General features: G+C 37.8%; 2 protein-coding genes and 1 long non-coding RNA gene across 9 annotated transcripts; 2 read left to right on the top strand and 1 right to left on the bottom strand.

The window, feature by feature from the left end:
• Positions 1 to 24134: 24134 nt before the first annotated feature.
• On the bottom strand, positions 24135 to 27970 carry PIGM (phosphatidylinositol glycan anchor biosynthesis class M). Its single transcript, XM_061989931.1, has one exon. It carries the CDS (start codon positions 27919 to 27921, stop codon positions 26563 to 26565), a length of 1359 nt encoding a protein of 452 aa, XP_061845915.1. The 5' UTR covers positions 27922 to 27970; the 3' UTR covers positions 24135 to 26562.
• Positions 27971 to 33931: 5961 nt separating this feature from the next.
• Positions 33932 to 35486, top strand: LOC133624891 (uncharacterized). The gene is made up of 3 exons (XR_009818181.1): positions 33932 to 33998; positions 34639 to 34715; positions 34971 to 35486. It is a non-coding gene; the product is annotated as an uncharacterized LOC133624891 (long non-coding RNA).
• Positions 35487 to 59531: 24045 nt separating this feature from the next.
• On the top strand, positions 59532 to 281361 carry RGS7 (regulator of G protein signaling 7). Of its 7 annotated transcripts, none has more exons than XM_061989810.1 (17): positions 59532 to 59609; positions 153785 to 153881; positions 193711 to 193761; positions 215322 to 215428; positions 224004 to 224055; positions 235989 to 236053; positions 237878 to 237954; positions 238088 to 238169; positions 252645 to 252719; positions 253763 to 253861; positions 254748 to 254809; positions 256276 to 256386; positions 258044 to 258169; positions 266882 to 267068; positions 270229 to 270318; positions 271568 to 271621; positions 281203 to 281361. In XM_061989810.1, exons 1-17 carry the CDS (start codon positions 59532 to 59534, stop codon positions 281359 to 281361), a joined length of 1572 nt encoding a protein of 523 aa, XP_061845794.1. The 7 variants fall into 7 exon arrangements, with proteins under 7 accessions (XP_061845794.1, XP_061845796.1, XP_061845797.1 ...); XM_061989812.1 differs by lacking the exon at positions 281203 to 281361 and adding an exon at positions 272433 to 272507; XM_061989813.1 differs by lacking the exons at positions 271568 to 271621; positions 281203 to 281361 and adding an exon at positions 272433 to 272507.
• The last annotated feature ends 6997 nt before the right edge of the window (positions 281362 to 288358 follow it).

The raw sequence follows: 288358 nt of genomic DNA, 5'->3' as shown, positions 1-288358 counted from the left end.
GAATCTAGACAATAGAAATCTGTGAAAGGAGTTTTCACTTTCCATTACTGCAGGTATCTGTTTGAAAACAGTTAGGTCTGATCTAATTTACACAGAAGCCCTTTAACACACTGTGAAGGGGCCTTAAAGAGTGTAATTTACATTCATACTCACTTCAAGAGGCTTTTGTATTTCTAGAGTACCAAACAGAGCCATGACAGCCTCCATGAAAGTGGAAATTGGACATGGTTTCTCTAAAAACGAACTTCATTCAGTCAGATCTGCTCTCGGGGGGGGGGGGTGTGATATGGGCACCTGGACAGCTGAGGATGAGAAAAAGCATTGTATAGAGCAGTGCCCTCACAGCTGTGTCCTTTAGCTCACACCTGTCCTCGTTTTCCCTCTTCCTTTGCTGCTCATACATCTTTTGCAGCATAGAGCTCTTGGCTCTAAGTAACAGAGAGGCAGTAAAAATGATTTCATCACAATTTCTTGTGATTCCCTGAGTAGGTAAAAATAAAGTTGTTAAACTGGTAACCATGCATGAATCTCACAGAAGTGACAGCACCAACTCCTCTGTGCTTTTCTTGTATAGCAGAGCTAAAAATAGTCAACATGATGTTGGTTTGAGATTTTATAAGACTTTCTGTGTTACCCTCATGACAAAGAAATGACCTGGCAACATCTGCGCTAGTGCCAGATCAGGATATAGCATGGAATATATTACATCAGGAACACTAGAAATGATAGAGAGCTCTTCTGAGAAGAAGATTTCACTGAGGAGAGAAGACTGATGAGTTTCAAAGCGGTTCATGTGAGGCTAGGACCAGGAGGAGACGGTATGCGGTGTTCCACGGTGAGAGTAGGCACATTCCCTTCTTTCCTGTCATATGCAAGAGCTAAGTTATTTTTTAAATAATTATTCTCAATCTGCTATTTAAGAGACTTCCCTGGTTTCAACATCAATGAATATCCTTAGATAGCACTAATGATCACTCTCTTCCACAGTACTCCAAACATATCTCCAGACATATCTTTTCCTTTGGTTTCACTCTAGGATCAAAATAGCTGCATTTGTCATAAAACAGAATTATCGCTTTTTGGCCAAAGCTAGTGAGAATGAAAATGGAGTGAACAATAGATCTGTGTAACCTCAATGTAAAACTTTTTTTTTCAGAGCACAGTTCAGTAGTATAAGGACTAAGGCAGGTAGTAAAAATCACTCAGTTCAGAAAGAAAAGGCTTGTCTCTGACCAGAATCACATCTATGCACCCAACTTCTCTTCAGAAGACTTTAACAAGATTGGCTTTGAGAAGACGTGACCCAAGCAGACTTTCAGTCAAGTGGAATCTGCTAACAAAATTGTCTAATAGATTGATCAGGCAAAAGTACTTCACAATTGCTATTGCTTTTCTAGCCCACAGTCATGAGTAATCCCCTTGTTTCCTTCCTTTTTTCTTCCACAGGATATTACAAGGCAGAGCAGATTGCCAAGAGAGCAAACGAAGGGATGGCACCAAAAGCAGCTGTCAAGTTTGGATTCCTTAGATAGGAACAGTCTGATCAGCAGCAAAGCCCAAAGAAATATTTGGCTTTGAGTCATTTTCTCAAGCAGCATGAGGAACAGAAAACAGGAGAGGGAGAGAAGTGAGAGAGAGTTATAGATTATTTTGCTGCCTGTTTAATTTTGCTTTACATAGCCATCTATTTAATTGCACAGTAGAGTTTTTCCATGTCCATCAGATGAAGTAGATGTCCAATTTAATAAACACGAATCAGGTATTTACCAAGTGCTCAAAAGATATTGCTGATATTGAGAAGACTACTACCTCATGGCAAAGCATGAGTGTCTTTTATAGTTTGAATGTACAGCTAATCAAAGAGGAGAATTACTCCCATGCCAGTTGAAAGCAGGGGCATGTAAAGACTCAACCAGCCTCTTCACTATGGAAGCTTCTTTACTTGTTTCAGGATTGGACTTCCTAACTTATTTGTGCAAGCTTCATCTACAGAATTTGTTGTTTCCTTTCAGTTTTAACCTTTGATATCTGTTTTGTATTTCTAAAGGGTCTTGAGGGATTAATGTGATCTTGTTGCCTTGGGTCTTGGTGGTCTTGTACACAAAGAGACACTTCTAATGGTATTTCTAACAGCAATATAAGTTGTTTCAATGCTTGTATGACACTAAGCGTGTGGAATGGCAACCTTCCAGCTTTTGTAGGAGTTGGCAGCTAGTATAGCTCCTTAATAGAATAGCAACATATTTCTCTTTCAGATTTGCAGTTTCTAAATGTCACTCTTTTATTGTTGATTTTTAGAGATCTTTTCTTGCCAGACCCAACCAGTGCAATATATGTACATGAAATAGATATTATGTACTCCAGAAATAATGCTTTTTCCCTCGATTGAATCAATAATTATGGTAAAGTATTGTACATTTTGTCTCCTTTAAATCATTTAATAAAGCAAATCAAATGGTTGGATCTCTGAAAGAGAAGTCATCTAATTTTATGCAGAACATTGCAGAGTATACTGAAGAATAAGGATGAATGTCTGCTAACTTACGGTCACTTGATCATCTATTTTCTGTAAAATATTACACTTTCACTGTCTAATTTGATGAATTTGAGTGAATAATGCACCTGTACTGTTTACTGAAAGGTCTGCTTCAGATTTATTTTCTAACATTTCACTTGAATACTCTAATACCTCAAAAATCTACATAAAATGGAAAAAAACCTCAACATAGTAATAGCAGTACCACAAATAAGATATTAATTGGACAGAGCCAGGAAAGACAGTCAGTCACTCAACAGTCTTTGTTATTTCTTCTGAAAAAAGATACAGTATTTATCAGTCAGACAGAAAAAAAAAAGAATAAATCAATATTTGAGAGACAAAGGTTAAAATTTAGGGAAAAGCAAGACTGTATTTTCAGCATATTTAGCAAAGAATCCTCCCCTTATGTTGGTACAAATGTAAGGGAGGTTTGGAATCTTTCCAGGCTCCTGGGCTTCAAGTGAGAAACCTCCAGGAATGCTTGGGTCATTGTGGTCTGCATCATGCAATTTGCTCCGGGATTTGTTGTAAGTAACTTCCACTTTTCTAGTTGGCTTGTGCAGTTAAGATAGCTGGCGGTGATGCTCAGCAGATCTGTAGGTGTCATGATTCTTCAGGTCCCAACTAAGCTAGCAGCTTCACCTTTTGCCCAACACCATCTATCTTTCCAGAGGGAGGAATGCTGCAGTTGCATCATGCATTGATCACACTACCCACTTGCAGGGTTTCAGCTCCTCCAGCTGAATGGGAGGCTGAGCCTGTTGCAGTCAGTTTTCTGCTGCCTCTTGCTTTGCCTAACATGGACAGTGGCAAAATAAATATCTTTTAGCACAGCTGTAAAGGCTTAAGCCATGGGATTGCAGCAGCACCTGAATTTTGCTGCCTTGGCAGAAGCGTGCCCAGAGAGGCTATAAGCCTTTGACTTCTGTGAGAGTGTTAAGTGTTCGGGAAGCACTGGCACATTTTAGGGGGAACCCTATCCTGGCATACTGTCAGTATGTGGCTGAATATGTTTTGAAGAATGTTTCTTCTCTGAGTGGCTATGCTGCTAACTTTTAGAGAGAGCATCAAGGAAGAAAAACCTTTTACAGAAAGCTCTTGAACATGATAAATTAATGTTTTTAAGTGGCTGTCTTAAATCATAGAATCATAGAATCACCAAATGGTACGGTTTGGAAAGAATCTCTGCTAAAGCAGGTCCACCTAGATCAGGTCACACAGGAACATGTTCAGGCAGGTTTTGAAGACCTCCAGAGAAGGAGACTCCACACCTTCCTTGGGCAGCCTGTGCCAGGGCTCCCTCACCCTCACAGTGAAATAGTTTTTCCTTAAGTTTAAATGGAACTTTCTGTATTCCAGCTTCTTTCCATTACCCCTTGTCTAGTCACTGGATACAGTAGAAAAAAAAGGGATGCCTCAACCTCCTGACACCCACCATTTAGATATTTGTAAATATTAATAACATGTCCCCTCTGTCTCCTCTTCTCTAAACAGCCTCAGGTCCCAAAGCCTTTCCTTGTATGAAAGATGCTCCAGTCCCCTGATCATCTTGGTGGCCCTGTGCTGGACTCTCTCCAGAAGTTCCCCGTCCCTCTTGAGCTGAGGAGCCCAGAACTGCACACGGGACTCCAGATGAGGCCTCACCAGGGCAGAGTAGATGGGGAGGAGAACTTCCCTTGTCCTGCTGGGCACACTCTTCTTGATGCATCCCAGGATGCCATTGACCTTCTTAGCCACGAGGGCACATTGTTGGCTCATGTTTAGTTTATTGTCAACCAGGACTCCCAGGTCTCTCTCTGCAGAGCTGCTCTCCTGCAGCTTAAAAAAAAAAAAAACAAAGGTAGATGGCAGCTACTTAAAATACATCAGCTAAAGGTAATTTCATACAGATTTCCAAAAGCTAGACCAGAGTATGAAGGGGCTTTGAAAGAAGTTAGAGTAACTAGCATTATCCAACAATTCTATCTTTGCATTAATATTTTTTTTTTAAATGGCAGACATTAGGTAGTACTGATATATGAAGGAAGTCGATATTTGCTAGCATCCTCCAGGGAATTTTAAGGTGCTATGGGTGGAGGCTATATATTTATATCACATACATAATGTCTTGAGAATCATATGGAGGATATAGCAAGGAAATAAAACCTGCTACTTTAAACAGCACTACAAACATGGCCATTTTTTCCTGAAATAAAAGAACAGACTCCATAGCCAGCTTGTGAAATAGATTAACGCCCTCTAAGGACCTGCCACAGCAGGAATGTTCTGGGCAGGACTATGCTGTTATCTAACAGAGACACCAATCCTGCACACATGTAATTTGCTTGTTCACAGACTTATATCACCCCCATGTAAGAGGCAGATTGGGCTGTAGTTTGAGAAAGAAATCTTTGTTCAAAGCTTTTGCTTTTCCCAACAAGCAAAGCTGATTTTTTTTTTTCTGTATTAAAGGTTTGTTTTTTTCAAAGAACCTTATTGAAATGGCCGTGAAGTTGCTCAGCTTGGATTAGTTTATTTGTACTGTTACAGCTGTTTGTCTTATTGCACTGTGTACTCATTCTCTGCACAGCAGCCTTGAGTGCAAGCAGAGAAAATGGCCACTTAGACATTTGTGAACTCAAATCTTGTTCCCTAGACAGAGATCTCCCCTATAGCTTAACCTAACTCCTTTCCAAGGACATGAGCTGGTGAAGACAGGGGTATAATCCCCTCCCCAGAGCTGAGTCTAAGAAGTGATCTGGTTTCACACCCTATGCCTGTGCTGGGTAACAGGGCAAGAGGCAACGCAATCTCCTCCCTATTTCCCATCTATTCATCCACAAGTGACTGATTCTCATCGGTTTTGTGGTAGTAGTCAGGTAGGTTCTTACTCATTCAGGCATTTCAAGAACACCAGAGCCTGTGGCCAATGTTTGCTCACAGTGCTGGGGCAGTATATCTCACCTGGGGGAACTGGGGCTCCCCAGTTATGCACATGTCCTCACACTCCCATCTCAGGCTCTGCTAGCATCATGCCACAGAACCAGGAGAACTCCAGCACATTTGCTTAAGTAAAGGTGGAAAGACAGACCAGCATTATTCTGATGGCACTACTTTGTCCTTCCTGCCTAAGAGAATAGACAATCCCAAATTTCTACATGAGAATAACCATTTGCTAGGACCTGACACCCATGTCCTGGTGCCTGTATGTCAGTGTTAGCCCCACATTTGCTAGTGCTTTGTTGACAGCTGACTTCTACCTGCTATTGCTTAACAGATGATCACTTTGTGGCAGCCATCAAGGTAGACAAAATGGTTCTGTATGTCAAATAAACAACTGAGTTCAGCTGTAGACTTATTTGACATAGCTTTCTAACTGTCCACAGCTGGCTTTAAGTACAGCTCTTTGGGACTCTTGGCTCACAGTTTGCACCCCAGGGAATTATAGATGTTGCTGTCAGTACACCATGCCATAGCAGCCCTTCAAGTGTCACTAACAAACCAAACATTGCACATGTAGATGATGCCTGCATCTTTGTACCTCTTTTCCTGGTTTGGGTTGGCACTGCCTTCCCTGGGAACACACCAGCATCAGGCTGCACTGTTGCTGTACCACGTTCCTCCATCTTAGCAGAGTGGATCCTTCCTCGCACAACACTTTAAACAGACTTTTGATCTCTGTAATTGTAGACATCCTGTAGGACTCCTTCAAGAAAATTTACCCAGAGAAAATTATGTTTTGCTTGATTGCCTGGACAACAGTGTCATAAGCAAAACGTCTAGCAAGATAGCTTTTGATACAGACTCCAAAACCTTTGAAATCAGTGGAACTGGACCCAGCAGGATGGAGCATGTCAGAGTATGTCAGACAAGCCTCTTCAAGAAAGCAGTTTTACAGGGAGTGATGGTGTAAATGCACTTATATCACCTGCTGGAGAGGTTGAACAACACTACCAAGGGCCATAACATTGGGGAATAAGTGGCCACAACTGTTGCTCTGTCCTACAGCTCCGGTAAGTGTTATCCCTCTCATGATGTGACCCATTGCAATTTGTGGCTGACCCACATAACACAATGTGGAACACTATTCCTACTTTCTATGGAACATCTACGTCAAAATACTAGAATATGAGGCTTTCATTGTGTGAATGTATTGTAAAAACACAAAATATTTAGATGAAGTTAAAATACAGTGTATTTAATGGCTTTATAAGGACAGAAAAACATTTTTTACAAGTATTATACCTTGTAGTCACAATTCAGAGTGTTGAACAATTCTTGGATAAAATAATCTGAATTAAAGGAGCAGAATGGCTATTGAGAAGCCTAAAGATGGTTATTTTAGATGCAGAGCTTAGTCTGAGTTGAATTTAAAGATGTAAACAGATTTGCCAATGTGACAAACATATATAATAGTTTGATATGATATTTTAAGATATACTTCTAGACAACAAGTATGTTTTCAGCAAAGCCATGATACAGAACAGCAGTGGATGTCTTTCTACTCTGGTCCACCACAATGCCGTTAGAATTTCCTGGAGTTTTTTATTAAAGTTTAACTGCATTATCTACAGTAACTATTTACGTGTATTTGATTAAACTTATAAATAGACCATCAGAAAATAAAATTATGGGAAATAATGAAGAACACAGCAGAATAGAAAAGTTGAAGGACTTTTTAGGATGACAAAGGATACATGGTAGCAGGTAAAATTAAAAAAAAAAAAAGTGAAAAAGAGGAATTAGTAAAACTCTTCCTCAGAGGCACTCAGTTAACATTTCTCTTTCTAAACGGCTGCTGAGTAAAAGGAACAAGTGTTGGGTTTGCCATTTCACAGGGTCTGAGATCTTTTGCTCTATATTCTGGTTAGTTACAATTGTAATACTCATAATCAAATTTATTCTGGCAATTAGGGGTCAGTGCTGGGCCCAGTACTGTTCAGTCTGTTTGTCTATCTTTTGATGAGGGAACAGAGGGCACTGTCAGCAAGTTTGCTGACAATACTAAACTGGGAGGAGTGGCTGACAGACCAGAAGGCTGTGCTGCCATTCAACAAAACCTGGACAGGCCAGAGAGTTGGGCAGGGAGAAATGAAATTCAACAAGGGCAAATGTAGAGTCATACATCTGGGAAAGAATAACCCCAAGTACAGGTTGGGGAATGAACTCTTAGAGAGTAGTGTAGGCGAAAGAGTCCTGTGGGTCCTGTTGGACAGCAGGATGACCATGAGCCAGCAATGTGCCCTCGTGGCCAAGAAAGCCAATGCCATTCTGGTGTGTATTAGAAGTGCTGTGGGTAGTAGGTCAAAAGAGGTTCTCCTCCACCTCTACTCTGCCCTCGTGAGACCACATCTGGAATATTGTGTCCAGTTCTGGGCCCCTCAGTTCAAGAAGGACAGGGAGCTGCTGGAGAGAGTTCAACACAGGGGCACAAAGATGATGAAAGGAGTGGAGCATCTCCCTTATGATGAAAGGCTGTGGAGCTGGGGCTCTTCAGCTTGGAGAAGAGGAGACTGAGGGGTGACTTCATTAATGTTTACAAATACATGAAGTGTGGGTGTCAGGAAGATGAAGCCAGGCTCTTCTCAGTGATGTCCAATGATAGGACAAGGGTACAAGCTGGAATATAAGAAGTTTCAAAGAAACACAAGGAAAAATTTCTTCACTGTGATTTTTTAAAAAGCAAAGTGTTTTCAGTCACTTCAGGCTACATCACCACTAGCATGCAGTGCAGGGTAGTATGAACACAGAAGTAGGCTGGAGCAGTTGAAACTGAGGCCCCAGACACATTGTGGGGGTTACTGCGAGGTAGATTAGGGTTCACTTCGCTGTGCTGCATTACTACAGCTTGTGCGTGCTAGCAGGTGTCTAAAGAGAAGCTGAAGAGGCTGCCATCACCAACAGGAAAGACAGTAGCTGGAAAGAAGGGGACAGTGAAAGAGAGGAAGGTGAGACAAGCCCTTAAAAAGAGTTCATTAACACAGGGATGGCAATGGAGCAGAAAGATGTGAAAAGATACTGATCTTCTACTGAGGGCATGCCTCTATAAGAAATAAGTCAGTCTGAAAGAGTTGAGGTCTGAGCACAGGAAGAATTCAGGATTCTCACAAGACAGCTCATCTTGGTTGGAGAGCACTATACTGGTGCATGCGTATTTCACACTTGCCATACAATGGCATGGCAGTGCATTCACGCATTGGTTGGGAGCCTCCTATTCCCATGAGGTCTTGGTGTTCATTAGGTGGGCACCTGGAGCCAATCTTCATCCAAAAAAAATGAGATTCTCTATATCAACAGTACAGCATGCTACAAACCAACAGACATAAGTGGGGACAGCTGGGGGAACTCACATCACTGTTCTGAACTAAACCACGAATGTAGACATGCTTTAACAACTTGACAGAGGTCTGATGACACCTTGTCATAGAATTTCTGTGGGAGCTCGTTCTGGAGCCTTTATTAGGAAACAAATCACAAAGACAGCATTTATCATCTGATTTGGGTGGTATCCTATGTGGCTATCAGTTCTTCCTCACCTGCTCTAGCAACGTGAAATGTATTTGTTTTAAATAGCTGTAATGTTTTTGGAAGGTGTTTAGTCAATAATGTGAGAGTCTGAGTTTTCCTGTCTCAGGAAGGTTTGCACAATATACACATATTACTATTAAGTCCCTAAAGATGCGAGGATCACTTCTTGTGAAAGTGGATAATTCACATTTCTGGTGCATCAAATTTTAACTTGTCAATACTGAGCAAGAACAAGTACAATGTATCATAAGGATCTTACTATATGTTTTACTGTTTGGGAAATAAATGCACACATTATTTGTGGTTTAATTTAAGCTACTGAAAAGCTATGAGATTAAAATTACTTTCTGACCCATACAACTGATTGCCACTGATGATCTAGGTGTGACAGCTTCTAGATAGCAACCTCTTTGCCATCTGGTCTTTTTGAATAGCAAAACCCCTACATTTGCTTTGAAAGCAGCTATGCCATATGGCATCATAGTACCTATTTAAATTCTCAAGGATGAAGTATATCCTTTCATTTTCATGAGTGTTCTTGAAACTGCTTTGCAGAAATTTGGCACTAGAATAACATCCTCTTTGCCCATCTAAATGTGAGCCACAGTGGGGTTTTTTTTTTCAATATTCTGATTCTCCTCTTCTCTAATGGATACTTTCCTCATATTCTTTTGCCAAACATACATAACATTACATGTTCTCATGAATTTCTTTGACCTTTTAAGTTGTTGAACACTACGCATGTTCAGTGACTAATGCAGCTTGATTCCTTTGTAAACAATGTTTTGGTTTGGCCTGTAGTCAAGACACCTGAACTACTTGAACACCTCAGCTTGACAAGAAGATGTAATTGTACTAGTTTTTGCAAATACACTTTAATTTAGGTCCAAATAATGCTCAAATTTCAAGCAGCTAAGTCTCCAACTGAGTTCTCCTATATCATCCTGAGGATTAATTTTAGACAGAAAGCCAGCTACTAATCAACACTAAGGATCAAATGACTTGTAATTTTTCCAGACTGCTAAATTAATATGGTGTTAGCCTTGACAAATTGCAACAAAAATATTTTTTATATGGTACTGTAAATTATTTGTAATGCTTCTGTAACAAAAGTTCACTTTTTTTCTACAGAGGCATAATCAAAGCTAAAAATTATGTGAGTGTGAAGTGAAGGGATAAAGTGCAGTAAATATCACCGACAATTAGTGGCTTTAAAGAAGGCATTTTCAAACATTGTGTGAGCCACATTGTCTACCTTTGATGTCTCTTGCTGGGCTTCTATGCTGCTTGCACAGAACCTAGGACAAGACGGCTCACAGAGTTGAACAAATTCTGCCCGCGTTGTGATGAGAGAGTCAAGTGTGGCACCTGTACATTGTCAGAGTCAGCCTGCCCACAAGGAAATGTTAGAGAATGTACTAGAATGAGAACAGTGAAGTGGACAAATCTGGTTCAGACAAAAGCAGAAACATTCCCAACACTAACCTATTCTAGTTTGCAAGGAAGATTTCAATAGCTTTTGTCTTCCTCAAATTCTGGGTGGACCATTGTAAAACCAAGACCAACGACTGACAGAGAAATACAATTCAGTCTTTCACACTGGATTAACATTAGCTGCCACATTCAAAAACCTCAGGGCCATGACTACGTGGAACCACTGGATGCAACACACGTGTGCATGTTTACCTGCACAGGGCACCTGCATAGGCATTATATCATTGGTAAAGAGTTGCCTTAGCGGCTGCAATCACACAAGTAGCTTTCTTTTAACCCTTATGTTTAAAACACTGGAAGCAAGAGATAACTCCTTTTGTCCAAAGTTACATTTCAATTACATGCCTGGATGCTCTGACAGGGAAACTATGGGGAGAGGCCAAAATTTCCCTGCTGCTCAGATGGCAGGTGCCGAGTGAAGGATAGGCAGAGAGAAGGAGAACAATGAGACACATGTACAATGCCCAGAGGAAATGTCTCTTTGAGGAGCTTGGCCCTACCAAACACAGCTGCCACAAGCCCAGGTGAGACAAGGCCTGCAGCCTCTTGAGCACAGCAGCTTGCTTTCAGATTGGCTTGAATTCCTGAGGTAAAATAATTTCTCAGCATGGGTCAGTTCAGGCCGCTCATCACCAGCTATGTCTGGAATGGTGCCCATTCCTGTCTATTTACCTAAAGAGTGTTTTAGATAAAATCTGCCAAACTCTTTAACTTTATGCCGTGTCAATTGCAGTAGTCTGTACAAAGGGTTTCTTTTCTGAGAAAGACCACACTTATTTTCTGCAACCATCATTGTTTTTCTTACCTACATGTTGTTGTTGAGCAAGCAATATTCACTCAAAGACGTAGAGGGTCTAAGTAATGCACGTGCAGAGACGTACAGGGGCAACACAGTACAACCACCAGCGTTGACTCAAAGCCACCCTTCCTTTGCTAGCTACCTCCTTATATGCTGCTTCTGCCCATGAGATCACCCAGGGCCCAATTGATTAACTTGCAGCACCTGTTTCTGAAGTAGCATGCCAGCTGCATTAACTTATCCCTACCATCTTTATTCAAGCTGGCTGGTCCAAGCTACGTCTGTGCCTACAATTCCCCCCTTTTTCTTTTTTGAACCAGCCAGCCTTTAGCAACACATTTCAAAATTAAAGGTACATGAAGAAAACAAATATTTTTACCCATGGCCATGAGTTTACAACAAAAGGTAAATAACAGCTACATTGCTGAACAATACAATACAGAAATTCATAAAGTCAAAATAAACAATCTGATATGTGTTGGTAGGAGGGATGCACACTGGCAGGAAGGGATGAGGTCTTGGTAGCTCCACTGATATTTCTTTTTCCTGATGTAGTTCTGGACTTTTCTTCAGATCCTTTAGCATGCTGATCTGTGAGCATTATCAATAAGATGGAAGTATCTCTTCATCTGTTGGTCATCTTAAGTTCTTTAATTCTTTTATAGCTGAAGGAATTTACAGCAGCCTAAGTGGTGCCACAGTTGCGAGGGTTTACATTTTAATAGAGTGATGGATTGAGGGTGGATCACTTGGTTCTTTCCTCAAGATTGTTTTTTCCATTGGTCTTACAGTTAAGTCCTTTCTGTTGATGTGGCTTGATCCATTTTGCCGGAATCCATCGGGGACCTTGATCTGTAATGACACAAGCATAGCCTCTTCCCCACGTTAACAGATCTGCAGGTCCTTGCCACTCTCCAGTAGTGGGATTCTTATACCAAACTTTAGGTTTGTCAGTAAAATCCAAATCCCGACTCGTTTGGGCAAAGTGTGTTAATGCCGGTGGTTCATTCTGGTTTGCCACAATTCTGAGATGATTCATTGTATAAAGGGCTTTCATTAGTCTGTCTTGAGGACTCACCCCCTCTTCCCCCGTTTTTTGTTTTTCTAGAAGGCCTTTTAAGGTTTGACGTGTCCGTTCAATAATGGCTTGACCGGTGGAATTTCCTGGGATTCCAGTAGTATGTTTAACACCCCATAAGTTCAGAAACTTACATGTTTTACTGGCTATGTATCCCGAGCCATTATCGGTTTTTATCTCTCTTGGAACACCAAGGACAGCAAAGCAACTCCTCCAATGTCTTATGACGTCTCGAGAACTGTCACTGGTTAAGGCTGTGGCCCAAACCATGGCTGAATAAGTATCAATAGTAACATGTATACGTTTAAATCGCCCAAAAGGAGCATAGACAGTAATATCCGATTGCCATATACCTAATGGTGCCAGACCCCTGGGATTGATTCCTACTCCTAGGCCGATCTGATTCTGGCATGCAGGGCACGTGGAAACAATACCAATACCCTGAGTGTCTGATATGGTCAGGTCAAACTGCTTCGCCAGCATTTTCGCACTTTGATGAAAAAAATCGTGCGATCTTCGGGCTTGAGAAAATTTGTCAATTATTGGCCCCGTAGGTATCAATAAAGGAGCTGCCACTATCCTGTCAACAATTTCATTGCCAACTGATAGGCCATCTTTTAAGCCCGAATGGCTTCGAATATGTCCAATATAATAAGCAGTTTGCCGTTCATTTATCTGATGCCAGAGTCGCAGAAATAAGTTACACAAATTCTGATTAGAGATTTCTTTCAACAGCGCTCTCTCTAATCGAGTGACACTGTAATTCATCAGATTGTTGCAGTGTCCAGTTCAAGAACTCATCTGTGAGAGGAACGAAAATGATGTCTGCCTCAATCCCTGCTATTTCCAGCAGACGTTTCCTGGCCTTAACTATTATTTTTGCAATTGCCTCAAGCCTCGTGGTAATTGTTTTTTGCAAATTATATGGCAAAAATATCCACTCCAAGATCCTCAATGGGTCTTTCGCTGCTGAATCCCATTGCATCAAGATTGCCATTACATGCTGGTTTTGACTTATCACAGCAATGTTAATTGACAAGTCAGGATCATATCGGTGACTGTAGTTATTGACTATCTTGCTTCCTATTTTTTCTATTGCTTGGATTTGCTGCCGAGACAGTTTTCGCGCACTATCAGCCTCTACTGAGCCCTTTAACAAAGGCATTAGTGGCGCAAGATCCTCATTTGTGATACCACATATGGTCCGTACCCATTGGATATCACCTATCAGCTTTTGAACGTCTGTTAAGTGAGCAATATCTGTTTTAATTGCCACCTTCTGAGGATAAATGCGCGCATCAGTGATAATGTTACCTAAATATTTCCAAGAGGCGTGCATTTGTACCTTCTCTGGCGCGATCACCAACCCAGAGTTGCTTAACTGCCGGTTCACTTCTTGTAGAATGCGACGCTGGTCCAGGTCTTTTCCTGCAATCAAGATATCATCCATATAATGGTAAAATAAGACACGAGGGTATTTTTTACGCAGAGGTGCCAGCGCCCAGGCAACATAAGTTTGACAAATAGTTGGTGAGTTCTTCATTCCCTGAGGTAAAACAGTCCATTGATATCGTTTTGCTGGCTCTTGTTTGTTAATCGATGGTACTGTAAAGGCAAACTTCTCACTGTCATCCTCATGTAGGGGAATTGTGAAAAACAGTCCTTTAAGTCAATCACCAACAGGGGCTACTCTTTTGGAAGCATTGCAGGAGAGGGTAATCCTGGCTGTAAAGCACCCATGTCCTGCATCACTGCATTAACAGCTCTTAAATCATGTAACAGCCTCCACTTCCCTGATTTTTTAGGGATAGTAAAAATTGGTGTATTCCATGGACTGGTGGATGGCTTAATATGACCCTTCTCTAGTTGTTCATTTACTAATTCATGAATGTGGGCGAGCTTTTCTTTGCTTAGCGGCCATTGATCAATCCAAACTGGTTTATTTGTGAGCCAGGTTAACTTCAGGATTGGTCGCCCATCAATGGCCGCCATTAAAAATTTTCATTTGACAAACGAAAGCCCATTTGGCTTAAGGCGTCTCTACCCAAAAGCCAAACTGAAGTATTCATTACATAGGGCCTAATTTGCACACATCTATTCTCTTCGCCCTGTATACATACCGAAATCAGGTCTGTGCTAATTTTTGTCATCTGTATTCCTCCTACTCCAACAACAGGGGTGTCTAAATTCTCTAAAGGCCAGCTTTTTGGCCAATAGGATAATGGAACAATAGTAACATCTGCTCCCGTATCCAGTAATGTGTTGTACCCAACCATGTGTTCACCATTTGGATGTTGGAATACAACCGTCTGAGTGGGCTTTCCCTGTGAAAGCGGCACCGCCAGTCTTACCTCAGGTACTCCAGTGGATCCAAAATCACCGTCTCGACGCTTACGACTTCCTGCGAAAGGAACTTTAGCTCTGAAAGGAACTAATTGCGCTATTTTAGTTCCTTTAGGTATATAAACTGGTGGCTGCCAAACTTTAACCATTATTCCAATATTTCCTTCATAGTCTGCATCAATTACACCGGGGAGCACAAAAATACCCTGTCGAGAGGCCGATGACCGTCCTAAAAGCAAAGCGCTTAATCCATAGCCAAGGGGTCCATTAACGTTAGAGGAGATAATTGTTACCTCTGTGTTGTGGATGGTTACATCTACTGCTGTTTCCACATCCACTCCTGCGCTTCCTGCAGTGGCTGATCTGAGGCCATCCAGGCCGCTCTTGGTGTTGAAGGGCGTTTTTGTGTCATCGCGCTCACCCTTTTTGCGCTCGTCAACCCGTTTCCCTTATGCATTGTATGTCTGGCCACTCGAGAGCGGCACTCAGTGGCTCTATGGCCAAACTTGCCACATCTGTAACAATTACCATGAAATCTGCCATTGGACCCAGATGGCCTGGCGGAGCTGTTTGTCCATACCAATGGTCTGGACCGACATTGATTTTTCACGTGTCCTATTTTTCCACAGTTAAAGCACTTTGGCCTCCGATCTCCTTTGTGGGCTTGAACTAAAGGTTTCAATGCTGTTGCCATTGCCTCAGCTAAATGTGCTGACGATCCTACCCTAGAGCAGGCTTCTATCATGTCGACCAAAGTTGCTGTCCGCGGGAGAGCCTGCAGGATCTTTTTGCAGTCATGATTAGCGTTAGCAACTGCTAAGTGTAACCCTATTTCCGCCTTGATTTCAGCCGACATGTTTGGTATACGATCCAGAGCTGCTCTTAGACGGTCTAAGAAGGTCATGAAAGGCTCATTAGGTTTTTGAATAATAGTTGTATATGAGGGAACTGGCACCCCCATATCAGGAACAATCTTAAATGCTTGACGTGCCAGTGTCTGTGTTTGCTGCAAGATAGCTTCATGCAGCCGAGCTTGTACCTGAGGATCAGCAAATGGTCCTTTACCCAACATCATGTCTGCTGTGACGACTCGCCGCGGATCTCCCTGTTGTAAGTCCATGTTTTCTACCACTGTCAGATCAACTCTTTTTTCCCATTCAGACTCCCATAATAATACCTGAGTGGGCTTCAGGAAAGTTTCTGCTAGCTTCCGGCAGTCAAATGGAGTCATTAACCCACTGGCGAAAATATGATCCAGTAACGTTTGAACGTATGGGTTGGACAAGCCATATTGCATTACCGCTTTCTGGCCTTCTCTTACCAATTTCCAATCTAAAGGTGCCCATTGTCGTTTTCTTTGTGCTGTTATTACTGGAAAGGCTTGTGGAATAAATTCGCCTTCGATTACCGCATCACGTATGAGGCCTCTCCATTTCTTAGCCGGATCATAGTCATCTGGCCGGGGATCTCTGAGTACCTGTGGGGATGAAACTTTAATCTTTGTTTTGGTTAATTCATTAATTCGTTCCAACAGTTGATTAGCTGTTGCTTTTGGCTTTTCCATCAGTTCCTCCAACTGGGCCAAAGTGTGTTTCATATCTTCTCCGTGTTGTATTAACTCTTCCTTTAATAATTGTCTTTGTTGATCTTCACTAGAAGTTGGGGGTGATGATGGCAGAGGAATACACTCAGGGATTGATGAGCTCAGGGGCAACGGCATATCCACAGTATCATTTGTAAAACGTACCTTTCGTTCTCTGTTAGGTACTCCTTCAGGTATAGCAGAAGGGTGGGATGGGGCAGGATGGTGAAGGGTGGGTGGGAGGGGAGGAGAAGCAATGCGCGTATTCGGCTCCTGGAACGGTGCTCTAGGGGGTTCTGGGGGAGGTGGGCTCACATCCATGCTCTCCTCTTCCAGAGGTGGAGCCGAGGGTATTACGACATTATCCCCTCCGAAGAGTCTGTTAGTATTTTCTTCTAGAGGTGGAGCCGATGGTACTATAAAGTCACCACCTCCAAAGAACCTTTTAGCATCTACAGGGAACGCAGAAGGTGCAGCAGCTTCTGCTTTCATGGCAGCAGCTGCAGCACACTCAGCTTCTAGCTGGTGTATAATGGATGATACCAATTTACACAAGCCAATAGCATTACTCAACATGTCTCCTAGCTTTTCCCAGTGTCCTTTTTCATATACTTCTTGGGGGGAAGCAAAGAGACCTACTTCCTGTCCCCATCTTACAAGTCTTAGCAAAGGCTCTCTTTCATAATTGAATCCTTTTTCCGCAAGGATATGCTGGAGGGTGTCAATAGGATTTTCCTCTTTGCTTAGCATGTTTCCCATTATATCAGTTTACTCAGACCACTTGCCTTTTCCAGCAGGAATCCAAGTGCTTTTCTGCCGAGGATCAGCGAATCACGTCGGGGTCACCAAATGTTGTTGTTGAGCAAGCAATATTCACTCAAAGACGTAGAGGGTCTAAGTAATGCACGTGCAGAGATGTACAGGGGCAACACAGTACAACCACCAGAGTTGACTCAAAGCCACCCTTCCTTTGCTAGCTACCTCCTTATATGCTGCTTCTGCCCATGAGATCACCCAGGGCCCAATTGATTAACTTGCAGCACCTGTTTCTGAAGTAGCTTACCAGCTGCATTAACTTATCCCTACCATCTTTATTCAAGCTGGCTGGTCCAAGCTACGTCTGTGCCTACACCTACAGACTAAGTTAATCATCCTAAATGGCAGTACATGTCATTCCAGAGCTAAAGGTAAACTATTAGAAAAACAGAAGACTTTAGTGAAGATAGTTTCAGCTAAGTACTGGGTCTTTATTTAATTTTGCAATTGGATGAGCATAGGTGACTGAAGTTGTACCAATTTATCCAGTTTTTCCCCGTCTCACTGTGGTTTACCTCCAGGAGAGAAGGCAGCCAAGCTCCAGGGGCTTGGTATGCTTGAGTTAGCCTGGCCTAATAAGCTATCTGCACCTACCTGGTTTTTAATTTCCTAGACAGCTAAAATCACCTCTCTTTCATCATACAGATATGTTTTATCAGCTTTGTTGTCATTTTTCTCCCCTTCTCACCTATCAGTCTGTCACCAGCTGTTAATTGTCATCTGTGAAATGCCAACAATGGAAGCAGCAGTTGTGGTTTACTGGCGCAATCTAGTAGCATCTACTCTGGAAAATAAGAGCAAGCAGATGCACAGGCCTAGAACTGAGATGTTATCTGACATAAAATTTCAGGTGGTGTAAAAGAAAAGGCATAATCATTAACCAAGCATACTTGGTTATGGGAAATGCTCTGCCAGGGACACTCGTGTGGTTGACAACCTAGGAACAACCACCATGTATCAGACCAGTATCTTTCAAACGTGGACAGCAACAGATGCAAACTGAAAAACAGATATTTCCTCAGAAATACTTCCCTAGTTCACTGTGATTTGCAGCTTGGTGAATTCCCAAGAGCAGACAAGATGTTTTAGTGTTCAATAGTTTTGTCTAGTTCTAAGCTTCCAATACCTCATGCTGTATATGAAATAGAAATAATGAAAACTACATTTTGCTCTGAGTCATATTTATTTGCATGCTTCTCATTCTGTGTATACAGTTGTGCCTGCTTCCACTGCTAAAAAGCAACTGGAATTCCATATTATAATTAACACATCAGTAACCATTGTCATACCCATTTTACCCACTTTACTACTCCTCCACTCTCAGACTATTGATGTGTAAAGGGCCTGATATGGCCCTGTAACCCAAAAGGGGACTCTTCCTACATCCTACATCCTATATATATCGGTCAGGGAGAGCATGAAGTTCCTGAATTTGCTGCTGCACTGTTATAGACGAGGATATATAGTTACATAGGATATACATGTATCTTTAAGATATGCACAGATATATGAAGAGAGAGATATATATAGCTATTATAGTGTAGATTAAGGCAATATCTAGGTGCCTTAAAAACCATGGAAAAAACTATTCTGGGCACGCTGTGGGGAAGTTTGCATCTGTGCCTTCCCACCACTTAACAGCCTCCAGCACTGAGCATGCTCTTGTTCAAGAAGCTTAGAAGGCTGAAGCAAATTTAGAGCTCCCTGTATCTGCTTCTAGCACAGTACATCTGGCCTGGATTTCATTTTGGTAATCTATGCATCTTTTAACGAAAGCTTCGGAGAAAGATCAGGGTGAAAGAATTCATTATTTCACCTGACACAGAATTGTAATTTGCCTTCATAGTGCTGCACAACTACTAACTTTTTCTTGGATAACCTCATATTATATAGGATGTTTTATAAATACACAGAAACACTTCTTCAGCCATTATCTCTCGCATCTGAGGCAACAGTAACTATACCAGCTGCAGAGCTGCCTGCAGTTTTCTTTCCCCAATACGTGTTCAATATGAATTTCCAAGAAGACAACTAAAAATTAAAATTAAAATCTTATTTACTTGCAGTATCAACTACACTGTTATTTTTCTAAATGATTTTTCTTAATTGTCTAGCTTTTTACCATGAGAGCTGTTAATCTGTTTCCACATCTTCATTTTGCTTCAGCAGTAGCCATCCTTTTGTACAAATACAATGCTGGTGTGCACAGAAAAGAATTTATATATGTCCAAATCCCCCAAAAGCCTATTTTTTAAATCCAAATGTCTTTAGTTAAGGCTCATAGCTGTCTCAAACAAGACTGCAATCACTTCGTGCAGCAATGGATTAGGAAACACATCTTGGCTTGAATAAGTTGTCATTTAAACAAATCAAGCAATCAAAAGTGGCAGAGGCAAACAGCACAGCAAACTGAAATCACTTGTTAATGATAATGATAACATTAATGGAAGAGGGAAGGCAACAGTCAAGGTCTCCAAGGCCTCACTTTTGCCCTTGTTTCTTGATCACTTTGCTCCATCCTGCACATGTAAATTTTGGCCCTAGCCATGCAGTATTTCTTCCCAGTGAACAAACAACAGTTGATTCACTTCCAGCGACAAACTTTCTTATACTTAATCAACCAGTTTATTAGAGCATGAAGGAAAATTGGTCATGACTTCAGTTCCTGTACTGCTGGAATTAACAAGCTGGCTGTTGCCAGTCCTAAACTTGGAAGTGCTAATGGTAATTAAAGTCTATTTTCAAATACATCTGAGGGTTTTAAGGTGGAGAAGTATTTGTTACTTGTGAATTTACAGACAGGCTATATTAAAAAAAAGTGCTACTTTCTTCAGGAAGATGTCAGTTGTGGGAACGTTATAATTATTAATGAATTATTAATGCTGTGTGATACAGCATTTGTTCTTCTATAAGGACTTTATGGCTATGTTTGTCCTCCAAACTCTTTTTGTAAAAAAAGCTTGAAACTGGAATTTACAAGTATTGATGGTTTTGGTTAACTTTTTAGTTGTTATATGGTTATTATAACAGAGACATATGGCAAAGCAGTGCTAACATTGAAGCTGATAAACTATCAGCAGTTTTACTATTGTTAGACAAAACTCTGAGTAGCCTATTCATCCAATTTTCCCTCAGGTGCATTTGGGTAAATACAAACTACTCTAACACCTGGGTCAAATAGGATTGTGTTCCAAAACATAATCTTCAGTGTGCCCAGGTGACCCAGAAGGCCAATAGGTCTATATCAGAACTAGTGTGGCCAATAGGACCAGAGCAGTAATTATACCCTTGTTCTTGACACTGGTGAGGCCTCACCTCAAGTACTGTGTTCATGTCATGGTTTTGTCCAGCCAGCAATGAAGCACCACGATAGTGTCTCACTCAGTGCCCCTCATCCACCCTCCCCCTTGTTATGATGGCAGAGGCCCCAGAGAGACTGAAGGAAAAAAAAAAATAACCAAGGATGTTGTGGATTGAGACAAGGGCAGGGAGGGCTCGCTGCCAATTATGGTTCCAGGCAAAACACACTCCAGTACTTGACTTAGAGAGGAACATAAGGAAAGTTTATTCTACTACCTACAAGAAGCAGAACAGAACAAAAAGCAAAAAGGGAGTAGGATAATGAGAAAATTACAACCAGCACTTTAAGATCTCTTTCCCCCATCCCTCCTCTCTTCCCAGGCTCAGCTCACTGCTCTCAATATCTCTACCCTCTCAACGGCTCAGGGGGATAGAGAATGGGGGATGTGGTCAGTCTCTCACAGATGGTCTCTGCAGCTTCTCTCTTCTCACAGGAGGATGACTCCTTGCATTCTTCCCCTGCTCCGATACCGGGTCCATCCCACGGGACATGGCCTTTTCTGGGCATAATTTTAATGAACTTCTTTGGCATGGGTTCTTCCCCACAGTTACAGCTTCAGTGAATATGGGGTCTCTCACACGGGACATGGCCTCTTCTGGCCATAGTCTCTGCCCCTGATGCAGGGTCTTTAATGAAACGCAAACAAATCTCAGCTTCACCAGTCCTCTCCGTGGAATGCAGGGGAGTCTCTGCTCCAGCACACCTCCTCCTCTCTTCCCTCACTGACCTTGGAGTCCACATAATTGCTTCTTTCTATCTTCCCAATCCTTGCACCACCACCAGTTGGAAAAGAAGAAGGGAAAGAAGAAAAAAGGAACAGGAAGAAGCCTCCTCTTCCGACTTCTTAAAAAGTGATCGTGGAGGTGCCCAACTGGCTCAGCCCCAGAAGTGGGTCTGGCTCACAGCTGGGGAGAGTTTTGAGCAATTTCTTACAGGAGCCATCTTTACAGCCCTTTCATGTCAAACTATGACAGTTCATTTCTGGGCCCCTCACTACAAGAAAGACATTGAGGAGCTGGAGGGTGTCCAGAGATAGGTAGCAAAGCTGGGAAAGGGTCTGGAGAAGGAGTCTTATGAGGAGCAGCTGAGGGAACTGGAGTTGTTTAGTCTGCAGGAGGCTGAGGGGAGACATGCTCACTCTCTACAACTACCAGAAAGGAGCTTGTAGCGAAGTAAGGGGGTCAGTCTCTTCTCCCAAGTAACAGGCAACAGGACAGAGGAAATGGCTTCAGTTTGCAACAGGGGGTGTTTAGATTGGATATTAGGAAAAATTTCTTCACTGAAAAGGGTTATCAAGCATTGGAACGGACTGCCCGGGGAAGTCATGGAGTCATCATCCCTGGAGGTATTCAAAAGACATGTCAATGAGGTGCTGAGGGAGATGGTTTAGTGGTGGATGTGGGTTAACAGTTGGACTATACAACCTCAGAGGTCTTTTCCAATGTAAATGATTCTATGATTCTTAAAACTATACAGTGTGGAAACAAAAGGAAGGCCAATCCTGCTTTGTTTTCCACTTCATTTTCTAAGCCTGCTTCCTGGCTAATTCAATCTATTGGATCAGTGGGAGGGACAGGGGATAGATCAAAAAAATGTTGACTGTCAGACCACCAGGGGATTTGAATTAATGTTCTTCTGCACAGAATGGAAGCATACAGGCCACACTGTGTAGCTCTCCTTGGAAAATTACTGTCAAAACAGTACCATCTCTATTAACATAGCTGCTGACTTGTGAAGCAGAAATTAGAGTTTACTTGAGTTAACCTTCAAAAAACAGTTTCAGAGTGATTGCTCAGTGATATTCTCTTGCTACCAACAATATTGCCTGTTAACAGCTTATACAAGTCATACCTATACAACCCCACAAATGCTACTGTAGCACATAACATCCTATAGATCCCCTTATGATAACGAGAAAGAAGCAAAGTTATGTTCATTTAGCCTGACAATTGCTACCAAGATCTCATTTTCCTCCTGTAAAAATGGAAAGCACACTTGATAGAATACCCTTCATATAAACAATGTAGGTTTCACAGTATGGGCTTACTGCTTAATTTGCCTGCATTTCAGATTATTTCCAAGGCTGAACTTCTGTCATCATGTATAATCAGATACAGACATTTCCTTTAGATACTTCTTACACAGATGTTCTAACTTGCTTCCCCACCAATTTGCATGTGAAATAGTGAGGATTTTTTATCTGCCATTGCTTTAAATAAAAGCTATGAAATGTTTTATCTGAGGAGAATGTTAAAGGCTCAAACTTAAGCTCCGAGAGTGAGGGTAAAGCTAAAGCTTTAGCTATGCATTGTCTGCAATAAGCAAACAGAAGTTCAGGCCTAAATCAGCACATGAGGAATTCGCTGAAATAAGATACTGTTGACTTACACTGTTAAAAAATGACAATTTTTACTCTTCTTTGTACATATAGGACACGGTACAATGAAAGAGGCTTGAAAGTTGTTTAAAATTTCACGGATTACTTGGATTTATTGTGTGGATTTATTAAGGTCCTTACAGGAAGGTAAAATTTTTGCACTTGTTTTTGTGTTTTTTTTTAAAATAACAATGGTACTGCTTCATCAAGACAAATTTTTAACTTTCTGATACACTTACTAAAACAAAATGTAGGTCTCTGACCTCATTTATCATACATAAACACTGAAGTAAGGCTCCTACACAAATAATGTGACCAGTGCAGATTGTTGTAATGAAGAACATCAGGACAATGGTGGAATGTGCATTTTCAAAGACAGTCAGGATTAGTCAGTTCTTGAATATGTCTATTACAATTTGAGATCCCTGCTGAATATGTTTTCACTTTCCAAACACATAAAAATGTATGTGATTCAAGTTTTAGAGTCATTAGAGATTTTGAGTGCTGAATAGAAGAAACATTTAAGAAACCTGTTTTACAGAAGACAGCTCTGAAAAATGTTATTCAAGGGTATCCTGACTGGGACTTTTTGCTTCTGTATGTGCAGGTAAATGATTAGGTTTCTTACTGTATCCCAGGATGCCACTGGCCTTCTTGGACAGAAGTGCACATTGCTGTCTCATGTTTGGTTTGTTATCAATCAGGACTCCCAGGTCTCTCTCTGAAGAGCTGCTCTCCAGCAGGTCAATCTCCAGCCTGTACTGGTGCATGGGGTTATTCCTCTCCAAGTGTAGGACTGCACTTATCCTTGTTGAACCTCATGAGGTTCCTCTCTGCCCAACTCTCAAGCCAGCTGAGATCCCACTGAATGGCAGCACAGCCTTCTGGTGAATCTGATAGTCCCCTCAGTTTGGTGTCATCAGCCAACTTGCTGAGGCTCTATACCCCCATCCAGGTCATTGATGAAGATGTTGAATAAGACTGGCCTCAGAACCAATACTCTACTGGCCACAGACCCCCACTATTCCATAATGCTGCTCTAATTAGGATATGCATTCTGCATCTTTCTGTGGGAAATACATCAAAATACACTTTTTGTGTTCCATGTGTTCACTGTATTTGTGAAGGCCTTTTAAAATAGATGCTTCATTCTTCTCAGCTAAAAATAGGAATCAATTTGCTGATTATTTTCTTTTTTGTTTTCTCTATAAAACTTCAGCAAAAATGTTGAGTTTCCCTTTGCTGTTAAATATAAAAGCTTCAAGGTTTCTTTGAAAGTGAAAACCGATAGCTCAGCTCACAGCACTTAATTGTTGCCTTTGCTATTGCCAGAGTCAATACTATGCAAGTAACACAGACAGCGCAGGTACAAGGACCAATTACATGTTTATTGTGTCACAGATGGTAATTTAGCTTGCTCATACTAAAACTTAATGAAACATTTATTATTATATTTTTGTTTACCCTGTTATTTGAGTAATTCGGTTTGTAAACAGCAAACCATTGTTATATGCTGAAGCTCTGTGAATCCAGCCATGAGCCTTTGGGCTATAAGCTTCAGTGTAAAAAGTAAGGCAAAATGTTCTTTGACTTGATATTTCTTTTCTTCTTTTCACTTTATCTTTTGCATCTTGCACTTTGCACTTCAAGACTGGTTTCAGTGCAAGGCCAAAAAGTTGTGCAGATGAGACGTATTTCATTGGACACTTCAACACTCTTTTAAAAAGCAGGCAGCATTACAATTCTGCAGCACGTGGTACGGAATGAAAGCTAACGTTCAGATACTTCAGTTCTGAATTATTGGAAGATAAATGGATATCAAATTATTAAGTAAAAGAATTTGAACACCATTAGAGGCAATAAATTCCCATAGGAAAATAATTTGGGAAATGTTAAGGGCATTAATCACCACGACTTTTTCATGAACTATAACTTGTTCTGCATTTGTCTGCAATTATTTTGATGTAATGCTTTTTATCAGTGAATAGTTATTCAACTACCTAAAGGGATTTGCAAGATCTAAACTCTCAAATATCTCTCTTGTTTATCTCTTTCAGTTCATTTCTTCCATGCTTTTATGAGTCACCGAATTATTTCAAAACCCAAAACACATTTGGGTGACTAGCTTACTTACAAAACAACCACCGTAAAAGAGGGACTCAGATCGGACTATTAAACTGATAACTGTAAATCTAAGTTTGTGTAAAAGCCTTTTTTATAACTTATTTACGCATGACTTTCTCACATAATTGCTGAAGGGCTGGTATTGATCTTCAAGGGGAAGGTACTCTTCAGTCCCTGCAACTGCAGAACTTGCCTTCTGAAGGCCCAAAATGGTTTAGCTATTAGTGAATCCAGAATGTATTTGTCATAAAGAAATTACTTCTTACCTAAAAACCAATACAATTCTGTCATGACGCTGTAACTCAGAATGCCTTTTTTTGTTGTTGGTTTTGAATGGTTTTTGGAGTTGGGAAAGCCTATTGGCTTTCATTCACTTTCTTTAATAAGAGGAGAGAAAAAAACAGGGGAGTGGAATGGATTGGAAACAAGTCTGTTAAAGAGATACAAAATGTTGCTCTGGGGAAAGAAAACAGGCTATTTGCAACAGAAAAAAATGGGTAATGGAAGACCAGTTGCAACAGAAAATGAGCTATTGCCTTCACACTGGATGGGGTGAACAGAGGTCTCAGCACAGAGGAGCCTCTTTGGTTTTCTCATGAAACATTAATTGGCCACATCGAACTCCTCAGAAAAAAAAAAAAAAACACATAGGACACTTTCTCTTCATATGCTCATAGCACATACAAAACACTTCTGTTAAACTGTGTATGCCAGCAGCCTCTTGGCCGATACACCTCTTGTGGAAGATGTAGACAAGCTGGTGCTGAAAGCCTTTTTTTTTTAATCCTGGGGAAAGCCAGGGGAAGGAAATTAGTGCCACATCTGTAAGACAAGCCTCAAAACCCAAGAACCACTCTTTTCCTGCTTCACTGAAGAAAGACCAAGTATAGGCCACAATACTGTATAGCTAAAATGTTCTTGTGAAAAGAAAAAATAAACCCTGGCATACAAACTAAGTGATTGCCTTATATTCATTCACTAGCTTAACCCTTGCACAGCACCCCACACAGTTACTAGAATGTACAAGACTGTCAAACTCCAAACATCCCTTTATTATCTCCTGTTTCTTACACAGAGGCCACAGACCTTTGTAGGTAGCAATGAGAAAAAGGGTGTCAGGGTCAACTCCTTAATGGGGTACAAGCAAGAACCAAACCCAGCACAGGCCATCCCTCACTGACAAGGGTACAGATGGGTGCTGGTGACAGTCTACCCACAGTCTGAGACACAGTGAGTGACAAACTGCTCCAGGGCCCTTCCACGCAGTCCAGCCCAGAGCAGGAGGAAACAGGGCTGATGACAGTGCTGGAGAGAAGGTTAAAATACAGTTTCAAGGACCACATGGGAGGTAGGTACACCCGCAGATATTGCTCAGGGCAGGAAGGGGCGGTTCAGGGCAACTGGTACCCTCATGCCCCTGAAACAGTATCATTCACCTATAACATCTGTTAGTACAATACCCACGCATTTACAGTAAAGAGAAAGCTGGAGGTATGAAAATCTTTATCAAGGACAGTGGGGCTGTTTCTGGGTTTTTGCCTGTTACCATTGTTTGATTTTTTTTGCAACTTGTGTTTCTTTTTGATAATGTGAAATAATCTGAACAATTATGAGGCTATTAATAAAAAGGAAAAGCAAGCCAGCCAACCATATAAGTAAAAACGTGTTATGCCCTTTGAATTCCAGAAAGTATGCAGGAGCAAGCCAGAGGCCTTGTCCAACAAACCACAGAAAGAGAAGCAGCACAGCACGATGTTTGGACATCTTTACACTAGGCATTATAAGGGGCAAAAGGCAGAGATACCAAACAAAGTACTGGGATGTGCATACTTTGTTAAAACTCACAAAAACAGTGGTGTGTAGGAAGCAACAGAAGGCAAGGTCTCTGTAAAATGCTATGGACACAAACAGGAGCAAAAGCAGCTGGGGCAAGAAAGCTGCAAGCCCGAGGGCAAAACTCCATTTGCTCTCTGCAGTTAAGTACAACATGTAGAAATAGGGGGAGAAGTTATGACGGATATCCCTCCTGGTCAGGTGGTAGAGGTAGGCATGCTCCAAAAACTCCCAGCCATAGAGGTGGTAAAACCCAACAGTCAAGGCAGCCAGCACTGATCCAGTAACTGCTCCAAAGAGCAGCACGTTGCGGTTCAGCATCTTTAGGAAAAGCTGCCCGAGGTACACTAGCAATGCAGGCTTCGCTTTCCTGTCACAGCTTGTACCCACCGCCCTGTCCCCGCCGCACTGCCTGCTCTGCAGGTGGAACGCTATGGGCAGTGCATAGGTCAGCGGATATATCTTCATGTGCACCGCCAGGCCATAGCACACGGCGGCCTTCCCCACACTTCCTCCCTCCACCAAGTACAGGGTGGCAAGCACCAGCAGCGCAACCAAGGCCTCGGCGTTGCCCCGGCTGGAGACGGCCATGGGCAGCGGGTTGAGGAGCCAGGCAGCCGCGCAGCACCCGCAGGCCGGGCCGGCGGCCACTCCTCGGCGCCGCAGGTCCCAGTACGCGATGGCGCCAGCCACCAAGTCCCCCACCACGAAGATCAGCTTCCCGAAGGCCTCAGCGAGGTAGACGTTGGGTGTCAGGAGCCAGGCCAGGAGTGGGGTGTAGCGGTAGGTGGCCCGTCGGTAGGGTGACCGCCCCTCAGTCACCAGCCTCGCTGCGTCGGTGAACACCCGGTAGTCGACGTCGGTGTACCGCAGGCGCATGGCACGGTCCTGGTGCAGGCCGTACAGCACCAAGCCCAGCCTCGCCAGCAGCGCCGCGCTCAGCACCGCCCGCAGCCCCAGCCCCGGCATCGCCATCGCCCGCCCGCTCCCAGGCCGCTCCGTCCGGGAGCGCGGGAAGAAGAACGGCGAGCTGGAGAGAGGTAGCGGGAGTAGAGCGCGCAGCTGCATGCGGCAGAGAGAAAGCGACGGGCACCAGCGCTGGCCCCACTCGGGCCGCGCTTCCGCCTGCGGGGGGGGGCGGGTGGGAACGGAGCAGAGCGCATGCGTGCGGCCGTGGGCAGTGGCGCGTGCGTGCTGTGCGCATCGGCGGTGTTGCGGGCTGCGTGCTGCGCTGGGAGTGTGTCGCTGGCTTCTTGCCGCTGGGCGCTGCTAGTGCTGGGCCGCTTTTGCCGTCGCTGGGGCGGCGAGGCGCTCCCCGGCCCAGGCCCCGCGGCCCCCCAGAGCCCGAGTTCGGGTGGGGAGCTGCGCCCGTGGGCGTGGGGCTGCGTGCGGTGCTGTGCGCCCATGCCACAGTGGGGCAGAGGGGGTGGTGTGGTGGCCTGATGTGTTTATCCTATTGGCCGGCGGCGGTGCCTTGCTGCACGGAGCGCGACTCGCAGGTCTGGCTGGGAGCCTGCCAGAGGACGGACACAGTGACCGAGAGACTGAGGGAAAGCTGCGGCGCCTCAGCAGCCACGCTGCCCCTGCACCTTCACCTCGTCGAGGACAGGGAGCAGCACGCAGCGCGAATCCCTAGGGCTCTATGGGCAGAGAGGCAACATATGCAGTAGTAGTTCAGTAAGGAGAAGGAAAAATAACAGCTGTTATTTACCTTCTACAAATAGCTGTGTTTTTCCTAGATGCATGAGCTCTCTCTAAAGCACAAAGTTAAGCCTTCTGTCTGCAGTTCATTTCTCACTGCCTGAGATCAGGAGCAGTACCATGCAAATCGGAGCTTAAGTTATTTACAGCATAGAAGCTAATTCCACTCTTAGTTTGAGTGGGGTTTTATGTTTTTTAAAATAGTTTTCCTATCTGGATATTTACCACAGATTGTATCTCATATTTGAATTTTGGCTGACCGAAAACCTGGTATTGTGTTACTTACCAGTATTACGGGTTTCACACAAGACATGAGTAGGGTTTTTTTTTTTTAAGATACTGTACTCATCAAAAGTGGGTTTGCTTGTTTAGTAGCTAATTGCAACTGCATTCTCTTTGCTGAATGTTTTCATTTGGGAACATTTTGGGAGCTGCAGCATTGATGGCTCGCATTGCTTACAGAAAAGGATCTGCTTTTTCTGTGTTCTGGGGACAGTCATCAGAAAACTGGGAACAGATTTTTTGCATTTGACATAGAGGTCTTGAAGGGTGTCCTATCTGTTCAGCTGTTCAAGGGACAGAAGATATTTTTGTCGGTGTGCACACAGCTATTCAGTTTCATCTATTGAGACTGTTTTATTTGGCATAATAATATAACAGTGTATAGGCTCAAGAGTCCAGTGAGAGCAGAATAGTAACTACCCTGTAGAATCCCTTTTTTTTTTTTTTTCCTCTGACTTGTATAGGTCACCATATATTTACATAGTCTATGTAAACTGGACATCTTCAGGAAAGCTCAATAAACTCCTTCATTAGCTCACTGTGAGCTTAATTAAATGACATAAATCCTAAAACTGGTGGTTGAGTATTTTTGGGATAGGGCATGAGGATGGTTTCTCCTTCATAAACAACTGCCTGCTACTCCTGTTATCCTTGGGAAGATGAGAGACTGGTAATATTTTATCCCCTTCCTTCTGTTATAAATCTCATACTATAGTGGTTGAGATTTTTTTACAGAAGGTTACATCATCTTATCCCTTATTGTCCCTAGAATGTCCTCTAGAAATGCTAGGAGGTAGAAACTTAGTAAAATTACTGGGACCAAAATAATTTGATTTTCTGTGAAACTACAAGTCTAAGCAAAAAATATGCATGTAGAAACTCCTAAGTTTTTGTTTCAGGTTATTTCTCACAGATAATTATTTGTGCCACCTGCCTACTTTCTCACAGGATTGTTTGCGATTCTTCTCTTGTCAATTTGGGTTGAATATGGTTTATTATTTTAGATCCTTTTGAGGAAACTGTTTATTGTCAGAACAGAATACTGTTTATTTGCTGAAGGGCCTAAGTTTAATGATATTGATTAAGTAATACAAGATGAAGAAATAAACTTGGGAGTTTGCAGGTGTCTTAGTTTTGGGGGTTTTTTTGTTTGTTTTTGACAGTCTATTTTCAGGCAAGTCTTTTTTTCTCATCTGAGGTTGATGGAAGTTGCGAAGCTGTCCATAGTGACTGTCTGGATTCTGAAAAGGTAGACAATTTAATTCTAAAGGGTTGTGAAGTTAATAAAACACAAAAGCTACCTTAGCAATTGTTGAATGTACTGTGACTGTACAACACTGCCTGGACTGGAAGAAGAATTGATTATCCTTATCAATAATTTAACATCTTGAAAATAAGCTCAAAGCTCTTCAGAGAATTAAGGTTTGGCTCAAAAAGCTTTTGGCTACAGATTTGATACCGGCTTGCTTAACCTGATTTGTCATGTACTGTAGACTTTAATGCAGGAAGGAGAGCAGTCTTATTAAAGTTATAAATCTGTTGTTCCTGTAAAATGCTGCTTTTATTTATAAAAGCCACCAGGAACCGCTTTCAGAAAATGCAACAAAATAAAAACTAATAGAACGTCTGGGACTGGTGCTGATTGATTGCAGTGCACATGAAGATACAAATGGTATGAACAAAAGTGTGGAGTCAGCTGCAGCCACGGTAAAATATTAGCTAAACAGGAATACATATATATGTGCACAGGTGTATAAACAGCTTTTTCCATTACTTACTGTGCATTCAGTTTACACAGTCTCAATGTTGGTACCATCAGGTATTTTATTAACTTGTCATATCTGTATGTGCTTCTGTTGCATTCTTGTAAAAGGGGATCACAAGATTGATCTCAAATGTTAGCTTCTCACATCTCACGTCTTCTGTAGTGGGGGTTGGACTAGATGATCTCTAATCGTCACTTCCAAACCCTACCCCCTATGATTCTATGAACAGACTGCTTCGGCAGCACCAGGAAGTGTATTCTAGAAAGTATCTTACACTTTCTGTCATTACTTGAGATTTACACAACAGTAGTAGCAGTTTAGTGGTTTTGGTACCAAATTTGTAGTGGTTTTGGCTGGGCCCGGTTTTTTGGTAGCAGGGGGTCTACAGGGGTGGCTTCTTTAAACAAGAAGAGTTGCCAAAAGCTTCCTGTGTAGCTCACAGGATAAGGGCCAGTCATTCTAAGCTGGGCCCTGCACCTGACCCAGGCCTGGCCAATTAGTGATTGAGGTAATGCCTTTGTGAATAACATATTTGAGAAGGAGAAGTTGGCTGCACAGTTGCAAAACTCCAGCAGCAACAGGGAGGGAGAATGTGGAAACATCTCCACAGACACCAACGTCAGTGGAGAAGGCGGGGGACGAGGGTGCTTAGGCACTGAAAAGGCTCCCCTGTGATATGTGGTGAGGACTATGGTGAAGCAAGTTGTCCCCTTGCAGTCCGTGGAGGACCACCAGGAAGCAGAGACCCACTCGCAGCCCGTGGAGGATCCCACGGTGGAGCAGGTGGAGGCTGTGACTCTGTAAGAAGTTCATCCTGGAGCAAGTTCCCGCCAGGACCTGGGAGTCTGTGGGGGAGGTGCCCATGATGGAGCAGGTTTGCTGTCAGGACTTGTGATCCCGTGAGGGACTCAGGCTGGATCAGTCTGTCCCTGAAGGACTGTTCTTCTGGTGGATGACCCACGTTGGAGCAGTTCATGAGGAGCTGCAGCCCATCGTAAAGACCCACGCTGGAGAAGTTTGTGAGGGACTGTCTCCCATGGGATGGGCCCCACAGTGTAGCAGTGAGAAGTGTGATCAGGCCTCCTCCGCTGAGAAGAAGCAGTGGCAAAGTCCATCTGGAATGAACTGACCACAACCCCCATCCCCTGCACCGCTGGAGGGGAAGGAAAGGGAGTCCTGGGAAGAGGCGGAGTGTGGGGAGGTGTTTTTAAGACCTTTTTTTCTCATCTCCCTGATCTTATCGTTTCTTTAATAAATCAAACCTTTTTTCTCCCTGCCCGTGATGCTAATTGCCGAGTGATCTCTCCATCCTTAGCTTACAAGCCGTTTGTTATATTTCAATCTCTCTCCTGTCCAGTTTAGGAGGGGGAGTGTTTTTATGACTGTGTGGACATTGGGCTAAACCACCACATAGGGCTTTTCTATCCACACCATGGCAGAAGATTAGTTTTGATGAGGGATAAGCTGAGGCTACTTTCATTGACAAATCAAAGATAAACTTATGCCTAAGAACTAGTTTTGATGGATACAGCTGGGCTAAATATTGGAGGGGCTAAGAGATTACATTTGAGAACTTGGAGGAGAATAAGGAGGCTAGTGAAAGGGTGTGAAGAAGTTGACAATGAAGATGATTCTGGTAGCAGTGCTTTGAAGTACCATTAAGGGGGATGTGGTCAGTAGCAGTGCAAGGAGGAAGAAATCAAGTGTTGGGTTAGGCCTAGGAGGCTAAAAGAGCTTAAATATCTAAAAAGTTATAGAAGACCAGTAAGAAGCTTCATAGGAGGAAGGCAGCTGGGGGATCCTTTCTTAAATTGTATTTTAGCTCATTCTACCGTGGTCTCAGGGTGCGGCATTTCTCATGCAAGTCTTCTGCAGGTACCTAATTGTTAATGGTTAGCTATGCCTTGAGATTTTTTGTTGAATTAGGAGATAAAATTTAATCATAATGATTAATAAATTTTTAAATAATCTTTATTATATGTATGCTGTATATATGTGCTTTAAGTTTATATATGTAAAAGGTGGTAGAAAAGCTGAGTAAGATAATGTAGAAAGGAAGGTCTTGGACAGTAGATGGTATATGGTATTTAGACTTCTAAATGAGGAGACTGGTGTGCTATAAGGTATTAGACTTTCCTTTTAAATTTCTTGGAGTTGGATCCCAAAATGTTTCCTACATGAGAAATCCTCCTGCTTAATATATTTATAAACTGACAGTTTTTGATAAGGTGATGAGTACAATCTGTTTCTTTCATCACATGAAATTTGGTAGAAAAAGTGACTAACACTTCTATTAGATGTTTTGGTCTTGATAAAGTGATTTTGCTAATGTGATTGATACCTTTCAAACATTTGTAGTGTGTTAAACTTCAGGTTTTATTGGCAAAAGGGAAGTACAGTTAAAATTATACCATTATGATTATGCCATTTCTATGCTAGTACTGGAATGAACAATACAGGAGGTTTTGTAAAAATAAGGTGAAAAAACACATTAGAACTCTTCATAGAAGAAAATCCCAGTTGTAAGGCCACCACTATTCCCTTAAGCTTTTTCTGTTAACGTGTTTGCTTCCAGCTGCTGGATAAATCTGTACCCTTATTCAGATATTGTGCTAAAAATGTGGCTAAACAGAGAATGTGATCTGACATGTATAGAATTTTTTTTTCACCACATTAAGGTTTTGCACAATATGCTTTAGGTGGTGCTTGCAGAGTTCTGCTTGCAGTGGTTATGCTGATTGTATGTTAGTTTATTAGGTAAAACACTAGTCCTTCAGGGAAAATAAGTACTGGATAAAAATGAGTCTATAGGGAAACATGTTAAAAATAGAATTTCAGAAGGATATGGTTGAGAAAACACATATGGCAGGTTAGTCAGCAAGAATAAGCCCATTGAAGTATGATGCTGGCCTAGAGAGAGATTAAAAAAAAAAGTGTCCTGTTTTTATTTAAGGCCGTGGTATATCTGAAGTGTGATATGGTAAAAAGAGTTACCTGCTTCTAAGGTGGGCAGTGCCCAGCTCTTTCACTGCCTGACTTGAAATGCACACAGAAGTGCTTTACCCCTTTTTACATGGCTGCTGTAACACTAGTTAATGGGTCAGACAGCCTGGTAGATTAGGATTCCAGAAGTGGGAGTATACAACAAAGAAATGAATTGAATTCCCTCTGCTTTGTTGCGGGTTTTTTTTTTTGTCTTCTTTACTTCTGCTAACAGAAGAATGCATAGAGAGAACTTCTGAGAGCCCAGGCAGGAGATAACTGGAGCCAAATGCCAATTATGGATTCAGGAGACTGTTGGAAGATGGAGGAGTTCCTGGCACAGGACTGCTGGTTTTGACCATTGTACAGTGTGCTACACTCCCAGAAAGCCTGAGTTTCTAGGACCTGTAAAATGTAATTGTGTGCATCATTTCTTGCCAGCTTTTGAATATATTTCAGCATAGAGAAGGCTGAGAAGGGATATTGTTAACACTTACTTACAAGTATTTAAAAGGTGGGTGTCAAGAGGATGGGGCAACACTTTTTTCCATTGTCTCAAGTGACAGGACAAGGGGTAATGGACAAAAGCTGGAACACAAAAAGTTCCACTTAAACTTCAGGAAAATCTTCTTTACCGTAAAGGTGATGGAGCCCTGGCACAGGCTGCCCAGGGAGGATTTTGTAGACATGCATATACATATACTAAAGCTATATATATAATATATATTTACTGTAAGTGCATAAATTTTTACATATATGCATGTTAAGCTTACTTAAGAAGTGATAACTGTGTCTTTCTGAATGTCTCAATTTGTTAATCTCTTTCGATAACTATCTGAAGGAGCAGAAAAAAAGACAAAAACTGTATCAACCTCTGCTACTGAGCTTGTTCACTGCCTAATGCTACTTTCCAAACAGATGACACATAGATGTGAAAAGGCATGAGATGTAATTGTCAATATTTTTAGATGTAGGTCTGAGTTACATTGGCTCAGTGATTGAAGTTATAAGTTGTTCAGGTGCAGAATTCTGAGCTGTAACTCACATGTCACAGGTGCTGTGATCGAAGCCGGAAGTTTATCACCATCCCTTGAAACAGCACAAGCTGGCACTGGAAAACAAACAACTTCTGTGAGTACCTTAGCTGTGGAAACTTGTCCTCTTCTAACTGTCATGGTTTGACATGACAGCCGTTTCTGGTAAGAGGGAATGGGCTATAAAGATGGGTCCTCTAAGAAATTGCTTTGAACTCTCCCCAGCTCTGAGCCAGACCCTCTTCTGAGGCTAAGCCAATTAGGCACCTCCACGATCACTTTTTAAGAAGAAGCAGCTGGAAGAGGAGGGTTCTTCCTGTTTCTTATTGTTCTGTCCTTCCTTCTTTTTCAGCTGGTGGTGGTGGAAGGAGTTGAGAGAGAGAAGTGACCATGCAGACCCCAACGTCAGTGATGGAAGAGAGGAGGAGGTGTGCTGGAGCAGAGACTCCTCTGCATCCTGTGGAGAGGACTGGTGAAGCTGAGATTTGTTTGCATTTCATTGAAGACCCTGTGCCAGGGACTATGCCCAGAGGAGGCCATGTCCTGTGGGAGGGATCCTGTATCTGCAGAAGCCATAGCTGCTGGGAAGAACCCACACCAGAGAGGTTCGTTAAGGACTGTGTCCCTAGTGAGGGACCCAATATTGGAGTGGGGAAGTATGTGAAGAGTCAGCCTCCTCTGAGAAGTGGCAGAGATATCTGAGACTGACCACATCCCCCGTTCTCTACCCCCCTGAGCCGTTGAGGGGGGAGGAGGTAGAGATATCGGGAGCAGTGAGCTGGGCCCAGGAAGAAAGGAGGGATGGGGGAGGGAGATCTTAAAGTGCTGGTTGTAATTTTCTCATCATCTTGCTCTCTTTTTGCTTTTTGTTCTGTTCTGTTTCTTGTAGGTAGGAGAATAAACTTTCCTTATGTTCCTCTCTTAAGTTGAGTACTGGAGTCTGTTTTGCCTAGAACTGTAATTGGCAGTGAGCCCTCCCTGCCCTTGTCTCAATCCACAACAACCTTGGTTTTTCCTCCCATCTGCTCTCTTAAGGAGGGGGAGGGTGGATGGGGAACACTGAGCAAGAGACTGTCATGGTGCTTCATTGCTGGCTGGGCAAAACCGTGATGCTAGCTGAGATGACAGGTTCCATGGGATTTAAAAACATAAGACTTTTGATCAAACCTTTTCCTGTGGCGAAGAAGCAGCCATAGCTTCTCTTAGTCTTTCCTGTCCCCTTCCCTGGACTTCATTTTCATGTGTAGTAGAGGGCTGTAAACTGTCATAGCTCCTTTTGCAGACACTTGAATGTCTTTTCGTGCTGTGCTCTCCTCTCTTGATCTCCTAGCTAAGAGGACTAAAATAAGAGCTTGTGTTATGCCAACACATCATAAATAGAAAAGTAGTATGATTCTATTTAATAAGCAATAGGTTTTGTGGAAAAAAGTGAAATGTAGTTTATTTGCTATTGCAGGTTTGGGCAATATAAAAAACTGTATATTCATAATAGAATTCTGTGTATCGCTTGATATGTTGTGTTTCAGTGTAACTAGAATAAGCGGGAAGATTGAGCATGTAATGTTAAAAAACACAGCATATTTTTAGCAAGTTCATGTAAAATTTCTTAAGAGTTTCTGTTGGAAAAAATGGTTGGAAATGATAGAAAGGATTAGTTTACATAACTGCTAAGAAAAGGTATGCCATCCTTCAGAGTGAGTATTACACAAGATACCTGAGATCAAAGATACAGGCACTTGGAAGGGTTTAAGAACATTTTCTTAATCCCAGGAGTTACTGTGCAGCATAATTTTGTAAACTCTGGAGGAAGAAGAACTATAGGAGGGGGGAACTAGATCTTAATTGATGGTTTGATACAAACCACTGTGGGTCTTTGTTTGTTTCATTGGGGTTTTTTTGGCGTAGGTTAAAAAAAAATAAATTTATGGTTTGTGTAATTATGTTGAGTAACAGTTGGGAATTCTGTCTGGAGAATTCTGCCAGGGGAGTAGAGTGCTCAAGTGCTTTGCAAGTTTAGGGAGGAAGGTGATCAACTCTAGTAATTGCTTCTGTAGCAGGAATTCAAGACACCAGGGAAGTACTGTTAACTTGAGCATCACTCCTAAGTGTTGTGGTCAGAAATCGTCCCTTCTTCCAGAAGGTGCAGTGGTCCAAATATGTTACTGCATTGTCGCATACCAGACTTTTATACCACGGGGCTGTTTGTGTTTATAGTTACTCACTGAGATAAGAACAAGTAAGTCTACTTGCAGATGCAGTCTCAAACTGAATCTCACATGTTTGGCTGAGACAAACAGTAGAGACTACCCTTACCACCTCTGTTTCTTGTGCTTTTAAATATCATAAGTATTTTCAAGTATGTAGTAGTACCTTTTTTTTTTTCCCCAGAAGATAACAAAAATTAGTTCTAAGTCTCTGCTGTAGACAGAGCAGTTATATCATTTTATATAGCACTAATTTTTAAAATTACTGAATAAAATCAATGGTACAGCTTCCTGGTTTTGTTTTCATGGTCAAAAATAATCAATGGATCAGAGAAGTTAATATCTTAGTTTCTTTTATATTACGTGGCCAAAAAAACCTTATGAAGAGATGCCTTTCCTTCTCAAGGAAACATCTTAAAGTTTCTTTTGTCAGTAGTCTTGATGATGTTGCATTTACTTTCAATAGCAGGTACAAACATTGAAAAGTAAAAAAAAAAAAAAAGAAAGAAAAGTCTCTTGACCTTCTTTCTTCTTGATGATGTTTTGATCTGGTCACAGTGAAAACAAAGGAAAGATAGGGCATAGTTCAGAGTGGGTTTGGGGGTCAGCAAGAACACCTACTTCCCTTCGAACGATTTCAGCTATGATTGGGGAAATCTCACATGCTTGGGCAAAGGCTTCTTGTCCTACCACCTAATTTTTTATATATATATATAAAGTATAAACAAAAGCTTTTAAATTATTATGGAGCTTCCCTTTCCTCCTGATAATATGGTACAGCCTAACTAGTTTCCCAGCTGTGGTTATGCAACTGTTAGGAAAGGCCCAGCTGCCAGGGCTAACAGTGATGGAAGGGCTCCAGTGTTGCTGTTTGTGAGGAGCTACAGCAAGTGTCTCTGTGTCTGCAGGATGTATCACTTCTATGGGAGTAGTGGGAGAGGGACTACCTCTCTGTTGTTCACTTTCCTGTTCTTGGATGACTAGAAGGAAGTACATGTGGGTTTCTTAGGTTCCCTTGCTTAGAAAGAAGGAACGACCTGTAGGAGAGAGGAGCAACTTCTTTTGGAGCTGTAGTCCATAGAGATGTAGATAATCTGATCTTCCCAAAACTTGTTTTGCACTTTTCTGCCAGGTGTGTCTAATCTCTGTCTACCCAAGCAGAAAAGGTCTGAGATGAAAAAAAAATATGTTAGCTTTGCTCACAAAAAAGTTCTCAGGTTGGTACTGCTAGCAAGGTATATATACAATGTGTGTAGAAAAATATGAAATAAGATTATCTGGATTTCTGTGTCCTACAAAAGCTTTGTGAGAAAACAGTTGTTCTCTGTTGCATAAAACTTCAGATACTCCCTCTGGGAAGGGAATGAAACATTCTTTTAGCTACCGGTGATGCTTTTGACCTTAAGAAATAAAGGGCTTCCCAGTTTTAGGAATGATTTAGAACTGTTCAAATCTCTTTTAAACCAAAAAGGTGTATTACTATTTTTAAACATTTTTCCTCCCTTGTTTTATAGGTATGGCATGGTCTTCCAAATATTTTTGGGGGAAGAATCCTCAGTTTTTCCTAAAAATGTCTAAGTATCTTTTTAATTTGGGTGAGTTTTTATTTTTTTGTTGGTGATTGGTTTTTTGTTTGTTTTTTTAATTACTAATAGCTTGTCAGGAAGATCACCTCAAACAGTGTCCCTGACTAATAATTTCACCTTATTATTCCTTTTGAGGTATCATATTCTATTATGCATAGTGGCTAAGATGCTATTGTACTGGGCACTATAGAATTATAAACTAAAGAGAAACTGCTCTAGAGATTTAGCTCTAGAGGACATACCCTTCAATAGCTGTCCTTAGAAATTTTTTTTTTTTTGATGACTGGTGTTTTCTGTCTCCTGAATTTTTATTTAGCTGTTCTTCATTCATGTTCTGACAGCTACTTCACTGAATTAGTTGCTTATACACACTTACTGTTTGAGTTCTTCCTTTTGCTGTGTTAATGCTTTCAGGTGGTGGTGCTTCTGCAGAGTATAAATTGCCTGGCAGCAAAGTTCATACTGTCTTTAACAGTTGCAGTTCTGCCCCTACTTCTCTCACCTCCTTGTATGGGATGATACTGTCCCCTAAGCTTATGTACATGTGTCTCTTAGCCTTCAGAGCTCATTCATCACTGTTGATTCAAAGTGGCAGCTGTGCCTTTGTCAGTTTTCCCACATTTGGTGTGCTGGAGTATGCCCTCCTCCCCACATAAGCTTAAGGATGCTGTATGGCTCCTTTTGCTCTCCAGGTCTGCTGCACCTGAATCAGGAACTGAAGGCAGACTCCCTTGGTGTGAGTGCTTTGTGCTTCCATGGTAAAACTCCTATCATAGGAAAGTAAACCCATGGTAGAGAATTCAGGCAAAGCATATTTGTAGTCTTGAGACAATTCATATGTCATGTTCTGTATCTGCAATGTAACTGGCAAGAGGTATGTCATTTGTTTCAGCATTGTTTGGCTTGCTTTATTCTGGTTACTGTAGAATTTCAATATTTGTCCCCGTTGACTGCCACATTACTGAGTTTGACAGTTTCTTGCCAGAATTTGAGTCTGCTGACATAAACCTTGCATATCTGCAAGTAGAGATTCAACCAATGATTATCCTGTGTCAGAGCAGATCCTGCTTTGTTTACGTAGAAGACTAGGAAAGGCTGCCTTTTGAGAGAAAGATGACAGCTATATCTCATACTTATTTGATGGATCTTTTGAAGAGTTGGTTGTGCCAAAAATAGAACATCAAAATGTCCCTTGGGTAAGGTGTATGTTAGGTTGAAATATTGATGCAATGAAAAGTAACAATACTTTCCTTATTTAGATTGCTTTATATTTGTACAAATTGTAAAGTTGGGGTTTTTTTTTCTGTAAAAATAACAAGTTAGTCAGCACTTTATACTTACCAAGGAGCCATACTCTTTAAGGATGTTGGAAATTTTCACAGTTCCTTGAACAGCCCAGACTAGAACTGTGTGAAGGTAGCATCGTTTGTGTCATCGCATGTATCATGCTTCTACAAAATGCATAGATTTTTCTCAATAAATCTTACTATTTAAGTGCTTTCTGGGGTGGCTGCATATTTCCTGAGAATTAGAAGAAAAGTATTCCACTTCCAATATATATATATAATGCTGTAGTAATTTTTATCTAGCATAAAACAGCAACAGTTGGGCTTTTTCAGGAAGACTGCTCTGTCAGGTTTTAATTCCTGTTAAAATCATTATTATCTTTAAAAGATGAAACAGCTCTTTATATCATATGGCCAGAAAAATCAAGAACATTTTTATCTAGTGTTGTGTTGTATTTGTTGAGTTTCTGTCTGCTTTACAATCAATAGTCAATTTTCTTTTCTGAGAGCCATGCTACACATAGAATTGTGTAGAAAAAAATTGAGCAGCACTTGTCCAGGGCATATATGCTATACTCCTCCCTTAGCACTTAAAAAAAGATTTTTTTATTTGATGTCTCTTTTGATGTTAGTCTGCATTTGAAAGTTCAATCTTCAATGAAATAAGAGTATCTCAATTGGAAAGAGACACCGTGTCGCGATTTGAGGTCCACATATCCTTTGATATCCTATGAATGCAAAACATTTACTGATTGAAATCTATCATCCTACCTGACCCCTTGGAGAATTCTTAAGAACTTAAAAAATGCATGATAGGAAGTAATCTTTGAGCCTAAATCTAAAATATTTCATCTGTTTCTCCTTACAGCTCACAGACTTGCTGTGATTGTGGCTTTTCACGTGGTGTAGTAATCACAGGGGCATCACGCAATTCTGTGTGATGGTTTTAAAAAAGAAAACGAAACAAATTTTCACATAAACTAGTGAGCATTCTAATTAATAATTTTAATTTAGGTTATTTGTTTTAATTTACAGGTAAATATTAACACATTCTGTGTACTCTTTCTGCAGACCTAATAACTGACAAATAAACACTGGTGTAACAAAGGCTTGAAACAATTTCTGTTACTGAAGTGGTCAAAAATTGAAAATTTAATTTGTGGACCTTTAGAGTCTATGGCCATAACTCTCCAGTTTTGGAGATCTTTTGAAAATTAAAGGAACATTTCTCTCACTGTCTTTGGAGGAGAAGGAAAGCAAAGCATGTTTTCTGGGACATTCTTTAAAACAGAAAGTCTGTTAATGTTTTAATACCTGCAGCATGCTCTGAGAATTGAACAATACTCTGCACTGAGATTTTGATTTCAATGGAGGTATTTGAAAAATAACAGGTTCTGCAATCAGACTGGAAGGCATGGTACTGCTGGCTAAGCAGGAACCTTGAGTGTTTAAGCACTGTTCTGCCCTGCTCAGAATGCTCATAATCAACAGTGCAGTGATGATGTAATCATAGAATCATTTACGTTGGAAAAGACCTTTAAGATTGAGTCCAATGATAGTGATTCATGGTCATTTGCTTCCTGCTTTTTGTAGGCCTGGGACACCTGTCCTTGGTCTAGATACCACTGTTCTGAGGAGAGAGATGGGTAGGTAAGAGCTGCTGAAAAGAGCTACCTGTGGGTGGTGATCATGGTGAAGTCAAGTATTTTGCAGGTGTATGTTCCGTGCAAGTGAGCAGTACCAACAGGATCAGACACAATATGGTTTTATTGGCTTGAGAAAACTCATCACCCTGTGTATGGAATTGGGAACATACTGGCAGCAGCATCTATAATAACCTCAGGAGCAGATTAGGATGTATGTTCTCACATGGACTTCAGGTTGCTGCTTTGGGCGTTACCAAAAACCAATGAATAAGCCATTTCGTAAACTGGAAGTTCAAGTTAAGAACAGAAATATTTTCTGTTTCTTGAAATGTGAAGGATTTTTTAATATAAATTAAGCCAGATATGTTAATGTAGGGTGGCTCATGCTTGTTATAGATTTGCTCAGTATAGCGTTCTTGTCCACTTTTAATTTGTTTCATATGACAAAAACAAGCAGCAGATTGGGAGTGGTAGGTCTGGCCTTGATTGCACCACAATCCTTGTAGAGGAGGCAGCAAATAGGCTTTCATGTTCAGAATAAATCATAAAACAGAAGAGAAATATGGTCAGTACATTTCTGTGTGGTGTTTACTTTGAGATAATATTTATTTATACAGTGGAGCATGTTCCTCTATTGTATGACAGAAGCACACCCAATAAGCCTGCTGTGAAGGGTTCTTTATTTTCTAAAAGTAAATATTTTGTACTGTGTAGGGGAAGGGGAAAAAGGCATGACTATCTAGGAGACAAATGTGAGCAACAGTGCGAGGCAAAATCTTGATCATCAGTCTTCCCGATGACTTCTGATTGCATTGATTTTTATTTTTTTACAAAAGCTACTCCATATACATCGTAATATATCTTTGATTACATATCAACTTATGCGGTGATGTTGCTGCTGTAACTCTGTGAAAGTTCAATGAACAATTACAACATTATTTAGTCAATTTCCCCCTAGTTAATTTTGCTTAAAACAAAACAACATATAAATTGAAGGACACTCAGTTAAACTTGGCAGGCAGTTACTGGTTTAAATTTGTTCTAAGAAAACGATTGGAGAGAAGATTAAAAAAACTGTAATCAGTAATGCTGGAAGTCTTAGATTCCTCCCGCCCCAACCCTCCAAAGTTAGTATGAAAAGACTTTGGGTCAGCATTAACAATTCAATGTGAGATGTGAGAGTCAGTTTTTTTGAATGTCATTGAAGATTGTCACCAACTAGAAGGCCTAGACAAATCTGTTTGAAGGTGATACTGAGTTAAAGATTAATAGGAAAAGAGAGGGAAATGTCATGGGAGGTGGTGTGGGGGAGGGGTTAACTCTAATGTCTTACAAGTTTGAATTACTGTATTTTAGAGCTTAATTTGTAGCAAAGAATTTTATGAAGTATTGAATATCATAAACTACTTCAATCTGTTCCCATTTAAACTTAAGCCTTCATTCTTTCAACGTATGCATAACACCTTTAAAACCTTAAATTTGTATAGGTGAAGAAACTGGTTCATCAGCACAAAGTACAATTCACCACAAAATGTTTATGTTTTCTTCTTAAGACAGTGCAGGATATCAAGTTTTTGGGTGTGTAGACTGTAGTGATATCTAAGTCAGTACTGTAATACTCTTCCAACTGACCTTAGGAAGATTTGAGAACTGAGTGGCTGTTGACATGCTCTTGCTTTTAGGAAAGGCTTAGAAATACTTATGCAGTATAGAACTGGATGAAAGTGGCCTGGATTTGCCTTACAGAATGTTTACTGTCTGAAAGTGAGATGACTAGCCTAAGCTAGCTGAGTTTGCTCTCTACTTAATGGAAAGTAGGTACCTCCAGAGAGCTGGGGCATGGGAGTCCACCACGCCAAAAAGAGGCTGACAGGAAAAGGTAGATGAGAGAACTACTTTGTTTCTTTTTCTTTCACATATTCTTACAGTCAATCATTATGAAAAATTCCTTCTTTGTGTCTTGCAGGGACAGCAGTGATAATTCTGCCCCACAGACTTCAAGATGGTAGTGCCTCTGGCCTATCTTTCCTACTTAATTTAAAACATTGTTATAGATACCATTGTGTTAGAACTGGGTAGAAATACCTGCAATCAAATAATTCACTGAAAGAAAGTGAGGATTTCACATGAGTGTGTTTTCAAGCATTTCTAGCATTTTCATTAGCAATGTGATTCCTCTGTTCTTATTAAGTTTTAAGACTTTCTTCTTTAAATTATACATATTAAACTGGAATTCTTAAGTATGACCTGTTGTGAATCTTTGTAGTAACAAATCTCTCTGAACTCCAATTTGTGTATTGTAGCTGTGACGTGATCTTGACTGGAAGTAATTAATTAAAAAAAGAAAAAATAAAAAGAAGAAAGAAAAAGCCCCCAAAAGAGAAACCTAATTTCTGTGGAAGATCCCAGGTAGAATGAGAAGCATGTAGAGAATTTTGTTCAGGAGCAGTAGGAGGAAGACTATATAGCAATTGTATATTGGCTTTATTACAGAACTATTACCAGGGGACTGACAATGTTCTTCAGTTTACTCCTTTATAATAAGTAAAAATAAAAGGTCCAAGGAAGATGGGAAGACCTTAACACAATGTTAGTGTACTATTAGCTTCTGGTACAAAGCTTTAGTGACTGAAGCCCTGTACATAGGGGTTATACTTTAAGAAGGGAGAAAATGTTGTGGGTAGTGATAGAGTTTGTGCTGTTCTAACTCAGACTGCCAGTCCACACAGAAAACCCCATACTTTCTCTTCTGCACTCCCAACACACTTTTTTTTTTTCTTTTTAATGTGGCTATTTCTAAATATGTGTCAAAGATATATGAAGAATCCCTAATCAGAAATTCATTTGGTATTAGATACCAGTCAGAAGTTTTGAATATCAAAGTCTGTCTGATATGTTTTGGTTGTTCATATGAGTAAGACTTTTGTGAGTCAATAATTTTTACTTCAGTGATATGTGGCATATAATAAAGCAGCATCTCCTGTTCATAGAGGGAAGATAGACTGGAGACTTTGCCTTTTTGTTTCCAGGAAGAAAGTATTCATTTTCCAGATAAATAGTTCTGTTTATTGTCTTAAATAACTTTTTTTTTCTTTCCTATCCTCTTCATGTTACGAGCTGAGAGCTTCCTGAGAAGTGTGAGATTACTATCTTCCACCAAAGTACACTAGAAAAGCTTATAGGAGTCTGCAACAGGTTGAACACGACTGCTGCTTAACCCCAAGAGCATGTAGAAAGTCATTCTTCTGTCTTCCTTGTTCTGAGATTTGTTGTGTTTTACCCATATGCCTAAATTGATTGTATAGCTGAGAAAGGTACCTTTGCGGACAAGTGACTCCAGAATTACTCAGCAGTGTAAAACAGTATCTGTCCTCCTTCAGATACACGCACAATCTGTTTTTCTGCCTACACACCAATCTCTCGCTTTCCTTCTAGCTTTTTCCCCTGTTCCAGTTTCTACTGCCTTGTATTCTTGGTTTGTGTCCTTTTGTTAGGACCAAAGAGTTCTAGTATTGCACTCCCCTAAAAAGTCCCTTGTGTTTTTGAGTTAGCCTTTCCAGGAAAAAAAAACACCTCACTTTGTTCTTCTTCCAGATCTGTTGTCTTCATCTCTTGTGAAGCCTTCATGTGAAATACAAAATTTCCTTCTCCCCAAAAGATTGTAGTTCAAAATACAGAATACACTTCCAAATTTGGCTCATAACAGTCCAAAATAGGAAATGCAGAGAAATGCCTGGTCGTGGTAGCCTCAGCAGAAGCATTTTGCAAGAGATGGCTGATATCTTGAGTCTGTAGCAGTATCCAAATGCTGTAGGAAACAAATGTGATTAAAGTTTGAGTTCTCCCACAATAATAATGATCATGAAACAGTCTGTCTTTCATTTAAAAATTTTTAATTTTATTTCTTTAAAAATCTGAATGGTCCACAAATAATGAATGGAGTGTTGTCTGTAGCTTTTGAACTCATAAAGCTCATGGAAGTCAGTGGAAATTTTTCTTGAAGTTCCTGAAACAACTTAAAAAGCAGACATATGTATAAAAACACCTTCACCTAGCACTGATATTCAAGTGCTGATTAGTATACAGAAGTAACAGAAAATAAATTGTTCCTTAGAGTTCTGATTTTCCCTACAAAGTATGTTAATCATCTGTCCTTGGATTTAGTCAGAGCATCAAAATCTACCTTTCAATCTTATTTAAAGTTCAGAGAATTATCAGATTAAAATATCAAGCGTCCTTTTCCTAAACTTTCTTCTCTTACTGAAGTAGTGCTCACTAATAATACTCATTAATCCTATGATAAGGATTGTATTGGACACTGCGTTTTTTGTTTGTTTGTTTTTTAAAGCTAGTATGATTTCCTGTAGAAAGAGCAGTTTCCTGATAGCTTGCAGAAAATCCAGGTGTCCATAGTTTGTGGAACATGTGAAAGCCCTTGCCTTACATGGCACATGTCCCAAAATACAAAGCAAATGTGATTTTTGGCTTCAGAAGTTACACATCTTTTGTTTGAAATTGCTTGTTTTCCTGTGTTTAGGTCTTTTACAACCCCATCTTTACAGTTTCTTTCCCTCTCATAAAACATATTTCTGTGATCCCAGGAATACCAAACTGTGGTGGTTTAGCCCTGGCTGGGTGGCTCAGATGCCCACCAACTCGTTCTATCACTCTCCCATCTAAATGGGACAGTGGAGAGAGAAAATATAACAAGAGGTTGTGAGTCGAGATAAGGAGATGGAGATCACTCAGCAATTAGTGTCATGGGCAAAACAGACAATTTGGGGAGAAGATGTTTGATTTATTAATGAACAATCAGAACAGAGCAGGGAAATGAGAAATAAAACCAAATCTTAAAAACATCTCCTCCCACCTCTCCCTCTTCCCAGGACTCTCCTTCCTTCCTCCTCAATGATGCAGGGGGATGGGGGTTATGGTCTGTTCATTACAGACGGATTTTGCCACTGCTTCTTCTCGGGGGGAGGCCTCATCACACTTCCCACTGCTACACAGTGGAGTCTCTCCCATGGGCTTAGTCCTTCATGAACTTCTCCAGCGTGGGTCCTTCCCATGGGCTACAGTTCCTCACAAACTGCTCCAGCATGGGGCTTGCCATAGAGGCAGCACCTCACACCCTGCCAAACATGGGTCATCCATGGGGAGAACAGTCCTTCAGGTACCGATTGCTGCAGCCTGAGTCCCTCACAGGATCACCAGTCCTGACAGCAAACCTGCTCTGGCGTGGGCTCCTCTGTCCCCATGGACTCCCAGGTCCTGCCAGGAGCTTGCTCCAGGGCAAGCTTCTCACAGAGTCACAGCCTCCTTCATGCATCCACCTGCTCTGGCGTAGGGTCCTCCACGGGCTGTGAGTAGATCTCTGCTCTCCTGTGGCCTCCATGGACTGCAGGGGCACAGCTGCCTCGCCATGGTCTTCACAGGTCACAGAGGAGTCTTTCTTTTAGGGCCTAAGCACCTCCTCCCCCTCTTTCTCCACCGACCTTGGTGTTGGCAGAGATGTTCTCACATTCTCACTCCCTGTTGCTGCTGAAGTTTAGCAACTGTGCAGCACCTGCTTCCCCTTCTCAAATACATTAATCACAGAGGTGTTACCTCAGTCATTAATTGGCCAGGCCTTGGTCAGCTGTGGGTCCATCTTATAATTGACTGGCATTGGCCATATAAGCTACAGGAGATGCTTCTAGCAGATCTTTGTTTAAAGAAGCCACCTCTGTAGTCCCCCTGCTACCAAAATCTGGCCCAGGCAAAACCACTACACACACCTAGCTTTTTTGAAAGTTGAATGTCTTAAGAAAGAAATGTCTTTCTGCATGCTAAAGCTGTTTTTCTTACTGTGTCCTAACCCCCATCTTTGGCAATAAAATCCTGTTTTATGTCCCTTTATTCTGTTTTTGATGTAACCGTACTTGACTTACTATGAATCAGAAAGGTTTTTTTTTTTACTACCATCTCTCTCCTTTAAATTAATGACCATAATTTTGTCTGTAATTCTTCATCTGCTTCTTTCATATTTGCATGTTTCTCAGTCTAATTTTGCTCCCTATGGCAGAATGTCTGTCAGTGCTATTCATCAAGCAATATACCAAATCTGTCTTTACTTCTGTTTGCGACCTGCTTTCTTCTCTCCCATAGTAGTCTCCTGTATTTTTATTATGTATCTTTGTTGTGTTATGTGTCAAAAACAAGCTCCCTGTTTTTTTAAGATGCTGCTGGACAAAGTTTCAAAGAAGCCATGTTGTCAGGTGAGATTCCTTACGGTAAGGAGACAAATGCCCCTCTTCCTTAGTACACCTTGGTGAGCTGTGGTTTTTAAGGTCTTTGACATGAAGACAGGATTTTGAAGGCTCTGGAATTGCCAGGCTCACTCAGAGGTAAGACACCAGAAAAATCCAAGAAAACATCAGAACAATCCAAGGGTATACAAGTACAAGTCAGGAAGCTGTGTCCATCCTGAGAAAGGATTCTGTATTTTTCTGGTGTTTAGAAAGGCAAGCTTTGCCTGAAGCCCTGTGCTGGTGCTCTGAGTGCTTCTGAGCTCCTGCCTGGCTAGATGTCCTAGAGCATCCCTGTGTCCGTATATAAAGTATTTAAAAATAAGTGAAGAATTGAGAGAAAGAAAAATGGACAGAGGAAAGAAATGATTGTTACTGTCTCAGTGCTCCAACACAGTAGCTGATGGATAAAATTCAGACCCCAGTGAGCAGGTTGAACTTTGAATTCACTACTGAAGAAATGAGTTTTCTAGGTCAGTTATGGTCTCACTTTCTGAAGCCAGTGTGTTCCTAACAAGGGGAAAAAACACAGGAAAGGAAGAAGATAGTTTCTTGGCAACCCAGAGCTGACTTCTGCTGCCAGTGTTGTAACCAGGACTTAGAGTCCTCCAAGGTTCTGTAATGGAGATGTTCCTCAGATACTCATGACTACTTTGAATCTTTTCCCCATCTGTTTGGGAAATAAATCAGGAAGATACTATAGTTTATTTGCTTGTCCTAGATATAACTTGGTTGCAGTACAGCAGAGCAAATAGAAATAAATTCCCATTTTGTCTCCCTGAAAAGAGGTGTTTTTGCCATAGCCTCTGACAATTCCAGAAACTTAATTCCTATGTTTAGAAAATGATGCAGACAAACAAGACTCCAGGCCCAAAACCTTGTGTTACAGCACACTGGTAAATCATATAAGATTGATGCCTAAAGGTAGATACAGTAAATGGTGTTTGCTTAACAAGAGAATGATAGAGATACTGGATTTTTTTTTCCCTAAGTCATCTAATTTAAGTTATGGAGGTGAAATACTAAAGCAGTACAGTTAAAACTGATAATAATTACAAATCACAAAGCATTTGGTGACTAGAGCTACATTAACCTGCATGAGAGTAATGTAAATATATTTAAACACAATTTTAAAAAAATCAAAGATATGAAAAAGAATAATTAAATGTGCATCATGTCCCACTTGGGATGCCCTAGAAAACTCCTTTTTCCATTCTCTCTTTTACTACTTCACGTGTTTAGTTGTAACGTGTTAGATACTGTTCCAAGAAAATCTGCAAAAATACCAACAGGAAGTGAAGCCAGTTGGGCTTTACCTCATGGTCAGGTTTCCTTGTTGATAGGTCTGCTTTATTTGGCTTGGACATCAATGTTGCATTTGTTTACTTGATTATTTAAAGAGAAATCACCTTTTAAATGGCCCGTTGGAACTTTTGAAGACCATACCTGATTTCTTGCCTCTTAATTATGCTCTTATTTTCTTCTGGAGATGGTTCCTTTAAGGCTGTTTTGGAGATATTGTAGAGCTTCTTGGCTTCCACTGTAAAATTATTAATAATGTATTTTTTTGGCAAGTGAACTGGGCAAAGAAAGATCTTGGAATATTACAGAAGAGACAGTACATTGAAATAGCACAACCCCTAACTTCCTTATGCTGACGGATGAATCTATGAAAATTAGATACTAATAAACATTGTGACAGCATTCTCACTTTTAGGATGCAGGACAGGGATGGTTTGAGGAGGAAGGAAAGGCCTGTGAGATGGCCTCTCACTTTACTAAGCTTTTACTGCTATCTCATTTCTCTGGAGTTGCAGAACTTACTCTTACAGGATTTCTTTATCCCAGAATGAATACTGCAGCGTAAGTTTGGCTGCTCTGACATGTGGAATTATTGCTTTAAAGAAGTTCCCCCTCTGTACCCACAGACTGCACTACTGAGTGGCAATTCTTTGCTTTTCTGCAGCACTGTGTATGTGCAGAAGAAAGTGTGACTTCTGTCTTATTTGTTTCCCTCTGAATTGCTGGGGTGGAGGGGTTATTCAGGTAGCATTGCTCAAGTGCTGGCTAGGGAAATGGAGAGGGACTAGTGTGAAGATGACAACTGTGGATGCAGCATTATTACTTGGTAATGTTCAGAATTGAGACATTTTCATGTTACTGTTAAATTGCTCATCATCAATTCAAGGTGACACTTAGTTGGCTAAAAAAGTAGATAGGTAAAGATATGTACCTACAATTCCATATCTGCAATTTGCTTCCTGGATATAAGTCTCATGCCTGATGAATTTTGCTGTGAAAGTGATTGTTACTTGGCAAGATATAATCAGTGTAGATAACAAGGTTGGTTCCATATTTCAAGGTTCTTCCTCTTAATGTGTTTGCAAAGTTTGGTGTTTTAGGAGAACAAAAAAAGAAAATGAACAAACAGAAATGAAACGTGAAGTCAACTGAGAAGAGTTTGAAGTCAACTGTTTATTCTTCCACTACCAAATTCTTTTAATTTCTCTGATTAATGTGTGCTGAATGTAACTGCATTATAATGACTTAAAATTATCTACTGCATATATTGAAGTCATGAATGTAGAACAAGTAGTGCCATGAGGCCAAATACACAAGTTAGACAACCTTTATGTTAGCATCATGTAGCACTACAGATCAGCAAATACTGCACAGAAGAGAGAGTGTGTGAGAGACAGAATATTGCTATGAGTTCATGACTGTAAATTTCAGTTCCTTCTGCCACATAAAAGCCACTTATTTAGGCTTTTGCAGTCCCTATTGTGGCTTTTTGTGCCTTTAGAGAAACCCCTGAAAACTGCTGTGGCTTAGACTAATAGATTATTTTTTCATATTTTACAACCAACTGTGTTCCTTGCTAGATAAACTTATTCCTAGATACAAAACCATACTCTCCCTGTCTGAAAGTTGCACAGAACTTATTCTTTCATTATTTGTAGTTGGGAAATAGATGGTACCAATTAATTTTAAAGACTGATTGTCCTTGCCCAATAGCAGTGGGCTCTTTTTGCTCTGTACCTGTGATGTTCTTTGTTTTGTTTTGGGTTTTTTTTTTCCACTCTCCACATATTTTGGTTCCTAATGACTCCCTGAACCTTACCTTCATTCTCTTTGCTTTGATGACATGAAAAGCCAAGTGCTGCCTTTTTTCTATAGTGCTCGGATTTTTTTTTTCTTTTATATTCTTGGATTTAGTTTTTCTTTTGTTAATTTTATCCTGATATTCTAACCAATTTGCAAAGGAAATGGTATCAATCTTTCCTTCTTAAATTATCCTCTTGTCCACCCTCTTGTCTCCCCTCTCTTGTGCTAGTCCATCTTCTTCCTTTACCATTGGCAGCTGCACAAGTTTTATTTGGAATACAGAGTCATTGAGACTGTGGAATCTGATTTCAATCTGCTTCCTTATTAAATAAGTAGTACTGTCCTTTCCCACTGTGGAACACTTTTCAGTCTGGATATATTCATGCCTTGACCTCTTTATTCATTTATCTCCATCTCTCTCTTCTGTTAACCAAAGGCCTGTGACCAAATATCTTTCTCTTCTCCATACAAGACAAATCTTTATATTGTGCAAATCTCATGCTGGATGTCTGATGCCCTTGAATAAAATTTTAGTTCCCTATCTAGGGACTATCTAGCTTTGCTATGCCTAATTTAACTCCAGTTTATTTTACTGCTCCTTTCTATCTCCATCCTCTTGCAAAAAAATAAGGTTTAAACCACTACTATATTAGGGGGAAACAGGTTTTTCATGCTAAGCATTTTATCTGTTAGATACCTTATCAAGCTTTGTTATCTGTTTCTAGTACTGAAGTAGAAGCTAGTGACAAAACCGACTTTATAATATATCGTTGAATTTAGCAGTTCTTTACAAAAACTAGAGAGTGATATTGTGCACAATAACAAAGGTCAGATATTTTTGAAAGAGAGTGAACAAAATTAGATTTTTTTTTCCTGTAGGTCTTGTATCTTTTAATTTCCCTCTCTTGTTTTACCTCGCTGGCTGGTTATTTCAGGCTATAATCTTGCAAAGTGGCTTGAAATGATAGTATAGTTCAAGTAAAGATATGTATTTTATTTCCTATCTCCCAAATATTGTGAGCTGAGGCAAGTTTTGCAATATTGGAGTTTTTGTAAGGCTTTTCTTGACTGTCTAAATTGTTCTGGTTTACTGCTTTGAACATCTAGATTTATTGTTGTTTGATCGCTTCTTCCTAACCTCTTGTTATGATTTTAGAGAGAATACAGCCAACGTTGGGTTTTTTTAAACATAATATGCTTTCTCAGCCAATTGTTTTGAACTATACATCTGCACTTCAGAGGTTTACAGAAGTTTCCTTTAATACTTGAGAAATTGTATAAAAATGAATGTCTTCTAATAATTGTGCATTCTGAAGGAGAAATGTTTTTGATGAGACATGAATTCTGGAAAGGACTCAAGTTTATACTGTGGTTTAAAAAAATCCCACATCCCTAGTTTATGGTTCTATTACTTTAAAAAAAAAACAAAAACAAAAACAAAACACAAAACTCAAATCTTTAGCCAACGAAGACACCTGCATATTTGCTTTTTGTAATTTTTAGTCTATAAAATTTCTAGAGAATTGGACTTAAATAAAAATAATCCCTCCTTGCAGTCTTAATGTTATGTAGAGTTTTATAAGAATGAAAACTCCATTTATTTCTGCAAGGGAATAACCATACTTATTGTGTTTACTTGGATATAATGGATGTAAATTGGTTGAGTTTGTGATGCACAATCAGTGAATTCATTCTGGCCGATTTAAACCTTTAGAAAAAAAGCAGACATTGGGAGGAGAAAAGCTGTTTGATTGGATTATCTGTGGATGTAAGACAGGGAATTCGTGAATGATAGAGAGAACTTCAAGATGGAAGGTGGGAGAAGAAACGGAAAATGATGAACGAAGCCAGTTAAACTGCTGAGCTCTCTTTTCCTCCAGTGCTTTCAGCTCAGTGAATTAATGAGATTAAGTCACATCAACCCCAATTGCTGGAAGCACCGAGCAAAGCAGTGAATTTCAGTAGTAGCTTGCATAGCTGAGTTTGACACTTGAAGGCTACCTATGATGGTGTGGTGCTACCATTTAAAGCTGTTTCCTGACTTAATAAAAACTGTAGCAGCTAGTATTTTTGTGGTACGTGTAAACTTAGCTTGGAAGTAAAAAGGTATGTTGAAGAAAAAGTCTTTTTAATAAGAGCAAACGCCTGTGACAACTGAAAAACCCTAAAAAATTCAGCATGTGCTCTGTATTTTTGGCATTTACCTATTTGTCAGAAGCTTCTGGAAATCTTGATATGCTAAAAGGATACTGGACGTGTTCCTCCTGCATGGACATGTTCCTATGCGACCTGATCTAGGTGAACCTGCTTCTGCAGGGGTGTTGGACTAGATGATCTCTAAAGGTCCCTTCCAATCCCTACCATTCTATGATTCTATGAAAGGGAAATTCTTCATTTTCTAAATTTCTCAGATTATCCCTAATCTCTCTTTATGAACTTCTTAAATGTATCTGCCAATTCCTCAAATCCCATTTCAGCAGCTTGCAAGAACTGCCTCCTGCTTACCATGACTAAGTCCTAGGTCTCATAGTGTGCTTTCTAACCATCTCTTCTGAGCCTTTTTTTTTTTCTTTTCCCCTTATTCTCTTCTGCTGTGTTATTTTTATTTGTCATATCAATTCATTGCTGCAAAAAGTATTCCTCCAGCTAGTTCTTGGTGTCTCCCGTTAATTCTGTTGTGATGTCTTTCAACAATCTGTTCTGGTTTGTAACCATGGCATTCTCATACATGATGCATTTTTCCATCTCCCTTTATGGGCTTCTGAGTCTTCCTTTCTCTAGTCCTTTCATACCAAAGGGCTCTAAATCAGAGACTTATTCCTAATTAATCCTTAATAAGTGACTTATTCTATTTTTATCTTAGCAAATGTGGTCCTATGAATCAGGCCTGAGAGATTTTCTTGAGGAATAAAGGAGAAGGGCCAGTTTCTTGGCTTGTTGGAGGGGGTTTTTTTGTGGCTAAAACACCATGGGTCTTTTCTTTTTTGCCTTGAAACTGCTGCCAGGTCAAATTAAGTTAAAAGCTTGGCCTAAAAGGATTGCAGTTAACTTTACAGAACCACAGTCATTGTGATTTCTTTCCCTCAGTTGCTCAGTAGATTGATGCTCCTGTGTGAGGTACGTGGCATCTGAAGGTGTGGATATTAACCTGTAAATCTCTCATCCTTAAACTCCTTGGACAGTGTCATAAACATCAAGTAATAAATGATGCTGAGAGCAATACAACCTTAAATATTTTAACTACTTTAACTATTTTATCTAAAGCAGAGACCAAGTGTCCCATTCCTCAAACTCCAGGTTTGTTCTGTGTCAATGTTTTTATACAAAATGGAAAAGCCTCTCCAAAAGCTCTTTTGGGAGTTGGGAGGCTAAGATTCAGAACCTAGCTTGAATCAAGGATATTGGTATGATAAGACCCAAATTTGACTCAAAATCCTGATCTTTTTATTTTTCTAGAGATTTTTTCCTATTCCTACACGCTTGCTTGATTTATCTAGTTGGTAATTTAGACATAAGATCAGGAGCAATTAATCTTAAGTCTTCCATTCAATTTTTAAGGAATACAGTGTAATATATCTCATTTCTGTAAGTCTTCTCACTTTTTTTTTTTTGAGGAAATAGGGGCATGTAGTAGGTTGTGGTTACTTTCTGTGGAAAGAAACAGTGATGCTCCATATTACTTGTGCATCAGATAGCTAGTGTACACTCCTTCTCTTTGCCTGAGAAAGGCTGCCCTCTTTTGGGTATAATTAGAACTGGCTTAATTGTCCAGACAGCAGTACAAGTACTTGAAGTTGGTCTGCTTTGTCTGTAGAAGCTGATGAATTACCATGGATAGCTGTCGTGTGGGACCACACGGATATCAAATTTTATGTAGCTATGGATTTTTATCAGAGTAATAATTGACATTTTCAGTAAGGCATAAAATTAGTTGCATTTAAGTTTTAAATGTATGCAGATTGTATTGTGTGATCTGTGTGTTAGGTGTGTGTATATATCTCACACTTAAAAAAGACCATGGAAATGTGGGCTTTTCTTATTTCTAATAATTTTCCATTTCTGTGAAATTATGTGTGTCTATAACTAGCTTTGTTTTTGTTGTTGTTTAATCAGTTCAGAGGTTTTCTTCTTAAATCTAGATTGCCTTTTAGTTAAAACTTTTTTTTCTATTTTAAAAGACCTTTCTGTTGTTGTTCAGTTCTTGCCCTAACCAACAGAGTAAAAATGACTTTGATCTTCAGCATTCATTTAAATTAGTGAAGTTTCAATCAGGTTGGCAGGGAGGAGACAAACAGAATGACTAGGGCTTAAAAAAAGTGCCGTGAAGAGAGCACTGAAGTTTGTAAGTCAGTCCTGCGTTCAATTCTAGCAAATATACACTATAACCTGTAATCATCTGAATGACATTTGAAGACCTACATTAAATGGATTGATTGCAAGTCACTCCTGAAGGAGCAGATGTTCAAATCTCATCAGAAAGGCCGAGGGCTGGTCCTGGAATCACTACCTGCCAATTCAGAGCCTGGCATTGAAACGTCTGTGGTTCTATAGGGTCACAAATACATCAGTTTGCTTCTAGTAGACTCTCTGTGCTTATCCAGGCTAGTGGAAAGTAAAAAAAAGAGTTTTGTACTTTAAAGTAACGTGGTATTAGGTCATGTCAGCCTAGTTAATGAGAATGTTTGTGTTATTTTAGTAAATTTGAATGTGACTATTTTTATAATGATGTAATGTTTTAAAGACTCGGTCATAAAATAAGGTCATGCTGGGCTAAGAGTTTGCACTCCATTTCTTTACTCCAAGTATTTATACTTATTCAGTATAAGAAAAGAGAGAAATTGATGGATATAGGCAGCATACTGACACAATGCTACAGCATTCTTCAGCAGGGCAGACAACGAAGTTCCTGATCTCTTTCACATCCAGATTGATTATCATATATACCTTGACATAATATTTTGACTTAAAGGCCTCTGTTATGTGTATGATGTGCATATGATGTTAATGGGATACTTGAGTCGTACTGACAATGCAAACTACACTGAGAAAATGTACTCACCACCTTGCTAAATCATGTGTACTTTATTGCCTTGTTAGATAAAGCTGCCCCTTGGCAGCCTTTCCCATCATCTTTGTTTTATTAATGAGTAGTTTTGCCTTGTATTTTGAAACAGGACATTCCTCTTCTGGCAGACCATGCTTTTTGGAGATGCTAATGCTAGTTGTGTATGAGATAAGTGATGACTCCCAAAATGGGAAGTGTAAGTAATTTATGAATTAAAGCCTTTTATAGACTATTGAACAAACACATCCAACTGCATTAGAATTAGATTATCCAGTTAAATATTTTAAAAAGAAATTATTTCCTTTTTACTTGGATTTATGGAAGTTAGTCCAGCCCAGGGTCTCTTTCACTGCAAAATTTTGACAAAATGGATAATCTCTGTGATTTTTTTTTCTTTTTTTCATTTGGATTAGTAACAAGATGAGGCAGAGTAATAAAACAAATGTATGACTTCACTGAGTACTTGCTAATGTTTGGTTTTAATGCCCTGTAACACAATGACTATATTGAGTGCTGGCTGTCAGAACAAATTAAAGGAATATGTGTATTATCGATATTTTAAATGATTTTTCTCCTATCTCTCTTTTGAGGTAAAATGGAATTTAAAGCATATTTTGTGCAGTTCCCATCTTTACTCTCAAAAATAAAATTAAACACCATTCTGATAAATAAGACTCGAGTTTATTTTCGTGCCATACAGTCACAAGGATGTCACTCGTGTTATTAACAGATCCTGGGAGGCATTTCCCTTGACTTCCAGTGCATCTGTCAGTCTCATGTATTCAAATCTGTGAGATGTGAACACTGCAATGCTGCTCATTTAGGACATCTGTGTGAAAACTAGGGAAATTATAGACTGAGAGCTTCATTGCTAGTACCCATTTCTCAGCAGTGGACTGGACTGAATCACAGGATATGTTGGAAGATTAATATTTTGATTCAGATTTCATTGCTTAGCCTCATCAAGATGCTATTGTTTGTCAAGTAGATTTTAATGTAAAACTAGTCTTTTCTTAATTCTCTGTTTATTCTTTAGTTTCATAAATTTCTCTGCCCACTATTTTCGCTATTGATTCTTCTTAACTTTCTTATGCTCTTGAATTCCTTCACTTGTATGGATCTTTCATCTCAGAACTCTAGATTTCTCTCTTGCCTACACCATTTCCACATTGCCTTTTCCTTATGACACACTAAATTATTCTCCTCTGTAAAATTCAAGACATATATACGGTTTCTGTCTGCTACAGAGCTCCTTACCTTTACTGCCAATGTATGTCATTGAACTGAGTTGTTGATTCTTATTCTTTGTTATGTCATTTCACCTTTTACTACTCTCTGAAAAATGTTTCTATTCATGTTGGAAATCATCTTTATTTGGTGTTCATTCTGGGACCATTATCAAACCTATGCCTTCCTTTGCTCTCCAAAACGTCCAGATCAGCTTTGTCTTTTCTATCCTTTGTTTTGTTGTGGCTGTTGTGGCTCCCTGGGATTGTCTTAGCATCACATTCTCTGTTAAAGGCCTCTGGAAAATTTTGAGGAATAGTTTTAAGTAGTTGCAGTAGTTGATAATGGCAAACTTCTAGCAGGACGGTGTTGATTCAAGTCACTCTTTGATGTGAGAAAGGTAGAAAAAGTTAAGCATGGAGATGATGCAGTATGTGTAGAAACCTCACACAGCTTAAGCTCTGCGATTTACCAGTGTAAACTGCGCAAGGTGCAGTGCACAGTAGATAGATGACTTATTTTGCAAGATCATCCTTATAGTAAGAGTTACTATTTCCAGAAAAGACTTTTTTCAAATGAGACTATCCCAAAGCTTAATCACTTAAGTATCTTGTGTTCTTGTTGGATGTTGAGTTTGGGGCCTTTTGACCCTTTTTGGAAAATCAAAGCATTCTCTTCCATGTGTGATGTGTAGCAGCAAGACTTTATGGATCTGATCTTTTATCATTGCCAATGCTAGGCCTTCACAAATTAGGCAGTTGCCTGGAACATACGAAAACAGAACTGAGAGTGTCCAGAAGTGTCCTCATTCAGCTGCAATAGACTTGCTCTCTGTTTCACTGCTCTGAGAGGTCTGCAGTGCCAACACAGCACAAGCTTTCCCTTGTTCTTACTGCAGAAGATACATGAGGTGTCCAGCATAAGGAAGAGGCAGATTCCTTGTTGCTGTAGGTGAAGGAGTAAGGCAGTGGTGACACACTTTCCTCACCAGTGTCGTTCACCACCAACTCCCCTGCTTCCCTCTCCATCCCATTAGCCCACATTCTCGGCCTGCCCAGCCCTCCACTGCTGCCAAATCTCATTTACAGGGGCTGCTGCCAGATCTGCTGGCAGCTGCAGTTTCTTGGCCGCTGTTTTCGGTGGGCGAGCCGAGAGCGCCGAGGAGGAGGAGGGCTGCTACTGTGTGGCAGAGAGGCAGCAACAGCAGCAGCAGCACCTTTGACGTGCCTGTCCCCCACGTGACGGCCGCTCCATTGCGGGGAGGGAGCGGAGCTGCCGCCGCTCCGGCAGCGCAGGGGAGAGCCGCAGCCTCGGCGGCGGCACCGGCGGCAGCAGCAGCGCCTCCGCCCGCAGTGCGTGTGTGCGCCTGTCCGTGTGTGTGTGTGTGATGAGCGATCGCCGCGTCCCTCCGTCAGCTGCCGGCTGACACCGACCGCGCGGGGCGCGCCAGCAGCAGCGGGAGGAAAGGAGACCGCGACACCGCGCGCTGACCTTGGCCCAGGAGGTAAACGCACCGCCCGCCGCCGCGCTGTCCGCGGTGCTGAACCCTCGGGCGCCGCGCCGCTCTGGCCGCCCTGCGGGGGCAGGGCGCTGCGGGGGCAGGGCAGGGCAGGGCGAGCCGGTGCTGCGGGCTTGGCGCGGGTAAGCTCGCGCGCGAGAGGTCTAGGGGGGCAGGGGAGGGCGTCGGAGGTTAGTGTTTGGACTAGGGCTCTCCGCCACCGCCCGTGTGGTCTGTAGATGGAGCACATTCTTACACCTGCGTGCAAAGCCGTAGCTACGGCATGATCTGAGCTCTTGCTTATAGTGCAGCTCCCGTGTGACCGGGGGGAGGGCGGAGAGGAGAGGAGACGGGAGCTGGCGGTGGAGCCAGGGTTTTGAAGCCGAAGTAACGATGAAAGTAGGTGAAAGCATCCGGAAAGGTTTTATGGCTTGTTTCCCCCCTTCCTCCCTGTCACCTGCTTCGCTCTCCCGATATGTGCTGGAGAATTAAAGGGAAGTTTAAAGCGTCTGGTTTGCTTTTGGTGCATTTGAGGGTTGCGAAAGTTGCTATGGGCTGAGCAGTTAAGAGAGGGCACTGCTGAATACGCAGCCGTGGCCCAAGTCAGTCCTCCTCAAACTGTGGTCTGGAAGGCTTGGAGTATCCCTCGGTGAAGCCCGTGTAGGGGATGAAGGAGTGCTTTGTGAGGAGGCATCTGCATGATATTGTAGTTAGTAGTGTGTCAGGGAGCTATTCGAAGTGACAATTCATTAATGTCTAAATTAGATTAACGCATTACATTCATTATTTACAGGCAAAAGAGAGTCATGACAGTAAATAGTAAATTAGCAGCTTTGCTCCAATGTAAATATCTCCTGGAGTAAGAGCAAACGCTGATTCTGATAACATGTTGGTAGAAAGTCAGGTCCATTAATCATCAGGGAAGGAAGGAGACGTGAGGTGATGTCTTTCTGTAACCACTTTTGCCTTTTACAGTGCAACGCTCAAAAGCGGATCAGATTTGTGGGACATGGCGCAAGGAAATAATTACGGACAAAACAGCAATGGGGTGGCAGATGAATCCCCAAACATGCTGGTGTACAGAAAGGTAAGCCTTTATGTTTTTCCAAAGCTAAGGAACAGATCTCAGGAAATAGTAAAGACTTGGACTTTTGCCTAGCAAGTGGGGCCTTTATTATTTGCTGTTTCCCTCCAATTTGCTGAATAGATACTGCTGCTATGCTTTGCATTGAACAGAGTAGTCTGAGTTCAGAACATGATCACCCGCCACTAATTTGGGATATTTTGTGTCTGTGTGCATTTATGCTGCCTAATGAAAATTAAACGGCATGCGCAAAGCAGATCTATATCCAAGGTGCCTCCTGTTTGGAGAAATGACTAGATCTGTTGTTTTAAATGGTGAAATACACCCACGTGTCAACTTTGCATCATATTCAGAAACAGTTGGCTTTCAATTTGTAATACCTGAACTATTTCATACAGTTTTGCGTGGATATATATTTGGTGGTGTTGTGCCAGAGCCTGGAATATGTTTTAAGTTTTTACTTGTAAAATCTTCTTGTAAAATTATTTAATATATCTTAAAACTCAGTATTAAGTATGCAATAAAATATTTTGCATTTCTTTCTCTGGGCAAAGATTTTCAGAGTGCATGAAAGTCAGAACCATTAAGTTCTTTCATACAGGAGGAAAAACTGATTAAAGATATTACTTATCTGCAATTGCCACAACTTAAAAAACCCCAAATATGTACACTCCAGAGATTCCCTTCGTGAAGAATTTCTAATGTAGTTATTCTAATAGCAACAATATACGAATTTCCAGACACTGAACTCCAGTAGTGGGACTTACTTAGCTACTATGCTTATACATTTATTATTATTATAAAACTTTAAACTGCATTTATTTAAAAAAATCTAATAATGATAGAGGAAATAATTTTTTCACAAACTGAAACAAATAATTATGCAACTACTTGTTTATTCCTAGAACAGAGTGCTTTCTGACTTGTCTGTGGTTTGTATCAGGTGGAAAAAAATACCCAAAACTTTGTTAGATCCATTGACTTTTGCAAGTTAACTGTAATAGAAAGCATCTGTTATATATTCAGTTTAGTCTTTGAGGTGAAGTGAGGTATTATCAGTTAACTGTGGTAAGTGTTCTTTTCCCAGAAATTAAAAAATAGTCTCGCAGTCTGACACATGCTTTTTTTTTTTTTAATTCCCCTTCTTCCTATTTTTAATTTTGATGCTCATTTTGGTTAATTGATTGTATTTGCTATTTTGAAAAGTTAGGCTTATTTTACATAAGCAAATAAAGTTATGCACTTAACCTTAGTTACCCATCTATGTAAGAATGCACATCTAGAAGAATATGGGATTACCTAGCCATTAAAACCACAAGTGTCTGTCAAAATGTAGTTCTGTGCATGAATTTGTATGAACAATGTACTGCATATATTAAAACCAGTGTACCAACACATATAGTCTTCTTTATAGGTTTTTGATTCTAAACAGAATCTTTCCATGTTTGTCATGTACTTCTATGCTGAGAATGAAATCATTCCTCAGCTTATTTAGTACAACGTGAGGAAACACAGAGAAAATGTTGTCTGAAGAACTGGTCAAGCTTGTAACCTGTTATATTTAATGTGACCTCATGCCAAGGTTTAACATTACCACTGAGCCATGTTCAGATTGATCTGCTGAGGCAAGTGATGAGAATCGTGATGCAGAGGATATTTGAAAATGGGAAGTGAGGATAGGACACGCTACTTCAGATGAATGCTCAGCAAACCAAAGTGTCAAGTGTAAAGCAACTGTAAAGGGATGACACCAGTTTGTGTCCTCCAAGGTAGCAGTGGTTCTTCCCTTGTTGCTAAAGTGCAAATAGTGTTGAGTATTAAACTTCCAAAGAAAACTGACCTTCTACAGCATTACCTGCTGTATTTATTGTTGTATGTGTCAACTTATTTTCAGAGCATGGTGAATCAAGGGATCATCTGAGGTTGGAGTATGGAGAAAAAACTAAGTACTAAGTATTTGGCAATATCCAAGGAATAGTCAACAAAATAATAGCCAACTTTTTTAGAAGTTACCTGCCTTTTTTCTGTGGTATGAAACTGTTGTAATCAAATTTGTTAAAAATTCTGTATATAGAATATAAGAGGAAGATAGTTAGGTGGGAATAATTTCCCTTCAGAATATGTCATCTCTAAATATAATTCTTTAATAGCAACAACTAAATCACAGGATTCCTTTAAATACATTTGAAAACACAATACTTCTCTGTCTGCCTTTGTATTGAAAATGAAAGCGCTGTGCAGAGTGAACAAAGAATTAGATCTGCCAGCTTTATGAAGGACTCTTTTTTTTTTTTGGCCAACTGGAAAAATATTAATAGTTGTTAGGAAAATAAAAATGTAAATGTGCTGCTGGCTGGTTTCAGAAGGAAACTGAATTTGAAATTTTATTTTCAATATCATTGCTTAAATCTACAAATGCAGAAATACTTTCTTCCAGTATATACAACACATGGGACAGCACACATTTTGTAACGTGTACCTGCAAGGAGGAGGTGGAACTTTGCTTACTACTTGTGTTAGTGAAGAGCTAAATTTTGGCTAAGCTGAGTGAAGACTGTTACTTGGCTATAAACCAGAATTTTGTAATCTGGTAATTCTGCTAGTTTATCTGACTTTCATTTGCAATCTGAATTAAGTGTGTACTAAACTACATGGAGTTAAAGCCCCGGATTTCCTAAATTTTTATTCTGGCAGGAGCATTTTATGGAAAATTCCATACAGAATAAAGTTCTAATTAGTTTACAAATTCAGTATTTAGGACTTGAGTTGTTATGGAATCATTGTACTTGAACTCTTGACAAAAATGGCCGATTTTCTGCTTTTTAAAATGTATTTAGTTTGTGATTCCTTTTTTTAAACCCTTCAAATAATTAACTAGATTATCAAATGGTAATCTAGAGTAATATAGAGTATAGATGGCCTGTTATTCTCAGAGTAGCTTATATCCATAGACAAAAGGTTTTATTACATGTTGCTTTCAGTTATGATTTTTTTCAAATCACAGGATAATTAAATATTCATTGCATATAAAACTAGAATTACTTATTTGCATCAATGATGAAAAAGACAGCAGCACAAATAAATAGTTCCTGATATCATTTTAACACTGCCTTTTAAGATGCTTGTGTCAGTGTTTATGTGCCTTGGGGAACACTTTTAATTTTAATAGAATGTCAGCTGCATTATTCTTTTTGTCTGTCAGCCTAATTATAAACCAATGATATGCGACACATCTTTGGTACTGACATACCTTCGAAGTAGTCTTGAATTTTTCTGCTAGTAGCCTGAGGAAATAATGAAAAACGTAAAACTCTTGCTTGTCTTTCCAACAGAGTCCATCCCAGTCAGCAATTAAAAAAGATAAGACACTAGAATTTGCAATATTTTAACATCACAAGTTGCTCTTACAGAAATCTCGGATTTCAGCAACACTAACTTACTGCTGCAAGCTAGGTATTAAAGAAGAAACTTGAGATGTAACATAAGACTCATACTGTGCAGCTTTTCTAAGTTTCAATCTATCTGCTTTATTTTTTATTTTGTTAAAATCTCATACATGGCACAAATAAAAGAATAAGAGCTGTTATTGAGGAACTTCCATTTTAGATGTACTACTAGTCCTGCCAAACCTCTGTTTATCTTTCTGGTCTGTGCTTTGCTTGCTTTTTTAGTCAAACATATGCTGCAAGGATTAGGAGTTCTATTTTGAAAGTTTAATAGTTATTGTATTGCTGTCTTAACTAGCTGCATTTGAGAGAGGATAGCTTTATTTTGTAGTGATAAGATTAGCGTTGTCTGAATAATAATGTTCTTGTGACTGAGACTTTGTCTACCTTTCTCACTGTTAAAAGAGCTTTTGACAAAGCTGCTTAGAGTTACTAGCAGTTGAGGATTTCAGTGCTGTAATGAAGATAATGAGGTGTTCGTTCTGTTCTTGTGACAATTGTTGAAGGTCATATATGTCAGTATTCATGTATAGCAAGGGCTAAATTTGTAATATCAAGCTACTTCTTAGTTTACGGTGATCTGATAGTGCTTCATAGAAACTATGCCTCCCAAGTATGATACTTAACAGATATTGTTGTAAAGGAGCAATAGCCATGCACTGACAAAATTTCAGGAAATAATGACCACTGTCTTCTAATAACTGCTTTCCTCGGCATGTACCAGAAATGACTTCCTGTGTACTGTGCAGATAATATCAATTTTTTATAACTACTCTCTTAAAAAAGATTGTTGGAAGAAAATGATATCACAGATGACTATATTCCTGGGAGCCTCTGAGACTAAGGAAGGACAAAGTAGGTGGGATTTTTCAAAGTACTGTCACTCACTTCAATAAGGGAAGAATTAGACTGATACTATGAATTCTTTCACAACCTATGGAGGCATGTTGCTCCAGAGTGAACTACAAGAGTTCATTACTACATTGCAAATGGCAAGGTACTCTAAGGTACAAGAAATAGATGGGAATGGTTTGTTGGTTTTGGTTTTTGTTGTTATTTTGTTTCAAATTAAATTGCAATGTACCTCTATGTTATGCAGTTTCTTTTTCTGAGAAGAGTATTACAGCTGTGAGTCTTGGATGATGATCTTGGTTTTATTCCAACACTAATCATTGTAGAATTGATGGAGAAAGGTCAATGGTTGTGGACCTCAGGAATTCCAGCTGTAGGAAGAACAGAATTTACCTCCCTATTCAGTATGAATGTTATGAGGATGTTGTTATAGTTCCAGAGTGGTTGGTTGATAGTGAAGTAAAGTATTACTTAGGTAATATTTAAATGTCAGGAACTTAATACTGAAGGACAGAACACCTGCTATATACTGTGGAGTGCCTTTCATGTGGTAAGACTCTGTTTTCCTGTACGTTCTTACCCTCATGTTTGCTATCTGCTCCCAGTGCAGTGATTCACTTTGTTATATACTCTCCTGGAATGGTTATTGTTGGTACTAGGTGTAGCATGTATATTTCTGATAAGAGCAGTAAAAGGGAATGGATTGTCCTCACAACTGTATGGAACCACTGAAAATGTCAATGAAATGCCATCAAAAATAGGTCAGTTGGAGCCTGCAGGTGGCTACATCTGCGAGAGACACCAGCCTTCTATTTGCTTTGGTGATTCCTGCTGGTATTTTCCATCCTTTCTGTTCTCTTCTTCCTTCCACTAGGTGTAGAAATGTGTCAAGTGATACTGCAATGAGAGCTTTACTGCTGCTTATGCTTCTGAGATTGATGTCCTCAGATCACTGGCAACACAGTCAAATGCAAAAACCCCACAGATTTCTGTGCCTCTGCTTTACTTCCTTTCTCCATCCCACATGTGCTGTCTGAAAACCGTATGTGCCTGTTTTGATTGTGTGTTGTCATGTTCAGTTTCTCTGCTGCTTGCCTTTGAAGCAGTCTACATTTGTAGCTATGGAAACAATGATGCTATTGGTAGTGACGTGCAATTCAGAGTCAGAAGTTGTTTGTTTTGGAGTTTGGAGTTTTGTTTTCTTTTACTTTCTTTCACTTCAGACTTAGAACATTCTTTGTGGATTGCAGGAATTTTTATAGTATCTCATATGATAACATTTGACAGATTCCCACCAAAGCTGGTATGAACTATAATGAAGCAACATTAAAATATTTGCATGTAAATACAACTTGTTTAAATGTGGCTATTTTCCCAATTCAGGAATCACAAACCAATTATAGTTGTAATTTTTGTATGGGAAACACTACACCATCTTCTCCAAATCATTGTGTAAAAGCTGCTAAAAGAAGAGAAATTTGGCTTATGAAGTCCATTTACAAATCTAAGTTTCAAATACAAATCTAGGTCAGGCCTAGAAAGAACATAATAAGATTACAAGCAGAATATGCTGAATTGTTTTTTACATGCTATAAAACTTTTCAGATGAAGTGTTGGGGAAAGCTCAAGATTGCAATAGTTGGTTTCAACTATATCTGTAAAAACAAAGTTTTTACAAAAGAGATGCATATAATTATTCTCTCTGTTACAGATGGATAAACTTAAATAAAGAGGTCTTTAAACTAAATGACTTGGGGGATGGGGGTAAAAGCAAAATAGAACAAAACAAGCTGTCCCCTTTAGCCGAGAAACAGGACAGGACAGGGAATGCAATGATAAATGCCCTTCACCCGCACACTGTGCTGAGATGCAGAAGGCTGACCACCCTGAGGAAGAGCCAAACCGGGGAGGATCCTCCTGCATCTGTCCAGGGAAACCTACGTGTTTGAGTAAGCCCCTGCGCTGCCTCTACACCAATGCACGCAGCCTGGGGAGTAAGCAGGAGAAACTGGAGATGTGGGTGCGGATGCGGGGCTACGACCTCATTGCGGTCACAGAGACATGGTGGGACAGCTGCCATGACTGGATCATAGCCATGGAAGGCTATGTATTGTTTAGGAAGGACAGACTGACAAGGCATGGAGGTGGAGTTGCTCTCTATGTGAGGGAGCAATTAATGTGTACCGAACTGTGCCTGGGAGGGGATGAGGGGCAGATTGACTTCTTAAGGGTAAAAATTAATGGGCAGGGCAAGGCAGGCAGTATTGTTGTAGGAGCTTACTACAGGCCACCTGATCAGGAGGAGGATGTGGATGAGGCCTTCTGTGAACAGTTGAGACTGCCTCACGATCACAATCCCTGGTCCTCATGTAGGACTTCAACCACCCTGATATTTGCTGGCATAGCCACACAGACAAGCACACACAGTCCAGGAGGTTCATACAGATTGTTGACGACAACTTCCTGTCACGGTGGTTGAGGAACCAACAAGGAAGGGTGTGCTGCTGGACCTGGTACTGACAAATAAGGAGGGTCTGGTTTGGGACCTCAGCTGCAGTGACCACGAGATGGTAGAGTTCAAGATACTGTGTGGAAGAGGCAGAACACAAAGCAGGACCATGACCCTGGATTTCAGGCAAGCCAACTTTGGCCTTAACAAAGATCTACTTGGACGGGTCTCATGGGATATGATTCTAGAAGACAAAATTGCCAATGAGAGCTGGTCAATCTTTAAGCACCACTTCCTCCAAGCCCAGGATCAGTGTGTCCCAACGTGCAAGAAAGGAGGAAAAGGAGGCAGGAGGCCTCCATGGATGAGCAAGGATCTGCTGGGACAACTCAGGCAGAAAGCAGCCATCTATGAGAGGTGGAAACCGGGACTGGCTTCTTGGGAAGTGTATAGGAACATTGCCAGGGCATGCAGGGGTGCAGCTAGGAAGGCTAGAGACCTTTTAGAATTAAATTTAGCCAGGGAAGTTGTTGTAGATTTGTCCAGCTGGGGACAAAGAGCCATGAGGGTGCTTGCTCACTCCTCCCCTTGCTGGCGGAATGGGGAGGGGAACCAGAGAAAAAAGGGAAAACCTGCGTAGGTTGAAATAAGAACAGTTTAATAGAACAACAAGAAGAAGAAACAAGTTCAAGAAAAACAGTTATAACAGTAAATAAGGTGATATACAAATGGAATGGTGCGTTCTGCAGTTGCTCACCATCTGGGACCTGACACAACTGCTCCTAATCGGCAGTCGAACCTGCGGTTCCACAGTGCCGCCCCTGACTAGCTCCCTGCCTATATGTACTGGGCATGACGTCAGTATGGTAGCAAATGGTCAGCTGCCCATGCTGTACCCCTTCCTACTTTCTCATCAAATTTAACCCTATCCTAGCCCAAACCAGGACAAAAGTTGAGGACAGTAATAAGGCATTTTTCAAGGACATCAGCAGCAGAAGGATGACGAGGGGGGATGTGGGCCCGCTGCTAAATGCTGAGGGTGCCCTGCTGACCGAGGATGCAGAGAAGGCCAAAGTACTGAATTGTCTTCTTTGCTTCAGTCTTTACGGTCAAGGCCGGCCCTCGGGAAGCCCAGTCCAGCAAGGATAACAGGATGGTCAGGACAGCAAGAGGACTTGCCCTGGGTGGAAGAGAAAGAGGTTAAAGACTTGTTGGCCAAGCTTAAGGCTCCTGATGGTATGCATCCTAGAGTGCTGAGGGAGCTGGGTGAGCCTCTCTCCATCATTTTTGAACAATCATGGAGGACAGGTGAGGTGTCTGAGGACTGGAGAAAGGCCAGTGTCACACCAGTCTTCAAAAAGGTCAGGAAGGACGACCAAGGAAACTACAGGCTGGTCAGCCTCACCTCCATCCCTGGAACAGTGATGGAACAACTCATCCTGAATGTTATCACTGAACATATGAATGATAAGATGGTTATCAGGGGGAGTCAACGTGGCTTCACCAAGGGGAAATCCTGTTTGACCAACCTGATAGCCTTCTATGAGTGCATAACCGGCTGGCTAGATGAGGGGAGAGCAGCGGATGTCATCTACCTTGACTTCACCAAGGCTTTTGACACTATCTCCCATAACATCCTCATCAGAAAGCTCAAGCAGTGTGGCTTGGATGAGTGGACAGTGAGCTGGATCGAGAGCTGGCTGAATGACAGAGCCCAGAGGGTGGTGATCAATGGCGCAGAATCGAGTTGGAGACCTGTGGCCAGTGGAGTTCCACAGGGATCGGTTCTGGGACCAGTCTTGTTCAACATTTTTGTCAACGACCTGGATGAGGGGACAGAGTGTACCCTCAGCAAGTTGGCTGATGACACCAAGCTGGGAGGACTGGCTGATTCCCCAGAAGGCTGTGCTGCCACTCAGTGGGATCTCGACTGTCTTGAGAGTTGGGCAGAGAGAAGCCTCGTGAGGTTCAACAAGGACAAGTGCAGAGTCCTGCATCTGGGAAGGAAGAATCCCACGCACCAGTACAGGTTGGGGGTCGAACTGCTGAAGAGCAGCTCTGCAGAGAGAGATTTGGGAGACCTGATTGATAGTAAACTAACCATGAGTCAGCAATGTGCCCTCATGGCCAAGAAGGCCAATGGCATCCTGGGATGCATCAAGAATTGTGTAGCCAGCAGGTCAAGGGAGGTTCTGCTCCCCCTCTACTCTGCCCAGGTGAGGCCTCATCGGGAGTCCCATGTCCAGTTCTGGGCTCCTTAGCTCAAGAGGGACAGGGAAGTGCTGGAGAGAGTCCAGCACAGGGCCACCAAGATGATCAGGGGACTGGAACATCTTTCATATGAGGAAAGGCTGCAGGAACTGCGGCTGTTTAGTCTAGAGAAAAGGAGACTGAGGGGAGATCTTATTAATATTTACAAATATCTAAAGGGTGGGTGTCAGGAGGTTGAGACATCCCTTTTTTCTATTGTAGCTAGCAACAGGACAAGGGGTAATGGGATGAAGCTGGAACACAAAAAGTTCCATTCAAATATAAGAAAAAACTCTTTCACTGTGAGAGTGACGGAGCAGTGGCACAGGCTGCCCAGAGGGGTTGTGGAGTCTCCTTCCTTGGAAGTCTTCAAGACCTGCCTGGACATGTATCTATGCGACCTGATCTAGGTGGATCTGCTTCTGCAGGGGTATCAGACTAGATGATCTCTAAAGGTCCCTTCCAACCCTACCATAAAATTAGAAATTAAAGATCGAAACATGACAGTGACATGTCAGAGAAGTGGAAAAGCTAAAAATCTTGGTTTTGACAAAGTAGAGCAAACTATTTTCTACAGAAGAGGGAGCTATTAGGGCCAAGTTTGTAAACTACTACCTGGAATGGCTTTTTTTTTTTTTTTTTAATATATTGGAAACAGATTTCAGTAATAGGGGGAAGAAGTTGAAAATGTAGCAGTAGAGGTTTTTAATCAAGGCAAGAAAAGTCTGGATTTTAATAGCAATAATATGAAACTTGGAAAAAATGAATAAGGGAAGAAAACTTGGAGTGTGGGATAAGTAGTAGTAGATTGACCACATTAGAAAAATATAATAAAATTAAACTTTGAAGTGATGGTGCAGTGAAGGAAAAGTACATATATGATTTTCTCTGCTGAAGGGGTTGGCTGAGAATTTTGATATTTGGTCTTAATTGCCATCATGTCAATTAAAAAAAGTTGGAGGTAAAAGAGTTAAACTAGCTATTAAACTATGTGTTGGTTATAAGCATAACTGGAATAGATATAGCAGGAATGAGGTTGACTGAGAAGCCATGGGTGTCATTAGCCCTTGGAGCTCAACTGTTTAAGAAGCAGTCGGAAACTGTAGCTTCATCTGAAGAATGAGAAGTGCCTGTGGTTAGTGCAGGAAAGCAGGCCGACCAAGAAATGGAGATGTAGGAACAGGTATGAGATCATCTCAAAAAGCCATTGTAACCATCAGTGAAGCAAATAAAAATATACACGTTTCTCAATTGACAGTGATGAGAGCTCAGCATTTGTGCTACTTGACCTCCTAAAATATGGGACCTACTTTATTCTTGTGTGTGTGTCTATCTTTGAAAGCTTCCTTTGTCAGATGCCTCTGTGGATCTGTGTCAGTTTGTTTTTAATGCTCTGTGTGTCCATGAGAAAGCAGGTTTATGGACTAAGTTTTAGAGAAGCAGCTTTGTCCATGAAGGTGATCAGGGCATCAAAAGCCAGAGATGTCACTCTTTTTTTTTTTTTTTTTTTGCTGTTGGTATCTGCTCTTCCTTTAAATATACTTCCTGGCTAAAAGTTTATTGCTGATGAATAGGAATAGAAGAGATGACACAGTAATGTATAATTTTCCATATTTTTCTAATGAAGATGCCTATTTTTAAAGATTTGTATAATTGTGCTATTTCTGCTCAATTGAGGACGATAGCTATTAAATGAAATTTGAAGCATATTAAATCCACTGTCATTCAGATGCGGAAGTCTCTAAGAATGTATCATGTTGTATTTCTATCAAAGATGTGCTGGTTTAATTCTGAAAATTCTAAAACGAGAGCCGAATAGACCCCAAGGACCATCTGGATAGAAACTTATCTGTCACAATGAAATGCCATTCTGGCATTCTTGTACTGTATTTAATGAAACCAGGTAAAATGGAAATTGTGAAGATGCATTAATTCTTTGACATCACTTCTGCTGGAGTTGTGTGTTTGCTTTCTTTTTCCTTTGACCTGTGCAGAAAATGTTTGACTAACATGGTATGGAGCTCTAGAAAGGAAGGATTGTGTCACACAGGAAGAGATAGCACACACTTCACTGAGCAGTTCAGATAAACAAGGATTATCTATCTGAAAGTGAAAGTTGCTCCCTATAACACCAAACAATGCTTTTTTTTCTTTCTGTTCCAATTTTTCTTGATGATGTAGATGTTTGGATAATGACAATGTACATGTATGTACATGCACGTGCACTTTTAACATTTCAGTAGTCTAGTCTAACAAATGGATTGGCAGTTATAAATATCCTCTCAGCAGTGCTGAGTCCGACTGTCATGGGATGAGCAATGACAGTGGAATTGATTGTGTTTTGTGATGGTGTTTGTGGGGTTGGGACTCTTACTGCCATCCCTTATGCTTTTGTGATTGTTCTTTATTGTTAAATTAAATAGCAATCAACAGTAAAAAGGAATAATATATAAATATATATATATATATATATGTTCTGGCTTAGTAACAGGGGGAGCGGGTTGCAGTGAAGACCTGGTAAAGGGTTTGCGGACTCTCCCCCGGCTCCTGGGCTCACACCCACCTCCGGCCCGGCTGGGCCAATCTGGCGCCTCTGGGATCACTATTTAGGGGACGGGAATTCGGAATGCGAGTCAGGAGGTGTAAGAGGGATACAAGATGGAGGCGACCACGCGGACCCTTCAGCCAGAGAAGGAGGAAGGAAGGAGAAGCAATAGACCAGAGGCCCCTCTGCAAGCCGTGGCGAGAATGCAGCTGTACCCATGCAACCTATGGAGATCCATGGCAGGACTGAGAGTTACCAGCAGCTCCATGTGAGTGAGCCCAGATGGGCGAGGGACTGTGTGGGAAGACGGCCATGGCCCAGGCCGTGTTGGAGAGCCTGCACGTCCCAGAGCAGCCCCACACGAGAGGCAGAGAGGAGCTGCAGCCTTTGGAATAAGTGCGCGTCGGAGCAGCCCGTGCAGGGCTGCCATGCATGTGAGTTACCCCACGGACTTGCAGGGAGGACTGGTGTGGAGTTCACCTGTCCTGAGGAGGGACAAACGGCAGAAGCTATCGGGAACAGACTAACTGCACCCCCACTGCCTGCCCCCCCCGAACCGTTCATGGGGGGACGAGGTAAAAACCCCGGGATCAGGGCTCTGAGCCCAGGAAGAGGGGAGGTGTGTCAAGAAGGTGTTCTTAAAAAGGCTGGTCGGACTCTTCATTGATGTATTACTCTGTGTTGTTTCATTTTGGTTATGTTTTGGGGGTATGTTTTAGTTGATGTTGCATTAAATTATTTTTCTGTTTTCTTCCCCAAGCCGAGTGGCCTGGTCTGTTTTGTCCTGAACCTTAAGCGGCAATTAAGCCCTCCCTGCCCTTGAGCAATTCTCAGCCACTTCGGTACTCGAGGCTAATCGTGGTCTTTGTTCCCTGATGGGCCTAAACCACGACAATATACAGCCTCCATGAAATTTATTTTGGAAGGAATATTATATCAGCCATGCCCACATTTATTGTAATCTGATTATTGATTCATAATTGATCATAATTGAGTAAAAGTTAAGAAAAGGTTGTATTAGAGGGCATTTAAATATATAATAGTTTTGACATTATCTTTATGATGTAACACTATAATACTTTGTCTTCCCTGATGTGAAAATTAATTGCACTGAAGTATTTTGAATGGCTGTTATTTAAAAATGCCCTAAATTCTGGTGGAAAACCACAGTTTTTCTGATCTAATTTTATATCAGAATGAATAAGAAATTTACTGCTTATTTCAAAAGAAATAAGAAAGACATATTAGTGCTTCTTAACATCTACATATCTTGGAACTCTAGACTGTAAGAGATATTAATCTTCTTTGAGCTAGATTATGTCATCTCATGTACTGTGTCTTGTTATCACCAGGAGCTATACAACTGCATTTGATATAGAATCCACATTAACAAGAAGAATAACAAAACTTAAATCCTGAAAATTACACAAACTTGAGTTAGGTACCTTATGGTAAGAATTCCTTGTTGTGCACTTTTGACTGTATGAAGGAGAAAATAGAAAATATTTTGTGGCTGTGTCACAAAATGCCTGATGTTGGCACATTTAGGACTGCAGGCATCTATCTAAGTGTGATCTGAAGAAAAAGTTCAAAATTGTAAACCAGGATGGCTTCTTATTAGCAAAAGGAAGATTTAGTGTATGAATAATACTATCATACAGGGTCATGCTAAGATTTCTATATGGTTTGAGTAGTTTATTTTAGCTGTCTCATCTGTAAAATAAGTGATTTGCAGTATAATTAAACTCAGTAAAATTTCATGAAGATCAACTGATTGCTTTGTACACAGTGCCTTAAATTTATCAAAGTACTACATTAGATGGTAGAATACTAGTAAGAGGAATGCAGTTTTGGATGATTAGAATACAACGAACAACAAGACTTCTATGCAGTTACTCACAGTATACTAGCTTTCATATGGCCTCTTTTAAGAGTTACCAAGCAACAACAAAACTCATTCAAGTCACTAGAAGCTAAAAGTTTTAGTACCTTTTCATAAAAAATTCTGTGGAATCATCACACTACCTGAATGAAATATTTAGGTTCTGACTTCTGTGATCTGGAGGGCACAGCAGTGTCCATCAGAGTAGAAGAGTCACATTAATGCCCAAAATGTTAATACATTGACTTGGTTTTCAAGAGAGATAAATACTTTTGACTTCTTTAAAACGGGGATAAATTATATAGTGCTTTTATCTGTACTCATTTCTTTAAAACCTGGAGTACAAGTATAGTATTTCTGCTCCAGGATAATCTTTCCAAAGTTGAAGCAACTGTTATTTTCTACAGACAGTTGTGACATGAAGCACTGAAGTTCATTTACAGTGGAGAAAAAAACAGTCTACTATCAGCTCCACTTCTGTGGCATTACTTTTGAGTGTTGAAGTTTACATTCAGCTATTTACTAAACACACTTTTCTGTTCCCATATTGACATAGTGTTTATATGTCATTTGGAGGAGAAGTGTGCAGACATGTCCTATTTATACATTTGTGTTTGTATTTATCTGTGTTGATTTATCTAGAGTTGTTTTAAGTTTTTAACAGAACCTTTGATACAGAGTTGGTCAGGCAGGCCATAGCCAGTGCTCTTGTTTCTGGGATTCTCTTGATTTATGTGTTGGTTTTTTTTTCTAACTAGAAATTGGGGGCTAGCTTTGATTCCAGGACACTGGACTTGACAATATTCCAACATTTAGGAGCTCTCACTTTAAACTGCAGAAAATAAAGCATGTTTTATAGGTAAAAAAGTGTTACCATGAATTGCCTCTGTCTTTGTTTAGGTAATGGACATCACTGAGTTGGAAGGAAAGGTAGAACTTTGAAACACAGATGCTGAGATGTCAGTTTATGGAAGAGTGTTAGAAAAGACCTTTAAGGTCATCGACTCCAACCACTAACCTAACACTGCCAAGCCCATCACTAAACTAAACCATATCCCTCAGCACCTCATCTGTACATCTTTTAAATATCTCCAGGGATGATGACTCCACCATCTCCCTGGGCAGCCTATTCCAATGCTTAAAAACCCCGTCATTGAGAGAGTTCTTCCTAATGTTCAATCTAAACCTCCCCTGGTGCAATTTCAGTCCATTTCCTCTTATCATTCATTACTGGAAAGAAGAGACTGACCTGCATCTCACTACAACTGCCTTTTAAGTCACTGTATAGTGATCATGTCTCCTCTCAGCCTTCTCTTCTCTAGACTAAACATACCCAGCTTCCTCAGATGCTTCTCTTATGACTTGTTCTCCAGACCCTTCACTAACTTCATTGCCCATCTCCAGACATGCTCCAGCACCTCCATGTCCTTCTTGTAGTGAGGGGCCCAGAACTGAACATGATATTTGAGCTGCAGCCTCACCAGTGCCATTTACAACAGGACAACCCCTTCTTTAGTCCTGCTGGTCACACTATTTCTGATACAGCCAGGATGCCATTGGCCATCTTGGCCACTTGGACACACTGCTGGCTTATGTTCAGCTGACTGTTGATTAACACCCTCAGGTCCTTTTCTGATGGACAGCTTTCCAGCCACTCTGCCCCAATCCTGTAGCATTGCCTGCTACAGGTTGTTGCGATCCAAGTGCAGGACCTGTCACTTGGTCTTGTTGAACCTTATGCAATTAGCCTCTGCCCATCAATCCAACCTGTCCAGGTCCCTCTGAAGAGCTTTCCTGCCCTCAAGCAGGTCTACACACCTGCCTATCTTTGTGTCATCAGTAAACTTACAAATGGTGCACCCAATCCCCTCATCCAGATTATTGATAAAGATGTTACACTAAACAGGCCCCAGCACTGAGCCCTGGGGAATACCACTGGTGACTGGCTGCCAACTGAATTTAACTCCGTTCACCACCACTCTCTGGGCCCAGCCATCCAGACAGTTTTCTACTCATATCAGAGTAGGTCCTTCCAAGCCATGGACAGCCAATTTCTCCAGGAGGATACTATTAAAGACTGTGTCAAAGGCATTACTGAATTCCAGGAAGACCACATCCACAGCCTTCCCCTCATCTACTAATTGGGTTGCCTTGTCATAGAAGGAGATCAAGTTGGTCAAACAGGACTTGCTCTTCATAAATGCCACATTGACTGGACCTGAACTCTTGCTATGTCCTGTACTTCTTCCTTCCCTTTCAAACAGAAATTCTGCCTTTGTGTCCTGGGAAATAGTGTCTTTAAGTAGATCATTTGATGAAACTTATTCTGGTGGCTCTTGTCAATTTTAAAGGACATAGAGTAGGTTCAAGGACAAAACACTCTGTGTGAGGCACTGAAAGAAAAATATTTATCATCAAATCATTCTGTCACTTGCAGTGTGTTTGTCTTCATGTGAGACGTGTTGCTAATTGCTCTCCCTGGTGAATATGACAAGACAAGCAGGACTGATTAGGACAACCAGGATTGGGCAGGTGCTGCTGGAAAGGATGTCTGAAGTTCACTAGATGGTGCTCTTCTCCCTAGGTAGCAGTCAACATCCCCCAGGGCTGGCCATAGGGATCCTCTTGAGGAAGACATGCGCACTGATCTCATAAACAGTGTCTTCCATGCTGGGCAGTGTTGGAGGTGACTTGGTCAAATTGCCGATCGAGTCTTTTGATGGTGATTTTAATTTGTTGAGGCTCATTCTACAGTTTCCAGAGTGCAAAGTCTCTACTGTCATCATGTGCTGGTCAGCATGACTAAGTGCTGCTATTTGTTCCCTGCACTTCTGTTACACAAAGGAGGCTGTTGGGCTTAGTGTTCTTTTCGTAAACTGAAATGACAGAAAGATAATTTCTGTGTATAAAATTTACAATCTAAGTATAAAACAAGAGGTTGAGAAAAGTAATTTCCATTTTTATCTCAATGCATGCAATGGTCTTTGCATCATGTTCAGAAAAGTATTTGGGGATCACCAAAATGGAAGTGAAGGTTGCTATAAATTCAGTCATTTACGTGATTTTTCCAAATGTCAATGATTTTGGTTTTTTTTATCTCGACAGAGGAGATATGGTTGTTTTTTTTCATGCCTTTGCAAGAGGAGATTTGTTTTTGTATGTTCTTGCTTTTCTCTTATGTCAAATTTTCGACCTTTTCATATTACCCATATAGATATAGTAAATGGATTTTAGCTGAGTAGTCCACAGTTGACAGGAATATATTAGCATCGATTTAAGTTTTAGTCATATTGTTGGTTGGTTACATGTAATTTTTTTTGTTCTGTTCCTTTTGCAAGCCATCTTGAATAATACTTATAATATGGACTACTTTCATGTTTATATAGGCTTCAGAGTGTCACTAGAAATATTCAGTGTGCTGTGTCACCGCATTGTTAACTAACCTTGGGACCGCTACTTTCTTGAACATTTAAAGCATGTAGTAGATGAGGTTGAGGGGGAAAATGCCTGCCTTTTTATTTTTTAAAGTTGAATTATTCCCTGTTTACCTTTTAGAAGTGAAATGTTACTTCATTATGTGGCTCTAAGTGCATGGTAACCACGCTTTTCATGTTGGTTACTAAGGTGAATTCCTTTGCAAGGTAGTATCTGTGAACATGGTTGCTGTGTCAGTGAAATGCTACAGAAGTTCTTAGGTGGTGATATCCTGATGGTAGCATGCTAGAGGTGTGAATTCCATTTTTTTTTTAATGAAGAAGATGAAATTGTAGAATTAAATAAATTAAACATATGCTTTGTTTATACTTTCCATTTTCTCTTTAATGCAAGTAAATGACTTGAATGAATTGCCCTTCTGCAAGCTAAATAAGTTTTCATAATTGAAATACCGATTGTAACATTAACTATTAATGCTGTGAATGACTTCTGACAAGTGAGACTAAATGAGGTAGTAGTCATTAGCCAGAATAACACCTTTTTCCTGAAGGGACGATGTGAATGGTGTCTCAAGGATATAACCTGCATTTGAACACGGTGGAAAAGCAGTGGCAAAATAGCCTGTTATACTGAAGTGCAATGGTAGCCATTCTTCCTGCTAATGCTACAATGATTTCTGATGTAGTCTGTTCCATTACTCTTCTAATCTGTCAGATCTCAAGTGATTGCCTTTAAGACTGAATGTGATCATGCAGAGGGAGACTGTGTGAGAGAAAGAAGGTTAAGTCTAGATTGTGCTGCCAAATGATTTTGAATAAATCATTCCGTGTCAAGCAAATCAAAAGGTATACAGGCACTTTGTGCTTAACTCCTTAGGATGCAGATAAGCCAGACATAGGTATTATTTTAAATAATATGTGAAATAGTATTTACCTTAAAAGTAAATGACCCTACCCCACTTCTCTGAATAGGAAGTTTGGAACTGCAGAAACTCTTAATTTATGCAGTGCTGTAAAGACTATAAATTCATTATGGCTGGAGAATTCTTGGAATATAACCAGAGTGTGGTTTGCTCAAGAACAAGAAGAGTATCTAAAATAAAGTACTGCATTTAGAAAATTGGGCAGTGGGAACATGGATATGAAGCATAGTTCCACTATCCTGCTTGACAAAATGCTAGTAATTTTATGCCTCTCCCATTTGTAATTTAGAAGTAATTAATGTGGATTATGAAGAGATATGAGGACAAGGTTGATTTTATTTTTGGATATAGTACACTATAGTGAGGGTAGTATTGCAGTAACAGATATTGCCTTACTTTTCTGATATATCTTTTTTTCCAGTTGTTTTTCACAATTCTGCTGTGATTCATTGCATATCTAATCTTTCACTTCCTGACAGATTTTTGTCCCTTTTGAGTGAGGTTTCATCAGCCTTAAGAACTTTGTCTGATTCCTAGTGGAGTGTTAAGTGGAGATACAGTGGCTAAATCTCTGCATGTATGCTGATAGTATACTTTCTAGAGTCACTGCTTCTGTTTCTTCAGCTGCTTTGAAATCTTCAGTGATGACAGAGAAGGATGTACATGACCTACATTCAGACTCATCTGTGAAGACCAAATGGCATCTGTAACAGTTTTTTCCAGTGATTTGGTTATTTTCCCTTCCATTTCCTATAAATTGTCCAGGGGAAACTCATGTGCTGAAACAAGCAAGAATATTGGAAGTGCTGACCTTTATTGATGGAATGACATTTTATGCGTTCTAACTACTGAAGCCTCATCTCAGTTCTGAAACACCTGTAAATTCTGTGTTTGAAATACTATGTAATTCTATGCAATCCACTAAAAGAACAGAGGATAACTTTAGTTAAAGCAGTGTCTGGGAGCCATGTTTGTTAGATATTGCTTTCCAGTGATTTAAAACTAGACAGAAGACAGTAAATATTGTGGCAAGTGTAACTAAAGGGATGTTAATCCATACTATATATTCCCTAAGATTTAATTTTTGTAGGAGATATTTTTATTGTACCTCTCAGCAATATATCCTAACATTCAGTCTGCTAGGTCCACTACTTCAATTGACATACATATGTATAGTGCTTAATATGAATATGTGTTTAATATGAATAGTGATGGCTTGAATGAACCCATGCAACTTCATACATGATACTCCTGTGAAATATGGGTGGACCTGCAAAAAACTGTCTTATTTATTACTTTGTCTTTACAGCCATGTGTTTTTTGTTGGTTTTTTTTTTTTTGGTTGAATTTGTTTTGTTTCTTTTCAATTTGTTTGTTGTTTGTGTGCCTCTCCCCTCCCAGTCCCCCAAGGCTGATGGTATTAGCATCTATGCCATCACCAGCAGGATATAATTACCCAAACTGTGTGTGCACATATATTTGCAGCTGGCATTCTACCGATGACTAAATTTTCCCAACCAGCTTAAATAGTTCCTTGCTTTATATACGGATATAAGTAGTAATAATAAAAAAAAGTGTTTTACCTTCAAGCAAAGGGAGAATTATGTGGAGGAAAGTCTGTGCTATTAAAAGTGTATGTTCTCCATATAACTGCATCAGCAGGTTTGGGCATTTAATAACCATTATGACTTATCTAGGTCATTTTTTCATTTGATATTTTGTTGAAGAGAATAAAATATATTCACATTTCTGACAAGTATTACTTCTGAATAAGCAACTCCCATGTGTTCCTTTTCTGCTAAGGGAACTGTGCACTCTGGAATGATTAGCTTTGCTAATGGTGTATTTCTGTCACTTTGGATTAGTGTCTGGTTTCTTTTCTACTTTTCATAAACTTTTATCAAGTAATACTAGAAGCACCTTAGTAAGTCACTTCTAAAAACCAGGATACTAAACAATTTATTTGTCAAAACCATATATATTTCAGAAGTTGATTTTCTGTGATTATAAATGGCAACTCTGGAGTTGTAAAACTAGAATCAATATCACTTCAAATTATTTTGTTAGGATGTTGCTATCTTCTAATGAGATCGAGTCATGGTCCTAGAAATTGCTTTATTTTAAGTCTGATGTTCTGTTGGGTTTTATGCTGTTTCTGCCCATGTCATATGAAAAATTAAGTTTTGTGACTGACCAAACTTTTTCTTCTGTAATCACAGAAACTTTTAATGAGCCATCAGGCATATATTTTTGCATATTTAGTTGATTTTTCACTGTTTCACTATGGACATCTAGTGAAAACCTTTTATTAGTATAATTTTATTACTCTTAAGTTTTGTCAGGTTCCCTGAGTGAGGAAACAAAGTGAACATTCCATACCATTTATGTTGACTGAAGAAACACACCTTATATTTTCAGACCCAAGGTTTTTTTCTTAGTCTAATTAAAATATTAGCAATGTAATCATAGTTGTTCTTTCTCTGGTTAGACTGCTCCACAGAGATACACTCACATCTCTTATCTCTAATTATCTGATTATTGCTAATTCCAAATATTAGTATAATTAAAACTGATACACTCAAGCTGTTTCTTTCTCTGGTGTTAGACTCAACTTTTCCAGGCTCCTTAGGGTTCTAGAGTCAATACTGTTAACTCATCTTGTAGAAGGATGGTGAAGGATTACATATGAGTTCTGATAGAAAGAGTATGATGTTGATATTATTTCTTCCTCATTGCATTTGAATCTGTCTGTATTTATTGCTTTGTGTTTGCAAACACCGTTGTTTTGCTTGCTTTTTCTTCATTGCTTCCCATATTCTACTTTATATTTGGGTTTTACCATATATGATATATTTTACCGAGCTCACAAGGTTGTATTCCTTTACCAGGAATTTGACAATACATGATCTGTATTTTTAGCCCTGAAGGCCAGATATCATCATGTGCAAGTACTGTCAGAAGTTTCTGCTATCATCTGTGCCTGAAGTTTTGGGGACTTCGGTTACATACATCTGTCTTTATTCAACAGCCCTGAAGCATTCTTTAATTAGCACATCATTGTCATCTCCTTCTATTAGGGTCCTTGAATTTTTCACTGTACAAAGACAATGATCCCTTAGAAAACTTTAGTACCTACAGGTATATAGAACTACAATGTTTTGGCAATTACTTATTGTCAATTTTATTGTTATGTTATCAAAATTGCCCTATAACAGTTTTCATATTAAAAGACAAATTAGTCTGTAAAGTAACAAGAGAGCTACAAGATTTGTCCTAAATCTTACGTAATCTACAATCTGTGGACCACAACGTATCAGTAAAACAGGTAGATATAACAGATCAAATCTGCTGAAAAAGAAATTCTGTCTGTGCCCATTTTACAAAACTGGTCATTTATACAGATTTAGTGAGTGTAATCTAAGAGGCCCCATTAAAAACCATGACCTTTAGCAAACAAGAGATTATTACTTGTCTTCCACTCAAATCTTGTAACTGATGTCTGACCTTGCAACAGTTTGAACTTTGCAATCATCTTAAATGAATGCAGATGAAAGATCTTATTAGAAAAAAGCAAAAGATGAATTATTTTGGAAGTAATTAGAACATCTTCTTGGATTAATGACATTTATACAGTATTAATCGGCGACTCTGAAAATAACAATTGTCAGTGCCCAGAATAATTGAAGCGTCTCAGCTGACAGTGTTGATGCTTTTGAATTGTGATATACATGAAAGGCAGTTAATTTGCACATAACTTTTCTTCTGTTTCAAAATGCAGCCTGTCATCACTGACTGTTTTTTAGAAAAGGCTAAGAATTCCAAGTTAATTATGAGTGCAAAAATATGTATTTTTTTATATTAATCAAGCGATACTGCTGTGAAAACTACAATTCAGTAAATCAGCTAACAATTGCAAGTGATATTTATAGCAGCTCTGTTGGAACCAAGTATCTTCTTAACTGCTGGAACCAGTGACTTCTGTTTGTTACTTTTAGGCAAAAAAGATGGAAATTTTAAAGAAGAAAGGCTGTCTCAGCTTATTTCAATAATACAAGGGCTTTTTTTGGTTTTAGCTATCTATATTTTTTCATATCTCAAAGTTCTCACCAGACTTTGTAGTTCAGATGAACGTAATCTTTGATTGTCTGTGCTTCACTAAAAAGGAAAAAGAAAATGCTTTTTATCTCACAGCCTGACAAATTGATTTTCTTCTACAGAGTACTGTTAGATCTTACAGCTTAAAGGTGGTGCGGTAATGTCCCAGATCTATTTCCATTCACTGTTCCTAAAATGGAATTTGCAGTTTCTGTATTTTATCTTTTTTGGAGTCTTTTTGAAGGGAAGGAGACTTACTTCCTAGTTTTGTGTGTTTAAAAAAAAACGTTTGATGTGTTATTTCATGATTAACATCAACCATACTTCTGCAAAGGAGATGTTTATTTTTTTCACTTTTGAAGATTTTTTTTTTTTTTGCTTTTGAAGTCCTTTTTCGGTTTTAAAATTGAGTTGTGATACTACACAAAGTTTTTAAAAGGTTTATGGTACTTCAGTACTTTTTTTAAAATTTAAATAAATACTTTTAGTTTAGAGGAACTATGTGGGTGATTGAAAACTAAGCTGTATATCGTTGATTTTCTTTGAAATGTGTGCTCACATGTTTTTCTCATCAGTGCAAGTGTCCTCAAAAAATGACATGATTTTTGCAAACACCAGTCTGGTGGATGAATTGATGGATTTTAATGTGCAGGCAATTGTGTATGTGTATGTCAAACTGCATGAAAACAATTATTTAGCAATATTATAATACTATTTTATGATGCTGAAATTATCTTGCTTGCATGTTTACGGAAATAAATTACCATAAGAGCTTTGCATTTTCTCACACAGATTTGAGGGACTTGAATATATGAACTGATTGTTCGTATTTGTAGTTGCCATAAAGATCTCAACTGTTGCTCTGTTTGGGAGGTTCTCAAGTTACAGAAATATATTATTTCTCATATGACTGTGTAAACATTTGCAATGACCATTTCAATTCAGTCATAAGCCTTGAAATGTTATAAATGTTACCTGTAGTTACTTATTGGAACAAGCATTACTGCAATTCTGTTGATGACTCATCACTGTAAAAACACAAGTCAGTATATGCTTAAAAGAAATCTACTATTCAAGAGTACTCCAGTGGCTGAAGAAAATAAAAATCCCTGCCTTTAGTAATGGCAGCTCAAAAGCACAAGATCCTGATAAAATGGTCAAATCTTAAAACTGCTAGAAAATGTTTTGGTGCTATATGTATAGGGAGTATTCTACTGTTAGCAAATAACACTGTTGACTGCTTAGCCGTGACTACTGTATAGGTCAGAGAAAGTTAGATGATGTTTAAAGGTCCCTTCCAACCTAAACTATTCTAGCATTATTTGAAGTCATCTGAAGTTGTGCGATTTTTTTGGGGTTGTGATTTGGTTTTGTAATTTAATTTTTTTTTTAATAAGGCTGATTCTCTTAAGTTTTAGCAGAAGACAGACTTTAGAGTCTTGCAGAGCATTTGTGATGCCAAAATGGTAAGGCACAGCCTTATAGTCCTACTAATGAATGGATCTGTTTTTTTTAGAACCTTCTTGTTAGTTCAATGATAGCAAACTGTATGAAACTTTGCTTTGCTACAAAAGCTAGCAAATGCTGCTTAGTTGACTTTTAACATGATCTGGTTTTATACCTCCTCGTGCACTGCAGAATGTTAGGCTTAGGAGCAAAACACACTGGGCATTCTAATTGAAGAATGCAGACCTTAAGTTGGTGAGTACCACAGGGTATGGATTTAGAGATTAGTTTCCTTCTGAAATAAATTTGACACTTAAGGAGATGGTGAAATTAAGTGCACCAGAGGCAGATTTTTTGTTTTGATCTAAGAAAATATAAAACTGTTAATTAATTCTAGGATGGTGGTGTAGTTTGGTTGATTGGGATTTTTTGTTTGTTTCTGGGGTGTTTTGAGTGGTGATGTGTGTGTCTGGTTTTTTTTCCCCATTGGAGGGTCCATTATAAAACTGCCTATCATAAAATCTCTTTATAATTTTTTTCAGATACCAGTTGTCTGTGTTTTGTAAACTAGACTGACATAAATTTTACTCTCAATCAGATTTTTCAAATTTACTTTTAAAGGAATTTTAATAAAGTTTCTGCTTTGTTTACTGGATACAAACCAAATTTGTTGGCAGTGATCTTCATTAGTGCTTTGCATATGGCAGCATTTGTTGTTTGATAACTTTCTTGCAGATATACTTATTGACATTGAATTAGTTTTTGATACCGTTGTAATTTGTCAGTATACTGATCTGAGGCTGTGTTGTATTTGTATTTAACTATATGCTTTACACTGATAAGGGTCTAATGCCTCATCCACTTACCTGCACATTACTCTATTGATCTCTCTGCTTATCTTGCATCTTGTACTCTTGTGTTTGACTCAATGTATTCCAAGGGCACAGAGTACTTTTCAAGTCATTTAAACACACAGCAGGGAAGATTATCTAGATGATAGTTTTATCATTGATTTTTTGTAAAAGTCTGTGAGGTAAGTGATTAAAATGTAGCTGCAGATAAAGAGATGCATTTTAAGAGATGAACTTTATATTTAGAGGGACAATAAACATTTTTTTATCCTGTTTCTGAAAAACATCTCTGAGTAGTATTTGTTTGTTTGTGAGTTTTTGGTTGGTTGTTTGGTTTTTTTTAATGCAGCAAATGGCCTTTCTGTGAAATTAGAAGTTTCTCTTTATGATGCTTTCCCTATACATTCAAATTTCACAGGGCTTATGTGAAAGCTACCCTCAGCCTTTGATTTACTCTTTGGTAATTCTCATGTACTTTCAGTGCTGTATGACTCCATCTGTAGCATTCTCTCACTCATAACACTGGTTCTTCAAAAGTTAGTTTTCCTGTTTTATAGTAACTCATTAAAGTGATTTGCACCCTTTTCAATCATTCAGCTATTATTCAACATGGCAAAGATGAATGATTTTTTCTTTCAGCATTAATTTCCTAAAAATTAATGGAAATTGAGAGTTTTTGATCTCTACACGAAGTTAGGGGGTACACTGCTGGAGGACTGATTGTATCATTTTGCAGACTTGGAACTAATTCTTTAGCAAACCTGTCTGCTCTGCACCTGGAGGGAAGAGGATTATAAAATGTTTTTAATTAGATGATTTAATTTGCAGATCCAAAGGTAACTTACAGCTCGAATTGTTGTGATTATACTGAAAGTGTTTTGTTTGTAAAAGCTACTGGGAAGTGACTATATTTTTGTCTTCTAATCACCTTCCTGTGAAATGTAAGGCTTGTAAAACCTCTAATGTCTTAAGTTGTCTTACCATCCAAAGCATAATGCTTTTGTTGTTGCCTTATCCTTCTTCCCTGTACTTAATTTTCCTGCTTTTTTGGTCTTCCTTTGTCTGACCGTATTCCAAATAGTTAAGCTCTGTTCAGTAAAGAAGGCTTATGTATAAATTTATGAATATGTGAGTGGAGTTCTTCTAAATCAACTGCTAAATATAATAGTGTGCTCTTAAAACTTTTGGAAATAGCCTTTCATTAGGAGTATATGCTCTCCTACAGAACTAGGAAACAAATAATCTCCTTAAAATGTGTAAGTGGCTGCAGCCACAAAGTGACTTGGTAGGCAAGCTGTGAGAGGACATCATGTACAGATGATTGATTGAAACCATATCAGTTGAAATGTGCCATTTGACATCAAAACACTAATACAGGGGTGGGAGAAGTAAAAAATCTCCATAGTCTTCTCTACCTGTTTCCTTTTGCTGTTGAAATCTGTTTGGAGTAGAGAACAAAAGGAGACACCCTAATATTAAAATACAGTAGTGGAAAGTTCCTCTTGTCTTGAGATGAGAGCTCAGATATTTATTTAAAATACCAAAAATTGCTGTTTGTGTAGAAAAAGTGCATGTCACTTTCAGTACAGCTTCATGAAATAGAAGACCTACACTTTCTAGATAAGGTTATGTGACTTGAAGTAGCATTCATGTTGGTACTTCATGGTATCTTTACAGTAAGTTGAGAATTACTTTTACTGATATTCACTGGGATATTCAGGAACTTGATTCTCAAAAGCCATAAAACTACTAGATAAACAAGCAAACCTTCACTGAATATCTTAGTCTTGCTGAATGGGTCTTAAGAGTTCCAAAACATTTAACAAGCTGTTTTCTAAAAATGCCAGTCTTTGCACTTCAGCTCTTTTGCTTGTGATCATACGATCATGAAAATACTGTTTTGTGGGGGAAAAACCCAAAACCAACAAACCCAAATGAAACCCTTGCAAAACAGCTAGTCCAGTCTTCAGCTCAAAATGGCTCTTGCCAACACTAAATTAGGCCAGCTGCATTTGGCACCAAGTCTTCTGTGTTTGTGACCAGCACGAGAGAATCACAGAGGAGTGAAGAATTGTAGAAATTGAAAAGCAAAAGAAGTGGTGTGGACAGATTTTTGTGATGCTCCTTTGTTAAAAATTTTGGGTTGCTAACATCGACATTTGTTTAATATTTGAGATGCTTTTTATATGAGGTATTTTAGAATAGTTTTTATTCAAAATGTTTCAACTTTTATATGCTTCAGCAGCTGACATTTCTTTATTTAATCATTGTGTTGAAATTCTGTTTGGAGGCAAATGCAGTATGTTAACCAGCAATGAATGAAATTAAATTTATCAATTTATGCAGTTAGAAAAATCTGTGTGTTGATACTGATTTTATAAAACATGTTTTACTTCTGTCAAGGTCCCCCAAGATAGACCATTAGAATGTGGAATAGAAAGTGTATTTTTAGTCCAAACTATGAGATATTTAGGGACAACTTCTTATTCCGCAGGGTCATTTTATTTATGCTTCGGAAAATCTCATCAGTCTGTGTCTTACATCTCTATCAGCAAAGTGGAAATAATGTGATCTCTTTACCAATCCACTGCCTCGTTACACTCTAAAATTTTTAGAAAGTACTGTTTTGGAAAAGCTAAATACATAAAAGTGGTAATATTTCCATTTAGAATATATGTTATGTAAAACTGAAGGAAAGCAGCTACCAATTTTGCAATACTAGGATGATTTATTTGAAAGGCTAGTATGGATCCCTTTGTGTTGTACACCCACTGATATTATATTCCTTTTCCAATGTCATCTGTAAATTCCAATCTAAATCTAATGTGAAAGCTTTATTTTAGTTATTACTGAGGAATCTATGTATATATATGTGTCTCCACAATTGAATGATAACTGCAAATATGGACTGCTATTAATACAACTTTAATTACTCTTTCTTTCCCTTCTTAACTTTGCTTGAAGTAATCTGAAACCAATTCTGTTTGACAGCTTCCATTTTCTGCAAGTGGATGAAGTGACTGCTTAAGCATCCGTGCCTTGCAAACCTGGTATACTAACAAATACGTCTAGTGGTCTTGTCTGCTTAGTAAAGTGAGAAGCTCCAGCCAGTCTAAATTCATGTTGAACCAAGAGAGCTAAACCTGTGTAGACTAGTAGAAGATTGATAGCAATTTCTCCTAACTTTCCTCACCAGTTTCTGAGTGACACAAGAAAAAAGTCTTTTGGAGCTCCATAATAACTGGTTTGTCCACTGTCATAGCAAAAACCTGCTAGTATAGAACTTCCTCTTTTGTAAAAACATTAAGCTGATGTCAAGAAAGTTGAAGCAGTAGACCTCCCACACTGGAGGGAACCATCTGTGGAAGTTCGGTGTAAGGTCTACCCGTCACTTCTTAATCTGTGCTCTACTTAAGGAGGCTGTGTAGAAGTGATGGCAAAGCACTTTTCTTGTCAACACCACCTGTACTTTCCCCTTAATGATGGGACTGTGCTTTGCAAAGCACCCCTCAGCAGAGATTTTTAAGTCTCAGTTTGTATGTGGTGAAATTTTTGCTACTGGAGTTCTCTCATCACTATAGTACCTTCACTTTGGAGGTACTATCATGGTTCTAAGTTGATGAACTGTCTTATTGTCTGGTAAGATAGAAACTAATGTTCTGAATTAATATATTTATGCCATGACGCAATGAATTTAAAAAAAAAAACAAAACAAACCAGGAAAATAGATTCTATAAACAACTCTGAAATTTAATCTCTTGGCCGAGTCATATGCAGTATACTAAATACTTATTGAGGATAAGCTGTTTCTGCTTTTAGAACAAACATTAAATGACAGATGCCCACAATTTAAATACCAGATGCCAGCGATGGAAAGGACTTGTGACCTAAATACCCCTGAGGAGTTTCTTCCCTAAATATGCATTCAAAGTGGCACATGACTTAAGTGATCTAGGTAACTGGAGTGGTCTTTGTTGTTTCTGCTTACGTTAGGATAGATGCATTGGCAAGGTGCTGTTGCTACTATTCTGTTTAACTAGAATATTCCTTGCTTTTTTTAGAGCAAAAAAGTAAAATAGGTGTGGAATTACTCTGTTTAGTGAAACCAGTGAAAACACCCTGACTTTAGTGTGGAAGCCTGTAAACCAATGCTCTAACTAGGATCTGAAAATCCTAAAGAGAAGTATATTGCTCACCTTGTCTAAAGGGGAAACTCTTAGGTAATTTGAGTTTTTTCCTGCTATACAGTGAAAAGGGTCGTAGCAGTGCTGATGTAGGTAGAAAGATTAGATTCTTTGGGGGACAGAAGGATTTAGGAAGACAGAGTGGATACAGGAGACTTGTTTTTTCCTTTCCAGCTCCACTAGAACTCCTAAGTTTGCTGCAGAATTAATGAAGACGTTCTTTTTTACTATGTTATGCATAAAATGCAGTGATAGCCTCATGGAGCTTTATATTAAAACAGCCAAACAAAAACACACTTTTCTGTGAAATTCTAAGACCTATGTTACTCAAGGTAGAGATGCTTCCTTTTGTTTCAGAATGACTTAAAACTTTTGTCAGTACAACATCCTACTTCTTTTCTTCTTATATATATATTTGAAAATGTATATCTTTTTAACTGAAACAGAAATAAGCATTTTCTAACAGCCCTCAGTTTTCTCTACCTCCGTGGTCTCCTTTGAGGTGAATGGGAAATGTTTTGTTGTCTGTTGTACAACTGTTTCTGCTGGGTTGGTGGTTGAATTGCTTGTAAAAAATATATCATCCGTTCTAAAGTTTCAACATTGATAAACTTTAAAAATATTTATTTTCATAATCTCCCTTTTCTTTTTTTCTGCAAATATTATGTTTGTATCTTCAAAAAAAGTAAAAATAATTAGTTAAACAGAGAGTAAGCAATGGCCTTGCTGTACAGCTAATGTCTGTCTGCCTGTATTTTGAGGTTAAAGTTGGGCCTTGAATCTAAATGTGTCTACTGATGTCTCAATTTTTTTCCTAAATCCCTCTTTTCAAGTGTGTCAATCTTTTCTATGTTTGATTTCTCCTTTCCCATCGTTTGTCCTATCCATACTGGCAGGCTGCTAACTAATGACATGTGGTAATGCTTTGTTGGAAATGTCCCAGTTTTATACATGAGTCAACCTCAAAATACAAAACCACGATACTTTGGTTCAGGTTTGTTTACAGTGTCTTTCAACAGATAAAGTGGAAGTTTGATATGTTATTATAATAAACCCCCAATTGTAGTTTTTTGACAGAAGTTAATATGGAAAATTGGCAGTGATAGAGGATAGACTTTACCGATATTGAATGTTGAATTAGAGTTGCATTGGAAGTTCTGACCAGAAACTTTGTAAAGAATATGAACTGTAGAGGAAAGTAATAGTGAATCACTAGCCTTCTTTTTAGAGTTGATGTTATCACTAAACATGTTCTGTACTCTTAAATTATGTGATATTTGAATTTTTGTGTTGCATCTAGAGACTAGGAGTGTAATGTAGATGAAACTGTAGGTGGAACTTGAAGAAACTTTGCATTTATTTTTTAACAGCAAAACTAAATTACTTTCTGAAGACATCTGAATACAGAAAATGTACACAAACATGACTGAAACAAATTAATCTGAGACATCTGTTCTTTTGTGGAAAGTGTTTCATTCTTTTTGCCTTTCTCTGCCTCATATTCCCAACAAAACAATACTAGTATGCCAAAGACAGCTTACCTGCAGTAGAGGAGAAAAGAAAATACTAGAAAATGTCAATATAAAAATAATGACAAAACATGATGTTTTGGTCTAGTAATGGATTGAATGCACTGTTTTCTTTTTATAGCTTCTAATGTTACAAATGGAGAAAAAATACTTTAAAACCTTAGTAAGTAGTGTAATGGACACAACTTGGATTGTAGTCTGTGGTCAATCAAATGATTGTGCTACTAAAACTGTAAACTAAAAAGTTCTGTATCTCAGAAGGCAATGGTACCTCACAATGTGAAGAAGAAAAATACCCCTTCATCTTTGATACTAGGAAATTTTGACAGCGTTACTTGGAGAATATTCTTTTGAACAGGAGAGTAATCAATTGATGGTACAATAGGGTTTTTGTTTTTATAAGTGAGGACAGGGATTATAGGAAAGTGTGTTAGATCAACAGAAGTAGCAACTTCTATTTACCTTAAATAGATGTTTTAGGAAGGTTGATGCCCATTGAAAATTACTTGTAGAGACAGTGAATGTCTACAAAGTTTGAATCAAGGTGGAAAACAAGGCTTGGGGATATCTAGTTTGTTTCTGGGATACTCACCAGAAATTTTTCATATGTTTACTTTGAGTTTTAGTGAAGTATTGTCAATACATCCTCAAAAGCACTGCAGTGTAGTTTTTAGTTAAAGTAACATTTAGAAAAAGATCTTCATGGGCACTGTGTCATTTAGGCAGAGATAGGGACAGAATTATGAAAAACTAGCTTGCATGATAATTACATATAACAGCACATGTCCGCAAGGTAGAGTCTCCTTTTTAAACCCTATGATATTCATACTGTGTATCAGCTGTCCACTTTAGTCCTGGAATATTGTAATATACAGTAATACCTCTTTATTATGAACTGATTTTTCACAAGTTGAAGGCACAACTTTTATAGAAAGATGGATGAGCAACTAGAAACAGTGGTGTATGATGCAGGTATCCTTTCAGAATATGATACTTAATTATTTTTTATGTGCAGTCCTTCAGTGTATAGTAGAACTGGTAAAAATAGTTCATACTGATTTATAGCTATATACTGTGCAATATTTAAAATATGAGAATTGTGTCTTGAAAGATAGTTTTGGCTTGCATAGATTTTTTTAAGAATGAGTTCATACAGTTCATTACTTGTACCAGCTTGTGAAAGTGGTACAGGTGGAAAGATGAGAAACGTGGGTAGCTCTTTCATTGCATGTCTAGCTAACCCAGGAGACTATCAAGACTCCCCTAGTCAGTAGGGTATTGTTCAGTAATATCAGTTTACACTAGTGCTAAGCAGATGAGCGAACACTGATATGACTGGTTTTGGAGTCATGGGTACCTACACAAATACCACTCTTTAAAATAAATATAAATGACCAAGTGATGTAATAGTAGACTTGAGAGGAACAATCGTGTTGTTATTATAGCAAACAATCATGTCTTGAAAGAAATGCAGAATATCTTTGACAGAGTACATGAGCAAATGAGTCTCTACCGACTGGCACCAATGTTGCTGCCATAATCGTGTCTAGGAAAAATTCTGTTACTCATTTATGGGAAGTACAGTTGATGGAATAAAGGCAATGAATGCATGCATATGGAAATTTAGCTCATCAGTGTAGCAAATGAGGAAGAATTTAGAAGGATGATATTCTGTAACTGACATTGCTTGTGAGAAACTTTAAATTTCTTGATATTCACTGTTGAAATATTTGTAATTATGATAACACGTCTCTCATCCTTCCTGTAATTCACGTTTTTCAGTAGGAATGAGGCTATATTTTATGTTTGAGGGGAATAAAAAATATTTTAGAAAGCCTCTCTGTGCTAGAACTTTCCTGAGGAATCTAGACAGATTTTAGTTACGCCCTGCTGATGGGATTAGATTCCAATCTATGCAGCCTCCTTGGCCTCAGTGGGGTGTGCAGCTAGTGAAAAAGTGCTCATTTCACACACAAGATGTTTCTTAAGAAAAAAACCAAAAAGTTTTCCTCTCTTCACCAGTGATGATCACAACATGTAGCCTGGTTTCCAAGTATAAATGTTTTGTCTTTGAAGAAGATAAAGGTAGAAATCTTTGTGTGTCTGTTCTGTATTTGGTGAGGAGTTGCATGGGTTTGTACATCATACAAAGATTATTTGTTTATATAAATATCATGTCATTTGACCTTTTTGTTTTCTAGCATCCTCTCGATTTGACCTTGCTATTCATATTTTCTTTAGAATTGTATTTGGTTTTATTCTCCTGGTATTAGTTAACAAGCTAGAAGCCTTATTAATTAATTAAATAAATTCCACCCCTTTTCCTCCTTTAGAAGCTAGCATAATGGACAAAAGTTGAAACACAAAAAGTTCCACTTAAACATAAAGAAAAACTTCTTTCCTGTGAGGATGAGGGGCCCCTGGCACAGCCTGCCCAGGGAAAGTGTGGAGTCTCCTTCTCTGGATGTTTTCAAAACCCATGTGGACATGTTCCTGTGTGTTCTGATGGAGGTGGACCTGCTTTAGTAGGGAGGGTAGGCTAGATGATCTTAAAAGGTCCCTTCCAACCCCCACCATTCTGTGTCTCTGCAATTACATAAGCTTCTTGAAAGGAATATGTGAATGACTGAGAATTTTAACAGTTGGCAACATTCTGACCTAAAAGGTAGAGGAGCCAATGAGGAGAAATACTCTGCTGGACCTCATATTCACAAACAAGGAGGGAGAATGTGATGGTCCAAGGCAGCCTTGTCTGCAGTGACTATGAGACGGTAGAGTTCAGGATCCTGAGAGGAGGTAGCAGGGCAAAAAGCAAAATCACAATGCTAGGCTTCAAGACAGAGTAGACTTTGGGTCTCTTAACTTCAAAGATTTACTTGGTAGAGTTTCATGGGATAAGGCCCTGGAGCCAAGAGGGGTTTGAGCAAGGTGGTTAATATGCAAGGATCATGTTCTTTAAGCTCAAGAGTAGCCCATTTCAACGAGTAGGAAGTCAGAGAAAAAATCCAGGAGGCATATGTGGATGAACAAGGAGCTCTATCAAAACTGAAACACAAAAAGGAAGCATACAGAGGGTAGAAGCAGGGACAAATAATCTGGGAGTGACCAGAAACAGTGTTTGAACATGCAGTCACAGAGTTAGGAAAGACAAAGCCCAGCTGAAATGGAATCTGTCAAGGAATGTCAAAGGCAACAAGAAAGGCTTCTATAAGTATATAGGTGACAAAAGGAAGACTTGTGAAAACGTGGGTACACTGCTGAATGGGGCAGGGTCCTGGTGACAGAAGACTAGAAGAGTCTGAGGTACTCAAGTGCATGGGCCCTGATGAAATGTATCTACAAGTGCTGAAGAAACCATCTGATGTAATTATGAGGCTACTCAATTATCTTTGAATGATTGTGGAGATTTGGAAAGGTGCCTGAGAACCTGCAGGAAAGCACATGTCACTGCTTTCTTCAAAAAGGACAAGGAGGAACCAGGAGAGTACAGGCAAGTCAATCTTAAGTGAACCTTGGGAAAGTGATAGTACAACTAATACGTGAAAGAATTTCCAGATACATGAAAGGTAAGAAAGGTCATCAAGAGTAGTCAGCATGGACTGACCAAGTGGAAGTCATGCTTGACCAACTTGATAGTCTGGGTTCCTAGACTAGCAGAGAGCAATGGTTATTGTCTACCTTGACTTCAGTAAGGATTTTCACACTGTCTGCCGTTAAGATTGCTATAGAGAAGCTGATAAGTATGACCTGGATGAGAAGACAGTGAGGTGGATTGAATGCTGACTGAATGACTGGATGGTGATCAATGAGATAAAGTGTAGTTGGAAGCCAGTGCCAGTGCTGTGATCCAGAGATTGTTGAGTCCAATCCTGTTTAACATCTTCATTAATGATCTTATTAGTGGGGCAGAGTACACTCTCTTCTGATGACACAAAACTGAGGACTGACTGATACACCAGAAGGTAGTGCTGCCAACTAGAGGGACTTTGACAAGCTGGAGAAATGGGATGACTAGTACCTCATGAAGTTGGGGCTGGGAATTTGTGCACAAGTGTTGATTAATTTTGTTACATACAAAATACAATAAAAGCACAAAGCACTATCCAAAGGTAAGTATTGATTTGTACAGATTCCCATGTAAATAAATAAAATAATTGGTAAATAAATGGGAAACATACAAACTCATTTGTCAGTTAAAAGTCATAGACCTTGTATCTCTTCGTCCACTTCCCATCCTCCTGCCACCTTTGCGTTCTTTCATGAGAGATTGAATATGATGTGGTACTTTAAATTATTTCCTAAATAACTGAGTTGCTATGGCAGCAGCAGCTGCTGCTGCTGGAATTTACATGCAAAGCACTCCAGCGAGGAGATTTACATCATTGAAAATGGTCAAGTTTGTCAGCACTTTTATAGCCCACCCACGAAGCAATTCATTATGCATTTCTTTGCTAGAAACCAGAAGATCTGTTATGACTGGCATAGCTAGAGAAGAAATAGAAAGGAGAATAGAGAAAGGAAATAGAAATAGAAAGGAAATAGAGGAGAAAGAATGGCCCAAGCTAACTAGTGTAAGTTCTTGGCTAATTTGTTTAACCCTTGCAGGATGTATTTTGCTGTTGCATAGGAACAAGACCAGTTTGGTGTTTCTTACCATCAAATGACTGAGTGCAATGTAATTTTTTGTTTTTTTCTTACAAAGTAAAGATGAGCCCTTTGGGAAAATGGTGTTTTTCTCTCTTAAAAAAAAAAAAAAAAGACTGTACTGGTATACCAATTTCTAATATAGTCTAACATTACTTTTGAAAGTACTTCAAACCTTGTATCTTGAAACCGACTAGCTAAGGAGAAGCCCAAGCATTACCACGTTCCCTTGACTTCCAGGAATCATTTTGTATATAGACTAAAGGGAATTTGACTAGTTCAAAGGGTTGGGTATGTTTTCCTTTTCCTTCTGAAATCTTGTGGTGGGATTGTAATTTTTTTCCTGAATAGAGGTAGTGGCTGTTGTACTTGTGACTCTTATGAGAAGTAAACTTGTAAAATAGCCATTGAATGTTCATGATGGAAGGAAGTGATGGATATGAGGAACTACCATCCATGTTAAAAGGCTTGTGTGGTCCCTAACAATTAGCATTTATTTGCCTTTTCTTTGACATTCCTCATTTTTTGAGGTTTACAGTCAATAATTGGTTTAACCTTTCAGTCTGTCTGTGAAGTGCACCTTTCTTTGTACTGGGAATATGAAGCAATATATATATCAGTGATACATATGGCAGATATATATATCAAAATAAGTTAGGGTTTGTTTGTTTTTTTTAAAGCCTAGTAAGTGAGTTTTGTTTTCACGTTTTAAATGAACGTCTACATTGCTACTGAATTTTCTATTATTTATTTCCTTTTTCTTCCCCCCCACACTCCAGTGACAGTAGGGGACTATGAAAAAGGAAGGATCTCAGAGATTAAGCCATTTTGCCAGTGACAGCAGACCAGTTGAGCTAGAACTCCAAGTAAGGTCAAAGCAGGAGCTATTCTAAAAGTTAGTTTACCTTAAATTGTGGAAACTTCTAGTCTGACATGTCAGGTTTTACACTGTGACAAAAAAAATCTCAGATCTAAAAAGTTCCTGAAAACATGAATTATTGATCCTTTTGTTTACTCTGCTTATGCAGAGCTTGAATTTCTCTGCTTGGCAGGGAGCCTAAAAACACAGTGTGGTAATATTTAGGGTCACTTTTCACCCTTCCTGCCCCTGAAGTACTAGTGCTAAAGATAATATCTATTGCTTTTATTTTTCAATTAATCCAATTGTAAAGTTTGTCCCATATATAGTAATAACAACAACTTCACTTTTCATAGATGTTTGGTTTTGCTTCTGGTATGTATTTTATCTGTACTTTTGACAAAATTTCAAAGCCTGTTCCAGTTGCTGTGCAGATTAAAGGTTTTTATCCATACTGAAATGGGCTTGAAAATAAAAATTCTACTATAGAAAATAGTTGTGCTACTGGTGAAATAGTCTCTTATTTGCATGTGTTATATATGGCAGGCCTTTGGACAACTTGGTAACAGTATAGCAATATTTTTTTACTGTTCCTGAAAGAAACCAAAGAGATCCAGGCTTAACTTTGGTGCCTTGAATATGGCAAGTTCTATGGAACTAGGAAGTGGCCATTGTCTCATAAAAACTTTTTGGTTTTATATTGTTCATCTTGGAAAGGCTGTGGTGTGCCTCTGAAGCTAGTCTGTCAATCTAGACTGGCTTTAGAGGAGGCTATGCTTTTCTCCACTGCAAATGAAAGGCAAGTATGCCAGACAGATGTTACAATTCTTAGTAAACTTTAAAAGAATTGATTACAAAATACACTTCAAAGCTAACTAGAAAATTTTTACCAGGTGCTTGGATTTTGCATTTTAAATACATTTACATGCCAGAATATGCTTTTATGAACAAGTATTTTAATATCTATGTATTCTCTAATGATTTTTAAAAGTGATTTTAAGAAAATAATCCTGAGTCATGCATATCTAACAATAATGATGTAATGAGATCACTGCAGAGTTTTAGACCGTAAAAAGTCCAGTGCTGCTAGTATTTAGTTGTGAGAAAAAAAAAAATAGTTCTGTGAAAGATATATTGCTTTGAACAGGGCACAACTAGTGTGCTATTTATGTAATCAAGTCATCTTGCAAATTTCAATGAATTTTAAATTTCCTTACTATACCTTACTGAAAATAAAATCAAGACTGTGGTAATTGCTGGAGAAATTTGTTGGTGGCAGCTTACTAAGCAGAATTTTTTCATTTGTAGCTCTCATAGTTCAAGCTCTATGTATTGGAGTCATATATAGTTCAAGTCACTGAATACTAAAGAAATATGTTCTTTATAGAAATAGGATTGCATTTTGTGTGTTGAAAATTAGAAGGCTTCATACATTCTAAATGCAACTTGCATCAGCATTCTCATAAACCCTTTTTAGCTGAATTTGGCTGACTTCAAAGGCAGCCGTTTCTGTCGGTCTTAGAGAATTACGTATCCTTGAATGCTGTAAGGCAGAGCAGCTTTATGAGACAGAAGATTGGAATGAAGCCACAGCACACCAGAGCAAATAGGCTAAATACTAAATATTTTACCGAATAATCTCAGTGCTGCTGCTGCCTTTTTGTCCTGAGACAAGTATTTCTTCTTTCTCTGTAATCCATTAAGTTAATGGACATAGGTGGCTTCTGTTTGTTTAGGGTTTTGAACACATTGGGTCCTTCTTGTCATTAATCAATTTGGAGTAAGCTTGCAGTGTACAAACCTTGCAGTGGCCAAAAATTCTACGCTACTCTTCTGCAGTCATTATAAGTCAGAGTAACACGATAAGGCCAGTTTGTCCTGAGATCGCACACAACAGCCTGTATAGGATGTAACTGATGAAATATTGAATGATTTGACCTTGTCCAGAGCATGAAACGTTATGAAAGTCCGTATCAAACTAGAAATTTTTAACAGCTCTTTGTGTCTATGAAGGATTTTTACTCACTAAAGAACTGACATTAGAAAGAAAGATGACTTGCAATTTTAGTAACATTTCACAAAATAGAAAAAAAATATTCTTGGAAGAGATGGAAAGAGGAAAGGAAAAGAATGAGACTCTGTTGAATAATACCATGGAGGCCGAAATGAGTTTCTTTTTTGAAATATAAATTTCTATGTTTACCATGTGTAGTGGTATGTTGAGGGCAAGAAAACTAACAAACTGTTCTGAATATGATGATCATACTCGAAAAAGCTAAAGATAAGAAGTAATTCATTCCAGAAAATCCTACTTTTTATCCTAAAAGCAGAGAGAAGCTGTGATTAAGTTCTTGCCTAAGCTATAGATGACCCAGTTAAAGCTTTTTTTAATAACAGAAATTGTAACTTTAATCAAGGCTGACTGTAAAATCTAATTATGTTTCAATGTATATTTAAGATTGAGAATGTATTTCTGCTTAGCTGGGGGCAACAAGTTGCAACTGCCTATATACAATTATATTTGTGCCTGAGAATGAACATAATCATGTTGATCTGATTTATATTTTAATTGATTAAAAAAATCTTATGTAAGTCTTCATGTATCTCATCTTGTCATAAACACTTCTTAGTTTATCCACACAACTGATTTTTTAAAAATATATGCAACCTGTAGTTTCCCTCAGTTTGTTTTAGCATTGCAGACAGGGATTTCTTATTACAGGAAAATAATGGGAGCAGAGGAAACCCCAGATAAAACCTGTAAGTAATTGTTCTTCTTGTTTCAGTGGTGAAAAGAACACAGGAGTAGTAGTTGTGATTAGAAAGTAAAATATTTTAACAATTCTGAAAGAATTGATCTAAAAAAAAACCCCAAAATATTCAGAGTAAAATATGTGAACTTAGTTAATGGAATGGAAATAACTGTGTCTCTGAAAAGAGAAAGCTATTATCACTTAGATTAGTAGACTCCTAGGCCATAATCTTGGTTGTTTTCCACTGACACTGTTAGCTTTATGGAGCAGTCTCGCACACCCCTTGTATTTGCCTTCCATGGAAAATGTTATGTGTCAGATTAGTTGTAATTATATGACCATAACAACCATCTACTTATTGGTGGTAAGTGTATGAAACTGTTATATTTCTGAGTCAACCAGAAAGCTAATCAAGTGGGATCTCAAAGCAATACACAGATAATAGCACTTCTCCCTTCTTCCTGCTCCTTGTCTCCAGGGTGTATTGTGTTTAGTAAAAATTTTGTGTAATGAAAGTAACTTTGTGTAATGAAAGTGTAAAAGATTAAAGAAGATGGCAGCTAGAGATAGAGGACTTGTTGCAGAAGAATAGTACAGTATTCTAGTTGGACAACTGAGTGAAGAAAGGATGTTTTGTGTGTGTGTGTGTCTTCCTGCATTCAGTAACTGTGATTTGTAGGTCTAACTGTGATTTTCTGTCTCAAGCGATTTTTCATTGTCTGCAATAAGCTTGAAGAATCTTACCTGCACTAGCTGATGAGGTGAGATGTAAGAAAGAGCACACTTGTCTTTGACAGTAAGTGCTAATTATGATGTAAACTTATTTCACTTAATTTCTTTTTCCTACTGTAAAAACTAGGTCATTTGACTGTTTTCTTTGGTGAGGGAGAGCCCTGCTATAAACAATGCTATGCTTCTTGCATGTTCTTCAAATGATGGATGTGACTGGAAAAGGAATAGGTGATTAGAGTTTTCAGTGTGTGATGGCTACTGCAAATTTCTCAGTTGTGTAATGTGATTGGCAAAATGAAGAGGATCTGACCTGAGTCATAGAAGGATTTAAATTGTCCTGTAATACATCTACTGATTTGAGGAGAATAAGAGGTGACTGACATTCACTGTTTTTCTCATCTGTAGTGATCTGAACCAAGAATCTGAGTTAAATTATGGAATTGTAATCATGGTTCAGACTTGCTTTGTTGCAGAATGGAGAAGACAGTTGTACTAATCATGGGAACATTCTTTAAATCAGTTGATACATTTATAAAAGTACTTATTTTCATCTGTGGTTGTGACTGAAAAGGAAAAAAAGAAAGAGCTCCAAACCAGTAGAAGAAAAAACTGAAATTGATTTAATGTCTGTGGCCTTAGTGACTTTCCAGTCTAAATTCAATGTACTCTTTTATTCTGACATTCTTTGTTCTAATGTTAAAATTATATGAAATGTAACTTCCTAAAAATCTTGAGATTTTGTTGTAAAGTTGCATTAGGTTTTCAAGGATTTTTATTTTGATTGTTATAGCTTATTATCTGAAACAAGGCTTTAACTCTTTAGATAAATACCTATGGTTAGATAAACATAATTAGGCAATTGCTATTAAAAAAAACACTAGCACTAGCTCCCTCCCGTATCTGTCAGAAAGAACAAAATTACATTTATACAAGACTATTTTCTGGAGGCAACTTACTCAAATGACAGCTTAGAGCAGTTCAACAAGCAGTAAAGATCGAGGAATCTGGAAGATAGTCTCTACCTCCTAAAATTTACCCACTTCACCCCAAAGGAGGAGCAGCATAACTCTGCCTTTGGGAATATCTGAGTGTGAAGGACCTCCAGGGACTCCTGCAACCAAGCTTGCTTGGTTGGATCCAAGATGCTTAATATTCCACTCCTGACTGCTAATAACAGCTGCTCTTGTCCGCAAGTAAAAGCAAAGTAGAGAGTATTAAACTTCTACAATTTTTTTTTGTTTTTTATATTAGTAATGATTCACAGAGGCAACAAATATCCAAACTCCTTGACAAAGATTCATTATTGCATAGTAGTTAATGCTTGAGCTTCATTGATTCCAAATTGAACCATGACATATGGCCTATAATCTGTCTTTTCCCTCTTCTCCTCCCTGCTTGTTTCCCTTGTCCTAATATGTAATATTCAAATATATAAGAATTAGTTTAATATTCTTATCTACGGCATCCACAACTGTAGTAGGTAGTAATTATTGCAAAATGGCAGACATTATAGAGTTCCAACAACCCTTGCTCCAGTAGCTAGAAAATTACAAGGTGTCAGTGTGATGCTGTCTGGATAATTGCATTGATATTGTAACTTAATTTTCATACTTGGAGTTTGCAGTTTGAGTTTTCCAAGGATGCCTAGAAGTCAAGCATCAGAGTTATGGTATTGAGATTTGCTGCTGTTATTACAGCATTTAACATTGTGTATTGTGGCATTTCAAAAATATTTTTTTAAACTTTACTGTTTGGCTGGTTTTTTTCCTCCAAAAGAGGTAAACAGTGATGTGAGGAACAAATAGAGCTTGCTGAATAAGCATTCATTATTTCTGTACTTGTTTCTCCTTCATATGAATATGAATGAGGCTGATCTGGTTTAGGCCCTCCAGGAAGAAAGGATCATGATCAGCCCTAAGTACCAAGGGCCTTTGGAATGCCCTAAGGATAGGGAGGGCTCACTCACCACTTGTGGTTCCAGGCAAAAGAGATGACACTCTTCAAGCGTAGGGAAGAAAGCAAAACTTAATTTAATCTGCCATCGACCAAAACCATGACAAAAAGAAATATTCAACCGAAAACAATACAGAGCAGGGTGATGATGAACAGTACAACTACCTCCTTCAGGATCCCCTTCTTCCCAGTGCTCCCCTCTTCTCAGACTCAGGCACCTGGTCCTGATGTCTTTACCTCCTCTTTCCTGACCAGTACAGGGGGGCAGGGAATGGGGGTTTCACTCAGTCCTTTCCCAATGCCTCCTGCCACTTGTCTCACCTCAGGGCAGGTGGGCTCCTTGCTGGTCCTTCCTGCTCCCGTGCAGGGTCCTCATACACTGGTCAGTCCTGGACAGGCTTCTCTGACGTGTTCATCTCAAGGGCTGTAGCTCCTCTCTGCTTGTCTTGGGGCCGCAACACTCGACCTTCCTGGCACAGGGTCCTCTTGGAGCTCCTGGCAACCATTACTTCTCTCACTGCCCTCTACATATTGTAGTGGGACAGCTGCGTTCTCACTGAGGACTGCAGGGGATTCTCTGGTCTAGCACTCCTCCTTCCTTCTTCTTCCTCTGTCTGTGGGGTCCACATAATCACCTCCATCTTGCTCTGCTCTTCCACCTCCTCCTACACACTACAAATTTCTCTTCTTAAATAATGATCATGGAGAGGCAGATTGGCCCAGCCGGGATGGAGTGGGTCCAAAACTCAGAGCTGTGGGAAGTTGTGAGAACTGTCTAGAGGGGCAACACTGCAGCCCCCTCCCCCTGTTATCAAACACAAGCAGCTCCACAAAAACCCATCACAAAGAGTTTTCTGGTGTATGTGCAGTTTGAAGATTTGGTGGTCCTAAACCAGGTCTATGACAGAAACCAGTCCAATCTGCAGAGTGTAAAAGGAAACAGAACTGTTTTACAGCTCAGAGGTAGATATTCTGGTTTGAATTCCTAAGGATGCAGCTGCTGTTATGAACAGAAATGTCTAGTACAGCCAGTTTAATTTCAGGTAATATATCCTCTGTTACTGGCAAAGTTTCGGACCTCTAGGATGTTACAGTAATTGTTTTAATGTGTGCATAGAATCATTGAATGGTAGGGGTTGGAAGGGACCTGTAAAGATCATCTAGTCCAACCTTCCTGCTCAAGCAGGTCCACCTAGATCAGGTCACTCAGGAATGGGTCCAGGTGGATTTTGAAATCCTCCTGAATATTTTTTCCCTTTACTTTTGATTCTTGGAATTCTTGGTTTGTTGGAAATATTTTTGTTTTTTTTAAAAAAATCTTTAGTACATGTCAGACATTTGATCCTTTTAATTAATTGATTTCTTTTGTATCATTTTGTGAAGAATTGGAAAAAGCTTCTTTTTACAGGATATGTAATCAGTCTTTATAAGCAGTGCTGTCACCCCATCCTCTGTTAAGCATGCTTTATTGTTGAACACTGTCCACTGCTAGACAAAATGCAAATATTTCTATTTTTATATGGAAATAAAATTTCTAATTTACTATATACAGTCCCATCTCTTCCCAACCATTAAAGCTGCAGAAGTTTCCTTTTTCCCCACAAGAAAACAATTTTGTCATAATAACCTTGGTAGACTTAATAAGCAGTGCTTTTGCCCCTCTCCTCTGTTAGGCAAGTTTTACTATAAGACAAAGACAGATATCAACTTACAAGAATAGAAATTGTGCCCAGAGATGTTAGTTTTGTTTTGTTTTTTTCCCTAATTTACTGAAAATTGGTCATTATTTTACAAATCTAGAGTTGTTCTGTGTATTTCCAGAGCTGTGTGGTTTCTGCCTCAGAACAGCACTGGAGAGAGACGCTCTAGGTGTGTATCATAGTACTTTTCTGATTGCTTCCTCCAGTCCTCTCTCCTCAATATCCTCTTTGCAGACAGTCAACATTATTCTCCCTTATGCATCAGAAATCACAATATAAATGGAATAATAACTTGATAACAAGAATGCATGTCAAGGGAATTTATCATGGCTTTCAGTTTTCTTGTTAATTATGTGAAACGTTTCAGAATATCTGAAGCTGTGTCAGGCTTCTAGTACCACTTCTGGACTTTCATCATAGTGACATCTGAAGTCTGGTTGTTAGTTTTTGCTTATCAACAGATTCTGCTAATAATTTAACTTGTGGTAAGAAAATCTTTGAAAATGTTGCTAACCTTAGTCTTACCATCATTCCACTCCAAAGCTGAGTACTTGGCTTTGACACGCCTTCTATGATCAAGTGAATGGTGTAGCTCTAAAGCAACTCTGTTTCTCAAGGGAAAGTTTCATCTCTTGTCAAAGATATGAAAGTTGTTTGTCCCTAATTTGATACTACAGCAAATTTATTTTATCCTAAAAACCCGTGAACTCAAATTAGTGTTCAAGAAGTAAAAGCCTGGATCACCTCAGAGGTTCACCTTAGTTCATGAGATGCTGTAGAATCTTATTCTGCAGAGTGCAAAATCAGATGACTCTGGAGTTCTAGAAAAAACAATAGAAATAGTTCAGGTATTAATCTGACTCTTAAGATTTCATGATTGATTATGTGAACTTCACATTGTGTCTAGCCCATTTGTAACTTCAGTCTAGATATCTGATATCTACAGGTTGTCTACTTACAACAACTTTTTAAAGGAAGGATCATGACTATGTCATTGAAGAGCCCTTTAGTCTTTAAACTTGTTGAAGACATTAAGCACTCTATGTGACTAAGTCCTATGTTTTTTTCCAGTGTAACTCTCCTTCAGTTTTCAGAGACCTTGCATGTATAAAGTATGCAAAATTTGTCCTTAAATCCCTAGAATGCTTAGGATAACAAAAACTGGCATCTCTGTCTTCCCACAGTTCTTGTTGGCATAAGAACTAGACACAGATTTTTTTAGCTTCAGATTTACCCTCTATACCAAGAGCCAAGTAAATAGAGAGGTATAAATGTTCCTGTTAATGTAGAGCTGAATTTAAATAATATGTTATCTTTCTGGATTTTTTTTTTAATTTTTTTAAGTTACTTTTAGGAACTGTTTACTTTTTGGCACCACTGAGGCTTTTGAGCAAAATGGTTTTAAAACTATCTTGAGAGCCTTGGAGAATAATGGCCAGATCACTTTAAACTGCAACCAAAATCAGGATAATGTCTGTTTCAAGATTAAATTCAAAGTGATTTTCAATGGGTACGGGTGTCCAGTTCCTGCCAATTTTGCCTCAGTTCTCCAAGAACTGTTATATATATGCATTTTTAACACCAGCTTAAGTATGATTTAGAGTCAAAGTTATATTTATTCTGCAATCTTACTAAGATTGCAGCGGGTATGTAAGACTCTTCTGAGTTTGGCTAAGACTGTGAAGTGGCTGCTGGCACTAGTTTGTCAGGGATTATGGCATGTTTTTTATAGTTGTTTTGAAAATTTTGAATTGCAGTTGGGAAACAAGCTTTATAAAAATGATACATATCTGAAAAAAATATATGTTGTGAGAACATGCTGTCTTGAGTACTTGAGAACCAAGTCTTATGTATTCCCTGGAAGACAGTAGGTTCTACATAAGGAATTTTTTTCATTGATTTATAACAGAATTTGAAATTGAGTTCTGTACTGAAAATTTCTAATATGAAAATGAATAGTGTCTTGTCTTTCTTGGTGATAATGTTTTCCAAGGTTAGTCTTCCTTAGAGTTAGAAAGAACTGAGGCTTGTTATATATATGCAAGAAGATGTAGGAGACAGATTCTTTTGTCTGAAAAGCAAATTTAATTAACCACAAGATAGTTAATGATGACACTGAAACGAAACTACAGAATTAATAATTCAGAGTGTTTATGTCAGGTGTTCTGCAAATTCAGGCAAACATGACTTCAACAGCTTAATTGCATTTTATGTTTTTAGTGTTATATTTCCTACCAAATACAGTAGAATCATATGGGAGGTTTTATGCTACAGAATCTTGATTTTCGACAGAGATTGTGTGGTAAACTCTGCAGCTGCAGAATTTAAGAACATACAAGCTTTAGTATGGTTTGATATTAAGTTCTGGTAAGTTTACTAATTAGGCCTATAAAAAGTTTGAAATAGATTCTTCGGGAAAGTATGTGTATTTCTTTTACCATATTTTGTTAGATAATTAATGTCTAATTTCCCCCTCTTTTATACAAATGTTTTAAACTGTCCTGCCCCTATCTACATAGGAAACAATGCAAGTGTAGTTGCACAGGTTGGATTCTACCTCTTTTATTCTCTGCCTCTCATAATGTTAGTAACAGTGTTTCATTAAGTTAGATAAGTGAAGGCTGTGTACAGCATGACAGATACGCGGTAGTCTTAAGAGAACTTTAGCATAACTTTACCTGCTTCAAACTGTTCTTATGTCTTTGATTATATGACATAGTATATCTTCAGTAACACATAAATGCCTGTAAGCAGGGAGGAATCTTTGAAACAGATGAGGCTATTCATTAGAATAGTCTGTTCCATGATTTGGCTCCAAGCACCTTGACACAGAAAACACCACGGTCATTCCACTAGGACTTGAAATGAGTGCTGTGTATGTAGGTGCTGCTGAGTTGAAGTAAATAGCAACACAAATTCAAGTTTGATAATGGAACTGATGGCATTGAAGGCCTGTGAAGTATGCTTAGTTTTAATTGAGACGGTGGGGACTGCCAGCTTCTGCTCCCAAATATCACTTCCAGGTGTGGCTTTCTGTAAAGAGACAGTTAGAATTGAGTTGTAAGAATCGGGATGTTTTTGTGGTGAGGGTTTGGGGTTTTTTTGGGAATGGATTTTTAAAAAATTTTATCTGTAACAACATTGTGAACTTAGAAGTATTATTGGGTGAAATTTCCCCTGAAATATTGATATTCATTTTTCTTCAGGCTTAGTGTGCTCCATGGAATGCTATGCTTACTAACGGATAGCGTGTTTCTTGGAAAATGTTATTTGGCCTAGATGGTAGAGCTTTGCATTGTTTAGAGGTAGGAGGACTTGCATGTTGCTTTGGGAGATTTAGCTGAGCACAGAGGTTTGCATCACCGTGAGTATTTAGCTTTGGTTTGAACCCATTTTTCAATTTTACTGATGTTGCGATTAGATATAATAATATAATAATAATAATACTTTCTCAGAAAGTAACCACATGGTAGGTATTGAGCTCAGATGAGTTCATGGAACAGTCCTCCCTGCACCACAAAACACATTCCAGCACTTCATAATAAACTGCATATGCTTCCAGATGGTAAAACTGCAAAGCTTCTTCAAATGTATGGTTTAAAATGGATGCTGCCTCCTTTCCTCCTTATTTTCCTCCTCCCTTCAGGTTCTTGCTCACTTCTTTCCCACACCTTCCCCCATACTTTCATGATTTCTCTCCAGCACCGATTCTTCTTTTCCACCCCTTCACCCAGCTGCTTCCATTGCTCCTCCAGCTCTTTAATTCCATTTTCTGCTTCTTTCTTTTTCTCTGGCTTTTTGCCATTTTCCCAAGTTTAAAGATTTACATTCTTTCCAGCATTTTTAATCTGACATTGAAACCCTTCTGATTTGTCTTTAGAAGCTTCTCCATGAATTGTTAGTTTGGAGAGAAACTAGAGAGATGCAGTTAACACTTGACACCTTCCTCAGGTTTGTGTGTGTCCAGTGCCACTTAAACTGTAACAGAAATTCAGTTTTTGCTTTCTGCTTATGTAAGATGATGTAATGTATTTATTGCTAGAATTAAAGCAGTTCTTTACCTTAATCTTAGCAGATACGTTTTTCAGAAAGAGATTTGAAAGGCTGAGACCAAAATTTACCTTTTGCAGATTATTTACATTGCCTTGGTCTATTTGTTCTTCCTTACCAACTAAAAGCAGATCTAACAATTGTAGAGACCTGAAATGCATTTGCTTTGTTTTAAACTTCTTAAGCTTTGTTATTCTCTGATTATATCTTTGCAAAATAAAACATTTCTCACAGATCTTCAGTTTTCTTATCTCCTCACCATAAATCCTCTGATTTTATTAATTTGATTCAATGTATGCTACCGTTTTCCAGTCTAGTGGACCGTTCTCAATGTCAGACTTGCAAATCTCCAGGCATTCTGCAGAGTGTGAGTTACCCGTTAAAAGGGGAGTATTTGGAAACAAAGGGGGAAACTGGTTCAATTCAATAGTGAATGCATCACATCTCCCTTTTTTATGGGATGATTTGGGGTTCAGTGAGGAATGAAATATCTTGTAGGTAGTCTCTTTCCATGTTGTAGTGTTCTTTCATGCAGTCACCATCTCTTGTATTTCTTTTCTATTTCATATTAATTGACACATATCCAATTGTTCAATAATCTTTTAGCAGTTTAGAGCATGACTTTCTTCCTCTGTCTCTACAGTGCCATTTTCTTGGCACCGCAAGTAAAGATCTAAGTGTAGCTCAAGTGACAAGCCTGCTGTTAGTGGAGAGCACAGGAAAAAGGGTGTGAGCAGGAATCACTCTGTGTCTTTTCATCTCACAGTGGTGGGGAATTAGGACTTTTACTGTACAAAGGAGTAGATACTGTAACTGAAATATAAAGGAGCTTTAAGTGCACCACTGGCTGTTGGATGGACATGTTTCTCTATGGAAATTTTTAATTATATAACATAAATAATGACAGGAAATATCGTTTCAGTTCAGATTATTAAAATAGCTCAAAACTGTTGAATAATCTAGCACAACTAAAAGTCTAATTTGAAGTGATATAATTTGGCTTCTAACATTAATGATGATGATCTGGTTAAGCCCAAAATATTTTAGACTTCTTCTCAGATGTTTTTAGACTTCTGTGGAACAGCAATGCGAAATGTTTTTCCTCTTATATTAGCAATAAAAATATATTTGCATTCTTGTCCCTTTATTCATGAGACAGGAAAAGTCTTGATCTAGCTTTAGCAGCAACTATCTGTTTTTCTGTTTAGTGTTATTGTATATGTAAGATCTGGGATGTAAACTTGAGTGGGAGCTGTTTAAAGTTTAGTGTGAATGTGTTTTGTGTTTAGCTGTTTACAGAATCACAGAAACTTAAGGATTGGTAAGGACGTTGAAAGATCATGTAGTTCAACCCCCCTGCCAGAGCAGGACCATCTAGAGTAGGTAACACAAGAACTTGTTCAGGTGGGTTTTGAATGTCCCCAGAGAAGGAGACTCAACAACCCATCTGGGCAGCCTGTTCCAGTGCTCCCACACCCTCACAATGAAGAGAGTCTTCCCTGTGTTTCTTTGGAACCTCTTATGTTCCAGCTTGTACCTGTTGCTCCTTGTCCTATCATTGGACAACATTGAGAACAGCCTGGCTCCTGGCTCCTAACACCCACCCTTTGTGTATTTGTAAACATTAATGAGGTCACCCCTTAGTCTCCCCTTCACCAAGCTGAAGAGCCCCAGCTTACTCAGCCTTTTATCATAAGGGAGATGCTCCACTCCCTTCATCATCTTGATGACCGTGCAATGAATTCTTTCGAGCAGCTCCCTGTCCCTTTTGAACTGAGGTGCCCAGAAGTGGACTCCATATTCCAGATGAAAAGGGCTAGGTACCTGATTCTTCTTTTTTCTCTCCTAATGTCTAATGTACCATCTTCCTTGGCCAAATGAGGGCAACGTGAAGCTGTGTGACTCAAGATGTTATTTTGAGTGTGTTCTATGTTACAGAATTATACATTTGGTACAACTCTGTTCTTGTCTGAGGAAATTTAGTCAGACATGCAAATGGATCTGTAGAATACCTATGATGTAAAAACAATTTCTTGGGGATCCATCTACTGTATATGTGAATACAGCATCTGGCTAGAATTAGCCTGGATTTGCTAGAATGCTACAGATCAGGACCAGGACTCCTCTTGGATTACTATAGACATGCAGTCGATCTAGTCCCCTCAGATTCTCCTTACAGTCAGTGAGGATAAACAGTTTCGATTTTGTTCCAGCCCAATGTAGATGTTCTACTTAGAATACCCTTTACTCTTGGGCTAATCAGAGAGCTGTGAAGGATTAGCTCGCAGGCAGATGTCTGCATTGCCTGATTAAGTCAATTCATATGTCAGGAAATCGCAGATAAGTGTGTTTCTTCAAGCAGCTTTCATAAGAGGAGACCTAAGGCTTCATAGATTATTCACTTCCACTGCATTTCCCAGGTCCAGCTTAAACTCTATTTTATCCTGTCACTTTAGCTGAACTTATTGGAGGTGAGGGACAACACAATAAGAATCTGACATGAGGAGCGAGGGAATAAATCTGTTATCAGATGGCAGTGTTATTCATGCAAGAGAGATGTATTTCAGGGCTGTGGCAATCTGTAACTTCCTGATCAAGTCTTTCCTACGGAGTATGGGAAATTAACTACAGGCCTCACAAGCCTCCACAAATTAACTACAGACCTCAGTCTTTAGTTACGTAGTATCAGGAACACCAAAAAAACTGGGGAAAAGGTAGTGAACAAAGCCAATGAAGCACCACAGTCTAGATGTCAGCCTTGCAAAGGAGTGAAGTGCTGTCTTAGTTATCTAGAACAATATTTAAAGAACTGAAGAAAGTTACATTTTTCACAGTGACAGTACACAAAGTGTTAATGGGTTGCTAGAATAGCTCAAGACTGATGATGGGAAGGACAGATTTTTTTGGTTTCTTTTTACAGACCTATGAAATAATAAAATAATGTAACAAGAATGGAGACGAAAGAATTTTAATCTAGCATTGACTTTGGGGAAAGAGGAGTGGGTAGTTTCACTCTTGATGAAAATTGTATTTTCCATCTGAATTTTATCCCAGAGGTTCAAGAGTAGATCATATCTAATAAAATGCAGACCAAAATTTGACTCTTTTGAGACCCTGTAATTGGAATGGGGCGGTACAGTGAAACTGAATGGCTCATTAAATCAGTTATGGTTCCTTTAGTTGCTCCTCTCCTACTCCTTGGATAATTACGTTTTTTAAAATGAAATCCAGAATGGAACTATAGCGTTTATCAAATCCTAAATGTTCAAATACGAGGTGGCAAATTTTAATTTGTATATAGTATCACTCCAAAGGCTTTAAGCCATGCTCTGTTAACTTTAAGAAAAATGGAAATTACAAAAGTTTCCTTTTGAATTGAGAGGATTTTTTTGCACTGATCCATGACTCTTATACAAGATGTATGCATATATGAACCATACGAAACTGCATGCAATGAAGTTACAACTTCTCAAATAAAAGTTTCTCATGGTGTTTCTACATTTTTCATTTTTTTAATCGAGGAACAGTTTACCAGAAGGGTCAATTTAATATTGCTACCTAGGAAAAATTTTAAAAGGTTTGTATTTTTTAGCTTCTATCTGAAGTTTATAAGCTACAGGTAACTTATAGCTGGCAAAGAAAATCTGTATAGCTTGTTTCCTTCAACTCTGAGTGGTTGAACAGAGATGTGTGAGATAGGAAAGTTGCCTGAGTTTGTACCTGGGAGATGATACTAACTGTGTAGTTGTAGTCTGCCATACCCCTGCTTTTTTGTGAGAAAATTTTATTTGTATTTGTGCATTAGTTTTCCATTTTTTCGGAGAAGGTACCTTAAAAAAGGGCAACTTTTTTAGAAATAAGGTCATCATCAATACATCTTTTTTTAAAACCTGTATGTTTATAGAAATATGGCTGGCATATTCATTAGTCACTGTAGCAGCAAAGCATTCTCCTGGCTAAAAAGTAGCAGAGCATTCCCAAGAATCATAGGATTACTTGCTAACTTGTGTAAGGTGAGCTGACGCTGACCCACGCCTCAAGTTCTGTCTTCTGCTGGTGTAGTACTGAACTACATCATGCCATTTAGTTTCCTATGTGGCTGTCTCTCATAAACAGAATTCAGACATGTGTAGAAGGGTGCATTCTTCAGCTGCTCAATACTTATTGAATGGAAAAAAAAGTATTAAAACTGAATATTTGAATAATTGGAGGATGTCAAGGGAACACTTTTGCTTCTGGTGACTTCCTGTCAGAGACATTTCTGTCAGCTCTCATGAACTTGTGATTGTTAGCATAAGCTGTACAGCTAAGCATTGAGCTTTTATAAAAGCTGGTGGAATTTCACACATGACTTATTTTATCCTTATTTCTAAGACATTTTTAATATCATTGGGGATTTTCCATAATATGGAATGAGGAAACTAAATCTGAAATGGAGTTTGTTTCATAGGTGAAACTTCTCAGGAAAGCAAAACTACTTCTGGGCACTTTGTTTTGTGAGATCATAAAGCCGTGAGAAATGCTTGACAAGTTTTTTTTTCTTGGGTTTTTTTTGTTTTTTTTTTTTTTTTAAAGAACTTCAGGGTACACCAGTCTCTTGTTTGATTATGGAGAAGTGAAATCGCAAGTGCTAGTGAGGGAAACTCGCTTAAACTCTGAAAATTACAGATAATGGGCAGCCTGTCTACTCCTGCTGTACTCTTACAACAATGACAAGTAAGAAGTATTTCATCACACAGTGTCATTTGCAGAGTGGTGCTGGGAGCTTTGGGGAACTTCCTGGTGACTATAAAAACAAAGATTTTTTTTTTTTTAAAATGCAAAATATGATCTGTGCCTTAAAGGATCAGAAACAGAAAATATTCTTTCTGATAAGAATTCTGGATGCCTGTAGCCCATATTCTCAATATGGACTATTCTCAATATATCCCATTATTTCTCAATAATGCCACATATATTGTGGAAGAAAATCTAAAGGATATGGAGGAGAAGAACTAAGTATATTATTAACGCATGCACAACATATGACCTGACGGGAGCAGCCATCTTCAGTACTTTAAACCACTATCTTACTCATTTGATATATGGCAAAATACTTCTTTTTGAATGACTAGATAAAATTCTGGCTTCTGAGAAGTTGTTTGTAATGAAATTTGCTTGGTCATATTCATCCTTTGTACTTCAAGCTTGCCTGCACTCAAAAATTGTACTACTTTGTACTTGTGTTCTTTTGATAAAGCTAAATAGCAGCATTATCATGGGAAGACAGTTCATACATGCTTGTAAGACAGTCTCAATTAATATTCTATGTAGCAATGATGCCACTCTTTTATACTCAATAGGTTTAGTCTAAGTCTGATTATTCTTACTATTTTAACAGTAGGAACCCTCGAGATTCTTAAACTGATAGTCAAAGTTGAATATATCTTCTACTATTTACTTGAAACAGCTAGGCCATATTGCAGTGCTGTCTTGATCTATTCTTCTAACTGTATTTATTTATATATAATAGAATTTATTTTCCTCCTATGGCATTAGACTTGACTGTCAAATCAGTGTTTGAATGTGAGTAAATTCTTGCAGTTCTTTTATGTATGAATTGTATCCTACTAGTTGCTTTATATTGGTTGCTACACAGATACTATCTGAAGGTCTTGGACTGTCTGGAAAGATTTATTTTCTAGGGTAGGCAGTACCGGTCCCAAGTGAGCACCCTCTTTGGGGTGGGTGTTTCTGCAGGAGGGCACATGGAATCCACCTGAAACTCGATTCCTTGAGACAAAATGCTTCTCTTGACCAGGCATGATAAAAGTTTTGAGTGGCTCAGGATCACACAGGGTAGTAGGAGTCAATGGGAACAGATCTGTGAAATTACATGGTTGCTGTGGTTGACACCACACACACTTAGGTGCATTATTACAGCCTACCTCTTGTCTGGTCCCATGGTGCCACTAATGGTTTGGAGCATACTTTTGGTTTACCTTAACATGAAAAGAATCCAGCTGATGTCCTCTGAGACTGCTCTATAATGTGAACCAAAGCAGAGTTAAGTGGAAAACGTGTCTTGGAAGCAGATTTGTTGTCTGAAACAACGTGCTAATGTGAATGAGTTCACAGGAAAAGTAGTTATCCTGTTTCCAAATGCCGCGGAGTAGCACTTCACTCAAGTCTTGGGCATCATATGTATCACATGGAGTAGGCTCTCTACAGCTGTTGTTTCACTGGAGGCATTGAAGATCAGATTCTTGTCATCCTTATCTGCTGTTCCAGGTTGTCTCCTGTAGATTTCTAGCTAAGAAATAATACTAGTTTGTATTTTGTACCTGGATGTAATTTGTTTTCAGTTTTTATGGAACATTGTTATATTCATGTTAGTAATTTATTCTTCCAAAGAATTAAAGATGCTAGGATGTTTAAGGTTTGTACTTGGAATTACTGAAGTGTGGATAACCTCCAAATCTAAAGTTGAAACCTCTTGAAACCTTAGTTAATAAGAAGCTTTCTGAAAAAAAAAAGAAGGCTTACCTTTTGGGGAACACTGAAATTTTAAGCATATCTGTTAAAGAAACTTTATCTGACGTGCCTTTGAAAAAGAATAAAAAACTATTAATAACTCTAGGTGGATTTAGTAAATCACTAATTAACAATTGCAAAAGGTTCTTTATTTGATATGTTTTGTAACTTTTTGTAATGAGTGCTGTTGTTAGACAGAATGAGTCTGTGTTTCATTTTTATATGTCTTTGTGTTTATTGTATTTTATTTTTATTGCCCAACTGTAAGGTATCTTTGGGCAATTGCAAGTGCGAATTGTCTTGGTAAACACTTTCATCCTTATGTAAGAAACAAATGTTTTACAGTGAGAACATGGAACAACCTTTTAAGGGATATGGTGGAGTCCCCATCACTGGAGGTTTTCTAGAATGCAACTGGTCAGAGTGCTAATCTCATTAAGGCTCCTTTTCCAACAAAAAGTTGGATCAGTTGATCTTTCAAAGTCCTTTCTAAACTAAGCTGTTCTACGATTCTGTGGTTCTAAAATTTAGTTTATCTTGTACTTGATTTAGTGGAAACTCTGTGTGTTTGTGCGTCTTATCTATAGTTCCTTGAGTAACAGTTACTCAAGTTCTAAATTTGCCACCATTAAATATTAGGAACTGATGCATATGAAACTTATGTAGGCTTAGTCTGTTTTGTACTTAAAAGCACTCATATTTTTCTGAATTTAATGCTTAATTTTTTCTCTGCTTCCCATGACTAATAGCCATGTCCTCCCCTTCTTCATATAGCCTTGTCATTCAGGGTGATTCTCTGAGCACTTTCTTTCTGCAAGGTGCTGGCAGGATAATGCATTTTTCCAGAAAAAAATGAAATTTAAGAATGAAGAAGCACTCAAGCAAAGCTATCAAAACCATTTCAGAGCCCTGTCTTCACCACAAAGCTGGCATGACTTATTTTAGGAAAGTTTAGAGACAACTTATAGATGATATTTAAAAGATATATTTAGTATGTGTTCTTTTCCCTGACCACACACTCATCTTCTCACAACTGCCCAGTAGACTGTAGCTATTTTGCATGTTATAGCGTCCTTTTGGGGAAAATGCAAAGAGAGGTACTTCTTCCAATATGTAAATGCCTATCTGATCTAATGCAATGTTAGAAAACATAGGACATTTTCATAAATTAAATCTTACTGTAAGTATAATGTAAACCTGAGCTTCTGCCTTGAAATGATAGGAGGACTGTCAAACCAGCAGTGACCTCTGTAAGGGTAATGTTGCGAATGTTTGAAGTCGTCTTTAAAACATGAAGCCTACTATGTGTTTTCTAAAACTTTTGTATTGTAAATGTTATTACTGATTTCTTTATTACTTTTACATCCTTCCACCATTTGTAGTCTAAAGTGTTTAGAATGGTCCCTAAAGCCTAGACTTGAGCTGTATCAGTTTCTACTACTTGGCAAGAGCATTTCAAAGAGTTTAGGTTAGAGACCTTCTGGGCCCAGTCTTCTGATGGCAGAATGATTTATTCTGATAGCTATATGAAAAACAGCAGTCTCTTATTTCCGAATATGTCATGAGCACAGATGGCAAAACTGTAGAGTTTTTAATCCATAAAAAGTACTGTGTTTTTCATTCTTTTTGTCGGGCTTTGGCCTTAAATAGCTAATACTTATTTTTTGTTACTTTCTAGATAGATTCTTCTTTTTTCTTTCCTAGAAACACTGACATGTAATGTTCCTATATTTTAGCATTCCCCCTGTGTGCTCAGTGACATTTTCAAGACAGCAACTAAGGGTTCCTGAGGTATTGAGTCACAGTTCTGCAACAGGGTGCCAAAATCCTTACTAGACTTCTCTAGCATGCCTGATTGCAAGCTGAGGCTCTTCTAGACTGCTGACTCTGTAACAGAAAATCTGTCATAACTTTCCAGTATGTGGCAAACCTAGGCTGATGTTCTCCGTTAGACACACCTGGCACAATTTTCCACAACCCACAAATTTCAGTTTTGAATATTCCATGGCGTGAACAGTCTGCTTGGCATATATGCCCTACATCTGCAGACTTTTTTATTTCACCTACAACCTTTTGTGTTGAATGAGAATTCTGCAGAGCACAGAATCTGTTGGAAGGAGTCTCCTGGCAGGAGGAGACTCACTTCTATGTCCTCCTTCTTCTTCTGCAGGAAACAATAGGTTTTAGAAAGTACTCTTTTAATGTGTTTTTCAGGATGTCAAATACCTTTGGAATTCTATCTATGCTTTAGTAAGCATAAAACACTATTCCTGGAACTGTACAGTAACTTTTTCACGGAAATACTCCCCAGAATTGGAAGAGATATGTGAATTATCAGAAACAAAACCAGAATAAAGTACTCATGAATATCAGTTTCATGCTTGCATACCTTTTGTCATTTGAAAAATTCCTCTTAATAAAAAAATAGTATATGATTTATAGATCAAATGCTAGGAAGAAAATTAATACACCTGAGGAAACACAGAAATCTGAATAAAAAATTTTAGCAGATATAAACGGACAAATCTAGGAAAAAAGTATTAGGAACTGCTACTTTTGATTCACTTACATCATACTGACACTTGTTATTACATGTAGAATATGATTATGTCTTACAAAGCAGCTGCAGTTTTATTGATGTGCCAGCAAGTGTTTTGAAAGCACTCAGTATTACCTTAAGACAGATAATAAATGTTTTAGCATAATGAACTCAGACCTTGAAGCAATAGTATTGTGTATTACGACAGTTCCACCAACAGGAAAGAGAAAATAAATGGCTTTCATTATGATGAATGAAACATAGTTCAGGTAACAGAGACATTTAGATTTCATTTTTTCAATCAAGCTTATATTATTAAGGAGCAGAATATTTTGGATTTAGCATCTGTCCTAGAAATTTTCCTTCCCGTGTGTACTAGCAGTCAAAATACATGTGCTTGTCTGTGTGTATTTGTGGGTGGAGAAAAGCTAGCAAAGAAAGTCTTCAAAGAAGTGTCTGCATTTTCTGTTTTGCTGTTGTTATACAAATGGCCAAAATGAGATCATGTAAGAATCTTAAATATGTCATTATGGGTTACTGTTACCTAACATTTGCTGTTTATTTTCCTGTGCTCACTTGTTGAAAAAAAAAATTCTAGATGTTTAAGTGGCATGTTTATATTCTGTGTATTTCTAATGAACTAACACAAGTGTGAGTTTGTGCATTTCTGTAGCTCAGTGGACCTCGTTACTGTTATTTCTACTTGATTAAATAAAACATTGAATTCTTCATGAATTCTACTTTTACACAATGTTTCAGTGGGATTTCTGGAATTATGAAGCAGTTAGGTAATTTATGCTGTTGATGTCAAAAGCCAGACAACAGCAATAACATACAGCAGGGGAATTTGATTCATGCAGTTTGTTGAATTGCTAATTTAAAATATTTAATTGTATCAGACTGCTATACTGCATTGAAATATGGAACAGGAAGAGTCTTTCAGTACATCTGGAGAGCACCTGCAGCTTTGATAATAAACTACTTGGAACAGATGCTTTTCACCCAGGAGTGCTACAGGAACTCAAGGGGGAAATAGCTATATTACTGTTGGTGATACGTAACTTTCATTTAAAATTGCCGTGGCACATAGGGTCAGAGGATGGCAAATACATTGCCAGTTTTAAGAAAGGTCTTGGTGTGAAATCTAAAGAACTACAAGAATTACTGTAAGTCTCTGTGCTGTAGAAAGTAGTAGAAATTACTTTAGATTAGACTTTCTGAGCAAGTGGATAAATACAATACAGATACGGTAGATATACTTGAGAACAGCCAGCATGGCTTTTATGGAAGGAAGTCTTGCATATTAGTCCTTTTAGAGTTCTCTGAAGGACTTGACATGCCTGGATGTGAGTGACTTGTACGATGTGATGTATTTTAACATCCCAAAGTCTACTGATAAATTCTTTCACCAAAGGCTTTTTTGAAAATAAGACATCCAAGACTTAAGAGGGAACATCTTTCCTTTTGTGAACAATCAGTGGAAAGAGAAAAGCTGAGGGTAGCAGTAAATTATTTGGTTTGATGATGGAGGGAGGGAGAGAAACCTTATGGGGTTTTGGTCTGGGTTCTGAACTATTCAGTGTATTGTTAAGTGGCCTAATAAAGAGGATAGTGTAATGACACAGGTTTACTGATAATTGTGAATTTTTACGAGGAAACACGGTTATAAGTGACTGAAAAATGGCAGAGGTGCCTTAAGACAGTCTGAATGGTCGAGAAAATGTCACATGAAATTCTAGTATTTAAAAATTAGGGGATTTTGTCTTCCTTTGCTTTGTATATTAAATTATGACTTCTGAGTTGGTCCTTGCCACATGATGATGAGTTAATGTGTTACAAGGACAAATATCGATCTGTCATTACAGGTATAGTCATGAAAACAGCAACTTGATGTTAAATAGCAGTCAAAAGAGGAAATAAAATGTGAAAAGTCATCAGGAAAAGAAAGCAGAACATCAGTGCAGTGTTGCAGAAATCCATTCTTTGCAGGGATTTTGGAATACTGTGAATGTTTCTGCCTTTCTCATAAACAATGAAGAGGAAGTAGAGAAGATTAAAAAAGAGTAATGATAGCAAAAGACAACTTTATCACGAAGGTATAGCTTTTGTGTTCTGTAATATGAAACAACAACATTGAGTTTTTACTTTCTTACAAATAGGAATTTAAATTACTATGTCAAAAGTATGCCTAATTTTATAGGAATTCAAGTATTAATCTATTTAATGTTTAAGTATTGTCCAAGCAGCTTTTCGAGATGCGACTGAGTCAGAGCTTAATGACATGATTTGGATAGGTTCCTGTGAATGGCAGTGGACTTGGAATCTGGTATCCCAGAGCAAATGAAGAGCCTGTTGTTAGAATTTGGTGAACACTATTGAATTGCATCACAGCTGAAGCTGTATTTTATCTACCTTTTTTCATGCATATCCCACACAGAGTTTGTGAAATGTGATGTTTGATGATGGAATATGTCATTATGACTGGGTTCAGACTTGGGTTCTCAGGTACCAAAGCAGCAAAAAATAAGCAGTGGACAGTTTTGCTAAATCTCCAGTGAGTGCGCTCTCCCCGAAAAATAATTTTTCATGCCTACATTGTGTTTCATTGAGGGGGAAGTGGGAGGAGCCTTTCTGAAAACTTTCAACACTCTTTAGCTTGCTCTACTTTATTGCCAATGTTTGTATGAAATACTGTCCATAATGCAATGGTGAAATGCAATAATAATTCAATAATGCAATGGTGAAATATGTGATAGAGAGTAAGATTTTTGCTAGTTCTTTTGTAAGAAAACATGCAGCATCTTAAAATACAGGAAAGACATTAAACAACATTATATTATTAAATTAAACAATGTTACATTGGATTGAACTTGTGTTACCTTCAATAGATGCTTTTGCAGATCTTACCTATTCTGCAGGTTGTCATTTGCAAGTAGGGTAATTTCTCCATTTTTCGATTATTTGCAATTTAAACTTGTATTTTGATCACTGGCAGGATAGGTTGTTTTTAGTAAGTATAACCAGATGCCTTCTCTGGCTTTCGGCAACTTAAATGTGAGGGGAAAAAAAAAAAGGCGTTAATTAATGTTTTTGCCCACTGAGGCTCCTTACCTTAAATAAGCTCTGGTTGTCAGAGTTGTGTAGCAAACGTTCTGATCTGAGGACTGACTGGCAGGCTAGGTGGACTGTGACATTCAAAAAATGGGGAACAGAATTCAAGAAAATAAAATGCAGCCAGAATTTTAGATGCTTCTGTGCATTTAATATGAGGTACTCTCAATGGTTTTTCCTACTCTTTACAACTTATTCAGTAACAGTAAATTCTGCAGGTCTTCCTCCTCTCCCCCTTCCCAAACCTGCCTTAGAGCAAGTGTCTGATTCTAAACCAAAACACTTCTTTAGGATATTTAAAAATAAAAATATTTATTTTGAAAATTATTTCTGTGGTTTTTTTTGGTTTTTTTTTCCCGAATGGTGTATAATGAAAAGCCAGTTGAGGCCTCAGTATACTTGTCCTTGAAGATTGTAGTCCATTTTGTTGTTGAGTTTTTGGGATTGTCATGTGTTCTCTAGTTTTGAGACTGTGGTTTGAAGCTGACTTTATTCCAAGTTCATGTAACTGAAGGTCAGATATTGCTGATATTTAAAATAATCTGATCCCACTGAGTCCATTTTAACTGCTGATGCCATTCAAAAGAGTTGAACCTTTTTTAGTATTTACTTTAAATTAATCATATCTTTTACTTGAATAGGATTTGTACTGGCACACTCTGCTTCCCTCCTCCTTCACAGATTTCCTGTCTTTACTTTTCTTGTATGTACACTGTTTAGAATTAAAACTCATGGTTGTTTGTATTACAACAGTGCCTGTAAACCTTAGTCAGGATCTGCATTGTTGTGCTGTGCTTGACAGAAGATACTGTTTTTTTATTTAGGAGTCCTCTGAAGGTTGTATCCTGGAGGCTGCTTATAGCAGCAACTGTTGGTTCGACAAACATTTGGCAGTTTTCCAGTGTACTGTAATCCTGTTATATTTTGTGGTATCCCATTAGTGACCAAAGAGTCCAGAATGCTTTGGTTTGGTTTCACTAGTGATACTGAGATCAAGTTCAGTTCTTGGTACAATACATTTGAGTTTGGAAAAGAATGAATTTGGTATTCTTTATCCTTTTAAAAAACTAGCATTTTTAAAATGAGATATTTGCATAACATTTAAAGCATAGATGAGATATTGACAAGGAGAGCAAAGTCTGGTGCTTAGTAAAGTTATGGGTTTTCAGTTACTAATAATAATACCTTGACTTTAGTAAGGTATTTGACAGTTTCCCACAGCATTCTCCTGGGGAAATTGGCTGATCTTGGCTTGGATGGACATACACTTTCCTGGGTGAAAAACTGGTTAGGTGGTTGGGTCCAAAGAGTCATGGTCACTGGAGTTAAATCCAGCTGGTTACAAGTGGTGTCCCCCTGGGCTCAGTACTGGGGCCATTCGTGTTTAACACCTTTATTAATGATCTGGATGAGGGGACAGAGTGCATCCTTAGTAAGTTTGCAGATGACCCCAAGCTGGATGGAAGTGTCGATCTACTTGAGGGTAGGGAAGCTTTACAGAGAGATCTAGATAGGCTGGATGGCTGGGTCAAGGCTCATGCCATGAGTTTCAATAAGACCAAGTGCCGGGTCCTGCACTTGGGCCACAACAACCCCCAGCAGCACTACAGGCTTAGGGAGGAGTAGCTGGAAAGCTGCCAGGCAGAGAGGGACCTGGGAGTGCTGGTTGACAGATGGCTGAACATGAGCCAGCAGTGTGCCCAGGTGTCCAAGAAGGCCAATGGCATCCTGGCCTGTATCAGGAACAGTGTTGTCAGCAGGAGGAGGGAGGTGATTATTTCCCTGTACTCAGCTTTGGTGAGGCTGCTCCTCAAATACTGTGTCTGGTTTTGGGCTCCTCTCTACAAGAAGAACATTGAGGTGCTGGAGAGGATCCAGAGGCAGGCTACCAAGCTAGCAAAGTATTTGGAGGACGTTTCATATAAGGAACAGCTGATGGATATGGGCTGTTTAGCTTAGAGAAAAGAAGGCTTAGGGGAGACCTTATTGCTCTCTACAACTACCTGAAAGGAAGTTGTAGCGAGGCAGGAGCTGGTCTGTTCTCCCTAGTAACGAGCAATAGAACACAAGGAAACAGCCTCAAGTTATGCCAGGGGAGGTTCAGGCTGGATATTAAGAGGAATTTCTTTACTGAAAAAATTGTCAGGCATGGGAACAGGCTGCCCAGGGAGGTCGTGGAGTCACTGTCCCTGGAGGTATTTAAGACATGGGTGGATGTTGCACTTAGGGAAATGGTCTAGTGGTTGATAGGACTAGGACAAAGGCTGGACTTGATGATCTCAGAGGTCTCTTCCAGATGAAACAATTCTATGATTCTAAATGAAATGCTGATCTAGTTAATGTGTGCAAAATTTTATTTATGGAACTATCATTGGTTATTAAGCCTTGTTGCTTTGAAAAGTAGTGTCATTAACATAAATGGACAAGAGGAAATGGCCTCATGGAGAGATTTAGATTGGAGATTAGGAAGAACTTATTCACTGAGAGATTTGTTAGACATTTACACAGACTGCCCGGGGAGGTGATTGAATCCCCATCCCTGGAGGTAAAGACATGAGGTACCGAGGTATATGATTTAGTGATGGGTTTGGCAGTGATAGTTTAGTAGTTGAACTCAATGATCTTAAAGGTCTTTTCCAACAAAAATGATTCTATGGTTCTATGCAATTGTACCAGCATACTTACTAAGACTGCCTTATTTAGCAGCGATAACTCATATCTTAATCTGCATCTATGATTTCTTGAAAGGATAGGTGAATGACAGGAACAAGCTCACATTAGAGAAATAAATTAGAAGTGGACCAAATTGGAGAAGTCTCTTTAAGTTTATATCATCTCAAAGTAGTGGTTTAAGTCATTATATAGGATACCTCAAATGCCCTTGTGCTTCAGCATGATTCAACAAAGCTTTTGACCACCATCTTGGTCATTGTGCCCTATGCTATGCTTACCTATCTACACTTCTTTTGGGCTTTAACTACAGCATTAATAGAGATTGTAATAGAGATTGATACAGATTTGTGACTGTAGTGTTTTTACAATTTCTTGGCTTTTTAGAGTAGATAGTTTCCCAGGATTTTGCCCACCTTTATCATACTTTAACATTTTTTTCTTCAACCAATCTTCAGTTTGTCCTTGCAGCACCACAATGACAAAATTTTGAGAAACTTTTTCCTCAAAAAAGTTTTATATTTTGTGAAATAATATCACTGACTTTCAGGTCAACCTGGATGACAGACTTGTGTGCATTAAAATATATTGCATAAGTAATGTTTGAATTCTTCTAATATTAATGTTGTTTTTGTGGCACTTCTACTTACATTAATTGGGAAACAGGAAGGTGCATTCATCCAAGGTCCTAAGTTCTTCTCACATGATACTAAATTCAAAATATGTCCATTAAAACAAAAACAGGGTTTTTTTCCTCATCTGTAGACTTTGAATTGTACACGTTTTCAAGCAGAACTTAGAAAAATCCACCATGGTCAATGGAAACACCTGTTGTGAGCTTCGCTGGCTTTTTAATCATCAGGCCTCTTGCATACCGTTTGTGAGATATGTGAACTAAAATATGACAAAGAGAAGTTGTACATTTGTACATCTGGGCTATGATGAATGCATTTTGCTTTATTATCTTGAATGTCCATAGAAAGCAGAGTTCAAAAAAACTGAATAGACATGATCTTTAAGGCTTGATGTGTGTATTTAAACAGGAGTTTAACCTAGTTGGAGATAATGGGGCTGTTGATAGGATTAAGGATGATGATGTATGTGTTAAAATAAATTTTTAAAACATTCAGCACTATGTTTATACACTTTACTGCATTAATGCCAAAAACCTTTAGTTTAGGGAAAAACCTCCTCTGTTTCAAGATTTTATTACTAAAATTAGGAAGACTTGGATTATGGAAAATATTCTATCCATATGTTTAATTACAATTTTTAATCTATTGAAACAAGAGTAATATATCAGCTTCTGATTATTCATGTTCTTGGTAGGAAATGTTTGATTCTGATCCCTTCCTTCTATTTTATCCCCTTCCACTTTATTCCACAACTCCCTTGTGATGATAAAGAAATGTCTTTTATTAATTCCTTCATCAACTGCTGAAGTTGAACAGGGCTATGTTGGGTTCATTTTCCTCAGACACCTCCATTTTTTTGGGGGAGGAAGTTACAAAACTATGAAAGACTTGTACTTTCAAAAACAGGATACAGATGAAGAAAATCTTCTATGCAATTTTATGGGAATACTTTTTTCTAGAAGAACAAGAAGATTATATTTCTTAAAAGATTATTTCAAAAGACTGATGTAGCAAACTCCTGTATTTTCTCAGAGTCTACCTTGAATGATCCTGTACAATTTCAGTATGTACTAAGTTGAAGTTATATTTAGTACTTTGGCATTTTCAGTGTCATTTAGAACACTAATAAATTTGGAAACTCTACCATTTGCTTTAGAGAAATTGCAAAATTACATTTTCAGTTGAGAATTCCAAGTATATTATGTTCCAAGACTAAATATCGGTATTTACTGATAAAAAACCTGATAAGAGGCAACTTCAGTGAGTAAATGAGAGTAATAATGCCATGACGATGTTAGAGCTAAATGACTTAATGAAAATAATTTTTCAAGAACACGTTGGTGTAATTTGAAAATTTGGATGCATTCAAATGATGAAATAGTTAAGTTGCTGACCAGAGATGGAATCAGATTTCTTTTTCTTCTGTTTGTTTTATTTTGTTTGTTGTTTTTTGGGTTTTTTTTTCACAAGCAGATGGCATTTGATGACTAACAGTGGCAAGATCAACTTTTTCATTTGAGGCAGTTTCTTCAAGAAACAGTGCAGACTTCTGCTTAGATTGTCTGTTTCACCTAGTTGCCAAGAAATAATATGTATGGTTGATTAAAATGACTTCTCATTTTTAAGTCTACTATGTTCTGTATTTACGTGTTTTGAGAGTGGTTTTCCCTTTGAAAGGTGTAGCACTTTTGTCATCATTGGACTCAGTGCGACCAATTTTAGATTATTTTTTTTTGTATATTGGAGTTTTCATTCTTTGAAGACCTTACTGTGAGTTTCTGCAAAAACTATGTATCTATGTTTTCTCTATTGTCCTTTGAATGCTGAAAATAACATTAGTTAATATAAAATAGTTAATATAATAATAAAATAGATCATTTTTCTCTGCAGGAAAATTCCAGACAGACTTCCATTTTGACAAGGAATAAATCTTCCTTGAAAGTTCAGCATAGCTACATATTTTTCTTTCAGTAATTTTATGAGTACCTGTTTATGAGATATTATGGTGTCATAGAAGTGGAAACCAAATGGGACTTCAGGAGACCTAGTCTCTCCCAAAAGTGTGGAAGCAAGATCAGATATAATTCTAGGCCAACCGTCATAGATTTTTGTTGCTAAAACCTTCTTCTCAGAAAGGCTTTCTAGGCTCTTTTGATGCTCTTTTGCCAATGCTCAACTGTTCTTTCCTAGCCTTTCATCTAATTTTTATACTTTGTTTGTTAGTGAGCTGTTTACTCTCTGAAAATCAAAGCACAGTTGCATGGGCAGTGTAAGAAACCACTTTCTTAAGCCTGGCATCTCTTATTTGATAAGAGTTACCTTATGTAGAAGTAAATAAATCCATGTTTCCTTGTTTCATTATTGGGAGTGGGGAAGAGTGGACAAGGTGGTAGTGGTGTTCTCACAAACCCCATACTCTAAACACGTTATCTTTTATGCGTCTCTAAAGATATTTAACATTGTACAATATTTTCCTGAGTGCCAAATCTGTCTAGTCTATAGGTTGGTCTCTCTGACTTTAAATGAAAGTATTATGTTTGCATTTTACAAATCCTTTGGGATTTCCTCAGCCTTCCTTGAAGTATCAAAGATATTGCTTGAACTGACTTAAAATACTCCAGGTTAATTAATCAGTTCTGTTGATCAAAATATATTTATCCTCTCTAAATATATTTGGCTTCCTTATTCTGACCTGTGGTTTAGCAGACAACAGTTCTGTTCTTCATCATGTGGAAATAAGTACATCGAATCATAGACTCATTATAGTTGGCAAAGACTTTTGAGATCATCAAGTCCAACCACTAACATAACATATTCACTAAACTTAACTGTATATGTCTTTTAAATATCTCTAGGGATGGTGACTCCACCACCTCTTTGGTCAGACTGCTTCAATGCTTGACAACCCTCTCAGTAAAAAATTTCTTCCTAATGTCCAATCTAAACCTTCTCTGGTGCAACTTCAGGCCATTTCCTCGTGTCTTATTGTTCATTACTGGAGAGATCTACCCCCACCTCACTACAACTCTCCTTCCAGTAGTTGTAGAGAGCCATCATATCTCTTCTCAGCCTCCTCTTCTCCAGGCTACACCTCCCCAGCTCCCTCAGCCACTCCTCATAAGACTTGATCTCCAGACACCTCTCCAGCTTTGTTGCCCATCACTGGACACGTTCCAGAGAGTTGAAGGTCAGGTGCAAACTCAGAGCAGCAAAGTGCTTACCTCTTCGCCTGCAGCACATGAGCAACTGGTTCAACTGATGTTCTTTACTCAAAGTGTAAAGAGATTACTCAAAGAGATTTGTGAGAGACAGCAGGACAGCTCAAAATCTTGTACTTATACTTTATGGGTTTAGATCTAGTAATTTCTTCTGACTGTCTCTGGAACTGATTAGCTCCTTGTGCACTCCAAGTTTCACTGAAGTAAGAAGACATAGATAGGAGAAATTTAAATGTCAGTTGATTTTGGTGATTCTTCTGTCTTCCAGAGTACCAATACTCTAAAGTTCAAACTATATAATTAGTTGTAAACATATCAACACATTTTTTGTCCTGAACAATTCTACAGCTTCAGTCCCAGAATCAAATTCTTTTTCTAAATCGTCAGTGAAATAGCTAATAAATAATTCCCACTTATTTATCTATGACATCCAGAAGATGAAATGTGGTGGTGTATTTGGAGACAATATCTAAATCAATTCAGAGCTAATGCACACAGATTAACAAGTGTAATCCTTGAGTTTACAGTTAGTTTTTATGGATATTAGTTTTGTGACTATATGGGTAGCAACACCTCTCTGTGTTTTTGATCATATATATTCTGTAGCCATTAAGACATCTAACTCTGAAGCAGGCGATGTGGACTCTGTCATTCTGCGTGTTCAAGTGTTATCCATTATATGGTCTAAATAGTTATACCTTGAGATAAATCCATGATTAATCTATAACATGAATATCCTCTGCAGTTTTGTTCCCTTATCTCAAAAAGGTTATATTTAGAGCTAAAAAAGGTTCAAAGATAGGTGGCAAGTGTGCTTAAAGATATGGAATGAATTCCTTGCTATGAGGCCATTGTTAAATTCTGCCAAAGCCGTTTTCCACTTCTTTGTCACGATGAGAATTCGTGCTCGTGAATTACAAAGTAGCAGAGCTTATTGGTTATAGCAGGTACAAATGAAATGGCTAGCATTTTGTTCCCATTGTTCAGACTGTGCTGTCCGAGTGCACAGTATTAGAAGCAGAAATCTTTCCCATGGGATAATACTTGACTTTCTTTTGACTACAGATAAGAAATTGTATCTTGTTTGCTTCTTTGGACTGTTTAGTGTGGAAGCAAACCTAACTATAAAGATGGTGTTAAAAATCTAATTTCTAGAATGCCAGAATTTAAATAAAAATCCACTATACTCATCTGCCAAGAATGCATCTCTTCCTTACTTTAGAATGAGAAAGGAATTCAGAATAAGGTCTCACCTACTCTAGTACCTTTTGTTGGAAACTCAGCTTTCAGTTACTGACTGGAATAACATGACCTCAGGTATTGGGATTTTTATCTTTGCTCTAAAAAAACAGGAAAACAAAACTACCAATTCTTGCAGATAAGGTTTGGGAAATTCTTATTTATTGTTTTGCTTGAAGAACTTGTAGAACAAGTCGACAGACATTAAGAGCAGAGAAGTACATTTCCTTTAGTAATGTAAAACTGTAGTATATTATAGCTGCATGTTTTATTTTAAAACTCTGTGACAGCAGAATGAAAAACAGTTTTTATAGGAAAGAAATTGCAGTAAAAGTAACAATTTTATAGACAAAATTGAGGTAATTTGTATTTTTATGCAGGAAATACAGCGATTCAATGGCAGTGCCATGGTTCATGAGGGATTATGTAGAAGGAAAATCATGTTCTTAGAACTAAGAAAAGTGTAAAAATGACTTGGGCTATGTTTATACTGGGAAAATGCCACACATAAAAATCACACTGGTAAGCATGTTTGATCATGTGTTAAAATTGTTCTCTATTTTGCACATCACTTCACAAATGCAGTTGGTTCATCTGCGCTGCATCAGTACTAAACTGCTATTTGAATGCCAGTCTGCACTCAGGCTTGGAAAACTTTGGGGGTTATGAAGTAATACCTTAACATAAGCTGAAGAACATGCCCATGAAAACATCAAGTTCTCAAGTGTGGCTTAGTCCCTGACACATCCCGTTTGGCCAAATGTAATCTGTAGCCAGCCCTCTGACTTGTGACCTCAAGGTATGGTGTGTTAGCATAATATAATTGTGTTTGATGATTCATTCTGCTATATTACTCCAAGGAGACCTTCAATGTACTTTGAATCCATAGGCAATTGTTTTCAGCTCGAAAAAAACTTACATTCTAGACTTGAGCTCATTACTGGTAAAGCAACCCAGTCCTCAGAGTTGGAGTCTCAACACTCCTCTGTGGATATAACAGATAACTAATGTTAGTTCCTTAAAAAGTATGTCTTCTAAAGATGTGCTTGCAAAATAGTCTAGAAGCCTAAACGGTGTAAACAAGCATACTGGTCCTTCAAACTAAGTTTAAAGTATCAAGTCTTCTGGGAAAACCAAGAATTTTGTGTCTTCCTGAACTTGCTGGAAAGCCTGCTAGTTATCTGTCTTTATATTATGAGTAGTCTCTAAGGCCTAAAGCACATAACAGGAAATAAGAAGTAAAATGGGTTTTAAGTTATTTGGTAAAAAGTTCTTAACTAATTTTTTTTATTTGACTGCAGATGTTAGAATATGACAGCTGTGGAAATGTCTTCCATACTTCTTGTGGAAGTAATGTTTTTAGACTTAGCATGAATGCCTGTGTGAGTTGTTAAAATTTGTCGATATTGATGACAGAAGTGCTGTGTTAGGTGGGCTTAAACTGCTAGACACTGCGTGCTGTGACTCTAGGTTCAGAATACTTAAAAATGGAAGCCAGGTGTTGAGAGTTGCATGTCAGGTCCCTGAGGATACAGCTTGTGAGTCTTACATCCCTACGTAAGAATGAACTAAAACCTGATGATAAAACTTCATTGAGTCACAGATCATGTGTCAGAGAGATGAATGTTCAAAATATTTAGCAAATTCTAGGCTGGAATTAATTTTTAAAATGGTGTTTGTACAATGAGAAAGTAAATACTTTCAGGAAATTCATCAATAGAAAAGAGAATTAAATGAGGTAATGCGGTGGACTTCAAGAATTCCTTTCATCTTCCTGATTGTAATGAGGAATTTAATACCTCCCATGTTGAATATAAAGAATTTATCTAATAATATCATCTTAAAAGACTATGTTTGAAAGGAAATATAATTGACTCACAAATGCTCTACTTTCCTAAAAGATGTTTAGTAGAGGAAGAAGATGATAACTATGTGACAAAATAATTTGTACAATACTAATTGGAGACTTGATTGTGCCAAACGGGCAAAAGGATGATCAGAAAATGTGGAGAAAGTTGGATCTGAGGGACAGCTGTGATCACATGTTGGAAGAATCTTCACAGATGTGGATTTATGAAAACCAGTTTTATGGCAGTAAACCAAAGATTCTGACTCATACAAATTGAAATCTGTTTTACTTATTCATCAGTTTAACAGGTTTTTTTGATATGTGCATTATTTAACAAAGACATGGACTGTATCTGGTTACAGTGAATTACTGCAGTACTAGTGTGAGTTACTTAAATGAATTTTAAAAACCTGCAGAATATAAGAAAAGTCTTTACGAGTAGTTACTTTTAATAATGTGTTACAAATATTTTTTCAATATCAAGCAGTTTGTAAAATAGAATATTGGTATATACTCACACTTTCCATTTGAATATTCAGATGATCCATGATTATTTAACTAATGCATGCTAGAGCTGACTCGTTCAAAAAAATCTCATAAATTTCAGGGTAGTTTATGTATGTGTTTATTGATGCTTGCAGTTACATTGAAAAATACTTGACAATCATAGAAAGTTGGAAAAGACCCTCAAGATCATAGACTCCAACTGTTAAGTCTAATACTCTCAGGCCCACCACTAAACTGTGTCCCTAAGCAACACATATACACATCTTTTAAATATCTCCAGGAGTAGTGACTCAACTATTTTCCTGGGCAGCCTGGTAAAATATATGTATGTGTGTGTGTGCATGTGTGTATATTTAAATTTGAAAGTGATTTAGTCTTAGCTTCTTTTTTCATGTTCATTTGGGTAGTCTGTCCTGTAGGAAAGCTGGACATACTATTTCCATTGGGAGTCAATAACAATTTGTAACATTACATGAGCCTTTTTAATTAATCTTATGAACAGTATTATCTCTATGAGATTGAACTGTTTTTACCGGGAACTGGTTGAGATTCAGTAAGCATTTTGGTTGCTTATTTAGTTCTCGGCTTTTCAATTAGTAGCTTTTTTATGCTTTGACTGTATTGTTTTGTTCAGAATTCTGTATAATGTGTGTACCTATGTGTATAATTTACGACCACATCTCAGCCCCTTACTCCTGTAAGGATTGCATTAAGGTTTTAACTCTCAGCGTAAGAACAATAATTCATGTCTATATTCTTAGTCATGTCAGTGGTTAAGATACTTGGAAACAGAAGTAAGCCAAAAATGTAAATCTTTCTTTCATAGCATTTAATTCTTTTAATGTACTCAAGTAATTCTTTAATAGAGCCTAAAAATAGTCTGTATTTTAATGATGATCGAGGAGGAGTAAGGTAGAGTCTTTTTTATCGTGACAGATTAAGGTTACCATGGGTTCTTAGGAAATGCTGTTCATCAAATATATCTTTAATTAAGCTTATGTTCTTGAGAGTTAGGATAAAAGTATGCATATAATGTGTGAGGTGATAATACCATCAGAACTGTTCAAAAACAATGTGTGTTTACAAACAGTTTGGAATAGATGCATACCCCCTCCTCTGCCCAGCTTTGAAGTCCCTTTTTGCTTTCTTCCTATGAAAACTGTTTTGAAAGTTTGAGTAATAGTTTAAGGAAATGGTGTAATTCTCTGAAAAATGGAATTAGAGTCTATCTCTCTACGCTAGATTCCTTCTATTTCACCTTGTGGCAGATTCGCAGAGACACAGGCTTTTTTTTTTTTAATTCAGAAGAGATTTCCTTCACTAGTACTAGGCAAAATGAATGGCATCTCAGCCATTGCTTGTGAACTTAAAAGCTTAGAGATATAAAAGTAACAGGTACCGTTTCAGTTCCCAAGAGCATTTTAGTATGAAAGTATAGATTCATTCACTTTATTGCCAGGAATACTTTGAGGTTATAACCTCTTCTGGAGCTGACCACATGCAGCCACCAGTTGTTCCTATGAGTTCAGCTTTTTGAACCCATTCACACAGCTTCCACACAGGCCTTCTGCTTCACAGTTGTTTGATAGATTTGTTGCCGTTCCTTGTAGCAACATCAAGCTGCTTGCTAGCCTTCTTTCTCCAGGCAGTTCTCATCCTCCTGCCTTTACCGCCTTCTCTCTCCTTGATATAGTTTCTGACTTCATGCTGATCAGTTTCTTATAACGGGAAGTGTTGGACCTCATAGGTCTTGTGATGGAGGACTGATGAAGCACTTTGTGATAAGTTTCATTTAAAAAAAAAAAAAAAGGTTCTGTCAGTATATTGCTGCATGGACACATTTATTAGAGGCATGCGCCAGACATTTTAAATATAGCTGAGCTTTGGGATTTGATTGTACATCTAGTTCCTTAATCTTGGAATGTATCCCACTAAAGTTCTCTATCCAAATATCTTCAAACTCTAATATAGTCAAGATTTACATTTGATTTTGGTGCCAGTAAATTCTGAAAATAAACAGCTTCTATCTCAATTTACATGTACTTATATTTTAGGTGAAAGCTAAACAGTGTGAGTTGCTTCTATTCTAAAAATATTACAGTGCTCAAGATTAAGTTACCATCCTGGCATTTTGACTGAAGAACCATATTTTAAGAATAGTATTTACTTCCTTGGCTTCTCTTTGTGGATTTTTTCTACTAATTTTGAACTCAGACTTTTCTGATCTTCCCCTTGCCTGTGCAAAAGGAACAATTCTGTTTATTTTGTTCTTGTCAGCTGTAAGGTAATGAACTTGTTTTATTTTCTAGCAGTACATATGTTTATTAACATATTGTGTTCAAAGTTAGGAGCCAGAGGGAAAAAAAAAAAACCCCACAACTGTAGAAACTGCCATCCACTAGCCTTATACAGCAGTATATACAACTGTATGTTCACCTTATCAATGAGCAAATTTAATGTCTGGAGCTTCATGACTACTGCAAGGACCATCCCAGGGAATAAAATAGCTAAGCTACTCTATTTCCTCAAAAGACTCTTCCTTTAGCTGCTGTTTCTCATGAAGTTGTCAGGAATTTAATGTTTAGAAACTTTACCATTAGGTTAGAATGGTCTGAAATTGGCCCTGGGATCTAGAATCTGCTAATGCTGGATAAAAGGGCACAAAAATGTCAAATACATGACGTTAACTTCATAAAGCTATTGTTGTTTGAAAATCAGGTACAACCTCTATCCCTTGCTATCAAAGATAATAGGCAATAGCAAGCCTAAAGCAGTTCCTTCCCACTTTGCCTCAGACTCTGAAATGGCACTTCTCTGCTGCCAGTTAAGTTTCTAGCGTTTTCTCATTGCCTAAAATGCAGAACTGGGACAAACTTCAGGCTCTAAAGCTAGCAATCACTTAAAAAATTAAGTTGTTTTCTATGTAATAGTTGCTGGTTTTTATCTGTCGTGACTCATTCTTCCCTGATATGATCTTCCTTTGTTCTTCACTGTCTGTGGAGATATAGACTATTATTCCTGATCTTCTTCAGTAATAAAGTCACACAATAAATTTGAGATATAACTTTAGCTACAATTACTATTCCAAACTGATAACCTGCTTTTCTGTTTCAGACATTATCTTCTGTCCAAACTAAATCTCTTTACCAAACCTGTATATTCACATGCAAGCTTAACTAGCAAACAAATTTGTATTCTAAATGTTTTTTGAAAAAATTCTTGGCTGTTGGAGACCTCAGGCTGAAAAAACCAAATTCAGTTCAGAGTATGAGTGAATTCCCCAGAAGCCTGTGCTGCCATTCAGCGGGATCTTGACCGGCTTGAGAGTTGGGCAGAAAGGAACCTCATGAGGTTCAACAAGGACAAGTGCAGAGTCCTGCATCTGGGAAGGAAGAACCCCATGCACCAGTAGGAGTTTTCAGCACCACTTCACTGTTTTCAGTTAGTCTTTCATCTTTTGAAGCAAAGAAAAAATAGTACAACATCATGTCAATATCTAAAAGGGAGAGAATGAGAGCAGTGCTGTGCTGGCAACTCTAATTATGGCTTTTTCTGTTTTATTTTTTCTTTAATGATTGAATGAAGATTTACATTGTTATTGTTTACCAGTTCTTTAATAGATATGCAATGATAATATGTCATCTACCTTGACTTCACCAAGGCTTTTGACACTGTCTCCCGTAACATCATCATCAGAAAGCTCAAGCAATGTGGCTTGGATGAGTGGATAGTCAGGGGGATCGAGAGCTGGCTGAATGAAAGAGCACAGAGGGTGGTGATCAATGGCACAAAATTGAGTGGGAGGCTTGTGGCCAGTGGATTTCCACAGGGATCAGCTCTAGGTCCAGTCTTGTTCAACATTTTTGTCAATGACGTGGATGAGGGGACTGAGTGCACCCTCAGCAAGTTGGCTGATGACACCAAACTGGGAGGACTGGCTGATTCCCCAGAAGGCTGTGCTGCCATTCAGTGGGATCTTGACTAGCTTGAGAGTTGGGCAGAGAGAAGCCTCGTGAGGTTCAACAAGGACAACTGCAGAGTCCTGCACCTGGGAAGGAAGAACCCCACACATCGGTACAGGCTGGGGGTCAAACTGCTGAAGAGCAGCTCTGCAGAGAGAGACCTGGGACTCCTGACTGATAATAAACTAACCATGAGCCAGCAATGTGCCCTCATGGCCAAGAAGGCCAACAGCATCCTGGGATGCTTCAAGAAGAGTGTGGCCAGCAGGTCAAGGGAGGTTCTGCTCCCCCTCTACTCTGCCCTGGTGAGGCCTCATCTGGAGTCCTGTGTCCAGTTCTGGGCTCCTCAGCTCAAGAGGGACAGGGAACTGCTGGAGAGAGCCCAGCGCAGGGCCACCAAGATGATCAGGGGTATGGGACATCTTTCATATGAGGAAAGGCTGAGGAAACTGAGTCTGTTTAGTCTGGAGAAGAGGAGATTGAGGGGAGATCTTATTAACATTTATAAATATCTAAAGGGTGGGTGTCAGGAGTTTGGACATCCCTGTTTTCTGTAGTAGCTAGTAACAGGACAAGGGGTAATGGGATGAAGCTGAAACACAAAAAGTTCCATTCAAATATAAGAAAAAGCTATTTCACTGTGAGGGTGACGGAGCCCTGGCACAGGCTGCCCAGAGGGGTTGTGGAGTCTCCTTCCTTGGAAGTCTTCAAGACCCGCCTGGACATGTTCCTATGCAACCTGAACTAGGTGGCCCTGCTTCTGCAGGAGGGTTGGACTAGATGATCTCTAAAGGTCCCTTCCAACCCCTACCATTCTATGATTCTATGTACAACTATATGATATAGTAATCAGAAGAAGATGAGAACCAAATAGTAAATGCCTTGTTTGTGAAAGAAATCACAGCCCTCTTATGTTTTTGCACTATCCAATTTGTCTTTATACTTAGCATAGCCTAAGAAATTTTTAGATGTTCATTATTTATATTTTAGATATTCTTTCATTATGTGAACAGGATATTTCTGAATCCTCAAACTGACATTAGAATTCTTCCCAAAAAATAGATAAACAAATTGGACAATTTATAATCTCATGCATAATTATTGGTATCTTTTAGTTGACAACATAATCTGAAAGAAATTAGATATCATATATTTATTTTGTTTTTGGTAAGTAACATGTAATTCTCAGAGAGAATATTTGCTGAAGAAAGGGAGCTTTTTTGCATAATAGGAATGAACGTTATTGGAATAATAAGATAAGAAAGTCAAGTTCTCAGTAGAATTTAAAAAAAAACCTTCAACATGGCCTTTTCAGTTTCTGTTACAACTGTTAAATTACGTTAAAATAAAAACTCTGCATTGTCTCTTATTAATGTAGTTTCTTATTAATGGACCATAGTGCTGAAAAACCTAACTATGGCAGGAAAGCATTGCTCACTGTTGGTATTCTCAGTCATGCATTGAGATTTTTAAAAGGAGTTTCTATGCTTGTTTTAGGTGACAAGCATAAATTATTTACAAGTTTGACTTTTATGCATAAAACCACCACTCCAAACTTTGTCAGAGCACCCTATTTAATACTGCATCATCTTCTTTCACACTTACAGTCAAAACACAAATGCGGTTCATACAACTGGTTGAAAGGTGCTGTAAAAATCAGTTGGAATCATTATAAATATCAGAAGCATTTGTGCAATGAGTTAGATATGAATCCTTGAGATGAACCAAACCATGACAGAAGCTTTCCTTCCTCATCTGCATCACCTTCAGCATAATATCTGCCACTAAATTGCTGTATTCTAGTGAAGCAATGGCTGGATGCATTTGCTACATACCAGCCCTTGAATCTGTGATGATTTTCTTAGTCAAATCAAAGAATGATTAAATCATTGCTAACACTGCCACCACCCACCCTCACCTCAGACTACTGGTGTAAATGCAAACTTATTGTGTCTTAAATATCTAATTTTGCATTCTGTAACATCAAAAATGTGATGATATTCTAAATTAGCTTAATTGATGTGGGTTGAAAGTAGTAAAGAAACTGTAGAAGCAAAACAATAGAAAATCATATAAATATCTAAAGATTTGTCACAATACTCAAAATACTCCAAATGACATCGTCTTTGCTTTGTCACTGAGATGATGGGATTAGTATGCAAACCACATTAAATCAAAATGCCTTCTTGTATGGTTTTCAAAAGTCAAAGTGAGATTTCGGATTCAGTTAAATGTCAGGGGTTTTTTTCCTTGTATAGATCAGATATTTCTCTGCTCTGACCTCTAACCAAGCACTGTCTCTGTCTGAGTTTATAAAAATCACTTTTGGGGAACCATTGATTATAACAAGGAAAGCAAATCACAACTGGATGAGGAAAGTTTTTAAGATGTGATGCTCAGACTTTGGAGAGAAATACTTTTCCTGTGGATGTGAATGGTTTTCTTGAACCTTCCATCTGATATGGGGAAAAAAAAACAAGGAAAGAGAAAGGGATGGATGTCAGGGTTTATCTGTTGCAAATCCTTCTTGTAAGTTTTGATATGAACATTTGTTTTTATGCCATGTTACAAAAAAAATCTGAGACAAAGTAACCATTTATCACTAGAAGTGGCACATAATGGTTTTGCATGTGAGGTATCCTTCCTCTTTAAGACAATCCTTTTCTTCTTTGACAGTTTTAGTATTATTAGCAAAAGCATAATAATATGCATTACATTATTTCAAGACCACTGAAGTCCCAAAACTGGTACTATTTTCATTTTAATCAAGCTCAGCTTTTTTTTCCTTTAGGATAGTGTAAACACAGCTATATCCACTCTCTCCAACTGGAGTCCTCCACAGGTGCCAGGTAGTGCCTGACCTGTGACTGGGGCATGTCCTCCTGCCTTTGCCTGGGCTAGCCTGGCTGTTTGCAGAACTGTTCTTTGCACTTTTGTATCTTCATTCTTCTTTGATTTTCTGGCATTTTTTGCCTTTTCTGAAATACCTTTTCCCTGAGGCAGCTGTCAGGTGCTGAGGGGCTCAGCTTTGCCCCACAGTGTGTGGTCTGGAGCTGACTGTGCCTGGCACAGTGCAGCTCCAGCCTCTCTTCCCAGAGGCTACTCTGCAGCCCCCACTTGCTGGCACCCAAGCGTTCATATAGATACTGTTTTTTACTGTAAGTAATATTGAAGTAAAGCAATTACATTTTCTTGGATTTTGGAAGTTTTATGTTCTTTGATAGAAGTGAAGCAAGTGTCTTCTTGTTTCAGTTCTTATAAGTAAACTGTGTCTAAGAGGATTGCCATATATCAGTTATATTATTACAATTACTGTTAGAATGATATTATAAAATACCTTAGTTATGTTTTGGTGCTGTATATAACCATGCATACATAACATATACAACCAAACCCTGGCTATAGCAAGTAAACTGAGTCCATATAAATCTGAATGTGAATATAAATGAGAACTGTTAATTTTCAAATGTAATTGTACAAATAGACAGATGACACAGTATTGTCGCTGGCTTACACTAGACGTGTCTTTATTGCATTGTCTGACTAAGCTCCTGAATCCTCAAACTGACATTAGAATTCTTACCAAGAAAATAGATAAACAAATTGGACAATTTATAATCTCATGCATAATTATTGGTATCTCGTTTGCCTAGAAAACCCAAGTATATTAGTAAAATGCTGTTGTGGTTTAGCTAGCAACTAAGCACCACGAAGCTGCTTGCTCACCCACCCATAGTGGGACAGGAGAGAGAATTGGAAGAGTGCAAATGAGAAAACTTATTGGTTGAGGTAAAGACCATTTAAGAGGTAAAGTAAAAGCTATGCACACAAGCTCAGCAAAACAAGGTATTCCTTCACCATTCCGTATCTTCAGGCAGGTGCACAGCCATCTCCAGGATGGCCATGGACAGCTGAACTTCTGATTACACTATCAGCATCTTATTTTCATTACAGTGGAAATGGTGGTCATTAGCCTTGAAAAGTGGTTGTAAAGGCTTAATCACAGCAAGAGTGCAACCAGAATTCATGACTAAAAGTACTGTAGTTTTTTAACTTTTCACAAAAGTCCATGATCCTACTCATCATTACACTACTGAACATGCAACAACCTGGGGATAACTCTTCCTGAAAACTGGGATGTCAGCTAGAATAAATTCCAAATGGAGTCCTTTTATTTCAATGTGACAGTTTTTTTAATAATCTCTCTCTCATATACTGCGAGAGAGATTATTAAATTTAAAGTGTTTTTGGCACTTGAGCTGTTAAGGCTGATGTTGGAGATATCGCTTGTCTAGTTAGGAGTAGAAGAATGATGAAAAATTTATATAGCAGAGATGGTTTCTACATTTCATTCTATATCTTTTCATTTATAGCAGAGCTTTTTAGAATTTAAATTGATTATCTCAGTCTTTGTGGTCCATGTACCCCAGGCCTAAACAATTACAGATGGCTTCAACACATAGTATAAGATACTGGAAACAATAATTGACATTACAATAAGGGAAAGATGGTGAAATTTCTTATAGTCTTTTTGAAGTGTGGATGAAATTTATTGCTATTTTTTTGTATTCATTTCATGAGCTTTAACAAGTCATTAATAGCACAGATGTGTTTTCCTTTGTAGGTAAATGAATTGTGCCTATGCTTCCTGGGGGCTGCTCACAGAGCACAAACCTGATCATGTGCTGAAACAGCTGCAAGTCTGACTGTGTGAGGTTGTTGTTTTCATGCTTACATAGATTCTTGGCTTCTTGTTAATGGAGAGCACAGACAAGGCCTCCTTATGTTTGCATTTGTACTTTTGCATAGGTACATTCTCTCTCTCTGGCAGCCTATATGTAAAATCAACGTATTATTTCTTTATAAAATGTTACTGTGAGGAAAGAGAAAAATCCATGTTATGATGTCATCGGGTATTCCATGTTAAGCAGATGGTTTTTTAAGAAATCTAAAAACCATATTTTAGCATCTCCAATCAAATTTTGCAAGATTAAAAAAAAAGAATAAAAGTCACAATTAAGATGCATCTATATTATGTGTATATATATCTATGTATCTGTATTGTATAAAAATACTGGGAGAAAGTTCTGTTTCACAAAAACAGGACCATGATTTTGTCCCATGTGGAAAGATTGCACAGTTAGTGATATGTAGAGAGCAGAATTCAGCATGAACTGTTCTGCATGGAATATTTCAAATATGCTGTCTGGGCAGCAGACCTCTTCACGATGGTCCAAAAAATAGAGTACTTCATGAACCCTGATGGTACATTCATTAGCATCATCAAGACAGATCCATACTACTTGAGTATGGGAGAATGTACTGTGGCTTTGGAATGAATTTTGGAGATGAAGCACTGTTAGAATGTATGATGTGAAAAATGATGCTTTTGTTTCTATAAAATAAGTTAAGGAAAGATGTTAACATAACATATTTCATCATCTTTAAAATAATTAGAAACCAGCATGTAGTACCAAACCTACCCGTGCCTCCATACCCGTATAAAGTGTGAAGTGGTAAGCAGTAGTAAAGTCCATTCTTTTAGGCAGAGACTGAGCAGATGTACATGAAGGGTTAAAAACAAACTTCCCATAATTTGCAAATCATTGCAGTAGGCCTTAATGGGAGTTTATCGAACACTACGTGTCGAAGAGGTAAATTTGATTTGAGAAATGGACCTTTACGTACATTGTACCAAATTCAGTGAGTTGACTGAGAAATAAAAAGTAGATACATCTCAGATTTGGCTAGTATTGCTAGTAATTTCAGAACAGTCATGCAAGAAAGACTGATGAGTTCAGAAAGACAAGTAAGCAGCCTTTCTGATCAGACCAAGAAGTGATTGAAAGGTAATGCATTTGTCAGAATTTATCTGTCTTTTTGTCATAACAATCAGGTGTGGGGCTTTGACAAAGAGGTACTTGATGTTCAAAGAATGCCCTAGATACCACTTTTAGAACTCACATTCAAAGGGGAATTGTTAATCTTTAAATAAAGATTAATCTTAAAGTAATTTTCAAGAATACGGTGCTATTACCAATCCTATCTAGTATGGATGTAGAACTTGGGCAAGTGTCGCCAAATGTTACAAGACAGTGAATATTTTTGTAACTGCAGTTTTCAGCATTATACCTTAAGAATTCTATTTGTCTTTATGTAGCATTATGTACCAAGAAAGAAATTCTAATAAAAGTGTATAAACTAAAATTCACAGAATGAAATTACACTTTCAAGTTTCAAATGAGATAAAAAGATAATAAAAATGGATCTTTCCCTTGTCCTCACTATTACCTCCTCCCTTTCTGATTTGTCTAATACATATAAACCACATAAAGTGATTTTGGTGTATGAGTTCTTCCTCATGTTTTTCTTGGGATGCAGTGCAGTGCAGTGCAACAAGATGTGATAAGATAAAGATTGAACAAAGATGCATGTAGTAAATGTGCTCCTTCAGAATAATGAGCTTCCCAATCATGTTTAATACAGTAAACGCATTTGAGACATGTTGCATCTAAGATGATGTTAGTCATCAGCGAGGACCATGCAGAAATGATTCAGTGTTGTGAATCTTTAGATGGCATGCAACCTCTTATATTTAATTTCTAGAGCCTTCTAAATAGTTCTGCTCTTGACAGACAGGAGATATTCTGTGACAGTCCTAAAGTAGTTACTATTTAGAAGCCCAATAGCTAGAGATACTGGGATTTATTCCCAAAACATGCCTTCAAGAACTATAGTAGGCTTTGATTCAAGCCTCTGAGAAGAGATAAGGTACAAAAAAGTGTCATGACTCTGCAGCTTTCTGAAACTGGAAAAAACTCCAGATTGTTCAAAATCTGAATGCTTTTTTACAGTGCTCAAATACATAAGAACTATTTAGAAAGTTGTTTACTTAATGATAGCTTTAGGCATCTTACTTTTCTCCCACCTTGTTTGAAACAATTAATCAAAACAGAATGATGGTTTACTGTATTTGTACATGTAATCTGCAGACCTGTAATTTTGCCTGGGTAGACTAGTTGTCTAATGTACTTATTCTTTTCAGAAGGGAGTCTGTGGTTTTTCACAGTCTACTTCTATTTATTATATTTTAATTTATTAGTGTAGAACTCTCTAGCAGGTTAATCTCTCTGTGTAGGGACCTGTTTTTTTCCAATAAGTATCCCGTTTCTTCTAGTAACCATTCATCAGTAATATATTTGGAGTGTGAGATGGGTCCTTCTAAAGGCTCCTTATCACAGATAAAGACTATCTGAAATAATGCTTTGGTTGTTAAAGCTTCTTATTTTCCATCCGTCCTTTAAACTGGTAAAACAGTTAAACTGGTGATGGAAAAAAAAGTTCTTAAAAAAGAATTAGGATTTTACATTTTTACAGTTAAGCTTCTTTCTCTGTTCTGAGAGTTGCTTTCTATTAAACTTGTTTTCAAAGGTTTCTAAGACCCACATTCAAGCTACCATTTTGATCCAAATGGATCTAGTAGAGATAGTCTGACTATTCCAAATCAACCAGGTACACATCAACTGAGAGATTTGAGGTTGATTTTCAGTGTCTTGTCCAAGCCTATGGCCGATAAAGTAGTTTTTATGGCATACAGACTTCCATTGTGAAATATGTCATATATTCTGCCCACTATAACTAAATATCTAAAATGAGCCGATCCTTCTGGCAAGATAAAATTTGTCTGAAAAATACCATTTCTCAATTAATTTGATTATGCAGTGTTATGCCTAAATGTTTCCAGAGTGAAAAAAATACTTGCACAAATGAACTGATGAGCTTTAATCCTAATGTTTGAAAAAAAAAAAAATCATTCACATCTATTTTCAATTTCTGGTTCTTGTTACAGAAAGTCTGATATTATTCTTGTCTCATTGTATGCATATAATGGTATGTGAATACTGAAACTTGATTTCATAGAATCATAGAATGAATATCTATATCAATTTTCCTAATTGTGTGTTGGATAGACTACACAAATGGTTTTATAGCCATCGTTCAGAGCTCATGTATATCAAATCTGTTAATGACTGCTGCTCTATTTTCTTTTCTGGCACAAACATGATATGACAATAAACACGGAATATTTCTAATCCAAATGAATATGACTGCAAAGGAAAATAAAAATTAGATACAGCAAATGTCAAATTATCGCTAGATTGGACAAGTACAGAACATTCAGACCTGATTTGCTTTAAACTCTATAAGTCATCTGAATTCAAAAGCTACTGTTTTGATGGCAAAATAGCCTTTTAAAATTGAAATAGCTTCCTTTATGCCCAAGGAAGTGGTAGTTGGATTTTCTGTAAGAATATAACATGAATTCATAGGACAATTTCATGTCTTTAAAAAACAGAGTATAATTGAATAAGACAGTGAGATAGTTTTTCATTTCCTTAATTGTTTCAGAACAAGTCCAGTCAAGTGCTAGACCTGAAGTAATTGCTACACACAATTGAAAGGAAATATCATAAAATGTGTTCTACTTTTGCTAATTATACTGTAACCAGCCAAAATATAAACTAGGAAATGTCACATTGAAATGAACTCCTGGAACATACACAGGCTTCACTGTGTCACTTGCTCTCTTTTGGTATGTCGGTCCAAGGGTTTTTAATATGTGTTAAGTATTTAGTTAATTTCATTTTCTTAAAAAATTTACCAAGTGCTTCAATGAATAAGTTTTATTGAAAGGAATCCTGTACTGACATGAGGCAGAGGATCCTTGTGAAAATATATCAATGAAGGGTGGGAGTGAGAAAAAAATAAGTAATTTTTCAATGGATGGAGAAAGGCAGGGCTTCTGGAAATCAAGTAACTTTAAAAGATGAAGCCAAGATGTCATTTGCTTGTGTGTATATGAGGTTACTACATATGACGAAATTAGGTGCTCTAATGGAGTCTGATGGACTTGTGCTACTGTCCTGTATCAGAGATTAATTTTAAGCAAGCTCCTGTAAAAGATCCTTTGATAAAAGAGTAGGGCTCACTTAGCTTTCAAATTTGAACAAGGAATATTAATTTCTGTCTATTACAGAATCACAAAATCACAGACTCTTAAGGGTTGGAAGGGACCTGGAAAGATCATCTAGTCCAACGCCCCTGCCAGAGCAGGGCCTCCTAGAATAAGTCACACAGGAACTCATCCAGGTGGGATTGGAATGTCCCCAGAGAAGGAGGCTCCATAACCCATCTAGGCAGCCTGTTCCAGTGCCCCATCACCCTCACAGTGAAGAAATTTTTCCTTGTGTTTCTTTCGAACTTCTTATGTTCGAGGTTATACCTGTTGCCCCTTGTCCTATCATTGGACATGATTGAGAAGAGCCTGGCTCCATCCTCCTGACACCTGCCCTTTACGCATTTGTAAACATTAATGAGATCACCCCCCAGTCTCCCCCAAGCTGAAGAGCCCCAGCTCTCTCAGCCTTTCATCATAAGGGAGATGCTCTATTCCCTTCATCATCTTGGTGGCCCTGTGCTGAACTCTCTCCAGCAGCTCCCTATCCTTCTTGTCCTTCTTGAGCCCAGAACTGGACAAAATATTCCAGATGATTTGTTTCCTAATAAAGGCTCCAGAACAATCTCCCACAGAAATTCTATGACAAGGTGTCATCAGACCTCTGTAAAGTTGTTAAAGCATGTCTACATTCGTGGTTTAGTTTAGAACAGTGATGTGAGTTCCCCCAGCTGTCCTCACTTACTGTCTGTTGGTTTGTAGCATGCTGTGCTGTTGATATAGAGAATCTCATTTTTTTTTGGATGAAGACTGACTCCAGGTGCCCACCTAATGAACACCAAGACCTCATGGGAATAGGAGGCTCCAAACCAGTGCGTGAATGCACTGCCATGCCATTGTATGGCAAGTGTGAAATACGCATGCACCAGTATAGTGCTCTCCAACCAAGCTGAGCTGTCTTGTGAGAATCCTGAATTCTTCCTGTGCTCAGACCTCAACTCTTTCAGACTGGCTTATTTCTTATAGAGGCATGCCCTCAGTAGAAGATCAGTATCTTTTCACATCTTTCTGCTCCATTGGCATCCCTGTGTTAATGAACTCTTTTTAAGGGCTTGTCTCACCTTCCTCTCTTTCACTGTCCCCTTCTTTCCAGCTACTGCCTTTCCTGTTGGTGATGGCAGTATCTTCAACTTCTCTTTAGACACCTGCTAGCACACACAAGCTGTAGTAATGCAGCACAGCGAAGTGAACCCCCCAATGTGTCTGGGGCCTCAGCTTCAGCTGCTTCAGCCTACTTCTGTGTTCATATTACCCTGCACTGCATGCTAGTGGTGATGTAGCCTGAAGTGACTGAAAACACTTTGATTTAAAAAAAAAATCTTTGGGTATATATTCCATTTAATTGAACAACAAATGTACCTGAACTCTTCAGCATTTAAAACATAGGTTTTCCAAGTCCTGTGGAAATCAATGTGGGTACAGAGGGTTATTAAGGGCAGTATTTCGCAAATACATTGGAACATTTTCAAGATGTTTTTGCCGTGTGTCAGAAGGGAAACTTCCTTTCTCCACGTAGCCGGGAGCATGGCATTTCAAGTCTACCAAGGACAAGTGAGTCAAGGAAACTCCTACAATTACATTTTGATGTCTTTGGGTTTCCAGATGAAAATCCATCATAGGACCTGTAGATTTTTATCTTCTTAAAAAAAAAAAAAACACAATAAACAAACAAAAAAAACCCCAAACAAAAACAAATCAATAGTAGATATAGTCATTCCAGAAATCATCAGTCCAAAATCTCAATTCGTTTTTCCTTCTTGAAACAAAAAATGTTTTCTGCGGTTTCCTTTTTAGTTTCGAATTACGCTTTCCTGGTTTGGCCATTTGACATAAGACAAAATTATAAGGAAAAAAAGAGAAAACTATCAAACATAGAAAAGCAAACAATCTTCTTAGTCTTACTGTTCTAGAGTAAAACAAAAACATCTGTTCCAATCTGCTTCTGACAATCTTATGTGCTAACTCTCCTTTGTTAAATTTAATTGATTTCTCCCCATTCTTCAGAAAGCTGAACGTTATTCATACATTGGAGAAGTTTCAGGGCTTCCTATTTGGATGTCCTACTTAAAACGCACACAGAGAGTGAACTCATAAGAACTGGAAATGAAGAAACATTTTACTCATTCTGAGCTCACATTTGTGATTGCCATGGTATATTATTCATCTCATATTGCCAGTCAGCCACATAACTACAGCAGCTAACAAGAATTAGAGGTTCCGATCTGAAACAGAACACTTAGTACACTGTAATTCACAGAGTCACAAAATCTCAAGGGCCAGAAGGAACCTTGAAAGATCATTTAGTCCAACTCCCCTGCCAGAGCAGGGCCTCCTAGAGTAGGTCACACAGGACCTCATCCAGGTAGGTTTTGAAAGTCTCTAGAGAAGGAAACTCCACAACCCATCTCTGCAGGCCATTCCAGTGCTCCATCACCCTCACAGTGAAGACATTTTTCCCTGTGTTTCTTTTGAACCTCTTATGTTCCAGTTTATACCTGTTGCTCCTTGTCCTATCATTGAACAACATTGAGAACAGCCTGGCTCCTAACACCCACCCTTTATGTATTTGTAAACATTAATGAAGTCACCCCTCAGTCTCCTCCAAGCTGAAGAGCCCCAGCTCCCTCAGCCTTTCATCTTAAGGGAGATGCTCCACTCTTGGTGACTCTGTGCTGAACTGTCTCCAGCAGCTCCCTGTCCTTCTTGAACTGAGGGGCTCAGAACTGGACACAATATTACAGATGTGGTCTCATGAAGGCAGTGTAGAGCGGGAGGAGAACCTCTCTTGACCTACTGCCCACAGTCCTTTTGACACACCATAGGATGCCATTGGCCTTTTTGGCCACGAGGGCACATTTCTGGCTCATGGACATCCTGCTGTCCACCAGGACCTCCAGGTCCCTTTCCCCTACACTACTCTCTAAGAGTTCGTTCCCCAGCCTGTACTTATACCTGGGGTAATTCTTTCCCAGATGTAAGACTCTACACTTGCCCTTGTTGAATTTCATTAAGTTTCTCCCCACCCAACTCTCCAGACTGTCCAGGTCACATTGAATGGGAGCACAGCCTTCTACTGTGTCAGCCACTCCTCCCAGTTTAGTCTCATCAGCAAACTTGCTGACAGTGCCCTCTGTTCCCTTATCAAGGTCATAAATGAATATATTGAACAGTCCCGGTCCCAGCACCAAACGCTGAGGGACTCCACTAGATACAGGCCTCCAACTGGATCCTGTTCATTGTTTCGAGTCAAAAACTCTTACCAAAATTCAGACTCTCTTCTTCCAAAGAACTGCTAAAGCAAGATATGGGCTACATTCTGTTGATCAGGTTACTTTTCTTAAGGTTTTAGTAATTTTTTAGGAGAATGCCAGGATTCTGTGACTACCATAGAAGCTCTGTCTTAGGAAATTAGGGTTAAATTAATCTTAGAATCAGACTGATACAGCTAGACTCTTATACTGGACTAATTCTGGAAATTTTGAGAAATTATAAATCAAATTATGGCAATTTTGACACTATTTTCAAAATACCTTTTCTTGTTTTAAATTATACTCTTTAGTAATAGATGAAAGAAATACTTTTTTTTTTTTTAAATGAAGGCATTTTTTTACCTGAAATATTTATTTTCATAATTTTATTTCATAGCAAATACATTTTTTTATTTCGTTTTTTTTCCATTTCAAATAAAAATGCATTTCAAAATGACAGAAGACATAAAAAAAAAAGAGCTTTTATCTTCCACATAGGTTCACTGCAGTATTAAAAAAAAATTTACAGTATTTCTTTTTATTACTCCTTGCTGAATAAGAACGTGTTTGTCTGTTAAATTTTGTTATATTCTGATGAGATCTAATCTGATCTAATTTGGCTACATAATAAGAGATAAAAAAATGCTGCTTGACATGGAAAAATACATCATTTTGTCACCAAAATGCATGCTAATATTTTTATGCTTTGTTTATCTTTCATAAACCTATAGTTTGCACTACAGTTCCTGAATTGCTGTTAGCGAGAGCTATACTAGGTAGATTTGCTTTTTAGTCTGAAAATTACATTGTGTGCATGTGTTGTTGTCAAAAGTAGTAAAAAGATGAACAGACCTGCAACTTCTACTGGCTGAAAGCAGGTGATGATAAGATTTTTGATGAAAAGGGAAAACATACTGATGCTATTGGGATGCTGGTAGATAATTTTTTATGTAAAATGGTTTAAATGCTCTATTTTAATTATTTCTGTACTTTTCTGGATTTTTTTTTAGAGATAGAATGTACCACAATTATATTTTCTGTGGATTTTATCTATTATTTTTCTGTATTTTTTACTTTTCACAATAATATTTAAGTAATTAATTTGTTTTTCTTTCACATTGTTCTTAAAGTGTAAATGGGTGAATTAGAGAAACTTTAGAACTAGCACAGCCAGAATATCTACGCCTGTCTAGTTTCTGTCTTTTCAGGTTTGGTAAAGTAAAATATTTGTTTTCAAATAAGTTGTGTAACAGAGGGTGAACAGACTACTGTGAAACCATTCCATCTGTCATGTAATGCTACGTTGCCGTATTATATCAGCAGCTCATTTTTTAAAAATGCCAAATACAATTGATACTGAAAGCTTGCCATACTGTAATACAATTATTTAGAACAACTTTTTAACCACAGCATATTTTAAAATTTACTGGTAAAAATCTGTTTTAGTGACAACAATTGCATTTCTGTATTTAATGGAGTATAATGCTTCAGAGCAATTTAAAAGACCAAGAGTTGCTGAAATATTAGCAGAAGACCGGCTTGCCTCCTTTAGCCACAGGGCAGAAAGCAATGCAGAAATCACCAATCTGCTTAGGTTTTATCATCTCCATATGGTGATGAGACTGACTCAGAGAGGTGGTAGATGCCCTATCCCTGGAAACATTCGAGATCAGAGTAGGACTCTGAGCAATCTCGCCTAGTTAAATATGTTCCTGCTCATTGCAGGGGGTTGGACTAGACTTTTAAACATTGCCTCCAACCCAAACTGATCAGTGATTCTGTGATACAAGTATTCCTCTTTACAGTTTCAATGTGAATGGAAAAGTAATACTTTGATCAGCATCCTCATAAGCTGCTGTCCAGAGCAGTTTAGAGAACCTCGAAATATATGCAATCTCATTTTCTAAATTTGTGTTCCATTTTCATATCATTGTTTACCCTGAAATGTTGTTTCTGTCAATGTAATTTCTTATGATTACTCTTCAGCATTTGAATGGTAATGATATTACATTTTTTAAAAAAAGATTTACTCCTTGTTTGACAATAGCTGCTTCTAAAATGATCTACTGCTGTGATGTGGCTTTGTGATATTTGGGATCATCTGACAAAAGGGAAAAGAGATTCCAACCAGAAAAATTTAGATTTAAAACCATTAGTAACAGCTGATGTAAGAAAGCTGTACTAATTTAGGAAACATCTGGTTTTGTAGGCTTAAGAATTAAATGATGGTATTTTGGAGTAAGTGTATTTTTCTGAAGAATGAAACTTTTTTTTAGGTAGATGAATATATACTCTACTATACCCTATATCATGTTCAGCATGTCTAATTCTGAAACTTTATTTCTTCCTCACGTAGTCTCTCTCTAAATAAAATGTTGTCAAGTTAGTCAGAAAATTCTTCACTATTCACTAGTTATCAGTGTCTGAGCTGCCAATAATTTAACTGACTTGATTTCAATAAACTTTACCTGAAGATTTTACTTTTTTCCTCTTTGAGAGAACATAGCTAACAAGTGATTTATTTTTATCAACTTTATCATTAGATAGTTCAGCACTACTGAAAGGTGGATACTGCTTCTTTTATAGTAGCCTAACTGTATCACTTCAAGTGCATGTTCATTCATTGTTTCCTAGGACTCTGTTTCTCTACATAAAATGGGCAAGGTACAGGAATTAAAAGCAAAATAACTACTTGTATTATTTGTGATAAACTGCAAGCATTTTTTAAATGAAGTGATGGTTTAAATACAGCATTTTAAGATGCATAAGTAGCACAAGAACATGATTAAAATTATCATTCAAAAGCACAGTTCTAAATTAGAAAAGCGTGTAGAGTATATCATATTGATGCTAGTTCAGTGGTGAACATGCACTGTTGATGTCAGGGACAAATCCAGTGGGACTGTTCATCTAATTAGAAGAAACCCAAGTCTCAACAGTAATTGCACAGAACTGGCATTGATCTTCAAATAAATTCAATATAACCTAAAATATTCTTAACAAATGACAATCACTTATTAAGGTAAATACAGTATATGTACAAATACAACCCTTATTTTACAGCAAATTTGGAATGTTACATATTTACTGTATCTCTGTACAGTTAAATAGGGCAAATAATTTTGAATCTTTCTTAGAAATTCACAAATTAATAATTATAAATTCAGACATAAAAGTGATGACAGATACTGCTTCAATACAGAGTTCAGTGCTATGTGCAAAGCCAGAACATCTTTTTCTCTCCACAAGTATTTTGTTTGAGGATGGAGTATGAACTGTTATCTCACACCAGTGACTTTCAGGAGAGAAATGCGAGGCAGAGGTGTCAACATCATAGGTATATGTAGTAAATTAAGCTCTTCAAACTATCCTCATTGCATGCATTTAATGTGAAAGAATGCTTTTATGTTGATTTGTGATTTGATTTTATGATGTCAAGTAATTACTTCAACAAATAGAATGCTAGGAGTTGGAAGGGATCTCTAGAGACCTTCTAGTGCAACTCCCCTGCTAATGCAGGTCCAACTTGATCAGGTGACACCAGAATGCATTCAGTCATTCTTGTTAGGTTTTTTTTTTTGAGTAAATTATGTCTAATTTAATGTTTGTGAGATGCTTTTTAGGGCAGTTCACTGTATTGGTAGACCAGCAATATTGCTGACTTAGAAGACCTCCTGACTGCCATTTATTTATTTCTTATTTAGCAAGCTCAGATAGTTCGTTTGTGACTGCTGTTAACAGTTTGGTTAATCTTGCATGTTTTAAGACATCTTTCAGGATTGTACTTTAACAAAAAATCTAAATGTGCCTTTTTGGACTTTTTGGAATGTGTTAAACTTTGTTTTCATTCCAAGTAGGAATGAAGAGCTGAAATAACCCAGTTCTACATTAGATGGAAAATGCTAAAATCTTTGATACATAGACATCAAACAGTTTCATTTCTATACACTTGACTTAGGAAAAGAGTTACTAGCACTTCTGCTTGTGAGATGATTTGCTTTAGTTTGGTGAGAAACACTGAAATATTTTATCTGTCAATCAGTTTGCCTGTATTTATGTCTGTCAGTGCAGCCTCCTGGGATTTGTAGTTCCTATATTTTGTGCTCTTTCTGTTTCAGTGATACAGCTTGACTAGCTGGACAAAACCCCTGGTTCACTGACTTGGGCAGCTCTCGGGTGACACTGTGATGATTCAATTAAAGAAGGATTTGCAGTGACTGTTGGCTCCAGGAAAAGAGCAGCTCATATGGGAAGACAGAAAGTCTGAGGCTTCTGAAGTGTAGCTCTGATGGGGTAGTTTTGCCATTCATGTAAATATACAGATTTTTTTGTCTCGGTGAACCACAGCAAAATACTTTCTTACAAATTTTCAACATCCTGCAATTACAGGCTTTTTAGCTGATGGAGGTCTCAGCAGAAAATTTTAGTATAATTGTCAGTGTGTGAGATAGATCTATGTAGTACAATGGAGTTTCAAGAGAGGAGTACTGTTGAAAGCAAGAACAGTGATGAGTAATTCTTTACCAGTATAATACTTAAAATATGAGAAAATGTCTGTCTATTCTGTGTAGTTAACGTGTTGGAAAACAGGAAGAAATTGACATTACCTTATAAGAAAACTTGTGGCTTTCTCCTACCCTCCTGGTTTTGTTCAGAAAATATTGCTTCATGTAGATCTCTGTGTGGTGGGGCTGGCTAAGGAAAGCCTTCTGCAACCTACAAGCTGACAGTTTATTTTAGTAACAGAAATCAAATTGAGATATCTTTACCTGTGTAAGCAGGTTAAGGTTTCAAGCTTTTACTAAGTATCTCTTGAACTTCAGTTCCAGTTCATAGCTTTCTTTTTCTAGTCTTGGAATCCTTGTTTCCAGTGACCATCTTTATCTGGAGATGATTTAGGCTTGCTTTTAAGGGAAGAAAAAACCTCTTGTCTTGCACTGACAAAATTTTAGAGGTTCAACTTCTGTTGTCTTCAATTAATTAAAAAAAAAATCACACTTCTTAAGCAGCAGTGATGCTGAGCTATAGTGCAAGGGAATAGTTTTTGCAAAGTGTGTGGATTGTTAGCAATGAAATTAATATTGAGATTTAGAAATTTAAAAGATCAGAGTCTTCCCAAACCACATAGCACTGATATCCAAGGGACCATAAAAATTTTGTTGGCAGGATTTGTATTCATTTCACTCAGCTGTAAGTAGCTAAAGAATACTAGTTTTCGTTTGTCATCAAGACTTTGCCTGTCAATAATGCAGAAAGACAGATACCTTTGGTTAGCAATTGATGATTAAAGATAGATGAATTGTACCCCATATGGCAGAAACTTCTTATGATCATATCAAGGAAGAAGAGTAGCCTAATAAAGTCCTTCAGTTGACTTTTAGCCATATACACAGCTGATAACCACCACCTTGACTTCCCATTTGAAAACTTTTCTCTCTCTTCTCTTTGGCCAGATAATACTGACTCTGTAGGCTCATTAGCTCGTTATGGGTTCCTCCGCTAGGGTAAGTCATGCATATCTCCATGCCTAGCTCCCAGCACATTTGGAGCAGCGTCAGTGGTCATTAGTAGGCAATGGTTCCTGTATCTTCTAGTCCTTCTGTTACAGGATATTGCTTTTTTTCTTTCTCTTTACTCCATAGAAATGCATTGCCACTGTTGTCATAGTCTTTGAAACAGATTTCACATAGTCCTTACATGTCAAGATGAAGACTGCAGATTATCTTCATAAGGAGATGAGTGAAGTTTTAAATATTAATGTTGTAAGTTTGATCTGAGTTGCCTATGCATCAGGTTAGTGAGTTTTTGTCAGGGTTAAAATTGCCTCACTGATAAACAAGTGGCACATTTTTTAAAGCATATATTTATTTAGAAATGCTGCTGTAGAATCCTTGCTGCACTGTGAACTTCCGTCTAGCTATACTTTCATAGAATCACAGAATCACAGAATGATGGGGGTTAGAAAGGACCTCTAAACCAACCCCCCTGCTAAAGCAGGTCACCTAGATCAGGTCGCACAGGAACGTGTCCAGGTGGGTTTGAAAACCTCCAAAGAAGGAGACTCCACACCCTCCTTGGGCAGCTGGTGCCAGGGCTCCCTCCCTCTCACATGAAAGAAGTTTTTCCTTAGGTGGAAGTTTTTGTGTTCCAGCTTTTGTCCATTACGCTTTGTCCCATCACTGGACACTACAGAAAAAAGAATCGCCTTGACATATACCTTTCAAATACTTGTAAGTATTAATGAGGTTCTCCCCTCAGTCCCCTCTTCTCCATGTTGATCAGTCTGATCCCACAGCCTTTCCTCATTAGGAAGATGCTCCAGCCCCCTGATCATCTTGTTGACCCTGCACTGGACTCTGTCCTGTCCCTCCTGAGCTGGAGAGCCCAAAACTGTACACAGGGCTCCAGATGAGGCCTCACCAGGGCATAGTAGAGGAGGAAGAGAACCTCCCTTGACCACACTGTTAATTGTGTATAATGCTAACTGAAATCCTAAAATATGTGGTTATACAACTTCATTTTCTCAAGCATGTTGAGCTTCATTTTTGGAGTGATTGAGAGGCAGTTTTTTGTTGATTTGCGTTGTTTGTGTTCTTTGGGAAGGCTTAAGGCTAAAAAAGTGAAGTGAAGGAGCTTATAGCCTTTTAGGAGCAAGTGAGGTGTCTTAGAATCAAACAATGACTGGGCAAAAAAATTATGATATCAGGGAGCAACTTGCGTTTCCCAGATTAAGCTTCTTGAGAAAAATTAGGTGAAGATTTTCATTCATAATTTTAATTAAACTATTCTGCCCTTTTCATTGCCTTAGGTCACTGTTGTATGATGTTCCTTGAATGCTGTTTCCCAAATATGAGATTATACATTTGCTGAATTTAAAGCACCTCAGCCAGAAACTATGTATATTGAAGTTAAACTGAGCACTGAAGTATATTGGATTAGATGTTTATGAATCTTTATTGAACATTTTTTTTTTACATTTTCCCTTCATTTTTTTTTAATTTTTGCATTTAAGATTTAAGAACACAATTGACCTTTAGATTTCTGTGCAAAAAGGGACAATACAAATAAGAATTAGTCTAAGAAGATAAAGTATGGAATTTGAGGTCAACTGGAACTTATTAGGAGCCTGATGATGTGTTTTACCTTGTTTCAGAACAAGATAGTGTGCTACATTTGTAGTTATCCTCTTAGTGCAAATATACCTTTATCATGTTTCTTTAAATAAGAACTGTGTCCCAGTTGTTATTCACCCTGCAGTTGTAGCAATATTCTTACAAACTTTGCTGCATATATGGAATTTATCATCAAATTTACCTCTGTTCATTTACAGAGAAGATTACACACTCATGGTTATAATTTACTTTGTTGTTTAAAGCAAAGATATTCACTTGAATTTGAGCAACTTCTTATTTATTTAAGGCCTCATAAGATATACCAGTTGAACTTAAAAGGCATTGACACAAGTCTTCACTTATTATATGGGTAATACATGTAGGGACAGTTCCATTTCATAGACAACAGTTGGCCTCCTCGACATTTTTTTCAGACAGTATTAACAGCCTTTTCTATTTAAATAATTAAATTACTATGAACATTGGCTCTTTTCTTCTGTTACATTTGTATGTTTGTTAATTCTGAGCAGCAGACTAGATCTTCCATGTCTTGATAACAATATCTTCTGCTGTGTGTACTTTCTGTTTTGGACTGTGCTACTGGATTTGTGTTCATTCGACTGCAAATGTATGATGCATGGAGCATGTGAACCTCCAGATGTTCTCTGTATAAACAGGATCTTCATAAGCAATTGATTGATTTTGTTTTAATTTTTTCTATGGATTTTTTTTTTTCCCTTGTTTACACCACTAGTGACCTCCGCTCACTTACCCTTTCTTGGGTCTATAGAACTCCCCCATTAGACCAATTAAATCACAGCTGTGACTAATGCTGATTTATTGTTTGCTGATTTGGATCACAGAATCACAGAATCTTAAGGGCTGGAAGGGACTTCTACATATCATCTAGCCTGTTCCAGTGCTCCATCACCCTCCCAGTGAAAAAAATTCTTCCTTGTGTTTCTTTGGAACCTCTTATGTTCCAGCTTATACTCATTGCCCCTTGTCCTTTCATTGGACATCATTGACTTATGTGGAAAAATGATGTATAACATAATTTTATCTATTAATCTATTTTCTCAACACAATCCAGCAACAGACTATTTGTGAATTCTTTGGGAACCTATTGGAGGACAGAGGTGAGAGAGATTTAACAACTAAAATAACAGAAAGTGCTCTGTTAGTTTTCAGTATGGAATGATCAATATTAGTGATTTAAGAAAAAAGGATACTTATATTTCATTGTATCATTGAATATTTTGGGAAGTTAGGTATTCAAAGAAAGAAAGATGGAAATCATCTAATGTGTAAACTTCAATTGCAAAATGTGTAAGAATAAAAACTAGCATCAGTCAGTGACTCCATCTAAGTATTCTTTGTTTTCTAGTAAAAAGGCTTGTTCATAGTTCACATGAAAGTGAAACTTTGGATGGAGCATAATTCAGAAAATATGCAGGCTAAGATATTGTAATTGCATCACATTTGATGATTTTTTCCCCCTCTTCTCAGAAGACAAGAAATTTTTACTTTGAACTTAAAAACTCTGTTTTATTTTGAAGAGCTTTTTTGATATCTATATCAGTCCCTCAGAAGGCTGTATGGCTCTATTTTGTTTATGTGTGTGGTACAATACCAGTAATAAAATCAAAACATTAATTGCTATATGCAACAATGTTTTTTTTAACTAATTATTTTAACTGCTTTGAACTACTTTAACTAAATCTCTTTGTTCTGCATTGGTATTTCTTTCTCAAGAGACTCTGAGTACATGCTTTTTTTTTTTTTTTTTTACTGTTGTCCACAAATAAATTACTTGCTGTTTTTGGGCATATTCAATAAAAAAAATAGATTCTAAATACTAAGTTAATAAAAAAATATCCAGAGGAGACCTGTTGTTCTGATCTAGTATTACATGGAGAATTTATTTTAGGAAGTAATTCTGGATTTCTTTATTGTTTCTTTTTTTTTTTCTCTCTGTTCAGATGGAAGACGTCATAGCCCGCATGCAAGATGAGAAAAATGGGATTCCTATTCGTACAGTCAAAAGTTTTCTTTCCAAGATCCCCAGTGTCTTTTCTGGTAAGAGTCTAAGTGAATGTCATATTATTTAAAGTTTCCACTTTATGTAAGGAGATGCTCAAATGGAAAACATGTTTAACTGAGTGCTATGGGAAATTCAGTCGTCTGGTCTGGAGGAGACATTGACTATCCTTTGAATACTTTAATTACAGGGATTTTTTTATGTTCCTCTCACGTTGAAGTTGTTTTATACAGAGATGGTTTTGTGAAGGGAATACTTAATTTACTACAAAAAGTCAATTATCTGAAGATGGCAATATTTTTATCGCAGAAATTTTGTATTTCAGATTTAGATTTTAACCTGTTTTCATAGTAAGTATAAGTTTAATGTATAGACCAGTACATGAAGATAAGAACTGCCATAGCAGCAGCACAAAAAGGAAATCATCACTGCACACTGTAACTGATACCAAATGGAGCTCTTCAAACCTTGCTGTTTAGAGTAGCATGCTTCCTTTAATGTGCTAGGAGTTTATGTGTATGTAGCAAGTGAATTTTGTCTTGAACTCTAAACTATTGATTGGTAGGAAATAGGGGACTATTGTTGACTAAGAACTGTGATGATAATCATGAAAGTATATATGATAACAGCTTATAATACTGTTACTACCCACAAAAGCATCCATATGAAAATTATCAGATCAAGAGCAGATGATCTCCAGTTAAAAAACAATATATATGTCTATATGCAGTTACATATACATGTTTATGTGTCTATAAATAAAGGTACGTATTACATCCAGGATCTGTCCAGGATCATGCCTGATAACATCTGGAAGTTTGCATTTGTTATAGGGGAGAAACAAAGTGAGTGGATCTACCACAGTTAAGTCATGTTCTTGCAAGCACTTAGAAAAGATTTCTAAGAGTCCTTTAAACAAATTGTAGAAGTTAGAGGATGTCCATGAATTATCTCTACAAATAACGACTTATGGGCTAGCATTTTAATTATGTTGTTATAAAGGCAACTGGGGTACTGTTTTTTCTTTCTTTTATTTTGTCTTCTTGCTTCTAAAAACAGCAAGTGAAAAACTACTTAAAAGAGTAGTCACATTCTTAATGCATACTGATGGTGTTTATTGAAGGATGATTATATTAAGGAAAATCAGCCTTGGGAATGGTGTCTGAATTTAACATCTTAAAAGAATGCTGTGATTATAATAAATAAGATGAGGTGATGATACTATCTAGTTTATGAAGTCATTCCTTAAATATTTTTACAAGTAAAAGATCCACACACAAAAACATTTTAAATACTTATAACTCTCAGTAATCTATAAACATTGTTATACTTCAGAAGAATAGACAGAAAAGTAATGCTAAGTTAATTATTTCACCTTGTGAAACTTTGAAAAATTTACCAGTTCTAATGATTTATATTTCATATCTCCATGCAGAGAAAATAAGTTGCTTGATGTTTTCTTTGCCACATTAAAATGTGCCTAAAATGAGTTTGCAAATTATTTTGATAAAAAAGAGTACAATCCCATAGATACATGATGATGATTATTCACATTTTTATCCATATTTAGGAGTGTATCAGATTGACTTTATGCAGCCAATGTATCTGTAGTGTAAATTCACTAGAGATGGCAAATTGCAGACTAATTTCAATAATTGCTTTCAGTCCTACAAGCAGGATGTGAAATGAATTGTGAAAAAACCCTAATCCTTGGCTGAGTTCCAATATACTGTATATACCAATATAAAAACCTCAGAAAACAAGGGGCTAAGAACAGAGCTGTTAGTACCTATCCTAGTTCTGCACCTCATTCTTCAGTGCCGAGAAATTTTTTTCTAGCTGTTCAGTATTAATTATGTTAATGATAGACATTTGAATTCTCTGAATAAAAACTCTATGTAAAATGATCCCTCTTTTTATGCAAAAATCTATAGCAAACAACTCACTATATTACAAAGTTTTTAACGGAAATGATAAGGTTTTTTGTATATAGAAATAAACAATTACTGGAGAGGAAAAAATGGATTATTGTCTAATTAGAAATTAATTTCAGCATAAAAGAATCAACTGAAGTACACCATTGGGAGCTGACTGTTCTGACTTGTGCTGCCTGCAAACCTGCAACCTGTTGTAATCATCAGTGAACAACTGTGGTATATTTTAGTATGTCATGACAAGCAAGAATAAATGTCAAACACCCTAGAACTATTCTCTGCTGTAACATCTTGGGTCTTATGAGCTGATAGTTTCATTGGGTTCAAAGCTTATTTTAGAGCAAGATCTGCATCATTCGCTGTTGCAGAACTGATATTTACAGTCTTCACACCCAGCTTTTTGGTTTTGGGTTTTTTTTTTTTTTTGAACTTGAGTCAGATAATTACTAGATGTGGTTTTTTCAGCATAGTTCTATAGTGACTCATTCTGAAAAGCTCGCTGCCTTCTGGGGCCATTGTAGCAGTATACTGTATGTTTATTATGATTCAGCTAAAAAAAAAATGTTTTTTTTGTAAAAGATCCTATCCTTTACAGAGTCTCGCTGAATTACTTGAGCCAGCTAGTGCTTGTGAGGGTAACTACAATTAGGTCATTGAACAGGGAGAACATACGATGTGCTGGAACAGATGGTCCTTGTAGTGATGGTTCACCTGAAGTCATTCACAATGTTACTTGCAAGTAGTCTCAGACTAGGTGCAACAAACAGATGAATTTCTGTGGATAGCTTTGCAGAAAGCAGACTAATATACGTATGTACCCTAGCACTCTAATGCTTAAAACTAATATGTAATATTTTAGATCCTCACCGGTCACTGTTGATGGAAATTCAGATAGAAATTGTAGTATTGTTTTAGTCTTAACTGCTTAAGTCTTACGCAACGCTATGGTATAAACCATCATTGTTGTAGTGATAGCTTCTGGTCTTTGAACATGGAATAATCTACCTTTATTATGAACCATGTAGTCTACTTATACTTATTCACATTATAATCTTTAGTGTTGTGTTTTCAAAGTTGTGTTGCATTGTTCTAAAAGTGTATTCTTTAGCAGAGCCTGAACGATCTCTGAACTGATCTGATTATACATCAGATGAACTGGAAGTTTCTTGAAGGAGAAATTGAATCAATTTTCTCAGCACAAAAATGCTGGGGTGAAATATGACACAGAAGTAGTTTCCTATGTGTTTCTTGGAAAGTTTGACTTTTTAATGCCAAAATTTTAGTTTTGTCTGTCTATGCATCTAAGTCACTTTTTATGATTAAACAGATGACCACATTCATGGGCACTTAGTTTCCAGGAGGCACATGTGATCGATGGCTGACTTGACTGCGATAATGCAATGCCTTCTGTATGCCTGCAACATAGTAATAGTAATAATTCATCAGGTTTATATTTTGGCTTTGATTGAAAACTTCAAAGGCTTGAAGGAAAAAAATAGGCAGGAGAGTTTGCTCTTTATGCATTTTGATGAAAAAATGAAAGGCTTGCTGCTGTTGTCTCCATGGTTTTTAAATGTTTTGGAGGATTAAGAAGATCATTTATACAGGCCTCTTGCCAGTCAACAACAATAAATGCATGAAGGTTGTCAAGTGTATTCTTTACTAATACTGATTAGAAGATTGGTAACAAAAAGAAGACAACTTGCCTGGAACGTGGTTCACCATTAGTCCTGAATTGAGGAAAAAAACTTGCTTGAAATCATGAATTTAGGAAGTCTGACATATGAATCATAGGGATTAGAAAGAGCTCTAAAATATCATTTATATTTTTACTAAGGAGAGACAGCAAGTAAATGCCAAAGTTTTAGTGTTCACTTTCAAGCAGAAAGAAGCATTCAGAGTTTACAGATAAAGCATTGCAATAGTTGGAAGTTTTGGTTTGGGGGTCTTTGTGGGATAGGTGTATGAGTACTGATTAATACTGAAAGCTTCATAAACTAATCATAATGTGGATATTTCATTAAGACGGATATAGTGATGTCTTGTGGTCATTATGGAATATCGGTGTGATGCTTTAGAGAAATTCAAAGTGTATAATTCTTGGATATGCTTGGAGACGAATAAAATCTGTGGAGAATGTGCCAACTGAGTGGTGTGTAAGCACAAATGAGAGACGTTGTTAAGTGTTTTTATTGAAGGGGTGAACTATGAAAAATGGAAGTTCAGTTAAAGAATACATGCAGAGGCAAAATAAAAAGTGCTGAAGGAAAGCATGTTCATACTAGTTGTTACTGGCTGCTTTTAATGCATGGCTCAATAATTTTGGAAAGTAATCACAAAGCCAGAAGATTCATTTAGCTTTCCCAGGAAAATAGAAACCAAATGAAGTTATAGTTTTTTTCCCATTCCTAGATGTTAAATTGATGTTGCGCCTTTTTAATGTCGTTATTGCATTTTCCTATTTTTAAGAAAAAATATTGCCATCGTATACCTCATTTTTCCTCATCTCAGAAAAAACTTATTTATTTTCTACCTGGAAAATTGATATAATGAGATATTGCACTTTGATTAGTAAATGTATTCATACAATCATTAATTACCAGTCTTTATTTAAGCACCAATAGTAGTATACTTGGTAAAAATACAGAATTTATGTGTTTGAACATTTAAAAAATCCTGCTGAAAAACAGACTATAAGTCTTAGTAACCTGGTAAGATATAGTGAGAGACCCCAGTGTCATAGGTAGGTGAGCCCAAGCAGTATTGCTTGTTGTATAGAGGGAGGCAGCACAAATATAGAGAGTGGTATAGTGGGAACTGAATGACTCAGGGGACAAGAAAGAGAATGTTTCATCTGTCATTAGTTTTGATCTTTCCCAGCTGAGTAATGAGTTGTTAGCATTTGATGACTTGTCAGCACTGCACGTGAAATGAGTTGATAGGTTTATCCACTTCAGTACTGGAGATTACCTAACTGAAATACAAGATAAAGGAGAAAGCTCTACTACATGGATTGACAGAAAAAAAACCCACAAAATCATAACACCTCAATCATCTGGTACCTTTAAAGCAAAGTCATGTTGTGTTATCAGTAAATACAAGGATTTTGGAATTTCCATTTTTTATACCTTTTCCAGAACACATTAACATGTGGAAGAAGCTAGGATTCCTGTCTACCAAGCCCATAACTTTATGGACTGATTTGTTTTTCGTTGTCTCCAGTGCTAGATTGATGACAGGTTCCTACTTTCTTGTTATCTCTATTCCTTCATCTCCCTTCTCTTGCATTCTGTTACATTTAATAGTAGAACCATTGCTGGTTTTTTATGCCAAATCAGCCTGTTGTTATTTGCAAACAGAGCCTTCAGCATTCAAACTACAAGCTCACTGCCTTGATGAGGTTCCAGTCTTAGTAAAATGCTTCTATGAAAAGATTTATGTCAATACACAAAGGACAGAAGCTGGCGCATTCCCTCCCCTGTGCCCATTCAGAGGGTAAATATGAGCCAGACACTTGTCAGTTTCACTTTTCAAAGCGGAAGTTTTGTGTATAAAAAGATAATAATTCTCTATCCTCGAATGAATAGTTGGTTTGAAATTAAAACACTGATCTCTCGTGTGTTGTTTTCATTCATCACTTTGTCAGACTGACTTGCATTCAAATGTTCATGGTCTTTTGGGAGCAGGTATTTTTAAGCAGAATGCTGATTCTCTTATTGATATAATGTTCATGATTCTTAAAGTCATCAGTAGAAGAGATTGACTAAGTGGCACCATGAGATTGGACATACAGTCATTTCAACATAGTGGGATAATTAACTGATTAATGCTTTACCATTTCAGAAAAACAAAGTGGATATGTGGCTATTTGAGTGCTGTCTGCATACCTTCACCTCCTGTTTCTGTTCTTTTGCCTGTCTGTCTTGGCCTCATCACAGAGACTGTAACTATGGCCAGAAAAGAATGCTCTTAAGCTGCTTAAAACTGAACAGAAATTTTATATATTATGGAAAATCAACTTAGTGGCACCATTGCAGTCGTGAGGCTCACAATGGCTCACAATGTGACAAGCTGTGGTAACTAAATAAGAACCGAATGCCCGTATTCAATCAAAGTGCATGATACAACTGAAGAACTATTTCCAGTAACCTTAATGCTTCAAGATGATAATTCTCTCCATTTCCATTTTAAGGCATGTATTAGTATCAGACCTTTAATAAATCATTGTCAGAATTAAAAGCTTTTCTAAATGTAAAAGTATTTTCATTGGTTATTTTAAACACAACAACAGTTTTGCATATAAAAGTTACTACTTCCTTCTAAACCAAATAATAACAAAAAAAGATATTTATATGTTTACCTTTTCATTCAGTAAAAACAAGAAAACAGTAAAGAAAATCTGAGGCAATTTTGAAAAATTTTTCTAGGAAACAGAAGTATAATGAACCCCCAATGAAAATTCTTTTAAAGTAGTCTGTGTACAAAAGTCATCATAAATGTCAGTTCCCTTAAAATAAGTAGATATGAAAAGATAATTTTCACTGACATTTGAGAAAGAAATAGGTCTAAAAGTCAAGCATTGATGGACAAAAATAAATCTTGCTCTTGAGTTGTGAGATGGGAGATTGCTGGGAACATTTGTCTTATTTGTTGTTCTTCCACATGAAGTGCACAGTTTGAATTAGATCATCCTCAGTTTCCCAAATGCTGTGTAAGGCCTTAACAGCTCGGCATGTTTATAGAGAAATAGCTCTGAGGCTTGTTGATCATAGATACAAATTAGGTCCTAACTTTTATTACTATGTTGTTTTGCCATGAAAATGCTCCATTTCGTATACATTCTTCTTCCTAGCCTCCTAAACGTGTAAGATTTTGACAGTGTTTTTAGGGGAGTGAGGCTGCACCTTTGAAGTGTGAGCAATTCATGGAAAACGTGGAGTGAAAAGAAAGTCTTGAATCAGCCTCATATCAACCTGAAATTGCCGGGAATTGCTTCACTTTAGGTAGTTGGCCAATTTTTCCTGGCATTACACCAGTTAATAATTATGTTTTCTTATGCTGTTTTTGTATCAGCAACAATGAATAGTACAGAGAAAAGAATTCATTGCAATCACACACACATGAACATATATATCATGCATGTTTGTGCCATATATATTTGCCGAAGGAGGCAGTGCATAGTATATCGGCTTAAAACCTCCCATCTTTTAAGCTGATTTAAGCAGCATCTGTAGGAATGACTAATAATGTAGGTTTACTGAAATCTGTTTTATGCATAATGAAGGCCATATAGGAAAACAAGAATATGTCTAAGGAAGACTGACCTCATGGAAATGTATTTAGAGGTTCTATGAAAATGAGTTTTCTTCCTGATTATCTCTTGGAAATCCATTAGAAAGGAGTATTATTAATGTTGCATAGCAATTATTAGAACTACTGAAATAAAGATCAATGAGAATTTTACAGATACTTCTATTTTAAGTAATTATTTTAACTGTGAAGCAGAGCAAAATATACTCTGTGACTCCATCAGTTTATGAAGTACCTCTATGACAACCAAGCTGTTTATTTGAATAATATTGCAGTTTTTTCACAGACCAATTTGTGTACCCACAGAACAGAAGTTTTTTCAGAGATGAAAGAGTCACTACTGTGTTTGCTGTCTCTAAATTCTGAGAAAGGAGGGAAATTTTCTACTCCTGATGAGGAGAGGAAGTGTATAGCTGAATATAAATGAAGTCCCAGCTTGAAGTCCTTACTGGGTTTTAGTGGTGGTCTTGCCACAATGTGAAATCTGTTTCATGATACACTTGATTGATAGTCTCTGGAAATTATCTCATAATGAACATCCACTTAATGGCAAAAATAAAAAAGAAACCCAATCTGGTTCCTATAAGGTCAGAACACTTGAGCCCAAAAAGTATCCATTTCCTTGCCAAAATCAAAACTTTTCAATAGTACTTAAAATTTGTAAGGGTGATTTTGTATGTGTGTACTGTAATCCTAAATCTGAGAATATGTATTAGTAGGTTCAAGACTCAAATATACAGTCAATTAGAATGGAATGGAATAATTATAGATAACTGTGTACAAAGCCTTAGTTAGGTACTGCAACTGTTTTATAGGTAGAGACAATAGATAATAATACACTTACATGGAGACTGAAAAATATACAACTTTTTTATTTATGTGGCGTTCTATGCTCTATGCTGGTGGCATGCTTTTGTTTGACTTGTGAATATTTATTATCATAGAATCACAGAATCTTAAGGATTGGAAGGGACCTCGAAAGAACATGTAGTCCAATCCCCCTGTCAGAGCAGGACCTCCTAGAGTAGGTCACACAGGAACTCATCCAGGTGGGATTGGAATGTCCCCACAGAAGAAGACTGAACAGGCATCTGGGCAGCCCATTCCAGTGCTCCCTCACCCTCACAGTGAAGAAATTCTTCCCTATGTTTCTTTGAACCTCTTATGTTCCAGCTTATACCTGTTGCCCCTTGTCCTATCATTGGACATCACTGAGAACAGCCTGGCTCCATCCTCCTGACACCTGCCCTTTACATATTTGTAAACATTAATGCGATCATTCCTCAATCTTGTCTTCTCCAAGCTGAAGAGCCCCAGTTCCCTCAGCCTTTTATCATAAGGGAGATGCTCTATTTCCTTCATCATCTTGGTGGGCCTGAACTCTCTCCAGCAGTTCCCTGTCCTTCTTGAACTGCGGGGCCCAGAACTGGACACAATACTCCAGATGCAGTCTCACGAGGGCAGAGTAGAGGGGTAGGAGAATCTCTGTTGACTTACTGTCCACAGCCCTTCTAATACACCCCAGGATGCCATTGGCCTTTTTGGCCATGAGGGCACATTGCTGGCTCATGGTCATCCTGCTGCCCACCAGGACCCCCAGGTCCCTTTCCCCTATATGACTCTCTAAGAGTTCATTCCCCAGCCTGTACTGGTACCTGGGGTTATTCTTTCCTAGATGTAAGACTCTACACTTGCCCGTGTTGAATTTCATTAGATTTGTCCCTGCCCAACTCTCCAGCCTGTCCAGGTCTCATTGAATGACAGCACAGACTTCTGATATGTCAGCCACTCCACCTAGTTTAGTATCATCAGCAAACTTGCTGACAATGCCCTCTGTTCCCTCGTCAAGGTAATTAATGAATATATTGAACAGTACTGGTCCCAACAGTGACCCCTCAGGGACTCCACTAGATACAGGCCTCCAACTAGATCCTGTCTCAATGATCACCACTCTCTGCCTTCTTCCCTTCAACCAGTTCACAATTCACCTGACTACCTGATCATCCAGCCCACACTTTCTCAGTTTTGCTGTGAGAAACAGTGTCAAATGCTTTACTGAAATAAAGATAAACAACATCCATCGTACTACCATCTTGCCACCTTCATAACAGGCTATCAGGTTGGTCAAACATGACTTCCCTTTGGTAAAGCCGTGTTGACTACTCATAAAAACTCTCTTGTCCTTTAAATGCCTGGAGACATCACCCAGGATAAGTTGTTCCATCACTTTTCCAGGGATGGAGGTGAAGCTGATCAGTCTATAGTTACCCGGCTCCTCCTTCTTACCCTTTTTGAAGATTGGAGTGACATTTGCTTTCCTGCAGTTGTCAGGCACCTCTCCTGTTCTCCATGACATAATAAAGATGATGGAGAGTGGTTTAGCAACGATTTCCGGCAGCTCCCTCAGCACCCACGGTTGCATCTCATCAGGGCCCATGGATTTATGTACATCCAAACTGCTCAACTGAACCTTAACCCAGTCCTCATCAACCAAACAAAACTCCTCCTTTAATCTGACTTCCTCTGGAGTCTGGGACTCCCAAGGACAGGCTCCAGGAGTATAGACAGAGGCAAATAAGGCCTTCTCTGTATCCTCTGTCACCAGGGCACCTTCCTCATTCAACAGTAGACCTACATTGCCTCTAGCATTAGTTTTATCTGCAGTGTATTTGAAGAAGTCCTTCTTGTTGTCCATGACCTCCCTTGCAAGGTACAACTCCAATGAGGTTTTAACTTTCCTAGTTGCCTCTCTACATCCTCTGGCAACAGCTCTGTATTCATCCCAAGTGTCCATCCCTTCCTTCCATGATCTATAGACTTTCTTCTTCCACTTGTGCTTGCCCAACAGTTCCCTGTTTAACCGTGTATGCATATAGGAAGCAATGTACACGTGATAAGTATTGGTGGTACAGATACAAATAATATATTATTTAGAGAGATGTAGTATCCTGCTAGGTGTAATACAGTATAAACATATACATTTGCTTTTCATTTTAAGATTGTTCAAATGCATCTATGATAGTAGTCCCCTATTCCTCTTAAATGACATTTAAGATTGTCTCATTCTGTCACTTTTCAAGGAATGTCATTTCTTTCTGCTTTGATTTTACTATTTGAGTACATGGAATTGTATATTATTGACTTCAAATCTAACATTTTAAAGTGATTTGAAATATTTAAATGAACTACATGCAAAGAGAAATTGGTGCTGTATTTGCAGATATGTTTACAGCCATGTAAATGTAGTTGGCCAGCAATTAAAATCATAAAACTGGAGAATACTCTCCTTCAGCAAGAAATTGGGGTAGGTGGATTTACAAGATGGCTTGTGGTTTAGTTCCTAATTCTGCTGGTTCCAGATATGAGGAAAAAGACTTTGCAGTTGCATCAGAAGACTGTAGACTTGTCTTTGCAAAAGGACAACAAGGAACAAATTCAAAGAATTCTATTGCTGCTGAAATTATCCACAGACTGGGTTTGCATGGTGCTATTGTCAAACAGTACATGTATGCTTTATAATAACAAATGTTACCATAACATTAGGATTTTCCAAGTTAGTGGGATATTATTTGATGACCTCTGCCTTACTGCAAGTAAGCACAAAGCTGCGCACCTTCCCATTTTGCTTCCCATGCAGCATCCACCTCTTTTTGCCATCAAAATGGAAGGTCTTGGTGAGGTTGCTCATGGTTAACTTTGTTCCCTTGTTAGGGATAATTGTTTTCCAAAAAGCAGATTTGTTACTTGGTGTGCAACTTGCAATAATTACACACTCAGGAGATACATTGCTGATTTATTTCAGGTTTACACGAGCCTAAGTGTTGGGTGGTAATTCCAGAAATCAAACACATCAACAGGGCTTTTTGTGCAGCACTTTTACACAAGTCCATTAACATAAGTATGTATTGCCATTCTAATACATGATTGGTCAAAGTTTTACATATTACTATAATATTACTGTGTCATTCTGAAGATCTACTGTGCATACTCTAAGAGGGTCTTTGGTGCTCTCTGTCAGTCATTCATGAGTGCTGCCCCCAAAATGAGCTCTAGAAGTACATTCTTTGGTCAATTTTATCTGGTTCCATCCAAACTCCTCCCCTGGTCTTCCTTCATTATATTGCAATTGTTGGCATTTAAATATGTAGCCAGGTTAATGTTAAAAAGCTTGGTAGTGCTTGAATGTAGGAGCTGGCAAGTTAGAATAATGTAATGTCTATGAGGGGTTTGAGTTTTTGCCAAGAATTTGGTTCCATTATGGAAAACGTCAGACCAGGGGTATTTGCAGCCTGTACTGTTGTATGGGATTGTTCCTCTCGAGGTGCAGGACTCTGCACTTGCCCTTGTTGAACCTTATGAGGTCCTTTGCCCAACTCTCAAACTAGTCAAGATCAACTGGTCAAGAAGGCAGCACAGCCTTCTGGTGAATCAGTCAGTCCTCCCAGTTTCATGTCATCATTGGTCTTGCTGAAGGTACACTGTCCCGTCATCCAGGTCATTGATCAAGATGTTGAACAAGACTGATCCCAGAACTCCACTAGTCTCTGTGGAACTCTACTGGCCATAGGCCTCCAGCTCAATTGCATGCCATTGATCACCACTTCTATACTAAATTGATCACCAAATAGTATGTGCATGTGGGGCTCTCATGGATATTGGCACCCAATGCTTGTCTGATGCCAGAATTTTTGCCCTTTTAAGCTTTTATAATGAACTGTGGTATAGCTAAAATATGGAAATACTTTGTAGACGTACAGACCTCTGTGCACCTTTTTGTCAGGACTATCTTTTTGCAAGTTTTGGAAGGAAAGACTTGCAGATCTTAGTGTGTAGTGAAATCCCCAGTTGTTGCCTGAATTACTGTATTTCTAGAACAGATAATATTTTATTAATAGAGAAAAGGAACTGAGACAGACATGCCTGTCAAAGGTTTGTTTACATAAATTCCACCTTCTTCTTTTCCTTCCAACCCTTTAGCTTTCCCTGATTTTTCTAATTGCTTTCATCAGTAATGACTTCAAGTTAAATTCTCCTTACTACCATGCTCTTCACAGAAAAAAGTCTTTGCTGCCTATTCACTTGTTTTCTCAGTAGTAGTATTTTTGTATTTCAACTATCTGAATTCTAGAAGTGTGTGTTTTTAGCAATTTTATCAAGTCCTTTTGTACTTATAAGTGCATCTATTCAATAGAACAAATTAAAAAAAGGTGGAGATGGAGTGACTAATCTCTTTTGATTTTATGCCTGGGGTCAGGTAGAGTTTTACACAAATACTTAGGCTATGACTGTTACCTACATCTTTTCAGACTGATATATCATCTAAAAAATTTATTATGATTTCTAAAATGACAAACTGTAAAGACATATGTACATGCTGACATAGTCAACATTTGCAGATGAACCTCAGCTGCCCTGGTTGCACTTTGGTTTGGTTGCTCTGGACTGGAAATGGATAGAAAATACATTTATGTTACAAAGAATATCCGGCCTCATCTGGAGTCCTGTGTCCAGTTCGGGCTTTCCAGCTCAACAGTGACAGGGAATTTCTGGAGAGAATCCAGCGCAGGGCCACCAAGATGATCAGGACACTGGAGCATCTTTCTTATGAGGAAATGCTATGGGACCTGAGGCTGTTTAGTCTAGAGAAGAGGGGGAGCCTCATCAACACTTGTAAGTACTTACCCACCCCTAAAGGGTGGATGTCAGGAGGATTTAGTGGCACTTTTTTCTGTAGTGTCCAGTGACAGGACCAGGGGTAATGGGCATAAGCTGAAACACAGAAAGTTCCACTTAAACATAAGGAAAAACTTCTTTCCTGTGAAGATGATGGCGCACTGGCACAGGCTGTTCAGGGAGGATGTGGAGTCTCCTTATCTAGAGGTTTTCAGAACCCTCCTTGACATGTTCCTGTGTGACCTAATTGAGGTGAATCTGCTTTAGCAGGGTGTTGGACTAGAGAATCTCTAGAGGTCTCTTCCAGCCCTTCTTGATTTTTTTTTGTTATACTTACATGGAAACTTCTGGCAGGCATGATGTCTGCAAACTTTGGACCATTTAAAGGTCAGTAATTGAGTCTATTGTTTCAGAAAATGCATGGAAAGTTAGTCATAGAGACAATTCAGTCTTCTAGGACAGTTGCTGAAAGTAATTGAGGAAAACACAGTTTATTTAATTTTTTTCCTCTGGGTCTTAAAAATATAATTTTTTGTTTTTAAAAAGAAAAAAAAAAACCCACCAAAAAACCCCAAGTAAGATACTCATCTTTATCCATGTTTTGGTGACAGCTCTTTTCTACTTTGAGAAGCCATGCAGAGGACTAGGAACACAACTTCAGCAAGCAAGAATATGCTGTTGAGCTACTGAGCAGGTGTCTTTCAGCACTGGTTGTCCCAAGCTCAGTCAGACCAGCACAAAGATACTGTATGCGTGGTTGGATGGTCTAATATATTGTTTAATCTCATGTGATATAGCTGAGATGAAGGACAACTGCTTATAAATTGCTTCTGCAATAGGTTAAATTAAGTCTGTAAATTAGTCTCTGCTAGCAGAACTCTCCTTTTATTCAGAAAGATCATGTTCCATGTTTAGTCCAACCAGTCACATAATTGGTTTTGGATTTAGTTTGATATAACTACCTTTTTTTATCATGCTTAAGCCTATTGTTTCTAATCATTATTGATAACATGTAAAATAGAAGTAATTTTTTAATACAAGACATCTGAAGAACTTCATACAAGAGAGCTGTACTAAAATGGAGTTGTATATTAGGCAGAAGAAAACCTTGTAGGGCAGTTAATGAGCAATGAAGCATGCTATTGTGGCAGGCTAGTAGTCTGTTTTTAGAGGACATACTAAAACTAAGAATAAAGTGAACATACTAGGGGTTAGACTAGATGATCTTTTGAGGTCCCTTCCAACCCCTAACATTGTGTGATTCTGTTTGATTCTGTGATCTAATACCTTTTGAAAATGTATATTGGTAGAGCCAAGATAAATGGATAGAGTAATAAATTTAAGCTAGCATGCTAACTGGGAGGTCACAACTGAGAAATGGAGGACCACCTACATCTTATGAGAGAGACTTGTGAGCTCTGAGTTACATGAACAAATTGCAACAGACTCCTGAACAGAAAATTAGTTGGGAAGACAGAATTAAAGCTTTTTAATAAAAGACGGAAAAACATTTCCAGACACTACTAGTTGAAAGGCTCCAAACTGCTAGAAGTTATTAGCTTTTTGACCAAAGCCATTGCATGTTTTTGGAGACAGTGTTTGGATTATTTGGGAATAGTAATTATTCATATAGGGATCAAAAAATGGGAAGAGCGTTCCTCAATTATAATTATTTAATGTGGAATGAGTGATTGTGACTTGTGGAATAAGCAGAATTTTGTAAAGCTATTTTGAAAGACTTCAATGTTCTAAATTAGACTACTTGAATTATGGCTATCCAGGATGAGATATGTGTCTAGACATTGTCTTCATTCTCTGTGGCGATATTACTAGATTGTAAGAATTACCTTTCTCCTTAAATCACTTTGGAAAAGAATTCAACACCTGTGTACTGTTACCCATTAAAACTCATATTGTCTTTTAAGATTATTAAAATTAATTTAAATTGAAAAGTCACTGCTTGATAGCTGAAAAGTTTGAAAAGGGAAATTTCCTTTCAATGTAATTTTTTAAAGCAGAAAAAGCAAAGTAAATATTGAAGTGAGAGGGTGAAATATCAATTTAGTCCTCTATGTATCTATTTTCAATTAAATCACAAGAGTTCTGAAAAGTGGGCCCCAGTTCAGAGTTTTGTGTCAAGTATTCTTGGATCCTTTATTATAAAAAAAGAGATTCAGTTCATACCATCAAACTTAGACATCAAGACTTGCTGAGTCTTTATGCTCAATTTATCACTAGTCAGGGCAAAATAGAAACTATATGTACTATCTGTACTAAAAAATGGACTCCTAATGTGCAGGTAGATGTAGTAAGAGACATATAAGGCTAGGAATAAGAGGAGTAAATAAAATATTTCATGAATGATAATTTCCAATCTTCCATAAAAGATGCCAGGTACAGAAACAGGTAATGGTTTGTTTTGAAAATTGAAATGTCATTTGCATTTTAGCAAGGGAATCACTGAATTAAATGCTGAGGTTTTTTTTAATGAGCTATCTAAATGAGACATTTAACTTAAAAGCAAAAGGGAGACTGCACAGATCACAAGCAAGAGTTCTGAAGTTTTGCATTACCAACAGTAAGCAGAATATGGCAGAATATGTAGCAGAAAAAAAAAAAATATTGTTTATAATGTTTGCAGCAGATGTCTCTAGTCAGCTGAAACTCTTTTCAAATCAACGTATCTGTCAAATAAGAAGGAGATTAGGAAGAAGGTTCTTCTCCTCTACTCTGCCCTGGTGAGGCCTCATCTGGAGTACTGTGCCCAGTTCTGGGCTCCTCAGCTCTAGAGGGACAGAGAACTGCTGGAGAGAGTCCAGTGCAGGGCCACCAAGATGATCAGGGGACTGGAACAGCTTTCATACAAGGAAAAGCTGCAGGAACTGGGGCTGTTTAGTCTGGAGAAGAAAAGACTGAGGAGGATATTACAAATATCCTTATTACAAATATTTACAAATATCTAAATGGTGGATGTCAGGAGGTTGGGGCATCCCTTTTTTTCTATTGTATCTAGCAACAGGACAAGGGGTAATGGGATGAAGCTGGAACATTTATATATATTTATATATAAGAAAAAAACTATTTCACAGTGAGGATGAGGGAGCCGTGACACAGGCTCCTGACATCCACCGTGAGGTGTAGATTCTCCTTCTCTGGAGGGCTTCCTTACCTGATCTAGGTTGACCTGCTTCTGCAGGGGATCTGGACTAGATGATCTCTAAAGGTCCCTTGCAAGCCTACCATTCTGTGATTCTATGATTCTATGATTCTATGATTCTATCCTTTTGTCTCAGAGCTAAAAAAGATTTCTATCAGTATTGTTGGAACTACCTTTTCTATTATTTTGTGAAGGAAAAAGTTCTTGCTGACAGAACTTAAAAAATAAAATATGCTTTTCATCTGTCATTAATATTGGTTTGGAAAGAAAGAAGCAGAAACAGCGAAATTGAAATTAAAAATCTGCCTTAAATCAAAAGTATTTTTTTTCTGCTGGACATTACTATTTCTAGTACTTTATTTTTCTCTTGTGAAATAAATACAGCAGTTATAGTACTAGTTGAAGGAGCATATTAATTTGAAAGTTTTGTACACGCACAAAAATAGTACTACATTGTACTTGAATACTTTTTACAGGAATAAAAACTTTGTAAAATCCATACAGATCTAACTAGATCTTTCTTTATTCAGATTTAACTAAATCACTGCACCTCAGCACTGAAATATGAAGTATGCATGTAAGCAGCTACTAAAAAACAATCTGGTTTTTATTATTATGAGTAAACAGTCTGAAACTTTTAGTTGATTAAAAATGAGACAGCCTGCTGCTGCTGTGCTGGAGGAGATGGGAGTCCTGCGCCTTCTCCTGTCACTGCCAGGAGCCAGGGACCTGCAAGTGACTACTTAGTGGAGCTCGCACCTACTGCAGTGCAGAGCTTGGGATCCCCAAACTACTGTCTTCCAGAGCTGCACTGTGTGCCCTCTTTGATATTTGTATCTGGAATCTGAAAAAATGCAGGTACACCCACGAGGATCTGGGATTTCCCCTTCAGTTTCCTAAGGTGTTTTATCTTTATCTGCAAGGTTCTTCTCTACAGTTTCCAGTTGAGGGTGCCTGAGTATATTTAGGACTTTGGAGAATGGAAAGGATGTAGTAGCAATTAAAGTACAAGGAAAGCATGATCAGTATTATATACATGCTGTATTTTTCTCATTCCCTTTTTGTCTGACAGATACTTAGGGTAATATATTGATATAGCACGGCCAAAAGAAAAAAAAAGCCTGAATTTAAGGTCTTTTAATTACTACAGTGTTCAGTTTATATTCACACTCTCCTGGTTAAGTAACACCACAAAAAGAAAAACCCAGCAAAACAGTGCAACGACAGTAACTTTTGCACAAATTAGGCCCAAAATTTCATGGACTAGGAGAGTATTTGACATCAGCGTATTTTAAAAATGAGTTTAGAAAATGAAGACTAGTGGGTGCAAGCTAGTCAGTTCAATTTAATCAACACAGGCTCTGTTTTGGTCAAAGCAAGTCAAACATTGCTACTTAAAATGCTGCTTTAAGAAAGCAAACCCAGAAAGATACATTTTAAAAAGAGTGATACAATTAGGCAGTAAGACAGAAGAAAAAATGTGGTAGGTGAGGTAATATGTAGCTCAAGGACATTGTTACCTAGGAAGTGAGTTAATTTACAGTACAAAAGTGTTTGGAGGGTCTTAACTGTGGTTAATAAAATGGCAACCTGAAGAATAGATACATGAAGTAGCTACAAGTAGTCTTTAGCTGGAGCATTTAAGACACTGCTTATTAGCAACAAAGTATATATAAGAAGAAAATGAGTTGCCTTAAAGCAGAATTTTAAATGAGTGCTATATAATGTGAGTATATGTTAATTTGCAACATGTATTAAGTCTAGAAGGTTAGGTAAACAGTATTTAAGATAAATGTCTTTTAAGTTTCCCTAGCAGGTAATGGCAGTCAGCAAAAAAAGATTTCTCACATATAGACTGTAATGACAAATATCATTGCTTCATGCTTGTAGCACACAAGGGCAAATTTACTTGCAAACATTTTCAAGCTACTATTCAAAACGAAGACAACTTAACAAGCCTCTTAAAAATCTCTTTCCTTTAAGGAAGACAAAGGATGAAGAGCAGTGTAGTAAAACCAAGTAGAATGCTAAGATTAACTAAAAAAAACCCCACATTTAAACCAAAACCCATTTATCTTATGCCCAACCACCAATGCAAATAATATTAAGAGTTTTCATAAGAAATAAAATCAAGAAGCCTGATATGCTTAGAAGCCCCGACTGTATTCAACCTGTTAAAGACTGACCTTTAGCTGTATGTTTCCTATGTCTTGAGTGGCTTCTACAGCTTCTAAAGGCTTCTACAGACTGAGGCTGATTCATTATTAAATAAGTACTTGCACTCTAAAAATCACTAAGTTGTTAAGACTAAATGTTGCCCACTTGAAGCAACATGAAAACTTGCCTGCCATTCTTTAATTACATTTATGTATTATTTTTGATGCAGTATTCCTCTTCTAAATGCAACAAAAAGGAAAGGAACAGGAAAAAAAAAAAGAAAAAGAAAAGCACCTCCAGTCTTTCTAGTATTGTCTAAAGTATATTAACATAACCTAGGCCCGTAAGAGGAATTGTTTCTTGAATTTTCATTGTTGACTTGGCCATTCCTTCTTTGTGACAACAGGCTATCCTTTTGACTGTTTTGGTCACTACTCCCGTAACTATGCAGTGAAACATGCCTCCATCAGGATAGCACTAGGGGAGTTAACATGGCTAAAAGTCTTTCATATAGTATAAATTTTAAGTCAAATAAATTATTTTCTTTAGTTCTTTCCTGGGCACTTTGTAAGTTTTACATCTTTAGGAGACAGAGTCACTTTAAATAGTGCATCTTCTGGGTCAATCTGAGTATCATTGCATGTTTCCCTTGATGAAAGTGATCATTTTTCTGACAGATCATATCCTTTGTGCCAAATATAGGTAACCAGGCTTGGAGCATGTGACCACATCAGTCAAAGCCAAGGCAACAGCAGGTCCTTAAAACAGCACGTCTTTCAGTAGCCCATTATCTACTTGTTTGTGCATACTCACTTTTCTTTCTTTTTGTCTTATTTTCAGCACAGTCACTTAAGATATTTCTTAAGTGTCTAAGATATTTCTAAGACATGTCTAAGTGTATAAGATATGTCTAAGATATTTCCAGTCCAATGCCCTAAAAACCTGTTTCCCCTTGGCTTCCCTGCACAGAGGGAGGAGAGGTCACAGCTGCTAGATAGTTCTCTTGGTTTTTACGTAATATAACTTCAATTACAAGCATTCTTCTAGGTTTCCTTGTGAAGACATAAATTGTACCTAAAACAATGGATATCTCTTTTTTGATGAAGGAAGGCAATATTATCATATTCCTAATGCCTCCAATAAAGCAATTGTTTTTAATGTCAGAGGAACCTGTTGGAGGGAGCAAAGGTGTAATTGAAAGTCTTATTGTGTAAAAGTATGTAAAAACATATAGTACTGTATTGTGAAGTTCTTTTTATGTTGAAAAAAATACCTCTAGATAGTTATAGTTTCAGTAGAATTTTCCATGTATACTGATCTTAGAAAGAATGAAGAAATAGACTTTAAATTTGTTAAACAACTTTGCATCAAAATTTGTTTGCTATAAGTCTCAACACATGTCATAGTTGAGAAGAATTTGAGATATATTTCAGGATTTTGATCAACAAGTTCCTTAAACTGTGTTGATTTGAAACAGAAACATTTTTAGTGACAATAGTGGAGTTGCTTTAAATTTTCCCATTGCAGCTAAGAGAATGGTTTTATAATAGTCCCTTTGATTTCATAGACAATATATAAAAATTACTTTTAAGCATAGCACCAAAATGAAAAATGTAACTGACATTAAAGCTTAAAAGGACATGAGTCAAAGCTGCCAAAAATACTAAAAGCAATCTTACTCTTGTTTTCAAAGATAATATCTTTTAGAAACTAAATTCTGGACAGATCTCAAATATTTTCATTCCTACTCTATATAACTCACTATCTGGAAACCAGTGTAGTAGTTACAGGACTTGTGATTTTACAAATACCTTCTGCAAATGGTAATTGCTATATAAAATTGAAAAAAGTGTTAGCTTTTCAAGACATTTTCTTTAGTTTTCTTTACTACATGGTAGGAGGATAGATGACTCATCATCAGTAGAGATGCATGATATAACCAAATCAGAGATAACACTGTTGTAGTGGTAGTGTTTGTATTGCATGATAAGAGTTATCTCTGAATTTAGTTTAGGTTAAAGTAGAAGTAGCATGTTATTAAAGATATAGTGGAATAAAAAATTTGTCTCATTCTGACAGAGTTAATCATTGACAAGGTAATAGCTTAACAGAAAAAAAACATGTGAGATTGCCCTTTATTCTCTTCTTTATTTTATCTCTTGTCTAAAACTAGGAATTTACTTTCCCTGAGTGCTCAGTGTAGCAGGTTCTACAATGTTGTCCTCTGATCTTGTCAAAGAGATTAGACAGACCATCGCAGAAAAATGAAGTACATCCATCTTAGTTTGGTTCAAGCCTTCCATAGCTGCTAAATTTAGAAGAAAGAGCCTTTAAGAGCCTTGCTGATGCTTCACATGGCAAATCAATTTTCTGCTGGGAAATGCTTTCACAGCCACACTGTTTCATCATAATTTTATGTTCTCATTATCTGGAAGTACTGATAAGCTACATTTTGCTTTTATTGTTTTATTATTATAGTTCTGTTAGGAGATATATTATGAGTCAGAAATAGGAAACATTTGGGGTTTTTTTTACTAAAAAAAGCTTTTTTCCCTATTGAATTAAACATTTTTATAGCATTACATGAAAATATTTTGGAATTTTTCAGTTTGTGTTAAGGTTTGATATTTGGTGTAAGGGTTCCATTTCACAACAAAATAAAGAGCCTCAGAATTTGCTTCCAGGTAGAAACTGGTGTCTCATGAGTTCTGCCGTAGTTCATGAAACATCATTTTGAGGATATGCTTTTGGCTGGGGAAGCTTGGAGAACAACAGAGAAGTTGGGGGCAATACTGAGCAATCAGTGAATGTGGTCAACAGAATCTTCATAGTCTAGTTAAATTGTTACATCAGAAGTGCTGATTGTAGGGTCCTTAGCAGAGAGGCTCACTGTTCCAATGTGTAGTGTAAGATGCTTCTATACTAAAATTACTGAATGATGTCTGTGACACCAAACTGCGGAGTAGCTTCTGCCCTTGTCAGATCTTCTACCTTCCCCAATGTGCTTGGATTGGCAATCATAATCTTTACTAATATTAGAGTACAGCAAGTTTAGGTGGCACTAAAGGATTACATGTATGTGTTTGCTTTATATGTAGGAAGAGTTACTTGTGGATGCCTCATCTTAAGAATCTGTACTCAGAGCTGTAATTTTCTCAATGCACACATGTTCTTGTTTCACAAAGAAATTGTCTAACTTTGTTAGCTCACCTTCTAAAAAGATAAAAACACTAACTAGCAAGTACATCTCACATAAGGCAAGCAAAATGGTGATTTTAAATATGCAATAAGGAGGAATTTCTGAAACTCCACATGCATTGACAATGGTGGAATCTTGTTGCTTACCTTCTTTTTTTTCTTTTCTTGAATGACAGTCATTTCTAGAAGCATAACTTGAGAGGAGAACCTCAATGCTATTATTAAGACATATGGATATTAAAGTTGCAATGTTGAATCTATAGATCTTTTTTAGTATATTCACCTAAATTAATAACCAATCACTTTCTATTAAAACAAAATCAGCAATATATAAATATATTCCATCAGCAATCACTTAAAACTATGGAATGCCCGTGTTCCAGAAATAGGAATGGTCAAAGACACACTCTTTGCAAAGTCAATGAAAGATAAGAGAAAGTGAACTTGAGATGAACAAAGTCTCCTTGCTCTTCCTGGCTGATTTGAGTTGCTGGTGTGTTTGCTTGCTGCATGACAAATTGACTGGTCATCACTCATTTGAGCAGCATGTTTTACTAGCTGTTAATGTGACTTACAAAAAAACTCCTCTCTTTAGATACTGATCTCCTGTGAGTGTATGGAACAAACGCTGGTCCTTAAATGACCATATTTCCCAGTACCATAAAGTGAGGGAAACTACACCGTGAGTGTGGACTCACTGATAGAGGCTGATGAGCTCACAAGATCCACAGAGCAGACAATTGAAAGCATTTGCTATCCCAAAAACTTCACAGAGAGGATTAATACCATTGCAAATTGCTGCTGTGAATGCCATGCCATCTGCAGCAGTGTGCTTCACAGAGGTTCTGAAAGGGATCAACAATGTCAGTTTGACAGCAGTAAAGGTAGCAACATGGCAGATATGAGGAAACAAAGGAGATTATGTGTAAGCAGGAGCCTGTATTCCCGTCCATTGAACATTGTTAAAAACTGTGCTATGGCAGACATTAATTTGTCTGTTGGTATTTGACTTGTGGAGAGGGACCTGGGAGTGTTCATCAACTGTCATGTGAATATGAGCCAACACTGTGTCCAGGTGGCCAAGTGGCACCCTGGCTTGCATCAGAAATAATGTGGCCAGAAGAACCAGGGATGTGATTGTCCCCCTGTACTTGTTGCTGGTGAGGTTGCACCTTGAATAGTGTGTCCAGTTGTCGGCCCCTCACTATAGAAGGGATGTTTTGATGGTGGAGCATGTCCAGAGATGGACAACAAAGATGGTGAAGGGTCGGGAACACAAGTCTTACGAGGAGCAGCTGAGGGAGCCTGGAGAAGAGGAGTTTGAGGGGAGACATGATCACTCTCTACAATTACCTGAAAAGAGATGATGATTGGTCTATTTTCTCAAGAGATAAGACAAGAGGAAATGGCCTTGAGTTATACCAGGGGAGATTTAGATTGGATATTGGGAAAAAATTATCCACTGAAAGGATTATCAAGCCTTAGAACAAGCTCCTCAGCAAAGTGATAAAGTCATCATCTCTGGAAGTATTTTAAAAATGTGTAGATGTAGCACTTAGGGCCATGGTTTAGTGGTGGACTTGTCAGTGTTAGGTTTACAGTTGGACTTGATGATCATAAAGATCTTTTCCCATCTAAATAGTCCTGTGATTCTATGATAGAAGCTCATTTCTTTGCAGGGTCAAATAGAATTAGTGTATACTTAGTTTCCAAGTATAAACTTGCCTCATGCAAAGTGAAGCAGAAATTGGAAGGGAATGATCTACTTAAGTCTAGTCCCTCCTAGGTGACCTATATCTTTCCTTTTCTGCATCGAGAAAAACTTACTGGTTATATTACTACTACTCTCTTTCCCCTGTATTTTGGAAAGAAGAGTGGCTCTGTTCCCAGACTATCAAGCTGTGGACAGTAATCTGCCTACTACCATCATCAGGCTATTTGCTAGTATATGCAAAAGTACTCTTTGCTGCTCTCCATCAATTTCCTGTTGGTCTGATAGGATACCAAGAATTGTATTAATTGCTTATGTCAAATTGAATGGCATAGAATTTCTTAATGGAAAAATAATTTAATTATTTTGTTATTTATTTTGAATGTTTATTGTCTTTTATTTCCTGTTTCTGCAGAGGCTTCCCAGTTTTAATTTTTTAATCTACCAGTTAGTTTCATTTAGCTCTTTTCAAGATGTAAGAAGATTCAGTAAAAACATTGTTTTCACACACCTCTACTTTCCCTTGGAACCTTGGAACCATTTTGTGTTTTACAGCACAGCTTGTTAGTTGATTGACAAATCTTTATTCTGTCCTGGGCCTCAACACAGGATGTGTCTGCTTTCACTTTCCACTTCTAAACTGCAGTCCTGGTACTGGGTAACTGTTGGCTTTATATTTCTTCACTGATCCTGCCTTTATCTTCCCAAGGAAGGGTACACCATCTGTTCCTGAGTGTGCTATCAATCATTAAGTAAGAAATGGTGTTCATCAACAATTTTACACAAAATGCCTTCAAGTCTTAAAATGTTACATAGAGAGGCCTAAACCCAAATACATTGTTGTGTATAGAGGCAGGGAATAGGAGGAGTGGAACTGGTATGTGAATAGGTATGTGAATGGTATGTGAATGGTTCTGTATAGGTGTTCCTTTGCCAAGGGTTTTTTTACATCTTTCTACTATTTATTCTTCATAGAATCACAGAATAGTAGGGTTGGAAGGGACCTTTAGAGATCATCTTGTCCAATCCCCCTGCAGAAGCAGGGTCACCTAGATCAGGTCACATAGGAACTTGTCCAGGCGGGTCTTGAAGACCTCCAAGGAAGAAGAAGACTCCACACCCTCCCTGGGCAGCCTGTGCCAAGGCTCCATCAGCCTCACAGTGAAATAGTTTTTTCTTATGTTTAAATGGAACTTTTTGTGTTCCAACTTCAACGCATTACTCCTTGTCCTGTTGCTAGATACCATCGAAAAAAGGGATACCTCAATCTCCTGACATCCACTATTTAGATATTTGTAAATATTAATAAGATTCTCCCTCAGTCTCCTCTTCTTTAGACTCAACAGCCCCAGTTCCCACAGCCTCACTCTGACAATGTAAACATCAAAGATGCAACAGGTGCTAAAAGTAGTATTCATGTCACTGTATACTCTTAGGCAACAGAATGAACTTAATTTTTCTCTGCATCTTCTGAAAAAGGGAAAAAATAATGAGCTACAGCCTCATCCTCACAAAGAGCTTCTGTATTCATGAGTCTAAGCCATAAAAGATTCATCCTATGTTCAGAGTAAGACATCCATTCTCAACTGTTTCGTCCAAATGAAATACAACATTGAAATGTATAGTAAAATAACATGAATAATAGAATCCAGATACCAGGACACATAGTATTATTTATTACACCAATACCTACAGGTTGAGCTTTACAAAACACTTTTCTGTTCTCTAGCCCCTCAAATCCACAGCTCAGGATGGGAAACTATTGACTATACTATTGAGATAAATACAAGCCTTGTGACCTACCAAAGGTCATGTCACAGACTTGTGGTCTACCATTTTCCAGAATAATATGGATTTTTTTTATTCCTGTACCCGATAGTAGATGGCTGAATGTGACTCTCTTCTGCTTTGTCACATAACTTTCAATTGCTTCCCATGAGCTAGTGGGTTAGTGTATCAAATGGTTGCTGTGGACATAATGGGTGTGAGGGTGGGGATGGTCAGCAGATTTTTGCAGAGGTTATTACTTTGTCCAGGCTCTAAGAGGCATTCCTAGAATGGAGACATTAGTGATGACTCTATGGTCAATCCCAGAACTTGATACTGATGGAAAGCATAATACTTTGCTTCTAAGACACATTTGATTAATGTGATACCATGATTAATATTATAATTATTTGTAAAAGCAGAAAGGCTACTTTGGAATTCCTATAAAAATGTCACAGACAAGCCAATACTAGCTACAGAGCTGCAATTAATATCTAACAAACACTCATGTGAGTGTCCCTAGGGAACCAGAGCAGCAAAGGAATTAAGTTAGTAAATTAAAATGTAGAGGGATTTATTTTCTCTAAGTTTTACTTCTTGATTTGCTAAGTTTACTGTAACTGATGGGAACGTAATTTATACTATAGCTAGCATATATACTCACATATATAAGCATATATTGTACTTCAATTTCCAATTTTGGGAGTGCCTATTATGGATGGTGTGATCAAGTTTAAAATAAACCCAAGAGCTGTTGATTGTATATTAAAATGGTGGCAATAAATATCCATTGATAGATAAATCATGTTAGCGAATTTCAATTGTCAGCATAACTTACATTTTAGTGAATCTGGAGGTTATCCTCAAGAGCTAATAGATTTTGCCTTTATGGTGACAAAATGCTTGAGGTGCATATGTAAAAAACTACCACGAGAGGAACGATGCCATTTTTATTTATTTGAGAAGAGCCCCAGTCACATCTACTTCAGACAGTCAGGTAGCATGGTTGTTGACATTTAGAATAAATTAATTCATAATCTATGAATAGTGATGAAAGACTGCAGATTAAGAATGTGCTGAATTTGGTGGAAGTAGTGAATTGGACCAAAGATCAGTTTGATTTCTAACAGCATTCATTCCATTCTGTAAGATGTAAGTGATATTTATTATGCCAAGCAATTGAGCATAATGAAGTCTTGAAAAAAATCCCATATTTTGGTAGAAACTGAATGGGATTAGATTTTTCAGTCAGACTAAGTATAGGTACTTAAAATTTGAATTATTTCATTTCTTTTCCTTTTTGAAAATGTAGCCCTGCAGCAGAACTTTGAATTGTAAACTCTGAGACATAGCAGTATTAAAATAGTCATGGATCTGGAAGAAATAGCACAAAAACATCCAGCACAGCTTAATCAAAAATAGAAATTCATTTAAACTTTCTGTAGGCTATTGAATATTAAAACATTTTGTATTTCAAATAGAAAAAAAAAGAAGCCATGAGCAAAGTTCTGATCATAGTCAGTGACATTTCTGGTGTAACACTTGAATAGTAGGATTAAGGATGACAGTTTCTACTCAGCTTCAGCAAAGTTTCTTATATCTTGTATTTATTGCTGTTAGCTGAAAAATACTTTGTACTGGAGACCATGGAACAGCAGGTCCAGTGTGTTAAAAAAACCCAGATGACTACTTTGTCCAAACAAAACATTTTTATTCTGCAATTCCTTGACATTTTGTCATGAAATCCGTTTTTTGGGGCTTTCTGTTATAGCCTCTGTCTCCACACTGGGTGGTATCTCTGAAGGTAAGTGTTTTATCCAGCTGCTGTGTTGTAGAATTTCTTTTATTGAGATGAGGTTTCCAATTGCACATGTTCTTGTAGCTGTGAGAATGGCTGATTAGTGAGCAAAACCTTAGGCAGCTTCTGTAGTCTCTATTTCAAATCCCGCAACTTTTATCAGGAGTTTCTGCAGAACATCACCTTATGCCATTGTATTTAGCATCACTAAATGTTTTTCAAGAATGTATTTTAGTCAAAAATATTAAATTAAATAGCTTGGATTATTCAGGAAATCTGTGATAATCAAAAGAGTTTTTTTGGACACCAGTTTTTAGTGTCTTCAGTATAGAAAAAAGTAAGAGTATGAGTCACTGAAGAAGTGTTTTGGAATAGGAATGGTGGAAAAATCCATTTTCAGATCAGCTGTATAAATTAACTATTATTATGTGAGAAATCTTTGTGAGGAAGGAAACATGTTGACATTATTGCTGGGCAAATGTCAAAATTCTAAGTCACTGTTTCACCACTGACTTTCTTCCTGGAGTCAAAATCAGAAGTCAAATTGTATGTCATTTATAAATTCATTCCTGTTACTCTGAATTAGGTCTTCAGGATATTCCCCTGTGAAAATCCTCTGTGAACGTGAAGTGTCTAGCAAAAATTATATTGTTGCCTCACTTCCTTACATTGCCATCTGTGTGTGGGTGTCTTTGGGGGCAGTATGGCAAGAATTAGAAGAACCATTTCAGAAGGAAAATATCTTATTTCTTAACAATATTGTTCATATTTCTTGAAGTGGAAATATGAAAAAAAACCCCAGAATTGCTTAAAGCAATAGAGCAATGAAGACTTTCAAAGTGCAACTTGTAGACGCTTACTCATATGTGCATGAAAGAATGATCACATTTGACTGATAGCGATATGTATGTAATTTTGTGAAAATTAAGAGTGCAGAAGTGTGATGGCAATGCTATGGAAAGTTTATAAGGTTGCTTTGGGTAGTTCCACTGATACTTTGATGAGTATTTTTTTCTTGTTGTCTTTCTTTTGAAGGCAATGTGATTGTGAAATATGAAAACACACTATAAGCGGCATCTCCAGTTAGATACAATGTGTATTTGTAAGTGTTCTTTAAAAAAAACCAAAATTAAATAATCTGGGTTTATATTTTAAACAGGTATGAACTAAGATAATTGAGATTTATGCAAATCATAAAATTAGATTACAATTTCTGCATGGACATCTACAGTAGTTAAGAAGAGATAAAATTATTTGAAAGTGGTTGTTCATATCTACAAACATTGTATGAAATAGTCTATTCCCATTTGACTCCAACCTGACACAATTTCTACTTGGCAGCCCTTTAACTCTGGGGTCTCATTTGTTCATATTCCTCTGAAATTTTTAGCAAATATTCTCAGTATAGTCCTAGCACACGCTCATTATTTTTTCTAGATAGTCCCTAAAGGTCCCTTCCAACCCCTACCATTCTATGATTCTATGAAATGACCTATGAAATGGCATCATTTAGAAATTTCAACCACTACCGAATTACTGGAAAAAACTCCATTTTAGTAATTACATTAAAATACATAGAATAAAGGGAAAAAAAACCTCTTTGCCTTGGTGATGTTTTCCCTTGAGGAGCTCTCCATCATGAAACTAACAAAAAATTGTCCTTCTATTAATTTGAAACTTGCTTGCTCATTAAGAAAGAGCACCTGTGAGGTGATCAGTGTAATCTTAGGGTATTTGCTCAGCAGTGAACTAAAAACAATTGTGCTTATCAGTCTACATGTTTTCTATACTATGTTGCCAGCAAGATACAGTGAACTTAAAGCCAGAGAAACTATTTATGGTAAGTAGGATTTTTTTCTTCAAAAATGTGTTGTCAGTTTTCCTGAAGTAATCTTAGATCAATTTTCAGACTAAGAGCTTAAGATAGTTAGGCAACAGTAATGTTATTGTTATCCTGTTACATGTTATTTCAGAAACCAGGAGACAAACTTGGAATAGGGGTCAAATTTCCATTTCGCTCTTGGCTTTTCTTGAGAAAAGCTTCTCTCATTTTCATAAACTGCTGTATGCTGCACTTGATGATGCTGTTCTACTTTCCATAAACTGGTCTTCAGTGCAGTAGGGAGGGCACTCCAGGTGCTCAGCTCCCCACATAGGTGTCCTAGAGGGTAGCAAATAATTTATTTTCTCCTGTTATCTCCAGAGCTACTTAACACAAAATGATTACAGCTTCAGCAAAAGGAATAATTCCTAAAGACTGAGGTGGAAATGGAGTCAAATGCTTGAAACTGCCTGTGTCTGAGCAGAAATTTGGATTAAATTGCCTCATGCTTTAGAGAATATAGTAAAGCAAGCAGTAGAGACTCTACTGTTCAATGTGGAGTTTTTCATTCTTTAAATAAAGGATCACATTGTCACTGAGACAGGCAGAGAAAATTTTCTTTCAACTGATGGCTGGCACTCACCTACAAGGTGGGACATCAGTGTTGCAGAGCAGCTTCATTACCTGTTGATTTATGCATTACATACTAGTGTTGGAAAAATCATGGACACAGTGTCTTGGTTTGGCGCAGATAGCACAGAAGCACCATGACAGTCACCATGACAGTGAATGGGTGCCCCCCATTCACCCCCAATCTCGTTAGGATGGTAGAGGCCCCAGCGAAATGAGAGGAAAAAGATAACCAAGGTTGCTGTGGATTTAGACAAGGGCAGGGAGGGCTCGCTGCCAATTATGGTCCTGGGCAAAACAGTCTGCAGCACTTGACTTAGAGAGGAAAGTTTATTCTACTACCTGCAAGAAACAGAATAGAACAAAAAGCAAAAAGAGTAGGATGATGAGAAAATTACAGCCAGCACTTTAAGATCTCCTCCTCCTATCCCTCCTTTCTTCCCAGGCTCAGCTCACTGCTCCTGATATCTCTACCTCCTCCCCCCTCAACAGCTCAGGGGGGCAGGGAATGGGGGATGTGGTCAGTCTCTCACAGATGGTCTCTGCCACTTCTCTCTTCTCAGATGAGGACAACTCCTTGTATTCTACTCCTGCTCCAACATAGGATTCCTCCCATGGGACACAGTTCTTAGCAAACTTCTCTCGTGTGAGTTGTTCCCAGCAGCTGTGGTTTCTGCTGATACAGGGTCCCTAACATGGGACGCAGTCCTTAATGAATATCTCTGGTGTGGATTCTTCTCCACGGTTGCAGTTTCTGTAGATACAGGGTCCCTCCCTCAGGACATGACCTCTTCTGGGCATAAGTTTAATGAGCTGCTTTGGCCTGGGTTCGTCCCCACAGTTACAGCTACTGTGAATATTCGGTCCCTTCCACAGGACATGGCCTCCTCTGCCCATAGTTTTAATTAAGAAAATCACTGCCCCTGGCTCGGGGTTCTGAGCAAAATGAGTCTCTGCCTCTGATTTGGGGTTTCTAGCAAAATGAGTCACTACCCTGATACAGGATCATTATCAAAATAAGTCTTTTTGTACCACCACCAGCCAGAGAAGAAGAAGGGACAGAAGAAACAGGAAGAACCCTCCTCTTCCAGCTTCTTCTTAAAAATTATTGTGGAGGCGTCTAATTGGCTCAGCCCCAGAAGTGGGTCTGGCTCAGAGCTGGGGAGAGTTATGAGCAACTTCTTACAGGAGCCATCTTTACAGCTCCTTCCCCCTTGCCAGAAAAGGCTGTCATGTCAAACCATGCCACGTATGTTATATTTGGTGTTTAGAGGTGAATCCAAAACTTTGTGGAGGGTGGATTTTAGCTCAAGAGCTCCCAAAGGTAATAAGGGAAAGGGAACATGACAAGCTGCTGAATTCTTGACTGTTTCTCTCTTACTAGTACCCAATTGTGTTTGTACATGTTTGAAGGGTGAAGAGAAGAATTGATTAAAAGGAGATGGAAAACTGCAATTCAGTTAGTTTCTAATCTATATTTGGCATTGTTTAAAATTTCTGATAGATGGGAAAGCAAGTAGATCTCACTGACAACTCTCCTGACTTCCTTAGTCATCTCAGACTTTAAAAGGTTTCCTTGGAGTATGCATACTGTATTAAAAAATGAAGTATTTGAGGTGTTTTTCCTCTTTGGAGGTGAATATTTCTTATAAATGAAACTTCTTTAGAGTGACCAGATGATGATCAGAATTCTGCTTGTAGTTCTTGTTTTTTTCCCCTACAAATACTTTTTATGTAGAAGAAGTTATAAGGATGTACAAAATAGTCTTTTCTTTATCCGTGTCACCTGAACACTGGTATTGCATTATAGTTAAACAAGATCATATGACATTACATCATTTTGAAGAAAAACTGGGCCAAGTTTTCATACTGCTTAGTTTTTCTAAACAGTATTACTGTTTTCTTGCAAATGTTTAGTGTGAAGCAATGTTCTTCAGCAAGATGATAAACTCGAGTGCTTATTATAACAGTGTTTGGATTACAGGATTCCCACGTGGGGTTACTGGTATTTTGCTAATTATGCACTGCTAGTGCTGTCTTTTAAAACAGTTATTTGTGGCTGTTGAAGAGATCTAAGCAGAGGGTGTAGAGGATGTAGAAGCTTTAGAGATAAATTTTGCTAGAATGAAGCAGCAATTCATTTTGCTAGAGAAGACAGTGGCTTGGAAATTTTAGGATGAAAAGTGAGCATAGATACACAGCCATGATTAATGGATCTTTTAATCTTTATTTCTGTTCTGAAGCTTGGTTATTAGATAGGGTATGACTGCTGAATTTACATTACTGGAATTTGTTAGTCAGCACTGTTGGATGATTTCGGGTAGGTATGGAAAAGGAAAAGATTTTTCATGTTGTCTATTAGCTCTTTCACAATGTGAAAGTAGACGAATTTTTCTCTTTGAAGCAGAGGGTCAGTAATTTAACGATATCAAGCAACATGTTCTTCACACAACTGAGCTAGCTAAAAGCATGGATCCTTTCTGCCCTTCTACGCTAGAGTATTTCTGGGGGTTACTTACAGTGCAGAATAAAAGGCTTCAATTCAAAAGCAGTAGGATGATGCAGTTGAGAGTTTTATTTCTGAAAATTCCCGTGTCTATCTTCACTTGAAAAAAAAGTATATTGCAGTTTATACTGTTTTAAAACTAGAAAACTGTGATTAGTTTTGTGCCTGAGTAATTTCATTAAAATATTTCATTCTCTGTACAGTTATTATTATTCAAATGATTCAAAATCTGCAACTAGGTACAATCTTCCTTGAGATGTAATGGACTCAAATAAATGCATACTGATACGTCCAAAACATAAGTTTATGCATTTGTCTTCATCAATAATTTAAAAAAAAAAAAGAAACAACTGACTGGATTATGTGAAAGTTGCAAAAGATGCAACTTTCCTCAATCAAACTGCACTTTGAATGATGATGTCTTTGTTTTAAAAAAAGACAACTAATGAGAGTAAAGGACAGTAGTTTAAATATGTAAATGGAGCGAGAAATTTACTCAAATTATCACAGTTTCATCACTGTTTCCACTCATAGTAAACAATTATACCAGTTTAGATCTATAAATTTATTTTATGTTAATCCAAAAAAAAAGAGGAAGATTAATCTGTTAAATAAAAGATGGAAAACATTTAAATTAGTATGAAATAAATCCCAAAGTAGTTACACAGATTCTTTGTGTCATTTCTCTTATCTCACCTTTTTACCATCTAAATATTTGTTGCCAGCTTACTTCTGATACTAAGAACTGGGCAATCAAAGCACTTCTGAATACATTTTCTGACAAACTGAAATCAAATGCAATTTAGTACTGATTAGAACCATAATTTAGGGGGAAATAGCTCCTTGTTCTTTCAAGCACTACAGCAATCCCAGCCTCAGAAAGGTGATCCCACACCCTTCTATCTTTCACCTTTCTGTGCTCACCACTGTCCAGTGATGTAAACTTTCTCTTTGCTCAGACACAATAGACATAGGGAAAAAAATAAGCTGAATAGTCCAGTATATATCTCAATGTCTTTTTCCAGAATCACAGAATGGTAAGGCATTAAAAGGGACCTTGAGAGATCATCTGGTCCAACACCCTGCTAAAGCACTACCACCTAGATCAGGTCACACAGGAATGCATCCAGATGGGTTTTGAAAACCTCCAGAGAAGGGTATTCCACATCCTCCCTGGGCAGCCTGTGCCAGGGCTCCTTCAGCCTTCCTTCTCCTTATGTTTCAAGTGGAACTTTCTGTGTTCCAGCTTTTGTTTATTACCCCTTCTCCCGTCACTTGAGACAACAGAAAAAACTGCTACCTCATTCTCTTGGCATACACCTTTTAAAAACTCTAAGTATTAATGGGATACCTCCCCAGTATCCTCTTCCCTAGGCTGAACAGCACCAGGAAAGCAGCCTTTCCCCATCAGAAAGGTGCTCCAGTCCCCTGATCATCTTGGTGGCCCTGTGCTGGTCTCTCTCCAGAAGTTCTCTGTCCCTCTTGAGCTGGGGAGCCCAAAACTGGACACAGTACTCCAGATGAGGCCTCACCAGGGCAGGGTAGAGGGGGAGGAGAACCTCCCTCGACCTGCTGACCACACTCTTCCTGATGCATCCCAGGATGTCATTGACCTTCTTGGCCATGAGGGCACATTGCTGGCTCATGATTAGTTTATTATCAACCAGGACTCCCAGGTCTCTCTCTGCAGAGCTGCTCTCCAGCAGGTCAATCCCCAGCCTGTACTGTTGCATGGCGTTATTCCTCTCAAGCTACAGGACTCTGCACTTGCCCTTGTTGAATCTCATGAGGTTCCTCTCTGCCAAACTCTTCAGTCGATTGAGATCCTGCTGAATGGCAGTGCAGCCTTCTGGGGAATCAGCCAGTTTGGTGTCCTCAGCAAACTTGCTGAGGCCCACTCTATCCCCTCATCCCAGTTGCTGATGAATATGTTGAATGAGACCAACACCAGTACAACCTTGCTAGCCTCAAGGTTCCTCATGGAACCTTGCTAGCCACGAGCCTCCAAGTAGACTTTGGTTCTGTTGATCATTACCCTAAGTGATAGAGTAAGATAGCACAAATATTTTCTTAAAAGCAAAACACTCTGTCTTGGTATCCATAACTCAGGGGAGCTTCCTGTGTCCCTATCTCTTTTCATCATCTTTAAAATATTCTGAGATATATAAGTGGAAAAAAAAGACTAGATTTTAACTACTAAACCAAGATATTAACAGTGAAAGAGGGCTTTTTTTGCAAAGTTGAACCTATCTCCTTATGAAATAAGAAATCAGTAGTCTCTCAGTAGTCTCATGGTTTGTGATTCCAATTAATAAAATATACTTAAAACAGGTCTAGGGAGGGTCCCCTCCCCCTCTACTCTGAGCTGGTGAGGTGTCATCTGGAGTCCCGTGTCCTGTTCTGGGCTCCTCAGCTCAAGAGGGACAGAGAACTTCTGGGGAGAGTCCAGCGCAGGGCCATCAAGGTGATCAGGCGACTGGAACATCTTTGTTATGACAAAAGGCTCTGGGACCTGGGCTATTTCACCTGGAGAAGAGGTAGGAACGTCAAGAACACTTGTAGGTACTTAGATAGACCTAAAGGGTGGATATCAGGAGCATGCAGCAGCACATTTTCTATAGTGTCCAGTAACAGGACTAGGGGTAATGGCCATAAGCTGGAACACAGAAAGTTCCACTTAAACATAGGAGAAACTTCTTTACTGTAGTGGTGACACAGTCTTGGCATAGGCTGCCCAGGGAGGGTGTGGAGTCTCCTTCAAAGGTTTTCAAAACCCCCCTGGATACATTCCTGTGTGACTTGATATAGGTGAATCTGCTTTAGCAGGGGAATTGGAATAGATGATCTCTAGAAGTGTCTTCCAACCGCAACCATTCTGATTCTGTGAATCTTCTTCAGCTAAAAATGCATTTGAATTTTAAAAAATATGAGCATTTTGAGTTTTTATTTTCTTCTGCAAAAGATCTGTTGTCAGATCAAGGCTTACATGGCTCATTACATATATGCATAGCAAAAAAAGGATCTATAATTTCTGTGAAATTTTCTATAGTTCAAAATCAGTGTCTATTTCAAATGCACTCTGTTAAAACTTGTTTAAAGGAAGTTCTTGAAAGCTAACCTTAGCATTGCCTGAGCCTTTATGATTTTGCCTTGGAAATTAGCATTGCAGAGTTCAGAGAGGACACTTTCTTAAAAAATACATTTTTAAGATCCTGTGTTGGCCTCAACAACTGCTATTTTTGCACCATTTCATTTAAAATTAGTCATGTGGAGTTTTCAGCAGATACATTTTACAAAGAACAGGCTCAAAATCTCTTTTTTTTTTTTTGTATATGAATGTATAAGATATGGTAGAGTTCAAGGTCCTGTGTGGAAGAAGCAGGGCACCAAGCAGGATTGTGACCTTGGATTTCAGGCAAGCTGACCTTGGCTCATCCTCAATGTTGTTACTAAATATATGAAGGATAAGATGGTTATCAGGGGAATCACTAAGGGGAAATCCTGTTGACCAACCTGTTAGCCTTTTATGAGTGCATAACCAGCTGGCTAGATGAGGAGAGAGCAGCAGATGTCATGTACCTTGACTTCACCAAGGCTTTTGACACTGTCTCCCGTAACATCATCATCAGAAAGCTCAAGCAATGTGGCTTGGATGAGTGGATAGTCAGGGGGATCGAGAGCTGGCTGGTGATCAATGGCACAAAATTGAGTGGGAGGCTTGTGGCCAGTGGATTTCCACAGGGATCAGTTCTAGGTCCAGTCTTGTTCAACATCTTCATCAACGACGTGGATGAGGGGACTGAGTGCACCCTCAGCAAGTTGGCTGATGACACCAAACTGGGAGGACTGGCTGATTCCCCAGAAGGCTGTGCTGCCACTGAGTGGGATCTTGACCAGCTTGTGAGTGGGCAGAGAGGAACCTCATGAGATTCAACAAGGGCAAGTGCAGTGTCCTGCATCTGGGAAGGAACAACCCCATGCACCAGTACAGGCTGGGGATTAACCTGCTGGAGAGCAGCTCTGCAGAGAGCTCATGTGGCAGTAGAAGGGGTAATGGGAAGAAGCTGGAATGCAAAAGTTTGATTTAAACATAAGGAAAAACTATTTCATTGTGAGGGTGAGGGAGCCCTGGCACAGGTGGCCCAGGGAGTATGTGAAGTCTCCTTCTCTGGAAGTCTTCAAAACCCATCTGTACACGTTCCCATGGACCTGCTGTGGTGGGGGGTTGAACTACATGGTCTCTAAAGGTCCCTTCCAATTACTACCTTTCTATGATTCTATGAATATAGACTTTTTTTTTTTCCTCTTTCTTTAAAGAAGTTGAAAGTCTTTCATATGTTTGGATTTGAGTAAGATCTTGTGAATTTTATTGCTTTTATCTGTACAAGTACTGGCATTTACAGAATCTCACTGTTGGCTTTCAGGCTTTGAGTACAAAAAAAACCCTTTTCTGAATGTTTCTTGCTTTTGCTAGGTTTAGTTGATTACAAATGATCATTCTACCTTTCTATAGCAATTTTAATTGCTATAGAAATTTATTGACAATTGAGGCTTATTCTGGGATTTCAAAATTCAGTGGGAAGTTAACTTCAGTCTTCTGCACCTTACAGATCTAATAGCCAGTGTGCCTTTTAGCTTCTTTCTGGAAATGAGGCAGGGAGACTTGTGCCATTAACTTAATAATCTGCTTCATAATCTACTTTGAAAATGTTGGGTTTGGATCTCCATTATCACACATTACCAGTGACTGGCACATTAAAGAGTATACAAAGACTTCAGTGCTTTCTGACACAACAAACATTTTCTTTTTTCTATTGCTGAAGTTTTTCTTTTCAAGAGAGTTCAATACTGAGGTAGTGGTTTCTGTAAAATTTATATTACCTAATTAGCTTGCCTTTTTCATAAATTTCTGGTGATAAGACTGATTTGGGTTTGAACATTACAGATGTTTTATCCTAGAAGCATTAGTTCTTCTTTAAAAATAAGGAAGTCTGTAATCTTTTTCATCATAATTCTTACATCATAATTCCTGTAGATGTGAAGTGTGATTTTTGAAAAATTACATTAATTTACTTGTCACTAGGTTTTCAAAGCTAGAATTCAGAGGACATATTGTTTTCCACTAAAGCATTTATTTGTTTTGCTGACTTTTGCTGTTCTTTTCCTGAGATAAGAAATTATAGAAATGGATTTGCTTTTAGAAACACATTAGAAAATGGCACAAAAATTAATGATATTAATATTGATATTAATAATGATATTAAAATTGAATGATATAGTTTGATTGATTAGACATTAAAAGAAGCACCTAAAAAAACCCACACAGCAACCTATTATCTCCTATATAGGAGATAATAAATTTATTAGTCTTTTTCAGACTAGAGTTGGTAAGAAGATCTCCCAAAAACATATGAACTGATAAATTTCCCTCTTGATATATGACAAATTACTTGCAACTTTGTTTTACTCAAACAAAGGGGAATTGACACTAGAAGGGGAGTGTTCATTTTAATATTTTTTTCATCTGGGCTTTTGTCATGCAACTGAAGTCATTGGCATTTTCCAATGTGATAGCTGGTTTAAACTACTGTTCAGGCTTTTGGGAAACAGTTTCAGAGTAAAATGTGAATAGAGAACTAATGAACTTTCAGAATTAAATAGTAATAGAATCATAAAATCATTTTAGTTAGAAAATACCTTTAAGATCATCAATTCCAACCACTAGTCAAACCCATCACTAAACCATGTCTATGTGTATTTTAAATATCTCCAGGAAGGGGGACTCCACCACCTCCCTGGGCAGCCTGTTCCAATGCTTAACAACCCTCTAACCTTCTTGGTGAAGAAGTTCTTCCTAATCTCCAGTCTAATGCAAATGTCAAAAAATTGCATTTTCCGATATTTATAATAAGCCAAAAGGCAATGTAACTAACATACAGAGGTGAAATTTCTGATGTTTAGACCACATATGCAAATGTGATGCTAGGGACTGAGAACTGAGGACTATGATGTATCATTTTAGGAAAGTTTTCAAAAGAGATAAAGAGGAAGGTGGTATTTGAAGGTGAGATAAAAAGAATAAAAATTTTCTTCCCATGTAGTAGCTGAGAGATTTGAAGGAAGCCAAAGTTAAGAATAAATTTTCAAAAATGTCATGTTGTTTTTCTAATTACTTTTTTCCTCTGAATTTTTAGGATTTAAGAAAATTTTTAGGGCTGACTAAGTTCTCTAGTCAGCTGACATAAAAAACATAGCTAGGCTTGGAAGTGTGTCACTAAAATCTGTGAAGCTTCATCCTGTACTGAACTAAAATTCTTCCTTCAGCACAACCATCAGTAAGTTCAGATATGTAAATAAAGGACAGAAATTATATTTTTAAAAATGCATAAAATTGAAGATTTTGAGGAAGGAGTAGCTGTATGAAACATCTTGTATGCATCCAACAGCATGCAAAGGTAAATTGTCTCATTTAAAGAAAAGTTCCATGTAAATGCTATGAGAAATGATGCCACTGAAGTTTAATATCTGTCAAAATTTAGATATGTAACATGGTAATGAAAATCTTTGCTCTGTACCTGGTGATAAAATCTTTAGAGTTTTCATGGTTATGTAATCAATTTAGTAGTGCATGCACACATGAAAAATTATAATACGTTATGATATAATCACCTAAGCTTTGTAAAACACATGGTAAAACTATTTACTAAATGTAATAAAAGATACAAAATTATCTTCTTTAAAAACAAGAAAATAAGGAAAATTATTCTCTGAAGTGCTTTTTTTCATATATTGTATTCATTACTTTAGGAAGAAATCTGAATCTATGGAATGAGAAGCGAAATATCCTTCACATTCTAATGCTTTGTGTTATTATCCATTCATGAGATTTTGTTTTGATTTGTCTTATGTTTATGTAGATTGTGTAGATTTTTATTATCTGAAGTTTCTAAAAGAATTGTGTTATTACATCTGCTGAGAAATGGCTGAGGAACTTAAATATTGATTCTATAGGGAAGTATTAAATGACATTCTCTATTACATTGCCTTGCTTCTCTGAACTGAAGGCATGATGTAACACTGATGAAGCACGGAGAACACATAACCCTCTCCTCAGTGTTTCCGTATATTTCAGTGTATTTGGTTATTTTAAGTTGCTTAAATTGTGAATGCGATTGGCTTTTTGTCTGTAGAACTGATTCATTGTTTGCTTTGTAATTCATGTTCACTGTGGGTGAAGTCCAACTGTAGCTTTCAGTCTGAAAAAAAAGACCAACTTCAGCTTCTGAGAGTGCCAGGTGTAATATGAAGTGCATGGCCAAGAGGAGCAGCAGGAATTAGAATTTAGGAGATGGGGTTGGAAGCATACTCAGTGCAGAAGACAACAGGGAATCTGGTGTTGAAGGTGTTGAGAGTAAAGCAATAACATTGTACCTTAAAATAAGAACAGAAAAATAAATAGAAGGAAATGCATAGGCAGTAAACGAAGGCATACAGAAAAAGAAGTGAGACTGGAGTGGTAAAGGGCTTTAGCACCAGGGGGAGAATGAATCCTAGTCTAAAGTATAGCCACGAGTTGGAGTTTGAAGCATTGGTGGTACTTGTTTAAGTAATTGAATATGCTTTTACTAGCAGCTAGCAGAACAGGTTAAAATCCACTACAGCAGAAATGATAGCTAAAGGTAATAAAAGTGTAAGGAAAACTTGAACACAAACTGCAATAAGAAGAACTCATAGTGCCATGTATTATTCCAAAGGAGGTTTTTAAGCTGACAGCATGGCCTGCAGCATATATTCTATGTATTTTATAATCACGATGGGTGTTGCATTTACATTTTCTAGGCATCATTTTTAAATTAATTTTTAAGGTAGAGAAAATGTAATATTAACTTAATAAAGTGAAGGATTTTTCCTCTGTAAATTTTGCAGCAATGTGATTTTGAAATGTAGACTATTAATACACTCTTAATACACCTATTGCATTTTGTGTCTTGGCCTCAAGAAAGAAGTGGTATGGTTCTTTGCTAAAAGAAAACGAAAACAAAAAGAAACTAACAAAACTAAAGTTATATGGATATTTTCTAGACAAACAGAGCAAAAGATTTATATCTCTCTTACATGATAGAACAACAGTGATTGACCTAGAGAACTGAAGAACAGGAAGAGAAAACTTACTAATCTAAAAATGCCTGTGGCTTTGTTCCTAGGTTCAGACATCGTTCAATGGTTAACGAAGAACTTATCTATAGAAGACCCAGGTAATTCATTTTTTGTTTCATGTCTGAAAATTCTACTTTGTCTTTTTAAATGATTCGACCTCACTGTCTTCTGTTGCAGTGCAAGTGATTTGACCAATGTGATTTCAATTGCAGAACAGCATCAAACCTTAGAAACCTTTGTTAAGAATGTCCAGATTTTGGTTATCCATTTTATTGGAGCAGGTACCAGGAAACTAGATGATGGCCAAGGATGAAAGTGATAGCTGCTTTAATTAGTAGAAGATTAGTTTTTCTACTCCATGAAGAATTTACTCAGTGTCATGCTAAATAGTTTGTTAAACGTGCTTTTCTCTTAGCAGAATGATTCACTATATCAAAAATAAATAGAATTGATAAAATACACTCTTGTACTGTTACTGAGAGCTGCATTTCTGTTTTTAAGTTTGGACACTTTCTTGACATCTTAAACAGAGTGAAGTGTACATAAAATCAGTGTAATGAGGGAGAACAATTTATTGCTCAATCAGCTAGGTTGGACTATGAAAGTAAATCTTCAGTTCCAAACTTTGGCATAGGTTTCTTGTGTGGTGAGTAGCAAACAACATTTTGATGCGTATCTCATATTTATTTCCTTGATTTACAGGAATCTTGTAACATGATCTGAAATTTTCTATAAAGGAATGATTTCTACTAGAAAATGATGAATGGAAGAAACAAAATATTCTGTGGAAGTTCCTATTACCTTTTGGTTAGGGGAGATATAATCTTCCTTCTTTAAAGCATGATAAGAATTACTTCTTTGCTATCTCTGTTTCAGACTTTTGGGACTAGAATGGGTTCTTTATTTTGGTTAGTTGGTTTTGGTTGGTTGTAGGTATGGTCATTGCAAAATTCCAGTAAAAAATAAAATCACTGTGTTTAAATTTGTGATTTGAATAATGAGGAGCTATTTTAGATACATGGTTTGACTTTTGAAAGTAGCTAGTTTACAAGTTATTGATATGTTACATGAAAGAGATTATTAATTGCTTCCATTTTTATGTAACCTGACATAGTGTCATGTTTTGCTTCCTGAAGATAAAGGTTACAAGACAGCTGTGTGTGATATTATATTTTCCAGTCATCAGCTACAAAACACTTACCTATTGTTATATATCAGAGTTTGAAAGATCATTTGAAAGATTGATGTGGAAGCTTAATCTTTATTCATGAAACCAGAACTGCTGTACTGGGATGGGCTGTCATTCAGGTTATCATTGCAAAATTTGGAATGGAAGAAACCTTAAATTAAATGAAAAGCATGGTTCCCTACATTGATATCCAATTAAAATTAAGCAGACACACAAAGTACTAACATATGTAACCAGAACACACGGTAATTTAATTTAAGCAGGATTTTATCCCCTCAGATTGCATGGGTGGAAAAAACTATCCACAATGACAAAAATGTCTTATGCATATTGGTCCTAGTCCAAAATCAGCTATCTGGAGCTGGCTGGATGCAAATCTTCAGAAAGCAGTTGCCCTAAATTCTGCTTTTGGGGAGTGCTCAGAATTGCCAGATAGCAGTCAACCTGACAGATGGTGAGCAAGAGCTATTCACATGACAAAACTACTGAAAATATTCCTATCTGAACAATCTTTTAAGTGTGCATCTTTTTGTTCCAGCTCTAGACAAAAAAAAAATCTAGAATTTCCTGCAGAAAAACTATAAATTTCTGTGAACTGTTGTTTGGATTTCTAGTGTTTTCTGGTCTTTTTTCTCTGGGGTTTTACTATGGCGTTCTTTTTAAACTCCCCTGTAGAGTCCCATTACAAGCTCTTGTGATGCTATGCAATTTTGTGATGCAGAAATAAATAATGTCTGTGTTTGCACTGAAAGTTATCATCTCTAATTCTGATATCAGCAACATACTTGTAGGAGCAACATAAAGTAAACCTTGGCTCACATATTTATAAGTATATTCTTCTCTCTCCAGATGAATTTAAGGACTGTTTGAACACCTCATCTACCTGTACTGTTAACTACTTGTGCAAGCAAGACATGCATTGTGTAATTTTAGGGGCAGATAGTGAGTTAGATTCACAGAATCATAGAATAGCTCAAGGTTAGAACGGACCTCAAAAGATCATCTGGTCCACCATTTCATGGGAAAGGGAGGCTAGATGGTATTATCTAGCACCTGTTCAGTCACATCTTGAATATGTTCATTGATGAGGACCCCACTAGATCCTAGAGAGATTGTTCCAGTGAATAATTGTCTCATTGTAAAAAATTCCTTTCTTATATCAAGATGAAACCTCTCCCCATGCAACTTGTACCCATTGCCTCTTGTCCTCTCCATGTAGGCCCTTGTGAAGGTCCTCTTTGTAGCCACCCTTTAGGTACTGGAAAACTGTGGTGAGATCACCCAGGGCCTTCTGTTCTCCACAGTGAAAACCCCTAACTCCTTCAGTCAACTTGTTCTTGAGTAATACAAAGAGCTAGGGAGAGGAAGTGGCACTACCGTACGTTTAAAAAAAAAAAAAAAGTCACACTTTGTAGAGCATTTCTTTTTCCTTTGTTTTGCATAGGAAATAAAACTCCGGTGTCATTTAAGTGGGAAGGAGGAAGACTGCTTTATGAATAGTGGGAGAACAAAAGGCAAGAGGTCTGGCAGCAACATTTGCTTTCACTGTGTTAATATGTGTAAAGCTATTATCTGGAAACAGCAATTTAAAGTAAAAAAAAAAAAAAAGTATAAATTGTCAGTCAAAAAACCCTGCACATTTTTCATAAAGAGAAAATAACTTTTTGTGGAAAATTTGAAAGACTTTGACTTGATGCAATAAATCTCTATCAAGGAAGTAAACTGCAGTTGATGAGTGGATTCGGCTAAATTATACCAGATTTGAAGTTATGTCACTGGAGTGGGGCGGAGCCTGTGCCTAGAATAACTGTGCACATTGTACAGTTGCTGTTACATTGTTTGCTTTTCAATATGCACATAAAAATTGTTTTTCAGCCTTACAACTCATCTGTAAAATTTTAAGGAACAGAAGTTATCAAAGTTATTTTTGATGTGGAAATTTGATTCAGTCATAAAAATAAGCCTGATCTCAAACCAAAAAGAAGCAATTAACTGAGTTTACAGGATTGTAAGGGCTTGTGGTTTGGCACTTGGACATGTGTTTATTGAATTGACCATTACAGGGTAAGTGCTGACTCTTCACTGGTGATGCCAATTACTCTTAATGTGGAAAATCTACTCTGTTTTTGTACATTTTGTTTTTCTTTTTTAAAAGTGATAATTAGCGCTGTGAAATGTACCAGACTGACCTCACTAGAGACTGAAGTCCTGACATGGTTTAGCAAGGAGCTGTTTTTGGTTGGTAATGGGGAGCGGGTTGCAGTGAAGACCCTGTAGAGTTTTTGGACTCTCCCCCAGCTCCTGGGTTCAGATGCACCTCCCCCCTGGCTGGGCCAATCTGGCACCTCTGCCATCATTATTTAGGGACAGGAATTTGAAGTGCTGGCAGGAGGTGTAAGAGTGATACAAGATGGAGGCGACCGCACGGACCCCACAGTCAGAGAAGGAGGAAGGAAGGAGGAGCACCAGACCAGAGACCGCTCTGCAAGCCATGGTGAGAACACAGGCTGTACCCTGGCAACCCATGCAGGGCCATGGCAGGACTGAGAGCCACCAGCAGCTCCATGTGAGTGAGCCCGGACGGGCAAGGGACTGTGTAGGGAGGCGGCCATGGCACAGGCCGTGTTGGAGAGCCTGCGCGCCGCAGAGCAGCCCCACACGAGAGGCAAAGAGGAGCTGCAGCCTTTGGGATAAATGCACGTTGGAGCAGCCCGTGCAGGTCTGCCATGCGTGTGAGTTACCCCACGGACTTGCAGGGTGCAATCAGTGATTAGTTCTTGCACTGATTTCATTGATGCCCTTTGGGCAAACACTTGATTTCTGTATCCCCTAGCATTCCAAACATGCTAATTCTAAATCATGTTGTTATCTTTTTAGGGAGAAAAAACAGTGTCAGTTTTCAAGTATTTTCATAATTAAATGTGTGTTATTGACAAACATGCATTTCATCCTTAAGTCAACCCATAAAGAATTTCTATATAGGTGGCTCAGAAAGAGCCTTTAAGTATTGATAATGTGTTTAGCCATCATTCCCTTGTTCCTTTATAGTTCCTTTACTCCTTAGTGTTGCATATTTAATTTACTTATCTGCAAAGCCAACTTAATTTGGCTGGAGGCACTTCGTTATTGGGTGGTTACTTTAGGTGAGCCACAGTACTGTAGCAAGCTCCAGAATGCACAGCCTTTGCATTCTGATTGCCTTGGTTCAACTCATTTTGGCAGTCTGTTGAAGGAGGTTGCTATCACTCTTGGACATCGGGAATTACACGTAAAATATATATGGCTAAATACAGCTTTTTAAGTTATAAAATAAGACTATACCTTGAAGTAGACACACTCCTGTGATTTTTTTCAACCGTAGTCCTTTCTATTAATAATCTTTTCACTTAACTGATGTACCTAATTTGTAACAATGCCCACCAGCAGCCCTGTAAACTGTGGTCGCTGATCTAGTGCAATAAAAAGGAAGGACTCAATAGCAAAACATCTGTTTGTGGTTTTTCCACCTTTACTTTGTAGTAAAATCTCTTCTGCAGCTGCTCTCTTAATAATATTCTTAATAATACACTACTTGCTCAAAAGAGTTAGAAGAAAAGCATAAGGTTTTTATTTGAATTTACGAAAGTGTACTTGAAAAATTGGTCAGCTCTGTGTTATTTCTGCCACTTTCCTCATGCATATGCAGTAAAGTAGCAGCAAAAAGTAGGAGCCAGACGAGATGTTCTAAACAATTGTCATTTGGAAGACAGACCCAGACAGTTGCAAGCAAAGAGAGGTTCTTCCAGAGTTTGCTAACAGAGAAAAGAGCTTCTTATGAAAAGGAAGAAAGAAAGGAGTGAAAAGGTCATGCTTATGTTTGCAGTCTTTGCATTAATGAAAACTTGGGGAAATACAGCAAAAGTAGAAGGCATCAGCTTAAAAAAAAAAGAGAAAAGAACTGATAAAAGTAATTTACACTGCCTGCAGATATATTACCTCATACTAGGAACCTGAGGATATCAAGACATCATATGTCCAACAGAAACATTTTGTTCAATGAGGCAAACCTCATGAACCTTTGGCAAGTCTAGTGTGAATAACTTCCTAACTTCTGTCTACTGAGTGAATTTGATCTGGGCTTGTCAGGTCCTGTAACATTTAAATGGTGGAATACTACCTTTAATTTCAGATGAACAGAAAGAAAGTAAAACTCAAACCCTGCTTGGGAATAGAAAATGTCAAAATTTACAGGTGCTGCTTTAGTACCCATAGTATTACTGTTGTGATACTCAAGCAAAATAAAAATGTATGATGAGTTTTCTTTTAGTTATATGTGGCATGGGTAGTACTTACCTGTGTGAGGCAATCTGTGGGCTTCTGGCCACTGCTGGTGTATCAGGGCTGCAATGGTGTATTTTCACATACAGAGATTATTTCATTTGCTCTAAACCTTTAGATAGATTTTGGAAATGGTGAACAGAGGTATAATACCCATAATTGTAATTGTAATTCAATTGTAATTCAATTGTGACAGGATAAATCAGATCTAATTAATTTCATGTTTTTCCACCAAAGCTTTTTCCAGTTTTGTATAATCTTGTTACCTTGTGCAGACTGCTTATGTTAGGAGTGTCTCCCAAGAGCACAGAGATCACCAAGGCCAGCCTGGAGTGAATTTTCACTCTGAGTATCAGCCTGAGTATCATTCTGAGTATCTGATTGAGCAGCCTCATTTCCTGAAGGTGATTAACATGTTCCTAGATTGGCCAGATTGTTTTCTCACTTGCAGATAGGTGATAGGCTACATGAGTACCCATTTCCAATTTCCTTTCAAGGTGCAGTCATTTCATATGATATGTTTAAGTACTGTGGCAGCTGGTTAAAAATGATCACTTTTAAACACTTGCCAGAAAGAAATTGAGTTTGTGACTGATAGAGACACAAAAAAATTGTGGTATCAGAAACTAATCACTTCCTTTACACAGGCAGATAGGTCAAACTATCACAACCTGTTTCTTATACTAAGCATGTCTAAATAAAACTCTTCCTCTATGGTTGCCTCAAGGTAGCATTATTTTGCAAGACACTGTATAAAATAGTTCATGTTTTTTCATCCTGGTAATTAATACACCATGCTTGTTGAGTAACACATAAATGCTGATATCTACATCATAAACTCTGAAAATACCTTTAGAAACCACTTAATAAGACTATCAATATAATAGGCTCTATTAGTCAGGTACAAAATAGGACTAGTCTAGACACCTAATCCTAACTTTATAAACTTTTGAATTACCTATGAATTATTAATAATTTTTAATCTGTCTAATTTATAAATTAATGTCCATGTTGGAGTAATAGGTAAAGAGTGCAAAAATAAAATGATAATATTGCTATCGATATGACAAAACATACATGGTCTGTGACATTGTTTCTGTGACCAATCTGTTTGCTGTTGTCAATCGCATATCTCTTGAAAATAAATCTCTTTTGGTTCTAATTAGGCTTTGACCAACCTGATCTAGTGGAAGATATCCTAGCCTATGGCAACGGGGTTGGAACAAGGTGATCTTTAAGGTTCCTTCCAACACAAACCATTCCATGATTCTGTGATTCAACTGTAACTTGTATGTCATACACATTTCCTATATAAAACAAAATGCTAATGTTATTTGCTTCCTTTTGGTTGAAAACAATACTTCAACTGAGATTTTAAATTCCATTTTTCTTAATACTAACAGTGATCCCATGGTGGTATCTTCTAAGGTATTTATTCTTAAGAAGAAATAATTCATGCCTTTAAGGTCAAAGTCTCCAAATTCTACCTTCACATGACATCCACTCCTGCCTCCTTTGTTTTAATGATTGAAAGTGAAATTCAATCCCTGCAGAAGGCTGGAGGTTTTTGCATTTAGTCCAAAAGAAACAAGATTTAACTATATGCCTTTTAAAATAGGATTAGGTGTAACATGGCTTTTAAACTATATCTCAAGCAAAAATACAGGAGCTAGTTTTTAAAAACTCTCTGATACCTATTTAAATTTTAAAAATTGAAAGCAACCAATAGTCAGCATTTTTGTTAGAATTTAGCAGGCAGTACGGGCTTTAATTCACTGGGATCTTTGAGAATCTTACTGAGTGAGGAGTAAGAAAGTAGTAGTGAATGAAATACAAAATACTAATAAGAAAAATAAGTCTGAAGAAGCTTACTCAGATAAAAAGTTAATGCTAAAGCTATTACCAGGTCCAGATAATAAAACCTGAAAAATCACTCAGTATTAATTTCAAATACTTTCATTGGAAAAAACTTGAGATGTTCTATTGTTCTACTGAAGGAATGTATTTCCTCCTTTCAATCACAAAACAAGTTAGGCTATAAGAAATCTAAATCACACAATTGAAGTCTTTACCTGTGAAGTTTACCTTGAAGTACACAGCTTCATCATAAAGCTATATGTAAGATGAACTATTCAAAACTGATACTGACTTCTACCCAATGATTTATAAAGTCTAGAAAGCTTTATAATCAGTTTTAGGAATCAAGGACAAAGTTGGGCATTTTTTATTCCTTTGTTTTCATTGAAAATTCTCCACAGTGCTCTTCTAGGGAACTGGTGTTCCTAAACTGAGTACCTCCAGATATTGTACTAATCTCTTCCCTAATGCCATCACTCAGAATATGAAACTAATATATATGGTATATGGTAAATGTATGCAATATGCCAATATTTACTTCTTACTGAAGCATTTGATTTTCTGAATAATTGGCTTCAGATACTAGATCCTGTTGGTTCAAAAATATTATCTGTTCCCCATCTTGTCTGTCTGCACTGAAACTTTCCACACTGGTAACTACCACTTTTCGATTTTTCAGCATAATCAAAGACTGTCATGTTACTATCTTTGTTAATAACAGTAAAACATATATTTGTTGACTTAACTAAGGACAAAAGTGCAACTGAAGAATCACAGAAAAGTTAGGCTCTTTTAGGGAGAACTCTGATAACTATTAGAAATAAATCTTATTAATTAATTGCATAAATGGAACTCTAATGACCTTCCTAATAAAATATTTCATCTAATTTTTCTAAAGTTACTAGAGATTGTTGTGCTTTTCTTACTGTTTGACATCCTCCTCCTGAATCTTTGGGATTGTACCAAGTTTTGGAGGTTTAAGAGGAAGAACATTTACTAATACCCAACTCATACTGACATAATTGATTAAAAGCAGCTAAATAATTGTCTAGAGACTTCATTAGCTTTCTCCTTCCTTGTTTCCCAGAGAGCTGTGTTATATAGTAATAGAAAGCATAAGTAGGTGGAAGTGAGATTTAAAATCTGGTCAACTCAACTGAATACAAGTAGTCAAAATCCTATTTCATCATGACAACAGCTGCTGCAGCTATTTATAATCAAGTAAACAAAGATGTTCTGATATTTACATGTTGCATGAAGTACTTGATGACTAGGAGGTTAATGTAAGGCATTCTCGTGATTTTCTAACTAATTGTCCTTAAGAGAGTTTTCAGTTTCCCCATAGCACGTGTAAAGAATTACTGCTGCCCACATAGGAACATAGTGACTGTTCAAGACAGAACAAATTGCTAGGTGATCTATTTTAATATACAAAAGACATTACTTGCCATTTCCTCTTGGACGGATGAATATTTCCTAGGCACTCTCTCATTTTTTAGCATTTCATTATCACTTTTTCTTTCTTTTTACTCCTCCTGTCCTCACATCTTGAAATTGTGCAGTTATTTTTATCTTAAAATATTAATCACTAGCATGAAATAAACAAAGTAAAAATATGATAAAATACTGTAACTGGGATAAAGAAAGTGTAAATGTTTTGATTAAGGTCTTTCACAGAAATAACGTAAGTGGATGATTTATTTTTTTTTCGGCATAAGTGAAAATTCTTGAGGTAGCTTGAGGTATTTGTCACCTAACTTCAGGATATTTTCAAGTAGGCTGATTTGAGGAAGTTAAGGATGAGAATTTAGTGTTTCGCAGCTAAACCTGACATGAATTTTAGTATTAGTGACCACCACTATAACTTCATAATAAAATTAAATATAGAGATAGCTGTCTTGAAAGTTTCAAGTGTAAATTCCCAGGAATTTAAAGTTCTTGTTCTTGAACTTTTGCAATCATATGCTATGAACTGTCTGAAGGAGGTGGAAACTGAGACCTAGAAGAGATAGATCAAAAGTAATTCAACTATCTACAATAACTTATACTGTAGTAATGGTGGCTTACTGAGAATAAATCTGAAGTGAAAAGATGTATTTAAGTTTCTGCGTGGTACATTTAGAAGACATCTTTATATGCTAAAACTATGTCCAGGAAGAACAATTAACTAATAAATATAGTGTGATTTCAAATTTCATGTTAAAAGACACTTTGCACACTTAAGACAATTAAGTATAATAGCGGTTAGTCATTGGGAAGGGGTGGAGTTGATTAGCAAGCCAAAAATCTTCCATATAGCAAGAAAAAATATAGGCAGCAATGATCATCACTTTATATCCAATGCATGTTCCAAAACACATGAAATTAAGTGCATTTTGTACAATGATGTTAGTAGGAACATGAAAGAGCTGCAGTCAGACCATATGGACCATGAGCTGTTTCTGGCAGTGGTCAGTCACAGATGCTTAGGAAGAGACTTGCACTGTAGGAGAAAGATGATGTAGTGGTCCCTTGCTTTGCCTGTGCAGCTCTTGACAATCTGAACCTTAGAGATTTCCCTGACCTGCAGATATTTCCAGTTTGTTGTTTAATAGATGTGAATGACCTTTATTGTTTTTACAACACTCCATGGCAATATGTAACATAGATTAGCTGTCTATTCTACATGTGCTTTTTTGTTTTGAAAGGTACCTGATAGTCACATTGTTTGACTCCAGATTCTTCGATTTTGAAAAGTAACAAATTTTTATTCGCTATTTGTTCACCTTCTCTTGGCTAGCCATGATTTTGTAGACTGCTATAATGGTTGTCCTCCATGTTCCACTTTCTGATTTTTGGTATCTTGTGGTATATTCTTGTATGGAAGCCTTCATAGATCACTTACAATCCTTATTCTTCTCATTCTTGTGTTGCTGCGTTTTTTTAAATATGTATAAATAGTTTGAGATTAAATGACTAAAACTCTATTTGATGTTTATGATGTGAGTGTGCTATGCTGTCTTCTGGTTTGTTTCCTGTTTCTTTCCTGTCATTATTGTTGTGTTTGAAATTTAAGCAGAGATTTTCACAAGATAATATATAGTCACTCTAGTTTTTCATGAGCAGCAGCAGCTAACTTGCCACGACTCACTGGACATGTGAAGAATGGTTCATGTTTTAAATGTTTAGCTTTTATCAAAAATCAATTTAATCTGCTGTTGGATCTTCTAGTGAATCAGTACCCTGAAGTCCTTCTACATCTTCTCACAAATCACTTTTTACTTACTTCAGTAAGGATATTCTTTCAGTTAATTTTATTAAACCAACAGTCACACCCTTCTGTATATAATTTCGGGTGATATTGAACAGTTCTAAACAGTTCTGGATCTACTAAACACAGCTACCATGATTACCCCGTTTCGGTGTGATAACTGATCTATTGTGCCTGAGCTTTATACTTATCTTTCTAATTATTGCTTTTTCAATTATTTCTATCCCAAATATGCTCTAATTCCTTTAGAAAATGTTTGGGGGGATCATGCCAAAAGCCCCCTGGAAATCCAGGATATGTTAACCAGATTTTTATGACCTTATACATTCACTTATTTTGCATAGGGACACTCTCAGAGTTGTAAGACACTATATCTACCAACAAAATTAATGCTGTCTTCCTTTTCTGTCACATTTATCCTTATTTTCATTCATTCTACTCTTTATTATGGTTCATATGTTGTCTATATAGGCATCTATTGTATTCATCTCTTTTTCCCAGATTTCACCTGGATGTTTTTCTAAAACCCAAGGACACATTTCCCAGATTTTTTTCCTGTAGTACTGAGGGTCATTTATCATGAATCATAGAATGGTAGAGGTTGGAAGGGACCTTTAGAGATCATCTAGTCCAACCCCCTCTGCCAAAGCAAGTCCACCTAGAACAGGTCATGCAGAAACATGTCCAGATGGGTTTTGAAAACCTCCAGAGGAGGAGACTCCACAACCCCTCTGGGCAGCCTGTGCCAGGGCTCTGTCACCCTCACAGTAAAATAGTTTTTTCTTACGTTTAAATGGAAATTTTTGTGTTCCAGCTTCATCCCATTACCCCTTGTCCTGTTGCTAGATACAATAGAAAAAAGGGATGCCCCAACCTCCTGACATCCACTCTTTATATACTTGTAAATATTAATGATATCCCCCTCAATCTCCTCTTCTCTAGACTGAACGGCCCCCGTTCCCACAGCCTTTCATCATAAGGAAGATGCTCTAGTCCCCTGATCATCTTGATGTCCTTACACTGGAGTCTTTCCAGAAGTTCTCTGTCCCTTTTGAGCTGGAGACCCCAATTGCATGCTACAGTTAACAGTTCAGCAATTTAATGTTTGACTTGACTTAAAACACAGTGACCATTATATTGATCCGACTAGACATCGTTGTTCATTTTACCAATTTATTTTAAAGTCTTTGGTAGTTTTTCCTGCTGTTGTTATTAGTGTTATCTCTTCATTCTACATTTCGATTTTGCCACTAGAGAAGAAATAAGTCATTCACTGAAACATCTTTTCCTTTTGTCAGAAAAAAAAAGCCCTTATGAAAGGGTTTTCATTGAGCTATTTTTGCTGTTTAGTATCTGTCAGTATTTCTGTGGTTTTAATAGCAGAGTTTATCTGGCTGAACTGACAGTTCTCTGCAATTATGTGCAGAAATCCTGTGCAATGGGGATATGTAAGCACTGTGAGTAGGGTGAAGGTTATGACAGTAGGAACATGTGATGGCTTAAAATGGAGTTTTGCAATATCTGGAAAGTTTACTCTCTCATCCTTCATTTTGATGTGGATAACTAAATATATTTTTTTGCCAGTCAAAGGAATTAATTACATTGGATGAAGAGAACTCCCTAAAAGTGATCCTGTTTGTAATAACTGCCTTGGTTTTCTGCATATATGCATCTCAGATAATATCTGATTAAACAGGGAATTGCATTCCTATGTTATTCTCTGGAAAACTGTCTGCACACTCTGTTGTTACCTTGCCTGTGCTTTGATGTTATTTTTCGCTGATGTGTGTGTCAATGACACTACTTTACTTATAAAGCTTTAAACTCCTTCTGGACTTCAAAAGCACAGCATTCTTCTCATTGAAAGAAATATATTGTTTTCATCATTTTGTGCTCTCTATTTGCTGGATGTATAAAAATTGTTATAAAGAGGATTGTATTCTTCTTTACTGTATTGAGTGCAGTGAGAGAGGCAGTTATTTTCCTGGTTCCTGCTGCTGCATTTTCTTTGTATTTTCTGAACTGCCTGGTCATAACTGGGTGTTCTGTGATTATGATAGCAATACATGACAATGATACAAAAGTAATGGTTGATGTAGTAGCAATTGATATCAAAACAGACTTAGAGACTAAAAAAGTGTTATGATTCATCTTAACCAGCAAACATTAAGTACTACCTACTGCTTACCTTCAGCCAACTTCATAAACTCCACATTAGCTGACATCCCTCTGATTCAACAATATCAACTCCTGTAGTTCCTTCAGGAACAAATATTTTGTGCACTGAAAAAAAACCTTGCGCCCACGCTGACTATTTGCTGGCCAAAAATGCAAGTGGTGCATCAACCAAACAAGTTATTCACATGTCCTCTATCTACCAAGCCTTAAACACGTCTCCTCACCCCACCCTAGATATGTGATAGTGCTTATTGTTCATATGCTTGGAGTGTCCTGTCGCAACTGCTCCTGTGCCTGTGATGCCCAAACACAGCTGGCTGAGAGGAGAGTTGGCAGGTGGCTAGCTGTGCCACACCTTGATTGTGACACAGAAAGGGAGAAGCAATGACACTGTACTGAGGCCAGGGAAGCATGCTGCCATATAGAGCACCATGTCTGAGGGAATCATGAGGTAAAATGTTTCCTGACTGACTCTTGCTTGCACAAATTCTTGGGTGTTATATGCAATGGATAATGTAGCACATAGTTCCTCACTGAATGTTTGCAGCCACACAATTTAATCACACATCTGCAGACCCAGCCAATGGAGGAGAAGAAAGTAGGAAGATCTGGTGAACTAACAGCAACTGGCAGGCAGTATAAAAGAAAACCTGAAATAATAGCAGAATACTTGTGAGTCTTCCAAAGATGCTTGAAATTGTGGAACAAGATTTCATCTGAGAGAATTTTCAAACATTTAGTGTTTGCAGTAATGGCAAGGGGGGTTGTAAATGTTGTTGTTTATTATTATTATTATTTTGGCTTTAGCTGATTTGCTCAAAGAGGTGCACATACAACTTTATATATTAGCATAGAATTTCATACTGGAGGGGAGAAAGAGTGAAGTGTTAGGAAATATAATATGAAGACGAGTTCAGACTGTCATTAGTGAAAACAAGACACACGAGTTTAGATTTTATCTATTTTTCCCTGAAGAAACGTGAGAATCAAAGCTCAAACTAAAAAGCTGCCATTTCAGAGCAAGTACCAGGGAGAAAAACAGAAAAGCCATACTTGAAAGAAGTCTGGATTTCATCCTGCTACGATTGCAGTTTAGAGATGTCACTAATAAAACCGCAAAAATCTGTCACCTCTGCAAAATTGAAAGTGGAAAAAATTTAAGAATAGCAATAGTGAAATGAGAAGAAAATTTTTATAAATGCTGACTTGCATTTGTAGGTACAGAGCTAAATTCCATGACTGGAAGGCCTGATTTCTGATTTGATATTGGTAAATACTTCAAAAAATTGAGGAGAGAAATGACAGGGAAGCTAAAGATAATTTTACACACATTCAGGGCACTTTCTATCACCATGTGATGAATGAACTGGTTATTTAGTGAACAAATTGTGCTATTTTGTCTTTTCTGTAGTAGTTAAGTCTGATGCTTGCAGCTTGGATAGATTTTTTCCACCCTGTGGAGCTGCATGTTTGCAGTATTCCAAACTAAGGCACCAAACAAATATTTCAGAGCACCTCACCCATTTGTCTACATTATGAGACCTCAAGTTCCAACTCTTTCTTTCTAACTTTTGTTTTGTCTACATGAAAGCTAAGATGTTCACCTCAAGTCATTATATTTTGAGGTCTCATGGGTCTGCCTTTCAAGATAGAATTTTATTAAGGGAATAAAAGTCAAGTTTTAGTAGAAGATAGCAGCTGTTAGTGTGTGAATCAGCTGAAATGCAGTGGGAAACAATCACATAACAGACAATATTTAAATCTTCAAAGACAAGGATTTGTGTATTGCTAGCAGCAAGATGCAACTTCTAGTTCAAGGTCTAACTTCTTTTCTCCCGTTTCACAACTCCTTTCTTCCTTTTTGTTTTGTGGGGATTTTTTTTTTATTCTGTGAAGAAGTGGAGAGTGAAGAAAGGTCTTTATCTTTGGGGTTGTTTTTTTTAATAAATTTTAGGTGAGCATCCCCTTTTGTTCAGTCTTTCATGGTGGCACAACTTCTGTTCATCTTGTCTGCATAAAGTCTTTCCAAGGTTATGTCAGACATTGAGGTCACTTCCAATTCACTCTTATCCTGTGAGCACATAAGGCAAGACTGGTTGTGTGTCTGTTTGCTGGATGTTTTTGTGAATAACCAGTGATTCAGATATACCTCATTGTCTCTGAACGTGGGATATGCGTTATAGGTCAGCTTAGACTGTAAGGATGGTTGTTATCATTCTTGGGCAGATAAGGATTCATGACACATCTCTGATAGGGTGTCTTCATTACCTGCTGAATGGTCCTGTTGATGCCTCTGGTCTGCTGATGGCATCAACAGCCACAGTCTAGCACACTGCACCAGCAAAATCCTACCTATTTAGGTCAACTGCTGTGGTGACAGATAATTTGCTTTGTGATATATATCTTGGAATCTCATTTTAACTGCATTTTGGTAAATAGTACATACTCCTTCACTGACTCTTTTGCCCTCTCTGAAATGACTCCCACCGAGCACTGCTCCCTTTGCAAATTCTATCCCTCAGATGGAACAAAAGAGAGAGATTTATAGTGAGGTGGGTGTTCAAGAACTTTTCTGACTATTTTTTCCTTCTTTAAATGCCACAGTCAGGCCCAGAAAGTGAGTCTCTTCTACACTTTGTGTGTCAGAAGCAGGTTGTATTTTATTACTTTAAGTTAAAGTTGCAGCTTGTGTTCACACTGGCAATGAAATGACAGCAGGAGTGAGGTGAGAGTAAGTGATAATGTCTTGGCATTCGACACTTAAAATGAGTGTGTGCTTGTGAAGTTCTGACTCATTAATTGTTTTTCCAGGCAGCCATGTGCCTTAGCAATGTACTTCATTATTGTGATGGATTTTAGACTAGACAAACAACCTAGAACAACAAATACTTTGTTGTTTGATGGAAAGGGAGGTTTTCATTTGTGTGAGATTTTTTTTAATGGAAGAGTATATGAAAAACTTGCAAGTTTGCGTTTTTCACTGTCACATTATACAGCGGCCATGCCCATTAGAGGAAATCTTTCTCCAGGACTGAACTGCACAAAATTAAAAACAGACCCTGAAAAACACAGTTTTAAAATGCAGTAAAATTGGGAAACACTCTGTTTACCTTTCCTCAGTCACTCAGAGATTACTGCAAGCCACTTCAGATGTTGTGAGACTGTAACTATAATGGTATGCTACTATAAAGTGTTTTAAAGACTCCAGAGTAAACACAGAGAGACAGCATCACCTGAAGCCCTGAGATGCATAATGAAAAGTAGACTCCACAGTAATCATTAAAAGCATATGCTTTAAGGGAATTTAAACCTCAGAAACATGTTTATTCCAAAGAAAAACAAGGAAAATTCATCTTTTTTAATTCTCTCCTGTGGATGTTATAAGAAACAATTTGTTCCACTGATATTACCACACCCTGCAATTTAAGATGAATGAACTATCATCAGTCTGTACAATAGTTATTATAGTAAGGAGAAAACTGCACTATGTTTTAAAGGAAGATAAAAGGAGAACTCAATAACCAGGGTATCTTTTTCATTCTTTAGATTTCATCAGGTTTGCATTGTCCCAAAGCACTGAAAATGTCTAACTGTTTTGTATAACAATGTATATTAAAAATGACTTGCATTTAATCCATCAAGATCATTTTCCTTGTAATGGAACAGCAGATGGCTGAGCAATACTATTTCTCACAAAAAATGATTGTTAATCGATCTATGTACATGTGTTGTTCACTTCACCCACTCAGCTAAATAAAGTTCAACAGCAGAGTGAGCCACAGGGTTTTAAGCTTTTTCTGAGCTTTTAGCCAGGCATACACGTTACAAATCAAAACTGCATCCACAGCAACATTATTAATTTCTACCAAATATTTCATATCCTGTTGAAATGCATCAGGCTCATAAAAGTGTATTTCTGCCTTTCACCTATGGCGTTTCTTTTCTGTTAGCTGTTATAATTTGTAACATTGTCCTTTTTTAGCTATAAAAAAATAAAACTGGTTTGGGTAAATTTGTATCTTGAAAATCCCATACCACTTTTCAGCAGTAGCACTACTAGGAAGTACATGTTAAACTGGTTCAGATAATTGACGTCTCCAAAACAAGCAGTCAAGAACAGAGGAAGCTGAAGTCTACTCTGCTCTACTAGTTACACCTCCATGAGCTTTGACTCCATCAGATTTTTGCATGATGGCATTGTCTGCAATTTTTATTAATTGTATAGCAGTTGACTGTGATTTTAATTATGTCTTCTTATTGAGGCGATCTAGGTGTAACTGAGAATATAGTTTACATTGCATATTCTCATACATAGTGTCTGAAGATTAGGAAAAAACAGTAGACATTACATTTCTATGTGCATGTTGTATGTATGCTTGCCATCTAAAACACCTCAATTTTCTTGCTTTTAGTCTATGTTCCTCCAATTTTTTTAATCTGTATTCTGAATATATATAAATATTACTCTTTCTGCCTGGGAATCTTTAGAAGCATTTTTTTCAGACTTCTTTTTTCTTCTTAACTAATGCATTTAATAGAATTTTTTGATGTTTCTAATCTCCATCTGCCATTCTTCCAGATGAAACATGATTCTTTAAGGGAAACTCCCTTAACTTCACATTCAGGAATAGCTGGAGGTTGCAGAACCTGTCTGAATTTGAACTCCGGGAATTTAGGCATGTAGGACAAGTCTGCTGCTGGCTGTGCTTTCCTTTTCAGGCTCATGGGTTTGTTTCCCAAATCTTAGTGTTCTACTTCATTGGCTTCTTACAGCAATTATTTTTCAGTCTGATTTTAGTAAATTGAGTTTTATATCAAAGTGTTGCCTTTTTGTGTCTGTAATACTCTGGACAACTTCTTGCATGGAGATTAGAAACCTCCTGAGACCTGAGGATTTTTACCTGTGCAGAAGTTCTACTATTGCTGTGCAGATAGAAGCAGTGTTAGTTCCTCTATTAGCCTGCTGCAGACAGGGTTGCAATTCCATGGACATTATTACTCAGTTACAATTTTGTGGATGTTATTTACCTGTTTGAATCATATTTGATTTATCAGTTATTTCCCTTCCCCTTCCCAAATACTGCTCACATTCACAGGTGGTCTTAGGTTGATATTAAAAATGCATATTTGTGTATTTGTATTTATGCAATGCTAGAATAACTTGATGGATTTCTAGCCATGACAAATTAATTTTCTGTTAACTGAAGGGAAAAATAAGAGATATGACAAGTTTAGATACTCCTATTAGCTGTTAGTGGCTAAATGGACAGAGATATACCTTAACAGAGTTACTGTAGACTCATCCTAGCTGAATGAGATTACCTGAGGTGAGAGTAAAACCACTTTAGTCTCCATACATAACTGAAGAAGAGATGTAGGCTGCTATTGGGAATGGTTTGGATCTAACGTAACCTTAATTGGGTTCTGGAAGGCCCAGTCACTATTTCCATGTTTTACATAGAAAACTAATGATCACTCTATACTTGCGTATATGACCCAGTAGTCAGTGAAAGAAATAAAAGTTCTTACTCCTACTGTAAATAACCTTTCCAGGATTATGGACTGTTCTCACAGAAGATTTCAAATAATTTCTCCCTCATCTGTCTCCATCCCTTCCACTTCTGCTTGATCCACCTAAAGTCACATATTTTTAATATAGTTCAGGTTGCGAGGGACCTCAGGAGGACTCTAGACCAACCCTTGCTCAGAGCAAGGTCAACTGTAAGGTCAAGCATGTTGCCTAGGACTTAATGTGTTCAGATGCTGAAACTGTTCAAGGATGAAGACTCCACAGCCTCTCTGGGCAGCCTGTTCTGCTGGTTGGCTGAAGTCAGAACCACCTCCGTTTTAGTTTATTACCATTGTCCTTTGTTTTTTGGTTTTGGGTTGTGGGGTTTTTTTAAATTATTGTGCAATGTCATGAAGATTATAGTTCTTTCATTTGTGATCTCTTTTTAGGCATTAAAAGAGTGCTGCAGGCACCCCAGAAAACTCTTTTTTCAGTTCAAGCAAAGCCAGCTCCCTCAGCCTCTCTTTACAGGATGTATTCCTCAACTCCAACCATTATGGTGACCTTCCATTGGACTCACTCAAGTTTTGTGTTGGAGCACCATATTATTCCCAACTGGACATAGTAGTCCAGATGTAATCTAAAGATGGCTGGGTAAAAAGGAATACTGTGAGCTCCTGATGCTTTTGAAAAATATTGCAATTCAGAATTCAGGAAGAACACAAAAAAAATCTGGAGCTGATTTAGTTTCTGCTAAATCTGAAAAGAATGTGATCTCGTCTGCATTCAAAGCTCTCTGGAAAGCCCTGTCACCCATATCTAAGAAATCCTTTCTCTAAAAAAAAATCAGCACATTCCTTCCTTTCTTTTTCTCTTATTCCTTAGAGATACATAATACCTACAAAAATAGAATTTTGGATTGTCAGAAAGTTGCAGTGAGAAAAACAAAGAAAAGCTTAATAAAATTAAAAGGTAGACAAAGTGAACCAAAATGAAAAGAACCTCAGCAACTGACTCACTGCAGAAAGCATTAACTGAAAATTTCTGATCCAAGGGATAATAGAATTTAGTGGCTTAAAATAAATGAATAACGACAATATATGGACATGTGTATTAATTAAGATAAGGTTCAGAAGGGGATTTGCAGACATCTCAAGCATAAGGAACAAAGCAGCTACCTTCCTGCTGTTAGAGAGTATTCTTTTAGACTTGCAATTGGAAGAAGGCTTGTAACAAAATTGTGTCATAGCAGTCCAGAGAGCTCATGGACAAAGAGAGTGTGTTGGATTTTCTTAGATAATGGCTCTGCTGGAGTGGCAGGAATCAGTTTGCTAAACTCAGAAATCACAAGGACTATTGTATATCAAATAAACCCTGTTAGGGTTACGTGTTCTTCTTTAAGTATTGTCCAGATACCCTTTCATGCTCCTTTCACACAATTAGTGGCTTTAGGTTAGAGTAAAAATGTCCCACTACACCTCTTGTATTTCCTGTACAATGTCTCCAGGTGAGCAAAGGGGTAAAAGGGGGAATTTTCTGGGATGCTGATGAAATACATGTAAATAAATAAACCTGCTTTTACTTCTCATATCCACATTAGTAATGGGTGAAGCATAAGTGAATCCCTTGTTCTGAGTTTGTCAGCAAGAACATAGATATCAGACTCACATGAAAAGCCAATTTCCAGGCAATAGGACCAGATAAGCTCTTTTTAGGGAAGGAATATTAATCTGTGTATGTTGTGGAGGTATAACATGTTTTCCACAGTACAGATACTCGTCCTTAGTGATCTGCATGCTTTCTGGATTCATGCTTACTTCATATTTTAGATCAAAGATCACTTTTTAGGTAGACCTTTCTTTTTCTGTCTTCTTCTTTCTCCCCCTTCCCACCTTCCTCTTATTCCCTAGATGTCCTATATGGCCTTTTTAGTGATCTTTTCCCTTTTCTGATTGCCAATGTTGTCTTGCAGTAGTGTTATGCTTTCTAGCATCAGCTGCTGTAACTGGTGGCTTTCATATAGCTTAGAAAGCCTGTGCTTTTGTCCAGGGCTCATCTTTTAGAATTAGAATGCCCCAGTGGTTGTAGATATGAGCAGGTTATGCTAGGAAATTTTCAGTTATTGAAAATAACAACTATTTAAAGGATATGTCCTGGAGTTGTTACAAAGTTCATTAAAAAAACCAATAAAGAGACATTAGAACTTAGACGTTGCAACAAGAGCATGACTGTAACTAATGCTATTCTCTTCCTACAACAGTGTGTTCTTGCCAGCTAAATAATAATACTAAGAAAATTCAGGGAATGATACTGTACAGTGATTCGCTGAAAATATGGGCGCACATACAAACCTGATTGTTACATATGTTTTGTTCAGTAAAGTGAATTCAATTAGTCCACTATGTGTCAAGTTCTGGATTCTTCACTACAAGACAGACGCACTCTCTGGAGAGAGTCCAAGATAGGACCATATGGATGCTTAAGGGCCTGGAGCACCTCTCCTATGAGGAAAGATGCTGTTCACTCTAGAGAAGAGAAGGCTCAGATAGAAGCTCATCTATGTCTATAAACATCTGGTGGGAGGGTGTAAAGAAGATACCACTAGGCTCTTTTCAGTAGTGCCCAGTGACAGGACCAGAGTTAGTAGGTACAATTTGAAACACGGGAGTTTCCCTCCGAACATCAGGAAACACTTTTTACTGTGAGGGTGAATGAGTATTGACACAGGTTGCCCAGGGAGGTTGTGGAGTCTTTCTCCTTGGATATATTCAAAAGCCGTGTGGATGCAGTCCTGGGCAACTGGCTCTAGGTATCCCTGCTTGAGCATGGGCATTAGATCAGATGACCTCCAGAAGTCCCTCCCAACCTTGGCCATTCTGTGATCCTTTATTATTTTACCAGTAATGATAGACTTTTAAGGAAACCTTCATCCTATAGTGTACTTCTGATAAACCCAGTGAGGAAAATATCATGCAGTTGTAATAAATTGTTTTAACATCATATAGTCTGAAAATGTTCTGAAGAGGAAAAGCAAGCTGAACCATCAAGGTCAAAATTATGGCTGCTTTTGTCTTCAAAACAAGTGAATGAACATTGTGGTGTCTGCCTGTTACTGCTGATGTAAGTAGGGGAACAAATGAGATACATAGTAACCATTTGTTAAGGAGAGTAAAGAGTGTGTTTTTTTTCTTGCATCATTATATTCTATACAAAAAGACAGTGCTTTCATGCTGGCAGGACCTTGACTGAGAGTCAAGTAATTATCTGCAAGAGAAGATGATTCTGGACATGAAAACTAAACTGCTGAAAAGAGGTTTTTTCATTTTTGAAATCTGTCTTTCTTTTATTCTTCAAACAGTGGAAGCTCTGCATTTGGGAACATTGATGGCAGCACATGGCTATTTCTTTCCAATCTCAGACCATGTTCTAACACTTAAAGATGATGGCACCTTTTATCGATTCCAGGTAAGTGTTTTAAATATGTTCTTGTTTTGTGCACTTGGAAGCTCATATTAAAGACACACAAAGGTTCATTGCAAACTTTAACCATACTTTGTCTCTTACATAACCTAGTGCATTATGACAATTCCCCTTAATGTAAAAAATGATAGAAGTATTTTATTTAGCAATTAAGTAAGCAAAGTGTTAAGATGATAGTTACCACTTTGATCTCTGGAAAAAGATTAGGATTAGCTGCACAGTGAACAGCTGAGATCACTGCAGCTCCTTTGCCATGCACTTTCGTCAGAGAGGTGTACAGCCTACATGTTTGGACTTGAAGCTTCAGTGAGGGTTAGATTGTAAAATTATATCAGTTTTTTTACGTAAGTAAAAAATTTCTGTAAGTTAAGGTTTTGTCACCTATTTGACATATGCATATGAAATATGATTTCCTCAAGTGTTGGTCAGTGTATATCTGCAGTGTTTTGATTGATAGTTGCTCTGGGATACCTTTGTCATTGTTATTCATCTTCTAACAGTGTTAAAACCACAACATTTTACCTGTTAATGTATAGCATGACAAAAAATACACAGAGGTGTCATGCTGTTAACTGAAGCTGTAACAGCAATAGTTATGTCATTACAATTTCACATTCCCCATCAAAATAAGACTAATATAAAATCTGTGACTGAAACTATCAAATTTGAAGATAGCATACTTGGTGGAGAGGAAAAACTGAGTGCAAATTTTTGAATTTTGCACTGGAATAGTTAGGCAGGTGCTTTGGAAATAGGACCCCCTGAGTATAGGACAGGATTCACAAGTTTCTGGATATTTTAATAGAAAGAGAAAACCATACATGTGTCAGCACTGGAAGGTTCAAAAGCCATCCCTGCAGAGAAATCTCTGTCTGCAATACAAAGATCTGACCTACAAAAAGCAGGCGAGCTACAATAATATACTCCATGGAGTTTGGTTTTTTGTTTTCCAAAGGGTTGTGCATTGGCACCTGACAGTAAAATAACTTCTATTTTGTTTTAAACAATGTTTTGTTTTATAGAAGTAACAAAAAGCAGTGGAGATTGTGCCTCATTTGTGCAAATGCCCTTTTACAGGCTAAATTATACTTTTTCAATTATTACTCTTGCCATCAGGAGGGCTGTAGAATCATAGTTATACCTGCTTGTGTAAGTAATTTGGCCTTAGAAAGAGTAATAAAAAAATAACTCCAGATCATTCTTTGACCTACTCAGGTGTAATTAGGTTTATTTCTATGATAACAATTTAATTAAAAAAGGATGCTTCTAGAATATGAATTACCTTATTTGGAGATGAAATTTCTTATTAGTTTCAACAAGACAAAACAGAAAATTCAGGGATAATAATACTTCCTGAACCGTCCTGAACAGCTACATTGCCATTTCCTAGTAACTTAAGCATAGAGCCAAAGAACAAGCTGGATACCTGCCAACCATCCTCCTCTACTTGAGAGAAAATATGTGTCAGGGGCCCAAATAGAAAAGCAAGGTGCACCTGAGAAAGCAGATCTTCCTGTTGAGGTCAGGGATTACATTACTCACTGAGACATTTTGTCTGTGTTCATATAAGTGATAATATATCTCTCATCATGAGGAATGCCTGGCTTATCTGATTCAAGGTTCATAGTGACAAATACTGTTTCCTAATATCATTTGTCTTTAAACAAACTCCTAGCATACTTGAGGCTAGTGATGATCACATTCCTATTTATTGATGAGATTAAGTAATAATTTCATGTAAATTAGTTTTCAGAGATTAAGTTTAGGTTCCACCATTGTTTTATAACTTTTACCATGGAAAGCATAAATATTTGAGGAAAAAGTGAGGAAATCCGAACAGTTTCTTGTGAAAACACAAGTCTGGTGAAGATAGCAGCAAAACTCATGGATTTTGGCAAGATGAAAATTTCACTTGTTATGTCTTTTCCCATTTCTACCACTTTCTTGACAAACATATTTAACCACCCTGGCCTTGCTTTCCCATGCCTAAATTTGAGATAAACTTATGTGGCAGTCACTGTAAAGATCCTGGAATATCTTTGCTGCAAAACAGTGCAGAGTGTGAAGTGTTGTGAATTCTTGTGTCTCAGATAGAATTATTGCTTCTCATATCTCTTTGAGTTAGCTCTACTCAGCTAGCTACCTCTTGGCTCAGTCCTGGGCCAGCCTCTGGCCATTTTAAATACTGAGCCTGTGGCTAAACATCACAGCTTTCCAGCCACTCTCCATAGTCTCATTGGATCACCTACTGTGCCTTAAGGGTAAGCTTCCTTTATTGAAAGCCAGATTGCAGAAAAGAAACAGGCATCCAATATTTGGCAGATTGTCAGTTGCAGGTGCAAACACTAATTCCATGTCTCCACAGCTCAGGCTTAGCATATGCAGATTCTGTTTAGCTTTCAAATGGGGAAAAACTTTCATGTGTCTGCCTTTATCAGTGCCCTTATCAATTTTTTCACTCCCTGCTCAGACATGCTTTCTTTCCCAGTGCTTTCCATGCCCATCCTCTTTCCAGGTTAGAAGAGGAGTAACAGAGTCAAAATCTTTATTGTTTCCAACTACTTCAACTTCTTTTTAACTAACTCTGAGCTAACTGTGGAGCACTACTTACTGGCATCCTTCCTTTATGGGCTTGAAAGTGCTAGACAAACAATCTTAGAAGGAGATCATTTGAGTCAACTGCAGTAAGTGAATGTAAAACTGAATGCCTGTGATTTGTGAAATCCATCATGTAAAATATTTGAGACTGTGTATAACTGTTTTTTAGCAGACTTGATTTCTGCTGTTTACAGAGACTCACTGGTGCCTGTGAGAAGAATGGCAGTAATATGCAAAGGAAGGTTTATGAGTGGTTTGAATATCCCTCCCCCATTCCAGTAATTAGATTTTAAAAGATTTCATGGAGTGGAGCAGCTTCAGAAACAACAATTCTTTTCTTATTACTATCAACAAGGAATAGCTGAAAGCTGCTTTATGATTCCCATCCTAACTAATGCCATTTAATGCATAGAAATTAATCATGTTTTCTGAAAACTGATAGGCAACACTGATTTTTACAAGTGGCTGTTTCATTAGCTCAGATATTATTATTGATTAATTTTATGGTAGAACCAAAGCAGATCTGTTTGATTTATCACAGGATTGCTCACGATGCATAGCAGCTGTTTCTGCCAATTTGTTTAGAGAACAATTTGTGTTATATTACAGGGTTTTGTTTGAATTACTTTATTAACAGGAGGATTATGGATTTCTGTGATTAGGTTTACCTAATTGTATTAGTCTCTAATTCAAGAGAACAAGTGTATGTTTGTGTATGCAAAAACAATTTTCTGTCAATGGTGTAAAAGATCCTTGTGATAGTCCATTTTGTTCAAAATGCTTAAATGACTATATGATCACATGTGTAGTGCTAGATAAGCCTTATTTTTCTAGCTGCTGACTTTTACTGGCTGCTTTTTCGAATTACAAGTACAATAAAACAAAGTGCCTAAAAGTGTACTGCTGCAAACTGGCAGCATTATTTCTGCCTAGGCTGATAAACAGTACTTGACTTTCCCCAAATTATTCTACCACCCACCTTCCTTCCGGCTATAAGTGGGATGTCATAGCAAAATGACAAATGTTCCCTGTTTAATGCTTGTTCATGATGATCTGCTTCACATTTCCTTCTGAGGAAAAATAAAATTCTTAAGGATGATAATTCCTTCACATTTTTTACATTTAAAAAACCCCTTGATATTCCAAAAACTTCTCTTTTAAAATGGTAGTGTTAAGGTATATATTATACCATGTCTGTAACTCTTCTGAGGAGAATGTTCACTTTCTAAATCATGAAACAAGATTGTATAATGAAACAGAGATTTTATAATGTTTGTGTTATAGAAGTATATGGTATTGCAAGGAATGTTATAATTCTTCTACAGTATACTTCAGATATGTGAGTTGTAACAGTTAAACCAAACTTTGTTTGTATAGTCCAGGTATAGAGAAGGTAATTTACATGGGCAGAGCTTCCTTGCATTGCTCTGGGAGTTTTTTAGTGGATCACATAAGACCAGACAAATTTCTGCATTCATTTCCTATTCTCATTTCTGACCTCATTTCTTTGAGACCAGACTTATCAGACTCTTCTTCCTTCCTAATCTTTCCTTGTTGAACAAGGCAAATCTTCTTCCTCTAGTCTTCATGGATAACCTCTAGCAAATTTGTCTAAGGCATTATTGAATATCTGGACTGTGAAATATCTGTGAAATTGTGTGTGGACTTTTAAAAGAGAAAATGAAAACTGTAAACTCAGTGCATACATGCATTATGTGATTAAACTATATGAGATCTGTAACATGTAAGAGACAAAGTAAACTTCAGACTCCATTTGTAGGAGAATCAGGTTTTTGAAGCCAAAGGTTCCAAGAATTTCAGTCTGAGACTTTGTGTAAGCTTGATGTTTAACTTTCCTGATAGCACAGCTTGTGACAATTTCTGCGGAAGTAGAAACCCGGGAGACTCTGGGACTGAGGATGATTGATGCCGGGGTGATAGGAGTGCACTTAAAGCATGCCCCTGAAGAACAGACAGGCAAGAGCCTCTGGTGCACATGATGGCCAGCCTAAACAGGGGGCCTTGATAGACATTTCCCCCAAATCTTACTGTGACATCCTAATAACAGAATTGTACCATGATAAGACTCTGGTGATAAGGTTTCTCCCTGTGTCTTTTCTCAGCCAGGAGCAACATTGCTTGAGATTTACTTTTATTGCTACAATTTGTCAAGGGGTATTCCAGTTTATTCAGTGTACAAGACATGTGGCAAGGTAGATTGAGGTAGACTGTTAGTACTAAACAATTAGGCAAGAAAATGTGGAAAAATTACCTTTGGAAAAATGTCTGTCATTTTAACTACCAACAAGTTTATTGTTGATGGATTTTTTCCACACAATTACAGCATTGCAAAATCATTTAAATGGAAACCGATTTGTTAATCATGTTTCATTATAAGTGTCTCCTGTTTTTTTAAAGATTGTTCTTGATTATTTGGACTTTCCATTAAGTTTCAGCCCTCTCCCTTGCCACTCCTTTTTTTCTACCTGATTTCAGGACAATTTTCCCTGTCTCTGTACTCACCAATGCCATTTCCTGGTTTTAATGTGAAGAATAGTTGTGTACTCTTTGAATACAATTTTATCAGCAGCTGTAGCTGCTTTTGAGCAGCTGTCTTATGGTGATAGCATAATTATTTTTGGGTAAGAAAGTAATGTAAGGACTTTGCCTTGGTTAAAATGTATAGCATCTACTGTTTATTTCTCATCTAGTAAGAGTTTTACACTATCAGTGACTTCATATGGTTTTGAAAAATCCAAATTTTAGTAACCTTTAGCTTTTAAGGATTAAAAAATGGATAGTGCAGTACACATGTTCACTCTAGACACTTGATCTAGAAATATTAGAATAGACTAGATCTAGAAATATTGGAATATACAAAATGTCAGCTTTTCCTCTTTTCTGGAAAACCCTTAAGATTCTGTGATTCTTCTTGCTGCAGTTTTCTGAAGCTCCTCCATCTTATACGTTTTATTTATTGATTTATTTTTTAAAATAACCACTCATTTTTCAAAGGTTATTTGAATGAATAGTTTTTTACATGTAAAACTTGCCTTTCAGGTAACTTACACTCCTAACATCATGCAAATAATCCAATACTTGTGATTACTCTTTCCAGTTAGAATGTAGTGTCTATAGAGGATTAGGGATAGAGGAGAAAGAGACGTACCAGAGCAAAAATTTCGTCATAATATTTACACATGTATCTCACAGTGCTGAGGAACCAGGAGTCATTATTTAGTGCTAAGGCTTCTTTGTTTTCCTACAAATAAATACTATCTACTCACATGAAAAAAAACAATGATTCCTCAAGTGTTTTGAGCTGAATTTCTTCCGGCCTCTAACCTGAGCTGTTTGACCTCATATAAATATTTAACTTCCTGATTTTTTTCTTCCTCTATACTTTGCCCCGTAGTCATATCTTCATATCAAAATTAATTTTACGCATGTTCACAGAGCTGATTGCAGGCAGATTTGAACTTTGTTCCCAGTGGGAGCCATCTGGCTGGAGGCCAGCTCTAGTCACACTGCAGTACTTGAGCTGATGAGCTGTACTTCTCAGCAGGTCCCATTAAATGCATCTGAGCACCATGCAGTCAGGGTCTCGCCTTGCTGTTCAGAGGCAGCTTGTGCCTGCCTAGTTCAGAAAGTCAGTAAGGAGAGTTCATATCTGGGTGTCACTCCCTGGACAGAAAGAACTTTATCTGACCACAGTCTACCTCCTTCTGGATATCCAAGCAGGGAAAGCATTTAATAATCTTCTGTACTTATCTATACAAATTGTTATTTGAACCCCTTTCTCATATTATAGTACTTGCCTTACATTGGGGTTTCGTCTTGGCTTACATTCATTATTGAAACTTTCATATTGATTTATTATGTGCTTTGCTAATTAAAAGTCATGTTCTTTTTTAACTTTTTTGCTTCTATCTCCCTGGCACAGGGAGGCTTAGACTCATCCTTAGTAGTATACACATTAAGTTGTGCTTTTACAACTATTTGGTTTTCGTGTTTATTTGATTGGAGATCGCCTGTGTGGTTGTGCTGGCCTATCACTACACTTTCTCTCTAAAGGTACTTAGATGTTTAGTACAGTCTCTTTCAATAACTGCTATCTCCATTTCATCTCTTTGTCCCTTGGTTTACTTTCCCAAGAGACTTCTGCATTTTCTCTGAGCGTGTTGGCCCTCATGCTGCTATACTCATCTTTGCAGAATGTCAGTCTCATCCTGCAGTCACTTTCACTAAGAGTACTATACACATGCAAAGTCTTGGTCAAATATTCTCTATTTGATCCGTTCCCTTGAAAATTTCATTCAGCTTCAGCTTTCCTATGTTAGAAACAAATCATGCCATCAGGGCATACCTTTTCATCCTTCAGAAAGACCTTGGCCACCTCTGCCTCTTAGTGAGCTAAAGTGACATTTCACAACCTTCGAGGTTCTGCCCGCTTTCCGATACTCTGTTAGCACCCACACTCCCTCCCCAATGATGTGCAAATTCAAATAAAAGTTTGATGTGCTATTTTAGCTAAATACTGAAAACAGTAATATCAGATTTATCCTTGATTGATATGATATCTCTGAGAGCCTCTCAGAACTGTTTCTTTCAGTATTCCTGATGGCTGGTGGTAGCTTTTCGTTTTTATATGAAAGAGTGTATTCCTCCTCCTACATCATAAATGTATAATTGTGAACATATAGCATTTCCTCTAGTGAAATGAGCGTCAAAAGCAATTTTAGTATTTGCTCAAAACCAGAAGACTGAATTTATTTTTTAATCTCATCTGGGATGGGAGTATATGTAATTTGTCGAGAGGAGTTTTAATATGGAATTTTACCCATACAGAGAGGAAGTATGCCCACTTGGAAGAATCTCTGTCTCTTTACTTCTGAAAAGGTTCTTCCCTTCACCTTACTCCAGCCATCTTCCATCATAACTGCTATCTCCTCCCTAAATACAATCTGAGCCCCAGAAGTTTCAGCTTCCTTCAGTCCTGTTGATTTCCAGCTTAACATTAAAACAATTTTGAGGGAAATAAGCAGCAAGAGATGTTTCCGTTTTTGCAGCTGGGAGATCTTTGAGGAAAAAAAAAACCAGTCAGAAATAGAGTAAGGCAGAAGTTTTTCATTATGGAAGCACCTGTGTTTTGAAATACCACTCAGACTAGTCTACATATTTAATGAGATTAATTCAGATGCTCAAATAGTATATAATTCTCTACACATGTGTGTGTGTATTTATATGAATGTGTTATGTATAAATACTACAATACTTTTCATTTTAACGAGAAGTTACCATTAAAGAAATTAAGTTAATAGTATGAAAAAATTACTGTATAGTCTTATATTCTTCATTTGGTAGAAGTGAATTATTTTAACAATGCATTTAGCACAGTTTTAATAAGCATAGTACTGAACTAGTTATCAATATTTTTGCTGCTTTTCCATTAAAAGAATTTAAAAAAATAACAAATGAAAATAACTTCTATAACTTTATGAAAACAGGTAGTGTTTAGTGTCATTTTTAAACAAAGAACTCCTAGGAAAGAGTATTAATATGTACTTGTGAAAACTCTCCAAAATCAAGAACTGAATGTACTTCAATCTATCTTCTGTCTTTTCACCTCTAAAACTATTTCTTCAGGACATGCAAGAGGTATGTTGCTAGGGAAGATGAAAAAGACAGCCTCCCTATCTAGTCTTCTGGGTTTTGTTCCCTTAACCTTAAGAATAAAAAGAACACTTTGTTCCTCTTTTTCAATGCTATTCTGACATTAGTGTGAAAAACAAGTGTACAAAAGTAATTTTCTGTTTTGATGTCTATTTCAAAATTGTCAAGTTAACAATATAGTAGATCTACCAAAAATGAAAATTGACTCTGAAAACCAGTATCAATCCAAGGACTGTATAATGCTTGCATTGTCTAACTTGAGTTCCCTACTTTTTTGTTTTGTCTATAGACACCCTATTTTTGGCCATCAAATTGTTGGGAGCCGGAAAACACAGACTATGGTCAGTGTAGAAATCTTTCCTATTTCTTTCGGGAATCATGTATTATATGAATGAACACATCATTGCAGTCTGTCTTGTTTAATCATCCCACTATTAAAAATGTAACTATGTTATGTAACTCCTGTGCAAGAACTGCTGACATTAAAGTTAATATGTTGTTACCTCTTTCAGAGTTTATTAAAGTCAGATTTGGAGTTTAAAAAAAACAAACCAAAACCCCTCAGAACTCATCGAAACTCATCTTGCCATGTACAACTTCTGTTTGCTCCAGGAAGTGTAATTACTTACTGTGACAAAATCTCATTGAAGTCGAGGATGCTTTACTGATGGTTGTGTAATAGTTGTTATCAGATTAAGACCCAAAGGTGTGCCTCATTTAGATCTTTTATTTCTGACTTACAACATGTGGGAAATTATTTATTGTGGGAACGTATGGCCAAATATGAGCTATATTAGAAGATACCTTGTTTATTTGCTTGTTTCTGGGGTTTTGTTCATAAATTATGTATTATAATTACTGATGTATGCCTACGAAAAACTGAAGATATTAGGTAGTTAAATATTTCAAAAAATCTCATTAAAAATTATAACCGAGATTAGGTGTCTCAGTACACCAAATAGTGACCTAATTTATAAAGATAATGGATTATTTATGATCAGTCTCCATTCCAATCCAGACTGTAAGTATTCAGCTCATTTGAAGACCAGGTCATTTATTTAGGTAACTAAGCAAGTACATGATAGCTTACCTTTTCAAAGCTCAAACTTTGAAAGTCTCTGTTTACCACTTTTTAGAAATTTAGATTCATGCTCACTTGCTATATGGATTCAATCTCAGCCCTTGGGAGATGAAGACCATAGGGATGGATAGTTCCAGTAGATGCTTCTTTCCTTTCTCTAGCAGACAGAATTTAATTTAAAATATGTTGCTAAGTAAAACGATTTTAAGCTGAGGCTCTCAGCAGAGCTGAGTGCCTGAGAGTTTCCTCATTCTATGTAAGGGGAAAGATATTCATCCCTCTTCAAAATACCAATTTTAAGATGTCCAGTAAATAGTTTTTGAAAGCTAGAAAGGAGTAATTCATACTACACCTGAGTGATTAGTCACTCCATATGGGGAAGTCAGTCACTGAAGGAGAACTGCTTGATTTACTACTTCTTACAATTTTTTTTCCTTCCTTTTAAAGTGTTATTTGCATTCCTCAGAGAGGCACTTCAGTATAGTCTCCTAATATGTTAAATATCAGAAAGTCATTTACTGTGGTTTTAAGAGATATTGAGTTGTTTAGCTGTAATGTGTATTGCATTATCAAGGGGATTTTAATAAATAAATACATACTTAACAAGTCTGAACTTGAGATCAGGATGAGAACGTTTCTATTAATATCTTTTAATCTAAATCATGAGATACTAACTTTCTAGTCACAGTTGATCACTGGATTAGGCAATGAATTACATACCTTAGTAAATAGAAATCTTATATACTCTGTACAGTTTTTGCATGCCAGAAATACAGAATTAAGATTGGGATTACTTTCTTCATCACGCATGGTTATTCAAACAGTGAATGGACTCATTTGAGAGCTTTTGGGATTGGAATATTAGATCTGTGAAGTACGTTCCAGTTGGTAAATTTAAGATCTTCTATTACAGAGGAGTGAAGGAGGGGAAAGCCCCAACCCTGACATCTCATTGCTCCTTCCAAGTCCTGAGACAAAGGTGCAAGCCTGTAAGAAACCTACCTGTACCTCCCATATGCAACAGGCTCAGAGCCGAGCACAAGATCCTCATAAGGTTGCCATGTGTTGCCATAATTGGCTAATGCTAGAGTATTTGCAGGAAAAGACAACTTTTCAATAGTTTTCCTATTAGGTTAGCATCTTTCCAGTCCTAGAAATCAGAATTTGTCTTGTGGCCTGAGGAAATTTTTCCCATAACTTCCTCTGAATATAAAGCGAGGGCAGATAAGAGGAGAACTGAATATGACTGCTTGCAAAAAGGATCACATAACTGTTATAAATAATAAATTAATTAATTGTTAATAATCATAGAAATAGGAAAATCAATAATCCGAAATAAATCTAAAGTAGAATTGGAACAATTTGGGGATATTAAAGGATAAATTATACCTCAAATACACTCCAAAGAGGTTCTGTAGATTTTCACAGTAGTTCTGTTTCTTACTAGAAAAAATAATACATGGAATTTATGTTGCTACACATGTAGAAATACATTTCATTCTTGTCATGTATTTTGGTGCTGTTCAATGATTCCATGTTCATTAACTTGTCCTGTAAAAGTTTGAAACTGCACCTTCTAAAATAAATGACTGTGGTAGGCACTAGGAGTCTCTCAAGACCAGCAAGAAATAGGCTTTCTCTGTAATCTTTATCTAAGTTATTAATACAGTAAACCGCTTTCTTTGATGTTGACCTAATTTTACAAGTCTTGAAAATGCACTACAATTTTATTTTAATTTAAAATTACTCCCAACCACTTACAATTACTCACAGCTAGGCTACTGTCCAGAATTTAATGTGCTGCAAGGAAAATAATTAAAATGAAATTATAAATTAAATGAGATTGAGATAGTGCACATGTTTGTTTATTACCAGACCTAACTTAGGAACAATTACTGTTTACATCTTTGTATAATAGGTTCTTATCTTCTTAACATATAATTTCTTATTCCATGTAAGTTTTTAGTATCAAGTATTTTCATTTTAAAAAATCTGTCTGAAGAAAATATGAAAAAAGAAGACATGAAAACAGCTTCTTCCAAAATATGAAGAAAGTGCAAGGCCATTTTCATAATGAAACTATAGTGCAATAATGTGTCTTGGCAGCAAAATAAATACTTGCATTAATTTATTGTATGTCAAAGTAGAATCATTTAGCCTTTGGTTTTGATTGTAAAGAAATATTTAGTCTTTAAGTTGCTTGCAGCTATCAAAATATTGAGTATCTAATAATTCTGAGTTTGCTAAGAAATTTTTAATTTTTCCAGAGTGCCGAAAATCTTCCTTTTTCTTGAAAATCATGCATATGAGATTCAAGAGAAATGCCTCAATTGTCTTTTAATTTTTCAAAAGGCATGTTCTTGACTTCTAACTGCTGAAGATATCTAATTTCATGTTGAATATCTTGGAGTCCACCCATGCAGGACATATTGTTCTGTGTAGAATCTCATTGGTTTCAGTGGGATTTTGCAAATAGAAGTAGGCATATTAACAATAACAATAAGCATTTCTAAGGCCAACGTAGTTCAAATCACTTTCCATTTTCTGGGATTTACGTCATGTTCCTGAATTATGGTTTGATTTTGTGGCAAATAGAGTTCTATGTCAGTTCAGAAAACTGTCTCTGGAAAAAAGTGCATCTAAAGTCTGAGTTTGTGACCAACCTGTAATCATCTCTTTTCTTACAGATGTAATTTTGTAACTGTCATGATTCTTTTTTTTTTTTTTTTTTTCCCCTGGTAGAATAAAAATAGATCATGTAATTAAGAATTAAGTAAATATGGAGACTTACCAGGTGCATTGCGTTTCAGAAAGGGGAAATATAATGTCACATATGAAATTGTTATTTCATATGAATTCAGCTTCCGTTTTCATGGGACCAGTCAGATTCTCTTAGAGGTTTAGTGACTCACAGCTGTTGCAAACTGGAGGAATTCACTTCCTTACTGTTCTCTTTTTTGAATGAGGTAACTAAGAAATATGAAAGGCTTGGGAAAAATTCCATTTTTCACAAAATAGCAACTATTTTAGTCTTTGAAAAGTCCAAGCCTAAGACTAAGCAAACACATCAACATGTTGGTGACAATGCAAGGACCTTATAAGAATTCAAATACATAACATATGAAGAATTTTTAACTTTTACTGATTTTTCTCTAGTGCACTTTTATTGACAGACTCAAAAGTGCCTGTGACACACATGTTTTCTTACAGTTAATGGCAAATTAAAAAAAAAAAGAAGTATTTTCAAAGGAGAGACAAGGTAAAACTTTGAAAGAGCCACAGTTGCTCATAGTGTTAAGGAGATTTGGACTAATACTAGAAGAGAACTGTCAACTGAATCTATATATTTGCAAGAGAATGCTGTTTGAACCTTGTAAGTTTACGTGTATGCATTTCTCCTAGATGACTTTAAAATGGGAGAGGATTGCAGAATCTTGTTAAGTTATGGAGAATACAGTAAATAACTGATAATGCAACATGAATTTAAGAGTGCCTAACTGTGTGACCTGTAAATGATACTAAATGAGACTATTTTTATATATATTCAAAGCAATTTCTTAACTTTTGCTGCTATGAAGAAGGAAATGTCCATATTTTCAGTAGCCTTCTAGGTAAATTTGTGGACTGTAAAGGCAGTCTTCTAGGAAATTAGATCACTTACAGGAAAAAAATAAAATAAAAGCATCCCTAATAATTTGTTCCTTTTAAAATTGTGAACTCCATGTCTGGGTAAGTGCTGCCTGTAAACTTCTGTAACAGTTCTATAGATATTCATGGATTTATTATCCAGTCTGAGTAACAGCAAAATAGGAAATCCATCTTTTGCTCTGTGAAAGTGATTGCCTTATTGCTGTTCTTCTGCAGCATTTTTGTGAAAGTAGAATTCTGTCCTTTTAAAATTTTCTTGATAACCAGCTAACAAGTCAGTGTGTACAAAGTTTCTTTCCTAATGTCACCTTACTTCTTGAAAGTAAATCAACAGAGCCTTCTGTATTCAGCCTCTTCTGCTCCGTTCTGAATATGAGACATCACACCTGGCTCACCTGCCACTCCTCTGCCAAACTTGCAGTCATGATAAAGAGTATGTAGTGCACAAAAAGTAATTGCAATCATGCATCGTATTTTCCACATATTGAAAATTTTAGTATAATTTTCTCTCTAGAGTTTGTTGTGTAGTTATTTTACATGCCCAGCTTCAAGTATCTCTGTGAAAATTTGATGAGGAAAATGACAAGAATTTTTTGTCATTCATCACGCTATACCCTTTACCATTGAGTAACTAGCTAGGAGAACTGTACAGAGGATCCATTATACACTTCCTTTGCCCAAATGCTCAGACAGAATTCCCAAGGCAACAGTTTCTTAGCAGGTGATTTGTGTTTGAAAAGTATTAAGCTCTATTGCTTACCTGAACTCTGCTGGAAAACTGCATGTGCTCAGCATCTCTGGAAATCACTCCATAAATATGAATCAGTAGCTTGGGGTAAAACTAGTAGCAGAGTAGCATTTGCTTTGATATAAATTGTCAGATATGTATTTGTTAAAATTTATGCCATGAGAATGAGGAGAAATTTACCAATATAGTGTAGATAGTTTCTGGAGAGCTCTGCAGTTCTATAATATTAAATCCAGTCCAGTTCTTGGTTTTTCAACAGCTAGTGTCAGCTAGAGTATGTCAGCAATGACTTTGCAAGCAGTCCTCATAGGTTCTTAATAGAGATCCCATCTTTAAGGACCTGCCTCAAATTCTCAAAATTTGCTGATTTCTAAGTGTGGTAAGAAACAGACTCTTTCCACCAGACTCAAGTAATCTGCTAAATTGTTACTAAGACTGAAGTGTGGCTACTTAAGTGAGATTCTTTGAGAAACTACATATACAGAATAGATTGACTAAGACCTTGGTGGCAAGACTCACTTGAGTAATACAGTCTATCAAGAAGAATAGTCTCTCAAGAACATGTAGCTGTGGACAGTGCTTGCTATGAATAAAATTTAATGTGAGCAGAACCGAATCAAATGAGCTTCAGGAAAGAGACTTACATTAGCAGAAATATTGAAGAGGTGACCTGTAAGTTTTTTTCCCACTCTGAATTTGTATCTCATTATATTTCTCTGCAGAGCTGCCTAATTCATTCTTTAGGGGCTATCCCTGTCATATACATGATGAGAAGAAAGTCTCACTTCGACAAGCAAGTCCTGAATTTTGTTCTGATCCTTGCTAACTCTGACACTGACAGATCACTGAGTGAAGGCTCATAAGCAGAAGCCACCTCCCGAAAATGCTTTCCAGTCAGCTCTCCACTTTATAGAGTATTGTACTTACCTGAATTTTTCTTTCCATCAATGTGTAACTTGTTTCCATAGTATGTGGAACATCGAAAATGGATTTGGCCAATACACTTTTATGCACATGTATGGAAAGGTAACTGACCTAAGTACATGTTTTCTGCAGCATTGTTTTAAAAGCGTTACATCAAAAGCATTGATAATCTGCATCTAGGTACCCTATAAATAGAGGTAATATTCCTTATCAAAATAAGTTCTGAGATTTATGACCATGACTTGTAATTTGTCAGAATTGCTTTCAAATTACCTTGTTGAATAAACTAAATAGGTCTGCCTGTTGCATGATTAATATGGAAATTAGAGCTTCCAGACCATGAAGAAAGCAGTGACAAAAAATGCTTTTTCTGTAGTCAGTGTCGTGCCACTGATAGGCCATTGCTATGTGGGCATCTGAATAATTGTGTGCTTTGTCAAGTAATGGCCCCTTCTGATGCCATCTCTATAGCTCATTATTGCAGTTTAGAAGAATTACACATCCTAAGTGGCAAAATCGGTGTATTTGAATTTGTTGCACATACTCTTCTTAGAGGCTTTTTAGCTAAAGCATCTTCAATCTGAGAGCCTTAAGAGGAGATACTAAGGATTTTTTTTTTTTTTTTGCCAAAGCAAGATGTTAAATTCTTGAATGTGAATTGAAATAATGATAACATCAAGACGTATAAAATAACACAATGGAAGCCATTTTAAACTAGAATTGACAACAGGATAGTCTTCATTTGATCCTATAGTTTTCATAGCTTGCTCTTCCAGACCTCTTTTTGTCACCCTGCAGGACTTTCCCAGACCAATTTGCCTTTTTTCTTATTCTTGAGCTCTCTGTTAGCTTGAAATTTGTTTTCTCTCTTACCTGTGATTTAAGTAAGAAAGTCCTCTACACATCTAAAGCTATAGTCAAATTGCATTCCTTAAATGTTATACAAATATTGTGGTCAAAAAAGAGAAGAGAAAAGTATTTCAGAAGCTGTGTCTTTGAACGTTTGACAATTTCATGCCCATAAGATATCATGGTCTTCTTCTAACTTAACGCTATTAGCACTTATCAAATAATAGTTCTTTTATGGATACAGGAGGCTTCTCTGTTCACCTAAAAGTTGTCACCTTTTTTTTAAGACCAAATGAAATTCACTTGCCATCGTAAAGAGGAATTTTTGCTTTTTTTTTCAATTGAGTAAAAGCAGAGATGCCCTAAAGATGTAGAAATTTTGCTACTTAAATAAGATAGTTGATTTCATTTTTGCCATCCTGCAATCATGTTCTATGCCAGGTGCCATGTAATTCTCCATCTGATGCAGGCACTTGCATATGGAGGGAGAACTTCTATCTGCCCACAAGGCACTTTGGAACCCTTATACTTTCCAGTACTCTCTTTAAATACTGGCTAGGCATGTACACACTGATCCTGAAACCAGAATTTTGACTTACAGAGAGTATAAATGTAATCTGGCCCCAAGGAGATGAAGGGAGTTCACTGAAAGTTACACCCACCATCTGGGGCTAAATCAAGCTGTAACATCACTGGCACTGTTACAATTATGTTTAGGTTTGTGTACATGGTGGTGGATGTGTAGGTGGCATTTTCCATGGTCTTCCATTGAAATTTGGCTGAGATTGTTTCTCTGCTGTGGTGACCGGGAAAATGTAGCCTCTGTTTACAACAAGCTTAAATTCCCCAATATAACTTTTGGGTGAAAACTCTGTTATTTTTCAGTAAATGTGTACTCAGTCCAATTTCTTGGTTCCAGAATGAAACCTGTTAATATTACTAAGATCTTATTTAAAGAAAAAGGTCTATAGATGTTCCTCAGGAAATTTAAAGTACAACTGAGCAGTCAGGAATGTAAACCAAAGGTGACTAACCATGAAAATTAGTTATTTCGAGTGTAAAAGTTTAAAGTCATGCAAGAGATACCCTCTTCATGTAACTCTTTCTAGAACATTATAATCTCACTTTAAGCTCTAACATTGCCCACAGTTTGTGAACATCCTGAATGAATTTTCAAGAGTGAGTAATCTATATTTACTGCACAGCTACCAAAGTGTGTTTTGGTACTGGTTTGTGGTTCAAATGCCCTGAACGTCTTTGATTATGAAATTTGAGTGTTATTGACTTTTTTTTTTTTCCCTCATGATATTAAGTCACTTCTAAAGCCCAAGCTATAGCATTTAATATATTATCCACTTCAGTGGAGGCAATTATGTTGATTGCAAAAACCATCAGAATACACTGGCTCCAAAAATAAGAGTGTATGTGGAAGTCCATATTTAGCAAATTGATGTTATTAGTTACACCCTGTTCCTTGCATATAATTTATCCATATGTTAAGAGTTTTTCAACACCCCTGTCAAGGAGCTGCAAGAGTGAGAGGGAAGGTAAGCAAGAACTGAGTTCTGGAAACAGCAGACAGGAGCAATGTCCTTACCAACAAAGTCTCAAATGACCAGGAATATCCAAGGTCAAGCCAGGAAGCTAGAGCAGCTGGTTAGAAGCTGATCTAAAATGTAGCTCAAGCCAGGGACAAGGGAACTACCTGGGCTTAAACACAGCTCCTGAGTGCAGAAGGCTTGAGTAGAGACCCTGGATGTGCCTCTCAAGACAGTTACAGTTCTTTGATGTTCTGAGAGCCCTGACCAGGGTCTTTCAGGGGTAGATAAATAGAGAACTATATGGAGAAATTGAGGAGCTTTTAGTTGGTGACTCTTCCTGCAGATTGAACTTTTGTGTGAAGCTGTAAAAACACAACTCATACAAACCCTGGGATTAGAAAAGCAGATGCTATCATTGTCTGAAATGCTGAGGGCTTTGAGAGTAGAATCAGCTGGCATCTTCCTCAGATGCTCAGGGTCATACTGCTGAACACATACAGGTACTTCACATATGTTTTGGTGCAGAAAAGAAGTGGTACCAGTGAAAGATGAGTATTCAAATTTCACATCTCATTGTTCTAAAAGTTGGAAGAACAAAACCTCATTTCTCCGTGGCTTCAAAAGTTTTGTCTGAAAATAAAACTGATTTTCACATTCTTACTTTCCAGCATGCTACTGAATTTTGTCACAGGCTTTGTTACAAAGAATAATGAGATAACAAGATATGTGAACTGCTGAACTCAAAATCCTGAGCTGCTGCCAGCTTTTTGTATGACAAGTAGCTGTTAAATAAATCCTCAAACATAGATTTCTATAAGGATGTAATTGTTAGCACATAGCAATGACAGTAAACTGAGTCAAAGAGTAGAGTGTCCTTCAGGGCTATTTTCTGCTATAGTACCACCTCAGTGGAGATACCTTATTTTCCAAATAAACAAACCTTTCTTGGCCATATTCTGGTTTTCTCACACTGGCACATATAATTGTTTCTGACATAAATAATCCAAGGCTCCTAAAGGAGAGAGGATCTGCATATTCCAGGGAAAAAAGGTCTGAGGGATGAAGGTGATTTTTTTTGAGCCTTGGATAAGAAATGCTCATAATGAAAAACAAATGTTCTTATGTTGACTATTTGCTATGGAATTCGAGCAAAAAGAGGTACTAAAAGAACCTTACAGGGAAAATACCGTATTACAGTCACACAGTGAAGACAAAAATTTTCTTAGACACAATATTAGATTATTAGTATGACAAGCTAATTTCTCTGTCCTGCTCCTGGTGTTGTGGTGTTTGATTAGCCAGTGTTGAGATCACTCTGTGATCTGAAGACAATTTTGTGTTAAAAACCTATCCTGACAGAAAGATCAGCAGCAATGATTTTTGTTGGAAGTAGGAAGAGATGCTAATCCCCAAATATAACCACAATGGGAGGAACTCTAAGCTAACTGAAGATGCCTACCCAGGAAACATGAGAATGTGGTTTACAAAGGCTTCATAAAGTTCAGAGAATAGTGAGTTTGTTTTGTTTCCATTCAGATGGTAGTAAACTGATAGGACTAGACAAAATTTGGCCTCTATAATTATCAGGACTTTCTACACATTTCTATTAAACGTGTTTTATTGCTAACATTTTCAAGGCATTTAGTTGTGTTTTTTCTTGAAAAAACTGATTTTGAGGAGAGGAAAAGAAGCTAAAGGACAAAGACCATCTCCTTAGTATTCTCTTACCACTGTATGGATTGTGGATGCAACTTAGGTAGAAAGGGTGCAGAATTCATCCTCTCATCTTGAGACACTTTAGTATGCATGCCAATACATTAACGTAAGTCTATAATAATATTAAAATGCATGGAAACTGAGCCTATAGAAAATCTTTGTCTGCTATACTTGGTGTGTGACATGGATTTGTAGCTGTATTTGTATTTGAAGATGTTGTAGACATAGAAATTGCTTTGGAATCAGAGGAGATATGGGAGTGCAGGAAGTAGAGAAAGAGACCATTTCTGTTTCTAGGGGTAGAAAGTGAAAAAGTATTAAAGAAAATACACCAGATAGTGCACACAGAAGCCAGGGGTCAGACAAAACCTACATTAAAATATAACTTCGTTTTACTTCAAGTAACACCTCTAAATGCACCTGGAGTTCTTAGAATTGCTTGTCATCAGTGCTACTGAAATATCAAACCAACATCCACTGGAGTGGATTTGCACACATTTGCAGGTAACTTCTCAGAAATAAATGGCTCCACAATTTGACAAGTACAGTTGATTTGATGATCTTAAAAATCAAAGCTGTCTATAAGGTGAGAATTTCCTTCTTCCTAGCAAGAGTTAAATTCCTATGTGAAATTACTCCTCTTTGCTTCTGTAGTGAACAAGTTGGCAGTCAGGAAGCAGGAACATTCCTCACGTAACCAATAAATATGGGCTCTTTTTTGTGATTGTAGAGGTCACAGGTAAATTATGCTTTTCTTACCAACACTGAACAGCAGATTTCTCCATCTCACAGAGGAGAAGATAATCTGAAGTATCAAGGTGGGTAAACATTGCACAGTGAGGTGCTGCACACCGTCATATTGGTGGGGGAAGCTTTACAATATTCAGAGCTGATGTGAAGTATTTGTTGATAAGTACAGTCTATTGAAAGTGTACTTCATTCAAGGGTAAGGGAGGTCGTAAAGAATTCAGGATCAAGCAAAGTGATGATAAACAGTACTGTGTTTTTATGTAGCTTTAATTTTCATAGTCACCCCTGCATCCTTTCACTATTTAGCTGTCAGTATTCCATATTTTTGATTAAGATTCTGCTCTCCTGGAATGAACTGAAGGCAGAAGAGCTCTGCTGAATGATTTTTGATCCAGAAAATGAATTAAAGAATATTTTTTCTCATAAAATTTAGTACTTTTTTCATTTTTTGATCTCATTATCTTTTTGAAATATTGGTTATAGCAGAGTAATGTGAATGACACTTGGATTTTATCTGGAATTAGTTTTTAGCTAAAATCTTCTTAGATTGAAATGTTGTGATTTCTAAATATAGTAAAAAGTAAAAATAAATAAAACCACATATACATGTTCTTAAAAAACTGTTTGACTAATATAGCAGCATCTCCTGATAAAACTCCTAAGCATTATAGGTTATGCACACACAGTTTAAAAAATAGTTTTGCCACTAGCACATTGCCATTTGCAAGAAGAGTTCCCTGGCCATTAAACAACCTCACCCCTAGTATTTCATGCATTTTGTATGTGATGTCTCTTGCATAAAGCAGAATTTATAATTATTTAATGAATCTCTATATCAGACCCATCATTTTAGTTAAAATACTGGTAGCATTGATCCTGTATTTAAAGCACTGTAGAGCAGAGGGAGAAATCAAAACATAAAAAACTAGCAGTAAAATAGAGATGAAGCCTCTAGATTTCTGATCGGTCGTGTTTGTGATGTAGTAGCAAATTCTGTGTTATTTTATTCTATTTCAGCTGTTTACCTCTGCAAGCGTACAATGCAAAACAAAGCAAGGCTAGAGCTCGCAGACTATGAAGCTGTAAGTACCTGGGGAAAAGTAAATTTCTGTGCTGAGCCCAATGAGCATATGAAATTACCCTAAACAAGTGAACTATAAGTATTATGTGTGAAAGCTCATTAGTTACCTGTTTTTGACAATGTGTGGGTCTGACAGTGCTCAGTAATAATAAATGCTATTTGAGAGACCGTAGTGAAGGCTACACTATGAGATTTTGGTCCATCTCTAGTCTTACCCTGTTCAGATCACCATGCCAGGATAAGAAATAACTGTTCACCAATCCCAGATACACTCCAAGTGTTTGAAAGCAACTGTGCTCTATGTGGTGTAAGATTTGAATAAAGGACCTCTGGCAACATGTTCAAAAGCACTTGGTAGCTGTAGAAATATGTATCTCATAATTTAAAATGATATTAATGCTTGAGCCCATGCCCCCTGAGTTAGACAAGTGCCAAGGAGAGTCAGACTAGAGGGACTTCCTACCCCCTGAAAGTTGTGCTGTGCCTCTGGCAAGGTAAGATAATTGAGGCCAGGAAGAGCTGGAAAAAGAGACTCTGATTAGCTGATAAGGATGGCTCTTGATAAGTAAAGACATGTCTTGAATTCCATCCCTATCCCCCTAAAAGTTCCTGAATTTTTCATGAAAATGTCAACATAAAATTCATGAACAGCTCTGGTTCTGTGTTGAAAGCTGTCCAGCTGTGCTACTGTGACATGACAGCAGGATAGTCAGCCAGGCCTCTCAACATGCCAAATACTCCAGCCACAGCACCATGCTGACACACTTTATTGCTTCTCTGGCACAAGCTTGCTTTTCAGTGTACTGCACTGTGGGGTATGCATAATTTTATACTTACATGCCTTAGAAAATTCACCTTCAATGTGCAGTCCAGGAGAGCCTTTACCGGTAATGATAAGATCTCTAGAAAGTCTCTTCTTCACTCTGCAGTCTTTAATTTCAATAAGTATGTCATAGAAATACATTTGCAATGCATAGAAATATAGTTAAAGCAATACTTTTTATTAGGAAGTTTACAGACAATTTTTCATTTAATCTCAGTAGAAGCAGGGCATGAAGGTATCTGGGGTCATTTTGAAGGAAGACCTCAACCTTCTCCATGTTAACAGATTGCATACTGCTGCCATTTAAGTTGGGAGGAGATTGGAAAAGCTCTGTTGCAGACAGTGAAGCTGTTTCAGCATCACTAGAGGCAAGAATTTTACTAAGGTTTTACAAATCTTCCTGTTATTATGAGTAGGCCATAGGATATATATTTTTTTTATACAGTAGTGAAGGACTATAGTCTACATTTTTTTTCAAATGAGAGTAACTGAGGGAGTCGTGGAAGATACCTATACTACCAAAATATTGATAGCTTCTTATTATTGTCAGTCAGCATGGTTCAATGCAAACCATTTGTGTAGATGCCTGATTAGAATTCACATGTGGATCATCCAGTATGGAAAGTACTGCTGTTGTCTTTCAGCATAAGGTACTTTCAAAACAAAAATGTTTCTTTGTATTATCACAAAATTACTCAGCATCCAGTATATAAAAATTCTTCAGAAATCCTATGTTCTGCTGATGGTCACATCCACCTATCTCATCAGAACTTCAAAACTAAAATAATCAGGCATTCAAAAGCAGACAGATCTAGTATTCCATCCTGTGTGGTGTCAAGAAAAGACTTTATATGGTATAAGTAAGGTATGTTTACCCTCATACAGATATAAGTCATATTACGTCTTGGGTGGGGATGGGGGAAGGAGGGAAATATAAGCTAAAAGCTATGAAATAGTAAATAACTTCCAACTGAACGTGCTGAAATTGTGATATATTTTCAGGAGAGTTTGGCCAGGCTACAGCGAGCATTTGCTCGGAAATGGGAGTTTATTTTTATGCAAGCTGAAGCACAAGCAAAGTAAGTTCATTTGAAGGCAAAGACTTGGATTTGCATGCTTCTTGAAAGGAGAAGGGGAGGGAAATGTGACTGGACTCTTCTTATGTTTAAAACTACTGTCATTAGTACTGTTTCATTTAAATATCATTGACAGAGTCGACAAGAAGAGAGACAAGATAGAGAGAAAGATTCTTGACAGCCAGGAGCGGGCATTCTGGGATGTGCACCGGCCGGTGGTGAGTGCTGATGGGGCCACTCTGCCTGTGAGTGGGGCCACCAATAAATGCCAGCTTCTGTGGAGCATTGGGGTAGCCTGGGAACAAGTAAAAGGGCTGTAGGCCCAGGGTTTGAGGCCCCCCTCTCTTTTTTGCAGAATGTATAGTTCATATCATTCTACTGTTGAAGACTGCAGAGGTGTATACTCTTCATTTGGGGTTTTCAGTGAATAGATTTGTTGTCTCTAATTTCTTGAAACAGAAGGTACCTGTCCTTGCCTGTTAACATCTTGAAGGTTTCCTAGGGTATGAGTCACAAAAAAAGCATTATCAGCATAGCTAAACATACTTCTAAATAAATCTGACTTTTTTAAAAAATAAATCTGCTTTTTTGCTCACTAAGCACTTCACTCTGGTCATATTTCCAAGATATTTTTAATGTACATAACAGATAGGTATTATTGGCTTTGAACTGTGGGATTCATACAATGCCTAAACAAGGTTTGTTTGAGTTCCTTGTCAAAGTCCAAAAAGATACTTATATAAACAACTACCTTTAAAAGCTTAAACTTTGAGAATGAATATCGCATGTGATGAGACTTCCAAATAAACTGTGAAAACTCAATAATCACACCTTTTTTTTCGCTTGATGACAGAATTACATCTGTTTCGCTCAGAGTACAGAGCTTTTTTTTGAGTACAGAGTTTGATATCATTACCAATGAAACCAAATGTGGACTAAATCTTCCACTGTGGCACTGGAAAAAGATATTTAGCTAAAAGTAGTTGTTCTGGTGAGGTAAAGTTAAGTGATGATCCCTGTACAGGAGGTGACGACAGTAAGAATGTTTTAAATAAAAAATAATAAACTTTGACATAGTCAGCTTGCATTTGTGACTTTGGAATAGAAAGAGGATAGAAGAAATGGATTTTTAGATAGGATTTAGAATGTCAGGTAGAGAAAATCATTAAAAGTGAAAGATTCAAGTGACAGGCGCTAGATGCATGAAGACTGGGATATTATTGTCTAGTCACTGGCATAAAATAGGAAGGAGGATGGAGAAAAATCTGCCATCTTATGTTGGTGGGAGCTGCATATAGAACAGATGCAGAAAGTTTCCATGGACCTGAGAAGATTGAAAGTACAGTCAGTTTTATATTAGTTGCAGAAATTGAACAAAGGGGGTTGAATCTGAGAATAAGATGTTATTTCCAGGTTTGGAAGAGAAGATGAATTGTAGAAGTTTCAAGTTAAGATACAGGCAGACAATAAGGAGGGAATTAAAGGCACCAGAACAAGAGGGAAATGAATCACATTAAGAGCTTTAGCCGAACTATGAATAAATCTGCCTGGTCCAGCAGACATTTTTCATCTATGTAGACATACCTAGGAAATATCAGAGGCAAAAGACTGGCCTACAGTCAAGAGTGAATTCTTCTAATTTTAGGAAATATAAATAGAAAAATGGAGATGCTTTGACTAACCAGCTCCTCTCACTAGTTATTGAAGTACTCACTTTGAAAATCCAGAAGCTCTATTAAAAACAATTAAAAAACCAAGAACAGTCTGAAAAGAGGAGATGCTAGAGCCAATTGCAATTTCTAATGGCTTTTCAAGTCTCCCATAAGCCACCCCAACCCCCCCGCCAAAAAAAAATCTCAGAAATGTTGCTGCAACCCTGAAGAACTAATATGTGAAACTTAAGTCATATTTGGATGAGAATCTGGTATTATTTTTCTTTATAGTTTTTCATCTTTTGATAAAAATTCAGAGTCTGGGAGCGGTGAGAATATTGTTCAAAATGCACCACAGTGTTTTTTTAACTAGAAGATTATTTTTTTATTAATAATATTAAATATTTGCATTTTTTTGTTGCTTATGTGAGTAAATTCATATTTTTCAGGTTTTTTTTTAATTGTCCTTGTCCCTAGTCACTTTATTTTTTACCTACTTGGCTACACTGCACTACAGGAATGGTAGGAAAAAGAACAGCTATATGACAGTGAAAACAGGAGAATATATCTGCACCAAAAGAGCATGATTTGGGTATTAGAAATGTCACTGTGACTGACAAGTTTAAAATAAAGGAAATGAACCAAAGTGTGATGTGTAAAGAACATTTGCCTCAGGAAGCACCTTTATTTCAGATGTCTCAAGTCAAAGTCATTCCTGCAGGTGATTTCAAAAGCCTTAGAATATTTAGACCTTAGTCTGAGATGGACAAATGTTTGAAAGTTGTTATGGATGTTACTTTTGATCAGCTGGGTGGCAAGTGTCTACAGCTTTCTCCTAGGATTTCAGACTGAGATGATGCTTGAAAAAACTTTTGTTTTCTCCAATGGTTCTGACCTTTGTCATCAGTCAGAATGTTGGTTGTAATGCAGTAATATTTAGTAGGTTTGTGTGCAGTTACTTTTGAAAAGAAAATGGGAAATATGCAACAGCTTTCTAAGATATGCCAGAAAACTACACTGGCCCGTGCCCCTTTCCAAAGTTTAAGCTCTGTCTATGGTTTAATTATACTGTGATTTCATAAAGTATGAGCATAAGTCAAGGTGTGACACAGTTCTTCCATTCTGCTGTTTGTAGCTTGGTTAAACTTGATCTGCAAGACTTCTGTTCCCATTGCTGCCACAGGTTTGCTGAATGAGGATGATCATTTTTCTTCTCTGTGAAAAAAATAAACACCAAATATTGACAAGGGTTAAACTTAATGATCTTAAAAATATTTTTCAATGTTAATGATTTTATAATTCTATGAAAAAAACCCAACTGCACAATATTTGTGTGATTTAATACAGTAAGACAAAGTATCCAGGGTGAGTATGTCTGGTAAGGACAGCAACAATGTTAGGGTTATGTGAGGATATAAGATAATCTACTGATGATGTAACATTTACAAATATGTATGATTTCTGGATTTGGGGATTTCGTGCCATTGTTTCCTAGCAGCAAACTATGAAAACAGTACTCTTAAAAAAATGCTTAATCCTTGTCCTACATCCCGCACCTTTTGCTTCTCTCTGGTTTTTAAATGAGATTCTATCGCCATTAATCTCATTTTATCTGTTTATCATTCAAAATTGAATTTTATGTATGACCTTCAGCATTTGAGACAGTAAGTTATATTATGAGGTGTCTAGGGTCATACAGCGGATACTTGTAATTATTTGTTCTGGGTTTTATTTTCTTTTCTTTCATTGCTTTTGTTTTTAATGACTTTTCCATCTAGTACTTCAAGATCAACCTCAAAGACTCGGCAAAAGATTTAATTTAACTTGGCTAACTTCATGCAATCCTTCATTTCACACTTTGCTTGCCATAAATCCTAGACTTTTCTGGGCCAGTCTCTGGCTTAGCCAGAGTCTGCTTTATCATAATATTTTCAGAAAGTTTTTAAACATCTCCAGGAAACAACTGTAAATCATGCCATCCAACTTCTCTAATGATGTATCCACATACAGTTTTTATGTCTTCTTTTGCCCTTGTTTTGCCATATACTCTTACAAGGGAGTTACCTTTTCAACAGGCTAGCAATGCACCCAAAGCAGCAATTGAAAGTTAAAAACTTGAGTATTATGAAGCGGTCAGAAACTGTGAGATAGCTAATTGATGAAGTAGTGGAAGGACACAACAAAATGAGATGACATTATGGTGTTTAGTAAGACTCAGATCTGGCAGCAACAAGAATAATCTGAAGTAGTAAGGATAAGGAATTTTTTAAATAAATGCAATGTTTATATATTGATTTTTGTTCCTGTTAAGTTTGCTGCTTTAATCCAAAGCATTCTGTCAAGGATCAACTTATGAGTCAAAAGGTTCGTATAAAGAGTAATCAATTACGATAATCACAGAATCAAAAACGATAATCAATTTCTAAATGTCACCTATTTCAGAGATGTGTGGTCAGACTTTCCTGTTATTACTTCTGTTGGAGTGAATAACTGTTTTTTTCTGTATGAAATCTGTATAACAAAAGTCTCCTGCCTTTGGGGATGAAAATTTTGAGAAAGCAATAATGACTCTGAATATTTAGCATAAGGACAACAAATAGGGTAAATTTAACAGGTTTCCTCATTCCACAGTGTCGTGAATATTGGAAACTTCACATACACAAAAATCACATTAATGCAACCTTAATTAAAAATAATACTACCGAAGCAATGCTTGAATGAATACAATGAACCTAATTTCTTTACAATAATTTCTGGTTGGAAAAACTAGTCATGACAAACCTAAAGTGGAATTAAGCGTACAATTTCCATGCAGTAGTATATTCTTTAGTGCAGCTTCTAGTTTCATGTGACTTGTCTCAAAAAATTATTTTCAAAATCTTTTTCACATACATTTTGCATATTATGTTTCTCTGACACGCAGATCCCTAAAAGACTTTTTTTTTTTAAACAATACAATAAAATCCTATTCTCTTAACATGAAAGCCCAATTTTGCACTAGATCTGTCCTTAAACAGGAAGAATGTGAATCTGTCTCAAGATTCACGATAATCTCCTGTAGATTAACTTTATGGTTTAATTTGTTAGTATTATATCTCTTGAATTTTTCCTTGTTGTGGTACGCACAGACAATGGAAATCCTGTGTGTCTGGTAACTACTCAAGGAAAAGATCTGAACCCTAGTTTGAGAAGATAAATTGGTGTAAACAGGAAACTTGTACAGCCTAGGCTCTTTTTTTTTGGAAAAATACTGAAAAATCTTTGAAATTTTAAGTGACTCTAAGTTCTATGCAAAGTGAGACTTCCTATCTCTTAGTTTGAAAACCATCTACAAACATAATTAAAGCTTGATCAAACTAATAAATCAAATGTCTCTCCTTTTCCTGATGTTCTTTGAACCTCATTTACCTTGTCCAAACAAGAGAAAAAACTTGCAGTTCAACTTTTCTCCATGAATTGCACTCCTTGCTGTGTTTTGATTAAGTCCATGGCAGAATAACAGTAGAACTACTACTATTTTGATAGTAATCAGTAATCCTCAAATAAATCCTTCAATAAAGCATGTATTGATTTTACTAAATGTTCCAAGTGGAAAGATTTTGGTCCTTCACATGGGGCTGTCTATAGTGGGTTTAACTTATGCTTAAATGCTTATGCCTTTCTCTGCAGTTTATCAAGAATTCATTATTTGAGCATTAATATATTTCTAGTGGGTGACACAATCAGATTTATTGCTCATTCATTGCAATTCAATAAGTAAGCCTAGAACTTTACATCATTTATCACTGTTCTTTAATGAGTCAAAATAAAATTAGCTAACAAGTACACATACTGAGCATTTAAATTCATTCTGTGCTGTCTGCATAGTTCTCTTCTAAAACCTGCAACAGAAGAGAACACTTAATCTTAACAAAGCTTTAATTAATTCTTATGAATTAAGACAGTCCCTTTCTTTGAAGGAAGCAGTTCAATAAGGATTGTTATTCTGTGGCCTGAAATACCAGTTCAATGAATGAATAAGAAAAAATTAAAAGCTATATTTGCTTAATTAAAAGCCCATAGGTTTTATGTCATTATCAACTGATTTAGAGAGGTTTTAGCAGTTAAGCTGTCTACAACTAATTTGTTTCCATAATACTACATGACTGTAGATTGCTATTTTCAGAAATGTTTGCAGCATACTGTAAAATTTTTCACATTTTAAAAATAGATTCATAAAACCAAATTTTAGCTTATTCTATGTAAGTCCAGTTCCAAGTTGTATTAATTTATGTCAGTGTCACACTGAATTCATACATTGTAATTATTTAATCTACATTTTGTTCTGTAAGGATTGTATTTAGTACCAAAACACATTTCTTTTAAGATACATAATGAAAAGGCTGCAGAAATTGGGAAAAATGTCCAGTGCTTTAGAAGAAGTAGCAGATTATGATAGTTTTTCCGTGTTTATCTGCCAAATTTATGAGGCATCTGGGAATGAAATCTGGAACGGGCTGCTACAGCATTTATACTTGAGAACAATCTTGATATTTGCTTTCTAATCATTAAATATGTTTTATAGTTGTTAATTGAATGTATAGCTATAGTTTCCAGATGAGGTAATTTCTAACAGAAAAGACAGTCCAGAGGAAAGACTGGAAAAAATGTGAGCTAATTTTAGACAAGTTTGGTCTGGAGTTCTTGATAGAAGCTGTATATAAAGTAATATTCAAACTTATTACAATTTATATATGAAGTTACCTTGGCCATTATTAACTATCATCCAAATATTTTTCTTTCTGTGTTTGTTTCTAATTGGAACCATAATGCAAGTGAGACCCTTGAACAGCACTGTAATTTAAGAGCAGGTGTCAAAATTCTAGTCATAATGTTAATGTGTCAGTCAATCTGAATCAAAAAGGCATGTTTAAAACAAAACTAGAAGTGTGCATGACACACGTACATACTCTTTCAAATCCAAATATAGAGAAGAAAAATTGGTCCTGCTCCCTTCTATTATAGGATAGTGTCTTGACATTTTTGTATATATAATATAGATTACATAACATATATTATGCCGCTACATATACAGGAAGAATAAAGCTATCTGATATAATCAGTTTCAACTGTGAGCAAATCATTATTCATTAAGTAGCTAAACCCTGCATTTGGGATACCCACACACCTTAATTTAGTGTTTGTCGTTATTGATTTATACTAGGACATAAGTTGCAAATTTTTAAAAAAGTTAATTAAAAAATCTATCACTCGAATCCTAATAATTAAACTGACCATAATATTTTTGCTCTTTCTTCAGATTTCTGCTGATTTGCTGGTGATTCTGTGACTAGGGATGTTGTCAAGAGAAGTCTCAATGCTTACACACATGATTTTTCAGAGTTATTTTTAAAGAACTACTAAAGCAAATGGAAATTGTAATTAGGCCTTAGACTTTTGGAAAGGCTAATAAAGTTCACAAGAGTGTTTCAGATTAGGCTCACCTAATTGATTTTAAACTAAACTCGTGATTACATACTTCAGTTTAAACTAGCAATACTTTTTTCCAGCCAAAAGAAAGTGGTTCCTGTAGCCCACTCCCTGTAATCACTGGTTTGGCTTTACTACCCAGGGTGCTGTAACAGAGGTCAGCAACAGCATCAGTGCACGTTCCTACATATTTGCAGATTCTGGCAACTATATCTACTGTGTTTTTTGTTTTTATCACTTACTTAAAGTTCATTACTTGATCTAGTAGTTATAAAATGAACTACATTTTAAACAGCTTTCAGGTCCTAACAGATATCCACCATGAAAGCAGTTTTCTAAAATTTGTAAAGGGTTGGAAACTTGCAACCCTCCTTTTATTTTTAAGATAGCAGCTGTTTTTCCAAGCCCTGTTCAAAGAGCTGAACACTTGTGCTCAGCACATTTTGAAATGTTTCTCCAATTTCTTTCTATTCCACCAGCAAAGTCATTAATAGTGCAGCTCTTCCACTGCAAATCCTTTTTACTCATTGACCCTGAAGCGTGTAAAATGAGGTAAACCTCAGCAATATACAAATAATCTTTACCTAAACCTCAGCCTTTCCTTCTGAGCCTCAGTGGATTCTGCACACTCCAGTAACGTCCATCTCTGGGAAGTGAAAAATTGCTGCATTGCAGGAGAATATGGCCCATGTTTTCCTTTGTGAGAGCCTCAGTTTTAGCTATTACAGACAACTTAGAATTTTAATGTCTCCTTTGATGCTATGCTTTGTATGAGCACAAATAAACTTTTCAACATCACTAGAGTCAAACTGAATGTTCTTCCAGCTAATAACAGATTTTGTGGGATTTTTTTCAGCTGAGTACCACTGGTATTTTTTTTCATTGCTTCATCTCTCTATACTCTAGTGGAACTATGAGCAGTTAAAAGTCAAGCTGCACAAGTAAACTGGAATATAAAAACTATAAATAAAAATGAACTCTGGTATTCTACAGGTCATTCACTGTCTAATTTAGAAGGGATATGAATAGTGACTATTGAGGGTTAGAAGACTCCTTTCCTAGAAAAAAAATGAAAGAAATAACAATGACAGGAATAGGAGAATAGATTGTTTCAGAGGGTAATGCTAACATTTGATACACAGGAAATTTCAAATGTTAAGCTTACTATATTTGTGATACTCTGCTATTACAAATAATACAAAAGACAGCTTTCAGTCTCTTCCTTGTCTTTATGTTTATGTGCCTGACTTTATCTTTTCTAAGTGGAAGTGAAGAACTATCATGCTTAGATTCATATCCATGATTTAAATTTATATTGTTTACATTCTGTAATCCTGCAGATCTTCAAATTTAGTATTTTGCAATTAAAATTAGAAGTTAGCCCATGCTTGCAAAACAGACCATAGAATCACAGAATGGTAGGGGTTGGAAGGGACCTCTAGAGATCATCTATTCCAACCTCCTGGTAAAGCAGGTCCACCTACAGTAGGTCACACAGGAATGTGTCCAGGTAGGTTTTGAAAACCTTCAAAGAAGGAGACTCCACACCCTCCCTGGGCAGCCTGTGCCAGGGCTCCCTCACCATCAAAGGAAAGAAGTTTCTCCTCATGTTCAAGTGGAACTTCCTGTGTTCCAGCATGTGTCTGTAACCCCTTGTCCCATCACTGGGCACTACAGAAAAAAGACTCACCCCATCCTCTTGACACCTGCACTTTGGGTATTTATAAACATTTACAAGGTCTTCTCTCAGTTTTCTCTTTTCCAGGCTAAATAACCCCAGGTCTATCAGCTTTTCCTCACAGAGAGATGTTCCAGTCCCTTAATCATCTTGGTGGCCCTGTACTGGACTCTCTCCAGAAGTTTTCTATCATTCTTGAACTGGGGAGCCCAGAACTGGACACAGCACTCCAGATGTGGCCTTACCAGGGCAGAATAGAGAGAGAAGATAACCTCCCTTGACCCACTGACCACATTCTTCTCAATGCACCCCAGGATGCCATTGGCCTCTTGGCCATGAGGGTAGATTGCTGGCTCATGTTTAGTTTGCTGCACACCAGAACTCTCAGGTGTCTCCCTGCAAAGCTGATCTCCAGCAGATCTCCTCCAGCATGTACTGGTGCATGCGGTTGTTCCTCTTGAGACACAGGACTTTGCACTTGCCCTTGTTGAACTTCATGATGTTCCTCTCTGCCCAACTCTCAAGGTAGTCAAGATCTCACTGCCAGCACAGTCAGTGCAGCCTTCTGGTGAATTAGCCAATCCTCCCACTTTGGTGTCACCAGCAAATTTGCTGAAGGTACTAAAAATATCTATTTCATAGTCTGTTGACTCTGAAATGCAATGAAATTGTCTAAGGGATGTGAATCAGTCTGCCTAAATATTTACTGCTTTAATGCACCCTGAATTTATGGGTGTGCATATTGAAATGAGGTAATTATTTTAAATAGCACGTATTTTTAGCTGAAGAGGCCGTGAAATTACATTTCCTTAAATCATTACTAGGTTTGTTTGTATGGATTGAGTACACATTACAGGCTGCCAGAGGCAGTAGCAAAGAATCAAATATCAGTCTTGTCTTTCTGTCCTGCCATTGTGGAGAGGAGAAGGCAGGATGAATTTTCACAGTGCTATGAATCCATGTCTGGATTGTTCTGTAAAGTGGATTATTTGAAGTTCAGTCCCCGCAGTTTGTTGAGATTATAGGCTGAGAAGGTCCTCTGGAGGTCTTCTAGTCTAACCTCCTGCTCAAGGCAGTGCTAAATTCTAAGTTGAATAAGATAGTCCATGCACTTTGTTAAAGAAGCTTTGAAAGTCACTAAGGATGGAGATTCCAAAGTCTCTCCTAAGAGGGACCTCTCTATAGTTAACAGAAATTTCCTTTACTGCAATTTCTGACTATTGCCTCCTGTACTTTCAAGGTCTATCTCTGCAACAGGTCTACCTCTGCAAGCCCCCCTTGAGCAGTAGAAGACAAAATTTATCTCTCCCCTTTTGAAAGCAGAAAAGAGTCTGTTCCTCTACTGTACTTTTATATTTTTAATATATATTCTATGTTGTTTGTGGGGCCCAAAATTAGTCTTAATATTCTGGATGTATTCTCATGATGACAAGTAGAAAGAAATAACCACTGTGTTTGCCTGCTGGCTATGCTACTGCTAATGCAGCTGTGCATGTGGTTTGTCTGCATTGCTGCAAGGACATACTGCTGAGTCATTTTCAGCTTCTCACTCAGATCGTTTTTTACAGAGCAGAAATACAGTTCCCAGCCTATTGCAATGTATGAGCTTATTCCCTCCTACATGCATGGGCATATTTGTCTCATGCAAGAAAACTTCTGGTTATTCACAGTTAAGCTGCCATATTCTTGGAGAAAGGAAACATCAAAATTTTACCTGACATCATTATAAACATTCATTTACTTTCTATTGAGGATTTTACATATATTAGAATGATAAGTACATCATAGCAAAGAGATTTTTACACAAAAAAATGCTGATAGCAATTGCTTTTGGCTATGTGGCCTGTCAATAAAATGGCCCCGTGGAGTGTGCAACTTTATACAGCAGACGGTAAATACTGGGTGTTCTGCACTGTTTGGATGGAAATGTACCATGGCTAAAGCATTCTATTTGATGTAAAAAACAAATTCTTCCAAAGAGTTACTACAGCTGTCAAAAATTAATTCATTGTTAGCACTATTCCAAGGGCTTATTTAATTAATTCACTATTGCCACAGTTATCAGGAAAAGGTGATGATTATCAAGTGGATTTTTTTTAACTAAACATACTTTTAGGTGGTTGCTGTTTTCAGATGTCTGTAGCCATTTCCAAGTATACAGGTTCTTGGATCTCCTCTCCAAAGGAGAGGAGGTTTTCTCCTTTCACTGTGTTTCTTGACAGAATCCTATTATGCAGCCTCCTAGGCAGCATCAATAGAGAGTTGTGCTGCTTGGAATTTGTACTAATATGGTTATTCGATAATTGAAGTGGGGCTTAAAAACTCTTCTATGTGTGGGTTTTTAAAATATTATTTATCTGCATCCATTTATCTCAGCAGTGAATTTAGTGTGACTGGACTGACACATCCTGTAAATTAATACAGTGGCATTTGCACTTTGAGATAAGGGCATGTTAACAGATGGATGAAAAAACCCCTTAAGTTTCCTTTGGATTCAAGAGATTTTCAGCCAGCTATTTAAATACAGATGAGGGTCAAATTCTACCCCGATTATGATCTTTCTGTATGGTAATTTAAACAAGATCACAAGACTTTCCTTTCTGTACGTAAAGAGGGAGCAGTTTTCATACAGGACATTAGTCCTGAAAGAAATAAGCATTCTATTTACACTCATATAAGAGGTTTCCAGTCTTCCAGTAAACCTGCTTGAAAACTATTTACAGTATTAGTATGCAAATTATATACTACATTCTAAATGGGAATCTTGCATCAGAACTCTTTGACAGTCATCTCACTATTTGAACTATGGTAGTCCAGTTAAAAAGGCAACACAGAAAGAAAACACAGCTGGATATAATTGTATCCAAACACATACTTATTATGTTAATGGGGGCATACAAATAAAATGAAATGTTGTCCAGCAAAGGTTTGCCCACAAAGACTCTTGAGTTATTTTAGCAAAATGTTTAAAAATGTAAGCTTTTGTGTTTGTTTTACTTGAAAAGATGTTTGATATTTATTCCTAAAGACTGACAGATGAAGTGTGGCAGCACCAGAGAAACAGTAAATCCCACCTCATAGCAAGTAGCATTTCAATAAATGTTCTTCAGTTGAGAAGAAAACATGAATCATAGTCCTGATTACATTAGGTACTTCCAGTGAGACAATTTAAATCAAATTACAACAGTGGTATTCTGTAGTGGTAGTGATATATGTTTTAACTCCTATACTTACCCTTTAAATTAATAAATAAGATTTTGACTCATTACTGACAAAGTAATGATATTCCCTTTAGCCACTTTCCCTTTTGCATTGAAGCTTCCTGATCCCCCGACCCCTGCCTGCACCTTTCTGCTGCTGCTCTCCTGTTGGCTTTCCTTCGGTCATACCTTGGTCCGGTTTCTGCCCTCACAGTCTCTCATGAATGCCCCTACTGAAGTATGCCACAGCAGCTTTACCTCAGTGTGAGAGATTATAAACAACCAGGTGTCAGTAAAAATCCACTAGAGGAAAGAGAAGGTCAGTACTGGGTTGGGTCTCCTTCCAACTGGAAAAAGTTCAGCCTTCGTTTCATTCCTAAAAATCTCCCAGAATTACTGATGTCACTCATATTTGTCTGCACAGTATCGTTATGCTAAGTTACCTGGACAAGGCTCTAGATCTGTTGATGCAAATTTACCACTGGTGGACTTGAAATCTTTGAAAATGAGGGGATTTGGATGAAGTTTATGCCATTTTTCTTTATTCCCCTCTCTGCATTTTTAGGACATGCTTTTAACAAACCGTAATTGAACGCTAAATAAATAACAGTTTGTTCCTTATGTAAGCATGACTACTATTCAAATGGTTGCATTCAAGGGCTGTATGTATTGTTAAATGCCCATATCTTCTTTGCTGCCATCTGCTACCATAATCCTAAAGTAGATGCAGTGTCGTTTTTAACTTTATATCTCAGTACACCACCCTGTGAAATTCCTTCTGCGTTTAATTTGACCATCATGCCGAATTTTGTATTTTTCAACCTGTCATTGTCTTTATGAGTTACAAATTATTCTGAGTTTAAAATCTACACTTTTTGTTCACAAGCACAAAGTGTACCTTCCTAAATGTAGCTCAACAGGCATGTCAGATGCAGTCTCGAGAAAATCATCCAAGTGGCTTTTTTAATTCTTAATGATGTGTAACTGTTTATATTGTAAATATAATATGATCAAACACACAATGTATTACTTTAAAATCTTATTTATTAATTTAAAAACTCTACTGGATAAAAAGTCACACTGTTATTTAAAATATTTTAAATATTTTTCAGAAGGAATGTACCATTGGCCTGTTTAATATATTTTTTTCTGGGCTCTGCCTATGTAAGAAATATTTATCATCTTTCTGAAGATCTATGTCTGTATCAATATCTTCACATCTCTTTCTGTATCTTTTATCATTAGTGCGATAAGTCCATCTTGGTTGTCTGGCAAGTAAATTCTACATATAGCTGCAAGAAAACCCCAATCTACCTTTACTAAATATAGATCGTAGATAAATAATCATAGAATGGTATGGGTTGGAAGGGATCTTTAGAGATCATCTAGTCCAACCCCTGCTGCAGAAGTCCACCTAGATCAGGTCATGCAGAAACATATCCAGGCACTTCTTGAAAATCTCCAGAGAAGTTGACTCCACACCCTCCGTGGGCAGCCTGTGTCAGTGCTCCCTCACCCTCACAGCAAAATAGTTTTTCCTTATGTTTAAATGGAACTTTTTGTGTTCCAGCTTCTTTCAATTAGCCCTTGTCCTATTGCTAGACACAATAGAAATAAAGGGATGTCCCAACCTCCTGACATCCACGATTTCGATGTTTGTAAGTATTAATGAGATGCCCCTGCAGTCTTTGCTTCTTTAGACTAAACAGCCCCAGTTCCTGCAGCCTTTCCTGATAAGGAAGATGCTCCACTCCCCTGTTTGTCTTGATGGCCCTGCGCTGGGCATCTACTCCTGCTAGACAGCAGATTTCTTACTACTCTCACAAACAAAAGTAATCACTCTGTACTCAATTGATAAAACTCACCAGATATCATAACACTATTATTAGTTGACTCCAACAATGGATAAAGAGATTTATGTACAGAATTTGTACTTAGAGGGAAGTGTCAAAGGAAAATTAATGAGGAGAAATAAGAGGACTTATGTCTATGACTTATGACTACAGAACTGTGAGAATGAATCTCTGAAGGACAAATCAGATGTGTGGAAAGTCATTCTATTTAGATTACTAGTCTTCTGGTTAGACTGACGAAGCAACGTTGTTAGGGTTTTTTAAAAAATTATTTTATTTACCGAAGAAATTATTCCCATTTTGACATCTTTTTTTTTTATCTTTTTCTTTTCTTTTTTTTTTAAAAAAGGATAATATTTTAAAAACTGCCACAAAACCAGATGCTCCTGAAGAGAACCTGGGGTTCACAGCCCTGGTGGACATTGCACCATTCTATTTATTTTATCTCATTAGGTCCACCATACTTCTGAGGGATAGCTGGAATCCACATTATATAGCTTCCTTAATAAAACCAAAGCAGAAACATGTGATTTGTTTCTGTTATCTTGAGAATTTATTTTATTTCAAATTCATGACGTAATGAGTCCTAAGTATGCCTTCACTGTCTAGCTCCAAAATTTACAAATACTGCCAATTAGCAACTTAATTTGAATTATTACCTGTTTGTATTGAAAATGTGTAATTTAGGTTTCAGTGAATATTGCAGGAGGACATCAAGTTTTTATATGCCTCTGGTTGTTTATTTTCTTAACCTTAAAAAATAAAGAGTATCTAAATGAAAGTAGTATGGAATTCCTTCCCAAATTTTATCCCATGTTTTCCTTTCTTTGTCTTTTAATAGCCTGGATGTGTAAACACTACTGAAGTGGATATTAAAAAATCTTCAAGAATGAGAAATCCACATAAAACAAGAAAGGTAAGCACTGTTGTTATATTAAAAGCAGGAGATGAATGTAATTTATAGCATGAAGTTCCATAGTTTCCTTTTTTTTCTTACAAATGAAAGAACAAACACATAAAGATATCTTACTATTTCCTAAGCTCTTAAATAAATTAGTATTGATAAATTTTCTGATACTAAGTAAATGCTATCACATAAGAAAGGCATTGGAGAAATACACAGAGAACATGAAAATAAAGTGATTTTTTTGTGTGTACTTTATGTAGTTTAGTAGATTGAATAATGCATGTTAAAATTTTTGGAATTAAGGAAAAATAAATTAAAAATCCAGTGTAAATAATAGCAGTGGTTCTTGTGCTGGTCTTAAATGAAAAGGTGTCTAGTTTACAGTTATGCCCCAAATAGGTGACCAAAAATTGTGGAGGAAGCTAGCTTCATCTAAATTAAGATCCAGACATGAACAGTCAAACTTCTTTATGGAAGCTAGATGGATTGGAACAATGCTTTCTTTCAAATCCTTTGTATCATGATAATGTAGATTGACTGCAACTTTAAATTACTTTCTTTCAGGTATATTTTTATGTCAACCTATGGAAAAAGTATAATTTAAAAAAATAAAGTGGATTTAGAGAAAGTTTTAGCTCAGGTTATTTATGGTAATGAAAGGACTGGATTAGTGTAATTTACCAAGTAGTAGTTGCAAATTCTGTAGTCATCCAAATGACCTATTGTGATTGTCTATATTTCAGGATACTGTTTCTTTTCTTACCAGTCATCTCTACTTACTCTAACAGTTGCCTTTCATTGTCATTCCCCATGTTTACTATACTGTTAACACAGGGACATAATAAAAGTAGATCCTATGTTCTATGATATTGCGAAATTGTGGGGTTTTTGGAGTCTTTACATCGTGATATAGAAGCCCAATTTTATCTGAGTGCATGGCTTATTGATCTTGGTCAACTTCTTGAGCTGTACTAAAACATTATAGTTACTATGGGTATGTGTAGAAAGTATTGTCTGAAAGCAACTATCATTGTTCCATATTTTTTGCGTAGTCTGTTTATGGCTTACAAAACGACATTCGAAGTCACAGTCCTACCCACACACCAGTACCAGAGACTAAGCCACCCACAGAAGATGAACTACACCAAGAGGTTTGCAAAATAACTACAGATGTGTACTTTTAAATGTGAACAGTTTAGGAAAATAGCTATTAATAAAAAAATTAACTGGGAAGATGTTCAGAACAGGTCTAGTAAACATTTTGTAAACTCATTCCTTGTTTCAGGATGTATGGATTTAAGTATGTATCACAGATATCCTTCCAGTTCTTCTCTGGGCTAATTAGAATAGCTCTTAAGAATTTTGAACATCCTTGGGATATTGAAACCAGCATAGTCTAATTGCTAGGAAACAGCATGTTCCTGAATGTGATTCGGGTCTTGTTTAGGGTTAAACATACCCATCCATGTAGGACAGTATGTAACTTCTGTTAAAAGTAATGAGTAAAAATCTGGCATTTTTTGTATCTTGCATTACCCAGTTGAAGACAGCAACAGGCCAGTTAGTGTCTTCTTTGCATACCTAAGCCCATTAGTTCCTTTAGCAGTAGACAGCTTATTCCTTTCAACACTGATTCAAGATTTGGGGGTATACTTACCTCTCCATTTATGCACATATGGGTTCACACATTCATCTACTTAATCATCTGAGGTGCTAGAATTGGGAGAAGGTAAATGTCTGAAGAATTAATAGCTCTCTTAAAAAAATCTAAAAAAGGCTAATTGGATTTCTGTTGATGGATTTTTAGGGAAAATGTTATATTGGGTCATTTTTTTGTCTCTGTAAGAACTTTCCCCTTTGATGAAAAATTCCATTCATTTTAGAACTACACGGGTGAAATGTTTTTTTAACTCAGATATATTTCTCTTTTCTGCCCTAGGATAAATTAAGGTTAAATTACAGCCCTAATAAAAAAGTTATGGAAATAGAGTCAAGCAATGAATTACTCATAAAGCTGTTTGCTTTCCTTTCTTTCAGATCAAGCACTGGCAAATGCAATTAGACAGACATAGATTAAAAATGTCAAAAGTTGCAGAGAGGTAAGTATATTGTCATATCTTCTGGTTTTTCAATTAGTCTGATAACTATTGGGATAATGTCAGTATGAAACGGCTTCCAAGAGAGACAAGGGAGCTGAGGTGTTATGGATGACAGTTTACTTAAGTGGGAGAAATGAAGTTCTTATAAAAGATAACAGGTGGCCCAGATATTCCATGATGCAAACATAAGAGTCACTGAAAGAGTCTCTGATCAAGTGGTTGCAAGTGTCACCCTGCATTGACAGGGAGGCTAAATGAAAATGAGTCTGTGGTTACTGTTTTGATATTTTAAAAGGCCGGTCACTGATAAAGCAAGGGATCTGATTGTCAGAGCTGGCTGAGTGAGGAGCTTAGAGCGTAAAAAACATCTCAGCCTACTTCAGTCAGAGGATGTAGCACTAGTAGGAATCTTTCTCCAAATAAGACCAAAATTTGTGAGGAAAGGACTAGAAAGCAAATAAAACAGAAGCCCCTCAGCAAGACTAACTGCAGCTTAAGTAGAGAAGATGGAGGAAATGAATTCTATATCTTACATATCAAGTACACAGATAGTGAAAATAGCAGAAAATTCAGCTGCATAAGATTTAGTAAAGAAAATAAAGCAAAATACAAATGGTTCATTCTCTCATATACTCTTGAGATTATGTATCTACTTCTAACAGTGTATATATGCCTACACATACAAACATATTGAAATATATATTTATGAAGAGAACAGGTTAGGAATTAAATTAAAAGATGGAATACAGACTAAATATAAATAGAAATGAAAAGAAATAATATTTTCCTCACTTGTCAATAATTTTTAAATTATTTTAGCACAAAAGGAAAGTGGGAATAAGGGCATGGGCCATGTAAATTACCAGAATAAAAAGAAAGGTTTTAATGTCTTCAGCTGAGTCTGACCAGTTAACAAATACTGAAGAATTTGGATTAAAAACCTGGGGTTGTTTTGAAAGCAATAAACTTGGCAATAATTGGGCAGTAATAAAAATATTAACTGTATTTAAAAGAGGAAAAAAAGGAATCCTAGCAGCTGCAGGGCCAATAAATATGACCTGAATAACATGCAGTGCTTTAGAACAGATTTGGAAGGAACTGATAATTAAAACCATGGGGGTATACAGTATGTTCCTTTATGACAGCAAATGTGCATGGAAGATGTTGTTTAATTTATTTGTGCCTAAAGGAGCCCTAAAAGCATCTATGTGGAAGTATTACAAAAGTTTGTAGTTTAGTTTATTTCAGCTCTTGTTAAGACCTGAGCCAATACTGCTTCTTCAAGAGTACACTTTTAAAAGACTTAAGCAAACCTATTTTTTACCTGAGCTTGTAGCTGACCTATGAGTGTGTGCACACCTGGTTACCATGTTTAAGCTAGTGCAAGGTAACTTGTGAACTGGGGAAACCTCATCAGGTTTCTTCACCTCCTGGCATGACAATGTTTCATGGTTTTGTTTTCCTAGTCTATTAGCTTATACAGAGCAGTATTTGGAATATGATCCATTTCTTGTGCCACCTGATCCCTCAAATCCTTGGATATCAGATGACACCACTTTCTGGGAACTGGAGGCAAGGTATATAGTTTTATTTCTTCTTTTGGGGCAAGACTTTCTTTTGGATGTAATTGCTTTCCTTGGAACGTGAAGATTTCAGATATCAGTATTGCAGGGAAGTACTGAGGCAGAAGGGCAGTGCAGTATCATTTTGGTCTTTGCAGCTCTACAGCTTTTTAAGATGGGAAGATCTGTGAATTAATAAAACTGTGTAAAAAGTTACAGTAATCAGTTTCCAGGGTTACAGTGTGGGGAAAAAAAAGACACATGTAACATCTTCTGTTTGGAAGCAAGGCTTTTGACACTGTCTCCCATAACATCTTCATCAGAAAGCTTAGGCAGTGTGACTTGCATGAGTGGTTCAATGAGATGGATCGAGAGCTGGCTGAATGACAGAACCCAGAGGGTGGTGATCAGTGGCACAGAATTGAGTTGGAGGCCTGTGGCCAGTGGAGTTCTTCAGGGATCGGTTCTAGGGCCAGTCTTGTTCAACATCTTCATCAACGACCTGGATGAGGGGACAGAGTGTACCCTCAGCAAGTTCACTGATGACACCAAACTGGAAGGACTGGCTGATTCCCCAGAAGGTTGTGCTGTCATTCAGCGGGATCTCAACCGTCTTGAGAGTTGGGCAGAGAGGAACCTCACGAGGTTCAACAAGGACAAGTGCAGAGTCCTGCATCTGGGAAGGAACAACCCCATGCACCAGTACAGGCTGGCGATTGACCTGCTGGAGAGCAGCTCTGCAGAGAGAGACATAGGAGTCCTGGCTGATAATAAACTAAGCATGAGCCAGCAATGTGCCCTCATGGCCAAGAAGGCCAATGGCATCCTGGGATGCATCAAGAAGAGTGTGGGCGGCAGGTTGAGGGAGGTTCTTCTCCTCCTCTACTCTGCCCTGATGAGGCCTCATCTGGAGTCCTGTGTCCAGTTCTGGGCTCCCCAGCTCAAGAGAGACAGAGAAATTATGGACATTCCAGCACAGGGCCACCAAGATGATCAGGGGACTGGAGTATCTTCCTTATGAGGAAAGGCTGCGGGAACTGGGGCTGTTTAGTCTAGAGAAGTGAAGGCTGAGGGAGAATCTCATTAATATTTACAAGTATCTAAATGATGGATGTCAGGAGGTTGGGACATCCCTTTTTTCAATGGTATCTAGCAGCAGTACAAAGGGTAATGGGATTAAGCTGGAACACAAAAAGTTTCATTTAAACTTAAGAAAAAACTGTTACACTGTGAGAGTGAGGGACCCCACACTGTAGCAGTGGGAAGTGTGATGAAGCCTCCTCCTGAGAAGCACTGGCACAGGCTGCTGAGGGAGGTTGTCTCCTTCCTTGGAGGTTTCAAGACCCACCTAGACACATTCCTGTGCTATCTGATCTAGGTGTACCTGCTGGACTAGATGATCTCTAAAGGTCTCTCCCAACCCCTACCATTCTATGGTTCTATGATTCTATGATCCTAAGTCCTTATTCTTCTGTGTAAATGCATGTATATTACCTTCATCCTCTGTAAGTACTAAGCCTCACTGCTTGTCTCGGAATATTCCACAGATATGAGCAATTTGCAAGATGAGAAATCTGTGGTTGAACTTTAAGACTTAGTCTAAAATATGAACACAGGGTATTAGAACACTTAAGTATTGCTGATTGTGAGTTCTGTTGGTTTTGTTCTGTAGCAAAGAGCCAGGACAGCAGAGGGTGAAACGATGGGGATTTGGCATGGATGAAGCTTTGAAAGACCCCGTGGGAAGAGAGCAGTTTCTCAAATTCCTGGAGTCAGAATTCAGTTCAGAAAATTTAAGGTAAATGAGAAGGATTTTATTTTTTAATAGCTTGTAAGATAAAATGGTGTTTTGTGGTTTTTTTCTGATAAATTTCTTTTCATTCTTTTGACCCCTTCAAAAATTTTCTTGTCTCTTACCTTTCAGAATCCATTCAAGCAGATTGCTGCCTGCTCCCATATTCAGGCTGAGAATTCTGAAAAATTTTATATAGTTAGCAGAGACTCAAATTAAGCATATTTTCTCCTTCATGTCTGACTTTTGGTCAAACTACCCATGTAGAGCTTTTCTCTCAGCTCATTTTGTTAAACAGGTTTAAAAAAATGATCCAATGAAAGCCTGTTTAGTATGTTTTATTAAGTCAAATATTATGTAAACATTAAAATTAGAAAAGATAAATTGTAAAAAAATAAATACAGATTTAAAAGTAAAACTCACAGACTTTCACTGTTGGTAAGATTTCTGGGAAGCGTTGATCTTTTGAAAATCTCTACCAAAAAATCTAATACTTCTGGACAAGTTTTCTGGACTAGTGTGACAACTAGCTCTCGAATTCCTCAGTAGTTGCAAAAACAAAAGGTGGTGCTAGTGTATTAAGCTTAAATAATATATATTTTAAAAGTATATATACAGAGTTACTTTTAAGTAAGGGAGAATAATTATTTGATTTTTTAAAAATAATAACCCATCCATTGGCAAATAGCATGTTTTGTTGGCACTGCTCTAAGGAAGTCATATTTCAGTAAGAATCCTTTCAGAGAGATGCATAACATCCTTTTTATAAATAAGCCAAACTGAGCATAACAATGCAAATTCATGTACAACATGTTTTTCTCTTTATTGAACCTTCTTGTCAGATGTCATCTCCATCACTTCCTATTTATCAACAGCATAAGGAGTATAAGATCTTATTCGCACACATTCTAGACCCCAGAAAAATCCTGAACTACTTATTTTCTGTACCAGTTCTGACTCCGAAGTAGTGTAAAACAGTAATTTACACTAGAATTACATTAATGTGTCATTTTACAAGAGGCATTAGCATTTTGTGGTGTAAATGCTGAGTAATTGCACAGATCTCCTTGTTGTTAATTCCTCAGCAGAATAATTGGAGATGGACTTCTCTAAGTTGTTGACCATGTTCATATTTAAACATTGAACTTTGCATTACACGTGTATAATAGATACTGTAGATCTTATGATATTTTCATGTTTCCAACTAATTTTTTTGCTGGCACCACCATAGAAGTATGGACTGACCTATATGTGAATGTTGATAACTTTATTAGTAACAGACACATATTTTTAAAAAATTAAAAAATACAAGGTGTAAAATTATTTTTTCATTAGAATAAAATCAAGAAAAGGAAATGTTTTTTATTGAAAGATCATCTTGTTAATTTGTTATACAGAGCAGCTGTTCAAACATGAATCTATCCAGCCCAGTGTGTGCTGCAGTTTCTATGCTTTTCTGTGATTAATTTGTCTCTGTCAGCCACATAATCCCTAGCTCTTTCTTTTAATCGTATTTACAGTACTAACCACAGGCAAACTGCAAGGGATTGATCCAGAAAAATGACCTACAAAAATTTGATTAGAAATGATTCCTTAACATGACACATAGTCTTCAGTCTCTCTCTCTAGATTCTTATATTGGCATTATAAAATACTGTGTCTAAGCAATGGTGAATATGAGCTTAAAGGCTGTCCCTGGGAAGGATCAGGCAGGGGATCAAAGCTGTGCTTAAAAGGTGCTTTCTGTGATAAGTAATTGAAGGAAAACTGTCTCATAAGCTCAGAATTATATTTGTGAATTCTCAGTCTGTAGGGAAATCAATCCACTAGAAGGCTCACACAGTAAAGTCAGATTGCAAAGCATGAATTTGTAAAGCTTGTTGTGTATGGGAGTCAAAATTATATAGATCTCAGTAACAGAAAGGAAAAAGCTTGATGGTTTCAAGCATTACTGATGAGCAAACCTTAAATTTAAAACACTGTCAATTTATTTGCTCACATGTTAATGTCACTGTGTCAGTTTGGTGGGTTCAGGATGTTTTCTTGGGGATTTGACAGCCACCTTGGGAAAAAGATTTCTTTACATCCACATCTTCCCACTGCAACAAAGTGAACTCATGTCAGTAGCAAGCTCTTTTCCTTTTATGGATCTAATCACTACAAAATTTGCAAGCAACACCATCAAAACTACAGTGGGATATACAGCTGAGGCCCTGGATTCAAGCTCCCAAGAGCAGTACACAGGATACTGCAGGAGGCTGCCGACATTACAGAGGGATTCAGCATTAGTTGGTTAGAAGTGTTAGACCTTGGTTTGGTGAAAGAAATACTAAAAAATGTGAAATTATAAGTCTACCTAAAACACTGTTTCTATTATAGTGTGATTATCTTATGTAGCTAAAATTCCCAAAGTTACTGTTTCATCAACTTGGACAGAGAGTATGTAAGCTGACTGAGAATCTCATTGATTAGTGGATGTAGATCCTTTCTTAAGAAACAGAACAGTGATAAAAAACGAGCCATGAGTTAAAACTAAGAACTGTGCAGTGATTAGTAATGCAACCAAGTTTCACCTCTTACTCTCTGTCTGTGTGCTTATTTTCTTTGCCTTTAAATTGGGATTAATAATATTCACTCTCTAAAGGGACGTCATAAAATATCGCAAAGGAATAAAACTGTCTAAGCAGTTCTGTCAGTGCAGTAGCTTCAATGCAGTGTGAATGCAGTTTGCTAACACCTACATTAGATTGTGCATTCATCTAATGCAGGCTTGACTTGTAATCTCTTGTTACCATGCAGATTTTTTGAGGGGTGCTTTGCATGCTGCCCACTACATAGAAAATATAGGTAGAGTAACATATGATTTTAATAGTAGATTTACAAAATTCCCACTGCTTATTATAAAAATGGTGACCATTGTTTAACATTCACAAGACTTAGAGCATGACCAGTACTACTGAGCTTGGTCACAAGGCTGCCTGAGCACTGAAAAAGAGCTTTGCAAAGAGAGTGAGATGGTGAAGTGAATCATACTACAGTGTGGCACCTGAAGACCTAATTTCTTTCATCCCTGTAGAAAATTTCCATTCTTCTGCATATCCTTCTTTTGTCAGCAGTGCTGCATAACTTTGGAAAATTAACATTAATATGCTGACTGTAAGTTTGCTCCCAAGTGGTTGTTTTATAGGAATTGCAGCCTGTAAAGATCTAAATGGTTTCATACCCACCAACCTGAAAGCCTGACCAAGTCATTATGCAGTAGGTGTGATCTCTAAGACAGTGCTAAGACTGCGAAAGTCTCCTAAGTTAGTGAAGGGAGAGTGGTGAAAGGATATCTACCATTGATGCACAGAAGTAAAAGCCACTGCACCACTTCCCCCTTCCTTTGACACTCATTTATTATCTTCCATAGTGTGTGAGTAAATAGGGAAAAAGGGGTTATAGGGCTGGTTGTCCAGAAAAAAAGGGACTAATAAATTAGCTAGATTCAGATATTTTCCCTCAACAAGTTTTTTCTGACTGTCTCCCTGAAGGCTGAGATTTTGTGAGATGTTTGTGTTGGACTCATCAATTCAAGTTGTAGAAATATTCTGGAGTCTTCAGTTACATCCTGTGGAAAAAATAAATAAAAACCCACAACTCCTGTAGCTCCCCCCTGCTACCAAAAACCTGGCCCTGGCAAAACCACCACAAAAGATTAAGATTTCTTTTTAATCCAGCCTGTTTCACTCTTTGCTGTTTGTTGCTGATCTCTCCTGATGGCACTTTCTCACACAGTATGGGCACTGATGATGTTTATCCTTCACACTGTTGATTATGAGACCCTGTTTTGAGTGCTAATAACTTGACTAAAATTTAATCCACAAGGCTGAAATCACCTGTGCGTTCAGATTCAAGGTTAAACTTCAATTCCCAACAATGTTGCCATTTCTGCAGGTTAGATGAGAAGGAACTAGTTGCAAGATTTAATGGTTTTCTCTATCATCTTCTTGAAGACCTTCAGCGCTATTGTCTTTAAGCTTGAAGGTGTACTTGGCAAGAGGGTGGACTCTAGGAATCAGAGAGTAGTCTTTCCTACTCGTAGAAAAATGTTAGCTGATTTTCTCCATGGAGTTTGTTAAGGTGTTTGTTTCCTTTCGCTGAAAATGCCATTTGTCCTCTGACCCATATATGTAATATGCACTAGGTGCAAAGCCCACTTCACTGTCACCATATTCTGCCTTAACCTTACACATTTTGTAGAGAATCACTGCAGCCTTTCTCTCACTCTGTGCTCCTACGTGCTAAATTTAACTGATTAGCTTGATCTAGGATCTGCTCATGGCTACATTTGACATTTAGGTCAGTTAATGGGACAGAAGCCCTGTTGCAGCTGTGCTATATATCTGGCAAGGCCACTCTCACTTTGAAAATAATCCACATGGAGAGGATAATCCTCAGTTGTTTTACAACATGTGTTTTACCGTGTCATGTAGCTGGATGTGTGACTATCATATGCTATACACTCTTATTCAGCTATACATCTGGTGTGCTGCTAAGTGATCCAGCATGTGGCAGCCCAAATGCTAGGACATGAGACAGCAGTGAAGTTTACACCCAACGACTCAGGTCTCTCTTCAAATGGCACTAAGCATTTCCTAGAGGGTCTCTCCATGTCAAAAGAAAACCTCCACCAACAGGAGATACAGAATTTCATCAATGGGCAGAGAGACCGAGCTCTAATTCCTTGCACAAAGTAGTGTTAAGTCTGTGTCTATCATTGTCCAGAAAATGTGGATGGATTCCTCCTCTCTCCTCTCCTGCCATTGTACACATTTACAGATGCATACTACGTGCAGTTTGTTACAGGAGACGTCCCTTGCTCTGGTCATATCTCATGAGGTAGGGAGTTCTTCTGATTTGAGGCCCTGTGCTGAGGCCTTGAAGACTCCATTTCATCTTCTGTGCTGTTGGTTGCCATGAGATATTTGGAAAGTTATTTTTGAAAATGCAAGAGGTAGCAGCTTTATTTTTGGCGTTTCCTAACTTTGCATATTTGACTTTAACTCTCTGTGGGAGGAAGGCAGGAATTTTTTCTTGAAAGATCAGTAAGTAGATTAAAATGTTAACATGTGTGTTGGCTGTGAAATAAGCACCCTAGACATATCACAGAAATCAGCATTTTCTTCCTACTTTTACAGAAGTTTCTATATTTAGAACTTAGCATTTTTAGTAGGTCTTTTGAATGCTAGTGTTAGAAGGCTGAAATAAAATTAATCTGTCAAAGAGCTGGTGTTCAGCCTGTAAGTATGTGTCTGTACAGCCTGCATCTTACTATGCTGTAAAATAGATGTTTCCTCAAAGGAGTTAAATTTATCTCTCGTCTATTTCCCCATGATTAAGTATAACCTACTATATGGAAACAGTTTACTTGCAAAAGAAAACAGCATCCTAATGCATGTTGGGGTGACTTCCAGATATACTGGCAGTGATATAACAGAATAAACCCGGGGGCTCAGTGTGTGTTCTCCAGGGCTCAGTATTTGCGCCTGTTATGTTTAACATTTTTATCAATTATCTGGATGAGGGGATCAAGTGCACCCTCAGTAAGTTTGCAGATGACACAAAGCTGGACAGGAGTCTAGAGCTGCTTGAGGACAGGAAGGCTCTTCAGAGGGTTCCTGGAAAGACTGAAGCAATGGGCCAAGGCTAATTGCATAAGGTGCAACAATGCCAAGTGCTGGGTCCTGCACTTGAGCCACAACAACCCCATGCAACACTACAGGCTTGGGGCAGAGTGGCTGGAAAGAAGAAAGATCTGGGGATGTTAATCACCAGCGAGCTGAATATAAGCCAGCAGTGTGCCCAGGTAGCTAAGAAGGCCAATGGGCAGCCTGGCTTGTATCAGAAATGCTGTGACCAGCAAAACCAGGGAAGTGATTGTCCCCTTGTACTCAGTACTAGTGAGGCCACACCTTGAATAATTGTTCAGTTCTGAGCCCCTCACTACAAGAAGGACATTGAGTTACGGGAGCGTGTCTAGAGATGGGCAATGAAGCTGGTGAAGGGTCAGGAGCACGTCTTATGAGTAGTGGCTGAGAGACCTGGGTATGTTTAGCCCGGAGAAGAGGAGGCTGAGGGGAGACATGATCACTCTCTACATCTACCTGAAAGGATGTTGTATTGAGGTGGAGGTCAGTCTCTTCTCCCAAGTAATAAATGACAGAACAAGACAAAATGGCTGCAAGTTGCACCGGGGAAGGTTTAGATTGAATATTAGGAAGAATTTTTTCACTGAGAGGATTCTTATGCACTGGAACAGGCTGCCCAGAGAGGTGGTGGAGTCAACATCCCTGGAGATATTTAAAAGATATGTAGATGAGATATTTATGGATGTGGTTTAGTGGTGGGTTTGTCAGTGTTAGGTTAGTAGTTGGATTCAATCTTTTCCAACCAAACAAATCTATGATTCTATGAAACAAGCAATGTGTCTTGGTGGCCAAGAAGGCCAGTGGTATTCTGGGATGCTTCAAGAAGAGTATGGACAGCAGGTCGAGGGAGGTTCTGCTCCCCCTCTACTCTGCCCTGGTGAGGCCTCATCTGGAGTCCTGTGTCCAGCTCTGGGCTCCCCAGCTCAAGGGGGACAGAGAACTTCTGGAGAGAGTTCAGCACAGGGCCACCAAGATGATCAGGGGATTGGAGTATCTTCCTTATGAGGAAAGGCTGTGGGAACTGGGGCTGTTTAGTCTAGAGGAGACTGAGGGGGGATCTCATTAATACTTAAAAGTATTTAAAAGATATATGTCAAGAGGATGGGACAACACTTTTTTCTGTAGTGTCCAGTGAAAGGACAAGGGGTAATGGACAAAAGGTGGAATACAAAAAGTTCCACTTAAGAAAAAACTTCTTTCCTGTGAGGGTGAGGAAGCCCTGGCACAGGCTGCCCAGGGAGGGTGTGGAGTCTCCTTCTCTGGGGGTTTTCAAAACCCACCTGGACATGTTCCTGTGTGATCCGATGTAGGTCAATCTGCTTTAGCAGGCAGTTGGACTAGGTAATTTCTAGAGGTCCCTTCCAACCTCTACTATTCTGTGATTCTGTGACAGCTTTAAGCTAGATCCTCATGATGTCTGCAGGGTGAGAGAAAATGTGTGTTTACAAAGAACATCCTTCCCTTTCATTTTTCTATTCCTTACCTGACTTCAATACACATGAGTAATCAGTGAGTCCCAGAAGATACATTTGAAGGGGTATTACTGCAGGATATACACTTTCAAATGCAAATATCGAAAGCAGCTTTAAGGAAACCAAAGTAGGTTGCTCAAATTTGTCAATGAAATGAGAGTTTGTGAGCTGTGCAGTTTTTAAACTTGAGATATGAGGCATCTATTCTTACTGCATTGGCATCAGGATTCTCAGGATATGTCCTCAGGCTCTGTGCAGATCTGTGTTCTATTCATATTCGAGTTCATAAAGTTAAGTGGTGCTATCTAGAATTTTTGAAACTGAAGTTATGTTGGCACAGACTCCCTTTGTGACCTTGGAGAAACTACTGTACATTATTACATTATTAATATAGTTGCAAAACTTGGACAATATTACTTCTCCATCTCTGGGAGAATCTTGAGAGATCAATACTCAGAAAGGTTGTGCTTCCATGCTGTGGAAATTGAAGGGTGTAGAAATACTTAAAGCAGTTATCTCAGTAGAGCAAGGCTAACCATAATGGCTCGTGAGTGATGGGCATGGGCTCCTTCTATTTGTGCTACAAAATTTTTTGTCAGCCTTGCAAAATCTAACTTGTTTCTCAGTTAACTCACTTCAAGGTTCAGCTTATCTGTTTCATAGCATCAACTGTATCGAAAATAACGAAAAGTTGTGATGTTATATTTTGCATATTTAACAAAGTAAAACTTTAGTTCATCTCTCGAGGGAGGAGGAGAGCTAAGTGGTCTGCACCATGGCTGTGCATGGGATCTCAGTTGAACGTAGAATTATTTTGTGGAGTGAGAGTCTGAACGCCCAGAGAAGAAATGATATACAATCGTAATAGCAAATGCAAAGTGATTATCAAAGCTAATGACTAGCTAGCTGTGATCACAAAGTGCTTAAAACCTTTCTAGTGACCCTGCTCCATACTGAGAGAGAAGGATATAATGAACTAGCCTGCACTGTATGTGGCTGTCTGATGCTGGTTTGCTCAGCAGCAGGAGAGAGAATGGGTATTTCCATTCAGCATTTCAATAAAAATGTGCATAGAAATGCAACATTGAAGACACGTGGAGTAGTAGTAGCAAAATTATAGTTACACAGTTCAGCAGGACTTTAGAGAGATTCATATAGATAGCAAGAACCTAAGTTCATACTAGCTTTTGAAGCAATGTCAAAAAGCAATAGATTTATAAGCGGTATAAACCCTTGTGGTTCAGGTAAAATGAAATCTCAGTTTAATTCCAGTTAAATGGAAATATTCTCGTAAACAAGTTACCCATACATAAATAATGAAAGATTTCCCACCTGGCTCATAAAGAGGCTTGTAATAATTGCCTTTTAAGGTGGATTGATTGCCTGAGACAGTATACCGGCATGCCGATCCCCCCAAAAAATCTTGGTTTTTTTTTTTTATTTTAGCATTTTTTAGATTAAAACTTCAGTGACTTTATTTTTTAAGAACAAAAAATGTGAGCACTTCATTAATGATTATACTGAATTGCACGTCAAGTTGCTATATTGTGCCATAGATTCTGGTTAGCAGTAGAAGACCTGAAGAAGAGGCCTATCCGTGAAGTTCCTGCCCGAGTACAAGAAATCTGGCAAGAATTTCTTGCTCCAGGTGCACCCAGCGCTATCAATCTAGACTCAAAAAGTTATGACAAAACCACACAGAATGTAAAGGACCCTGGAAGATACACGTTTGAAGATGCTCAGGTCAGTTTGCACTCCTGTTTAGGGACATTGAAAACAGAATATTTGCTTGTGAAACCTAGACACACAAAAAATGGGAATTGAATGGTAATGATGTCTTTCATAAAATGTTATTTTGGCAATGCAGATGGTTAACATTCTTTCTTTCATGAGGCTCTTTGTGAAACTTATGTGCTTGGTATAGAGTCTTCAAGTGGACTTCAAATAAAGCAAAGCTTATAGTTTCGTGAAAACAACATTTAATGTTTCTGATTTCTTAATTTTCTTATTCAGTAACATCAAGGGAAAAGCTTTCCCCCTCACACACTGATTTCTGGTTCTCAAGATCTGTCTCTGAGAGGTTTGACTTGATATAGGCTCAATGTCTGTTCTCTCAATGCATGTCCAAAATTGTTGCTATCGTTTCAGGAATCATAGGTTCCCACCACAAAAAGAATATGACTCATGTGAGAAATAGCATTTTGTATCAGTTTGTGCAGAAGTATATTTCACAGATGTATTTTCTATACCTTATTAAACTACTGTCTAGAGAACACTGGGCAAAGATCCTAAAGATCTGCTCTGCACCAGCCAGTATTTCAGCAGTAAAGAACAGTTTGTAAATGTCTTAGTTGGATTTTGCAGAGCTGATTTAGTCACAAATTGAGTACCATCATCAAAAGATACATTGGAGCAGAGCTAGATTTGTAAAAATACTTAGGTTTTTGAGATTGGAAGTAACAGTTAAAAACCCGAAAATGGTAAAATACAAATCTCAGTTTTCCTCAGAAGAAAAAAAAACCCTACTGTATTAAATGCAACAATTCATGTGACTTATAACTTAATATTTAATCTTTGCTGACTTCTGAGAATAGAAAATAATTGGATTCACAGTAGAAGTTGTAGAACCAGTAATATCCTCCCTTTTTCGTCAGCAGCTCAATGATGAAAATTTAATTATTAATGCAAAGCAAAATAGTGTCAAAGGGAGAGATGGAGATCATATCGTTGCAGAATTTCCTACAGCTTGATTATTAGGTCTTCATCTTGGGTGTCAGGACGCTGCTGCAAGTCCCACAAAGGAGAGAAGAGAGTTGAATCAGGGCTTTCCAATTTTTGGGAGAGTGCCTCTGCACTAAATAGGAGGGAGAATAATTGTGCCACATTTTCATTTTGCTGTTACAAGAATAGCAACTTATGATGCAACAACAAAGTTCTCGTAAGACCTCACTGTTATGGAGTGCTGTGCATTGAGCCATACACATAGGTTTTGCTTGCTTATGCTGACTTGCTGGAGATTTCTGTATGCAGCATATTGCAAAGATGGAAGTTAGAGAAATTAACAATCTATCAGGATTAACAATTAAAAAGAAACATTACATCGCAGTTGGATTAGTAAAAGATAGTTAAATTCCTTGTCAATATCCAATATATATTTTTAAAGACATAATTTCAACATCATTTTAGTTTTAGCTCTGTCTTTTTTTTTTTCCTTTTCGTTTATGAAAGATGTGGTAATATTCAGTCTTCATGCAAGCAGGACATTTTCTCCTGTCAGACCTCCACAACTTGAACCTGGAAGCCTCCATTTCTCCGGGAAAAGGGGCAGACTGTACCTGTAGTGTTCTTACTTGAAGCCTGAAGTGTCAGGGTTTTGTTAGGGTAGGGTTCTGCCTCTTCAATGGGCTCTTTGTGGCCTGCCAGTTGGGAAAGAGACCACTTAGAAGTCATTCTGGCAGTCAGCAGTTCATTTAATTGTGGTAAAAAAATGTTTTGAAAAGCATTTCTGGACTTATGGCGCCAGAGAACTCAATGTCAAATGAGAATGATACGTAAGTAAAAATAGATCGATTGTGTGACATAATATCCAGCCTAAATTCCTGACTAATGTATGCACTAACAATACTAATACAACCTAATTAATTCTTTATTAATTTATCCAGGGTCGTTTTATTCACAGAAATAATATTTTAATGCACACCACCATTGATATATACAACAGGAGTTGAGCTTTTTCTGCTCTATGTTGGCTGCAGTCTTAGAAACTGTGTGGAATAAAAACCCCTCAAATGAACAAACCAAAGTTCTGAATGTACACCAGAATTTCTGGACTTAGCACAAGAAATACAATGAAAAGCATTTAGAATAATTTCTAGATACAACAAAAAATGAAAGTCAGCTTTAATTTTACCTTGCCATAATTTTTAAGCAAGGTGATTTGGTGGTTTGGGTTTTTTTTTCTCTTCACTAAGTTCATGCAGTGATCAAGCTGAGAAACAGTAATAGCTTTACAATTTATTTGCTGGTTTTTGATTGCTGTGCTACAAGGTTCCTATAGCAAAAGGTAGGTTTTGAGTAAAAAATAAACCAAAAATAGCTAACACAATTCAGTGGATTTTAAAAAACAAAAGAATAAATTTGAGAGTATTTCCTAATCTAATTGGTTTTTTTACAAATCTCTTTCCCAATATAACTAGAGTTATAAAGTCTCCTACATGATAGATTTTTAGGTTTTCAGATTTTACAGAAATGACACTGCTCCAAAAAGAAAAGCTATGTAAACTGTGTGTAATTTGTTTTCTGGATAAGGATTTGCAATTTTTCATATGCCTCTGGAGAATATATATCTTGGAAACTACATTAACCTGGAATTCTTTTTCAATTTACATATATATTTTCCCTTTATATCGTCAGTTGAATAGCAGACTAAATGTCTGTCCAAGGATGTTTTAAAGAGTAGCCAGGGAATACCCTCTAAAGCATGTTTTTGTGGTGCTGAATTGAAAATCTAGTAATTTTTCACAGCCTGTGAAGTCAGGGAAGCCTCTCCAGAAACTAATTCAGAAAATCTGATGAGGAAGGATCTGCATCTCCTGATTTAGTCACTTAGCTAAACTGACTAATGCAAGGGAGATTTGAAACTTGAGCCTTAAGATAAAACTCAGGTGTAAATTATTAGAAAAATTATTCCATAGTGGAAATAAGGAGTGTAAATTAAAGTGTGTTGTGTCCTTCATCCATAATAAGTAGGTGGGGTTTTGGCTTTAAGAAAAAAGAGCAATTAGCTTCAGAACTGCAACCTGCTATCCTGTAAGATCTCCTATCCAGAATAGTGCTAGCTGGTATACCTTGCATAACTAAAACTGCTTCACTTTTATGTAACAGCTCTTTCTTTCCCTTTCAGGAGCACATTTACAAACTGATGAAAAGTGATTCTTATCCTCGTTTTATACGATCCAGTGCCTACCAGGAGCTGCTACAGGCCAAGAAAAAGGTATTGGTCCATCTTGCCTTTGTCTTGCCACTGTGCAAAGCAGTGGTTATGTTTGCAACAATACTCAGTCTTCTCTCCCCTGTGCCAGTGCAACTGGATATCTGGTAGGTGACCAGCTTGGCGTGTTTGGAGAGTCACATACACACAGGAGTTCAATATACATATATGTGTATATATCCTGCATGCGGGCATGTTTCAATAATCTAGCAAAACTTATTTTTATTTTTACATCCCATATTGTACTGTTTTCTCTGTTATGAAGCACCTTAAATTGCAAAGTGCTTTACAAATACATTAAAAAAATAAAATAAAATCCCAGAAGAATAGTCTTTCATGTTTGCAAGTTTGCTTATGTAATAATTGTTGTTCTCTTTATTCCACCTATAAAAGCTACAGAATGTGTTTTAGAAGTAATCTTATTCATAACTTCTAATTTCAACTATACATATAGGGACTTCCTAATTCTGTTTCTTTCCCTGTTATTACATGAATAGTTTTGAGTAGGCTAGGAATCTGACTTGAAAGACTGATCATGTCACACCGGCAAACAGAGACTCATGTCTTGGTATGTAATATTTGCTTAGAAGACTCCAGATTATGGAACGAGTTCTGAATAGACACATCCCAGAGTATGTGGAGCAGCTTGTGCAATGCAGGTTTTTACAATGATAAATAATTTTATTAGTGGGCTCTAAATATTAATCTCCTAGAATCAGCTGGGAGCCCTGTGCCTTGCAAAATCAGGGCCCAGATCATTACCGGAACAAGGTAGCTGATAACACCATAGCATTCTATTGTTTCTAATGACAACCTAAAATTATATGAAAGTACTGTGTGATTTTGTTTTTTGTTCAAACATTGATTTCTGAAGATCCAAGGTAGGCAGAGATGTTGAAAATGCCAGAAAGCTACAGCTGTCCATGTGAAGTCCTTAAGTTTGTGAATGTCATTTCATTAACACAAGATGTGCACTTCATTATTTCTTTTTATTTTCAGTTTTTCTTTTAAATCAAACCAGTTTTATCTACATGAAAAATTATTTTTGTCGAATACCATATCTGCTTTGCCTATCCCCTGTTTTGCAGAGTCCCATTACAGTTTCATACCCATGTTGCTTCCTGATTTATACAAACTTTGTTTTGCAGTCCATTGTTTCATCAATCCTTCTTTTCTACTCCATTTTTTCTTGCCTTTCTTTTTCCTCTCCTTTTTCTTTTTTGTTTCTTTTTTTATTTATTTTAAATTTAAGTTGGAAAACACTCTGGATCGTCGAACATCTTTTGAGAAATTCACACGCAATGTGGTAAGTTTGTTGCCTCGGAAGACTAGTAAACCTGACAAGACATCCTTCTCCCCCTCATTGATCCCTACTTTCCTTTTTTGCTTCTCTAACCTGGCAGTTAAAAGTATGTTCATCACAGTTTGTGAATTTTCCTAGGAATGATGCCGGTATAATGTGCTTTCATTACAACCCCTCCTCCCTAGTTGCTTTCCCACTGACCTTAACAGTCATACATGCAGGAACAGACCTTTGTGAGCTATGATTTTGCATTAGGAAGCATGAAGTTGTTCAAACTTTTTTTCTTTTTTTTCTTTTTAAATTGTAGTAAAGAAACTGTGAAAACTTGCTTGATGTTGTTCCTTTTTCTGATGCCTCCTGAAGTACTAAATCTAACACAGTTTGAATGCATTGGATTTCCTTCCTGTCTCCTTATTTTACTAAAAAAGAGTTTAACTGATTTTTTAAAAATTGGGCACAGGGAAAAGACAAACAATAATAATATCCCAGTCTTCCTTAATGTCTAGCACAGCTTCTTCTGGACCAAAGAATTCATGCTGATGATTTCCAAGGGTTTGTTTGGAATTTCATTTTGATAATGGACAACAAAAACAGATTTTATATATATATATAATATATATAATTTTCAAAAGCTATTTCATGAAGGTAAAAATACTTAAGGCTGGTACATTTACTGTGGACATTCTCTTGCTACTTGCCAAAAGATCCACTACTTTCCTGATTTATGGGATTCTTTTTACTTGTCCAGTTTCTTTGGATTTTTTTAACATTGTGAAAGTTCAAACTAAAGCATTCAACGCATTTATTTTTGTAGGGCAGAAACATCCCTATTTTCCCATGCCATAAAAACTGTACACCAACACTGAGGGCGAGCACTAACCTGTTATGAAAAGAGGTAGAAAGATCTTGGATTATACTCAAGTTTGTCTGCATTGTCTGTTGAATTGTGCAGGTGATGCTGCTGTGTGTGTGTGTGCATGTCCGTGGCTTTTTCTGTGACCTGGTTAGTGGAGCTCTGTGTGTTGAAATGAAAATTATGAGAGTTTTCAGCAAGGATTATGGGTTTTGTTTTTTTAGTTTCCAGTGAAGGAGCAGCAGTTCTGAGAATCTGCCTCCTGTATAACAAGGCTCAAGAGAATTTCCTCAAGTATTTAAAATATATAGATACACCTTTTAGTCACGAAAAAAGAAAAAAAATGCAGTGAAAGAACAAATTTTTTTGAGGCTGTGGGAATGTATCTCTTGTTAAAACTGTAATTCTTCAGCTACTTCCTTACAGGTAAAGGCTTCCTGTAATATTCTTTGAATCCACTGTAATCATGAAGAAATTTGGATTCAATAGGACAAAGTCAGTAAAGGGGACTAAAAAGCAAATAAATAGCCACAAAGGAAACTCTCCCAGTGTTTTAAACAAAAACGACTCTATTTTGCATGGTGATGTTGCCATAGCATGTTGCAGTGTGATTTGTGTGTTGTCTAAGCAGGTTGGTCTATCAATCAACATTGTACGTGATGACATTATACATGATAATTACACGATAATTCCATAGGAAGTTCCATATTAATAAGAGCCTAAGTTTAAAAAAGAGTGTAGAGAGTAAGTAGTATATCAGAGACTTCTGAGAAACAGGCTTTTTCCCAGTCACAGTGCCTGGCAAGCTGCAAAAACTAAGTTTTTTCATGGGAGTTTAAACAGCCCACAGATCAAGAGTTGGTTATAATAAAGAGTATATAAACAGGTGGCTGTAAGGAGAGATATACCAAGTTGCAGACAGATGTGAAGAGAATACAGCACCAAAAGAGAAAAAGTGAAGACAGACTGGCAGGCACTAAAATGACTCTCATAATCCCTGTTACTGACAAACAGTCAGTAGTTCTGTGCACAAACACTGGAGCATTATGCCCTGCAGGCTTGCCTGATTTTCGTCATGCTGATCTCAGGACAGAAGTACAAGAATAGATAGCAGGATGCCAGAGATGCAAGACAGGCCCAATAAATCGACTGTGAGCTAGGAAGGGGAACAAGGATTTCTGGATGTGAAGCTTTAGCATTTCTTCAGTAGAAGAGGGCAATTATTTTTTTAATCCATCAGGCTACAAAAGAAAAACTGGTTTTGCTTTTCTTCAAACTACTACCTATGAATCCGGGTGGAGTCTGTCAAGTCGGGTCAGATATGAAAGTAAAACATGTCACTGCTAGATATATATTCTCTATTAAAGAATCAGCTCTGAAGCTTGCAAATTAATCTGGAACGGCAGGATGCTTGAGTGCAAATCTTTTCTACAGGACAACTGAATTCCCATCACCTACTGCCCAGGACCCTTTGCCACCAGTCATCCCTGTTCTTCCATTCTTTTTCTTGGTTATGATGAGTCTATAATATGTAATTATCTGCCTTGGTACAGTGGTTTCAACCAGCAGAGATGAGGGAAACATTTCTGAGAATATCCTACAGTGTACTGATTAACTTGTTCAACTGTGAAGTGAGAGACCGTGGTATAGATCTGCTCTTCTGATTAATACAGAAAATAGGTGTGAAAGAGGTCATCTACCACCTGGATAAATGCTGTCATCTCTGAATGATTTAATAAGATGAAAATTACAGTTCCTCTGATGGTTTAGAAAATTCAGACTAATTTTCATGGTTTTTTCTCACCAATATCAAAGTGGGTTTGTATTAAACTAAATTAGACTTCTGGTTTTTTTTCCATTTGAAGTGTTTAAAAAAAAAAAACAGCAACCTTGGTTTTGTCTAGGGACTGAACATGAGAAGATGACCTTGTAATTTGTAACCTGATTTGCTAACACTGAGACTATAAGAGGCTCCTGATCAGTGACAACTGAAAGTGGGTTATACTTGCTACAGAAAGCATTTGTTAAATTAGAAAGTTTAGAAACTTTGTAAGGTGCAATCCTGCTGTACTGTTCCTTGAATTAAGTGGAAATAACCTAATATAATGAGTCACTATTCTAGTCTGATGGGGAAAAAATAAAATTGGAGCTATATACACAAAAAACACCTAGGCTCAGCTCTGCATTTTTGACATTGTAGAGTTTTCTTCACAGAAAGCTTTCAGTAAGTTGTTGTGCTTTGTGAAATCCCTAAATGCTCAGCTTAAAAATAGTGTCTGTTTAGCTTGCTCTGTAGATTTTATAGTGCAAAATTGCTAATGCATTTGGCAGTCTGCGACAGACAATAGTGTTACAAAGAGGTCTGCATTCATGCAGATAAAGTAATAGCTAACTGGCATTTGCGATATGTAATATTTATTACTGAACACTTTATAGTTTGCCTTTGAGTAGTGAGCACGGCTACTCTTGGTTGGCCTCACTTATTCATACTCCCTGGTATTGTGTGAAAATGTAGAGCACATACACTTCAGCACTGCTGGAATGATGCCATTGGATAATTGCATTGCCTTGGAGTAACACTGGTAAACCTAATTGTCACAGCTCTGACTCAGAGGTGTGGGGAGTGATGAATATGTGCTCTGTGCTATCTCCTGGCCATCTCAGCCCCTTAGGTTTCTCTTTGGGAATAATTAAGGTCTAGTCACCTGCAGCTCCTCAAAGAAATGACTAGGGAAACTAAAGGCATTAAGTCAGGGAAGTCTCATTGCATGCTACAGGAGTTGAGAGAGGGAAAACATCTGTTTCTGTGGCATTTAAAAACTGGAATTCTTTTGAGGAATTTACATAGGAGAAAAATTCACAGAATCACAGAATCTTAAGTGTTGGAAAGGACCTTGAAAGACCATCTAGTCCAACCCCTCTGCCATAGCAGGACCACCTAGAGTAGGTCACACAGGAACTTGTCCAGGTGGGTTTTGAATGACTCTGGAGAAGGAGACTCCATAACCCATCTGGGCAGCCTGTTCCAGTGCTCCATCACCCTCACAGGGAAGAAGTTTTTCCTTATGGTTCTTTGGAACCTGTTACGTTCCAGCTTGTACCTGTTGTCATCCATATTTAAAAAAAAAAAAAAAATTAAAATAATGAAACTTCCTCAAGTAATAACATCTACATTACAGAGAAAAATATTAATATGCACTGATACAGTTGATGGGAACAAATAGGTCCTTTAAGGAAAATTTTTGTCAGTGACAGTGGCAGACTTATAGTTTGAGCAGAACACCTTTGTGAGTGTTAGCCTAGTGCTTAGCTGCAATCACCAATCTGGAAACCTGAAGCAAAAGAATCTTGTTTACAGTGGAGTGGGCTAATTTCATGTCCACTCTATGCAAATTTTCTTGTCCCACCAGAAACCAAGTTAGTGGGGCAAGGAAGCGTGGTCTTCCTCCTCAGAGCTGCCTGAAGAGAGACAATTCATCATAATATGTTGGTGTCACAGCTTCAAACACCACCGTCATTGTTAGTTTCATTCATTGCTGCCCAGTTATAGAGAAGGGTAAAAAAATGCTTGTTGCAAGTTTATGATGTTTTATGGAAATACAGCCAGTACAAATTACATCAAACTCAGTTCATATATTAGACTAGAGAGCCATCAGATGATAATTATCTTTACTCATAACTTCATAAACAAGACTCCATTTAATAACTGAGTTTAAAACTGTTATATCTTACATTACCATACACTTCACAGCTCTCTGCTTCCACTTAGCTGGAAGAACTTGCTATCAGTGTCCTTCAACATTTTCCCTTCCGAACCAGTGACATTAGACCATTTCATGCATGAGATGTGATATGGGAAAGCCATTGGACACAGCACATTTTCACAGAGGCTCAGTCCAATGTCACTATGTCACAATGTAGAAAACTGTAGTCAAAAGATGGAAATTAAAACTCATAAAAATAGCTTCCTCAGTTCTTAACAGTGACCGATAGATATTGTAGATGCTTAAACCAGTGTAATCACTTGTCATGTTAATATCTGTGACTTTATTGAGAAAAAAGGTAGATAATATATCAGATTCATCTATTAATCAATATCTTTTTCTTCTGAGCAGGTAAAACTTACAGACACAAGGCCCTGCTTGTGGCAGACCAAAAGACCATCTAACCCTGAAATGCTGCCAAGGGCATTTCACTTGAGCACAGCATTGCGAATGAGCTTCAGTGCCATATGAGCTGTGGGATCTCATGTTCAATGTACAATCATGGAAGAAATCTTAATTAGAGTTTTGAATTTATTTATAGGTTATTCTTAAAATTTAAACAAAAAATAGCTAGTCCCCCTAAAAATCTCAAATAGTCTTACTTGACATACAAAACAAGAACAAAAATCGTAAGTATTTGTAGATAAGAAGGTTTTTTTCCATTTCAAAATGAATGATTTATTGATGTTTGGCTTAAAAGAGCTGATGAAATATTTAGAATTTTTTGTTTGGACTAATAATCAAAAAATCTAGTTTTAAGATTTTTTTTTTGTTGTTAATGGTGCCCAGGATAATGAGGAAAATTAAAAAGAGTATCTGTAGGACACACCACTGAGCACTGGTCTCCTTGTCCTGTTCTGCAGTGACTGGAGCTAAGCTGCTATGCTCTGTGCTGGAATAGAAGAGCTGAAGAGTAGCACTTGCACCGTTAGTTTCATCTAAGTGAGAGGCCAACACATAACATTCAGGTATCAGGCCAGCATCTGACATTTCCCAGCTGATTAAACATTTACCTGGGTCCTCAGTTGTTTGCAGGGAAGTGGCAGAGGTACAGAAACCTGAGGGGTCAAGCCTAGGACAAACATACTAAAAATATTTATCTTCAGATGGTTATTCAAGTTCAAACTACCCCATCTGGCAAGAGTTTGTAGGTTAATAAAAAATGAGAGCTACTCATCAGTAAATGTAAAGATTAGTGCAAAAGGAGAAAGAAATCAGGAGTGTCTGCTGATTTGGAATAAGCCAAAGTAGGAATGCAGTCGCTCAGCTGCTGCCTGCCATCTATGGATTGCTCCAGGATATGGTATGGTCCTAAATGAGGACACACAGGATTGCAAATCATCACGATAGGCAGAAGGATTTTCGTGCACATGCAACCACTTAGTGCTGCAAATGTGCTGACAACTCGTGTCCCAAATTCAGTAAATGCTAACTTTCTTCCCTTCCTCACATCTGGAAGAGAAATACACTGTCATGGGTGGCTGAGAGCAGCCATCCCATGCTGCTGTTGATATCAAAGCAGAATCTTGACCTTGTGCTAGAGGGTCAAAAGCTGCCTAATCTTTGGAAGGAACCCATTTCTGCTCCTGTGCCTCTCCAGATGTGCTTCTGTCGGGGCTGCTTATATACCAACTCTGTATGTGTGCACTTCGATGTCACATGAGAGCGCTAGTGCTGGCTGAGCTGCTAGCATGCTGCAGGTGTGTTGCACATGAGCAGATGGGGAACAGTGAGTGCAAGGAAAGGTGATTCTTGCTCTGTATCTCATTTTGCTCACAGTAGGATTCACACTGTTACTTCGTTTCCTCATCAATGCACAGAGTTCTCTTTTCTGGTTCTAGCATTAATAGCAGGTGCACTGGCAATAAAGAAACATGAAAAAAGAGCCATTGAGGTTGCTTAGCAGAAAGGAAAAGAATGTTCTAAAACAAAGGCTTGATCTCTCTCTACCATACATTTCAGCCCCAGCCCGTATATGAATTTCATATGGATTTCTCAAAAGCCACATATGGGCTCAGATTGTTGCTGACTTGTTTGCCAGATTGTTTGAGGTGTTAGTGTCGTTCTGTATAGATAAGTCAGTCAGCATGTTTCTATTTAGCAGCTCATATATCTGAACATGGTTTTGTAATTTTCCCCCTAAATTCTCTAAATATACAGTTGGAAAGACAGCTCTATGTTAAATAGTTAGTACACTAGGCTGAAAGCTAGGCTGAGCTCTTATGACCCACAAGGGATGGTTCTTAGATCAGTCTGTAAAATGACTAGATCTAGAAATCTCCTAGAAGTGATAATGATGAAATCCTACCATACGGAGCCAAAGCTAAAGTATATTCTGGAACAGATTTTGAAAGGAATATTCTGCAAACCAGAAAAAATAACAAATTCCTGCAGATTTGAGTAAGAGATGGGATAATTCTGTTTTTGGGGCTGCTTATTTTCGCAGACAACTAAGTGTGGAAGAAGCTCTCTTAAGGAGGGTGTATCTTCTCTGCTGCCACATTTCTAACTATAAGATAAATTAGAACTACTAATAACTGGGAAAACGGCATACATTGTTCAGATGGAGGTTTCATATCTGTTGGAAGTATGATATTCTCTGAGACAGAGAAGGGAGGTGGAGAAGTCCTCATCACAGAAAACATTTGTCATGATGGCTCAGTGTCATGTGTCATCTATAGAGAAAAATTCAAATGATATGTAGAATAAGTCAGACCAACTAACTAACAACTCATTTTTGGCCTGCTTTTAGATTAAAACTTCCTTGTTTGTGTGACATCACAGTTCATTCCAGGGATGCTAGAATTTGGTTGTGGTTCATCTAAAAAATCCAGGGAATCTACAACTCCCTAAATAATCAATTGTTGCAGAATAGAATAAAAAATTATTTTGCAGATTTTATTGCATAACAAGAGCTTGCACAGCTTTCTAGTGAAGTATGGAGCAAATTGGTTTAATAAGTAATGGAGAGCTCCTGGTTTAAATGTTTTAATTAACTGGTTTATGCAATTAAATGTCAAAGGGAACTAACACATGTTTAAGGAAAGTAGATAGGCCTGTAGACCTGCAAAATGAACTACAGATAATTTAATGAAAGGCAAGGATAAACCTATGTGAAATATCTTCTGAAGTTATGTACAAAACTGACAATCATGAATTGTCTAACAAAACATTTAATTTTGTACGTGCTGTTTTAAAATATATTCCAGTGCCACACAGCTGTTGAAGCTTTTTTGACTATTTAAAAGAAAATATGTCTTTCTATAACAGCTTACCTGATACATAGAAGAAAACATAATTCAAAGCTTAACACTTGTCAGGAATCTGTGAATTCAATGTAGGCAGAAAGTGGCAGAGTTAAAGCTCGACACAGGGAAGAAAGCATGCCAGGAAGGACACTTCCTGTCTTTCAGAATCACAGTCAGGTGATACGGCAGACTAACCCAACAATGCGGAACATGAGTTCCCTTCAAAGTTGTATTGTAGGGGAAATACTCATCCTAATTTGTTCGACTTCAATTTCAGAGCATGAAGAACAAATTGTTAATCTTTTGTGAAGACCCACTCTGATTTATTGCATTTGAACAAATGCTCAAAACCAACTTCCAGATCCCTGTCAGCATAACTTTAATTGATAATGGGAATAGACGTTAAATTGTGTAATCCTGCTGGGTTATAACACATCAGATGATTTAAAAACACGTTGATATAGCAGAAAAAGTTCATTTACTATTTACTGCAGAAAATGTAGTGTCTCTCCGTAGTTGCAATATTTCTTACAGTGGTCTTGAAATCAGTTTGACTTTTCTGAGTTTTGCACTTAAAATGAGCAATACAATAAATGTAAGTATCAAATATTTAACTGGAGGGTTAAACAGAGCCACTTTCTATTTAATGTTGTATGATCTATTTGTGTTACATTATCAGGGTATGCCTGTGGTATTTTGAGGTGTGCTATAATCTTGCTTTGCCAGCTCTGCCTCAGTTGGATCAGAGCAATGGTGGGATGGCCCTAGGAGAGCCAATTCCTGTTACATGGTTTCATGGCTTTTTTTCTGGCTCAGATAAATCTCAAATCTGCCTGAAATATACCATGGTGACATACCCTGCATCTTCCTCTTCATGCTGTAGACCTTACTCTTGTGGGATAGTCATATCTTACTAAAAGAACATGCTAAACAACTGAAACTGTACCCTTGCAAGAGGAGGACTGATAAGGAAAATAACAATATGAAAACACAAACACCTTCAAAGCAATGTTACACAGTCACATATAATATATCTGACCAATGTTTCTTAATAAATAGTAAATACGGTCTCAGCAAACCGATAGCTGTGTTCATGAAAAAGCTGCTTTCCTACCTATATGCAATATGCCTCTTACTTTCTACATTAAAGTAGCTTTTTGCCTTCTGTGACAGAGCTACTGCAGTTTGCACATCCATCTTTGTAGCACAAGTCACTTTCACTTTTCTCCAAGTTCTGGGTATGAGCAGCAGCAGAAACCTCAGTATTAGTTTCTCATCAGCCAAAACCAATCTCATTCAAAAATGGCTTTTAAATTTCCTGGCTTAATCTGTGAAACAATCTGGCTGGCTGGCAGTGCCAGGTGTTTAAGCGTAAGGGCTTCCTGTGGTTTAAGATTTGACAGACTCCAGTTGGTGCCCCTAGTTATTTGACAGTGATGTGGCAACACTAAGTGGTTGCTGATGAACAGGTTTGCAGTGATCATGCCTCTGTTTTCTGTTTTTGTTTTTTGTTTTTATCTTTTCCTCAGGGGAAATCGCTCACATCAAAGAGGTTAACCAGTCTAGTGCAGTCCTACTAAAAGGATCACCTTGTAGCATGGAAGCAGACTCAAATCATTATACATACTTTGTAGCTCACTGATTGCCTGACTCAGAGGACAGTAGAACAAGATGTTGCATGAGCAAGGACCTGACTTGTTTTCTTTTGTGTATACTAAGGCATTACAGACTCCGAGGGACTCTCTAGCCTTTCGATGCCTCCATTTCGAAAACTGTCTGCTCACTTCCTCCTTCATATCAAGCTGGATCTGTGTCTTTTTATTTTCTGCAAGCTCAAGTACAGTGAAAAAAAAGCTTCTGCTAGGCACAGTTTATTAAAAAAAATACGTCAATCAAAAACTGGAAGAAATGTAAAAAATGCATATATTAATAAATATACATGGCATCACATTTATTGCACAATAAATTAGCACAGAAGGTTTCATTTCACTGATGTATTCACATTGAGAAAGAAAGCCTGTGTCTTTGTCTGTTGTCTGTATATTCTCTGTTAATGTTTCTTGCATTTATTTTTATACCATATTTAAAAAAGAACACCTTTTACTCCAGATGTATTAAAGTTGATCCTTTCTCTGTAAATTTGTGTATGTTTATATTGTTGTTTTATCTTTCATTAAAAGATGCAGAATCTCTTTCCTTTGGGAAGTTTGAGATTTTAATATTGAATCTGAAGATTAGTCATGAGCAAAATCATCCCGTAAAGTTACACACTGTGTGCTTTCTAAAAAGTGATATGAAATGGCATTTTCTTTCTCTCAGTGACACCTAATCAAACACACTTTATTGATAATTATTTACTTTTAATTTTCTTTTTTATCAAGCTAGCAGCAGAGAGTCCTTCCCAGCTTGCTCATCATCACATAAGCAGACTTTTCTTTAAGCTATATCTGTTCTGTGTTAGTGCAGCCTGCACAGCGATTCGGTCACCACCCAAGACCGGATCAACTGAGCTGCATTTCCTTAGGAACAGTCATGAACAAAGCTGGCTGAGAACCCAAGTGTATGCTTGCTAAATAGGAAGGGTAGTGATTCTTTCTCCTTGCTGTCACTTGTGGTACAATGAAACATTTTAAGCTGAAAAGGTAGTGGTTTGTGAGTGCCAAGTATACTGTCTATAGACTTGCATAGTAATGCAGAAGGCTGTAATTTTAATAGAAGGGCTCTATTCAGGTGTGTTGTCAAACGTCTACTGCTGAGGTTACTCACACAGATATCTATTGACAGGTTTATGAGAGCATGTAGACGTGTCTCATGAGATAGCAGATCTGGAGCTTCTGAAGCTAAACTGAACTAGAACCAGAAACCTCTACTTGGCCAAACAAACAGTGCTTTCGACTGATAATGATCATGTGAGGATAGTAGGCAGAATCTGAGTAGAGAGGCAATGATGGGAACCAAGTCAAACAAAACACTGATAGCTCCAGGACATCCTAGAGTACATAGGACAAATGCACAGGATAGATTCAGGACAGTCAACTTGAGTACCATCTGTCATACTGACTTTGCTTTGATATTGGGAAACAGGAATCTTTTTTCAAAGCAACTACCAAACCTAAAAATGCACAACCTCCCCCACACAGGCACAAAGTGGGGCAGCCATAGACACAATCAGACAATACATTTGCATATATTAATGCTAGAATCATCTCGTTTAACATTGGATACCTAGCTGAGTTGTTGCTGCTAAGGGCAAGGCTCTTGCACAGAGCAGCTGTGGGCAGAAGGGAGGGAAAGTGCCTTCTGTGGGGAGAGTTTGCATCTCCTCTGCCTCTGTCAGTGCTGTACCTCTGCCTCAGGTACAGCTGTAGCCCTGGCTGCAGCATCTCTAAAGAAGTAGTCTGAATGACAAAATGCATTTTAAATCACCATGAATGTTTGCTTCTCAGGTTTTGTTCACTTCGGGTTTCTCAAGATTTGGGATTTTTTTGTTGTTGTTCTTTGTTTTCACATGCTACTGTGATTCTGGTTTCTAGCTAGAATGATAATTACTGCTTTAAAGTGTCTCAGGTTTTGTTAAGCTTTACTAAGCTTTTATCAGAAAACACTGGAAATACCCCCTGAGAATCTGATTTTTTCAGGAGCTCCATCTAGGTCAACTCAAAATATTCAGAGTCTAGGGAGGCTAGATGAATTTTAATAAATAGCCACACTGAACTCCAGATCTTAAACTCTGAGATTTCATTTTCCTTTACCACAGAAATGCAAGCTCTGAGGCATGACCTTGAGGCCAGACAATCCACAGAAATTTGAGCTCTATTTCACTTCTCAGTGCCAAATAGAGATATTTATTTCCAAACTCCTGCTGCCACCAATTGCATCAGCTGATACATTGCCTGCTTTGCCTTAGGAGTTTAACTAATTAGATACCAGTGTCTGCTTTGAAGAATCCCTTCCTCCAAATAACTAATGTTTCAAATTCGTGCATTAGATGTTTCATGAAACTTTACCCTAAGAATTTTTTTTTTTTCCACAAATCACTTTGCAACACCAACTGGCTGGTAAAAAGATGTGGAACATTTGTATTCCTTAACCCCTTTTGTTCTAGTTCTTTCCTTCCAATAAATATGAAGTCTCTGTATTTCCCTGTGTTTGCACTGGATTTAACATGACATCTGTAAAGTAAAAATAACAGTTTACTAATAAGGATTTCAAAGTAGTCAGGGAGCTATGTTAAGGTTTAATTTGAGCTTAGTTTCAAGTGATGCAACTCTGCTGTTACACTAGTGAATTTTCCCCAAACAAAATCTATCCTACAACCAGTCAATTTTTAAAGGATTTGTCTGCAATCTTTTGATGATTCACCTGATCACTATCAGAGATGGTACTAGGACTGGAAACTCCAAGTAGGCACGACCTTTCTTTTACTTCCCCACAGAGAAAAATCTAAATGTTTGTTTCCAGATTTATATTAAGATCCACTCCCAAGAATTAATATTAAGTCAGATTAAGGCATGTTTGTACAACCACCAAATAGCTGAAGCATGGCTTTGGTTACACAATGATATACCCATTAGGAATTCCAGTGAGACCACAAGTTTGCCGAGAAAGAAAAAAGGCTGAGACGGAAACCCAGTCTGAACGGACCAATTTTCCTTGTCTCCTGGGCAAAAGCCACCAACCAGTGCTTCCCAGTCTGCCTAGGGGGGGTGAAAACACCCTCCATTAGGGGTAATATTAATTTTAATACTGATTAAAATAGCCACTTGGAGCCAGAACTCCAGTTTGAGAGATGGGATTCAGACAGTCTCTTTCCTCATACATCCTTGTGCATAAAATAACTCTTTGGCCTACAGCAGCAGTATTTGCCGGTGCTGCTGCAGCCTTGAGGTGGTTTTGTGCTCCTAGACCAGCCTGGGAAGGAAAATGGTTGGTGGGAGAGATGGAAGCTTTCCTGGCAACTACCTGACAATAGCAAAATATTCATCCCTTTTGTACAAACCTAAAAACCAAAGGGGGCAGAAAAAGGTCTTAAAAAATGATGAGAGAAGTTGCAAAATGCTGAGCTGAAACAGTAGTGCAGACTGGCCAAAACTTAATGAGCTGAAGGTGAATAAGGGAGTAAGAAGTGGGAATAAATCATGATGACCAGAACAGAACCAACAAGGGAGGAGAACTGGGGAACTGAGTAATTAAGAGTGAGAGAGGCTGAATGCGGCTGGTAGATTGCCATCCTGTTGGCTGTGGCCATCAAAACACAAAAAAACAGACAAGATCTGTTGCTTTCAATTATTTGTCTTTATGCCAAGTATTAATGCTACTTGATTTTAGGTATTAAAACTATGTTTTTAATGTCCCTCTAAGCTACAGATGTTGCACACAGAACTAGACATAGACTTATCAACTTAGGTGCATACAGCAGAAGTTCATAGCTATAGTGACCTTTATGAAATAAGGTTTTAATGCCAAGGTGTTCAAGGGACATTATCAGCAATTTATTTTAACATAGTCTGTGTCTACAGTTAATTCAAGCAAGTTACAAAGTGGCTGTGAATTCTGCTACCAATCTGCCTTTTGATCTGACTGTGCTGAAGTCCCAATATCAAAGAGGTAGAGAATCTCTCTGGAGCCAAGCTCCCCCTTCTCGTGGTGTTCCCGACTGTGGAGTCCTCAAGTGACATGTGTACAAATAAATGGGTTTTGCAGCTTGAGGGCTGCAGACTGTTTCTTCAGACAGTCATTATCTACACTACAAAGTTTTTTTTCCTAGTGTCTAAACTCAGTCTTCTTGGCTTCAGTTTATCCCCTTTTTTTGACCAGGCTGCTACAATCACTATAATAAAACATTGCTTACCTTGTTGCTCAAATACAGAAATGGCTATTGCAGGTTTACAGCCTCCTTTGGTTTTTCTCCTGGTGCTTTCTGAAGTGGTGAGTGGCTTCATTGCGCTTCTCCAGCCTAGCAGGTGTTACAGCTTTCTTGGAGGACGGTGCCCAGAGCAGGCTGCAGGGCTCCCACTCAGGTTTTACAGGAGGAGAGCAGATGATTACTACTGTGCTTCTGTCTGTACACACAGCTATGGGATTTGTCCTTTTTCCAGTAGATGGCCCCTACTGAATTGTGTCAGCTTATGTGGCACAGTGATGCCCAGATCCTTTGTAGTAAAACAGGTGGCTGTTCCTTATTGTGTGTAGCTGACTTTTATTGGATCAGTGAAAGCTCCTCAGTTGTCCATTGAGCAGCATCCTCATTTTTCAGGCCATCTTTCTCTTTTTCCCAAGGGCACTTTTCTTTTTTGATCTAGACTGTGAAATACTTGTTGTCCTTTTACCTGCCAGTATCTTTATGTGTGGGTTCGAATAAGGAATCTGCTGGCCCAATTCTTTAACACAAATGCATGAATAAGAGTGAGTACTGTCTTCACTATTTGCCATAACGGATCTGTATGTGTAAATTGTTAAGAGAAATTACCATGACAATAAATTCTGAGAACCTGCTGAAATGCTAGATGATAGTCCTTATTTACAACTGTGGACATGGGCAGTAAATATCAAACAATATTAAGACACAATTGTAAATGTTACTTTGTTAGTGGCATTTGCACAATTTTTATTGTACCTTTTCTTCTCTTCCAAAATATATTCTGCAGCATTCTCTTCCATTGGTTCTTTTTTTTTATTTGACTAGAGTTTGAAATCTCTCGTTAGATTCATCACAGAAGTCAGCTTTCAAAAGAGATACTATTTACAGTTCTTCCTCTAACCTTGTGGTTGCTTCTTCTGCACGTATATCACATAAATGAGGTATTTCATTATTCATACAACTTTTCTATCCACCTCTTTATTCCTTTCCCCCTTTCCTTTTAAAAAGATGTGTGGCAATGGCATATTTAATGTAACTCACTTCTCTACCTTTTTGCTGAGAGACATTTATAACCTGAAATCTATTAAATCTTTTTTGAGTTCATGATGCACTCAAAAATGCACTTCTGATGCGCTCTTCCTTTATACAACTTGTCTTTTCATTTAGACTCACTTCTCTCCCCTTCTCCCTCAGTAGCATCTTTTTTAGGAACCCTAATCTTTTATGATTCTTTTCTTTTGTTCCTTTGATCCTCGCTCCATTGATCCCTCCTTCTTGTTCCTACAGTGCCCATTAATGCTCTTTACGCTTAACGCCTCTATTTTATCTCTCTTGGAATTGAAAGAAATTACAAGAAAAATGTCGAAAACATTAAAGGAAAGACAGGCCAATGTTACGATAGAGGCTGATGCAGATGCAGAACATGCGTCTGACTGTGGCCTGGTCTCAGGGGACCATTCTGCCCCAGGTATTTCCCTTTCCTCACCCTGCTCCCATCAGCTCTCCACTCCTCCTCCATCCACCCTGAACTCCACTCTCTGAGATGTTGATGGGGATTCAGACAAAACCAAACAAAGGCATTTTGAAACACTTCTTGTCAGCCCCTCTATTCATAAAATCTTTAACTGGCAGTGAGGTTAAGATATCCATCCAAAAGCTAGTCTGAGATGCCATGATATGGCCATAGGCCACAGAGAGGCTGTTTTTAATGTTACTACCTTTATTTAAACAGTTCTCCAAGTCTCTCCATAAAGCCAGGCTCCTACACCTCAGCAGGACCCCTCTGACCTGTCTGGATGTCCTCAAAGGAGCACAAACCTGCCAAAACAGAAATGGAGACCTGGAGCATCTGATTTTTCCCTTCTTCTCTCCCAAATAAACTTAGCACCATGCCAAACTTAATGTTGGTAAACAGTGTATAAATGCCATATGTGAACAGGGCAGGCTTACAGGGGCCAGGCAGACCACTGGAGAGGATGGTGAGAGGCCTGGGGAGGAGGATAGCTGTGCAGGGGTGCCATTATGCAACAGGGACATCTGTCCTCAGCTGGTGGGGAGGTGTAGCCGAAGAGCTCAGGAGGTAGAAGGTTATTCACAGAATCATAGAATCACAGGATCTTAAGGGCTGGAAGGGACCTAGAGTAGGTCACACAGGAACTTGTCCAGGTGGGTTTGGAATGTCCCCAAGAGAAGGAGACCCAACAACCCATCTGGGCAGCTCATTCCAGTGCTCCCTCACCCTCACAGTGAAGAAATTCTTCCTTGTGTTCCTTTGGAACCTCTTGTGTTCCAGCTTATACCTATTGCACCTAACCTTCATTAGGTTAGGTGCATTGAATGGAGATGGGCAAAAGGAAGCCTGAGTATGTAACTCCCCTGGTGCCCACAGGTGAAGGTGCTCATGTAATTCACTCCAGGCATTGCAAATCAAAATAAATTGGCAACTTGAGTTTCTTTCATGGCAGCTGTGAAGGGAAGGCATCCACAGAGCATCTCAGTCTCCTATCAAATACAGTGTCTGTGAGAGGCAGTAAGGAAGATTAAAGTGCAAGACTAGGTAAGTTCAGGTCTGTGCAGGTCTGGGAGGTAGCTCCAGTGAAGTCCGAGAACAGGTCCATTGAAGCCTACGTTGTACCTAAATCACAGGTAAAGTTTTTTTGGGGGGAAGGGCATAAACATGGAATGTCATCAATGGATAGATTTAATTTTAAATATTTTACTTTTTTAAAAGGAGATACTAACAGCAAAGTAAACTGCTAAAGATACAGTGCAGACAATTAGATACATAATGCTCAATTAATGAGGGAATTGGTTTCCAGAAAGTTGGTTTAGGGAACAGTTAAGTTTGTAGTTCCTAAGTCAGTTTGGGTTGCCCCATTTCTCCTTCCTCCACTACACCTGAAGTACTTCAACAACCTTGCTGGATCCCTTGACTAGCAAAGCTAGTCCTTTTCTGTCCCTGTTGAAAACCCTAGGCACAAGGGAGTAACTGCAGCTGCTCTTCCCCCAATGCAT

Source organism: Colius striatus, chromosome 2 (assembly GCF_028858725.1).
Source record: "Colius striatus isolate bColStr4 chromosome 2, bColStr4.1.hap1, whole genome shotgun sequence".
Classification (NCBI taxonomy): domain Eukaryota; kingdom Metazoa; phylum Chordata; class Aves; order Coliiformes; family Coliidae; genus Colius; species Colius striatus.
Note: the sequence above shows the minus strand (reverse complement) of the source record. Positions and strands in the feature narration are given on the sequence as shown.

Coding starts and splice junctions, on each gene's coding strand:
- PIGM (XM_061989931.1), bottom strand. CDS start 27,921: ATGCAGCTGCGCGCTCTACTCCCGCTACCTCTCTCCAGCTCGCCGTTC.
- RGS7 (XM_061989810.1), top strand. CDS start 59,532: ATGGCGCAAGGAAATAATTACGGACAAAACAGCAATGGGGTGGCAGAT. Junction 252,720..253,762: donor ATCCACATAAAACAAGAAAG/GTAAGCACTGTT, acceptor TTTTTTGCGTAG/TCTGTTTATGGCTTACAAAA. Junction 267,069..270,228: donor ACACGTTTGAAGATGCTCAG/GTCAGTTTGCAC, acceptor TTTCCCTTTCAG/GAGCACATTTACAAACTGAT.